Here is a 263029-nt window from a genome sequence, read left to right on the forward strand (position 1 = left end):
GGATATCGGCATTGGAAAAGGCAAGAAATATGCTGTGAATGTACCTCTCCGCGACGGCATAACCGACGAGGCGTACCGAGGAATTTTCGAGGCGGTCATTTCCGACATCATGAAGTGCTTCCGGCCCGAAGCCGTCGTTCTCCAGTGTGGCGCCGACAGTCTGTCTGGAGACCGTCTTGGGAGCTTCAATCTATCCATGGAGGGACACGCCAACTGCGTCAAGTTTGTCAAGAGCTTTGGACTGCCAACCATGATGGTTGGAGGAGGTGGCTACAGCATCCGCAACGTAGCCCGCACGTGGGCATATGAGACGGGACAGGCCGTCGGAAGCCCCACCGCCAAGGTGCTGCCATTCAGTGATTACTACGAGGTAAGTTCTTCCAAGTCAAGCCAATGGCGGCCTTTTACTTACTGTGATCAAGTACTACTGTCCGGAGTATCTTCTGGATGTGCCTCCTTCGAACATGTCCAACGACAACACTCCAGAGTACCTGGAGAAGATCCGGTCCACAATTGCAGAGCGCCTACGCCAGCTACCATCTGCGCCATCAGTCCAGATGCAAGATGTCCCCCGTCAGGGATTAGGAAGCTCCGAGGAAGACGACGACATTCTGGCAGACATGGATGCCGATGAGAATATGGATGTTCGCATGACGGAGCTCCAGAAGGACAGAGGCATTGTCAACGACGCAGAGTATTACGACAGTGATGCGGAAGACGAGAAGAACAAGCACCTTGCCACCAATCCCGCGGAAGCCGAGGCGTTGGACGAGGACATGGCTGACGCCGAAGACCACGAATCTGGTGAGGAGGAGACAAAGGAGCAAGCTGGAGAGGAGACAGCAGTCCCCAACGAGGAAGCAGGAGAGACGGCGACCAACGGTACTACTGTTGTACGTCCAAGCGAGACTTCTGCCGTGGTGCTGGATCATGCGAGCGCCGAGGAGTCGTCGATTCTCCCTGGCACTGGCAACACAGCAACACCTCCGAGAAGCCCTGGGCCGGACGAGGGCTCGACAGCCCACGACAGTACAGTAGCAGAAAGCGCCACCGGCAATGCAGATACGATGACGGGAGAGGCAACCGGGGCAACGGCTACAGCGAGCGTGTCAAGTGAAGCGGCCGAACCCACGACCGAGGCAGCGGTTCCTCGGTCCCCGAGCGGCACGCCTCCAGCCGCGGCCGAGTAGTGGTAACGAAGGGCCCGACCGGCGTTCACTCATTTGCTTATTACATGTGCACGACAACGGCGTTGGGCAAATTGGCATGTTGGTTCCAAGAGTTGCATAATCTAGGCGTTGGGTAGGGCTGGAGCGCAAGGCATTGGTTCATCATGACTCGGTTCTCGCCATTGGCCTTGCCGAGCAGAAACAGGGAACAGGAAGTCAGTACAATACATATACCCTTACGTGGTGCAGCTAGCTCCTGCGGTGCTGCGATAAGTTGAAGGGGTTGGTGTGCGCTGCCCCAAGTATTCCACTGCACGGGTAGATAATGGACATCAAAAAGGCGCGCCGCGCCTGTCCAGTAGTGGAGCAGGGGCCGGGGGACGGCTTGGCGCTTGGCGCTTGGCGCGTTGATTTCCCGGATCAACTGGCCGGGCCGGGCGTGGAAGGCGCGGTCTGGGGATGGCGCCGCCGTGTCAATGGTCGAGCTCCGCGAAACTTGCATTCCTGCTCTGCCCATTCCAGCTCAGCATTGTCGCTCGCTGAGCCCATCCTGCCATTTGCATCGCCGCATCACGAAGTCATGGTCCCGTGATCTGTACCACTACTCCTCCCAAATCGCAACTTTGCCGAACCAGGGAGCTCTTGGAAGCTCAACGCCTGAAACCCATCATGTCACAACCCTCCACCACTGCAGCGCCGCGCTCCGACGAGCCCGATCCAAGGAACAGCCTTCGACACGTCCTCGCCGCCGACCCGCCCAACCAAGACATGCCCGACGCCCCGACGCCCGTCAAGACCGAAGCTGGTCAGCCGCCCGCCCAGGACGACCCCGACTCCACCGACGACCCCAAGTCGAAACCCGCCGACGAGCAGCCCATGTATACCGCAACCACCACCACTACCCGCCGCAATGCCAACGGCAGCGTGTCCTCGGTCTATTCGGGCAACAAGATCCGCCACCTGAAGAAGGAAGACGGCGTTCCGCTGTGGCGCAAGGACATCCAATATGACTTCTTGCGCAACGTCTTCGACGACCAGACTCGCGTCTTTCACAAGGTCTCTGACGGCACCGACGGCCACACGTTCGCCGACATATACCTCGATGCCATGGCCAAGAGCAGCAAGTGCAGCAAGATTCTCAAAGACAAGCTGCTGACCGAGCGCGCTGCCGCTATCAACATGGCAATGGTGTGCTTGTTGGTCAATGTCGGCCGCATGAACACCACACTCAACTGTAGGCGCCAATGCAAAGAACAAACTCGACATGCTGACACCCCCATAGTCTTCCCCGAGATGCGCGCCCAGCTCCGAACCTACCATTCGATACCCTCGCTCCAAGCCCACCAAGACCCCAATGCCTACAAGCAGTTGCAGGACGCGCCCCGTCTCAAGTCCATCCTCAAAGGAGCGACAGAGGATACACAGCAGCCCAGCACTATCGAAGAGATCAAGAATGCTCCTGTTCCGCGCACAAATCCCGTCAACCTCATCTTCGTCCTCGCGCAATACGCCCCCAAAATTTCCGAGCTGCACTTTTTCCCTCCTCGGGATTTTTTCGACCTGGTCATGCGAAGCGCTTTGAGCTCCGAGAGTCGCGCAAAGGCCTTCTTATGGCTGATGTGGTGGTATTTGGAGAGCGATTTTACAGAGCACGACGCGATGAACAATCCGTTCGGCCCAGGCCAACCGGGAACCTCTGGAGATGCCACCGGCGGAATGCCGATCAAGACACCGCCCTTTAAGCATCTTACAGAAGAGGAGGCGACGCTGGAGAACGTCGACACGGAGGAGGAGAAGGTGTTCGGAGAGGAGAAGCGGAAGGAACGGATAGCCATCCTGGCCACCGACATGGCCCCTGTGGTGACCGGACCCAAGCGCGGCATCAAAAAGGGATTCACCAATAATCCCGTGTTTTCTGTCGCATCCGATGACGGGTCAATGACGCCAGGCAGGGATCATCAATCTCCCGGGCCTGGTTCGTTTCGATCGAGCGGCCGTGCGAAAGCCCCTCTCAAGGCACTGCAAGCCGACTACGGATCTGACACTGATCGTACTCGGTCAGCTAGCCCCCCCAGTGTCGCAGGATATCCGCCAAGGATCACGCCCAACATGCGCATCAATAATCTGCTGAACGATGATGGACCATCTACCCCGCAACCTCCGCAAGGGAAAGGTCCTGGCCGGGGGAATTGGGGGCCGCGCAGCAAAGGCACCCCCTCAAGTGTGGGCGGCAGTGCACGCCACCCCTTCAAAGCCCACCTTGACGCTGCCTCCCCTTCCGTGGCCCTGGGTGGTGCTGGACCTCATGGCTTTTATCTCCCCCTGAATGGTACGGATCCCAGCGTCAACCGCAAGCGACCCCCCACAGCGCACCAAATGGCTGTGGAGCAGCACCGCAAAAAGCAAGTCGACTATATTCTCGACCGCAAACTCCGCACCCAGCACCGTGAAGCCGAGCGTCGGCGCAAGCGCGAAGGCACCTTCTCACGAGCATGGAAGCGGCTCAAGCTGATGCCGGACGGCTACGACAGCGAAGAAGAATTCTACGCGGCGGCAGCGCTGGCGGCGGAGAACGGCGTGCTCGAGCACTCGCCGGTGCGCCGGCCGATGCTTGAGGCGACGCGCCTCGCAGGGCTGACGCCCATCGTCGGCCGACTCGAGCTCGACGACTGCGGCGAGGAGATGACGCACTGGGCGCGCATCTTTCGGCAGACAGGCCGCCGACTCGACCGCTGGGAAGGCAACCCGGACGCCGTACCGGTCAAGAAGCGCAAAGATCGCGCCGAACGCGAGAAGGAAGCCGCCGCCGCCGCCGCCGCTGCCGCTGCAGCTTCCGCACCAACGCCCCAGCACGACCTTGTCTGGGTCGGCGAGGACGCCGGCACCGCCACTCCCGGCACCGTCTCCGCCCCCACGGGCAGCGCCAGGGCAGGCAGACGGGCAGGAGGCGGAGGCGCCAGCAGGAGGAAGCGCGCGGGCGTGCCGTCATCTGTCGCGGACTCGACGGTGGCGGACGTGTCCGAGCGCGGTGATGGGGACAGCGTCGCCGACCTTCCTCTTGGCGATGGCGGCGGGCGGGAGAGCAGCGCGGTGCCTACAATGGAAGAGGACATGGACGATGTCGAAGACAGCATCATCGTGGGGGGCGTTCCGCCACGGCCGGCTGCGGCGGTGATGGCAGATGATGAGATGGAGGTCGAAGACGAAGGGGATGCGGCGGAGGGGGAGGACAGCGATGAGGATGAAGATATGGGTGAGGCATGAGACGGGAGAAAAGGGAAAAGTTCAAGGAGGGCTGGTATACCTAATCGGATCGAAGCGGGAAGTGACGAACGATGTCAGGAAGAAAGGGGAGAAATTGTGTGAGGTGGTGGTTTGCATGAATACATGGGATGGGTGTTGTATCACTGTTTCATTTTACGAACAGCGGTTGTTGTGGGATGTCCGTCAAAATGCACTCACTCGCACGCAATGCATGACGTGACTTGCGGCGGGCGCGAGCCTGGCTAAATGGTAGGATGGGAATTTTCTTCTCCCTCCCTCTTCTGCTGTTTTCTAAGATATTTTTTCATGTAGGACAAGATGTAGTGTCTAGTTCTCTGGATGAAGACGCGACGAAGGAAAACACCAAGCCAGATGGGGTTTGACGATATATCCTAAAGCCTGTCCGTTTTGTGACGTGCAACATAGGCCTGGTAAGTACACCATTTCCGCCCAACCCATTCTGTTGTTGCTTCCTGCCTCCTGCCTCTTGCTTTCGTTGCCTTCGTAGCTTCGGCTCCATTATTACCGTAAGAAGGCGCTACACACTTCAGTGACGTAACTTCTCTCACCATCACGGCCCATACATATACTCAGCGAGCGCATCCGGAAGCGGCCATCACCCTGTGCTCCCCCGTGCGATCTTCCGACAACAATACAGGCAATGCGAGACCGTGAGGACGCTACATAATCCACCGCATGCAAGGGGATGGGCTGGGGAACCAGCTGGCGGCATAGTTCCCACTGGGTGAGAGAGCCTAACGGATCGCCTACCCAAATAGTGCCTATGAAGTTAACTCCTCCTTGCCTAGCCTTTGACTTGCTTCGGGACCATCACCTGCTCTCCGTCTTTCACGCTTGATCCACCGAATGAACAAAGAGAATCCGGCGTGTTAACCTTTCAACGCTCAGGTACTTCTGTGTTGCTACGATCGAATTAGACTACGCCGCCTACTATAGATAGGCGCTACGGCTGCTGCGCTCGCGGTAGGACTAGTGCGCTGGTGGTAAAACTACTACGCTGGTGACTAGGCGGAGGTTGGTTGCTTGGGTAGGTGAAGGTTAGTTAAAGGCCTAGATTCGAGCTAGACGATGTATGCAGTAAGGTAGATGAATATGCATTGGAATCGCGCGGTCCGAGCGAGGGGAGTCAAATTGATAAACTCCGCGATGCTCGTATTCCGGAGCATCTTCGCTCGGTTTCATTGCTCGCTCTTGGCCCGACGAGTTTCACCGAGGGAGAAAGCCGTCGCGCGGCAGCCCAGCAGTGATTCAGGTGAGCGTGCAGAAAGATAAGCAATTGAGCGGGACCCACTCTCCCGGCGAAAACGCTCGGTTCACGCAGGCGGTCGCACCCGTGTTTTAACTTGTGAAAAAAACAAAACACAATAGAGCCCACCCATGTTGGCTCACAGAGATGTTGTACCCCAGTCGAATCTCATGTCATGACGTAGATGTGAGTGTGAAAGGCGGCCGAATGCGTCTGTATATCGGATTCGACTGCCCACGCAGGAGACGGCTCCAACATTCGGTCGCCTGCTGAAGGATTCACTTCGGCTGCTGTTGTGGGCCAAATGCGCAACAAAAGTTGCCGGGCCCCGGAAAAGACGCGTACCTGTTGATCCCGCATAGATAAAGTTAAGTGGAGTCTATTACGCCGAACACTTACAGTACCTGTGCTGCCTGGTGGGTGCTGGTGGGGGATGAGATAAGAGCGGACGGGGGCGAGCTGCTGTTCTGTATCCACTCCCTAGCCCCTTCTGCTCGTTGCGTGGCATTGCGGGACATGGCGCGCGGGTTCGACACGCCGGCGAAAAGAGCTTGCGGTTTCTGCGGGACGTGGCACGTCCGCTGGTGTGAGACTCATGCAACGAGATAGGTCAGTCTTGGCCGTTGGCTAAAAGGTCGACGAGAGACTTGACGGAAACATTTCCAAAAATAGCAGCCCGCGTTCCATGCCACACCACCGAAGGATCCATATCCACCCCTCTCCTGCAGTTTCGTCGTCGCCGACTAATGCGCCCCCACTGACCGCTCCCAGGCAGCACATGGACGATGGAAGAGGTGCGGTCGGAAGTGGGTTCATGGAGATCCCGGACGCCCGGCTTGTTTAGCCCCTTCGTTGGCCGGCTCCGCGACGCCCCTCTCCGCATTCTTCTCCGCATTCTTACGTACTGACAACCCTCTGGCGTGCCTCTAGAGAAAGCGCTCGAGCGCGGAACCCGGTTGGTGGAGGCTGCCCCCATAGTCTGGGGGAGTAAATCTTAGGTGAAAAAAACGCTCGTAGAGGCAAAGGCCCCCGAGTGCGAAGGCCGATTATAAACGAGGCGCCGCGGCGGAGGGGCAAGGGCGGAGCGGGCCAAGGCCGCAGTGCCTCCGGTATCTGGACAGGGCCCCGGCTTTCTGCTTGCAGTTTCTATTATGTTAGAGTTGGTGGGGCTAAGATAGTGGGGGATATTGTGGGCCTCTACCCTGAGCTCTCAACCTCACGATAGAGAGTCGCCTGGACGAACGAAGAGCGCGGCGGGTAACACCACCTTGCGGCGCACATGAGCCGGGACCGCGCGGGAGTGGCTGACTCTGCGCCATGGCTGTGTGGCTTTTTCTTTTTTTTTTTTTGCCTTTCAGAATTTTCAGGAAGGCTGCAGCTGCAGGACCGGCTGCTTGGCGATCAGCACTGGCGATTCGGGAGTAGCCGTGCTGGTCGTCTATCAGGGCCTCATGTCGAGGGACGATGGCGGCTGACGCGTGCGGCGCACTCTGTTCCCTCGTGCGACGGGGTCCGCATGAGGAACGTGCCGAGACACCAGGCTGACAATTCGAAGTAATATAAATGAGCAGCCTGTCAAAGAGCCGACGAGGCGTTGCGGGCTCCCGTACGGAGCGGAGCCTAGCGCGACCCGTAGCAATTAGCATTTCGTTTCGGAGCCAAGCTTCGAATCAACAGCCCAGCCTGCGGCCAACCTCAGCCTGCAGCTAGCCTTCCGCGCCAATCAGAGCCCAGGGCGGCCACGGCTGCAGGTCATTCGTCCATTGACCCAGGCTCATCATCAGCTATCCTGTGCGAAGGGCGTGCTATCCTGCACATAGCCCGAGTCTAGCTGCCCGCGGCTGCCCGCTCCCGCCCTGACGCAACAGCGCCTGTCCCGCGGCCCTATATTGCTCTATATGCGCCGCGCCCGGATGCCCAGCGCCCGCTTCTACCCTAGCCTTACAGCGCTGCCGTGGAGACACTGAGCAGCTGGTCACACGAGCAGCGCTGCGTTCGTAACCGCGCCCCCTGCCTCTCAGGCGCACCGCCTCGTGGCAGAAGAGACGCAGGAAGATTTGGATATCCACGTAAGCGGGATGCAACGTCTCTGCGAGACAGAGGCCGGGAGGCTCACTACTGAGGTTGCAACCCGCTGTTCTGACGCGGGATCGGCGAGCAAAACGCCATTTCCATCATGGGTGGCCGCCAGCCATGTCGAGTAGCGTTTTCGTGCGGCGCGTCATCAGCGCGGAGTGCTCCCTTATCGGTGGCAACAGCGGCCGCTGGCGCGCCAGGGCGGTTCCATGCTCGGATCTTCGCCCTCGCTCAACACCACCCGCGCCAGCCTTACCGGCACTTGCCACCCGCCGCAGAGGGCCGCGGCGGCTCGATTGGCTGCGTCCTGGGAGATGAAGAGTGGGATGGGTTGGTGAGATGTGGCAGGCTTCTGGAAAGACAGACAGCCGCCATCATGCATGCTCGAGTCGGCGAGGCCGGCGAGGGCAGATCCCTCGCTACCCGGGCCCAGCAGCACGAGTCGCGTGCAGAGGCGGTCGGCCATGCTATTCAATCACGCGCTTAGCGTTATCTGGAAGGTCTGTGAGCTCCTCTAACCACGTCCGACGCCGCGAACGGCGCCGCCGCGATGCTCGTAACGGCCGTGAGAGCTCGCTCTAGCACGCCACGCCGTCAGTTGGACGGGCGGCAGGCGCACGCCGCCCATGGCCTGATGGGAGACTTGCGATCCGCGGCGAAGCCATCGAAGCCTGCTTGGCCTGGCGATAAGAGAGTGTCGAGGAGCAGTTCTGGAAGCAATGCGGGCGCGGCAATTGGGCGGGCGGCAGGCGGCTATGCTGGTTCGGGGTGGTGCACTGCAACGCGACGTAACAGGATGAGCAAGAGAGCGGGCGTGGGATGTGCCCAGCAGCTTGGCGGTGCTATCGTTGCACGCCCGCTGAAAACGGGCCTTAGCCGGGGGGCCCTCGCCGACCGTCAATCGCCGCGCCGCGCCCCTGCTAGTGCCGGCTGCCCCAGCTGCACCTCTCCCAGAGCGACACCATTTAAGTGTGGCCCCCAGCGCCCTCTCCGTGCGCTCAGCAGCACCACTTCCAGCCAGCGCCTGCTCTCCTTCTTCTCCTCCCGTCACGGGACTCCAGACCTGCACCCTCCTTCACCCCGGGAACTCATCCACCATGGGTGCCGACGAAAAGGGAGTCTACGACTCCAACTCGACCGAGACCCCGGCCCCCAACTACGGCGATGTCAGCGACCACTCGAGGTCGTGGAGCACGCGCATGGTCGACAGCTTCCGCCGCGACCCCAATGCCCACGCGACCGCCCCGACGTCGCACGGCGGTGAGGACAAGAGCTACGACCTCGAGAATGCCGCCGCCGCTACCGCCGAGTCTCCTCTCGCGAGGAAGCTCAAGGGCCGTCACCTGCAGATGATTGCCATCGGCGGGTCCATCGGTATGTGCTTATCTTGCCGCGTTGGTGTTCCTCCCCGCTAACGCGCTCTGCCAGGTACTGGTCTGTTCGTCGGCTCCGGAAAGGCCCTGGCCAACGGCGGCCCCGCGTCGCTGCTGATCGCCTTCGGTCTGATCGGCATCATGCTGTACTGCACCGTCCACGCCCTGGGCGAGATGGCTGTCCTGTTCCCCGTTGCCGGTTCCTTCTCCGCCTACTCGACCCGCTTCATCGACCCGGCGTGGGGTTTCGCCATGGGCTGGAACTATGCCCTGCAGTGGCTGGTTGTCCTGCCGCTCGAGATTGTCGCCGCCTCCATCACCGTCAACTTCTGGAACCAAGGCCAGATCAACAACTCCGCCTGGGTCGCAATCTTCCTCTTCGTCATTGTGTGCATCAACTTGTTTGGTGTCAAGGGTTACGGCGAGGCCGAGTTTGTCTTCTCCATCATCAAGATCATCGCTGTCATCGGCTTCATCATCCTCGGCATCATCCTGAACGTCGGCGGTGGCCCCGAGGGAGGCTACATTGGCGGCAAGTACTGGAAGGATCCCGGCGCCTTCAACCACGGCTTCAAGGGCCTTTGCAGTGTCTTCGTCACGGCTGCCTTTGCTTTCGCTGGCACCGAGCTGGTCGGTCTTGCCGCTGCTGAGACTGCGAACCCCCGCAAGTCGCTGCCTACTGCGGTCAAGCAGGTCTTTTGGCGTATCACCCTCTTCTACATCGTCTCCCTTGCCCTCATCGGTCTTCTTGTTCCCTACAACGACGAGCGTCTCCTGAGTGGAGACTCTTCGGCCGATGCCGCTGCCTCGCCCTTCGTCATTGCCATCAACAACGCTGGTATCAAGGTCCTCCCGTCCGTCATGAACGTGGTCATCATGATTGCTGTCTTGTCCGTTGGAAACTCGTCCGTCTACGGTTCTTCCCGCACCCTCGCCGCCCTTGCCGAGCAGGGCCAAGCTCCTCGCATCTTCGGCTACATCGATCGCAAGGGTCGTCCTATGGTCGGCATCATCCTCTCCTCGGTCCTCGGTCTCCTGGCTTTCCTTGCTGCCGACTCTACGGCTGAGGACAAGGCGTTCACCTGGATGCTTGCCATCTCCGGTCTGTCATCGATCTTCACCTGGATGTCCATCTGCTTCTGCCACATCCGCTTCCGCAAGGGCTGGAAAGCCCAGGGCCACTCTCTGGACGAGCTTGCCTTCCGCAGTCAGCCTGGCGTCATCGGTTCGTGGATTGGTTTCATCTTCAACCTGCTCGTCCTGGTTGCTCAGTTCTGGACCGGCTTCGCTCCCATCGGCTACGCGGACATGACCACCAACGAACTCATCGAGAACTTCTTCTCCGTCTACCTCGCCTTCCCCATAGTCATCAGCTTCTACCTCTTTTACAAGATCTGGAAGCGCACTCCCATCGTCCGCTCGCACAACATGGACCTTCACACCGGTCGTCGTGACTTCGACATTGCGGAGCTAGTCGCCCAGGAGAAGATCGAGCAGGCTGCGTGGCCTAGGTGGAAGAAGGTGTACAAGTTCTTCTGTTGAGAGGTGTTGGCACTTTCCGGGCTTTTTTCTTCTTTCTTTTCCTTGTTTAATTTTTTTTCCGTCAGTCCAATATATCCAATGAGCCCTTCGTTGTGCATGAAAGAGATCGTGCCTTGAAGGTATGGTCTAAAAATGATATAAACGGAGGGAATTTCTCGCAGGGACTTTAGACGTGGTTGGTCATCTCCAGCCTCTATGAACCTGAGAGATTTTCTGCGTTTTGCTATTACCACGAAATGTATGATGCGGGAAACGAGAAGGAATGATGGCTCGGGGCTGGGAGTGGTTTGATACCTCTAAACCAAGAATAAAAACTTCTTTGCTGCATTTACGCACATCCCGCTTTTCCTGTGACCGTGTTCAAGCCATTTGACGGAAAGAATGATGTGGCCGGAGGCTGTGGTCCGTTGGGTCCACGTCTCCCGGTTCTGGGTCGTAGTGGGATTGGGGGGTCTAACGGTCTAACCAAGGGTCTTGGTATCGTCACCTATCCCACCCCCCTATCACCCCCGTCTTTTACCGCCGGTGTGTGATACGTCTTCGTGGTGGTCAAGTCTTTCATGGTGGTTCTGCCTTTCCCGGTGTTACGGGGAGTGGGGTACAGGAGAGTGGTGCCTGGACGAAGTCCGAGAGCCAGGCTCGTGCGGAAGATAAGATGTCCACGGAGAGGGAGTGCCACGGGGCCGGCCCAAGCGGGGGAGGGCGTAGACGGGAAAAGGAAGAAAAGGCTGCTAATAAGGCGTTGTCGGTGCGACCAGAGAGCTAGGTCGAAAGCAAGGAAATCGTGTTCAGCTGCCGGGTCCTAGTAAAAGGGATGGGGAGATATGTTGGGCCAGGGAGCGTTGGTAGTGGTACAAGTCGGGTTGAAGTTGCGTGTGGAAAGGGAACCGGTTGCGTGCCTGCCTTCTGTCCATTTGTTCCAGAGAGGGCAGGCAACAAGTTCAGACCCTGAGTCCAGTACAGCCAGAAGATGCGGTGCCCCATTAAGTATTCCGTCAGACAGACAACGAGCGGCACCTGGGGTAGATAAGTCGGCCTGCTGCGTCCGTGCCGTTATCTCCAGCTCCATATGCCCTCTTTATCGGACAATGTGGATAGATTAGAGGCTATCGCGGTGAGGACTGATTGGCCGGACTCCCGCTGCGTGTGGCCCAGAACAAGAGTGGGAGCGCGGGTATCCGTTTCCTTTTCTTTTGCTTTCCCTCGCAGAGCTAGAACCTTCCTGCATTCCGTTGTCTTGCGGTCGTGGGCGAGCTGGCGCGCTTCTCCGAGGAGATGGTGTGCGGATGCGGGAATCTGCTTTTGCTAGTTTGAAAATTCGCAGGCGCAAGGAGCATCGGCCTGGTAGACTGCGTCTTTCGGGGCTCGACGTGGTTTTGTGTGAGGGCGGAGCGGCCGCAGGATCGCCGAGTGTGTTGATGGTTCTCCCAAGTGCTTATGGGGCCGTGTTAAAGCAAACGCGCGCCCTTCCACCGACAAGTCGACGGCCCGATTAGGCGAAAGGCGCGGGATCCGCCGCGAATGACAAGTTGATTACCGCGGAACCCAACTTTGGTGCAGCGTATGCCGACCATCTCACATAATGCGGTCATGGGCAGCAAAATATCAGGAGTAGGTAATAATGAAGATGGCTGGAAAGGGGATCAAGGGCCAACGACTACTCGCCCGCTCCCACTTCGGGCTGACCCGATCCTAATACCAACAATACCGCCATAGAAGTTGCTCTCTCCAGGAAATGGACGGTGTGTGACACTAGGCGTTAGCCGTCTGGACGATGCCAAGAATCATCCGGCGTGGCTTGCGCTCGTGACAGCTGTATGGAACGAACCAGGAATTCCCCGTATTTTTGCCATCCCTACCATGACAACCATCCAAGAGAGGACGAAGGCCGGGGGTTTCCACAAAGGAGCGAGGAAATAGAATCAACTGGATCAGATCCGAACCTTGACCTGTTTCAAGCTACTGCTGTGCCGAACATTGCGCTAAAGTAGAGAGTGCTTATATGTCGCCCGAGTATGTGAATAAGAAACAAAGACTTCCCGACATCATCCGTCCATGATATGCCAAGTGATGCCAAATACCGAAAATGCCAACATGCTTCCTTTCCTCCCATCAAACCATGAGAGTGCTCAATCTCCATCGACAGACGTCATATCAATACTAGAGATGCCGTTGGTAACATTTACAGGCTCATTCAACACCAGGCATGCCTTCATCCCTGAAGGGCCAGCTTCCTCCCAATATTTCCGAAGCACACGCAGCTGCAAAACAGCACGCTTGCAAACCACGTAGCTACCCCGACCGTACTCTCGTGCTCACCCTGCGACCCGCCTACTCCGCTCGCACTACTCGTCCCCGTGACTCTTGCACCTAGTCGGAGGCTGGAATTGGGTCCGCTTCCACCAGCAATAGGCGGGCTGGGGATGAAGGCGACCGAATCCGAATGTTGGCCAAGGAGGAGCATGATGGCGGTGCCGGTGACGCCGACGAGCATAGAGAGCGTGAAGCCGGGTTTGCTGCGGTCGAGCAGGTACCACAGGGCCGGATTTACAAGGGCCAGGGTGACGGAGATCTGAGTCGTCGATTGCCATTGAAGTTTGCGCTGTTGGCAATGTTAGTGCATGAAGATTGGTGAGGGAAGGTATGTATGGGAGGATGATCAAGATGTAATGTGGGGAAGCGCCCGATGAATATAGGAAGCGGTAAGAAAAGCGCACTCACGATGGCAAAGGCAATCCCCACAAACGCACCCACACTTCTCACCACATCGTTCCACTCTTGACTCGCACCATCCCTCGATCTGGTGCCCGCCACAACCGGCACCTGTCCCTTCACTTTCTTCTTCCCATTCTTACCCTTCGCGCCCGTAACCGCAGCTGCTTCCCGCCCCTCCCAAAAGAGATCAACCCATGGCAGCGCGCTGCCCAAAGCCACGCCAGCCAAGCCCCAAAAAGCGAGATAGCCCCAATGCCCGCGATCGATTCCCTCCACCCTCACCGGCGCTATGTGCCTGTTGTCATGCAAATGGCTAATCATGACGCCGTAAACGACGCCGAACCCAAACAACGCCAACCCCCTCGCGATCAACCCCAAAACCCTGCTTCCACCCTTCTCCGCAGCTCCGTCGACGAACGATCCCCTCCGCGGACCCATAGACGCAGTAGCCTCGGCTTCCGACGCGAACTCACCGACACCATCCCTGCCCGGCCCTGACACACCCCTTGTCTGAAAGGAAGGGGGCGCTGGATTGGCCGCATTTCGCGAGCCTAGGCCGGCGAGGCGTAGGTGCTCCCACTCGCGTAGCTCGCTGCTGCTGGCGCCACCGCCGATGTATGCGGGCGTCTCGGCGCCGGTGCCCCAGGGCGTGGGAGGCTCGCTGCCATTGTCACCGGCGGTGGGCTGATAGATGCCGAACAGTGTGCTTGTAGTGAGGTTCAGGATGCTGCGGCTGCGCTTGACGTCTGAGTCGTCGGCGGCGTCAGGGCCGGCAGGTGTCGCGGAGCGATTATTGAGTCGGGCATCGAGCTGGGCGGACAACGAGGGGTGTGAGGCATTGTTGCGACTACCGAGAGCGACGTTGTTGGGGTTCGGCGAGGGCTGCGAGCTCGCGCTGGACGAGCTGGTGGCGGGCGTGAGGTTGAGCTCGAAGGGGCGGCGCGGCAGGGGCCGAAGGATTTGCGGTTGCGAGGAGTGGAGGTGCGGCTGGTCGTGCGGGTAGTCGGATGACATGGTTGTCGGATGCGGAATGGGGAAGGATTGGTGCGGGGAATCGCGCTTGCGAGTGCGGAGCTAAAGTGTAGCTTCAGAGCTCTGCTGCTGAGTTGCGGAAGAGAGGTCCCGGTCCTGGAGCAAGGAGCTGAGCCTGCGGCTCTTTTGACAGAAGGCGGGGGATGTGCGGCGGTGAAGATCAGCTCGGCGCGCGCCACCGGTGCTGCGTATTCGGTCGGTGTTGTTTGGGTCGGGCGGACCGCCTGAGCACTGGTGTGACGTGAGTTGTGGACGGCGGCGCAAAAGGGCTCTGTCTGTCCAGCACGTGCGGACTAGCGGGCAATTGAGGCTTTATGAAGCGGCCGACGCTGACACGATGACAGCCGGCCCAGGTGAGGCGGGGGCAAGCTTGGGCGCGTATGCAGCTTATGCTCTCTTTTGTTGAGCGGTTCCTGGTTCGTTTGCATGTGAAAGCGGCGCCCCCACAGCAGGGTACGAAGATTCGAGCGCTACCTTCTTGCTGCGGGGGCGGCTGCAGCAGACGCCCGGACGTAGATGCGACTTTGGCATCGTACAGACACTCATGTGGAGTCCCACTGCTTGCGGAAGCAGGGTCCAATGTCTCCGTGAGACTGATGTAGGTGGGCTCGGTAATAGGCTCTTAGGATTGCAGCCCCGGAACGTCGGCTACTCTTTGCGTCCCCAGGGTCTCGGCCCCCTGCGTGCCAATCGCAGCTCGCGCGGCAGATCACCACCACCCTGATTCGGCAATACCACTCGGGGCAGGCGCTTGCATTTCCGTGTATTCGTACCCTGCGCCAGGGCCTGCGACATGTCTGCCCCCTCTATCCAAGCCTCTCCGCCGCCTGCGCCTGGTCCCGCTGCTTCAATCGCAGCAACTTTTGGTTTCCCCCTTCTACCCACGCCATGTGACTGTCGATGCCGTATATAACATGATGTCGCAGCCTCAAACTGCACGCAGATAGTGAATTCGTGACGGCCCCATCCCCAGCTGACTCCATTTTCGCTCGTTGATCCATGCGCATGGCCTCCGGGCCCTATCTTGGCCTCTCGCGCAAACCTGCGCCCGCTCATTCCGAGGTCGGCGTGAGCGTCGTACCGCTGCAGGCGGAGTTAGTCCCAGCACTTCGTGCATCGCGCCTGTCATCGGGTGTTGGGTACTTACGCAACAATGTTTGCCCAGCCAATGAGACGCCAGTGCTTCTCTATTCTGCGGCTGAGCGCCACTTTCTCGCCAATCTCCGTGCACGCCGGACTGGTCAGTGTAAGGCGCGCCGCATCGGCCTTAACGGCGACGACCTTAGCGCCCGTTGCCGTACTGCCAATGTTGACCATGAGCACCTCGTTCTTCGCGAGCTTCGCGACCTTAGCCTGCTTGCCATCCGCCGTCTTGACACCGAGCAGGCGGCGGAGAAGGAAGTAGTTGACCTCGACCTCTGTGTAGATGGCGGGGAGGTGGCCGCGAAGGCCGAGGACGAACCCGACCAGACGATCGGCACGGCAGAGCGTGGGGTCGACGCGGGTACCGACACCTAGCCAAGTCAGTCGAGACGCGACGGGCAATGTGTTGTGGCATGAACCTACCAATGAGACCACCGGGAACCGCAAACTTGAGGTCGTTGTGCTCGGCAAACAAAGACACGACCCTGGAGTAAATGGGCTTCGCCTGGATCTTGCCCTGCTCGTCCTTGGTGACGATACCTGGTCTGATTTCGACCTCGTCGCCGAGCTTGAGAACACCAGTCAGGATCGAACCACCGGCAACACCACCCTTCAAGTCCTCGATTTCGGCACCGGGCTTGTTGACATCGAAGGAACGGATGACTATCATGTGGGGCTTGGCCGAGAAGTCGCGCACAGGCACCGGGATCTTCGTCACAAGGTACTCGTTCACGGCATCGATGTTGAACTTTAGCTGAGCCGAGATGGGGATGATGGGAGAGCCGTCAGCAACGGTACCGCGGATGAACTTCAGAATCGACTGGTAGTGCTGCTCGGCACCCTCTTCCCTCATCAAGTCGACCTTGTTCTGGAGGATGATGATGTGGTTAAGCTTCATGATTTCAATGGCGGCCAAGTGCTCGGAGGTCTGGGGCTGGGGGCAGGTTTCTATTCATTTCGGGTCAGCGCTTGTTCACCCACTGCGGCGAGAGTGATAGGTACCGTTTCCGGCAATAAGCAGCAACGCAGCGTCCATGACTGCGGCGCCCGAAAGCATGGTACTCATGAGAATATCGTGACCGGGGCAGTCAACGAACCTAGTCGCCACCGTTAGCCTCTCGCTCTAGAAAGTCCCACGCAGGCTGTACTCACGAAACGTGTCTGAGCAGCCTGTAGGTGCCACCGCATCCCTCGCGCTCGCATGGCGGGTCGACCTCCTTCTCACTCTTGTAGCTCCTATAGCAAGTCGGACGCGGGCACTCCGTGTTGTCGCACTTGTAGATCTTCGCGTTGGCGTAGCCCAGCTTGATGGTAATGTTGCGCTCTAGCTCGTTCTTGAAACGGACAGTCTGCACACCAGAGATGGCCTTGACGACGGTCGACTTGCCGTGAGCGACGTGACCGATGGTGCCAATGTTGATGGTGGCCTGGCGAGCGATGATGTAGTCGGTCAGCGGGTTCAGCGACGCAACGTCGAGATCCTTCGGGTCGGGCTGCGGCGGCAGCTCAGGGCGCTGCACGACGGGGGCGGGCGGGGCAGAAGGCTTCTTCAGCGCCGACTTGCCGGGCTTCGCGTCCTTCTGGGGCTCCTGGGTCTCGACTTCCGAGTCGTGGAGAGTCTCCTCGTGTTGGACATCCGAATCCGACTCCATGATTGCGACAGGCAGGTGTTATGAGAAGGTTGAGCCGGCGTGCGAGGGTGTGCGGTTGGCTGGGCCGGAGGCGGGGTGGTGCGTAGGGTTGTGGAGTGTGCTGCCACAAAAGAAGTTCAGAGTCACTCACCAAAAAAGGCCCGAGCTTGGCGATGCCAAGCCCACAGCCAGCCACCACCATCTGCAGGTGCCAAAGGAAATCGCGCGCCCGCATGTGCGTCATATAAATTCTACATGGGATGGGTAGTTGAATGCAAGATCCGGACGTAGATATGCGCATTTAAAACTTATTTACGTCCGGATCTTGTATTCAACTGCTTATAAATATGATGGATGATGATGATGCGGTATCTGTGGCAAATGCAGGCGGGCCATTTTAATGTTCACTCTCATTCCTGTACATCCGCCGCTGCCTGAAAATTGCACTTTTGTGATGCTCAACGCGCCAAACCCATCGTCATCTACAAAAAAATTCCGAGAACGCCTTGGCTCGACAAAAAGAGATGAATGCTGAACAAACAAATGCTACAAGCCCAAACGATCAATTTGCACCAAGAAAATAATGTAAAGTGATGGGGATAGTACTGACAATCACAACAAAGGAAATCGGGGTGGTGGTTGGGGTATACAACGACTAAGGGTGAGACAGCAAAGCCGTGCTTAACGCGTTCGAAGTGAATCCAAGGCAAACAAAAAATCCAAATCAACTCCAACCTCACTCTTTCTCCAGAATACCGAGCCTCTGGTATAATCGGCCGCCTATCTGACCCATATTAGGGGGCTAGTCTTGGGGTCTCTGGCGGCGGCTCCTCAGATAAATTGAGATCTTGCGGCGACTCATCCAAATATTCGCCAGGAGCCAAAACGGGCGAAAACGCCTCCACTTCTTCCACTTCCTCTTCTTCCTCCTCCTCTAGTATATCTTCGTCTTCCTCTGCAATGACGAGCTCGCCGCTCTTCCGTCCCTGCACACTGCTGGTCCTGCTGCCACCTTCACCGCGGCTCCTTGCGACTGGGCTACCACCTGTGTTCAAGTTAAGACCGGGGCCCTTGAACGGACTCCGTTTCTTCTTCGCGAAGAGCACTCCGGGGCTGGGTGGCGGGAGTCCGCCAAACGCAGCGGCGGACTCTGCGGCCGTTGCTCGTACAAGACGGATGTTGGAAGGGAACCCAGTTCCAGTAGGAGTCGCCGGAAGTACCTTGACAGACTGATGGGGGCTGCGGCCGGCTCGACTCGATACCGATGGCGAAGCTAGAGATGCAGAGGAGGTGGATGATGCCTTGGAATGGCTGTGAGCATGGTGAATGGTACGAATTGATGAGACTGAGGAAGAGGTGGATTTGCGGCCCCGGAGCCCAGCAGAACTTCGCCGGTAAGATGAGCGAGGCGTCATGGGCGCTGGGGAGAGAGACGCCCTCTTGTTTGACCCACTGCTTGCTCTGGTGGTAACTCGTGGGCGCTGCGGCGTTCCTACATAGCTCGCGCGGTTCTGCGAGTCTGGTCGAACTTGGGACACGGGTCTAGCGGTGTTTGTCGTCGTAGCAGCAGAGGGCCTCCGGGTGTCGTCTGGCTTGGTGAGCTTGCCTTGATTCGCTTTCGGAGATTTGCTGTTTTTCGAACCTGGTGATCTGGACCTTGCGCGCTTCGCCGACTCCTTGAACCAATGTTTAAGCGATGCCAACTGTGCGAGGAAAGGTTGCTGGTATTTTCGTCGCCGCTTCGAAGGTACGAATCCGTTGGGCCCGAGAAGCTCTGGGTTTGTCGTGACGACGTGGAGCATGCTGCTGCCCCTTCGCGAACGCGTGTATTCCTTCGGCGGAAGCGACGGCCGTCCTCTGGAAGCGCTGACGCGCCGATCTTTTTCTACCGGAGGCGGGGGCTTGTCGTTGTTTGGCGATCTGGATGCCTCGGGCACTAGAGGCAAGTCGGGGCTGGCGGCTATTTTCAGTTAATCTCCTATTGTTCGAATAAACGCAAACTACATGGACTTACACGTCGCGATGGACGTTCGCTCCCTGTTCCTGCCCCTGCTCTTCGGCGGCTCTCCAAGCGTCGGGATCGGGATCGGCGCGCCTTCTTCATCAATTTCCCTGATTGTTGGGGCAAGACGATCAAGCCTGCTACTGGCTCTGCTAGCAGCACTCAATCTGCGTAAACTTTTTGCCTCAGCCTCTCGCTCCTTCCTCTTGCGCTCCCGCCTCTTGGCTTTTCGTTCTTCCTTTTCCAGCAATAAAGCCCACCATCCTGCCAAGGTGTCACAACGCTGAGCCAAGACATTCTCGATGACCTTGTCGATATCCACTCCAGCACTACGCATACGTTGGAGAGTCTCCTTCTCGAGTTCGGTGGTAAAGGGGGGCGGCTGCTGCAACTTCAGGATCGCTTGCTGCTGAGGTGCGTGCTCGGCGAGCCACGGATGTTGGAGAATCTCGGGCAGTGAAGGCCGCAGAAGCGGACGTTTTGAGAGAAGCTTTACGATCAGATCCTTCGCCTGTTCAGGCATATGGTCCGGGTATTTTGGCTCTTCCTTCAATATCCTTTTCTTCGTCTCGTTCTCATCATCCTCGTCGAAAGGCAGTTCTCCGCAAAGCAAAGCGTAGGCGATGACGCCAAGACTCCACACATCCACCTTTTCTCCTGCGTATTTTTCACCCTTGAGCATTTCCGGAGCGCTGTAGCAGACGGTTCCGCACCAAGTTTGAAGGTAGTTTGATTTACCCTCATATTCGCGAGTAAATCCGAAATCAACCAGCTTGACGTTTCCGTGCTTGTCCAGCAAAACGTTCTCTAGCTTAAGATCGCGGTGTACACAGGCCTTTAGATGGATATAGGAGACGGCGCCGACGAGTTGGGTGAAAATCTTCTGGACCTTGGCGGGCTCCATGGGGCCGGTTCGGAGGAGGTGGTTATAGAGCTCATCCCCTAGATTGCGCTCGGTCAGCTCAGCCGCGCGGAGCACTCCGGAAAGCACTTGCCTGGACAGTACTCCAATACAAGCCACACCAGCGTTTCAGTCACGATGACCTCGTAGAGGCGAGCGATGTGCGGATGGAGGAATTGCCGGTGATGGTGGATCTCGCGAGCCAGGTTGGAGTCATTTTTGTTGGCAGACTTGAGCACCACCTGGCATCGTCCTTTAGCACAGCTTTATTCTTAATCAAGCGTTGCCACTGACCTTGGACCCGTGCATAAGTTTGTGAGAAGCCAGATAAACCTTGCCGAAGGAACCTTTGCCTATGAGGCGGCCGAGCTGGTAGTTCCCGACGGAGCGGAGGTCCGAGGACGAGAACTCGCTGGACGCGGCGGGTTAGCACCAGCAGCGCGCAGAAGAAGGGGCGATCGGCGAGCGACTTACTCCAGGAGCTCATTGTAGGAGTTTGTGAGCTGTTTGGCGCAAGTCAGCGGTCGAAATGGCGGAGCTGGGCGGCTGGAGCGCGTGGGCGGAGCGGCTGGAGCGCACCTTGGTCCTCTGGGCTTGCAGCTCGGCTTGATTCCGGACATTGATGGGGGGCATAAGTCGCGATGCTGCTCGAGGGCGTAGACCCTGGCGGGCAGCGGCATGCAGGCCGTAGAAATAATCTGGCGGGCCCTTAGGATGCGCGTTGCGGGGAGGGCGGGCAACGCGAAGGTTGGAGGAGTGGCAGAGGTGCGACGGAACGAATGACGGCACGCTTTGCTAGGACGCGGCGGGCGCAAACACAGGCGGCGGCGGCGGCGGCGGCGGACTGGGCGGGCTAAGGGCGGCGGGCGCAACAAGGAAGTAGTAGTAGTAGTGGCATGCTGGCACCAGATCCCAGATTCAGATGTCCATCTCCTGAGCTGCGGCCATGGCCTTTCCGAGTCGTAATCCCACGACCCACGGTGCGTCGTCATTGGGCCGTCGGCACTAACCCTGTTGCACATCTACACTCTATACGCTCTCCGGCATCGCGCTCGCCGCGCAACCGTATCGCCTCGAGCCTCGCCTGCCACGCCCGCCTTCGTTGCGACACTGGTTTCCTTGCATTATGATTGCATTATAGTCGGCTACCACGCCGTTGTCCGCCCATCACTGCCCGATCCGGCCCGTCACGTTGCCGAGCACGCCAGCAGATCCCACTCTGCCGGCTGCCTGTGCGGCGCGCCTTCTGCCCGTTAGCCTCTGAGCCAACGTAAGCAATTGGAGCAAATATCCGGACGCCGATGTGGGCTGTACCGGTCTTTCTCCGTGGGTAGCTGAAGCAGGCATTTGGATGTAGCTGCAGCTTAACACCGTATAAAAGCATCCAGATATAGGATTTCAGTACCCACCGTCTTTGTGAGACATGTAGGTGGGCTGGATTTGCAAGCCGCTGTGCCGTGACCATGCCAACCATCACCACCCCACCCTCGTGCTCGCAAAAGCAGGTTGATTGATGGTACAATTCAAAGTAACACAAGAGCGTCTCCGCCGCTCCTCTAGGTAATGGTCAACACAAAGGAAATTTCGCTCGTTTGTCTCCTATGCTGTACATTCGGGCCCTGCGCGTCTTCTGCGGGAGATCCGGCCTCTTCACCTCATTCACACCCTCCACCTTTCACCTAGGATCAGTGCTTCTTGCCCGTGACCGGAGGGTTGTAAACGAGCTGTCTGGTCTTGATCGTCGACCACTTGTACCTGAACACACACTGCGTTAGCGCCTGGCGACCTCTTGCGCATCTGGAATTGTTCGATTTCGCCGTACCTCTTCACCCAAACACTGAGCGCGAAAAGGACACTGCCGACAGCCAGAACCTTCCAGCCCATCTTTTTGCGCTCGTCCATCTCTGGTTCAGCGGACCAGTTGAGGAACTCGACCACGTCCTTGGCCATCTGGGAGGTGGTGGCAGGGGTGCCATCCTCGTACTCAACGAGACCGTCGTAGAGAACACGAGCCATAGCGATACCAGTACCGGGGAAGTAGGGGTTGAAGTTGAGGCCCTCCGGGACGACAGCGCCCGCCGGGGGCTCCTCGGGGTAGCCGGTCAGCAAGCTAAAGATGTAGTCGCAGCCACCGTGGCGGCCCTTGACTATCAAGCTGAGATCCGGAGGCAGAGCACCGCTGTTGGCAGCACGAGCAGCCTCGTCGTTCTTGTAGGGGCTGGGCAGGTAGTCGGACAGCTTTCCGGGGCGCTTCTCGATCTCGCCCTCGTCGTTGGGCTCGGTGTCGTACTCGTTCTCCTCGGCAAGTGCCTTGGCCTCATCGACGGTCATAACGGTACCGACGAGACTACGGTAGGGGATACGCGCAAGAGAGTGGCAAGATGCGCAGACTTCACGGTAGACCTGGAAACCGCGGCGGAGACTGCCTCATTATCAGTGCTTGTGATGAGCCGTGAAGCGCTGCGTACGATACTTACGCCTGGTGGTCGAAGGTCTTGTTCCACTTGGCGTGCTCCCACGGATACTGAGTGGGGTGCAGGCTGGTCCCCATGTTAGCTCTGGTGCTACGGCCTGTCGGCTGATGGCTGCAGTTGGTGCTGGCACGAGAAGCCCAACGCCTCCATCAACCGTTCGGTATGTGCGACTCACCCCTCTTCCGCCGGAGTCATAGCGTAAGCATTGCGGCCGTAGAGATGATAATACCAGCCAATGGATCCGATGGCGACGGCGGTGGCAGCGGAGCCAGCGAGGGTGGACTTCCAAGAGGCGGCCTCCTCGGCAGGGCCGCTGGAGCCGGACGCAGAGCGCTGCACGATACAGGATCAGCTACGGCCTTCGCGTTGAGGCATTGATGATCGACGGCCGTGATGGCGCCCGCGGCGACGGCGGATGGGCGAGTTGGACGTACCGTGCCTATCCTGTTGGCGGAGCTGCGTGCAGCGGTGCCGACGGTGCGCGCCGAACGGAGGCTCGATCTAGCCAACATGTTGATGTGGAGCTGGCCGTCACCCGGCGACGATAGCGATTGTGGAGGGGAGAGGCAATGGAGCGGGCTGCAGGCGGGTTACGGGGAGTTGGAGTCGGTCGCTGCGGTAAGAACAAATCTCGTAGCTTCCCGCTTCAGCTGGGCCAATCACGAGCCTTGGGGGTAAGCACAAACCGCTCGTCCGCGGTCAATGATGCCAACAACCAACAACCTCATCGCGCAGCCCGACTTCTCAAGCGCTCCCATCTTGGTCTTGCTCGGATATGCCCAATGGCGGTCGCGGAATCTTGGAGACTCAGCTGCTTGCCATAACACCTCGTCGGACTCCACGCACGTATTATCCGCCTCGGGCGTGCTATTTTGAGCCTCATCACGGACCCCGGTCACCCGGAGGAAACTATATCCCCAGCTGATCAACCAGTCTATCGCATGGCAAACAGATGTTTTTCGGGTCATCGAGGTCTCGCATTGTCTTCATCATCACCGTCGAACGGACCTTGAGGCACGGCTGCCTTGTTTACCCCTGCCTCGGCCTGGACCCGGTCTACTCCGATCTTCGGATCGCTCACTTCCGCCTCTTTGACATACCCCTCGAGAAGTTTTGGCAATAATCTCTGCACATTGCTGGATGGTATACCTCTATTTTGTTTGCCCTACCGGAAACAATTCTACTATGTTCGCCTGTTTCACATTCTCTGTTCCTACATCGCGTGCTTGGCACACGACTCTCGACTGAGACCTCTAGGTTTGCAAACAAACCCAGAACACAGTTTTCCTTTTTTTCTCTCTCTCTCTCTTTTTTTTTTTTTTTTACAAATCTCTCGCGGCTTCTCAGCCACCTTCACTGGAGAACAAAGCAATCCTACACGCCTCTATAGTTTCTATTAATGGCGCCTCAATAATGCTTAAAGAGCATTTAACAATGGATTCTTTATCCTCTATGCTCAGCCTCATTCTTTCTCTTAGCTTTAACAAGGCCACATAAAGCATTTGTTCCAGCCGTTGCGGTTAAACAATAATGTCTCTTCTATTTAAGTCGAGGTCCTCGTCATGTCGTAAAATCTATACCAACGGCCGAAGCACGCGCTATTCAAATCTACCAACTTCTGTGAAGTTGACACAAACGGCTCTTATACCCCAATTAACAATCTCGGACATCTCCCTTGGTCACATATTGGTACAGGTGCCATTATGGTTTCTAGCACTTTCATCCTTGCATTCCTTGCCAGCAAGGCCTTCGTAGAGGCCGCCCCAGCGAAGACTAACACCATCTCTTACCCCGAAGTCATCACCATCCATCCTCCTAAGATAATGACCACGAAGACAACCAAGACGATGACATGGCCCGATGGCTTTCTGAATCTGCCGGGACGGACTTCCACAATTACGAAAACAATATCTCTCCTCCCTCTCCATGCCCGTGAGACCGGCGGCGTGAGCCTTGAGTGGACGGAAACTACGGCTGTTTTATTCGGGGAAGCTCTGAGTGCCCTCCCGATGCCTACCGAAAACATCGGACCGAGCCCTTTCTTCATTTCACACCAGGCCTCCCTCAGCGCTGATGTCAACTCGACGGCCACTCATTCGGGAGTTAGCGCTGTCGGTGCCAAAAACGTAATTGAGGCTCGCGGGCTACAGCCTGCGAAGACCGTCTTTATCACAATCACCAAAGAGCCGACTAGGTCCACGGTTACACCCAAGTCAGCTACATCCACCTGGTCAAAAGGAAAGCATTGCCCGTACCCATACCCAGGCGAAAAGTGTCAGTCGCCCAAATCCGAACACAAGACTACTATGTCGTCCTCGTCGACCAAGTCATCTTCATCGATCCCGCCCAAGACTTCTTCGTCTAATAAAACGTGCCCGTACCCTGGGCAGAAATGCTAAAATGGACAAAGAACAATACACGGTGCCTTCTTTTACCTTTTCTTCCTTGCTCTGTACGTTTGTGTTTTAACAAAATGGATTCTTTTATCGCCGTTAGTAATAAATCTCGGGAGAACCGGGTAACACTATCAAAATGTGGATGAAATCGCTCCTATGCAAGCTCATATCCGAAATTGGAAGGGAAAGAATTGTTGTCTAGTGTATAGCTGATATATGAAATGAAAAGAACTGCAAGCGTTGGCAAATTATCATGGTAGTATTACTGGGCTGTAAAGCCTCTGTATATGAAATACTATTTGTCGTCGTGATTGATGTGAGTTGAAATGGTGGCGGCCACAGCGGGTGACAAAAGAGATTGGCCCATCAACGACGTTACCACTCCTCCTCCGTAGGCAGTCGAATCCAATATCCGGACGAAGACACGACTCTAAAAGAAAAATGTACAGATACGTCCAGATCTTGGACTCAACTACCCATGGATCTATCGCACTATCCATGGGAGGACCATTTTCTTCTGTCGCCCGCTGTGCTGCGGTCATCGAGAACATCGACAAAGCGGGCAGAGACCGTGAGGCGTGGCATCGCTGGCGGGGCGGCACGGCCGTTGTGGGCAACGTCAGCCTGATGCGGCTGACTCTACTCCATGTCCTTTGACAGAGCATCCAGCAGCCAGGTAAGCATTTCGGGGCCCGCGCTGCATTGCGTGCACAGCCAGCTCGGTTTTCGTAATCTTTTATGGGCGCGCCACGCCTTCCATAAGCTTCGGTCCGCAGCTCCCCCGCTGTGCACCTACCTACCCAGCGATGGCACAACAGCTTGCCGGCATCACCGCGACGCGTTTTGAGAAGGATATTTTGATCATTCTTGCGCACTCCTTCTTCATTCGCGAAGCTGTCCGCAACATTCGCGAGACCCGCCGCCGTCACTCGGTCGATTGTTCGCGCTCCCGCCTGCTCAACCTACTGCACTACACCATCATCGGCGTCTCCTCGCTCAGCGTGCTCCGCGCAGCATGGCGTCTCACGTCGTCGTGGTAGACACGGCCGCCCGCACTGCCCGCATCAAGACCACGCCGACCAAGCACCTCACCGAGGTCCTCAGCGAGGCCTGTGCCAAGCTGAGCCTCAACCCCGACAATTTCACCCTCAAGTATTTGCCCCGCAAGCTACCCTTCCACACAGCAAGCCGCTCTGCTAATGCTGTGATTAGATACAACAACAAACCCGTCGACCTGTCCCGTACCGTTAGACTTGCGAACCTCCCGCCTGGCGCTAAGCTGGACCTTGTGCAAGGCTCCCGTTCACCTACCGTCGTCAACATCGCAATCCAGCTCGAGCAACAGCGTCTCACACACAAATTTCCCAGCAACACCTCACTATGGCAGGTTCTCCGCATATTTGAGACCGTGTCAGAGAAGAACTTGAACCTCACGCAGAGGGGCGTGGCCATCACCAATTCCGGTGGCTCTGGTGCCGGCCGACTGAACTACGAGATGCCGGTTTTCAACATCATGGGGAAGGAAGTAGGCACATTCACAGACTTGCAGAAGACGTTGGCACAACATGGGCTCACAGGCGGTAGCCAACTGCTCCGCTGTTCGTTCCGAGATAGCGGCAGGTCCCTGGAGGAAGCCATGACCGAGATATCTGGATACTTCAAGGCCGTTGAAACGCCAGAGGCAACAAAGGAAGCACAGGGTGTTCATGCCAGTGACGCAGGTACTTCTACAGCGACACCAGAAGCCGCGACTCAGGCAGCTCTCGAGAATGTTTCTGGAGAGCCTAATCCGCCGGAGCCCTCCACATCAGCAATGGAGGATGTCGTTCCGACTACACAAGAGGACACAACACCTACCCCAGCACCCGCAGCAGAAGCAGCACCTGCCGTCGAGGCCGATGTTTCCTCCCCAGACACAGTCACTGGGCCTGACCAACGGCCCATGATAATCTATACCCCCTCGACCTCGAGCACCCCAGCCGCAGTCCGCAACACCGCTTACCATGAAGAAGACTACATTCCAACTGTTGACCACGCCAAATCGCATCAAGCACTGCTTCAAAATGCGGGCAAGAACAAGCGCCTCGCCTCAGACGCGGAGCTCGCCGCAGCCGAGCAGGCCAAAGCGGAGAAGCTCGCCGCCATCGAGGGCGTGACGATTCGCGTCCGCTTGCCCGACACGTCGCACGTCGAGGCGCGCTTTGGCAACCAGGAGAAGGCCGCCGCGCTGTACGCATGCGTGCGCGGTGTGCTCGCGCACCCAGACCAACCTTTCACGCTCAAGTACCCCGGCGCTCGCGGCCCGCTCGTCACCCTCAAGGACGACGGCAAGCGCTTGGTCGCGGATCTCGGCTTCCAGGGCCGGCAATTGCTTAACTTGGTGTGGGAGGATAGCGCGAGCGGCGCGGCGCGGACGTCGCGCAGCTTGAAGGAGGAATGGTACGCGAAGGGACATGAGATGACGGTCAAGGAGCCGCCGGCCGCCTCCGCTTCGGACGCGAAGGCGAAGGCAAATGCTGGACTGGAAAACGTGCCGCCGGCCAAGAAGCAAGCGAGCTCTGGAGACAAGGAGTCGAAGCTGAAGGCTATGCTGAACAAGGGTTTATTCAAGGGCAGAAAGTAGGCAGCTGTGCTAGTTCGCTTTTCGGCGTGGCAAGTGTGTGCATTGGGCGGTGTTTCATTGGACGTCGGTGCCGAATAGTAGCTTTGCGAGTGATTTGATAGACATCGTAGCAGTTTACCTTACGGATACACGAGCCTGTTGAATCTTCTGGAGTAAGTTTGACACACGTGAACGTGACTGCAAGCGATTCACAAACCCAGAGCAATTGAAATGGGAGGCAGACGCCGCTTTTTATCAGATTTTCGTTAGAGACCTATCAGAAGACTCCTCTGACCCGGGGTGTGATTTTGGTGGGGGAAGTCCCATCGTCTCTCAATCATGCAAAGACCATCCATTTTTGTTCCGAACAGCAGAAGCAGCGTATCCCATAAGCCCCCCAACGTCTGGAAAGCGAAGGAGAAAAAGAACTCTGGTGACCGGAAAGTTGCTCTTATCCCCTCGCTTAGTGACCAGCCCTGCGGGCCTCGGCGATGACCTTGGTCATCTCATCGACCTTTCTCTTGGCACGGCCGAAGGTACCGAGCTGTTGCGGATGTGTCAGCATGTTGGGGGTTTGATTGCGTATTGTGTGGTCGTGAAGATATGGATAGTGATCGGAAAGCATGGTGTCGGCCGAGATTGCATTTGTGTTTGTTGTGCGGAGGTTCGAGACGACGTACCCTCTTCTTGGCGAGCTTCCTGGCGCGCTTGTCCTTGCTGTTGCGAAGGAGTTCGATCACACGGCGCTCGTACGGGGCAAGACTGTAAAGGCAAACCGTCAGCCACGATTGTCCAACCCATTGATCACACACAAGCCCAATTTTGTTTCCATGCTTCGGCCGAGGCGAGTATCCTTTGGGGTGTTGCAGCTTAATCTGCCTGTCCCTGCTCTCATTTGGTGTATGCGTGCGTGCTTGTTGAGCTAGGCCCAAACGTACCCAGAAACCTCCTTGACAACATCCCTAACGAAAGCGGTGCGCTTGCTGAGGTGGCCCTTGGTCCTCGAGATCTTGGTCTTGGGCTGGTGGGGGGTGACCTTCTGTAGAGCGGGAACGAACACTTTGTTAGCGATTTACGGGCTTCGCAAGAGCGGCAGCGGTGCCGCGGGTCGCAGCTCGATAATTCGGCGGGCGCGATGGGTAGGAATAGGAACGTACGTGGCCAGCGTTCAGGCCGCGGATGAGGCCAGACCTCTGCTTGACTTCCGGCATGGTTGCTGTACGGTTAGTCGGTCGGACGGTTGTGGTCGCAGGTGAGGGTGGGCACTTCTCGCGGTCGACTTGGGCAAAAGTCGCTTGGGTGCGAGGAGTTGTGGGCTTGGCGCGCACAAACGACGGATTATCATTGCGCCGCTCCCCCGGCCGACAGGTCGCCCCGTCGGGTCTGTCGCAGCAACGTCCCCGGTCGCACGGGACCGCAGCGCCACTTCCTGTTTTGGCGCGCACCTTCAGCCTTGTGGCCTGACTCAATCAGACTCCGCTCGCAGTCACGCTGCTCTGCGTCAGCCGCGCTTCGCTATGATGATACATACGCGTTTTTGACAGGTCTTCCACGTCGCCTAGGCGCTTGGTATACCACGGTTGCAGCAATCACGACGAAATCGAGACGAGATATTTTGTTGATCTAAGTACTAGCGCTGGATCTCACTCGAATCAATTTGTCATCTCGTAGCCAGAGTTTGTCTGCTGCTGTCGCCCTTCACCTCCCCGCAGGATTGGCGCGCTGGCGGTGCCTGAGGCGCCTGCGTCATTTGCCTCCTGCTTCCTAGATGATCAGCCGCCCGTCACAGCCGCAAAGCCACGTCGACGGCACACAACGGCGATAACCCAATCCATCGGTAAGCCACAGGGTCCGCGTGTGCAACCGCAGGCCGCGAATAATGCTTTGAATAATCGGATGGCGGAGTTAGCGGACTCCGCGGTACGGACGGGATTGACGCGGTGGATGGCACCTGCTGGGGCGGGTCAGGCCCCGGCTCTCGCGATGCCGCCCGGGACCAGGCGGGTTTGGATGACGTAGACAGCCTTCTACACACTGCCCAGCTACGCAATCTCTGCGCCCATACCACTGCCCCCTGGGCCACTACTTGTACTCCACATAAGCTCACTTCCCTTGTGCATTTCCTTTTCCATTTTGCTCGTCTGCACCGAGTTTTGTCGCACGCCTGCTCGCATTTTGGACCCTTGCTTCCGTGCACGCGACCTGTTTCCCTCACTCGAAGTCCACGACACCAACTCACTCGCCCCGGTCGCAGTTTGATCAACCATGTTCGGTCTACAATACTGGATGGTTCCGCTCGTTGCGGGTGTCATATGGCTTGCAATGCTCCTTGCAATGCTGCTAACATGGATCGTCGCTGATGGAAGTCCTCGTTATGCTTCGATGGAGCCCAACCAGACCATCGCGTAAGTACAATCGGCTGTTGTCGCTGAGCCTCAGTAGGCTGATGAAGATTAGTTATATCTCGGATGTTGGAGCACAAGAGCTCAAGCCTTTGTTCATTGCCATGGGTGCCGCGTCCGTGGTGACGTTTGATCTCGTCTTCATCATCGAGCGCTGGCTGCGCCATCGTGGGCGCCTTCACCCAAACACTTCCTGGTGGCAGAAGACTTGGTCTATCATCGCAATCATCGGTGCGATCGTCGGCGCAGCAGGTCTCATCCTTCTCTCCATCTTCGACACTCTCAGACACCCCAAGCTGCACGATGTCTTCCTGGGCCTCTTTATCGGTGGTTACATCGTATCTGCTATTTTCGTTTGCATTGAGTATCAGCGGCTTGGTGTCTACCACCGGAAGAGCCAACTCCTTCGGGGCTCTTTCTACCTGAAACTTGCCTTCATCTTCGTCGAGTTCGGTCTTGCTATCGCCTTCGGCATCCTGGGCAACAACCATCATCGCAACACTGCTGCTATCCTCGAGTGGGTCATCGCCCTCATCTACGCCTGCTATGTCTGGTCCTTCGCCATCGACTTCATCCCTGCTCTACGCACCAAGCACCACCACAGCAAGGAGAGCGCCATCGCGATGGCTGAGGCGGGCAACAACTCGGGCAGCAGCGACACCGGCTTGTACCCAGACCACTATGTTGGCGTAGGTGCCGGCGCCCCTGGCCCCAACGTATATCCGAACGCACACTCCAACGCCAGTGCTACAAGGCACTACGCCAACGGTGCCCCGACCAACTACGCCAACAGTCATCCCAATCACCCTGGCATCCACGGCGGCACGTACTATCCTGACGGCCACCCTGAGAATGTGAAGCCCGGAAATCAGGCGTACTTTTAAAGCCTGACCTGTCCAGTTTTGTACAACAGAGCCCCAAAAGCAAGCGTTCAGCACTTGTGCAACGATGATGACTCAAGCACATGACCGACTGGGATTGAGCCTGCACACTTTCTCCTTTGTTCAAGCCTGCATATAGACGTGGGTGGCATTTCTACTGTTTCTTTTGATACCAACTTCTTGAATGACCGGGCGTTTTGGGAATATGACTGGAGGGTTTAATGGCCCGCATTCCTTGTTGTGAATGCTGCAGATGAACTTGTAAACTCTATTAGCGATTGCATCAGACGATGAATGTCACGATCATATATATTTTTGTTACTTTCCTGGCGACTTGTGATTGATGTGGGCAAGTAATCGGCCAAAGCAAGTGTTTAACTTCCCCTGCGAGGTAGAATCGACTGCTATCCTTGACATCAGAGTTACTTAGATGCCGAAGTTGCAGGCAAACCTTGCATGCACCTTCTTCGTGAAAGCGCGTGGCGGGAAAGTAATGTGTACGTGGTACAAGTAATGATATTCCTTTCTCATGCAAAAGTCACCACCAAAAGAGCAATCGCGAAGTACGCACAGTAAATATCGTGCTGTCTCCTGATAGCTTTGTCTCGGATGGAGTACAGTCATAAGGCCTATCGTTTATTTCCTGAGCCATGCATCGCCTTCCCACTTTCTGTTCACCACATCTGTATGGAGAAAGCCGCCTCCAAACCGTCTTTTAGTTGATCTGGGTGCCATAACCTCTAATCCTTTCGGCGAAAGCCCAGCTCTGGTTCTCCAGTTGCTCATTCTCCCTGAGGTCGACATCTTGGCCGCGCTCGACGACGGCAATCGAGTAGCGGTCCAAGCTGCGGGCGTCGCGGTAGTAGAGCGTCTTCATGCAGTCCTTGACCAACTGGATAGCATCGGCGCGGCTGAGCTCACGCGCGGCCTCCTCACTTGGGACACGTTTGCGCAGGATGGGCGTGGCCAAGTGGGCGCCGTAGCCGGTGGCCAGGGCGGGGGCGGAGAAAGTGGTGCCCAGCAGGTCGGCGTGCGCGAGGAAAGGCGTCTTGCCGTCGTGGTCGAAGCCCGCAATCAACAGCACATTCCACAGGGGGTTGAAATCGGACCGGCGCTTGTACAGCACCTTGGACAGGTACGTGTGCAGGTTCTTGGCGTTGAGCGATGCGCCGCCACCGAGGGGCTGCTCCTCGCCCGACACGTCGTCTTCGGCTGCCTCATGTTGACTGTAGTCCTCGCGAATGGAGAGGGAGGTGAGAAGTCGGTCCAGGTACTGCATGTCCGACACGTCGCCGCCAAAGCCGATGACGGACTTGTTGTTGAAGACGCGCAGGCGCTTGACGTCCGTGAAGCGAGCGAGCGAGCCATATGATGCTGAAGTTCGGGCGTGCCGTCAGTAAAGTGCAATCTCGACAGACGGTAAATTTCTGTTGCCTGTGAATGGGGCGTACGCACCTAGGTTATCGGCAGCAATGACGACGCCATCCTTGTACTTCACTGCCACGACGCTAGTACCCGTCACGATGGGTTGTTGAGTGTGCTGTGCGGGGCCACTGGTCTGGAGGAAGGAGTGGTCATAGGCGCCGTAGATGTCGTCTCTGGGCTGTTGCAATAGTGCTGCATTAGCTGAATGTCACCGGGCGGAGCGGTTGTAAGGCTTCTGCAGCTAGCTTACCCTGCCCCAGGCCTGCGGGAAGTGGTTCATGGCTGCAGAGGTAAAGAAAAGATGTGGCGACAGGCGGCGAGGGACGGACGGCGTGTTTCGAGTCGGGGGGGTTGTAGTGTGGTGGTGGGCGATGCCGGCGGTAGATGGAGGTGATGGCGTTGGTGGTGCTGAGCTCCAGGAAGCTCCAGGTCGCCGGCTGACGCGCGCGATCACTGCCTGGCCTGCGCTTGCCGCGTCCGCTCATCCAATCACCGCTTTCTCATCCCACCACAGGTGACAGAAGACTGAAGCTCTGGGTACGCTCGTCCCTTGGGCCGTTAATACTTTGCATTCACAAATCTCTAGACGGCGTTATCTACATATGACTCTTCTGAATGGGTAGTTCTAATGGGTTCAACTATCCACATTGGTAAGTGCAGTACAGTCCAATGTCCTCGGAGACGTATTTTAATTCGGCTTGGGTATTAAGGCAGGCTGTTGCTTTCGCTATCTGGATCTACTCCTAAACCTACTCCGCTTCCTCCGGTCATCATAACCACGATCCCTCCGATCACCGTCTTTACGCTTTCCGCCATCCGAGACCTGCGGCGATCCGGAGCCTTCTCTGTCCAGTCCTGCCCTGACTCTTTCTGCCATGCTAATACCCTCCCCCTTGCCAATGCCTAATCCAGAGGAGCCTGGATCACTAGCAGGAACGAATTCCAAGGCTTCTCTTTGAGTCTTCTTCTGCTCCTCCTCCCGCTTCCTGGCAATCTCCCGCTGCGACTTGCCAAGGTTTTCCGCATATGCCCAGGACGGGAAGACCGTGGGCACGGCCACATCTGCAGAAAGGATGGTCGCGTACTGGGCTTCGTCGTCGATGCTCGCAAAGCCGCGCAGTTTGTGGAGCAGGCTGGGGTTGCGCAGTGCCGACGAATTCTCCAAACGCTGGTTGAAGTGGACGCCTTTCTTCTTGAGTTCGAGGAAGTGCGCAAACTGCTTCGTGGATTTGAGCGGCGGCGACCCGGGCGGCGAAGGAGGGATCTCGAAGTTAGGAACGGGCGGCATCGTTAGGTTGCGCACAATGGCACGGGCGGCAGAGTATGGCGACTGTGGGGCGGAAGCGGCACCATTGGAGTCTCCGGGCTCATCTACGGGCGGTGCTGAGGGACCTGGTGCGGGAGCATCTGCGGCAGCTTCCTCGGTCGGGTGTGGGAGAAACGGGCCAGGCGCGGGCTCCGACTCTGGCGCTGTTGGCTGGGCTGTGGTCTTCTGGTCTGGCGCGCTAGGCGCCTTGCCTTCTGCTGGGCTGTGGTTAATCAGGAGCGAGGATTCTGTGCGGTGTCCTTTTCTCGACGTACCAGGCTTCTCTACTGCCGGCTGAGCAGGCGTCGGCAGGCTCGCTTTCTTTGCCTAATATTCTTAGTTATTAGTAGCCATCGGCCCAAGGGTGTAGCTGCCGCTGAGTGCACGCTCTTACCTCGCTGGGCTGGGGCTCCTGGCCCTCTTCCTCGTCACTACTTCCGTACTCGTCGAGCCCGAGCATCTTTGCGGGGTTGAAGTCTAGCTGCGGGTGGGCCGGCGGTGATGTCGAGCTCGGAGGGCCCGATGTCTTGGCGCGTCCAGGCAGCTCGCAGCTGCGTGAGCTTCGGAGCTCCGACATCACCTTCACCTCCGCCGCCCGCGCACTGCAGCATCCGCCTTCGCTCCATCCATACCCTCCAGACCGATCACCCTTCTCGACTCGTCAACCTACATCGACCATGGCTGCCATCTTCAGCGGCGCGCCCCCGCAGAGCGGGCCCGGATACTCTTTCAGACAGACGCCCATGACGGCAACACAAGCATCAGGCGAGAGGCAACACGGTTTCTACCCGTAGGCCTCCCAAGGATCCCCTTAAGCCTGTCTAGAACAGCACACTGATCTACTCTTTGTAGTTACACCGATAACGGCGGCTCCACCCTCGGCATCTCAGGGAAGGACTTCACCATCCTCGCTGGCGATACTCGCAGCACGTCCGGCTACAGCATCAACACGCGCTACCAGCCCAAACTCTTCAAGGTCGGTGGTGAGGGCCCGGAGAACGAGGGTGCAACCATCGTGCTATCAGTGGTGGGCTTCGCGGCCGATGGCCACGCGCTGAAGGAGCGCCTCGACACCGTCGTCAAGATGTACAAGTACCAGCATGGCAAGCCCATGTCCGTGGCCGCCTGCGCCCAGCGCCTGAGCCACATTTTGTACGGCAAGCGCTTTTTCCCCTACTATGTGCACGCCATTCTGGGCGGCCTGGACGAGGAGGGCCGCGGCGCCCTGTACAGCTACGACCCCGTCGGCAGCTACGAGCGCGAGCAGTGCCGCGCTGCCGGAGCCGCCGCCTCCCTCATCATGCCGTTCCTCGATAACCAGGTAAACTTCAAGAACCAGTACATTCCTGGCTCCGGTGTTGGTCATGCTCTCGAGGAGAAGCCCCGCAACCCGCTGCCCCGGAACGATGTCGAAGAGCTGGTGCACGATGCCTTCAGCAGCGCTGTGGAGAGACACATTGAGGTCGGCGACGGTCTTCAGCTGATGATAATCACGAGGGACGGCATTCAGGAAGCTTACAGGGAGCTGAAGAAGGACTAGGTTGATCGTGGTGAGATCTTCATTACGGATGTATGCATATCAAGATTCAGCAGCTTTGGTCGCGGGAGATGAAGCATCAACTGAGCTGCGAAATGAGCACAGGGTGCTCTTAGTGGTTTCAAATTCAGATAAATTTCCTGCCACTGTTCGTGTACGCCACATGTTCGTTGAGCTCGCGGATTACCACCACAATAGCGTATGGAAGTGAACATAGTAATGAACGCCTCCAGCATCCCCGTTAGCCATCGTATTTATTCCACTCGGCCCTAACCGCAGTTCAGCATTTCTTCCTTACCCTCTCATCCGCGCAGCACTCTGCTCCCATCAGATAAGCACAAATCAACTAGTAACCCCCCTGCCAATCGATCACAAAGCCTTTACCCTCTATATACGAGCTGGCTAGGTATGTCACTTCATCCAACAACCGCCTATCACCAGTTTGCTTACTAACTCTCGATGACTGCTGGGGCTGGTCCCCAGCCCTGCTAACAAGAGGGCCACCACCACGGCCGCCATTACTATCAAGAAGACCGGCAAGAAGAAACCGGTCGGCTTGTCCGCCGACCGGTATCACCAAGCGCCAGCCGGATCAACAGAAGCAGCAGCAGAATGGGCAGGGGCAACAAGCCTGGCGAAGCCGGATTATCCGTGTTGAACGTATCGTCCCGAAGCAGTGGTAACTTAAAAGACAATGAAGATGAGATGATGCCCGCCAGCTGAATATGGCAGCGGCGACAAATTGTTCTCGACTGCAGATGGCACTAGTGGAAGTAAACTACTGAGCGAGCTATTTGTGGCAGCTACGCCCTCACCCACACTTCCCCGATAGCATCCCCCTCCTCCCTAAACACCTTCCACTTGCCCATTCCCACATGCTCCGGCGCCTTCCTTACGCCCCTCCCGCCGCCACCAATGATCAGGTTGCCCGGGCGGTAGTCCTTGTCGTGTTGCATGCGGCGCAGGACCGTGTGGTGCACGGCGACATCATGAGGCACATCACGCACCTCGCCCTTGGGCAGTGGCCACGCAATGCTGCGCCACGAGCCGTCTTTTGTCAGGTCCATGCGCCGGAAGGGGATCCACTCCATGCAATTCCAGCTGAAAACCGACAGGTGTGATGCCCCGTTGTTGAAGCAGAGCACGTCGTGGATCTTGCCCGCCGTGGCCGACGAGTGAATGAGCGCGTGAAATCGGGTAGGGTGTTCTTGCTGCTCAGTGCCGCTTTTCGCTCCCTGTGATGTCTGGTCTCCATTTGTGGTGGCTGAGGTGCCACTGTTTAACTTCGGGACAGGCCCGATATATGAATGTGACCGGCCGTCAACAGGTGGCGTAGCGGCACTGATCTGGATCTCTGGGGGAGCCGCGCCAGCCGTAGCTTGGTGCTCAATGCTATCCACGTGGGTAGGAAGGTCGATGTACTCCTCTTCCTCGCTTGGGCAGCAGTGCAAGGCGCGTAGCTTATTCTCGTCGAACTGGAGACCGGCGCGCTGGGCTTCGCGGACCATCCAGACGAGTGGCACGTGACTCAGTGACGCATCTTCCCCCTCTTCCAGGCCCCATCCGCCGCCGATGTCCTGGAGATGGTCAGCTGAGTGGCCGCAGAGCATTCGTTTGATATATCGTTGCTTACAGCGTGACAACCGGCGAACCAGACTTCCTGGATGTCTTGTTCCGCCTCGTCGGAGTCGTACCCGCCCATATGTTGGACGGTAGATGATACGCGGGACACCGAACTGAAATTTGACCGATTCCCACGTCTTTGCTGCCTACAAGAGAGCCCAGGGCTCAATGACCTCAGCCCAGAGATCTCAGAACTGTCACGAAAAGCGTGAGGAACCTGCAGGTCACGGTTGAACTGGTTGCGACGTTCTTGGCCGGCGTGTGCAGCGTCGGGCTCGCTGTCTCGCCTGTTGTCATCGACCTTTGGCATGCGGTGGCCCCTGTACGGAAGATGTTGATGCTTTGGCTGTGTGCGTGTTTTGACCTCAGAGATGAGGTCTTGACGGAACTTGGCCCTGCGCTCGTCGATGGCAACTGCGTGGCGGATGACCTTGGAGGTACTACGGGCGGTGTAAGGGAATTTACTACGCTGCATCCAAGGGCCTTCGAAGGCGGGGACGCTGTTGACGGTATCGAAAAGGCCTAAGAACCTGATGCGCCGTACGGGACGGCTGAAGGTCTCTCTGAAGGCGCACATGTAGTCTCGCAGCCGCTTCTTCTCCTCTTTTTCTGCTTCGTTGCGTTCGGTACGGGTTTGCCATTTCTGGAACGTCTTCCAAGCAAAGCGGGCCATTTCCTCGTTGCCGGCGGTGAGCAGGCCGACGTGGTCCAGCATCTCGGCCAGGAAGCGTGCAATATATGCACCGCGGGAAAAGCCAAAGAAATAGATCTCATCGCCGGGGAGGTAGTACCTCATAAGGAACTGAATGTTTTAAGTCTACGCAGACAGAGTCGAGGAGCGGAGAGGGACACACCTTGTAGCCTCCCATGACATGTTCGGCGAAGGAGGTGCCAATGGCCGAGTCTTTGGTTTTGGCATACCACGAACTGAAGCGCTGCCAACGCGAAGTATGGCTCAGGGAGCCTGTGGTGACATAAGTGCCAATGCCGGGCTGATAGTAATGGAACTGGCTCCCGTCGCGCCTGTCGAGCATGCGGAAGATCTTGAGGATGTTTGAATCTGCATCGGTTCCCTGAAACTTGTTGCCGGTGCCGTCAAAGCATAGCACGAAGGTCCTTTTGCGGCTCGGGGCGGGATCATACAGGGCATTGGCGGGTTGGTATGTCTTCTCGTCTTTGGCATTGCCGTCTCCGAGAAGCCGGATGCGCTCGTCTTCCTTGTCAGGGGCCATGGTGGCCAGAGGAGAAGCAGTCATGGCTGGACGACAAGAAGCACATGGTGCCGTCGCGGGAACTGGGTCATAACTGGGCGGAGGCGGGCGGGGACATGTGTAACATCTGGCTGCTGCATGTGGGCGGAATGCGGAGGAGCGTGGGATGATCGGCGATGGTGGTTCAGCTGCGGCACACAAGGGCTGGAGACGATGGTGCAGGAGGGAAGGCGCAGTGTAGGTAGGCGCGTGTGGCCGCTTCTCCTTCAGCTCCCCCACGCCGCCAAGCAAGCCTCCTGCTTCTCTTTTCGGCCATGGTTCTACGACAGCTCACCCCCAGCCTTCTGCAGGCGCGCCGGCCCGCATCGCTCCCTGCCGCCAATCCTGCATCTCTTGCCGCCTTGCGACGCTCCCCTCTCCTGGGTCCCGTTGCGCAGGCGCTTCTTCGATGCTCTCATGACTGCATGTCTCGGCTGCAGACACTATCAATTGGCCTCACCGGTCTTGTGTCCCAAGCACACGAGGCCCCGCTTTGCTCTGTTGCACAACACTCTCCCTTCACTGGAATGGGCGGTGGCTTGCCTCGGGACTCGGGTCCCCGGCCTCTGCGCAAACTACCACAGACGTAGCTGGCTACCACTGCATCATGCATCTCGCCGCCTCGGTCTTACCGACCATCAACCTTTCCCTCTGCAGGTTGACCGGCCTGACTTGCCACTGCCTCGCGCCAGATTCTGCATTTGCTCTCACAACGCACGTCATAGTTGCCGCCAGCTTGTTCATCTTCCCCGCTTCCGTGTCTCTTGGGTCCTCTGCTGTCGTGGTTGGCCAGTCCTTGGTGCTACCGCCGTTTCCCATTGCAATATCTGCCACCCCCCGCTTGTACCCTCTGAGCGCCGCTTTCTTTCCTCGTCACTCACGTCTCCCCACGCTTCTTTGTGCATAGCCACCATGCTTCGCCGACTGTCGACTACCTTCAAGAAAGACAGGAAGAAGGATGGCGCCGGCCCCAACGGCAGCTCCCCCAAGAGCTCTGCGGGCGCCAGTCCCACCCATGGCCACTCTGAGCTGAAGCCGGACACCAGCACGGACAGAGAAGACTTGAAAGGCACTTTCAGCCAGTTTGCCCAGGTCCTGCATGCTGCCCGGCGTCCGCTGCCTACCCAGACTGGAGATGGCAGCTATGTCAAGCGAGAGGACCCGGCCAGCCTCTTCGACAATCTGAAGACCTTCGGGATCGGGGACGCAAAGACGCTCAAGGATGTTCTGCAGAACAAGGCTAAGAAGGAGCTCATTGACGACAAGACGTATCTCATGGAACGCGTCATCCAAGTGAGTAGCTCTTTGGATCCTGTGGATTTTCATTTGACATGTCATGCAGTTGGTGGCAGACCTTCCTGGAAACTCGGCTTTGCGGGCCGACCTCACAAACACGTTCGTCGATGAGCTTTGGGATTGCCTGCAGCACCCGCCCGTGTCGTATGTCCTCCTTTGGCTGTTGGCGCCGGCTAAACAGCTTACTTGCGTCAGATACTTGGGCGACCAATATTCCTATCGCCAAGCGGATGGGTCGTACAACGTAAGTGGAGCTGCGCCATGCACATCCTCTGGCTGACAAGAGAAGAACATCATGTACCCCCATCTGGGAGCAGGTAGGTGACCATCTGGCATCGCGAATCCTCAACTGATTACGACCAGCAAACACACCGTACGCGCGAAGCGTCCAGCCCAAGACAGTCCTTCCTGGAGCGCTCCCCGATCCTGGCCTCGTTTTCGATGCCGTTTTCTCTCGGGAGGAGTTTAAAGAGCATCCAAACAAGGTCTCAAGCGTCATCTTCTATTGGGCTTCTCTGATCATCCACGATCTCTTCCAAACAGACCACCGGGATATGAACGTCTCCAAGACATCCTCTTATCTCGATCTTGCCCCTCTGTACGGAGACAATCAGGAGGACCAGAACTGGATCAGGACGTTCAAGGAAGGCAAGCTCAAGGCGGACTGCTTCTCCGAGTCCCGGATGCTTGGCTTTCCGCCTGGGTGTGGCGTCTTGCTCGTCATGTTCAATCGCTTCCACAATTTCATCGTCGAAGAACTTGCCAAGATCAATGAGGGAGGCAGATTCACGAAGCCGCACCCGAGTCTGCCGCCCGACATGGCCAAGGAGGCATGGGCGAAGTATGACAACGATCTCTTCCAAACGGGGCGTCTCGTCACCTGTGGTCTTTACATCAACATCACGCTTGGAGACTATCTCCGCACCATTGTCAACCTGAACAGGAGCAACACTACCTGGACCTTGGATCCACGTGTGGACATGGCCAAGGTCTTCGGCACTGACGGCACGCCGCGTGGCGTCGGCAACCAGGTCTCGGCCGAGTTCAATCTCGTGTACCGCTGGCACTCTGCCACCAGCAAGCGAGATGAGAAATGGACCGAAGACATGTACCAGAGCATGTTTGGCAAGCCTGCCGCTGAGGTTCCAATGGACGAGTTACTGAGAGGGCTCGCCAAGTGGGACAAGACGCTGGACAAGGACCCCCAGAAGCGCCCGTTTGCTGGGCTTCAGCGGGATTCCAAGGGCAAGTACTCGGATGATGAGTTGGTAAAGATACTCACTGAAAGTATCGAGGACTGCGCGGGTGAGTGTACCGATATCTCCAAAAGCACCACACGCTGATTCGCGACAGGCGCCTTCGGCGCAAACAACGTGCCCAAAGCACTTCGTGCCGTCGAGATCCTGGGCATGCACCAAGCCAGAAAATGGGGTCTGGCAACGCTGAACGAATTCCGCAAATTCTTTGGCTTGAAGCCCCACAACACTTTCGAGAGCATCAATTCTGACCCCAAGGTTGCCGAGCAGCTTCGCCACTTGTACGATCACCCCGACTATGTCGAACTGTATCCCGGACTTGTCACCGAAGAGGCCAAGGAACCAATGGTACCAGGTGTCGGCATTGCTCCGACATTCACCATTTCTAAGGCCATCTTGTCGGATGCTGTCGTGCTCGTACGTGGGGACAGATTCTACACTGTCGACTATCACCCGAGGAACTTGACCAAGTAAGCGCCATGATCACAAGGACAGGGATCTGTCCGTATACTAACGAGCACGTAGCTGGGGCTTCAACGAGGTGCAATACGACTTGAACGTTGAACAAGGATGCGTCTTTTACAAGTTGTTTTTGAGAGCATTCCCTGCTCACTTCAAGCCAAACTCCATCTACGCGCATTATCCGGTACGTGAACAACTCGCCTGGTTAGACAAATATGTCTTCTCACATGTATCTCACAGATGACCATTCCTTCGGAGAATAGGAAGATCATGCGCAACCTTGGCCGAGAGAGCCACTATTCATGGGATCGGCCAGGGCTCATCCCGCCGAGGATCAACATCACGACATACGTCGGTGCAAAGGCAGTCCTCGAGCAACAGAGAGACTTCAAGGTAACGTGGGGAGTAACCTTGGAAGAGCTCATGGGCAAGGGTGGCTCCCACTTCATGCTGTAAGTTGTGATAGTAGTATCGTCCAGCCACGGCTGACACCGTTCCAGGTCGGGCGATGAGCAGCTCCATGCCAACCAGAGGAAGACGATGGCAAAATCACTCTATAGAGAGAACTGGCAGCGCGACGTCAAGACTTTCTACGAGCACATCACGCTCAAGCTTCTGCACGAGAAGTCTTTCAAGATCGCAGGCATCAACCACGTGGACCTTACTAGAGAGTAGGTAATAAGGCGTCGGGTAGGAAAGAGTCGTTCGCTGACTGGGATAGCGTTGGCAACCTGGCCCACGTTCACTTTGCATCTAACATGTTCTCCCTCCCACTGAAGACCAAGGAGAACCCACGCGGCATTCTCACCGAGCACGAGATGTACATGGCACTGGCTGTCATTTTCTGTTGTATCTTCTTCGACCTTGAGCCGGCAAAATCATTCCCGCTGCACCGTGCCGCATATGCCGTCTCCAATGGGCTGGGCAAGCTCATCGAGGCCAACGTCAAGGCTGCCAGCTCCACCAGCTGGATCTCTGGCATCACCGACAGCTTCCGCGAGAACAGCAACTACCTGAAGGAATACGGAGTGCACATGGTACGCCGGCTACTTGATTCAGGGCTCAGCACCGAAGACGTTGTATATTCGCAGGTGTTGCCCGTCGCCACCGCTATGGTGCCGAATCAATCGCAAGTGGTAAAGAGAATTCCTCCCCCTTTGCACTCACTCGAATTCTTGGAACTCTGAGAGCTTATCAATCCTTCAGTTCACTCAGATTATGGATTTCTACCTCTCGCCGCGCGGAACACCGCACTTGCCTGAGATCCGTCGGCTGGCTTGGCTCGACACGCCAGCGGCTGAAGAGACGCTGATGCACTACGCCATGGAAGCCATCCGATTGAACGGCACCTTCGGCTCCTACCGCGAGGCGGCATCTTCGACCACCATCCTCGACGGGCGCGGCGATGACGCCAAACGCATCTCGGTCAAACCGGGTGACAAGGTCTTCGTGTCCTTCGTCGGCGCCGCCAAGGACCCCGTAGTGTTCCCCGACCCGGAGGAGGTGCGCCTCGACCGCCCGCTCGAGAGCTACATCCACTACGGCGAGGGCCCACACACCTGTCTCGGGCGCGACGCGAGCAGGGTCGCCTTGACGGCCATGCTGAAGACGGTTGGCAAGCTGGAGAGGCTGAGAAGGGCGCCTGGGCCGAAGGGCGAGTTGAAGAAGATTCCCAGGGAGGGAGGGTTCTACGTGTATATGAGGGAGGACCATGGGAGTTATTTCCCTTTCCCGCTGAGTAAGTCTTGTTTGTCCTTTCATCCATGCTAGGTTCTTGACCATCGGTGTGGATGCATTTCGCTGACATCTTGTTGCAGCAATGCAGGTGTGCTGGGATGGCGATCTGCCGCCGTTGGAGTGAAATTGAGTGAAGGACAAAGGGGATCGTCCATTGATGGGCCGCAGGGACGCAGGAAGGTAACATGACGCTCGTTTGCGCGGAGTCGACTTTGTTCCTCAAAGTTGTTTAATATGATCACATATTTGGTTGAATCCAACTATCCAGAGGTCTTTTATAGACCTAAATGCTTGATTGCTGGTGACTTTCCTGTTCATGTACGGCTTGATTCCCAACAAAAGTTTGGACTATTTCGGATGATGACAATGCTATCTATCCTGGAGCGCTCGTTCTCGGATACCCCTGAAGGAAATGTGGCTTAAGCATACATCTGCATCTGGATCTGTAAAGTTTCTCGTTTCTAAAGTCCAAACACTGATTGCTATTTAGCTAGAACCAGCGACCAGTACTTAATTTGCTCACGCTTTCCTACTCAGACAGTCGATGCAAACATCCGGACGTAGGTGTAAACATAAGGCTGTAAATGTATATTCGGGCATGGAATCCCCACGTAATTACGTTGTAATATCACGGTGACAGGTAGAAAGGCAGAAAAGCTCAATTTATTTTTCCAGCCCACCGAACACAGCGGCGTTGAAATTTTTTTTGCATGTGTTTCTGGGTAGAACAGGGAATGGAAAGCTCTCGCGTTGAAATTTTCGAAAACACATAAAATCATGACCATAGTCTTCTGAATGGTATCCGAATCTACCGTAACCGTACCAACGCCCTTTTTGAGTCCCGCAAAGATCGCCATCATGAACGCCGCCCAATGCTCGATTTAAGTTATCACGGTTCAAAATCTCTCCTTCATCCTGGAAGCGACAGTGCGCAGGTTTCCGTAGACCTTGCCCGGCGGGGCACCCAGAATCAGCGAGACGACGGCCTCTCTCGCCACGTGGATGTTCTTGAAGCCGCCGAGAATGTGGATCTTCTGATCGGCCAGGACAATTCTCGTCCGGGATGCGTTCTCGATGGCGAACTTGGTCTTGCCGTCCTTGCCCGCAATGCGGCCGATGGCTCTGCCTAGGTGGTCTCCGTTTAGGGTCTTGACGTCCTTGATTTCGAAAGTCTCAATGTACAGATCATCCAATCTCAGGAGGGCGATAGCATCGTCGACATCGAAGCCCAAGCTGAAAGCCTTGACGAAGTCCTCTCCCTTTTGCAGAGCACCCGTATCGGTAGTGGCCCTCGAAGTGCGGAGCTCGACGGCCTTGTTCTTGACGTTCATGCGCACCTGCAGCTTCAAATGCTCGACGAGCGGCGGGTAGATCTTGGGCCAGGAAGCCTTGAGCGGGGTCAGACGGTGCGGCGGGATGGGGACCTTGCGGGTCTCGACGCGCATGGAAAGCGGGATATCCTTGGCGGGCGCAAACTGCGGGCGGCCTTCGGTGTCGACTTGCATGGTCTCCTCGGACGCTTCGGCTGTGGGGGCAGAGTCGATTTCCGCGGTGGCGTTGAGGTCGAGCATGACTCCTTCTTCTGTGCGCAGTAGTTAGAAGCCTGCTGACGCTGTGCGGAGTGAAGAATCACTTGCCCTGGGGGACGTCGGTCATGGCGTTGTCCTCGGCAAGCTCATCAGGCTTGCGCAGAAGCGCGGTTGGAGCAGGCATATTGGGCGACTCTTGTCGTGGCGGCAGGAGCTGGGCGATTGGCAGGCGTGGACTGGGCGTGTGGGGATGATGCTCTGGAATTTTTGAAGGCGGAAGTGAGCCTTGCCGCCCGGCGGTGAATTCTCGGCAAGTGGCTCGTGCTCGTGCCGCCTACTTTCTTGGTCGTGCCCCGATCGCCGCCGCGCGCTTGGTTGCGTTTTCTTGAGCACGAGCGTCATCCTCTCTTCCTCTTCCAAGCTCTCACTGAGCCAGGAATCTCCTTCTCCGCTCCCCTCGCTGCGCGTCTGCTCTGCTTGCTCCCTCCACCGCCACCTAGCGCTCTCCGTCATGTTCTCGACATAGCAACAATGAGTCGTCATGTAGCCGCTCGGGTCGGCGGAAGAACCTTGCTGTCTGCCGTCGGCCTGCCAATGCGCTTCCCGCGCCCGCTCTGTGCCGCACGCCTCGTGAGCGAGAGTTTACTTCTCCCTCGCCAATTCTCACAGGAAGCGCGTCCTGCGCTCTTTCAATCATTGTCCGCGCCTCCATACTCACCATCAACCACAACGACGTCATCGCTAGGTTTCAGGTGCACATCGAACGGCTTCCCACCCGCGACTCGAAGACCGCAAGCCGGCGGCATCACACTCCAATGCGCAACTGCAGCGTGGAAGCGGTCTGCACATACCACGGCTCGGAGACGGCGAGGAGTGTTGCACAGGCGGAACAAGAGCTCGGCGAGCAATGGCTCAAGTACACGCGCAAGCGCAAACGCTTCTGCTGCAAAGCCTGAAGCGTCGAAACTCCCGGAGTCTGACAAGCCGGCCGAGCCTGCGAATGCTGCCGCTGGAGCAGGAACTGGGAAACATTTCATGGATCGTCTCCCCCATCTTCCTCACCGACCCACGAAGGAGGAGCTCCTTGCTGCCGCCACCGGTGCATGGTCTCGGTTCAAGGTCCACTTTAAGTGGTTTTCTATTAGAAGTGGTCGAAAATTCAACATGGACGATATAAGTGCCTTTTTCTCCTGGATCCTCTTAGGCCACCTCGCCTGGATTATTATTGGTACGACCACGTTCTTCTCCATGTGCATCTTTCTGGTAAACACGGTCTTCGCGCAAGAGACATTGGCTGGGACTGTAGGAAACTACCTCACCAAGTCGTCTGGTATTCAAGTCGTTTTCGAGTCTGCCATCATTCCGAAGTGGGGAGACGGTGTCATAACTTTCAAGAACGTCTTTGTGTCCCGACGACCGGGCCGGGGCCAAGGAAACGTCAGCAAGGGCTCTCGAGACTCCGCCGCCGCCGCGGCAGCCGTGGCTGTGACAAAGGACCCCAGTACCGACGATCCAATTGCAGAAGAGGAGGACGGGAACTACACCCAATTCGACCTTACAATCAACACAGTGAATGTGACCTTGTCATTCACTAAATGGTTCAACGGAAAGGGACTTCTGCGAGACGTTGAGATCAAAGGAATCCGTGGCGTCGTAGATCGAACTCATCTAATCACTCCAGATGAGTACATTGATCCGAGATCGTACAAGCACGACCATCAGCCTGGCGACTTTGAGCTGGATTCGTTTAAGATGGATGACTTGCTTGTCACCGTTTACCAGACAGGTGGATTCAGGCCATTCCCGGTCAGCATATACTCTTGTGATTTGCCTCAGCTGAGAAAGCAATGGCTCTTCTACGACTTCCTCTCCGCGAACAACATGTCTGGATCAATCGACAACTCTCTGTTCACTATCCATCCCCGACAAACCCACAATTATGCTACTGGACCACTAGCCAATGACCCCGAAGGCGGCCCAAATCAGTGGAAGAAGCATAGCCGTATGAGGATCGATGGGCTCAATATCGATCACCTCAACCGTGGTGTTGAAGGCCCTTTCGGTTGGATCCACGAAGGCAATGTGGACATTGTAGCTGACATCATGTTCCCCGCGGACGATGAAGAAGGCATTGCAAAAGTGATGTCCGATTTTTACGACCGCATGGAGGCCACGGTTTCAGCTCACGGCAATCGATTTGGCGGAGACTTCCACGGGACGGTATCGAGGAACCATGCATCCGGAATGGATACTGCGGAGACTGGGAGTGAAGATGATAAGCGATTCTTAGTCATGGACATGCGTGTTCAATTCAACGATGTCCGCGCCGCGGTTCCGCTCTTCACCAGCGACATTTCCTACGTCAACAACGCCCTAATCCGCCCCATTGTAGCGTATATCAACTCGAAGCGGACATTCATCCCTGTCAATTGCCGCGTCGTGAAGCGCGCCAGCGAGTTCGACGGTTCCTGGACCATATATGACAGTGGGCTTATGGACGATCTTTCCCGCGAGGTTTGTGGCCCTCTTTCTTTATTACAATGCTGTGTCGCTGACCATTTTACGCAGCTCTATGAGGCTTTCGCTCGCGACATCAACGATGATCGTCAGACGCGCGCACGCCGCTTCAAGAAGGTGGGCATCTGGACTCTCCAGCTGGCCGCGCAAGCACTCTTTCTAGGGCTGGCGGGTAATATCGCCTAAGCCTCTCGAGAACCTACGAGCATTTACTCTCGTCTACTCACCGGTCTTTCATGCAGAGATAAGATTGTGTACAAAAGTGTATCAAAAGTATAGCGACGGCGTTCTAAGGGTTGCAAGAGGGAGGTCCCACATCGGTTCTTTCCAACGGTGGAGGGTTTGTTTTATGGGTTGTGCAACAGAGAGAGCACAAGGATGGTCATTGGATTCGACTACACTCAGCAGCCGTGGGCTGCGTTTATTATGAAATACCGTCAGCAGTTTACAGAAGATTTGAGCCCTCCGGGCCCCGCCGAGAACGCTACGTCTTTCCTATCTGGGCAATTGAAACAATCATCTGGATGTGCATGTAAATCTAAAACTGTACATACAATTATGTTAGACAAAGGATTCCACCACCCACGTAAGTATGGTTCAACAGCTCGGGAAGGTCGATGTAGCTAGGCTCCATTATTTTGCAACCCGCTGTGCCGTGACCCCTTAGGTCTATGCGTGAAGCTCTCTGTCTTCGGACGCAAGGGCCATTGAATACTGCTTGTGTTCATAGAACTTAGAGCGTGCGAGGATGAATCGAGAGTTCACGCAGTTCATTCCAACACCTGATCGCATGGCCTCACCAGCACTCGGTCAAATCCTTAAAAAAATGTTGAGTACTTCTTATTCCTGTATGTGATAGCTCACTCCTTACTTGATACACACGGGTATCTGCCCCTCAAACATCCCAGACAACAAGTCTTCCATCAACACCACTGGTGCTGATCTTGGAAAGTTGACCTCCATCCTCCTGGTAGCTCCGCATCATCAGGATGGTGTTCTGGTGCGTCGAGTGCAGCTTCGTGTCATCCTTGACCTTGCCCTTCAAGTCCATCTGCCTGAACATATTCCTAGCGCTCTCCTCCTGGTCACCCGCGGCGGCCGGCTCGGCCTTCGTCTCCAGGGCGCCGACCAACTGCCAACCGCCCTCGCCGCCCTGGAAGCGGTAGGGCTCACAGTCGTAACCGGCCGCGATGATGGTGTCCTCGGCGGTCCATTGCAGAGACACAAATGGCAGCAGCTGGGTGCTGATGCTCAGTACGGCCTTGGGCGGGGCGTCGGGAGCGGAGGGATAGACGACAGTGACGCTGCTGTCGTGGGCGGCGAAGGCGAGGGCGGAGCCCGAGGGGCTGAAGGAGACGCCATGAACCCAACCGGTGGTGTTGTTGAGAAATTCGCCGCAGACGGTGTTGAAGGGCAGGCGCTCACCCCAAGCGCTGGGCTCGGGCTTGGAGTCGACGCCCTTGATGAAGGCGGAGAAGACGCGGGCGTGGCCGTCGGCAGAGCCGGCGGCGAGCAGAACACTGTTCGGGTGCCACGCTACCGAGGTGATAGTGCTACGTATCGGCTTCTTCAGGTGCTTCGACACCCACCAGTCATTCTCCTCCTCGAAGTAGCACACGGCGATAACGCGGGCACCGCTACCCACGGCGAACTTGGTTTCCGAGGGCGACCAGCGCACGCACGTCGCCGCGCGGTTGATGCGCAGCAGCACGAGCGTCGGCTTCCAGCCTGCGGCCGAGGGCTCCCAAACGTAGGCGTTGCGGTCTGCGTGTGGTGGGAGGGGGTCCCCGCTGTCAGTTTCGGAGCTGGTCTTCTAGGCTTCAGGGATGCCGGCAGAGTGTCAATTGGCGGGCGTACGTACCCTGGGAGCAGGTCACAATCTTGCCGCTGTTGGGCGCGATATCGACACCGGTCACGGTCTTGTCGTGGCCGGACAGCACGTCGCTAAGCTGAAACTTGCCGCCTGAACGCTCGTAGAGCTCGACGTTGTTCTCGCGGGTGACAGCTACGCCGGAGCGGTCGGCCGTGAAGGAGTGGTCATGGACCGGGTGGTGGAAGAGGTGGTGGACTTCGGAGGGCGCCATTGTTGCTGTTGTTGGGTTGGAGGGTGTTACCACAATAGGAGGAGCTCTCTACTATTGTGGGTGAGTGCTGTGGGAGAGTGGACGTGTGCTGGGCACCGTTGGAGGGGGCTGATGACGCTGCGACCAGGGTCCGTCGCTCGGCGAAACTTCGGCGCCTGCTCGATTTCACCAGAACAATAGCTCGTCGCGCGTGCCCATACAACTTCACGTCACCCCCGCTGCATAAATCTTCAGCCGTCCTGTTGGCGCAAACACACACCTTCCGCTTCCTGTCTGCAACGCGCCGCCGCCTCTGCAACTAGCAACCTCAATATCCACCCCGCGCATCACTCGCAATGGCAGGCCGTGCGAAGACCGATGCCGCAAAGGCTGACAGGTCCAAGGCCGCAGGCCCTCCTCCGAACCAGACGTAAGTGACGGACACCGATATGGCGAGGCGAAGATCACGACTAATCAGTCCATCCAGGCTTTACTGCAGGAACCTCACCGACAAGATGCCGAAGAAGGACCTCAAGCGCGAGCTTTACCTGCTCTTCAGCACCTACGGCAGCGTTCTCGATATTGTCACGCTGAAGACGATGAAGATGCGCGGCCAAGCGCACATCGTCTTCCAGGACATCTCCAAGGCGACCCAGGCCATGAGGAATCTTGATGAGAAGGACTTCCACGGCAAGAAGATGGTACGAATGCAACCTCACCTTTTGCGCATGTCCAGAGAGCAATGCCAGTAACTACGTTTCCAGATCATCCAATACGCCAGGTCCAAGTCCAACTTCGTTGCGAAGCTCGACGGCACCTTCAACCAGCCCCACACTGCCCAGCCGACCCCTGCTCCTGCTCCTACGACTTCTCTTCAGCAATCGATCTTCAACAACCCGCCGTCTGCACTTCCCGCTCCACCGGGTGTGAATGGAGTTGACAGCCCCGCGAGTGTTGACAGCTCCAAGAGGAAGAATGAGGAACTGGAGGCTGGCGATGCCAAACGGACGAAGATCGAGCAGCCCCCTGCCGACGAGGAGGAGGATGATGAGGCCGAGATGGAGATGGACGAATCCGACTGATTGACCCCCGGATCAATGCCCGGCAGCGCGTCTGACAGCCCTGCAGCGCGTTGCGACAGTGAGCGGAAGATCTTCATCCCACAAGGTAGTTGGCGGCGTTACGGTTCTCTTTTGATTAGCCAGGTCTAATTGCAATAACAGGAGCATGGTTCCACGTTTTATCTCCTCAAGAGGCTCGATCGGCTTGTACTGCGAGGTCCACTGGTAAATGCAAGCCGACGCACGCTCCAACTATGCCAAGCCATTGCAGGATATACTGCAACGGAGAAGGCTCCGGCGTAGCAGCGGTTTCTTGAAGAGCTGTGGCCGTGTTGCACGGATGCACGAAAAAGACTGGCATGTCTGTTATTGGGTGGTTCTTTTTTGGGGATCAGCCTCTCCCCTCAGCACGATCATTGCCATCGCTGAGACTTACGGTCATGCTGATAGCACCCATGACACCGACGCTTTTGATCTGAGCGCTATATTGCGGCGGGACAATCAGGTCCTGTACTTGCTCCACGGAAGCATTGCTACTAGTGGGCACATCGTGAAGGTTGAAGTACAGAACTGGAACACGATATATGGGAGATAGTACAACATTGTACTCGACGCGCGGTGATCGGGCCGTGTGCCGGGCTTGCGGCAGTTCCTCCTGCACTAATAAGCTGAAGATACTCGAATAGACAAGCTGCATAGCCCTAACTTGCCTCGTCACTCTCCTCGACAGGGTCGACCGACTCGTGGGTTTCATTTCCAGTGCTGGCTGAATCATGCGAGAGAAGGCGAATTATGCGCAGGCAGGTCATGCCGTGAGCCTATGACGTCTGTCAGTCATTAAAGCAATGGATACTGTGACCGCAAGCAGACGTACGCCGGGGGTTAGGTCGAGGCGTTGCCAGTCGTGCTTGCGGCAGGAGCGTTCAACCAGCGCCACGAGATCGCCACACCCCTGCGAGAATCTTTCGCCCGACACAAAGGGGAACGGCGAAGCGTCCCTCGCAGCCGCCATTCTCGATCTACAAGCGTCAATGGTCGTCGCGATCGTGGTTGATGAAGACGACAAGCGAGGTAGGTGGGGTTGCGTCATACGCGAATTAGGCGGTGTTTCGGAGTCGCTCCGCCCTCCGTCCGTCGCACCCGCGCGCCAAGATCACCGCGGATGCCTTCCAGTCGCGCTCCAACGAGCTCTCAAGGCTGCAACGCCATCCTCCTCCATTCTATCGCCTAGCCTACCTAATTTGTTTTTCCCCTCGCTACGACCACCGTTTCGTGTCTCTTCCGCCAGAGCATCTCCACCTTCCCGCGCACGAGCTGATCTCGAGTCCTTCGCCATCCGAAACGGGCAGTCCCAGCTCCAGCGGCCTGCGATAATGGCGCCCCAGACCGAAAAGAGTCAATTGAAGCGCGCTCTGGTATGCCCCAATTCCCGGGCTCTGTAATCTTCCTCCGCTGACTGCCTGCAACCAGCAATCCGCTGGCGAGGACGACACCGAGTACAAGAAGCCGCGCACCGAGCAAGTGGCTGCCACCAAAGGCCATGACACGCCACTGAAGGTGCTCAACACCGCTTTCCCTTCCCCAGTCACGCAGGGTGGCTCAACCACGACCGATGCCTCTAAAGAGGGCACCGCAACCCCGCCACCCAGAAGCAGTGATGACGGCTCGGCGGCAGCGAGCAAAGGTCCCGTCGACGCCTCGCAACGCACCGGCCTGTCGTCGCCGCCCTCCGATACCCAGCCATACTCGCAATTCCTATACCCTCCCGGTCCTTGGTACGAGGTGCAGGATGAAGAGGCCGAAGGCGTCTGGGGTTATTTAGTGCCCATGGATGACAAGTTCGGAGACGTTCTCGTGCTGAGGAAGCGCAGCGCATGCCCTCTACCTAACCCCCCTCCCCTGCCATCTGGAAAGGCAGTTATGAGAAGGGGATCACTCGAGAAGCAGGAGGATAAGTACGAAGAGACGAAACAGAACGACGGCGTTCCAGCCGGCGGGTACCTGATCGGCAGGCACCCGGAGTGCGGTACGTCATTTTATTCGTATTATGCGCAATTCATGGGCGATGCTAATGGTGCTGGGCAAATCAGATCGTGTCATCAAATCGTCGCTAGCAATTTCGAACCGCCATTGTCTTTTCTTCTCTGAGCATAAGGGCGGTGGCGCCGTTGCAGTGCTTGAGGACCTCTCAGCCAACGGTACTTTTGTCAACGATGCAATTGTTGGTCGAAACAAACGGCGAGAGCTCCACGAAGGCGATCAGATTCACATTGTCGACGAAGCCAAGTGCATGTTCCGCTATCCGCGCAGCAAGCGTACAGCGAACGGCTTCAGTGAGCAATACAGTGTTCAGGAGCAGCTGGGCAAAGGTCACTTTGCATCAGTCTATCTCTGCATTGAAAAGTCAAGCGGGATGCGGTTTGCCGTCAAGAAGTTCGAGAAGCGCGGCGGTGCTTCTGAACGCTCCAAGGTAGAAGGACTACAGCAGGAAATTGCCGTCTTGATGAGCGTCAGCCATCCCTCGCTCTTGTGCCTCAAAGACACGTTCGATGAGGCGGATGGCGTTTACCTCGTGTTGGAGCTCGCTCCAGAAGGGGAACTCTTCAACTGGATTGTGATGAAGCAAAAGTTGACCGAAGACGAGACGAGGAAGGTGTTCGTGCAGTTGTTTCAGGGTGTCAAATACCTGGTAAGTGAGCAATTTGGACCTTTGATACAACTGACTTTTAACGCTTTCTATAGCACGAGCGCAATATCGTACACAGAGACATCAAGCCAGAGAACATCCTCCTAGTGGACAAGGAGCTGAACATCAAGCTTGCAGACTTTGGCCTTGCAAAGATCATTGGAGAGGAATCATTCACGACGACGCTGTGCGGCACGCCTAGCTACGTTGCTCCTGAAATTCTTGAGACCTCGAACCATCGTCGCTACACCCATGCCGTCGATGTCTGGTCCCTTGGTGTCGTCCTCTATATTTGTCTCTGCGGATTCCCGCCGTTCTCTGACGAGCTCTGTACCCGGGAGAATCCCTATACCCTGTCTCAGCAGATCAAACTGGGCAGATTCGACTATCCAAGCCCATATTGGGACTCCGTTGGCGATCCCGCTCTAGACTTGATTGACAGAATGTTGACGGTCGATGTCAACAAGCGCATCAGCATTGACGAGTGCCTTGAGCACCCGTGGACCCGCAATGCATGTGGTCCTACCGCAAGCATTGACTCAACGGATGGATTGACCGGAGCTTTGGGCAATCTTGATTTTGCCAAGCGCAAAGTCAAACGCGAGCGGACGCTTCTGAGCAGCATTAATGATGTAAAGGTCAGCAAAGTGGTGGAACTTGCAAGCGATGCTCCGCCGCTCAAGATCTACGAGAAGAATGGCAGCGGCTCACGAATCAAGTCGCCGTCAAAGGCTCAGAAGGGCAAGAAGGAGGACAGTCCGTCGAAAGAGAGAAATGAACAAGAATTTATGGAGATGGGAGGCAAGGGTGACGAGACGCTATTCGGCGACGAGACGAGCAGGTACCCCGGGGCCTGAAGCGATGTCATTGTCATGATTTCGTGGGACCACTTTCCTTTCTTGACTGGCAGCGAGACTTCCCCATCAGCGATGGCGGCGTTGGCTCTTCCGACTTCTCAGGCGAAGAGGCGTCATGGCTCGCGGCTTTTGCCATGTGCCTTGGGTTATGCTTACGTTCCTTTGGGAGGATAAAGCGGAACGGGGTTCCGGTACCAGTCGGCTATAGGTGCAAACGTCCACATTTCCGGTTGTTCTCTGCAGAGATGCACACCTTCTGAGCAACAGGCCTGTTATAACAGATCATGCCGTTTACGATACCCCTACCGATGGGCAACGGCGGGCTACGTTTCATTCTACTTCTTGTATGTACGTTAGTTAGGAGCGCAACTGGAGATTCGCGCAAAAAAAAAATACAAACACTGGTCAGTATTGCCATCTGCGATGGCATTCTCCACTCAATTCAGAGTGGTTACCGAAGCGGAATCACTAGCAGCACCTCACGGGCGGAGACACTGTGGCGAAGCAATGTGGACGCAGTGGACCCTGATACTTTTTGATTCCCGACGGAAGCTAGCCCTGGTTTGGGGGGTTCGTGGTTCAGTCGCGCACCCACCGTACGAGCCTAACGTTGTCGGTGGGGATGCGGAAGCCAGTCGGATGGGCTGCTTCGTAATTCGGCGCCGCTGCTGCGCACGCCGCCAGCGCAACGGCGGCACTCAACATTTGCGGCGCTCATCAGCATCTCCCCGGGCTCAGCCAACGGTCGAGCAGAAAAATCTGGCATTTGTCGGCTGTCGTGGCGTGAGAAACGTCCCAGGCGTTGGATGGGCGCCATCTCGTCTGGGAAGCCCCTTTCACCGCCTAGCAGATCGGTACCTGCGTCGCAGCCGCGCCGCCAGATAATAATCACGCCGCCCTCCGTCTCCCTACGGATACACCTCCTCCTCCTCCACCCCGACAACACCACGTCCTCCCCACGCCGCCATGGGTGTCCTCGGTGAGCTTGCCGGCCCTGCCGTCGAGTGGTACTCGGCTGCCTCCACCACCACCCAGATCTCCGTCGGCTTCGCTACCGTCTTTTTCGCGGCCATCTTCCTCAACATCCTGAGGCAGCTTCTGCCCAAGGACCCGAAAAAGCCGCCCGTCGTTTTCCACTTCGTGCCGGTAATTGGCAGCACCGTCACGTATGGCATGGACCCGTACAAGTTCTTTTTCTCCAATCGCCAGAAGGTGCGTTTTCCGCCTTGTATTTGCTCGCGTGCCCTTGGCTGACCGCAATCCCCGTCGACAGTACGGCGATGTCTTCACCTTCGTGCTGCTCGGCAAGCCCACCACCGTCTGCCTGGGCACCAAGGGCAACGATTTCATCCTGAATGGCAAGCTCAAGGACGTCAACGCCGAGGAGATCTACAGCCCGCTCACCACGCCGGTTTTCGGCAAGGATGTCGTCTACGACTGCCCCAACTCCAAGCTCATGGAGCAGAAGAAGGTATCGCGCCGCCCGCCGCCCTTGGCTCGAGCGTGCGCAGGAATGCTAATCTGCCACAGTTCGTCAAGTTCGGTCTGACCAGCGATGCTCTCCGCTCCTATGTCGATCTGATCACCTCCGAGGTGCAGGACTACATCAAGCGCACCCCGAACTTCAAGGGCGAAATTGGCACCATTGACGTCCCGCAGACCATGGCCGAAATCACCATCTTTACCGCCTCGCGCTCGCTGCAGGGCAAGGAAGTCCGCGATCGATTCGATGCTTCTTTCGCCGATCTGTACCACGACCTGGACATGGGTTTCACTCCGATCAACTTCATGCTGCCCTGGGCCCCTCTGCCCCAGAACAGGCGCCGCGACTTCGCTCACGCCAAGATGGTCGAGGTGTACACGGATATCATCAAGGCCAGAAGGGAGGGCAAGGTCAAGAAGGAAGACGAAGACATGATCTGGAACCTGATGGGCTCCACCTACAAGAACGGCACTCCTCTGCCCGACAGGGAGATTGCTTGCATGATGATTGCGCTTCTCATGGCTGGCCAGCACTCCTCGTCGTCTACTATTTCCTGGATTGTCCTTCGTCTCGCTTCCCGTCCGGATATCACTGAAGAGCTGCTGGAGGAGCAGAGGCAGGTGCTGGGTTCCGATCTTCCTTCGCTCAAGCACGAAGACCTTGCCAAGTTGCCTCTCCACCAGCAGGTCGTCAAGGAGACGCTCCGCATTCATGCCCCGATCCACAGCATCATGCGCAAGGTCAAGAACGACATGCTGATCGAGTCGAGCAACGGCAAGACTTACACGGTTCCCACTGGCCATGTCCTCCTCGCTTCTCCCGGTGTCTCGGCCACTTCGTCGGAACACTTCCCCAACCCTCAGCACTGGGACCCTCACCGCTGGGATGGTAAGCCAACGAGCAACGACTCGGCCGAGGATGACCAAATCGACTACGGTTTCGGTATGGTGTCGAAGGGTACCAACAGCCCGTACCTGCCCTTCGGTGCCGGCCGTCACAGATGCATTGGCGAGCAGTTTGCGTACACGCAGCTGCAGACGATCCTCGCCAATCTGGTTCGCGAGTTCAAGTTCAGGAACATCGACAGCTCCAACAACGTTGTTGGCACGGACTTTTCGGTAAGTTACTTTCACCCGACGGCTTTGGCAGACGCACTGACGGCTTCTAGTCTATGTTCTCGCAGCCTCTCAGGCCCGCTATGGTCGTTTGGGAGAGGAGGGAGAAGGCGTAGACTCTTGGAATGGAGTAATGGCTAGACGATGCTTGGACATGACTTACCTTCACGAGCTACATATATGAGAAGTGGTAGAAAGTGATTCGGCTTCTAGACCACTGTCCAAATGGACAAGAAAACCCTTATACTAATAATAATACCTGATTCTGATCATTTTCTGAGAAGTCGAGAACTGGCCAAACAAGGGCATTCTGAAATGCGTGGGATGCGGGTGGGCCCGATGCTTTTGCAGCCGGGTTGAGTGGGCCCTCGGCGCGTGCCTGAGGCGGCAGATTTGATGCCGAGGTCTTGGGGCAGCTCACAGCTCACCACCTCTGACGCCATCGCGTCTCGCCGCGACACTACTCATCGTCAACGCCCGCGCCACCTTAATGCGACGCAGACGACCATGACTTCCTCCAACCGCTACCCTTTCGCTGCGGCGCCCGACATCATTCGCTCACATCAGAAAGACGCGTACTTCGAAGGCGTGCTGCTCGAGCAGCTGTCGGCCATCCTCCGCAAGCTCAAGGGAGCCCGCTTCGCCCACAACTACACAAGCGAGGTCAAGACTGCTGCGGAGCTCCTCTACCTTGGACTGACGACCTTCGTCGGCAATCGCACGCTCGGCGAGGAATACTGCGACATTGTGCAGGTCGAAGACGACACGCTCCGCCTGCCCGCCGTCTATCGTCGCGGCGGCTACATCCTTACAACCATACTCTTGCCGTACGGGCTCAGCAGGGTTTTGCCGGCTTTCAGGCGAAGGATACGCGCGAAACTCGAGGCAAACCTACGCAGGCTGTCGCGCAAGGCCGGCGGGCAGCCTGGCACCGCGCACCGCATTCAGTCGTACATTTTGAACAACCTAGACACCATCACGTCGCCGTCGCCTGTCTACGCCGTTAGCCTGGCGGCATTCTATTTCTCGGGCGCATACTACGAGCTTGGCAAGCGGCTGTGGGGGCTCCGCTACATCTTCACGCGGCGCATCGAACCGTCGGAGCAGCGAGTTGGCTACGAAGTGCTGGGCGTGCTGTTGGTGCTGCAGCTGGCGGTCCAAAGCTATCTACACCTTCAGAACACCATGGTAGCAAACGCGGGGTCGGCTGCCGGCGGCACCGCCGTGCTCGACCACGGCGTCGAGGTGTCGCTGAACGCTCAGGACTACGCGTCGAACAACGCGCTGCTCTTTGATACGAACCACAACGGGTCGAGCGAGGACCAGAGCAAGCGCATCGCCAAAACCACGAGCACACCGGTGTCGGCGAAGCCGCGAGTCGACTTGTCGGACGCCGAGTGCCTGGCGTGGATGCCGAGCATGCAGCAGCGCAAGTGCACGCTGTGCCTGGAAGAGATGAAGGACCCCAGCGTTACGACATGCGGCCATGTCTTCTGCTGGACGTGCATTGGGGACTGGTGCCGCGAAAAGCCGGAGTGCCCGCTGTGCAGGCAGATGTGTCTTGTGCAACACGTCCTGCCGCTGCGGTGTTGAACAGCCATAGTGCGCGAGGCTGCTGGTCTGTGGCCTGCAATATCGAGATGCGCGGAGATGAGAGATGAAGTGGCGGTGGCGGCGCTCTGTGCACTCGGTCAGTTTGCGCGGTATGCTGGACAGTTTGTGCATCCTGACTGATTACATTTCCACAGTCTCTATTCTTGGCCCGCGACATTGCAAGGCCGCCGTGTGGCTGTCCGGGCATGACGCGCGTAGACGCTGGGGACCGTTAGGAAGCGCAATATCTACTACGCGGCCTGAGGCTTGCGCCGAGATGGCCTGATGAACATTGGATTATTGGACGTGCCGTCCCTTCCAGCCTGTGTCAAAGAGCATCCCGAGCCGACGCTTTTAGCACTCGCTATCCAAATATTGGAACATGCTCGACACACCACCCGGTCAATGCTTTCAGCGCCGCCGCTTCGACGAGGGTTCTGTTCGGCTGCAAGAAGCCACCACCCGGACCTGGGCCTGCAGCAGCTGCACATTGTGCACCCACCATGTCTGCCCGCAATCTTGCGGTTGGTGAGCCTGAATCAGAAACGCAGCCTCCACATCGAAGGACCCTCTCTGCGTCGCCTCGATTACTCGCCGGCCATATCTCGGTGGCCCAAGCACCTCTTGGCCCCTCTCGAGCCCCCCTCCCCCCATTCCTTCGAGAAGCAATATCGAATGTCGGCTCAGCTTTGTCTCGACCATCTTCGCCTACACCGCTGGCGCACGCCGCCGCGGAGCAAGAGGCCTCAGCTCGCCGGAAGCGCAGTGGACACGGAGAGAGCCAAGGCCCGGCCTTCCGCTTCCCTCCCTCCCTTCCCTCCCGCGCGCTCCGGCCTGGGCTTATCCGTGTCTGTGTGCCTTTTGTGCACCGTTCTCTTCGCAAGCGCAGAGCCTTTGCATAGCACCGTCTCTCACCGTCCTCTTTTCTTTGCACGCTCTGGTCCTGGTCCGCGCGCTTACCGCGTCCCAGATCGGGCCACCCACGCACACACCGCTTGGAATGAAAACGTCGAAAGTAATGTTGACCAACCAATTTGTGCGTGTATGTGTGTGTTTGTGGGATGTGGGGGGACACGGGCCGTCCGTCTACCACCACGCAACCCGGCCACGGGTTTTGTCGGCTTTCCCATGAGCTACCCTATGCCAGAAAAGGGGCAAGGGAGGGAGGAAACGAGTGCTTCGTTCTTGTGGTGAAGAGATGGAGAGATGTCGGGATAGTGACTGACTCGTCGATCCGCACTCTCTCTCCCTACAGAACACTTCACGAGAAATGCTTGCTCAACAACTACCTCATTCGGGTCTGTGGTTTAGTGGTATAATACTTGGCAAAATCACCAACAAAACTACGTTGGTTCTCAATTGGGAGTGGTCCGGGGATCGGTTTGTAGCCTTCTCGTTCGAAAACCTTAAACGTTATGTTAACGTTAATACAGTTTCCCCGCGGATCCAATAGGACTGGTCTAATTCCGGCACTGTATATTTCCCCTTCCAGGGAATCGACTAATTACCGTATCTATTAACCTACAACGCTTGCCCGACCATCAAAAGGCGGGGAAGAAAATATATATACGAGAGCGCGGTGCATTCCATTGATTGTAGGAAGCATGTATTCAAGCCACACTTTATCTTGTATCCTTTATCTTGGGTTTACTAAGGTCCCCTGTCCCGGATCCCTAATAAGCTCTATTGACGACTAGTAATGTTGAAGCGCAGCAGTGCAAAGTGCTAAATGGGAAGTTCTGTAGGATGAAGTGACGGAGAAGTCTGGGAGAGTAATTCTCGCTGCACGCTTTCACACCACTGCGTGATACGCCCTCAACAGTTTCCGTTGCAGGCCGCTGGGAACCTAAAACGACCATCTAGTGAATCCAACGGTGAGTGTAGGTTTTTCAGTGCCAAAGGAGCCAATCACAGCCAGTTACTTTGGGCAATGTCTTTGCGGCACTGCTCTCGGAGCTCCGGTTCCGCAAGACGAGTGCGCAACCGAATCAATCGCTTGAGCGGCAGATAGGGCTATCTCGGCTCCGCTACCTACGTTCGATGTTATTGTTTCCTTGCCGAAACGTGAAACGTTGACTCGATCTGGCCACTTGAAAAGAAAGCCGCCGCCACCGGTTGCGATAACAGGGCGTTGCGGTTCCGCTAAACCGCTCCTTGCCCTGCGCTACCGCACCTGCTGCATCTCCGCATCCATTCTTTGCTCGAATCGCGCGGAGCCGCACAAGACGTTGGAAGTTGTGATGGAACGGACGACTTGACTCGTACGGTCTTGATTCTGCGGGACGATATGAAAAGCGCATCCGCAGCCCGGCAGCCTGGCAGGCCGGATGCGATGCTTGATGTTGACACATGATAATATCACCTGTCTGCGAGCCGCAGCAGCAAGAGAAGCAGAAGGCGAGCCCGGGCAGCGAAGAAATGGAAAGAGACATGTGAGAGCTAGAGCGATTTAAAAGGCGAGCGCGATCGGCAGACGAAGTTGTATGTACGATACACACGCCGCATGAGGTGAGGCTCGTAGTACAATTGCCAAGCCATGATCGGGGAGATGTCTGTGATATTTGGTGGAGCTTGTTTTTTATGTATGTACATACAATAGAGCGTTGGACTTGAATCGCGCCTACAACCTTCCCTTATATTTCGCAGTAGATCTCAAGAACAGAGGGCATCTTTACAGTACCTCACAGTCACCGCAGCAGCCACCTCCTTTCCATCAGGCCCCCAAACCCTGACGCAAGGCAAGACAAGCGGGCACGTCCGGTCCAGCCAGTCCTGCGGCAGCGGCCTTGCGGCGTACAAAGTATACGCTCTCCCCTCAACCGGTACCCTCGCAGACTCCAGTATCTCTTCGAGTTCCCAAACATCATCTCCGCTTGCTACGCCAGCAGCATAAAAGCTCGTCGCCCCACCCGCTACCTTCGTCTCATGCACGAGATCAGTCTTCCTTCCTTCCAAGCAACTCAACACCACATCCCCACAGTTCGTCAAGCCCGAGCTCGTCCACTCCACGTCCGCCGCTCGCGGCAGTTCCAGCACCTGCGCCACAATGCAAGGAGGCGTCAGATCGCCCCGCTTCTCCATCTCACCACTTCGCTTCAGTATGTCAAAGTCCGGTAGCTTACGTCTTCCATCTACCTCCGCAGTCGGAGCGCCGGCGCCGAAACCCCTACCAGCGTTCCCATATTTCAAGTCCCACACATCCACCACATCCGCGTCGTCATCATCCTGATCCGCAACCTTCGGTCGAAGCTGCTCATGTATACCCCTCCAGGCCTCCCTCGCGACTCGCGCCCTCCTGTTTCCTTCTGCTCTCCCTTCTGATGCGGACACGAACGCCATCCCACATGCCCACCACTTGACACCCATCACACGCCCTACGCGCCAAAGGTGTTGCAACGCAAGAACAGCCTGCACGGCGAAAGCTGGTGATGAGTCCCGCCCCGTTTTGTCGCTATCATGCTCGAACCACGGCGCATTAGCCGCCGCTACGATTTCCATGCTCGCCGGCACAAGCGGGATTTGTCCGGCCAGGTGCACGATCTCGACTCCGGTCTCCGCGCCCCCCACCGGCACGGCGATGGCCTGCGAATAAGGGCCGATGTTGGCCGGGGCCCAGTAGCTGCGACTTTGAACGTGGAGGCCGCGGCGAGAGGAAGAGAGGCCGTCCGTGGTAGGGAGATCGACGGTGCAGGAGAGGACGACGTCGACGCCTTCGGGCAGTGCGGAACCACAGGCAACAGTGACGCGGGCGGGAGGATTGGCGGCGCGGCTAAAGAGGACGCCGTATATGGGATTGAGGGTGGTGAAGAGGGACATGGAGCGCAGCAGAAGTGTGGTGGAGGAGATGTCGGCAGGGGTGGCCGAGTGGAGGGGGAGAAGGGAGAGGAGGTGGGTCGTTATGGCTGTGAGTTGTGCCGTCGGTGTGGTTGGAGAGGGGGCGATAAGGTTAGAGATGATAAGGGTGCTACCGTGTAGGGAGGTGTAGGATTTGAGGTTCCGGATGGGTGAGGCGCTGTGGTCGGAGAGAGAGGTGGCGGCTAAGCTCTGCTCTATCGTCTTGCTGTCAGGCGCTCTTTCAGAACCGTTCACTGAAAGATGTCGGCCAAGGTCCTCAAACTCAAGGTCGAACAAGTCGGGGACCCGCAGGTGATCCAACCCGTCATCGTCGCTCTCCCCCTTCTCGACCAGTTTTGCGCCTTTGAACCTTACCAGGGCATTTCCACCCTCCTCTATCACGCTCTTCTCATCCACGTCCACCTCAATCCTCCCTTTCCATACACAAGGCGGCCCATCCACAGCCAGCGTTTCGAACTCACCACCTTCACCCAACACTGCACCCTCGCCCCCGAACCTGGCCGCGGCCCTCCTCAGTCTCTCAATAGAAGTCGCATCCGCGACATTCTGCCACAAGAAGCCGTCATCCAGCCCTCCGCTTGCCACCTTGATGATGCGAGCATCCTGGCCGACAGCGGCCATGTCTCGCAGTAGGGCGGCGTCAGCATAGGGCGGCAGCGCCGGGTACTGCCACAGGTAGCCGAGCGGCACAAGACCGAGGCGGGCGCAGATGGATTCGACGCGTGTGCGCTGGTATGTTGAAAGGATGGCACCGGTGCATACGGCGTTCGCTTCCGGGTGAGCGACGACGATGCGGCGGAGCAGTGGCAGGAGGGATTCGGTCTCATCTTCGGCGTTGTCTCCGCCGGAGTCGGTTGGGTCCAAGGGCGGTGTTGACGATTGAGATTGGTGATGGTAGTCCTTATCGGTGACGACAGCGCGGCCGAGAATTGGCTGGCGGTACAATGGCAGCTCCAGGGCTTGCTCATATAGCGGGATTACGGAGTGGCCAACGGTCTGGTACATGAAGCTGTTGATGTCGTCGCCTTCCTCGGAGAGGCGGCCATGATTGGTGGGCGGGACGGCTTGGGCGGGATGGAGATTTGCCAAGGCGACGATGTCGTGGCCGTTTTTGAGGCAGTGCAGGATGGAAAAGAGCGAGTCCTTGCCGCCCGAGATGAGGGCGATGACTTGAAGTTTGGCCGACATGGCTCAAGCACCAAGAGGGGTGTGTTGGTGGCGATGGCTAACGAAAATTTACGCGAGCAACACTACAGTATTTTTCGTTGTCCAGCCCGACGAAGCTCCAGCGAACGTCACGGCAGGAACGGGAAAGGCAGGCGGCAAAAGTCAAGGCCAGCCGGGCTGAGGCGCTGGCTTCGTGCTTGGAGGTCTGGATACCGTTTCGGTAGGCGGTTGGTGGTGGCTTCCTGCCGTTCTAGTGGGGGGCCGGGGAAGCCGCCGGCCGACGACGCCCGACCACAGCCCGGCGGCCGCTGCCTATTCAGACGCCACGTCTCGCCGCCCTCACGGCAGGTGACAGGAAAATCGAGCCCACCCACAGCTGCCATGCGATAAACAGGCAGTGGAAGCTAATGTGCAAACGGGGTTGTACGGTTTTAATCCTCGCGTCCACGCCCGGTACTGGATCCAACCACCCATGTAGGAAGCCTGTAGCGCCCTCGGCGGGCCTCAATAGAGGCGACTTGTGCACGCTCTTCACGGGCTGCGCTGCATCTGTGTCTGCACCTCTAGCAGCAATGCCGCCCGACCGGTGTCGGACATAACCCGCCGTCAGTGCGCATTCGACATTGACCGCCACTTGCTTGTGGCGCTACAACTCACTCGTCCTGCATTACGCATGAACACTTGCTCCAAGCACGCGTCCAATCCGCTCCTCCCCGCCCGCGCTCCGCTGTTCCGCGCAAGCCAGCCGCGCCGGGCTAGTCGGCCAACACCACCTTCATCATCATGCATCCGCCCAGCGCCCCACGTGCTGCTGTGCCAGATTCCAGACCGCTTCCTCCACCCTCATCTCCACTCCCGCTGCCCATATCCGACACGCCCCGTCGTGCCCATGGCCCCACTTCCCACCCTCCAGCGCCGAACGGTCAGCTAGAGCCGCGCGCCAGCCAATACCCCATATTCCCGCAACCTGCAGCTCCCCGACCGCCAGTTCTTCCATGCCGCCTTCTAGAAGTGAAGCGCCAGCAGATCCGATCTTGCGGTCTGACTGTCGCTTCGAGAAGCCGCTGCCCAATCGAACCCTGGCCCGTCGCTGCAGACCGCGTTGCTTGACCGGCCGAATGCAGCGACTAGTTCCCCACCAACCGACATCTCACCATCTCATCAGCTGTCACCTCTCTTGCTCCACGCTAAGTCTGCCACGACGGCCAGGCGAGCCCCGCCCGCCAATAATGCCCAGGTACCAGCATGGCAGGAACAGGCAAAGACACGCCCACACATGCACCCACAAAGACCTCTTCTTGACCGGTTCCCAAATACCCTGCCTATCTCGATCATCTCACCGCGTGCGCACTATTGTGTTACCTTACCCCACTTTCATCATACCAACAGCGCACACAGACGCCAATTCATCTCCACTCCCAGGTTGGCCCTACAACAGGGCTGGGCAACCGTGTGAAGAGGGGACGGGGGGGGGGGGGGGGGGGGGGGCTAGCCCGGCCGGTGGACTGGGGCCCAGGCTGCTCGAGCATGCTCTGCTCTTGTGATTAAACGAACCACTCAGAAAAAAAGACGCATCAACGTTCCCTCTTTTTCCCTGCCTGGCCGGCCCTGCAGGGCCCGTGTGGTGGCCCATATCTTCCGAAACGCAGGTCCCTAGGCCAATTTCCCTCACAACCTGCCATTGGGCATCCCGCTGCGAAAGCACTGTGTGACACCACTTTGTACCAAAGCCTCACCCGCCAATCGAAGGGCCACGAACCTTTCCATTGTTTTTTTTTTTTCGCGGCCGCGGGGAGCATAGGTAGTCGAAGACAAGAAAAAGCTCGGAACGCGTGTTGGCTCTGCCCAAGTACTGAATAATGTAATCCTAGTTACACATATCGGCGGTGAAACAAACACAGGTAAAACACTTTTTGCCACATCTCAACGTCTCGTCCGTTTGCCTGAGGTCTTCTTCGTTTCGCTTAGATAGCTATGGGGGGCCCTCATTCATGCTGCCAACATACTAGCAGAACGAGAGAAAGCCAACGAGAGAAGGGCGAGTCTTCTATAACACACACTGCTCTGACAAGAAACGAGTTCGACCGAAGTACTTGAGAACATTGTAGTAATCATTATTAAGTCTTTTCTATAGTATGACATTCCAAGAGAAGAGATACTCCGAGACAAGGTGTGTAATTAAGCGGTGGTCTGAGAGAATATTACGGTAGTGTGTATTAAGTTCGAGGTGTGTTGTTGCGTGTCTTATGAGAAGAATCGAAAGATGGGACGAGCAGACGAGGTCAACTGCCTCTCTTTTTCCCTCAGATGAACGCAACATTACAGTAAAAGTAAAAAGGTGAGACAAGAAAATGTGTGTAAGAGAGAGAGGAACTGGAACTAGTAGTAGCAGCCAGGCAAGTAACGCTAGCAGCAACAAGCAAATAGCACTCGTGCTCAAACTTTTGAGAGCAGAGTAAGCGACCCTCCCGCCCAACCATTGATAGCAATAGTAGTCAGTTCCTCCAAAGTGTATCAGAAAACACCAACACCATCACACCTTCCCAATAATCCCGTCCGAAATGCCTACCCATCCAGATAGAGAACTTGAAAACTAACAGATCGCTAAACTCGCAAGATGCTAAACAGCAAAACAGCCAGCCGTTACCAGTGATGACTGCGGAAAAGGTGGTATTGACGTCGAGGAAACCTTTCCACACGCCCAGATGTACTTCCCAATAGCCCGATTTTTGTTTTTAAGTCCCGCCAAGTCTACCGAAGCCGCCCAGCGTGACGTCGTTCAGAAGACGAGAGATCGCCTGCCGTTAGGAGAAAATTTTGGTTGTCATGTCCGTCATTAAGAGTCTACGGTGCCTACCAGAGGCCGCTTACTCGTCCCGCTTCCTCTTCTTCTGCTTCTTGTCGGCATCCGACATGGAGCCAGTCGACGAACCACTCGACACGGCAGCGACGGCATTGTAGAGAGCGGCGCCAAGGGCGTTGGAATCCTGGCTGTCGTACGACGAGGCCGAGGACTCCTTCTGCCTCCTGAGCTCCGACTCGTCCATGACGCCAAGGGTGACGGTACCAGTGCCGTGGGTGCGCTGGTGCTGAGAGAGGTTGTCGCTGCGAGAGAACTTCTTGCCGCAGTCGGTGCACTCGAAAGGCTTCTCGTGAGTGTGCAGGGAGCGGTAGTGGCGCTTGAGGTGCTCCTGGCGGCGGAAGCGGCGAGAGCAGAGCGAGCACACGAAAGTCTTGGAGGGATCCTCGGTGAGCGACTGCTTGCGGCCGCGGCGGCTGACGGGCTGAGAGGTAGGGGTGACGCTGTCCTCAGAGGCTGAGGGAACGCCAGAGCCGGACTCAGACGCAGGGGCGGCAGATGACTTGCTGCGGCTGGCGTGCGACCTGCCCATGACGAAGTCGGAGTCAGAGTCGTCGGCGCGCCTCTTCGCCCGCCTCTTGTTCTTGGCCTCGGTCATGTCGTCGGAGAAGGAGCCGTCAGTGTCGGGAGTGGGGAGGCCGTGGTGAGCGAACTCGTCGCCGAAGTCGCTGAAGTTGTCCTCGTCAACCAGGTTGTCGTCCTCGAGCGAGAGCGAGGAGAAGCCGGTGCGCTGGCGCTTGTTGCTGTGGAAGGCGGTGTTCTCAGTCGTCGGGAACTGAACAGCGTTGAAGTCGTCCTCAGAATCGAGCTCGAAGAGGGGCTCGAAGGTCAGCTGCTGCGGGTTGGAGGTGAAGTCGGCGGCAGGCTGCTCGGCGCGGGCGGTGAAAGCGTCGCCACGGAGCATGAGCTTGTGCTCTTCGTCGTCGCCAGAGCACAGGGTGGGAAGGCAAGCAAAGTCGGTGTTGGATGAGACAGTGAGGTTGCGCGGGTCGCAAAAGTCGGCCTCGCTGTCGATCGGGGTGCGCGGCAGCGGCGACGGCGAGGGCGAGATCGAGGGGCACGAAGTGGCCGAAAGAAGGTAAGAGGCGGCGGAGGTGGTTTGGGGCTGGTCCAGGCACGGGTGCGAGGTAGGCGGTTGGATGAACACTGCGCCCGCGTTAGCCAGGGTCCACGCTTCGCGGCTAGAGCAAACGCGTGACAAACGGCCGGTACCGCGCAACTCTAACCACACAACAAAACACAAAGCACTTACCAGGCGTCATCGGAGGCGACTGCGACCTCGTCCACTCCTCACCCGCGAGGATCTCCGAGAAGACCTCCTCCTCACAACCCTGCTTCACGCCCTCCATGCACTCGAAGGTGCCATTGACGGGCGTGGGCAGCGCATCGTAGATGGACGAAGGCGGGCTGGAGATGGCGCTGCACGACGAAGAGAGCGGCGGAGTGGCGGGAGGGAAGCGGAAGTCGAACTCCGACTCCAGAGGAGTCAGGTAGGCCGCGTCTTGCTGGATGAGGAGGGTGGGCTTCTGGTGGATGGGCTGAGGCGAGGCGAGCGGGGTCATCATCTGCGCGGGATATGATCTTGCTGCGTAGGCGGTCTGCGAGCTGGAGGAAGAGGGACGGCCATAGCACATGTTGGAAGTGTACATGTGCATGCTCTCAGGAGTCGAGCCCAGCTGGCCGGGGAACGCCTGGCCATGCGGGTGGGGTGTGAAGTGGCCGTGCTGGCGGTTCTCGGGGCTGGGGTCCGGGTTGTAGTAGAAGAAAGGCGATTGACCCATCATCTGGGGCTGTGGTGCGAATGGAGACTCCATTGTATCTGTGGTCTATCGTGGAATGTCAGCTCCCATTCCAGGCCCAGAATAGCAACACACACGTGTCGGCAGGGCGGCGACTGACCTCGAGCAAGACAAAGGCGAGGTGTGAATTAAGATTGGTGTGTTGTTACAGGTGATCCAAAGGATGTGGCGCGAGGTATTAGAGTAGTGGATGGTACAGGATGTCCAGAGTGGTCGAGGTGGTTTAGGCCGAATATCAACGCTGCGGTTCGCTCGAGAGAGTGACGGACAACAGCAATGGGAGGATATCCGAAGGCTGTCTACTAGGTCTAGGTTTACACGGGAGGTGTGTCCAAAAGAAGGGCTGATAACAATCGAGGCTACTGTTACACAAGAGACAGAAGGTCGAGAGCTATCGGGGAAAGCGAAGTAATAAACGGCAGTGTTCTGGAAGAAAAGGTGCGAAGGACAGAGTTGATAAACCCTGGGTTAAGGAAAGGGCAACGAGTGGATGGGGCGTGGGTGTGGATAAGTAGGTGGGTGATCAGCGAAGGACGAGACAGGCGATTAAGTCTGAAGAAGAAAAGATGACCAGGCACAGTGGCAGAGGACGCGGAAATGGTTAACTACCATGGGAGGGGAAGTCGGGAAGGCGCAGCAGCGGAGCCATCGAGACATGGAGCGGTGCATGCGGCGCGACCCCTGCGGCCCTAATGCACAGGCGCGTTACGGCCCTGACTCGCACGCAGCACGGCGCACGCGGAGTGGGCTCGAGGGCCGCGCGGCATAGCGAGAGGCATATTTTTATGCCTGGTCGCAGCACTAATATTGGCCGGCGACGCCCTGGCCTCTGCCTCACAGCCCGCCCGCCCCGGGCGAATGGCGGCGCGCGCCCGCCGCCTGCGAGATTACGACCCGCGCACCACCCACATCATCGCGAAGCCCGCGGCCATACGTGAAACCCTAGTGCGCTGCATAAAGCCAGTCGCGCTGCTTGCTGCGCGCTCGCGTGCCACGCCCAGCGCGGCCAGCTGAGAGCGCACCGCAGAGGGCCGCCCATTGGGCCTCGCGCGCCCACGACCCGCCGCCCGCGGCCAAACACGCAGTGTGACGGCCTGCGAAGCACTGCCGTTCAGCCTGTGTGACGGGCGCTGTCGAGTCGCGCCCGCCTATCAGTCCGCGCCGCCTGGAGGCAATCGATATGTTGCCGCGAGACGTGCGACCCTGATTTTCTGCTTGGCCGGCCGCATGTGAAGTGAGATTTGTGGAGTCTGCCCACCTGAGCGTCACCTTCACGCTGCCGGTGAATCCCAGATCCAGATGTACAGGGTGCCACGCAAGACAGCACTATGATGTCGCCGCCTGCGCCCAGTGCGCCCGCTCGCTGTCATTATTGTCAAACGGGCTCGCGGGGACTGGTCCCGCAGCTTCACCGTCTTGCTGAAACGCGCTGGGCTGAACGTCTCGCCCACACCTCGCCTTCATGCGATGCGATCGATCGCGGCATTCAGCCCGCCCGCTCGCCGCGACGCCGTGCCCGCCGCGTTGCAGCAGCAGCTTGAGAGCACCGGCGGCGCTTCTGGCTGCTGCAGGAACAGCTCTCGGTGCAGCATTGGGCGGCCGTGTATTTGCTGGCCGACTCGCTGCGCTGTCGTCGCGCCGCTCACCGAGGTGGGTGTGGTTTTCAGGTATGTGGGGTAGAGCAAGCTCATGGGTCGATGGTACGCTTCCGCGAGTGGTGCGACGCAGGACAGCTGTGTCGTTCGTGGAGGGTCGGCGGCCCCGCTGACTGGCTGGGCAGGTTCTGCTCGAAGCGCCTTCTGCAGCGATTCTGGCGAGCCATCCGGCTCATTCGAGCAGCCCGCAGCCCGGCTGTTTCAACACCACAAGTGGGCAGCGTGATGGGTGAGGAGACAGCTTCCGCCAGCGATAGGCGCCCGCTATCGCTCGTCGCACAACAACGCGCTCCCGCGCGCTAGAAATTTCGCCTCCACACACAACTGCGTGCCCGTCACCCGTCGCCGCCGTCAGCGTGCAGCGGCGCTCGTAAGTAAGGCCTTCAGCTGTGCCATTCTCGTGATGATCATGCAATCGCAAGCATAATCTTCGTACTCGATGCTATTCTTGGTCCGGGCGCTGTCCAGCAGTTCCCGTTCGGGCGGCAGCCAATGCATGCACAACCTCGGGTGCGCGGCGGAATCGGGAAAGGCGGCGCGGGCACCACCACTTATGATGCACAACGCCGCCGCGCTGCACGGCCCCAGGCCGTCATTCTGCTCTGTTCCCATCGCTGCCAGCGCCCGCCGCCACTGGCTGCTGCGCGTCGAGAACGCAGGTCCGACCGCCCGACCCGTCCGGGGGCCCCCGATGCTGAGGGCCGCCGTTGGTCGCTAATGCCAGCCAATCGTCGCGATCGGCAGCTGTGCGGTACTATCTCCACATGACTGCTGATGTCGACCTAATGCAGGAACGACGCAGGAACAACCACGGCTCGACGCCCAGCGCGACCGTTTCAGCAACCCGCCGCCTCAGTCGTCTCTCACGCCTCAGGCAGCGGCCGCAGGCTTGTGCCACGCCGGAGGGTATTACTCGCGACGTGGGCAGGTCCGCTGCGTGGATAACTCAAATGGTGTTGTCGGTCCGAGACGGGACCCTCTCGCGATTCAGCACGCCCCCCGCGGGACCTGGCGCTTGCCTCCATCCATATTAGCCTGTCCCGCGCGCTGGTGCCCTCCCAGAGCACTGGCGTCGGGGAAGCTGCACCTGGTTCCCTTAGCTCCTTCCAGTTCCCTCGCGCTCGTGCGCCCGGTGTGCGCGCGCCCCAGACAGATCGACGTTATCAGACAGCCGAGATTGCGTAGAAGCTATCGGCTCTTCCATCGCTTCGAGTGGGCTTTCCAAGGTTTGACCCTGCTTTCTTCAGACGGCCCGCACCTGAATCAAAACACCCCACGCTTGGACGGCTTTGACTCGTGGTCCTGCTTCGGAGCACTGACAACACGCTGCGAGATCAGGTCGAACGATAAGAGCCGGACGCGGACCTCCCGCCGCATTCCTCAGCACCGCGGCCAAGCGGCGCGCCCTCGTCACTTCCCGTGTGGCTGCGCCGCGAGTGAGGCGTGCGGCTAATTTGACGATGTTATCATTGCCCGCGCGCTCGGGATGGCAGTGCCTCCAGCGAGATGGAAACCTCACGTCAGGATCTCCATCGAGTTAGCCTGCGATCGTGCTCTTCCGCTCCGGGAAAGCCATGATTGCCCTGGAGCTTTTCCGGAACACGCCACGGCGGCCGCGATCGTGGTTCGTGGAGAGGCCCTGGCTTGAGCTGGCGGTCCAGCGAAATGAGGTGTTCATGCCAATTTGTGGACCCTCGCCTCCAAGAGGCAAGCCACGCACCGCGGGCCTGACGAAGGCGACGTGTGCTGGAAGCAAGCCTGCGCTGCCGTCCCCACAAGGACAGACCCTTCGGCATCCGCGAACGATTGGCCGGACAGATGTTGCTCGACACTGAAACCCGTCGATCCCGCACACCAGTGGACCCTTCGAAGCCGCATGGAAACGCCAAGAGCGGGCCATGAGTCGCGGTGCAGACGGCCTGGACTTCCCAATGGCTTCGACAGCGAGCACCGGTCAACGATACAGAGGCGGTCAAGTTCGGCGTGCACACAGTGCAACTCACCGCAAAGACGCTGGTCCTAAGGACGGCCATTGCTCCTAGGAACACCGGGCCGGGCCTGGTGCCGCTCCAGAGCATCTGGACGGCTGATCATCGCACGAACAGAGCGGCAGCACGGCTGCCCGACTGCGCTGCGAACACTGGATCTGGAATTTGCATCGACTCCCACCCTTCCGTTCGGACCGTTTTTGCCACAGCCGGCGGGACGGTTAACGTTACTCATGAGATAAGCTGATGATAGAGGTGGTGGACAGCGTGCGGTTGTTGCGCGATGGGTAATGCCTCACCAGACGCGCGGGGGCTGACTCGGCGTGCGGGCTCGCAAGAGTTGCGGAAGGCGGACTTACGTAGCATGGCTGCCAGCAGGATTGCTGCAGGCGTTCGTGACGGCAAGACCGGTCGAAGGAGTGGCGTTTGACGTCGGCGGTCTGCATATCAGTCAAGGCATCGAAAATCATGTGTCCCGCCCTACGCCAGCGCCGCTCAGAGTTCACAGGTTGCACTGCTCTATTGAAACGATTATGACGGCGCAGAGCCCTTCGAGGGTCTCGGATATAGAAGATCATAAGGTAATCTCGTTGGATCCTCGAATCAGATGAACAGATCAAAGGCTTTCTAGCCGGTTATGGAACGGCGCAATCAGCCCAGCGTCCGGGGTGCAGGAGCAGCGCCAACTATCCCACGTGGGACTCGAGGGCTGATGAAGTCAGGACTGGGATGGTGATGATGTCTTCGCCGTTGCCACCCGGTGTCTACCGTTCCCGCTGCAGGGCAGCAAGGACGGCATGCCCGTCACGCCCAGATGTTTCGGAATGCTCGTGCCCAACGTGATCTGAGACAAGATGCAAAAACTTTCTCAGCGGCTTGACGCACGAGAGCGCAGAACTGTGCGACGGCAGCGGCAACCTGGTGCCGCGACAAGGGCCTGGCCCACGCCCCGGCCTCCCCGGCGCAGCCGAGGCTTGCGAGCCTATGGTGAGGCTATGGAAAGCAAAGACCGCGGCGTCGGGGACTGGGACCCGTCGTTTGCCAGGCGAACGCTTCGCAGCCTCTGCGCACAGCGACTTTTTGGCGTTGCGTACGCCAGGGACACGGGTCGGAGATGAACGCGTTGAGGCGAAGGGCCGGCGGCGTACCGTGTTCGATGCCGAGGGTAGATGGGGATACGGATTCCAGAAGCGCCTCAGCGTCGTCCGCGCACGCAAGCGCCCGTGAGGCGGCAAAGCCTCGACTTGCTTTCGGGCATTGCGCGCGCGCGATATGCTGTCTGCCACTTGCAGGAGTGGGGGAGGGGGAGGGGCATTGTGTGTGCGTGTGTAGGTACAGGCCTCAGAATTGAGTATGTTGAAGTCATGCCCGGCATGTGGCCGGGTCAGTCTCTTCCTATCATGTGTTTGGTGATACTTTGCGTATCGTTCATCACAGGCCTTGTGTTGAAAAATTTCCCACCGGCGCCAGCCCTCGACCTAGTTTTGTCGACGAACACCGGAGAAACGCGGCGCCCGGCCAGTGGGCCGAGGATCAAGCGGGTGGGCTACAAAACTCTTCCCACGCGCGCAACTCTGAGAATTTTCTTCTTCGTGCGGCGACGTGACCGATATCTCCGTGTTGCTTGATTAATCTTTCACAGTGATCTATACCAAGCGTCAGTCACGTCACAGAAGAAATATATTGCATACCGAAGCCCTTACACTTTACGGTGGCGCCTGGTCGAGTGGCGTTGTCGTTGGAGCGGTGATCGGACATACCCCCGTCCCCCATGCGTGAAATCAATAGACCCTGGAGATCTCAATATGCTCGCCATCTCACAGCCGCGTGGTGGTGGCTCGCAGCACAAAAATAACCTGGACTGTCGTATTTTTGGACAGCGGAGTGCTGCATGCTGGTCTATGCCAAAAAAAAAAATGATGCTACGTAAGCCTGCAGATGAGCATTTCGCATTTCGCATGTTTGCTCGCTCTGCTCTGGACATGGCCGCGGGCTGGCAGCCGCACGTCGTGGCCACCTTCCCACGCCGGCCGCGCCGTACCCCTCTACGCTTCGTCGCCGATCTTCTCCAGCTTGCCCATCTCCCGCTTCTCGCCAGAGTCCCCTATTATCCTGATCCGGTCCAAGCGGACCCTCTCCCCGTCGCCTTCGCCGTCCACCACGAACATAACCAAGGAGGTAATATTCTGGAACTTGACAAAGCGCAGCTCCAGCTTGGCGGTGCCGGTGCTCGCGTCCCAGTCTTCCGGCTTGATTGCGATCTCCTGCGTGGCCGGGATGTCATCCGCCTCCTCGAACCCAAGGTTGTGGGCCCTGTTCGTGTAGAGCTTGATGGTGCGTGGCCGCATGGGTACCTCGTCGGCGTCCTCGGACGGCTGGGGCGGGAAGGACGTGAGGTGGATAGTGTGAACCTTGAGCGTCGACTGGAAAGGGATGTACAGCATGAGCTGCTCGTCGGTGTCGCTCTCGACCCAGTCCGGCGCGCCACCCGCCTTAGCCTTGCCCTTTGCCGCCTCCGAGCCCGACGGCTTGCTCGTCGCGAACAGCACGCGCGCGCCTCCAGCTTCCTCGGTATCCGCGTTCAATAGATCGAGGCCTCGGACATCGACGTGCTCCGTGGCATCGCCATAGCCACGCGGGAGGCTAGCGCCAAGCCAGCCGCCGCCGGAGCTGCCGCTGGCCTCTCCGAAGCCACCGGACGAGGCACCACCAGACTCAGCCTCGGCAGCGAGCTTCTTGACAGCCTCGGAAAGCTGAGCGGCATTGGCTCCTCTTATCCTCGAAACCTCGCGGGTGTTCTTGAAAATCATAAAGGTAGGCATAGCAGTGATACCGTACGTCTGCGCCACCTGTTGCTGGGTATCCGTGTTGACCTTCGTGAAGGTGATGATGTTGGGCCGCGAGAGCGAAGCGGACAGCTGCTCGTACAATGGGGCTATCGCCTTGCAGGGACCGCACCAGTCGGCATAGACTACGCGCAAAAGGTCAGTGCCAACGGACTAGGCTAGGCGCGGTGCGCAGGCGGGTACTTACAGTCGACGACGACGATGCGAGAGGACGACAGCAGCGAGCTGAACTGCTCGGGCGACTCGATACTGACGGTCTTGGACATGTTGGCTAGGGTTGCGGTAGAGGGGCGGGGTATCTGAGGATGGTGGGGGACTTGAGCTGGAGCTGGAGCTGGAGCTCAGGCTGCAACTGGGCTAGATGCTGAGTCAGCCGGCGGCCCGCATGTTTGCGCTGTTTGCTGCCGGCGGGCCAGCCCGGCCGTGCCACGGAAACGTGGGCCACCCATCACCACCAGTTCCCTTCATCGGCCGGCCACCGGCTACGGGCTGGTGATTTCTGACGTCAGTTGCCGGCCCGGGTCTTGCTCCACCCTATGCTGCACTTCATACCCGAGAGCGGACTGCTGCTTTTTGCCGACGATACACTGTGGCCCTTGGTCACGTTCCTCTTCATCAACTCAAGGTCAACCTGTTCCACGATCTCTCTGCCTCTGCCGTCTACCTGCCTTTGCGCAAAAGTTTTCACTTGCCCAAAGGATGGCGGATCCAGCGCCATAAACTCTAAATATATCCGGACATGACGGCTTTATCCGCACTCACCTCCGACATCCGAAAACTTGAAGGCCTAGCAAACGCGTTGCACAGCTCGAGGCTTTCAGTAGGTCGGTATAATCAGTCCCAAAGACATATTCCCGCGTTTGTATCCGGGGCGCGTGGAGAAGTGGTGTCACTCTGGGACCGAAGGCTTTGGCGAGCGCAGCGGGCGCCAACGCGGTGACTTCTGGACGATGGCGCCGCAATGGCGCTTTCCATCAATTCTGCCTAGCGTTGCATAATTTCTGGCGACCTGGGGACGGTAGGCTACTGATGGCATGATACAAACGGAGACTTGAGCTAACGGGCGACGAAGGTAACCGGCATGAACCCTTCTATCAAACGCATGGACGGAAATAATGGAGTCAGCACCAAGCATTCAGGCAACTAGAACTAGGAGAGAAAAAGCTTACAGCTGACAGCTGAGGGTCGGAGAGAGATGCCGACAAAAGGCGCTCGGAAGGCTCACCTCATGCACACAAGCTGACACGCAGATTCTGAGTGGCCGATGGTCAGCCCGAAGCCCTGGCGCTGGGATGTTGCAAGGACAAGGCACGCAGGCAGCCGTCGCCGTCGCCGTCGCCGTCGCCGCCGCCCTCGCGGGTAGCTCGCATGTTTCACCAGCACAAGCCCGTCCCGTCCAATGGCCGGCCACAATGCCGTGTCGCGGGCCCAGTGGACGAGGCGCCATCGGCAATTCGCAAACCTCCGCCACAGTTCCCACGAGGCACTCGGAAGATGCTCGAGCGGCGCGGCGCTCCTTAGGGCCCGCTAGCCCACCACCGACTGCACTGCCACCGCTGGCCGCCGGGATCTTGCCTGCGGACGTTTCTTCAGCTCGTCCGCATCCTCACAAGCCACAGCACCACCATGCGCTCGTATCCGTGCAGCCAGCGGCGGCGCGCTCGGGCAGACTCCGCTCAGACGCGACGTAGCCTACCACACACTACGGCGCGCGGACTGGAAATCCCCCAAGAGCTGGTCGGCCCGGAGCCTAGTTGGCGCGGTGGCAAGCGGGCGCTTTTCCCTTCGTCGACACAGCTTCTCAGATCCGTCTGGCCATGCAATTTCCCCATGCTTCCGCCAGGCCCTTGCTCCAGGAAAGCTCTGCGCTGTCATCCTATCACTTATCTCCGTCCACGGAACGGGAGCGCCTTCCCGCGAGCATGTGCGCAGTGGCAGCAGCCCAAGGCTCTTGCTCCCAGTCAGGCCGCCGCCGCCCGACGGGGAAGATCCCTCCTGCTGCTGACTGCGAACTGCTGCACCCTCCTCCTTTGCCTGTCCGGGCGACTCCACCGCGGCGCCACAGCATCGACATCTTCGATCGTACTGTCCAGCAGTCCCGATCTGGAAGGCGGCTGAGGCGCCGTCGCACCTGGCCCTGCTGCTTGAAATTACCGACAACAATCCGTGCCCGACAACAGCATTGCCCTCTCACACGTGCTGCTAGCACCTCACATCTTGGCCGCGCCGATCCTGTCTTACAACAGACCCTTGAGATATGAGGATAGGCACGAGAAAACCCTGGGCCGAGGGCTTTTCCCTGCAGTAGTTCGTCTCGCCATGCGCTTATCCTTATCCAACCGCCCACGACGCTATCTTGTAGATCTGGAGTCGACGGCAAAAGCCCAGAGGACAGCGCCTTGACACGTGTGCCGTGCAAAAAAGAACAACAAGCTGCTAACCCAAGCTCCTGTTCCTTCGTCCTTGCACCTAGCCTCGGTACCCAACCACTCGCTGTGCCACGGCAGCCCACGAGTCCGTCTTCCTGCATGCACAAGTCGAATAGACTTTGGCCGTTCTTCCTTCCCGTAGCCCTTCGATTGCCTGTCAAGCTAGTCTCGGTCGTGGATCTCGCGACTATCACGGTAGTCACCTGGATGGCGTGCTCATCTGCCATCCTTTCATCCGTTCTGCCCTCGTGGCGCGCATCTGGACCACGCGAGCTCGCGCACCTACTTCGTCTCAAACGCTCGGTCTGTATTGAACGCGTCATTATTGGCTTGTCACCATCTCCATCTTCGACATGACAAGTAGGCTTGAAGGAAGAGCGCACGCCCTTTTTCTCTCTCTTGTTTTTGCCCTTTGATGCTTCGTCCTCGGTGCGCCACAGTCGTGGTATTGCGGATCCTAGCGCTGATCAGTTTTTGCCTCTTTTTTGCTTTTTTTCCGCAGGCGTGAGGCTGGCAGCTTAGCGTCGGCGGCGCTGTCTCCGCGAATCTCATATGCAGGGCAAAGATTCGATAGTCGCGTCTCTTGTTTTGCTTTTTCCCTTCTTTCTTTTCCCGCACGATCCGCGCCACATGCGTATGCTAGCCCAGAGCCACCACCACCGGATCCTTGCTCCCCCTCGCTACTGTCGCGTGGCTATCGGAAAGTGGATTTTCGATCGCTTTCTACCTTTGCTTTTGATGAGATCTCCCGTCCATTGGATCTCGCTGCATTGTCAACTGTGGAGCAAGTGGCTGGACGGAGGTTTGATCTGGACGAGAGATCTTCCAGAAGATCAGTCCCTTCTCCCCTCTCTCAACATCTCAGGGTTCGATTGACGCAGGGTCTAAAGACTAGCAGTAGCAGGGGCGGCAACATGCGTGTAGATAATAATGCAATGTATGCATTGAATTGCATATCTACACCGCGGCTAGACCACCCTCCCTCCAATCCCCCCACGAGTCAAGAAGGATGCGCGGGAAGAGGTAGGACCCCCATATGTGGTGTTGCGTCCCAAGGGCGCGGTATGTGGGGCCGCTTGGCCGGTGCTGCTGAAGATAGTGATGTGAATTTTCTTACCTATTCTCTTATCCCTTGCGGGCTGCGGGTAGGACGATAGCTGTGGCTCATCAGGAGATTTCAATCCTAGCCACACGAGAGTTTGCCGCCTTTCGTCGCGTCTAGTGTACCTTTACGGGCGGCCAGGACCGGTGGAGCGGATCTTATTCTTCGTTTGTTTCGATCAGTGAAGGTCCCAATCGATTCAGATGTAATGGGAGCACCACTAAATTTGCGCCCTTTGTTTTTTTTTTTTTTTTTTTTTTGGTGGTGGGGCTTATATTGCTTGAAAATCCAGCGCTCCAGAGAGTGCTTCGCAACTTCTCGAGCAGGTGCGTGGAAGCACAGCAGGGTATGAATGATTACGAGTCCTCTCAGCCCCATCGAGGATGCTACATTTCCCCTGAGTGGGTATTTGACTGCAATGTTCGGACGTAGGTGTGAAACTTGAGGGTAGATGATTGCGTCTAGATATTGGATCCAACTGCCAGCGTAAGCATAGTGTAATATCTCTACGAGATGGATTTGGATAGGCTAAATTTTTGGTAGTCTGATGTTAGGGTGTCTTCTTGCCCTTATCAATGCAGCCATGCACTGCTTTCCAGTCGCTTTCTTTGATTTCTCCGGAAGGCTTTTTATTCTCCTCGAAGCGGACAATCCATTAGCAGACTCGACAGGAGACCACCCCTGCTAAGAGTCTCTTCAACCAATTGCATCAACATAACTGACCTGGGGCCAAGATGAGGCTAGCGCCTCGGCTGTACCGTCTATCGGGGAACTCTTTCTTCCAATCTGAAGTCTGGGAGCAAGTTACGATTCGGATCAGCCTCCTCCTACGGTCTACCTGGGACGTGACAGACTTCTCAGAGAGCTTCCTGCCTTGTACCGAGGAAGGCTTTATCAAGATGCGCGTCGAGCTGGGAGAAAGTAGAAGTCCACTCTATAGAACGACGAGGCCCATGGCCAAGGAAAAGAGACTCCAAATGAACCACGCTTAAGATGTACGGCTCTACCATTACGGTTTGGCTGACTCCTGACTACCCAGGGGTATCGAAGAGCTACAAAATGACCATCGGAATCAACAAGCGAGAAACGGGAAACGAGATGGGCAGCAGAGGGGGAAACAAAACAAGACGTCGTCTAGTCGAATGCACGGCCTGCACCCGTATAACCGTCCCGGCTCTTGGACACGACAACGACGATGCCCATGACGGCGACGATCAGGACCAAGACTACGATGGCGAGGATGGGGGCGGGTGAGTAGACTCGTCGAGAACGCCGGGTCAACAGCGGCTGCTCTTCCGTATCGCCGCCGTCTTCTTCAGACTCGTTTCCGTTGCGGCGCCACCTACGGTTCGACTCCGGACTGTTCAGTCCCGGGAGGGCATTTCCGGCGGGACCGAGAGAGTAGTCAGGGCCAGAGGAGCGGGAAGGGCCGTCATCATGATGGTGGTGATGGCCGTCATCTTGGTGGTGGTGATGGCCGTCATCTTGGTGGTGCGAGTGGTCGGGGACGTGAGACGACATGTCGGCCACGTGCTGCCATTGCGGGCGTCAACGGAAAAGGAAGACGGCAGAGCGTTGGCCCCAACGTGCCCGCAAGGCCGGCGTGGAAAGAGACAAGGAGGGGGGAGAGGTGCTTACGTGTCCGTCAGCCATGGTTGTCGGTAGCGCCTAAAAAGAGCCTCTTACTGGCCGATTCCACCGTGTATGCTCGCTTCCTAACACTGTTTGCTGGTGCCGTGAGAGAAGATGGACAAAACAAACGGGCGTGGGGGTGTTGTATGCGTGAAGTTGCAAATTCGGTGGGTGACGGGGTGTTGATCAACGAGGCGCAGCAAGTAGAAGGATGCTCTTCCTGGAGGAGAAGCGAAACGAGAAGCTGACAGCAACGTCACGGAACACAACGCAAGGCAGGCGAAGTCGAAATAAAATTACCGGCTCTTGCCTCATCGCTGGCTTTAATGTGGGCCCCGCGACCCCAAACCCCATCACATGCGTGGCGCCATAGGATGCTGCGATATGCACTCCGCATTTTCCGGACACTCGACATCCAGCCCGGGTTAGCCCACTGGGACGCGAGAGCGTCATTGGGCGTGATGCACGCCATATCCGATGTCAGATGGGAGGGGTTGGAGGTGGTCGTGTGGTCGGCCCCCTTTGCCGATCGACCGGGATCTCCATCAACCGCACGCGGGGTAGACATCACAGCTACGTCACGCGAGCAAGATAAGCCGTCTTCCCTCACTGAAATCGTGACACCTCTTCCATGGCGTGTGTAACTATTCAGTCTCCGTATGGAACGATAATGAACATTGCGCTGGTCAGCAGGCGACCGGCCATTTGGACTTGCTGTGAAGTATTGGTTGTTGATGTAAGAGCAGAGTCAAAGGATGAGAAGCTACTTTAACGGCCCCTCTCCTCCACGTGGGACGAAGAGTGAGGTGATTGTGGCATGAGCCTTTGCGTTGAGTAACATGCTATTCTGAGTCCAAAAGGCACTCTCCCATGCCAGACTACCCACCCCATTTTTTGTTCCCCCCCGTCTCCCAAACCGTGTCAGCGCCGAGCCGATGCAATAAAACGGAAAACACCGGGGTATCAGCTATCAGTGCTGCCCCAGGAGCAACCCCTTTCTCCGGATTCCTTTTCCCATCTTCGTCCGTTCTCATGCTTTCACATTTCACTACCCCCCACCCTCTCCACCTCTAAAAACTCCACGTCCAACGTTTCTGAATCGATGAGCACCACCAATCCCGTCTCCCTAAACTTCGGCACGGCTACGATCCTGACCAACTGACCCGCCGGACCCTCGATGACCCGGGTGTCGTATGACGGCTGGTTACCTGCGAAGTATACGTGCGGGCAGTCCGTGATGAGGAGAGGGTCATCGTCTTGGAAGGGGTAGCACCCTGCATCTCTCCAGTCAATCCCAATAACGGAGGGAACGGGTAGAAGAGGGGAACTTACACAGCGTGTCCGGCGCAGTCGGGGCATTACACCTCCACCTCAGCATGCTCTCCATCATGTCCAGCCGATTATCGCTCTCCACGTATTTGAACACATCGCTCACGGGCTGTCCGCCATTGCCTAGGAACCTCCAGCCTTCAACTTCGCCTTCCCACGGGTTCGTCACAGCATCAAACGTGCTGGGAACTTCATCAACCCCTTCCTGCTGCGTGGGGCTTTTCGCATATAACCTTGCCTTTGGGAAAAGCGCGGGATGCATCGATTGCTGGGGTATCTGAACGTTTGCCGGGTCGGTCTGGCCGGGCAACAGTGTAATGGCAATGGTGGGCAGAATCGAGTCCAGAAAGGCGTCGAGATTATCTGTCGGCGAGGCGTTGTAAGTTGCAGAGTCGTACCCGTACTTCCCGCCGTTGCCCTTCTTCGTAGCCACGAGCTCTTCGCGCGAGGGGATTGGACAGGCATTGGCGAGCGAGTCGCCGGCAATGATTAACCGTGATACCTTTGCAATATCGGCTTGAAAGTTGGAGTTGCCAAGATCGCCCGTCAGTGCCTCGGCGAGAAGGTCGAGCTGCATCGCGTCGCTGTGGCTGCCGCTGATCTGAAGGCCACTGACGAGGGCGATCTTGCTGCCTTTGTGATCCTTCCTATTCTCAATCTTGCCAGATACCGCAGCCGCGCCGTCCTCCAGCTCCCAGCGCTCGGGCTGGCGTGGCAAGTCTGCGACTTTGATTTCCAAGACATCAAACACACCGTCGGACGTCTCGGTGCCGATGGCGGCGATGATGGCGCCAGTGACGAGCATTGTCTCCTCCAAGCAGCGGCCAGTCATGCGGAGGCGGCCGGACTCGTCTTCCAGCATGATCTCACGTTTGACGTCGGGTGAGATGTATTTCTCGCGAGGTGGGGGCGCGGATATCCAGTGCTGTTATACCACGTTCAGAAATGGGCCTCGCCTTTACGCCTCCTAAGAAGCAAATCGTACCTCTTTCGATATATCATCCAGGACCTTCGGCTTCAGCGGCATTTCCATGTAGACGGTCCCAACGACCCAGCACAGTTCACCCTGCCTCACGTCCAGCACGCGATCGACTTGTCGCGCCTTTTCACCTCCAACCTATCGGCGTCGCAAAGCGCCCGGGTCAGCGCTCATATCGTTGCGGCGGAGAGGGGGCTGGAGCATATACCGTGTAATCATTCCACTCCTCGGCCGCGATCTTTTCAACGACAGGCTTCAGCTGCACCAATCGCAGGTAATACATGTCGGCATATTGCTGCACGTAGTGTCTGTCGGCGCCCTTGGGGAGTTCGAATGTATCTAGCGATGTGTATGCGAACGGTGCGTCTCGCGATGCGACGGGGAAATCGGGGTTCGGGCTGTAGGATTGGGTCAATGCCGGGACGGATGAGGTAGCTCGATACTTTGATAGACGCACGATGGAGCGCTACAAAGGCCCTCACAGCATTTGACAGTCGGCATGGTGAAAGCAGCCAGGCGGCGTCGAGACAGCAACGTGCACGTGGAGGGTGGTGGTTGCTCGGAACGAAAGAAGTCGCGTCGCGAAATCAATTTACGCGTCGGCGGCGGAGGACGCGCTTTCCGCGACGTCATGTCGATCCCCGCACTGCACGCCGCACTTGATTGGTCGGTGATGATTGGATAGACATACGCGTATTCTTCTGGACCGCTACCTTGAATACATCTTGTTGGACTGTTCCCCCAAGGTTAGTCCGCCGGACCGGATCTCGGGCGCCCGCAGTTCTGATACCTGGGTGATGGTGCTCAATGCCCAACCTCGCCGGATCCATCCGCGCTGCTTGCACAGCCGAGGTTCTGCGTGAGGTTGCGCAGAGCAATTTTGATCTTGCGCTTGTCGTGCCCGAGGGCACGGCAGCGGCCGCCAGCTATGGAGGGTATGCTGGGGTCGCTGCGTTTCTGTTCAGTCCGCGCGTCGGGTACGTAAAGTCACCACCGTCAAAGCGAGTGGAGAACCACCCCATGGAAACCCTCATACATTCCGCTCATCAATCCACCAACACCGTCCCGCTACCCGTGCAGCTATATGCTATGGTCCTTTTACATCCCGGTATTCCTTGAGTAGAGTTATGATACAATAATACACACCGTTCTATACACGACCGTCTTTTATGTCGAGCCGTCGGCTTCCCCAGCCACCTCCTGGACCTGCTCTGCCATGTGTAGCTCGTTGACTGTCCAGTCCTCCTTCACCCACCCCTTCTTTTCTCCGAGCACAGCCAAGCTGCCCTTCGGCACTCCGTTGACCAAGAACTCTTGCGCCGCGCGCTTGACGTCCTCGGCACTTACATCGAGAAGTTGCTCGCGCCGCTTCTGTTGCATTTCGTGGTCGACGCCGCTGAGAAACCTGTTCATGCCTTCTTGGCTGACGCTCTCCGGCGCATCAAGGCTCTGGAAAACACTGAGCTTGGCCTCTTCAAGATCCCTGTCCGTCCACGCACGGTCACGCGCCCAGACGCCTGACTCATTGATGATCTTGAGCGTGTTCTGCGGGTTTGGGTCACGGTAACTGTAAAATCCGAAGATGCCACCAAGACCATTGGCGTAAGCCCCACCACCGTACGCGCCACCCTTCTCACGAATCTCGTGGTGCAAGTGCTTGTGAGTGAGCAGCTGAGCAAGGATCTGTAGAGGTGCGCCATCGGCCGAGACGTACGGGACGGTTGGAATTGACAAGCCAGAATAGTAGACCTGGTAGGGGAGAGGGAAGAAAGACTTGGCGTTGCGCGGGAACGCCGTCAGACGGGAAATGGTCGGCATACCTGTCTGATTAGCAGGGATAGAGGACAAGAACTTAGTAAGAGCTTCCTCGTTGGATGCAGAACTCTCAGAGCCGCATGTCAATGCGACACGGAGGTTCTTGCTGTTGGAACTGGCGAGTGATTGGAGAGTCTTCAGCTTGCTGACCACGTCTTCAAAAGGCTCAGAGGTAGATCTGGACGCCAGTTTGGTCGTCAACTTGACCTGGGTTAGGCCGCCAGTCTGCTCGCGTAAACGGGCTGCAGGCGTGATGCCAGCCTCAGCATACCTCCTTGCGTAAGCATGACCGGACTCCGCCACTGCGTTGACGGCGCCGCTAGCAGAAGCTTGGAGCAACTGGCGAATTTGCTTCTCAGCCTCTGGGCCCTCAAAGTTCGTCTCAGCGATGAGGATTCGAAGCAGGTCGTACATCGCTGGGACATTGCGGTCCAATGCAGATCCAGCAAAAACCAGGCCCTCCTCATATCCCTGGATGTTCGTGGGTGTAGTCGTGGAGTGGTACCCAACACTGATACCACCAGTCTTCAGCTTGATAAGCTCTTCCAATTGTTCCATAGTCTTGTCCTTGGTGCCGAGCCTCATGATTGCGTCGCTAAAAAGCGGTATCATTTCACGAAGCTCGTCCGGGAGGTCCTCGAACACGTTGACAGCGCGGAAATAGGTCAAGCCGTTGGTGGGCGCCTCCCTCCACTGCACTTTCACATCTCCGACTCGACTTTGCCTGACCTCTTTCCTCTCTTTTTGACGCGGAATGTCCTTGACATGAACCGTGGGAAGGCATCCCAAGTCTTGCATCCTACCACTTTCTTGTTCCTCGAGAAGCTCCAGCTCGCGCTGTTCCAAGAATTTCTTCGCCTCCTCCTCGGTCCCAAAGTTCTTTGTAGTTTCGAGGATTTTAGATGCCAGTCGTTGCGACTCTTCTTCCGCAGTCTCTTGCGCATAGGTCTGCGAAGGTTCCATGGTGAATGTGAATGTGTTATCATTGAGAAGGTACTTCTCTAGCAAGCCTTCTAGGTAGGAACCTTTTGCGTACTCAGCCTTGAAGGCGTCGACTACTTCATTCCACGCAAGAGCATCGAAGGGGTCGACGCCATTGAACCAGCCAGGTTTGAGGCGCTGCATGAGGCTCATGCCGAAATGAGCGGTCTTGTGCTTGAGAGAAATCTCCAACTGGTGCAGAATGCCGTCGACCTTCGTCTGACTGAAGCCATTTTCCTTGGCTTCGGCCAGAGTCCTGAAGATGGCCTCCTTGACCTTGGGTACGTCGTCTTTCTTGACGCCATTGAGGCCGATTGAAAAGATGCCGACCTTTCCGGATCCATCATACCCAGTGTTCGGGCTCCAGTCCGGACCCAGACCTGCCTCGATCAGACCTCGATACAGAGGAGAGCCGTACCCGTCCAGCAGCAAGGATGACAGGAGTCCGAGGGAGAACGTCTCCAAGATGTCAGACGAGTCGCCCATGAGCCAAGATGTTGAGGTCTTGTATTGCATATCTGCCGGGACCAGGGGGTCAATGGGACCCTTTTCGGTGACGTTCTTCGGCCCGTCAAGGGCAATTGGCAGCTTGATATCCGTATCTACACGGATTTTGCCAAACTTGTCCAGCGAGGCTCCAATGTTTTTCAGGTGCTCTTCGAGTGGGATGTCGCCGTATGTGAATACCTTGGCATTGCTCGGATGGTAGTGATCCGCGTGGAACTTTTTTAGCTGCTCGTGGGTCAGGTCGGTGATCTTTTGCGGGTCACCTCCTGAATTGTTGATATCGGGGAATAGGTGGTCTTGGAAGCGGATGTAGTACAAATAGCTTGCATCCGACATCTGGCCTTTCATCTCGTTGTAAACGACACCCTTGAAAGCCAGCTGGTTGTCTTTCGACGCAGGCTCCAAGGGATTTTCCGGGCCGATACGCCAGCCTTCCTGTGTGAAATCGTTCGCCTTGAGGAGAGGGTGCAGAGTGGCATCCAGATACACCGACATCAGGTTCTTGAAATCCTGCGGGTTCGTGGTAGCGAAAGGATAGGTGGTGTGGTCTGACGAGGTGAAGGCATTCATGAAATTGGACAGCGAGCGCGGCAGCATCTTGAAGAAAGGGTCGCGGACAGGGTATCTGGCCTGGATCAGTAGCGGCCACCAATGCAGGGCGGGCGACAAACCTTTCGCTTCCGCACAGAGTGGTGTGCTCGAGAATGTGAGGGACGCCGGTATCGTCGGGCGGATTGGTCTTGAAGCCAATTGAGAAGACATTGTTCGAGTCGTCTCTGGCGACATGCAGGTAGTCGGCGCCCGTTTTGTCATGCTGCAGGTGGATGGCCGTCAGTTCGAGCTCTGGGACGTGCTTGGCGCGTCGCAGTGTGAAGCCGTGCAGATGCGACCCGATCTCCGGGAACTTCTTAAGATCCGTCACGGAGGCGAGAGCGCGGACGGAGCCATGGCCGGCGGCAGAGGCGCGCAGGAAGGGCGCAGTGGTGCGCGAGGCCGCCAGCGCCGGGCGTGAAGAAGCGCGCAACATGACAACGACGGTGGTGAAGAGCAAACGAGCGACGATGATGACGACGAGGGCGGGCGCGGACTTCATGATGGTCGGCGCCACTGCGCGTAGTCCCGCCGAGCGAGCTGCTTAGTCACGGCGGGTGCAAGTGCGGGCAAGGCACCGCGGCGAAGGGACCGGGCAGAGGGTCGGCCACCTGCACAGCAGTGCGGGCAGGAATGGCTGGCGGCATATGTGTCTGCGACGGGCCACGGCGGGGCGGGTGTTGAGGGTTGTCTGAGCTGGTGGGCGGCAGGCGCAGGCGCATGCCTCGTCTGCTTGGGACTGTGCTGCAAGCCTCCGTCACGGCAGAAGATTGCCTGCCGAAGCCCATCCTTCCACTCCACCTGCACCATTCGCCCGCCTCTCCAAGGTGCTCTACGCTCGCCGTCACCACCAACCCCCGAGCTCTGACGCCCTCCCACGAGCCCCACGGCCGCCAGTGCTGCCGCCAGTCCCGGCCCGCCCCAGTCTCAGCTACACGGCACATCCTGCCGACGGCTCTCTGCGGATCGCCTACGCAAACCATCCTACGCCGGCCAGCAGCACCTCCCGCAGCTGCGGCCGCCCCATTTCTATGTAAAGGACGCCTGCCGTCCTCTGTCCTGCGCGCTCTAAGCAGTGGCTGCGCTGCCACCTCCACCCACAGAGCGCGCACCCACCTCTGCCACACCAGCGTAATCCGCCCGTGTGCCTCGCTGCTCCCGCACGCGGCATCCCTGCACCCTCTGCCGCCGAATCGTACCATGACGGAGGAGGCCCATCCTTCAATGGCGACCTCGACGGCACCACCGCCCGCGCCTGCGGGCCCGCCACCCAAGAAGGGCAAGAGCAAGAAGGGAGCGGACCCGAGAGACGCCTCGGAACAAATCGCCGCGAAGATTGCTCAACTGGAGCTGGACGCTGCGGGAGAAAAGGATCAGGATGTCGAGATTGAGCGCGAGGTCAAGAAGGCGAACCGAGAGCTGTCGCAGCTGCTGTCGCAAATTGAGTCACCGATGAAGAAGGTCGAGGAGGTGCGGAGGAGGTACACGGCCTTGTTTGCCGATATGAAGCGGACGGAGCGCGAGCACGTCAAGGCCAAAAAGCGCGCTGACCAGCTGCAAAAAGAGAAGGACTCGGGCAAGACCGACCTGAACAAGATGACCACTCTCAAGGAGCGTCTGGAGAAGATGTCGCGCGATCTTACCAAGGAAAACAAGAAGCTGAAGGTACGCTACGCTTCCGCTGCCGCTGCCGCTGCTTGCAAGCGCCTCGCACAAGTGCTGATTGCCGTTTGTTAGGAGGAAAATGTGCAGCGCGAAGCGACCGAGTCCCGCCACCGCGAGGAATTGCACGAACGCCTCGAGCGCATGGTGTTGGACGTTGAGGATGTCATCAACTCGAAGGAAAACCCGGAACCACAGCCGATGGATACAGACTTGGATAGATTGTACGTGTCGTCCCGTGCCAGCCAGTGGCTACAGCCGATTAATCCGGTGCGATCAGATTCGAGGAAAAGTTCAAGTCCTTCCTGGACCAATGGGAATGCCGAGAGAAGCAGTTCAAGTCTCTGTTACGCGTCAAGGAGCTCGAAATCCTTTACCACCAGGCCAAGCTCGATCAGCAACGCAAAGCGCAGGAAGTCGAGTCGTCCAAGTCCAACCAGTTGACTCGCCAAGTCACCACCTTCTCTCAAACTGAAGCAGAGCTCCGCAGCCAGCTCAACATCTACGTGGAGAAATTCAAACAGGTGAGTTTACATATGTCTCGCCTATGGGTCTGGCCGCTGTTCACTATGCTTCTTATAGATGACAAAATTGACGGATCCCCAGGTTGAGGACACGCTCAACAATTCGAACGACCTCTTCCTGACTTTTCGCCGCGAGATGGAGGAAATGTCCAAGAAGACCAAGCGGCTGGAAAAGGAGAATCTCGTGCTCACGCGCAAACAAGAGGCGACGAACAAGAACATTCTCGAGATGGCCGAGGAGCGGACGCGTACACAGCAGGAGATGGAAAAGCTGCGCCGGAAGAACGAGAACCTTGAGAAGCTTTGCCGCGGCATGCAAGCCCAAGGCCGCGGCCAGGCGCCGCCGCACGACCTTGATCCGGACGACGAGGGTACCGAGAGCGAATACCTGGACGAAGACGAGTACGATGAGGAGGGCAGTGAGGAGTACGACGAGGACACCGAAGAGGAGGCAATTGATGTGCGCCCCGGCCCAGAAGCAAAGGTTTTCGGACCTCCGCCGCCCCCGCCGCCTCCGCAGACTATGGCTAATGGAAAAGCCAACGGCAAGGTGAACGGACAGGTCAACGGAGTCAGGAAGTCATAAGGAATTTCTGCTTGCTGTACACTAGGTCTGGGTTGTTGGGTACAAGATGCACTATTGTTATCAAAGAGTCCCGCGCGTGCCCCGATGGTGAAGGAGTCCTGAGAACTGGCAGAGCCGCGGCTTTTGACGCAAGCTGATGTCACGTGTGACGTGTGTACAGGCCTGACCTCGGACGCGACGCTTCCCCGCAAAAAGGCGATCCGGACCTTACGATAGCCGATAGCCCCGGTCACCATTTCTCCTACAATAATAATCCGACTGACTCTGACTAGATAGGCTTCCGTGCAGCGCACTTCGCCTTCACTCTCATCCGACACCCATTGACACCGTGCTACCTTGACGATCCTCGAGGATTTCCCTGCACCCAACGTAATTCATCACACGACCTCAACCATGGCGCCACCCCCCGCACTCGAAACGCCACTGTGCAAGCTCCTGGGGATCAAGTACCCCATCATTCTAGCGGGCATGGCGCGCACGTCTGGCGGGCCGTTGGCGGCGGCCGTGTCGAACGCCGGCGGGCTGGGGGTAATCGGCGGGCTGGGGTACACCCCGGCGCAGCTGCAGGCCATCATCGACGAGCTGAAGGCGAACCTGGCGGACCCGTCTCTACCATTCGGAGTGGACCTAGCATTGCCGCAGGTGGGTGGTTCGGCGCGCAAGACGAACCACGACTACACGCGCGGCCAGCTGGACGCGCTGGTCGACGTGACGATCCGCAATGGCGCAAAGCTGTTCGTCTCGGCGGTGGGCGTGCCGCCTGCGCGTGTCATCGAGCGCCTCCACGCGGCGGGCGTGCTGGTGATGAACATGGTTGGCGCGCCCAAGCACGCGATCAAGGCGCTCGAGGCCGGCGTAGACGTCGTGTGTGCGCAGGGCGGCGAGGGTGGTGGCCACACAGGCGACATCGCCAACTCGATCCTCATTCCGGCCGTCGTCGACGTCGCGCGGCACTACCGCTCGCCATTGACGGGCGAGCCGGCTACAGTCGTCGCCGCCGGCGGCATCCGCGACGGCCGCAGCCTTGCTTCGAGCCTCATGCAGGGCGCCCAGGGCGTCTGGGTTGGCACGCGCTTCGTCGCCTGCGCCGAGGCCGGCTGCTCGCGCCTGCACAAGCAGGCCGTCGTCGACGCCAGCTTCCAGGACACGTTGCGCACCCTGGTCATTAGCGGTCGCCCGCTACGCGTCAAGATGAACGAGTACATCGCCGAGTGGGAGGCCCGCCCGCAGGAGATCAAGGCGCTGACCGACGCCGGCATCGTGCCGTTCGAGAAGGACATGGATGAGGGCAAGGACGTCGACATGCCCTTCCTCATGGGCCAGGTCGCCGCCGTAATCGCCGACGTCAAGCCCGCCCGGGAGATCGTCGAGGACATGGTTAGGGAAGCCGTGGACATGCTGCGGTTAGGCCAGAGCTACATCGGGGGCGGTGGCGGCGGTGGGGGGCAGAGTAAACTATGATTGTGTCGATCTTTGTGAGGGGTATCTATATCTCCTCAGTCGACGCGATCCACTCACACGTCAAGTACTCCTGTGAGATCGTGCCAGAGAGGGTTATAAATTATGTATGCTGTGAAATCCAACTGCTGTCCGTGTTTGTATGGGGTCGAAACTCGCAACTATTTCCATAGTATGTATCTGTTTGAAATAATTATGAAGAAAGATTGTGAAACCTCCACCTACGTCTAGGTATTTGCTTCCCCTGCCCACATAGAAAGGACATAGCGCGATGTACGTGCCGGTGGATCGCGCCGTCCGAGGAGATATGTACAGCAGAAATGCAATCATTTGGAGGAGAGGCCAGTATCTTATTAATCCTCGAAAAGGTCAGTGACTACACCGCACGTTACGGATCGTCCACTCCATCTTCGTATTTACTGTCGCAGGGCCTACATAGCGAGATGGACGGAAAGGGAAGAAAGATATTCTACATTATAGGCTACATATACTAGCTTTCCACCGGCTGGCTCTTTCGCTGTCCTCACTTCTAAGTATCAAACTCCCAATCCCCTCACCACCAACCACAGCACCACCGGAACCACCACGTTATCATTCCCGCCCGTCAATACCGCTTCCATAAAGCTCGCAACCGCGCCCGCGCACGCCGCCTTGCTCACATCTACTGGCCTCACCAACCCCAGCACATCCCGCAGACCGGGCCACAACGTCCGCACCTCCTCGCTTGCGGTGGCGACGGCGGCAGCACCGTTGCTTCCTCCGTCCCACTGGCCCAGGCGCAGCCACGCCTTAGCGAAAAGAAGGCCCGTGGTCACGGCGGCGGCGAACGCGACGCTGCCCTCGAGGCTCTTGCCGCCGAGCCACGGCCACTTTCGGCGGCCCCAGCGGCGCCCGATAAGACTGGCGGCCGCGTCGCCCATGCCGACGCACACAACACCTGCCACCAGGCTCACGTCTCTCGGGCCCCGCACCTCCCAGCCGCGCCACGGTCCCCCTTCGTCCCCGTCGGTCCCGTCGCGCGGCACACCCGCGAGGCTGAGCCACAGGGGAATCGCGCAGCCGATAAGTAGGAAGATGTGAGAGACGACGACGGGGCCACGCAGATCGCGGCCGTCGACGTAGGGGGTGAGGAAGTAGGCGAGCGGTTTCGACAGTGGTGGAAGTTGCGCCGCGCGGATGAGGTCGAGGAGGCAGAAGACGGAGAGGACGAGAGCAAGGGTGAGGGCAATGAAGCATGGGTCGATGAAGATTGTAGGTAGTAGCATGGCGACCATCATGCCGTGAAAGACCTTGCGGCGTGTGTCGACCTCAACGGTTGTTGAGAGGGAAAGAACGGTTGCCATGCCAAGGATTAGGATGAGCACCCAGTATCCCGTGATGAGAAGGCGTGTGTTAGCCGCACCGCCACAGAGGACCTGGCGGATAAATTCTGCCCGTGAGAGTTCGGCAAGGTCGTTCGCGGTAAAGTCGGAGAGCGGAGGGAGGCTGATCCAGCTGGAAAGGCCCCAGTCAAAGACGAAGAAACGGACGTCCCGAATGTTGCCGAAAAGATAGCCAATGGCCCAGCCGAATGGCTCTCGACCATGTAGCGCAAACTTTCCAATGTAGGCCCTGATTGGTCCCAATACGAGGAGCACCATGGCGACGTAGACCCATCCAGCATACATCCATCTCCTCATGGTAGCTTGCGTCGGCGTGAGTGCGAGAAAGGATTGTGCATAGGACTGTTTCCTACGCTTCGCTCTACCAGGAGCAGAGCGCGACGCAGCTTTCCTTGGGTCGATGCTCGATAAAGTATGTCTACGCCCTCGCAGGGTAGCCGGATTGGTGTCTCTAGAAGGGAGTATTGCATCCCTGAACGCCTCAAAAGCGAGCTTAGTCCCAACTGACGCTGCGTGCTGGATTGTTCCCGGTGCAGATTCCACAGGCTTGAGCCTAAGGTCATCTGAGACATGATCAGGGATGCTGTCCTCATCAGCATCACTATCAGAAGCATAGCCTCCCCTGCTTCTGGACCGCGAGGACCCTGGACGAAGACCCTCGTTTAAAATGCCTAGGAAAGTTTGTTGAGCTTTGATGATACGCCCTGCTCGCCTAAACCGCCATTTTGGTATGCGCGCGAGCGCAACGTTCCATCTCAAGGTATGACCGCAGAACATAAAGAGCAGGACTCCGCCGATCCAGAGTATCGATTTGAGAATAGCCATCTGCGAGCTTGTGGAGAAGAGGAGAAGGTTGATAAGTGTTGTAGAAAGCAGCTGCAGTTCGGCGGGGAGAAGACTTGTTGTCGTGAGGTAATAAAGCGGAGGTAGAAGCGCTTGGTGCAGCGCAAAGAGCGAGGCGATAGTTTCCGAATCAACGCGATCCGCCGGTGCCTTTAAAAGATACGGCTTGGCTGCCGTAGTCTTTGAAGGGATGTCGGTATGCTCTGATATTATAAGAGGAATAATGGAAACAAACCAATGTTCCATACTGTATCCGTTCCCGTGACCGTATGAAGGAATGAGTAGCGGCGGAAGAGCGGACGCCGCAAGGACAATATTTGGCAACAGGAGCTTTTCCATGCTGGGGTATAGTGATAAAGAAACAAAAACGGGTATCGCTGCTGGGTAGAGAAGCGGAGCCGGGTCGAATGCAGCGGGTACGTGGATCCGCTTCCGCAGTCGGGGCCTCTTCTCTTCCGATTTTGCACACGGAGGCAGTAGTAGTCGGAGCGGGTAAAGCAGGAGGAGCAGTGCGTAGAGGACGACGTAACCGGACAGCTCTGCTGGAATAATGGTGAGCTTGTGTGCCTCCCCAGAGAAGCCATTGACCACCCTACCTCTGCTCCAAGCATCTAGGCTCCTGCACGCCACGGCTCCGCGCAGCACCACGGTCCCAATCGCCGCCAGCAGCGCAACCTCACACCCCCTCCTCAGCATCTCCGCCCTTCTCTTCTTCGCGAACCTCTCCCTCTCCCTCTTCACCTTCTCGTCCTCAATTGTCTCCTCCTCCATCCCAGTCTTCCCCGTCCTTTGGGAATAGTATCCCGTGGCGACGCTCAACCGTCGGCCCTCCTCCTCCAGCACGCTCGGCGTCAGCAACCCCGAGTCGTTCGCCGCGTCGACTTCCTTCACATCCCTCAGTCCCTTGTGCGGCCGGATGGGCGGCGCGGGCAGCGCCTTCACGAAGCCGTAACCCTCGTCGTCGGCCTCGGTGCCGCTCTCGCTCATGCTACGCGACGCCGCCTGCGAGGGGTACGACGTCGGCGCGGCGCGCTGACGCCCGTTGGCTTTGCCATTTCCGTCGCCATTGACATTGCCGTTCTCGTAGTCCGAGGAGGTTGCTGAGGATGAGTTGCTCCACGCGGGCGAGCTCTGTTGCGGCTCGCGCAATTGCTGTCTGCGGCGGTGGTACGGGTGCGGCGAGCGGTTCAGGAGACGGAGGGCATCTGTGACGGTGGAATCATCACGGGCGCTGGCGGTTGCGGATGCAGCGGGTGAAAGCGCACGGCCGAGAGAGGGTGTCGTGGCAGTAGGCAGAGGCGGGCGATGGTCCCCGGAGGAAGGTGACGACAACAGGGTCGGCGAGGCAGCGGGAAGCTCGGGGGGCTCGTCGTTTTCTATTTGGATCATGTCGATGGGGGTGTCGGCGGATCAAACGAGCGAATCATCACCCATGGTTCGGTGGATTTGAAGGTGTTGGTGCAAGGGAGGGGCGACACGGAGTCTGGAGACGTGGTTCTATTTGATTCACATGTCATCCGCACTGAGCGTTGAGCGTTGGGGGCGCAGGGCCACGGAAGCAGACGTCAGCACGAGGCGATGCCCCGCTGCAGCAATCCGCCTGGAAACCGCACGCCTGCGCATTGCTGTCACGGCCACCACTGCGCGGTCTTGTCGCGCGCGCAGCTTTTGCGCCTCCTCGAAGCCACGACGGTTGACGTCAGTCTCCGTCCGCCCTTGGACCAGCCCGACTCGCGCGCGCCAAGCCTTGACCGCGTCACCACCCACACTAGCTGTTCACTTTACCTACGTCCGTATCAACAATGCAAATGTATTATGCCTGGGAGGTGCCAATTCTAAATAGACATACAGGACCTAGCAGCCCCGTGCAATCCATCGCCAGCAAGGCAATGCATATATATACCCAAGCCGTCATTGCATCCAGTTCGCCGCCCAATGCAAGTCTTTTGTTTACAAGTATCCGTGCTCTTTGAGGAATGCCTCGACATCCGAGCTGTCCCGAGTGATCCAGTTGGACTTGGCCCGAATGGCGTCCAGAGACTGTGCAAGGCTCTGGTCGAAACCCTTGGTGCTGCGCTTGCCGAAGAAGTCCTCGATGCGCTGAATGTGTTCCTTGCGCGTGAAGCTCGACGTGCAGATCGAGACGACCGTACCAAGCATCGTCAGGCCGGGCGGCAGCTTCTTTTCGAGCTCATCCCAGTGCTCCGTCATCCATTTCCAGAGCGCTTCAATGCCGTCCTTGTGTGTGCGGAGGCCGCCAAGCGGAAGGTAGATGTCTTGGCCCTTGACCTCATCGCTAAGCGGAAGAGCCAGCGTCCTCTGGATGAGCTCCGGGCTCCTGGCGCGTCCAATTGCGCGCAGGGCCGTGTTGCGCTCGTCGCTTGTGCTCGCCGTCCGGTACTCTTTTAGCACGGCGTCGTATTCTTCGGCTCCTCCGTACGTCAGAACGATGCCGTAGACGCTGGCACGGATGTTCGGGTGGATGGCCGTCTTGTCGCCACTCTTGAACTTCTCGAACATATCGAAAGCCGCCTTCTTGACCGCCTCGTCGCCTGCGATGCCGGCCGCGCCAAAAAGGAGCGACTTGAATTGCTGCTCGATATGACCGTCGCTATCCTTGAACTCCCAGCCGAGCTCATGGGCCTTGCCTTCAATAAGCTTGAGCTGGAACTTCTTAAGTGAATCCTTGACTGCCTCATCCTCGAAGATCCAGGCCGAGCGCAGAGAGCCGACACGGGCAGTGAGCTCATCCCAGACAACGAACTCGGGCTCGGCCTTGAAGCCCTCGAGCAAAGAGAGAAGGCCGGAAGTCTTCTGATAACCAGATGCAGCAAGCGCACCAGCATCAGCAATCATGCCGGCGCGGTCCTCAACCGAGAGCAAACCCTTCTTGGCAGCTTCTCCGAGCTTCTGAAGGCGCTCAGGAGTGTACGAAGTACGATAAATACCAGAGTGGTCGGCGTTGATCTTGAAGAAGTCGGTGTTGTTCAGCTTGAAATCGGCCTCTCGAGAAGTCAGGGTGAGCTCTTCGTTGATTCCCTCCTGGGTGCGCAGACCCAAGAAGACGGGGTAGAGGATTTTGTCCTCTTCCGGCTTGACATCTGCTGTGCGAAGGAACCTGTTCTGCTTAACATGGATGGAGCCAGACTCCGGCTTCTCGGTGACAGTCACAACGGGGAAGCCAACGTTCTTCGTCCAGATATCCATGACCTTCTCAACGTCCTTGCCACTGGCATCGCTCAGAGCAGCCCACAGGTCACTTGTTTGGGTATTTCCATAAGCATGCTTCTTGAGGTAACGACGGATCCCCTCCATGAAGGTCTCCTCGCCAAGATACTTGGAGATCATGCGCAGCACACACGAACCCTTTGAGTAGGAAATAGCGTCAAAGATCTGGTTGATCTCATCCGCACGCTTAACGGGTACCTCGATAGGATGGCTAGACCTCAGGGAGTCAAGAGATAATGCGCTTTGCAGGTTGTCGGTGACGTAACCTTGCCAGACCTTCCACTCTGGGTAGAAGGCGTTGCATGAATACCACGACATCCAGGTAGCAAACCCTTCGTTCAGCCAAAGACCGTCCCAGAAGTCCATGGTAACCAGGTTGCCGAACCACTGGTGGGCCAGTTCATGCTGGACAACCTCCGCAACACGCTGCTTGGTGGACGCCCCACTAATCTTCTCGTCGAAAAGAAGATCAACGACGCGGTACGTGACAAGGCCCCAGTTCTCCATGGCACCGGCGCTGAAATCGGGAATGGCTACCATGTCCATCTTCGGAAGCGGGAACTTGCTGTCAAACTTCTTCTCGTAAAAGTCGAGGGTTTTGGCCGCAAGGTCAAGAGAGAACTTGCCGTGGTTGATGTCCTTATCCGGAGTCGCGAACACTCTGACTGGGACGCGGAAGTCGTTGGTCTCAATGACGTTGAGCTCCCCGACAATGAAGGCCAGAAGGTATGTAGACATCAGCGGAGTCTTGCGGAAGGTGACGGCCGTCTTCTTGCCCCCTCCAATCTTCGAATCCACCTCCTTCTCCGAGACAGCGTCCATGTTGCTCAGGCAAGTCAGGTGCTTGTCAGCGACGAGGGTGATGGTGAACTCGGACTTTAGAGCGGGCTCGTCGAAGCAGGGGAACGCCCTCCTAGCATCGGTGGGCTCCATCTGAGTAGTTGCCAGGTACTTTGTCGAGCCATCCGCCGCATTGTATGAAGACCGGTAGAAACCAGCCATGTTGTTGTTCAACACACCGGTAAAGGTCTGGACGAGCTGGGCCTTGCCACCGGCGGGAATGGTGTCCTTGAAGGAGACTTTGGTGGTCTGGGTATCTTCATTGTAGGAAACGTCGGGCTTGGAGGTGATGACGGTGTCGCCGGACTTGACAGTGGTCGAGTGGAGCTTGAGGTCGAGCGTGTTCAGGGAAATGGAGTTGGTGTCCTCCACAACGTCGAGGCTGCGAGCGGGCGGTTAGCGGACGGTAGCGCAGCGGGTGCCATGGGGTACACGCACTCAATGACAACAGTGCCCTCGTAGGTAAAGTCGCCATCCAGCTTCGGCTCTAGGGTAAGGTCGTAGTGCACCGGCTTGACATTCTTGGGCAAGACCTCTCTGCCCTTGGTGACGTCGATGGAGCTGGTCGCATCGGCCTCGTGGCCGAAGTGTTTGCACATGTTGAGAGCCCTGCGGTGGGAGCAGTGCCTGACGGGGCGGAGGAATGGGTTGGAGATGCGTTTGGAGGGGTAGCGGGAGGGGACGGTGGGGTTGGTGGAGGGGAGCTTGAGATGGAGGGAGGTGTTGTAGCTCCGTGCGGCAGCAGAGGCGGCGGGGTGGCAGCTCCAGCTGGTGCCGGCGCGGGTCAGGCGGGCCTGTTGCGGATAGCACCGCGCAAACGGTAGCACCCCGCGGCCGGATCTGATCATTTATGGTACACCGCCTGGCGATAGCGGTAAGCCTTAGATCAGATCGATGAAGCAGGTTGGCGACTGGCGAAGGACTGCAGCAGCAGCAAATGCCGGACCTGGTCCGGAAGGTGCCCTTGCAGCCGCCGGCGGTCATGCGCGCGCACGTCCCACGACTGGTGCATTCCATTTTTCTCGCGCTTCGCTCGCCCCGGCAGCCTCTTCTCCTGCAACTCCAACCCGCGCTCTGCGGCCCCTCAGCTCCTCGCCAGTGCTTGCTCCATGTATTGCAAGACGATGCGGCTGTGGTGTCGCAGGCTGCATGTTCGTAGGTCGCAAGCCAGTCCTCTCAGCCATCGTTCTTCTCCGACACGGTGGCTGGTGTTCTGACATTTCTGTCAGTCTTGCCAAAACAACCGCCCGCGTTTGAGGAGATCATGACTACAAGTGCATGCCCTCCATAGGTTAGGAGCAACATACTCGCTGTTATTGTACGTGGTGACAACCTCGCAGGAGGCGGGCTGCTGATGTACGTGCCCAAATTGTTTCTTAGTGCTTAGGCATTTGCATCTTCTCCACGCCGAGATCATCTGGAAGGAATTCTCACGCCAGGATCTTGGATAACGGCTCACAATCCTGTCCGCTTGCTCCAGCCCAACAGCTGCAGGAGCTCAACAGCAACAATCACTCGAAGACGATCGTTGGGCCAGACACAGGACGCTATGGATCTTTGTTGACCTGCGGGAGACTTGCTCCTGGAAGGTGCTGCGAACGAGGCCTGTGGCAAGAGGCAGAGCCTCAGCACGACGCTGTCACTTGCAGAGCAGGTGCCACGGCTGAGCTCAGCCCATGCTTTCACACATGCAGTGGCAGTATGTACGGCGGATCATTGCGCTCCCTCCCATGGTGAACAAGGGAGGAACCGCACCCAAGATCCATCGCTGGAGTCGGTTCTCCACTCAGCTGACGGTTTTCGTTCTCATGGGAACCCAGTAGAGGGACCTCCATCGAAAATGCTTTTTAGTGAGTGTTGTATTTTTGCGTTTGATGAAGAAGAAAAAGAGTCGCAGACGCGCGCGAGCAGAAGTTTTGTGCGGCACTGCGCCGGGGATCAGCCGCAGTCACGTGTTTCAACGAGCAGCCGAGCAGCGGGCAGGCGGGCAGCAGCAGCACTGGGCAGGCGCACGGGCCAGTGACGCAGCTGCAGGTGCTGGCAGCGGCGCGGGGCACCTGCACCCACCGCGGCGGCTGCAATTTATTTGGTGAGGGCAGAGCGATTTCGGCCAAACTTAGCAACAAAGTCACAAAATTTCCTCGCCCCTCACAACCCCAGATTCGTGCCCTGTTGCTGCCATTGCCCTCTCGAGCCCGCCTCTCACAATGGCTTCCGACCCGTCGCAGAAGATCGGTATGCCGCGTCCCGCCTGCCGTGCGCCTGCAACCCCGCTGACCTCCATGCCCAGCCATCCTCAGCGTCTTCAACAAGACCGTACGTGCGCAACACCCCGCATTGCGCCTGAGCCAATCGAAGCATTGACAATTGTCACACAGGGTCTCCTCGATCTCACCAAGGGCCTCGTCAAGAACAATGTGAGGTGGGTACCATGTTCTTCGCTCCAGCCTCGTGTCAGCGAGCCTCAATCGATGCTCGCATGTGTGAAGGCGCTTGAGACCCACCTCTCTGCCCCCCTTCTCTGCCATGCCATATTACTGCGTCCAGCTGACACGTGCTCCAGGGTCCTGGCCTCCGGCGGCACCGCCAAGATGATCAGGGAGGGTGGCTTCCCCGTTGAGGACATCTCCGCCATCACCAAGGCTCCGGAGATGTTGGGCGGCCGCGTCAAGACCCTGCACCCGGCTGTCCACGGCGGCCTTCTTGCCCGCGAAGTTCCTTCGGACCAGCAGGATCTCGTAGGTAGACCGATTGTGTGTAGCGCACCAATGTCTAATGACTCTGCCAGGCCGACCAGAACATCAAAAAGATTGACTTCTGCATCTGCAACCTGTACGGGGAAAATCCGCCCCTCTCCGCGACCGAAGATTACTGACAATACTCCGTTCAGCTATCCATTCCAGGAAACCGTCTCCAAGATCAATGTTACCATTCCCGAGGCCGTCGAGGATATCGACATTGGTGGTGTCACCCTGCTCCGCGCTGCTGCCAAAAACCACAGCAGGGTCACCATCCTTTCCGATCCCGAGGACTACCACGACTTCCTTACCGAGCTTGAGCAGAAGGGTGAGATCTCCGAGCAGAAGAGGCAGCTCTACGCCCTAAAGGCCTTCTCCCACACCGCCGACTACGACACTGCCATCTCCGACTTCTTCCGTAAGCAGTACGCTGGCGATGGCAACCAGCTCGCCTCCCTGCGCTATGGTACCAACCCTCACCAGAAGCCCGCTGCTGCCTTCGTCCGTGATGGCCAGCTTCCTTTCAAGGTCCTTGGGGGCGCTCCTGGCTACGTCAACCTCCTTGATGCTCTGAACGCCTGGCCGCTTGTCAAGGAGCTTAGGAACGCTCTGAACCTCCCTGCCGCTGCCTCCTTCAAGCACGTCTCTCCTGCCGGTGCTTCCATTGGCGTTCCGCTTTCCGAGGCTGAGCGGAAGGTGTACATGGTTGATGATATCGAAGGAATCGAGAAGTCTGGCCTTGCTCAGGCTTATGCCAGGGCCCGTGGTGCCGACCGCATGTCCAGCTTCGGCGACATGATCGCCCTGTCCGACGAGGTCGATGTTCCCACCGCTAAGATTATCTCCCGCGAGGTTTCTGACGGCGTTATTGCCCCCGGCTACCAGCCTGACGCTCTCGAAATTCTGAAGAAGAAGAAGGGTGGCAAGTACCTTGTTCTCCAGATGAACCCCGAGTTTGAGCCTCCGGCGATGGAGACTCGTACCGTCTACGGTATCAACTTGTCGCAGCACCGCAACGATGCCAAGGTTACGCCCGCCACTTTTAGCACTATCATCACCCCCAAGGATGCTAGCCTTCCCGAATCTGCACTTCGTGACTTGACCGTCGCTACCATTGCTCTCAAGTACACTCAGTCTAACTCTGTCTGCTACGCTCTCAACGGCCAGGTCATTGGCCTCGGTGCCGGCCAGCAGAGCCGCATCCACTGCACTCGTCTTGCCGGCGACAAGGCCGACAACTGGTGGATGCGCTTCCACGAGCGTACTCTCGGTCTCAAGTTCAAGAAGGGCACCAAACGCCCCGACAAGAGCAACGCCATCGACCTTCTCTGCAGCGGTTCCGTGCCTGAGTCCGGCCCCGAACGCGAAGACTTCGAGAATTTCTTCGAGGAGGTCCCCAAGACCTTCACCAAGGAGGAGAGGGCCGAGTGGCTTTCCAAGCTCGGCGAGGTTGCTGTCAGCAGTGACGCTTTCGTAAGTTACCGCAACCACCGAAAATGCAGATTCATATCTGCCGATGCGCTCCCCTGCTGACACGGACAAAATCAACAGTTCCCCTTCATCGACAACGTCTACCGTGCCGCCCGCACCGGCGTCAAGTACATCGCCGCTCCCAGTGGTTCGCAGAACGATCAGTTCGTTTTCTCGACCGCCGAGAAGCTCGGAATCACCTTTGTTGAGCAGCACATCCGCCTCTTCCACCACTAGTTCAGTGACACGTCAGACGTGTTGGTGAAATGTGGTGGTTGTAGGTAATTGCATACAATCCTTTGTGTGCTCTGCCTCTTATTTATTTTTCATGAATACGGGCGTTGATTTTTCCTTTTGACATGATTGGGATTCTAGCACGGTTTATACCACTACAAAAAATTTGACGAACGATGATTAGGTGCTTCTTCTTCCATAGGCTAGCTAGACTGGAAATGGGCAAATCAACTTTGCTTTTACTGAAAACGACGCACATCACCTGTGCACGGGCATCCAAGGTCACGGTAGCAGTTGCAGGACAATAGATCGTGATGTGTTGTGGCTCTAAACGTCTTCAAGTGCTGTTATCCTTGTTGCACTAAGCAGCTGTGCGGAGCGGAATACTCTACAGCATTGCTGATGGTTTCATTTCATCATGAAGGCCCTTGACACAACAGCCCCCTACTAAGCGCTTTTGGCCGAGCCCAGATTCTTTTCACGCCATTTCCGTTCTAACTCCATGCTGCATCCATGCAGTTGGCGTTTCATTTCTTCTCTTGTTCCCATTTCGGAAATGAAAGCACTTTTTTCCGCCATTGGTGAGTGAGTTGAAGGAAAAGGAAAAGACAGATGTTGATGGTTCCGACTGGAGAGGATCTGCGGTCGTTCGTTATCGTACCGGATGCAAGTAAGGCCAGCCAAAGTGCCCAAGCTGGAGCCAGGATCGTCTATGCAACCGAGTCCAAGCCTATGAGGAAAAGGAAAAAGCCGAGCGAAGCAGCGGCAGGGACTGTCAAAACCGCATGCAAATGTTTGCCGAAGAAGAAGAAGAAAGCAGTCTTCCTCTCTTTCACCTGTCGCTTCTCCATTGTTTCCTTGTTCAAGCCTCGCCGCCGGCCTTGGCGATTTTCTTCAGCTCCATCTCCTTGGTGAACTCGCGGCTGAAGACCTCGAGGTCCTGGACGATATCGCGGCAGGCGTTGACGATGGCCTCTTTAGGAGCGACGGAGCCGTCGGTGCCGACGCGTAGCTCGAAGCGGGCGAAGAGTGGGTGTGGCACTTTGTAGCCGGCGAACGTGACGTACTTGTACTTATGCAGGCGCGCGGCCAACAAGTTGGCGAGCGTATGGTCCTCCTTGTTGAACGTGAATATGGCAGTATTGGGGACACCTACAATGTCGACACCACCCATAAGGGCGTAATATTAGCCATGCCTCTGTAGTGTGTGGTGTGTGGTGTGTGGTGTGCGCGGGGTAGGGTTGGGTATGCGCGCGTGCAGGATGGAACGGTCGCGGAAGCGATGCGGCGGTGGAGGCTTGTACGTACGGGTGTCGTGCTTCATTTCCACCTTCTTCTCGCCATCGCCCAGGAGGAAAAGCTCGAACCTGTCCCAGAACTCCTCAGTACAAAGCCATGGACTCATGGCGGCTAGCGCGACAAGAATTGCGGGCGAAAGACGTTGGTGTGTTGCGTGGCTTGCCAGCGGACAATGCGAACAGTTGGGGTGGAGGAAAGAGTGTTTGGTTGCGGGCGGGTAGGCGACATTGGTAAGGCACGGCGTGCGGTCGCTTCGCTGTTTTCCGCCGCGGCGGCGGGTTTGTGCGAGAGTGACTGAGGGAGAGGGCAGGTGCGGGTGGGCGAAGATGAGCAGGGGTGGGCCGAGGTGAGAGAAGCAGGAGTCCGAGGTGACAGCAGAACGTACCTGTCGGGAGCGTTCATTGTGGGTAAGTGAGAGGCGCGGTTTGGGTGAAGTAGTAAGTAAACGGGTATATAGCAAGATCAAACTAGTAAATCCAATGGGCACGGCGGTTCCTTTTGTTGTCGAAACGCAGACGGAGGGAGGTTGGGGAGGAGAGGTGCGGAGGGCGGAGGTGTCGGAGGTATGGCGGCGATGATGCGCGTGGAGGTTCTATGACAATAACGCCCGTGCACAATGGAAAAGCTTGGCTGCCTACCGTTACCGCCTCAGCCCTACAAGACCCTGCCACGGGAAAGTCGTTGCCGTCGGGCTTCATCACATGCACTTCGTAATCACATCATTGCAAAAGTCGTCATCAATGCCCGGTTTAGAAGGTTGTTAGAAGGGAATACTGATTTAAACTATTTACAATCTTCCACACCTGCTTGCAAGTGCAGCCATTAATTTTCAAGGAATGCTTCGTTGTCGTCCGTAAGCCCGCGAATCCAAACTATGCATTAGAGATGTGATCGTGAATGAGACTCCATCGCAAACCATCGGCTATACCGCCTTGTCGGCACGGCCTTGGGTGTTGCAGAGCCGATGAAGGTGGAGGTGCCGTTGTGAGGCTGTCGCAAAGCAGTTTACTCGATGTTGATCCTGCGAGACTTGGGGGCCTGCGCCTTGGGGACGAGGATGGAGAGGATGCCGTCCTTCAGGCTGGCCTTGACGCTGTCCTGGTCCACACGGCCGGGGAAGCTGAACGAGCGGTGGAACTCGCCGACAGAGCGCTCGCTGACCCAGTACTTAGCGTCATCAGCGGGCTTGCCGACCTCCTTGTTCTGGTTGGTCGTAGCGACCTCCTGGTTAGGGTTTTCGGCGGGCTGGTCGTCCTCGACGGTAGGCTTCTGGTAGTGCTGCTCATTGTTCTCTTCGCCTGCGATGAAGCCGCGAGGGCGTTCGCCGCGCTCGGAACGGTGCTCGATGCGGCCGGAGATGGTCAGAGTGTTGGAGTCGGACCATTCGATGTTGATGTTTTCCTGGGCGATGCCGGGAAGCTCGCCGTGAAGTTCGTAGTTCTCCTTCTTCTCAACGACATCGAACTTCGGGGTGAATGATCTCAGGCTCTGAGCACCCTGGGGGAAAGGGGCACCAGTGCGGGAGACGCGGTCGTAATCGTCGAGAAGGCGGAAGAGAGGAGAGAACTCCTGGGTGAAGCGCGGGAACATGGACATGGCAGATAGGTTGTTTGCGGTGTGAACTGAAGAGACGAGAGGCTTGGTGACTTTGAAGGCGCGAGGGAGTTGGCGTCGAAGTGCGAGTGTTGTTGGTCGCAGTGCTTGCATCAACGCTGTTGGTTGTTGTTTCTGATCTGGTGGGCTCAATGCCGTCCACCATTCGTCATTATATAGACGCCGCGGCCGTTTCTAGAAAATGCGAAGCGTTGCACAGGCAGCAGCATCATGACGAAAGTTGCGTTGCTCTACGAAGCCCGACGGTAGGTTCGAGACGGATCCAGAAGCTGAGAGCAGGCGCATGAATGGCCGTGGCGGTTCTGAGGCCTGCACAAGATTTGGCATGCCTGCCGGAAGTCTCATGATTGTTCTGGGGTGTTCACCGATCCAGACCTCTCTAGCACCTTCTTTGCCAAGACCGGGTCACGTGAACGCGCATCGCGCCACCACCACGAACTCTTGATTCATCCGAATGCCAGTTCCATTTCTATCGATGAACGTCTCTAATTCCGGGGTCTTCGTAAATCTCCAGCTGCCTGTGGCCCCTGCGCAACATGTACTCGATCGCGCCGAAGTCTCGCTTTTCGAGGGCAAGGCTCTTTTCAAACTCCTGTCTACGCTGTGTCAGTGGTTCAACCAAGGCCAGCAGACCCGAGATACTGCCGCTAATGATTGCCTCTCTCCTGCAGCATACGCATGCACTGACCTTGCAAACTGCTCAAAGTGTTTCCTTGTCTCCTGCGCCCAGCCAAGGGTCAGCAACGTCATCGATGCATCAATGGAAGCTTACCTGAGGCTTTGCACGGGCAACCCTCAGACACTGTCGATAGAGAGACAGGACATCTCTCTGCAGGCCCGAGTATCTCGGCATTCGTTGGCGCGGCAATGGCTTTGCGGTTAGGGAAGGGTTGGAAAGGGAAGCGGTGATGCCTCGGCGAATGCAAGACGTCGATGTCGTTTCTTGGCTCGCTTCTCGGCCAAGCATTGCGCCGGCGATCCCGCCCACTAGGTAGAACGCGGGGAAATCATGTGTAGAAATAGCCACGTCTGCCCGAAAGATGCCTCTGGAGGCAGTCGATCCCAACGTCTGGTCGCATCTGCGCGCATCTGCATCCGGACCATGTACGAAGAGGAGGCGGAAAGAGAAACAGGGAAAGGATAAAATTCAATAGGCTAACTGTACCGCTTTTTCTGCTTCCCACCGGATGAATCATCAGCAGTGCGGCTGGGAGATCCAACCGTCGCGCAGCCCGAAGAAGCATCTGAAAACGCACGTATCCGACATGGCTCTTGACTGTCCCATGTCAAAAAACCCTTTCCGTGGTAGCGCGTCGGAGCGTAAGAAGAGTTGTACTGCTCATCTGGTAAGAGGCATTTTCCTACCCCACGTAAGGTGTAAAATAGCCCCATGGTCATCATTGTTATCGTAGGCCGGAAGTTCGAGTCTGCGGTTGTACGTCGACCACGGGCCATCGCATGCCAGGAAGCGTTCATAAACAGCGTCCGAAGTAGTGTCAGCGTAGCCGGAGCTGGCACCTGTGGCATAGCCGTCATCACTGACGGCAATCATGTCCGACCCTTGAGAGATTGCATCGCGAGGCGGCAGGCAGGAGGTAGCCAAGTCCTCATCAGACGAAGAGCTGGGCGTATCAAGGGCCTGCGAGCCGGTAGAACCTGCCGGGAGGTCAGAAGGATGTCTCGGCTCGGTAACGGGAAATAGATCTCACTGTTGTCATCAAAGGCACGACAGCCCCCAGTTGAGCGACCTTCTGCACCAGGCTCGATGGCTTCGTGTTCGTTGCCGGTGGCCGACCAATGAACAGCGCCAGGGCCCTGCTCGAAGGGGTCCATTCCTGCCCCGGCCCCATGAGCGTCCGGGTCCACTAGGCACTGGGGATGCCTATGGCATTCTTCGGGTTCCTGCTGGCAGCATCTCATGCAGGCATCGGACGGGTACTCCGGGGCGTCCAACGTGGTCGACTCCGAAGGGCTGTGGATTTGGCAAGCCATGGTGGAAGATGGAGGCTTGAGAGCCGGTGGGCAACTATCAAAACTGCCAGCGATGGTGGACCGGCGCCACCAGGTGAGTCAACCGCGTAAAAGAAGACGATGGAAAGAGGACTGAGCAGCGCATGGGATCCGAGGCAGGCAGGTGGATGGGAGCTTGTCGCACCCGCGGATACAGCTCGACAATATGGCTGGGTGGCTTTATAGCTTTCTCGGCGAAGTTGGAACGACTGTACAGGGCTGACGAGAGAGAGGCGCTGGTAAGATGTGCGTCGTACAAGCTGCAGATACCCGGTGCCTGTGGTCCAAGCCACGAGATGCGGAAGGCGGTGCAGGGAGGGAGAGACGGAATCGAAGGTTGCAACAAGCAAGCGGCAGAGGGGGGCGTCAAGAAGAACGAAGCACGGAGACGCGGGCTGACTGGGATAGAGAGGCGATTGCCAAAGGTTAAACGATGCCAGGCCTAGCTCTTTATGCCTACGCGATGGCCCATGAGGGGAAGACAAAACATAGTCTGCATCTTGGCTGCCTGTCGCAGGGCGGTTGCCTTCTTGCGCCGACTTCATGGCGTTCGGTGCTGTCGACCGTGCGTACAGGGTGGTGATGGTGTCGGGGCGCGGGAGGGCCAGCTCAAGTCAGCCAACCGGACGACACGCATGCTTCCCAGGGCCATGGTTTGCAGCGTAGGTGTCGGAGCGGCGGCGGTAGCGCTGAGCGGGCGCGTCTGCAAGGACCGAGAGCGTAAGAGGGCGCGTTGTCGTGGCGTGGCCCTGAAGATCGCGCGCTGTGGCTGGACGTCCCTCCAGGAGTGCAGCCGCGTGGGACTGCGCCCTGCGCGTCCCCTCTGTGCAACCCGAGTCAAATTTTTCATCTTGGCGTGCTGTGTGGAGACGACTGCGGCTACGAGGCAGACCGCATGCCAAACGCTTCGCGGGCATCACGCGCGGCTGCAGCCCGCTGAAAGAGAGGGAAAGGAAAAAATCTTCAGAGCAAGCGGGCGACAAAGCGTTTCCCTCGGACCGTGCCTTAGTGCTTATTGCTTTTGCTGACTGGAGCAGGGAGAAGGAGTCCGCAAAACGCGCAATATCGCCCTGCTCTGAGCCGTCACGCGTCTCGTCGTAGACGTCGTAGCTATCCGTGGCTCTAGCAGGGTTGCGGCTGTGCAATGGCATCTGATGCTGATGGCGGAGGCCACGGTCCTGCTTGCTGTTGGCGGGCATTTCGGGGCGAAATGATTGCTGTAGGAAACTCCTTCGAGATGGCTATGGCGGTGGCAAATGCACGCTGCGCTCACTGAGACGCCCGCACGGTTCCTGAGACACGAGGCAACGGTGCGGTGCTTGAGCTCCAACCGCCGTGGTGGGGGGTGTGCAGCATGGGTCCATGTCATCGGTCTAATGCCGTGGGGAGCGTGCTCGTGCAAACTCGAAAGTGGTAGGTTTCCAGAAGGCTTCGGCCACGCGCGCGTGCAGGCAGCAGAGACCCACTGATCGCCATCCTCGCTACCACCAACGTGACGAAGCGCTCGTGACTGCAAATGAGCGTCCTCCCTTCTCGCGGCGCAGCAAACGCAGCCTGACGTGCGAGCAGCCGCCGGCCGGCTGGTGGTGGGTTCGTTGCGACGATCGAGCGATGAGCTTCCGGAAGACGGGCAGAAACAGACCATGATCCCTGGCATCGCTTGCCGCATTGGGCGCTTGGTGGTGATCTCTTCGCTCCAAACGTTCAGCCTTGCGCTGAGCGCCAATCCACCCACACCGGATAATCAGTACCTTGACAAAAAGATTCGGGCGATTGGGGCGGCGGCGGCGGCAGCCCACGCCGTTATCATCGGCGGCGGCGTTGCCCAACGCTGTGGAACCTGGGGCCAGCAGGCACTCCGCCTCAGCCTTGCGGAGCATTTGCTCTTTTGCTGGCAGGCTGACGCGGGTTGTGGATGCGCTGACGTGCCGAAGTGCATGCGTGGGGAGCGGCTGCTATCTTGCATCCGGCGATGGTGAAGGAGGACGTGAAGCTGGCTTGAAACACGGCCGGCGACGGGACAAGTGGGCGCTTCAGCTGTCCAGTCCATAGCAATTGGCACTGGACTTCAGCCCAGCCCACCTCGCATGCATAAGCACACGGCCGGCGGGGTCGACATCAGCCTCACGATCAGAACGAGCCCGCCGGAAGAAACGTTCGAGATTTCATTGCATCAGCCATGCTCAACAAAGCATGCGCTAGGGGATATTTTTTGTTTCCCAACCCAGAAAACGGCAGACTTTCGAGCGGGTTCTCTGGCCTTTTATGTACCAGCCCCAAGAGAAATGACCAGATCCGACACAGAACGGTGCGTCTAGGCCTGGCCATCGGCGCCAAGAGCCTGCCTGCGCTGCTTCACGGCGTTCGCGAGCTCCTCGAGCACCTGCTCCGTGTCCTCCCAGCCAATGCAGGCATCGGTAATGGAGATGCCGTACTTCAGCCCAGCGCGACCCTCTTTGGGAACCTTCTGGCTGCCTGAAATGGAAAACGTCAGCGCCCCTGCAAGAGTGAGATATGCCGTCCAACGTACCCTCGTGAATGTTGCTCTCGATCATGACGCCCATGATCGCCTCCTCGCCCGCAGCAATCTGCTCGGCCAAGGCGTGCGCGACTTTGGGCTGATTCTTGTGGTTCTTCTCCGAGTTGCCGTGGCTGCAGTCGACCATGACGCGCGGGTTGGTGTTCTTCTCCAGCAGCTTTTGCTTCGCCTCCTGGATGCTCTTTGCATCGTAGTTGGTGCCCTTGGAACCGCCGCGCAGAATGACAAAGCAGTCTTCGTTGCCCACGGTCCCGACAATGGCCACGACGCCGGGCTTGGTGACCGACAGGAAATGGTGGGGGTGCTTAACGGCGCCAATCGCGTCAATGGAAACGCCGAGGGTGCCGTCGGTGCCGTTCTTGAAGCCGACAGGGAAGGACAGGCCGGAGGCAAGCTCACGGTGCAGTTGGCTCTCGGTCGTCCGCGCGCCCACGGCGCCCACACTCAGCAGATCGGCCAGGAACTGCGGAGAGATTGTATCCAGCATCTCGCTCGCAATAGGCATGCCACGCTCGGTCAGGTCGACAAAGAGCTGACGCGATATTCTGAGGCCCTTATTAATCTGGAAAGAGTTGTCGATGTCGGGGTCGTTGATTAGGCCCTTCCAACCCACGGTGGTGCGGGGCTTCTCGAGGTAGGAGCGCATGACGATGAGCAGCTCGTCCTTGTACTTTTCCTTCAGCTTCAGCAGACGGTCACAGTATTCGAGAGCCATCTGCGGATCGTGGATGGAGCAGGGCCCAATGACGACGAGCATGCGCTTCTTCTCGTCACGGCCTTGGACAATCTCGACGGCTTCATTGCGGCCGGCAAGGACGGTGTCTTTCGACTTCTGCGTCTGCTTGATCTCGTGCTGGAGCAAGTCGGGCGGCGTCAGAGGGTTGTAGCCGCGGATGCGCCAGTCCTCGGAGTTGTTCTTGTCGCCGACATTCTTGTTTTCTATGTAGAACTGGCGACGCGGTGCGGTCAGTCGCGGCGCTGGAGTAGAGACGCGGCACAGCCTGCGCCAAGGTGGGACGTACCTGGCCAGCCATTGTGGGCTATCAGGTGGAAAAGTACGGCCGGGGGAAGAGGCGCTGAAGATTGCGGCGCTCGAAATGCTATTGTTTGTGTGCTGTGCGAGGGTGAAAAGGGCGGGTGGCTCTCGACTCACGAATGAGTAACACTTCGAAATGGACGCACGGGCGCTCTCTAGCTGCCACCAAAAAGTCAGCCCAGATCTCACATCCCTGCGCGCGCGCCCCTCCGCCCGTGCGCCCCTCCGCCCCTCCACTCCGAGCACGCTCATTACACACCGGGCGCTGCGCCGCTCGCTACTTCAATTGCTGCGCGGCATTGCATCATGCCTCCGCACCGCCTTGATTGCATCGCGACGAAAGAGTGACGGCCCCGCAGGCGCGGGGGCGCGCGCAATTTGCCCGTGCCCGCAGCCGGGCCACTGCTCTACTTACGTCACTTGCCGCCTATGAACTCATTGAGCTGTTGTTGGACGATATTAATCCGCAACACCCACGCACCCCGTCCCGAAGCAACTTCTGCATTCTCCGCAGCTTCGGCCTGGCCTTTCCACCGTCACCGGCACACTGCAAGAAATAACACCATGTCGCTATCTCTCGACTCCTTCCACACAATTCCCACATCCTACGCCACCTGCTCCATTGGCTGCAGCCCCGAGCACACGCTGCCAAAGAAGCTCGATGCCATCTCCGCGGCCGGATTCCAAGCCATTGAGCTTTCCATGCCCGACATCCTCGAGTTCGCCAAGCTGTATTTGAAAAAAGACGTTGGCCCGAAGGACTGGGATGACCTCTGCACCACGGCCAAGGCCATCAAGGCACAGACCGATGCACAGGGCCTCAATATCCTGATGCTGCAGCCATTCGCCAACTTTGAAGGCTGGCCCGAAGGCTCCCCGGAGCGCAAGGACGCTTTCGAGAGAGTCAGAGGCTGGCTCGGAATCATGGACGCTTGCGGCTGCGATATGCTGCAGGTAAGTCACTAGCGCACCGACGAGAATCAGCAAAGACGTGCTAATTATAGCCAGGTCGGGTCTTCTGATACTCCAGAAGATAAGATCGGCCTCGACCGCGATCGCTTCGTGGCTGACCTCCGTGAGCTCGCCGACATACTGGTTGAAAAGAACTTCCGAGTCGCCTACGAGAACTGGTGTTGGTCGACTCACGCTCCGGATTGGAAGGATGTCTGGGACATTGTCAAGAAGGTTGATAGGCCCAACGTCGGCCTATGCCTTGACACTTTCCAGACCGCAGGTGGAGAATGGGCCGATCCGACCACCGAGTCTGGCCTGCTGGAAGGATCATCAAAGGACGAGCTGGAGAAGAGGTTCCACAGGAGCCTGGGTGAGCTAGCCAATACCGTACCTAAGGACAAGATCTATCTCCTGCAGATCTCAGACGCCTACAAGCCAAAGCAGCCCCTTAGCAAGAATGCCGATGAATCGGGCACTCGCCCACGAGGGCGGTGGAGCCATGACTTCAGGCCACTTCCGTTCGATGGAGGATACCTGCCCGTTGCCGACGTAGCCAAGGCAATCTTGAAGACCGGATTTAGAGGCTGGTTCTCCTACGAGGTCTTTGATGGCGGCCCGGACGGTAAGGGGCGGAACTATGACCTGCACGAGTACTCAAAGAAAGCCATGGACTCGCACAGGAAGCTCCTCGAGGCCTGCGTTGGGTGAAATACTCCTTGTCGATCGAGGAGGTGAGCCGCTCAGTAATTGATAACATGTAATACCATACCAGCTCTACATTGCGTATACATGCAGCATGGACCAGACGCAGGCGAAGACTTGTCCACTATGTGCTTACTTTTCGCCGCCCCGGTTCGTTGCACAAAACTGAAAGCGTCGAAACACATTGTTGCAGAGGCTATGAAATCCACGAATATGATCCGACAGAATGCTCAATTGTTTCGTCGAGCTATCAAAAGGCCGAGAACCCGTCAAGGGGGAGGGGGAGACCGGCCCCTTGGCTATGACGCCACGCTCAGAAATGGAGAATAAGAAGCCTACATCGCAGTCTGAGAGCCACAAACCGCCAGGAAAACGGATTTGTAGCAAGAAACCCCGCAGAAAGAGATTCGTGGTATGAACAAACGCCGAGAGCCCATGCAAAACTAGACAAAAGAGATCCCATGCTGTTCCAGACCCGCAGTGCATTACCGTCGTGAATCATCAGAAAGAAGGAAAAGAGAGATCCCAGGCCAGCGTGGCCATCATGCTCTATCATTCTGTGTTTTGCATGTTCGTTTTGTGCAGAAAAGGTAGACTGCCAAAAGAAAAACCAAAGGGAAGCAATGGAAGTGAGTATCATACTGAAATCAATAATACGCATTACTGCCACCAGCAGTGATACCGTCTGAGCCAGCTGAGACGCCTCGTTCATAGCCATAAGCAGAGACGCCAGGAATGGATCCGCTTCGAGCACGGATGAATGCATTAGTGTTTGTAGACGGCTGTTGCTGTTGTTGTTGTTGTTGTTGTTGTTGCTGCTGCTGCTGCTGCTGCTGCTGTACAAATGCGCCAGGAGGAGCACCGACGTTACGATTGCTCCTCCGACGGCCAAGTGTAGGCTGTGGATTCGGCATTTGCGGGGGCATGGACTGTTGAGATAGGGAAGCCGCGCTGGATGATCCAAGAGACTGTGCAGTGCTAACACTGTATTGACTCCGGACACTTCCTGGAGTCGAGGCATTGCTGCTCTGGCCGGGGGTCGTCTGCCTTCGTCCAGCAGCAAACGGGTTGGTGCCGCCTCCCTGAAGAGCCTGCTGCCTACTGATGACGAGCTCGCGGGCTCGGCTAAGACGCTCCTCTTCCGTGAGTCTAGAGCGCTGAGAACCATTAGAACCAACGCTGGAAGTTGAGGCATTCGACTGGTGCATGACGGCAGGATTGTTCGCCCTCAAAGTTCGTGTAGAGGCTTGATTTGACAGGCGTTGCTGCGACGGCTGGGATCGAAGATTGACACGCGAGTTTTGTTGCCTGACATGTGGAGTAGAAATGTTGCCATCTCTCACGCTGGTCTGAGAAGGCTGTTGGCGAAGGCCCCGTTGCGAGTTTCGAGGACGCAGAGTAGCAGTAGATGACTGGTCTCGGAGACGTTGGACCGACTGTCTTGGCCTTATGGGACTTAACGGTACAAATGGATTCCAGGGGTTACGGTTTTGCTGCGCCTGAAAGCGAGCGGCGAAGTTGAGCCCGGGAGAAATCGGACCTTGATACGTGCCAGAATTACGCCTGCTGTTCGAGGAAGGTGTACGGGTGTTTGCACGGTCAGTTATATCGTCTTGTTGCCCTGGCCAATTCTGAGACCCTGATCCTTGATTAGATTCCGTTGCATCTGGAAAATCGGAGGTGATCGTGATGCTGCTCGCCCCGGAGGCAGACGGAGTACGCCGTGAAGCATTGCCGTTCACATCACTGCTGGAACTAGACGCTTGGCCCGTTGATCCCTGACTCCTCTCCGATCGCGGAGACATCGGCGCGGATGACCCACTCAACGAATTCAGATTGATGGGAGTCCGGAGCCTGGCGGGCCCGTTCGATGGTGGCGAGAATGGGGGCAACGGACCATTGGACAAAGGTGAGAATTGGGGATGGGTAGCAAGAGGCGAAGGAGCAGCGCGGTTACGATTCGAGGTTCGAGGACGAGTAACGGGGGTAGCAGCTCTCAATTGTTCCAAGTGATCTAGGAATGCGTCGGGGCGTTGAAGATTGAGATCTCGCAACTCCGCCATGTGTTGAGCAAAAGCCCAGCTAATCCTTGGGTCATATTCTTGCCGTTCGGTCCTTAGACGAGGCCGGCGACGGGCACCAGGTGCTGCAGTGTCGTCCGAGTTGTCGTCAGTGTCATTCTCCCCGGAGTTCCCAGCCGAAAAGTTGCTGCTAGGAGGCCTGGAGCCGGTTGAAGCAACGCCATTGCGTAATCGCATCCTAGAACCGCGTGGCCGCACCGCAGGCGATCTCATGCTGGCGTCTCCATCCCGATCAATCTCGGAGTCGTCATCGTCCGCCTCTCCATCCTCGTAATTGGTGCTGGAAACAGCCGATAGCACCGAACTACGTCGGCGTAGGCCTCGGGAGCCGTCAAGAACTCGGGAATTGCCCGTGCGGGAAGGCGGACGGATCGCGCCGGTAGGTCTATCTGCAGTAGGAGTCAGAGAACCACCGAAGTGAGATCGTTCAACGGAATTCGCAATCGGCTCCCACCCAACGGTCGTCCTTCCTCCATCGCTGTCATCATCCTCTTCCATTAACTCTTCATCACCCTCATGCCCCAGCGGGGACCAGCCGTCCTCGTACAACAAAGCCTGCGTATCTTCTTCAAGGTCTTGGTCAACGTCGACATCCTCGGGTGCTGAAGAAGAGGGCGCCACTGGACGTCTGCGAAAGTTCGGCTGAAATTGAGGCCGATATAGAGGATGCTGCAGGCGCCTTCTTCCTGGAGCTATTGGACCCTCATCGTTGTCATCTTCATCATCTTCTGCCTGGTGGGAGGCGCCGGAAGACGACTCCGATTCGACAACACGCCGTACGCGGCGGCCTCGCATGTTAGACGGCGGAGTTGGGGTTTCGCTGTCGGGGGACCGTGTGTTCTGAGACGCGGTCTCTGGTTCTCCATCGTCAATGAAGTCATTCATGGAAGAGTCCCCATCTTCCTCGTCTTCGTCTTCTTCTTCGATGTTGCCCATCTCAGTGTCCTCAGTCAGAATCTCGGAAACAATGCTGGCACTGTATGAGCGCCGTCTACTTCCAGCTGCACTGTGAGCGGCTGGGCGACGGCGCGTTGGGCCGAGGCCGAAGGGTTGCTGCGGACGGGCGAGCGCCTCGTTCGCGAGCCATCTCCTGACGGCATAAGAATGGTCGTCGTCGAACTGATCCTGCCAGTCTTCTAGTTCGTCGCCGTAGCCGTCAAGATCAAGGTCAGCCTCATTGTCTTCAAGCTCAAGGTCGCCGTCCAGGTCCTCGCTGGACATGTCATGTTCCGAGGTTTCGTCCATGTCGCTGAAGCCGCCGAAACTGTTCCCCCAGGCCAATGTGCCGTTGTCATCGAACTGGAGGCCGCACTGCGCGCACTCCCCTTCCTCGAGTTCCCATGCACACATAGGGCAGCGGTCAACGCCGTCTTCCTCATCGCGGATAGCGCGCAAACCTCCTTCGGGACGCACGCGGAAGCAGCCTTTGAAGAGGCCGCCAGTCCGCACGTCATCGTTGGTCTTGTCCTGGAGCACGAGATCGGCTTCCTCCTTCTGCCACTGTTTGTGGAGATCCAGGGTCTCGCCGGCAGGATGAAGCTCGGCGCGGTTTATGAAAATTTGGGTCATCTCGCGAATCAGATAGGCGGGTGCAGGTGGCTGGACCACCATAGCCCTACAATCGGGGCATGTCTTGCGAGACCTATTGTTGACGAACCACGTGCAGAGGCACTGCGGGGAAGGTCAGTAATGTGTGAAGACAAGGTGGGACTTTGTTGTTGCTCACACTGTAGCAGTAGGTGTGCCCGCACGAGATGACATAAGGCTCGTAGAGGAGCCTGTCGCAAATCTTGCAGGTCACGAGAGAGCGGAGACTATCGAGATCGGACCTGAAGACTTTGAGCAGCTGCGAGGACAGATTAGCTGGGAGCAAAGCTGCAAGCTGCAAGCGGAGGCGGCACCTCTTCGTTCCTGTCGGGCTTGGACTGTTCGGCGGGCTTCTTGAGCTGCTTGACCTTCAGGCTGTCTTTGCTAGCAGTCCGGGGAGCTCGTTCGGCGTCTGCGAGCTTGGACGGCGGCTTCGCGGGCGTGGCGCTTTTTGCGTGCTTCGCAGCATGTTGGGCACCGGGCTTGTGGGGTGCCATGTCGTGCGGCGAGCGGGAGGCGGATGGGGCAGAGGTGACGGCTGCAGTGGATGCAGAGTCATTAGGCGTCTTCTGGCGCGTGGTGCGCGACGAGGCGGGGAAGTGGTCGTTTGGATCCATGCGGGCGTATCATGGAGCAGGAAACGTCAGGGTGGCGCCGGCGAGGAAAAGTTTGCCTGGCTGCCCAACGTGGCCGGCAGCAGCTAGCGGGGTGAGAACTTGGGAATGCTTGGGCGCAGCTATGAAGCTGTCGCGGGAGATGGCGCAAGGCAGGCAGCTCGCGCCAACTGACGAGAGCGAGCCTAGCGCGCCTCCGCCACGGTAAAAGCGACCCTCCAGCCAAGCCCGTCTCCGCTTTCTCCCTCTCTGCCCGCCCTGACGCTTCACCACCTCGCACGCTCGCCGCCTGCCTGTCCGCAGCACCAGCAGGCGCGCGCCGCCGCGAATCCTCAGCCACACCGGCGCTACGAGCCTGCGCCGGGCGCGTCGATTGCCGCCGACGAGCCACTGGCGGCCCTGCCAGCCCGGCTCGTAGCCTCACTCCCGGCGCCCTCCCGCTTCCGCGCCGTTCCAGTCGTTTGTTCTCACCTGCTCTCCGCGCCTATCTTATCATTGGAGACAGCCCTTCTTATCTCCAACCGACCAGCCACCGCTTTTCGAGGCAGACTCACTTGAGGCGCGCAAGCTCGACCGGTGAATGACGCCCTCGCAGCTCCTAGTACGTCATGGCTTCCCATTTGATTGCGACGATCCGTTGCTTCGATTTCTCCTTGCTACGTCGTTGTCGCATCCATCAGAAAAGAGCTTGGGCACATGCGTTCGGACCAACCTTGTCCACCGGACACAGTGACTGCCAATCGAACTCCTACTCAAGCTTATGCACGCGAGCTAGTCTCGTCTCCAACATGTCCTCCCAAAAGAGTCAATTCGTTATGTGACCATGAGCGATGTCTAGTGTTAGGGTGCAGCAGGTGTGCGACGCAGGGGAACAACAATCATCCAAAGCAACTCCTGAGAACTCCAACGCGCCACCAAAAAAGAAAATAAGAAAACTCCAAAGCAACCACGAAATCCGGAAGTCCTACAGCCCAGAGCAGTCTTGCCCGGCGCGACAACAGCCTGTCAAGTCCCCCCAAGCGACTACGTTTTGTTCCCGAATGCGCATATCTCCCGAAAGGCCGCGTGACTCGTCAAACCATGAGCTGCTCTGCTGTAACCCGACCGCTATGAAGAAGCCAATCGCTACAAACACCAGGCCGCTCATTCGACACGAGCACGTTTGAGCGATGGCGCCTCCTCCGCACCGACGACGCAGTCGGGGAAATCGACCTCTTCGATATAGCCCATCCGCACCTCTTCATCTGGCACTATCTCGTTCTGCATGTGCTGAAGGAAAGCAATCTGTTCGGCCAGGAAGTTCTTGAAATCCCTGGTGGCGAACCTTTTGCTGGCACGGCTCTTCTCGCGCACTTCCTTGAGCTGCGCACGCACACGCTCCTCTACCATGGCCAGACGGTATTCGGCGAACTCGGAGTAGAGCGTTGAGAGATTGGAGATGGGACGAACGGTGGTGAGGACCGAGTCGTCACGCGCGAATGGCGAGCGAGGACGGAACGAAGTCACCGCAGTGATACGCTCTTGTGCACCGAGAGCACGAAGGGCCTGGTGCGTGATGTAGCGGCCCTGCAAGATGGCGGCACAGCCCTGTCTCAAACATCAGTATGCCTTGGTGCAATGCAGTGGTGCTTTGGGTTGGCTTACCATGGTTGGTCCGCGGACCTTCATCACGTCGCCGTGGCCAGTTCTCAAGGCAGTCTCGCCACCGACCATGTTGGTGCAATCGCTGAGCATCAACACGCACACGAAGGGGTAGCTGTCGGTGTGCCAACCAACAACCGGCTTGTCATCCTCCCAGGGGCAGCCAGCGATGCCCTCGTCTGCGTCGTAGTACTCCTTCTGCTTGTTGATGACTGCAAGCTCCTCCTTGGTCTCTTTCTCGGACTTGACCGAGAAGTTGATGTGTGCGACCTCAACGTCCATGACGGGGACGAGGTCAACACCAGCAACTTTAGAGATGGCCGCGAGTGTCTCAGGGTGGTTCCAAGCATCCCAAGTGAACGGGGCGTATCTGGACTTCCATCAGTGGCTTGCACGTATCAGTTTCAGGATATTTACTGACTTTGGAGCGTAGCCTCGAAGCTGGCAAGCGGCGATGTTGCTGCTGTACTTGCAGTGCTCCAAGACCTCAGGCTTGAAGATTTCTCTCCTCATCTCATGGACGGCCTCCTCGGTGAAGAGCTGGAAAGGCTGGGAGACAGCGATGGGCGACACACCGCGGTCCTTGGAGTAGCCGATGTCCTCCATGGACCAGACTTGTTCGGGCTCCTTGTAGCCCAGGTGTTTTGATGGGCTGAACTCAGTGCCAGAAGTTTTCTTCTCAGCAACCGCATCTTGGATGATGGGCTTGAAGGAAGGTCGCGGCAGGGTCGCGGTGCGCTGAGTAGTAACGGTTGCCATTTTGGAACTAAAAGAGTCAGTTTTGGCGCTGCGATAAGGGGTGCCACCTATCCGGCCACCACGGATGGGAGAGGAAGCAGAGGAGATGCAAAAGAGATATCAAAAGGGCTGCTGTTGGGAAGCTTACGTCAAGAGTTGGAAGTGATGGAAGAACAAGAGCCTTGTGGCTGATGTGGTGGTGATGATTCACCTGCGGAAGGAGCAAGAGCCAAGACTGATGATCTTGATGGAAGAAGCAATGGAGCTGCGACGGGCGGTGGTGCTCTGGAAGAGAGTTGTGCGAAGCTATGGGTATAGGGTTGATGTCGATTGATATCAGGATGGTAGACGACTCGGCGTCTTTATATTTCTGAGAAGGCCCTTCTCATGAAGCGCCAGATTGGGACGAGCATCGACCCCGGATCATGCGAAACTGGTCAAGACACGGATTCTGGCAAGCGGTCCCCGGGCACGACTCAGCGGCTCCCTTGCCAGTGGCCACCGATGGGCGCTTTCCCGGACAGGAGCACTATCTTCGCAAGCGAAATGTGGAGCGGTTATCGTAAACGCCCGTTCTATCGCGGTGCTGCCACGGCGGACGGGCATGCGCATTATCTCGCACTGGCTTATCGCGGCCATCGGACCGTCTTGTTGCAGCCATTGGGCACGATCGCTATAGCTTCCGTGGTGCGGGTTTCCTGAGCGCACTGGTACCGAGCGCCTGGCCCGGTGGACGATCTCCCTGCGAGGGAATTGACTTCTCTTCCAGGAAGGCCGACCTCGCAGCCCTCGCAGCCCTCGCAACTCCCAGCCAGGCCCTAGCAATGGCAGCCTCCATCACGCACGTCGAGTCCACCTGTGGCGCCGACAGCACGGTCACGTTAGTCACCGAAACCCTGCGACACGCCGCGCCGCACCGCCAGCCTAAGCAGCGCATGGCCTGGCCGGAGGCGATGCGCAGGCGGGCGGTGCGGACGGATCATCATGATGTGGCCGCACTGCGCAAAAAGTGGAGGTGCGTCAGGGAGGTGTGGAGGGCTAGGACCGTGACGGCATGGAAGACCGTTGGAAGCAGCGGCGAGGCTGGGACGAGCGCTGGGCGGGATTCGCATGCCAAAACCGGGAACGCGTGGATTGACATGAAAACGGCGGTGCTGGCTTCCCGATGACCCAACGCGGACGGGATGGCAGCTGCGAACGGGTGGTATACTTATTAAGCTGCCGCTACGCAACGCATCCTGCCGGGCAGGCTGATCAAGCGTCGGCCTTTCTCTCCAAACACGAGTGAGTGTTATCGGCAGTGACGTTGGCGGCCGATAGTCGTGCTAAGACCTGCCGGCCGCTGCTGACGCGCCATTGCGAGAGCGTGCTCCGTGAATAGTATGCAAAGCCTCTGCTTCCCTGTTGGCCCGGCATTTTGGCTCGCTACGCCGTTGGCACGCGGATCTGTGATGATGATGAGATGCATCCAGCGGACGGGACAGCGATCAATCTGGCGGGCTGCAGGCACGCCACGCCTGTTGGCAGCACCCGACATCCACCCTGCGTCCTTAGGGCTAGCTCGGTGGCTCCGTCAATACGCGCTGACACATGTGGGTTACGGCGCGGGGAAGACGAGGGTCGCCGCTGCCATAGGTTGGCGCTGCTCGGCTGATCGCCGGTCGATACACATCTCCGGCCGGCAGCTATCGCGTCCATCCTTCGCCGCCCAGTCCCAATACCGCCGCTCTCTCGCATCCAACCCCGCACATCCACCAGCTCTCGCACGCGTCCCAATGGCTGCTGATGACAAGCCGGAGAACCCCTGGACCGACAGCGCTGCCTCGACCTTCGACGGGTAAGCTGTCCCTCTTCCGGACCAGCTGCCCGGCCCGGCCCTCGTTGCATCACTGCGTTGATCTTCTAACATGTCATGCAGCAAGCAATACAGTCAATACTTCGATCCGTGCCAGGAGGCCGCCTCCAAGAGCCTGCGATGCCTTCACCGCAACGGCGGTGACAGAGAGATGTGCTCTGACTATTTCCAGTACGCCTTTCCCGCAAAGTCGAGAGTGCTCTCGCCGCTTCCGCCCGCCATACATGGCCCTCCCTTTCGACGATACCTTCAGGCGCGCATCACTAACTCTAGCTCTACTAGGGCATATCGCGACTGCAAGAAGCAGTGGGTACGTAGCTGACCCCGGCACCTTCCTGCATCGCTCTCATGCTGATACGCGTTTCCCCCGGCCGCAGATGGAAGCACGGAAAGAGGCCAAGCGGAAGGAGAACAAATCGTTTTGGTGAAAGACCCAGGGGCGATGGTGTATAATTGGATGGGTTAGGAAATATCAAACGGATTGGCGTGGTAAGAAACGAAGTATGGTAGCCATGCAGCGTCCGTTACATTGTTGCCCAACCAGCATGCGCAAATGCGACTTCGGCCAGTTACGGCCGCCGCACACGGCGCACTGGGTGGCAATGGTCCAAGCACTGCTCGGGATAGAAGATGTGTACAAAAGAGGGTTTTGGCGCGCGAAGTCGATGATGACGCGCTCGGCCATTTACATAGCTGCTGCCGAAACGGTGACGGCGGGCCGGGCAGTGGGGCGCAACACACTTGGGTTGGCGGGCACGTGTGGTTTGATCTTCTGCGAGAGTAACACAGCAGCCCCAAGGCCCGGTAGATAGCGTGCACAAGGGATGAGGTCGCAAGGGATGACGTTGGAACAAAGTAGGTGGTGGCCCGAAAAGGTATGCGTGCTCCACCACGCGGGGCCTAGGTCGCATTAACGCGATTTTCTCGTCGCCGACGCGCCTAACCGCATCGCCGCCCTCGCCAAGCCCATCCCCTCCACCTCGCCCGTTGCTCGCGAACGCTCGCCATCCGGGACCAGGAGCCCAGCGTGCGGCAACGACTTTGGGCTGACGCAGCGCACACGAGCTTTGCATTTGGCGGGTGCACCCGTGCGCCGCACACCACCAGCCATGGCCTCCCTCAGCGTAGACGCCATCAACGACAAGGTCCACTTCTCTGGCTCCAATATCAAGCAGGCCCTCAAGGAGTGCGAGAAGAAGCTCCAGAAGCGGCCCAAGGACCCCTACCTGCTCTACTGGAAGGCTGCCGTCCACCTCAAATTCGGCCGAGATGACGACGCCTTTGCCCAGCTGGCCTGCCTGTGCGAATCCACTCCCGCCATCACCGACCAGGACTTGCTGAGGGCCATCTACTTCCGCCTGGGCGAGCGCGCGAGCACCGCCGACAAGCGCAAGGCCCTGTGGCAGAATGCCTTCAAGGCCTCCAACGATGGCAATGTGCTGGTCACGTGGTTCGAGAGCGCCGCGTCCATGGATGACTGGCAAGATGCTCAAGTGGTAGGGATTAGTATGCAGGGACCCATCTGTTGAGCGGTTTTGCTGAGTTTTCATGCAGGCCATGGTCACGCTCAAGAACAAGTACCCCAAGGATGAGCAGTATGTATTCGCGCTTCCTGCGGTCCAACAGTTGGCTGGCGACGCCTCGGACGGCAAGGACGACAGAAACGCCAAATTCATGCGCATGTTTGCTTCCAAGGCGCTCTCTATGGCCGTCGCAAAAGGCATGAAGGGCGAGAAGACCGTCGATGCGGTGACCACCCGCCGCGAGCTCCGGCTCGTGCTCCAGATCTATCGGAAGCAGGGCATGCTCAAGGACATCCTGGAAATTCTCGGCCATCCCATCGTTGGGATTTTCTCGCCTCTGGTGGTCTGCGACCTTTCCTTTGTTCGCACCAAGCTAGAGGTGCTGGAAGAGGCTGCCCTGTGGCAAGACCTGTGGGATTTCTGCGTTGCTGCTCTCAAGCAAGATCACACTCCCGACGAAGCTGCAAAGACATCGTACTCTCTCTGGCCCCACGACTACGCACCATGGCGAGCGCTTCACCTCTCACACCGCGAGTTAACGCACCAAGCGTAAGTTTGCTGCATCCCATCATTTTCCCCATAGCCCCAGCGGTGCTGATTAGAGTCAGAGCCTCGGATTCTTCTCTCGTGGATGAGTTGAACAAGTTACTCGAAGAAATCCACGAGAGGTACGCTAATGAGAATCTTCGCGTTCGTCTACTGCCGAAAGCATCGATTACTTCAAAGGACAATGAGGAGCTGTTCAAAAACTGCATTGCCTATGTCATGGTCTTCGCCAAGGAGCAATGTTGTTTCGAGGACGTTTCACCCTATGTCGAGAGGCTCGACGATGTTCATCATTCCAAATTCCTGGATTGGTGCTTCAACTTGGCGAACGATCAGGATAAGCCGATTCAAGATGGAACTCCGAAGCACCAAGCGCAAGCACTCCGGACAAAGGCGAACGTTCTGAAACTGGAATATCAACTGACGCTGTCTAAAGATCAGAAGGCTACTAAAGACCAGCTGGAGGATTTCGTGGTCAAAGCGCTCGACGTTCACCAACTGGCCAAGGGCAAGGATGTCACGACCTGCGAGGATGCTTGCGCGCTAGCCACAATGGCGTTGGTCAAACTTTTCTACCTCGAGTCGTCCCTGGACTATCTGGTCCAGGCTGAGATTATAATGAAAGAATTGCTCTCTTACGCTCCCGAAAGCCGTAAAGCAGCACTCCTCCAAGCCCGCCTTGCAGCATTCCTGGGCAACTTCAGCGAGGCTATGGAAGCCTGGTCGAGTCTGAAGGTCAAGGAAATACTGATGGAGACACTCAGTCACCACATGTTCGCTCGGATGGCCATCACTCATCCGTTCTACTACCGCGCAAAGCAGAAGAGCAGAGCCAACACCGACCCTCTGACGCAGCTCGATAGGATCCTACAGACGGCCGACAGGATTCTGCATACCCTCCAGGCTTTCCTTGGCGCTGAGATTGACGCTTTGCAGTACGATCGGCTGCTGGAAATTCAAGAGCTGAAGAACAACCTGTCCAAGAGTCTGAGCAGGAAAGTCTCGGTTATCGAACGGCGCAGAACGCTTCGCATCAGAGGTGAGCCGGTCGATGACATGTACTGCGAAGTATTAGGTACGTCTTAAGAAAACTCACGCCTCATCTTTGTAGTAAGTATCATGGAAGATAACAGCATCACAGACGACGATCTCGAAGGCCTCGTCGACAACCGCGACCTGAAGCGCATGTGGAACTACGAGCACTCGGCGACGCCACGTTTCGAGCACCTTCTCTCCTCTGGGCCCGTGCCGGGTCGGTACTGGCTCGCGCTGCACCTGCTCATCGACGACACATGCACTGTTATCTCGTCTTCCGCCTCGTCGTCGGGCCCCGACAACAGCCACGCTCATCGCATCAACATCGCCAATAAAAACGTCGAAAAGATCGCCAACAGCCCGTCCGACTCGGACTTGACCGAGCTCACGCCTGTCGAGAAGGCGCTCATTCCAGGCTGGGTCAAGCTGCGCGCCCTCGCCAGCAAGGCCCTGACCGGCACCGACGTCGGCGAGACCTCCGCCGCCATCTTCGACCTGCAGACTTGGCTGTCCGGCTTCATCCAGAAAGATTCCGCAGGGGAAGACGCGCTAGAGTCGCTCTCCTTGCAAAGCAGCAAGACCAGACATCCCCTGCCGCTGCAGCGCGACATCCAAGCCCTTCTCCTTGTCGCCGAATTCCTGCAGGCGTCCGCCCGCCTCTGTGACGCTGCGACGCGCCTCGCTAAGAACAAGGCGCCGAAGTGGTGGCAAGCCATTCCCCTGAAGGAACTCGCCGTGCTCAAGACAGTCGTCACTGAAACCTTCGCCAAAGCCGTGCGCCAGCCCGCCTTGGACTGGACGAACAGGCTAAGTGATGACGGCGTTGAAAGGCTGGCGGAAGGCATGAGGAGGGGCCGCACGGGCGAGGCCGTCGTTACGCGGGTTTTGGCGACGGAAACGGGGGAGAAGAAGAGGTGGGTAGCGGATGTGGCGGGATTTCTCGTGCAGGGGGCCATGGACGCGTTGGACGGAGTGTTGAAGGTTAAGTTGGCGTAAAGAGGGGTGGGAACATGTTGGAAGCATCGGATTGAACAGGAAGGGGCAGAAGGAGAAAAGGGAACCGAATGATCATAATCAAAATGGAAGGAACAAACGGCCAGCAGCCTCGGTGTGGGAACTTGGCGGATTAGTGATTGAGACCAGTGAATCATGAAAGACCATTTTACTTTCATATTCCACGAGACGCATTGCATTTTCCTTCAAAGAGAGCAGAAGAGGACATCCCGACGTATATGTAGTTTTGGAAGTGGCACAAAGACTTTCGAATATCGGCCACGGATCTTTACGTGGGCGGGATCAAGGGTCTCGTGTAAGACATGCTCGAGGAGGTAGACTCTTTTGTCTCCCAGTGTGAGGTGATTGAAGCAGCAGCAGAAAGAGTGGAAAGAAAAGGGGGACAATAGAACTGCAACACAAGGTAGACTGTCACTTGTTTTCTATCTCCGCAGTCCGGAAAGCTACGTAGATGAGCTCAAAGGCCTGAGCGTGGCTATTTCTTTCCTAGAACACTGGATGGGCTTAAAGAATGACGCTGTCTCTAGTTTTCCGGCATTCTTAAGTCCAACTAAAAGAAAAGAGCTTATGATGGTTTCTAGCCGTAGATTGTTCTGTTACTTTCTTTCTTCCTTTCTTTTTGCTTTAGGTCTAGCCTGATCTAAGACGATGTCTAAGGCTTATGGAGTAGGAACGACCAATGTCATCATTCCGTAATTAATCTAAAGGGGGACAACGGCAAAGAAAGATCGATAGAGGGAGGAAGAGCGCGTCGTTTAAAGAACCTAGTATCAGAGTAAATTTGACCGTCCCCATTTTTTCCACCATGCGCTGGGGGTCCAAATTGATGCCGGGGAAAGGCTTGGTTTCGAAGTCGCAGTAACAGGTCCGTAAGCCTAGCGCGATCAGGCAAAGTTGCGGATGTACATACTGATTGCGTGGGGTGTCAGAGAGATAGGTGAAAACAAACTTTACCTCTATTCTCTTATCGACGAGCGCGACTAGTGTCTTTAGAGCATACCGTAGGCTTTCGCATAACTGTTTTTACAGTAAGCTAGATCTTTCACCCATATTTTACTAATATAAAACCTTGGAACAGCAGGTAGGATACACATGAAGCGAACTATTGTCAGTAAAGAGCACACATAGGCAAGTAAACATCTCAAATAACTGGCATTAAGGTCACGGGAAACGGGGAATTAGCAGCATAGACCATAACAAAACCAATGATTATATTTCTCCTACACCTTCTCTCATCGCATCCCTCTCCACTCTCCCCACTCTCCCGCCACGAGATGATTCAAAATGAGCGGAAGAAATATTAATTGCTATATACGATTCAGGGAAGAAAGGAAATGTGAAAACGCCTGCAATGCAACGCTATGTGTATGCCCGCCCGCCAGAAAATGGTATAATGATGATGAAAAGATCAAAGACGGACCTAAATCTTCCACTCGCCTTCTTCTTCCCCCTACCACATTGACTCCACCCTCCACATCTCTATAAGTTGAAGTCACCAATCTATGCCCCTCCAGTGGAACTCTCCATCAACGTTTTTCCACGCGCCTTGCTCGATCGCCTGCTCCCATCCCATCATCACCGCCAGGAGCCGGCACCCGGTCGCGCTTAGCGTGCACATAACCTGGTCCGCCTTGGCCACCACCGCTAGGTCAAGGAGGTATGCACGCCCGACGAGCTCGCGCATTTTCAGCGCCGCCTCGTTCGGCTCACCACTCCGGTGGTCGCTTGCGGCGCCGGCGTTGTTTGCGTTCGAGCGGCCAAGCGACCAGAAGACGTCGCGAAAGAAACCACCCTCCCAGCCCGAGACCTCGTCGATGTACCGGTTCTTGTTCTTGGCACCCGACGCCTCCAGCGTCTTCTTGCTGGCCAGCACAATGCGGTCTTGGGCGCGCACGACGCCCGCCATTTCGGAGGCCGTGTATACGTCTGGATCGTCGGATGCCATCACAGCTTGGGAGGAAGTAACAGCTAGGAGATCCGGCTGCTCCTCTTGGCTCACGGCCGCAGCCGGAGTGTGCATGGACTTGATTGGACCGGCGTGAGCATCGCGTTCCACCTTGGCGCCGTCAGTCCTGTTTCCAGGCAGGGACGGGCCGTAGTGTTCGGCGATGAGGTATTGGACGCCTTGCGCAAAGCGGTCCAATGGGATATAATCCTTGGAATACTGGTACTCGAAGGGATGGCGATCCCCGCGGCGCACATGCAGTCCAATGTTGACGCCGCCCTTTTCGATGACAGGTTCGTAGAGAGTGCGGGTCCGCTCCAGAACGTAGTTAGCGTCCTCGTCGTGCAGGCGGAAGAGAGCCTCATAACCGTCCCGAAGCATGCCGAAAATCTTGTGCTGTCGCTGAACCTGCATCTTGCGGGGATCTTCGTACTCCTCGACAAAAGCGTGGCCAAAAGTGGTGCGGATGGTAGCGGCGGACACCATCAAGTGCCTGGCATGGTGGGGGCAGGGAACAACCTGGCTTGTCATTGGCGGTAGGCAGGACGGGGTCGGAGGAGGCTTAAAATAGCCCACGTAGCTCCCGTAGGGCCTGCATAAAGTCAGCGACATGAATCGCAACCAACGTTAGCGCATGCGGGCGTACCATCTCGTATCGTCAATGAAGAAGGCTCTGCCCTCCAAGCGAGCAAGCCCATACGCCATCCACATGGCCATCAAGGTCTTTCCCAGACCAGCGTCGGAAGTCTCCATGACAAACGTCAAGCTGGTCTCGCAGATATCCATTCTCTCGCCCCGGTACGTGTTACCCGCTCCCATGAGACTATCGTTCAAGCCCACAGGAGACACCATCTTGGCATCGCCCTTCAGATCTGGCAGGAGGCCCTGCTCCACGGCGTGGTGGACGTCAATATAGGTGGGATCGATGTAGTAATAGCCCCTGTGGTGGGAGCCTTTGCCGTGGATCGAGGTGGCAACTTCCTTAGCCTGGTCGCACAAGTCCCTGTACTGGGCCGGGGCAAGCGGGAACGGCGAGTCGGCGGGGATGGAAACGGTCCATCTGGCCCTGCCCTTCTGGTCCGTCATGGCCACGACCGACGGCTCGTCCGGCAGCAGGCTGCCGCCGACCATTTCGTACTCGGATCCGTCTGGCGCCTGGTAGGAGATGCCGTGAGGGCGTGCGGACAAATGCCACCAATGACGCACGCCGAGCCATCCCAACAAGACGAGGCCGCCAAAAACCACGAGGAGCTTGCGGAGCAGGCGCGAATAGTTGGGGAGCGATCTTCTCCAGTCCCTTGGGTGGGCCGGCGGCAGGCCTGGCGAGGGCGGGGGCGAGCGCGAGAGCAGCAGCGGATCGCGCAGAGGGTCGCCGCGGGCTGAGCGAGGGGTCCGCGGGGTCAGGCCGCCGCTCGGCGGGAGGGCAGAGGAGCCTGGCGAGTTGATCGAGAGGTGGTGGTTCTTTCTGGCGTGCATTCTGGGCGAGTGGGGAGAGGGAATAAGCATGACGGACGCCGGCGTGAGTCTTTCGGAGGAAGATGGGACCAAGAATGCGGATTGGGTGCGGATGCGGAGCTAATGCGCGCTGACTGGGCAGCTGTCAAGGCAGGGCGGGCTGGCGAAGGAAAGAAAGTGAAGTTGGAGCCGTCGAGCACCTGGGACCGGCAGGTGGCGGGCTAGAAGGGAAGCGCGTCTGGAGCACGAAGGGAAGCAGTTGAGACAGGCAATGTTACGCGTGCATGAAGGCGTCCAGACACCGTCGGCGTGGGGGAGGAGCGAAGGGGGGTCAGGGCCGGGTCGAGTTGGCAGAGGGGAGCATGGCGCTGGGCATGTAAGCGTGAGTGAAGGGAGCTCACGCGGCGACGGAGGGGCCGGCTGTTGGTGGAGCAGGCGTGGAAGGCAGCATAACTACTGGGTGGTGGCGCTGCGCCGGGGCCTGAAGCGGAGCTCGCGTAGGCTGCGGCCGTTTGTTACATGGCGGCTCGGCCCTGATGGCTGCTTCATCAAACCGCCCTCGCCTGCGGGTGAAACCCACCCAAGACGCCCGCACACGCAATGCGCGTCACACATCTGTTGCAGCCGACCCCGCCCCTCGCGAGCCTCTCCATTGTTAAAAGCTACTCAAGCCGGTTCCCAGCCCCTCCTCTCCGAACAACGCGCCTCCCCGCCCTGCCCCGTCGTGAAACGCGTGTATAACAGCCCTAAGAATGAAATGCGACAGTGCCCGTCCAATCGGACGGCGAACAGGGTATCTAGACGAGAGAAAGCAAAAAAGACCAGATGCGCCGCATGAACGTCGACGCGGACCCCCAAAATCAAGTCCCAACACCCCCGCTCCTCTCCCGCTCGCTCCTACGACGTCCCCCGGCCCTCGAGTGCCATCCTGGCTATGCTCGTCCTCCGCCCATGGCCGGGTTGCTGCCTGGGCTCGCCCTGCTCCGATATCATGTTGTCTAGCATCCTGGTAATGTCCTCCACGTCTCGAGACCTCTTTTCTGACCGCGGTGACAGCAGTGCAATCGGACTGGCTGCCGATTGCCGCGTGAGGTACGACGACCCCGTGCTCCCCCGACTCCGATGCCCGGGCGTGCGAGGCCCCATGGACGCTCTGCGGTCCATCGATGCTCTCCGCTCGATCGACGTGTCGATTGTGAGATCCGCCACGTCGCGCTTCCTTGCCGCCGAGCGCAGTGCCGTCAGCATTCGGTCCTTGTCGTCCAGTCGCGCCCTGAGGTCCGCAATCTCGTCGTCCTTCTCCTTCATCAGTGCCTCAACCCCGCCTTCCTCGGCCGAGTGTACCGAAGCCGCCAGCGCCATCGATACGCGCGAGTGGCTAGACCTCCGTGCTTGGAGAAGCCGCTTCTCCAGCGTCGCGATGTAGCGGTTCTTGTCCTCGAGATCCGCTTGAAGAGCCCGGACCCGTGCACTTTCAGTCGCCGTGCCATCACCATTCTCTCCAATGGAGTCGTCTTCCTCGGAAGTGTGGTCTGACGGCAGGCCAGGTGCCTGAGTCGCGTAAGGGGAAAACGACGCTGCGGAGCCTCCTGATGACATTCTGTTGAAGTGCGGCACCTCCAGGGTCGCTGTCGAGGTTCGGGCCGACACAGTATGAGGTTCACTATTGCTCATGATCGAATTGCGGTATTGGAAGCCCATAGACGAAAAGGACCGGCCAGAGTTGACGCCGATCGACTTTGAACTGAGAATGAGGCGGTTGAGATGCTCGATACGCTCCTTCAAGGCCGTGCGCGCAAGTTGCATTTCCAACATCTGCTCTTCATGCCTCGCCGCCGCCTCAGCCTCCCGCGCCCTCTCCTCAGCCATATCGACATCCTTGACGACTGGAACCTCTTCCTTCGTCTTGGTGTCTAGTTGTTTGCGGAGCTCTTGGATTTCCATGCGGTATCGGTCCAAAAGGGCACGACTGCCGGCATCGCCACCACCAGGAGTTGCCTCTTCCGCCTTCTTGGCATGGCTAACGATGTTGTTCTTCGCCCGAGACGCGAATTTTAATGTGTTTAGGGTTTCATTGACATGCGTGGCGATGGAGGCGGCAGTTCCGGTGGATCCAATTGATATTGTGCACAGGATGCTGACAAGTGAGCCTCCAGACAGGGCTGGTTGTAACAAGCGGGTCAGTTTGCTGTCGCGGTAAGGCAAGTGCTTGTCCTTGTCTGCTCCCTTCTTCTCCTTTGCCTCGGACAAGCGTGCAATCACGGTACCAAGGGTGAGCAAGCTCTTGTTGATATGAGCACCCTCAGTCCTTCTCTCCTTATCTTCAGCTGCTTTCTCAGATCCAGCAAGATCAATCAAGCTCAGAGTGGAGACTCGGACACCGCCGGGGGCAATGGCAGTCCTTTTGGTATCTTGGAGCGCGACGCCACCGGGCACGCGCTCACGGCTCTCGACCACAATCTGTACAACAGCATGACTGCGCGAGCTGCGGGCGTTGAACTGAGTTCCGGCAACACGCCTGTTGTTGTCGCCTCTTGCAATGACGCGAAGAAGCTGAGTTGGGCTTTGGACGATTTCTTCTTTCAGCGGAGTGGCGTATACACCCCGTTTGCTGTCCTCCCTCAACTTGATCTCCTCTTGCTGGATGGCCTGTGCGCCTGGTCCTGTCGGTGGCGGATCTGATAGAAGATCGTGGATCCTCTCGTTGTAAATTTCCAGGTAACTGACCCGGAGTAAGAACTCTCGCTTGGGTGTCTCGCGAATGAAGGAGAAAATGTCAGTGATAGCCAGCGGTATCACACCAGGCGATGTTGCTGTTCCCTGCATGGAGAACGTCTTTCCTGTGCCAGTCATTCCATACGCGAAAACGGTTCCGTGATAACCTTCCATCACCCTACGCACCAATCGTTTTGCTGCTGCATCATACACCCTGGCGTTGTTGTCCTGAGTCGAAAACACGTTATCTGCGAGGTGTCAGCCGATCTGTGTCACTCCAAAACCCGAGACAGCGCACGTACCGCTTTGAAAAGTACCACCATCTTTTCCCCTATATTCAATTGTGCCTCGCCTGCCATCAAGTTCCCAGTCCTGCAGGCCCGTATTCTCACTGGTTGATGCATTGGGGCGAACTCTGACGCTCACAATGACGTTGCCCTTGACGTCCTTTCCAGAATCGTTATCCGATGAGGGAGATTTGCTGCCCTTGTCATCGCCACCCATCTCTTCGATTCCGGTCGAGTAGGAGCCGTTCGCGGATGAGCTCCGACTCTCCGTGGGCGAGAACTCGGTCAAGGCGCTTGGCGACGTGAGAGGCGACTTGATGGCCGAAGGCCCACGGCCCTTGACGCTGGGCCGCTTACGCAAGGCGCCGCCGCCGCCGGGCACGCTTAATGAGCCGGCAGAGCCTCTGCGGTCGGTGGTGATGCCGTCCGGGGTGGTGGCGGCGGACAACGGGCTCGAGGGGTGGCTTTGGCGGCTGCTCTTGGGCGGTTGCGGGAACGAGCCTATGCTGATCGTCTTGCGCAACGTTTTGTGCGGCGACGGGCCACCGGCCTGTGCCGCGGGCTGTTGGGCCTGGGGCACGGCGGTGGCTGAATTCGCGTGTTTGCTCTGCGGCCTCATGGGTAGCGATGAGGAGGAGGTGCGGGCGGCGGCGGGCGAGGGCGGTGGGCGGGAAAGCGACGCGTTGGAGGCGGTGGATATGCGGCGCTCCGGGCTGGGCGGGCCGGGACGGGCAGTTGCAGCGCGCCGCGTTTTGGGGACAGGCAGGGCGGGCAACGGGCCGGTGGGAGGGTTCATGGGACGCGGCAGCGTGGTGGTTGTGGTGGTGGCCATGGTGGGCGGGTCGGACTGCTTAGTCGGCGCAATCACAGCGCGCGGTCTGGCGCCGATGTGCGGTGACTGATGCGGAGCTGGTCAGTTGGCGGTACCCTGGTGGGTTGGCTCTGCGGCCATCGGCGGCGGGCTTTGCTGGCGCGTTGCTGGATCAACGGGCTGCAAGGGCCATGCGAATGCGTTGGAGAAGGCTCGTCCAGGTGGTTCCGGCGTTTGTCTGGTGGAGACGCGGTCTCCTTGAGGGTGCGGGTTTGTGCAGCGAGCAGAGGCCCAGGGTAGGCAGTGGCCCGAAAGCGCACAGGGCACGCACGCTGGCACGGCGATGACACGGCGGCAGCGACAGACTGGCACGCAAACGATGGGAAGAGCGGCCGGCAAGGCGAATATCAGGCAACGGGCGCGCGGTCTGGCTGTGGGAGGAAAAGGAGCAGCGTGCGCCGCAGCGCGCCCACCGTGCGCTCTCTCTCGGGAGCGATCAGCATTGTTGTTCTTCGCCGCCCTGGGACTGGCTGGACAGTCGCCTCTCAGGGGCTCCCGGCCGCCGCACGTCCACAAATGATCTCCCCCACACGCCGAATCACAGCCCAGTTCACGCGAGGCCCGTTGCCCGGCGACTCGCTGCGGCAGGCATCGCACGGGGCCTGAGCCTGCCGGCCGCCTGCCTCTGCGCCCCGGCGCTGGCGCTCTCCGCAGCCAACGGCCGCAAGGGACGCCCAAGGGTCCAGAATGTGCCTGCTCTTTCGGAAGGAGCTGCCGCAGCACCACCTCGTTCGAGCATGCGCAAACCTGCTGGTCAATCTCCCGTGATGACTAGTGATAGTGTGATAGCCCGCGACCAGCACCGCCGCTTCGCCCGGCAATCGCTGATCGCATCTTCGCCTGGCCCGCATCGAGCGGCGCCCACTGATGATGACAGATACTGAGGCCCACCTGGGCGGCACGCGGAGATGACCATCAAGTATTTGCCGTTACGACACGCATCCATGCATTACTAGCTGCTGCTGTTTCGAGACAACCGAGATACCTCTCCCGACGGCGTCATTTGCCATTGCCTTCTCGGGCTACGGAAACCATGCGCCCTCCCGTGCCGTGCAGCCCTTCGCCGCTTAGTGGCTGTGGCCGTTGTTGCCGTTGGCGTGGCCGTTTGCCCCATTGGGAATCCCGTCACACCCTGCCGCATTGCGCACCGCCGTCGACGCTTTACTCGTGTACCCGTTCTGCACAGGCCCGCCGTTAGGGGCCCGGTCCACCGTATCATCGTTCACGACGGCCTTCTTCAGGCTCGACATGCCATTGGCCGAATTTGTCTCGACCGCCGCGCCGTTGATGGTGTATCCCGTGTCGCTCGAGTCGACGTATGCCTCGAGACCCTCGCCCTGGCGTGGATACTCCTTCATCATCTGCTTGTGCAAATGCAACGCCTTGACCATCTCCTCGTACGACACATCATTCAAGAACACACAGTTGCCCAGAGGGCTGGGGATGGCGGCCCGAAGCTTGCCATCCCGCGTTTTCAGGATGGCCTTGGTACCCTTGTCGAGGATTTCTTCGTCGAACTGGGCGTGATCCATGGACAGACCTGCTCGCGAGAAGAGGTTCAATATCCTCCGATATTCGGCGTCGCTGAGCTGGCCTCGCATGTTCGCCAACGTAGCAGAGTACGCCATGTCGATGGAGATGGCATGTCCGTGGCGAAGAGGCACTTCCGGGACCAACTCGTGCAGCGGCGACCACCTATACAAGACGTCAATAAATTGTCACGACGACGACTTGAGGAGCAACTTACGTGTGGCCATAGGCGATCACCCTGTCCAGCCCAATCTCGTGCAGGTTGGGAGTTTCCAGCTTCAGCATCTCATAGATCCCTGCGCGGTTGATCCTGTCTGCCGCCGCCTTAATCTCCGCCGGAGCGCCATCCGCACGACCGAAGCCGGTGTTGATGAGCTGCTCGCAGTACTTGTCAAGCAGGTCAAAAGTGTCGAGATGCGCGCAGGTTGAGATCTTGATTAGCTCCGCGAAGCCGTTCCGCACCTGGGCTTTTGGTAGTGTTCGCAAGAAGTTGAAGTCGAGGAAAGTGTGCATGGGGGCATGGTAAGCACCGAGCCTGTTCTTGTAGTTGCCGTAGTTGACAGCCACCTTGATCGAAACAGAGGCGTCAATGAGGCCAATGACAGTCGTGGGAATGCGGATAAAGTTGGTGCTTCTGCGGTATGCGGCGCAGGCAAACCTTCGTTTTTATTAGCCAGACGGACTGAGACAAGCGTTAATCGATACTGTCATACCCGGCAACATCAGTGACCAAACCACCCCCAACAACCAGTACGGGCTCCTGGAGGAGTGTTAACGATCATAGCAACACCTTACACAGCGGCACATACCTTGCGCATGATACCAAAGTCCGTCATGGAGTCGGCGATGCTCAAGAAGGTGTCGATTGACTTTGCCTTCTCGCCAATCATTGTCTTGTGCAGCTTGAGGTCGATGTTGTAGTGGTTGAAGTACTGCTGCATCTGCGTGCCGTAAATTTCGAAGATGTTGAAGTCCATGACTGCGAGACAGCGGCCCCAGCGCTCGTAGCAGTCAGCCAGCTGGCTATTGCGAGTGTCGAAAACGCCGTCCAGGAAGGTGAAGTCATATTCGATCTTCTCCCAGCCCTGGACGTGGAATCCAGCCGATGTCTCGGCGACGGTCGCCTTCATGTCCGACATGTTGAAGGGTCGTTGAGTATATGGCTAAGGGGACAGAACGAAAGCCCACGTTGGCACTGCAGGAACTGCGGAGGGGCAGTTAACCGGAAAACAGTCGCTTCTTGTACCCGTCCACGCCAGGCGGGCGGCCCGTTTTGGACACGCGCTCGCCTGTACCGGGGACATGGAGAAACGCTGCGCGTGAACAACAAGCAGCGGTCACAAAGCCCACAGGAATAGCTCCGTGAGGCGATGATTGGACGCGGCGGGTTTTAGCAAGGTACCGTCGTAAGATGACGATGTCGCCATGGAGGGGAAGCAGGGGTTGGGGGCATAGTGCATACAGAGAACGAAAATGCTCAGGCGTGCGAAGCCGCAAGTGCATTAGCATGATCCGAATACACATGGTGGAGCAAGTCATGATGTAGGAGGGCACAGCTGGCGGCGGCGTGGTGGCCTGGGCATGTCGTCAGTACGGGCGCAACCAGCCCACAGATCTGGTTGCAGCGGGCCTGGCTCTGAGATCTTAGTGTCACGCCATCAGCGGGAGGCGGGTGGGTCCCCCTGGAACATGCAGAAATGCGGTTTGAATGATGATGTTTACATCGAGGACTTGGGACGAAAGCGCGCTTTTTCGGCCGCGGGCCACGGCGGCTAGCGGGCCCCACGCACCGTCCTATTGCCGGAAGCGGAGTGATCGTCTCGGGCATGGCGGCATCCAACGCCGCCACAAGCACAAGGGGCATGGGCGAGATCGCAGCCGCCGCGTAGCGCCAGATCTTTGATGAGCATCGGGTTCCTGAGCCAGCCGGGGCCTTTGCGCCCTGCCCCTCCCCCGCACGAGTCCAGGTCGACGCGTCTCCCGCGCCCGCGACGCGGCGGCCGCCCGCTGCATCTGCTCCGCCCTCGCTCTGCACAGGTAGCTGCTCATCCCATCTTCGCTTTTCGCTGGGGCATTCCCCTCCTGGTCGCTTGCAAGCAATCCGGATTCCATTGCCCGAGCTGCCTGTTGCGTTTGGGGCAAGTATTCCCGCCGCTCGTCTTTAAAGCAGCGGCGCCCGCCCGCATTGCTCCGCAATCCCCGCAGCCATGGCACAATTCGACAAGAACAAGGCGTACGCCGAAAAGGAGGACGTTTTCTTCGACGACGGCCGCGAGGTTGAGCTGCTGCATTTCGTCTACGGCAGACCCAACATTGACGAGATCCGCGGTTCTCCGGCGCGTGTCCTGGCGGCCATCGATGACTTCGCTCGCACCAGGTATCTCATGAATGTCGGCGAGGACAAGGGTAGGATCGTCACCGGGCTGATTGCCGAGGTCAAACCTAAGCTCATGGTAAGCCGCCGCAAAACCAGAGAGGCGCGCATCTGACCGGACAATAGGTGGAATTGGGAGGCTACGTCGGCTACTCCTGTATTCTCTTTGGCGATGCCGTGCGCAAAGCCGGCGGAAAGCGCTACTTCAGCCTCGAGCGGAATCCCGAGTTCGCTGCAGTCATCGCATCTTTGGTCGATCTTGCGGGCCTGAGCGACGTTGTCAAGGTGGTGGTTGGCTCCAGTGACGCCTCAATAAGGAGGCTGCACGCGGCAGGCGAGCTTCAGCGCATCGACCTCATGTTCCTCGATCACTACAAGCCGGCGTACACGACTGACTTGAAGCTGTGCGAGGAGCTCAACCTGATTACGCCGGGCTCCGTTCTCGCGGCGGACAACGTCGTCACACCGGGCAATCCACCATACCTAGAGTATGTTCGGAGCAGTGTTGAGCGGAAGAGAGCAGCCGCCACCGCAAATGGCACTGTGGGCACCGATGGCGTCGACGCGCGCTTTGCAGACCGGACGTCCAAACAGTATGTCGCACGAGAAGGCGAGGCCAAGCTCGATACAACTCGCAAGGGCAACCCAAATCTGGTCTACGAGAGCAGACTGGTAGATAGCTTTGAACCCACCGGTGAAAAGGTAGGCCCAAGATTCCAGTACACCATTGATTAAACAAGTTCACTAACTTTCGACGCAGGACGGCGTGGAGATTACCCGATGCGTCGGACAGCAGGCATAGCTTAGAGACGGCCGAGATGTTGGGAAAACATGCATTGTAGCAAGGTGCTGAAGGCATGGTTTGAATGAAATTCAGTGCACAAGTCTTTGCCACGACCGGGCAGCAGCGGGAGAGAACACGCCTCACATGACTGCGCGTTTGGCTCGCCTTCCTCTCGGGGAAGGCAAGTTACGGGCTACCTGCCTTTCCTCCGTCGCAATCAATCATTGTAATTCTCCCCACTTCAATCCATCGTGATGTCGCTCCAGTTTAATGAGACGGGTGGAGACGAGCGCAACGCCCAAAACAGCGTATCCATGACGTAGTGAACATTGCGTTCACGATCCTTTCACGTAACACAGGCACTTCAGCTAGCCTATGAGCTTTCCATCGTCCGATCGCCTCTCTCGACGCTAAACACCACTCAATTTCACTTCCACACTTTCCCGGTCGATCAATCCCTCGCGGCAAGGGCAGCGCCGCCATGCACTCTCTGCTCTACAGCCACTGCCCAAAAAACCTCCTCCTCATTCTTCTAAGTTTCATCTTCCTCCCCTTCGATACCTTCCTCCTCTTTGCCGCCTACGCTCTACGGCCCTTTTCCCGGGTCCGCTCCAGCAAGAATGTCGCCAACGCCAACAGGAACATCACCACCAACGGCGGCGATCGCAATGGCAGCGGCGGACAACCCATCCTGGTGACCGGCATCTCCATGACCAAAGCCCTCGTCCTCACCCGCCTCCTGCACGCCCACAATCCCTCGCGCCGCATCATTGGCGCCGACTTCCACCCACTGGCGTGCGGCCGGGTATCGCGCTCGCTCTCGCGCTTCTACGTCCTGTCGCCGCCCACGGCTGCGGGGAACGCGGAGCCGTACATCACCTCACTGCTGCATATCATCGAGGCGGAGCGCTGCGCGCTCTGGATCAGCTGCTCGGGCGTCGCGTCCGCGCTTGAGGATGGCGTCGCGGCCGAGATTGTGGCCAAGCGCACGCGTTGCCGGGTCGTGCAGTTTGGCGTTGCCGACGTGCGCGACCTGCACGAGAAGGACGCTTTTATGGAGCGCACGCGGCAGCTTGGCCTGCGCGTGCCGGAGACGCGCAAGGTGGAGAGCGCCGACGCCATGCTGACGGTGCTGCGGCGGTGCGTGGGCCTCTCCGACCGCCGTCGCGAGATGGAGGGAGGGCACAGCAGGAAGTTCATCGCGAAGAGCGTCGGCATGGACGACAAGAGCCGCGGCGACCTGACGTTGCTGCCGCGCGCAACCGAGCGCAAGACGCGCGAGCATGTTGCCCGGCTCAGCGTGAGCAAGGAGCGACCGTGGATTGTGCAGGAGTTCGTAAGGGGCCGCGAGTTCTGCACACACGCCCTCGTGGTGCGCGGCCGTGTGCGCGCATTCGTGGCTTGCCCGTCGGCAGAGTTGCTTATGCACTACCGCGCCCTGCCGGCGGATGCGCCATTGTCGCGCGCGATGCTGGCCTTCACAGAGAAGCAGGCCGAGCCCGGCGGCGAGGGCTTCACCGGCCACTTGAGCTTCGACTTCCTCGTCAAGAACGAAGATGTCGAGAAAACGAACCCGGAAACCATCGCCTTGTTCCCAATCGAGTGCAACCCGCGTGCTCATACGGCAGACGTGCTGTTCAAGGGCTCCACGGAGCTCGCCGACGAGTATCTTACGGTCCTCCGGGACGATCAGTCGACGAGGGACATCGTGACGCCGAAGGAGCCTGCCAAGTACTACTGGATCGGGCATGATCTTGTGCAGCTAGTCCTGCTACCAGTCCTATCGATGCTGACAGGTCAGGCCTCGGTTGGCGAGACTGCGAAATCCATTGGGGAATTCCTCGAACACATACTGTTATGGAAAGATGGCACTTTCGACTTGTGGGATCCGTTGCCGTGGTGGTGGCTATATCATGTTTATTGGCCTATGCAGTTCGTCAACAGTATTCGGACTGGAAGGAAGTGGAGCCGGATAAATGTAAGCACTACTAAGATGTTCGACTGCGACTGAAGACAATACATAGACGTGGGGCATTGATCAACACACGGTGTTTCCATGCGCCCTCGGATTGCGTCTGCATAATCTGGATGTATTGAATATCTCTAGAAAGAAGTGATGACGTTGCCTTATCAGTCGCAACAACCGTACAGCTAAAATTAAGAGACTTGCCAAGAACAAAAATGCTTTTCTCTTTCCGTGGGTTCACACTCCGAAACGCCGAATCCTAAACAGGCCGTGGCCGATTTCTTCTGCTCGCCGTGTCTCAATTTCCAACAACCTCATCCATCTCCCTGAGTGTGAAATCGAGCAGATAGCTTTCATCGACAAGCTCATCCATGCGCTTGTAGTGCCTGTCTGTGTAGGCTCCCAGAGCATCCATCACTTCCTTCACGCTGCTCTTCGACTGAATGCCACCAATAGCCTTCAGAGACGAGAGTCTCGTCGCCGGGTACGACCGCATGAGCGCCCAGAGGATCTTCTGCGCAACAGGTGCCGTCCTTGCGTTGGTGTTCCAGTCTCTGATCCGCAGAAGGAGAGTCAGGATCTGCTCGTCCGCCAGGCTCCCCAAAACCTCGTCAACCTCCACGTTGCCGGTCAGGGTGTTCTTCTCTTGCTCCTCCGCTTCCACTACGCCTTTGAACAGGTTGAGTAAGCGGCCAGGCTGGTTGAGTTGAATCGCTAAAGTGATTGCTTCACGCCAGTTGCCTGCATGCATATAGTTCTGCAGTCGCTGGTCCTGCTCCACACGCTCTGCCTCGCCCTTGGCGGCAGCTTCCAGGGAAGCCTCTGTCGTGTCCTCCCAGAAGGTAATTACACTGTCACCGCCGCCTGAGACGAGGGTCTTGGTCGATGGATTGACAGTCAAGGCCCATACCCTGTCTGTATGATTGTCCAATGTGCATGATACCTCGCCAGTGCTGACATCCCAGACCTTGACCAAACCATCGCCAGCAGCAGATGCGACCTCGGCTCCGCGCTTGTCGCGGGAATCGCCGGTCTGAAGGTAAGGGAGCCACGCCAACTTGAGGATGCTGTTGGTGTGGCCTTCAAGTGTCAGCAGACAGTTATAGTCTGTCAGGCTCCAGATTTTGACTGTCTTGTCACCAGACCCCGTCGCGATCAGACCGCGATTACCACTGCCGTTGATTTGTGGCGTATCTTTCGGCGCAAATCTCACGGTCCACACACCACGACGATGGCCTCGCAACACACCGACGGTCTCTCCAATTTCCACAGACCAGATTTTGACAGTCCTGTCCTGCGAAGCAGTGGCAAATAATGTCGCATTGTGGTTCATGTCGATCGCGTTGATGTCCTTGTCATGAGCCTTGCGGGTCCACGTTGCACGCGATGCTTTCTTGACATCTTTCTTGATGCTCGAAGTATCCCATCGTTTGATGGTTTTGTCTTGTGAACCGGTGATGATGAAAGCAGGTGGATGTTCCAAGGGATTGGAATATGCTGCAGAGCCAACCTGTGGAGTTGTTTTTGGAAGAGCGATGGCGCCAAGCGATTCCGCATGGCCGGTGAACGTGGCGTAGCAATCCCAAGAATCGTTTTCCGGGTCCAGTCGCCAAAGACGAGCCGTGTTGTCTTTCGCCCCAGTGGCCAACCAGTGACCGGACCAGTCAACGTCCAGGCAAATGATGATGTCCTCATGACCCTTGAGAAGACTCTTGTCCGCGCCGAAGTAACCGCCGCCAATTTGATCATCCGCGCCTGTTTCTTGCGATTTTAAAGATATTATCCTAATATCTTCGACATTTGTCGCCAATGCCAAGAACGAGCGGTCGGAACCAACGTAAGCCAGGTCAATCACTTCGTCATGGGTGCCGGATATCCGCCTAAGGATAGGAAGCGGTGTGGTAGCCTCACTGTCGCCAATCTCCGCCAATGGTGCCTTGGAGTGGAGGACAAGGGTCTGATCCGCGTGGACAGTCAAGATGTATGGGAGGCCGTCGTGGTGAATGATGTCCACGATGCCCTCAGTTTCTGTACCCGGCTCTTGTTCTTCGGTAACCTCTCTCCCTCCAGAAAGTGTCCATAACCGAAGCTTTCCGTTCGTGCCACCAGTGTAAATGAACTGGCCATCTTGCACGAATCCAGCACTCTCGACCTCCTCAAGAACCGGGACCGTACTCCTAACTTTCCAAGTCCGAGCGTCCCAGATCATTACTGTCTTGTCCCTGCTCCCGGACACCAAAGCATTCTCCTCTGCAGAAAAATCGAGACTTCGCACAACGGAAACGTGGGAGTCTAGAGCAGCAATGCTCTTGCGCTTGTGCAAATCCCAGATCCGGACCTTTCCGTCCTCTCCACCAGACGCCAATCTGTAGCTGATAGCAGTGTCGCCATTCTCCCCGGCCTCTTCTTCTGTCTTCCTCTTCTTCTTGCCGACCTTTTCCGGCTCCGTGCTTGAGACTTGCGCCTCGAAAAAGCGCAGTGAAGAGACGACACCACTGTGACCATGGAAGTTGTGGGTCGTGTAGCCGCCCCGGATGTCCCACACCTTGACTGTTCCGTCGGCACCTCCAGTGGCCAGAAGAGTGCCGGTGCGGTCGGTGATAGACACGACAACTGGCGAGGCATGGGGTTTGAGGGTGCGGGTGAGTTCGGCATCAATGAGGGCATCGGCGGCTTCGGAAGGCTTTAGGGCGTAGATGCGCATGGAGAGCGAGCGCGAGCATATTATGAGGTGCGAGCCGGTGGGGGTCAAGCATAGCGAAGTGATGACTTCTCCGTCCTGTTCTGCACGTCAATGTCAGATACAGAGGATATGTCGCGCTGGCACACTTGTAGACTTACGCCTTCTATGCGACTAAGTTCAGTGCCCGTCGCAAGATCGGTCAAGAGCGCCTCCTCGCCCAGGCATGTCGCCAGGATGCGACCATTGCGGCTAAGGCCAACACTGCCTCCGACGTAGATGGGCTGGATGGTCCGGCTGACCTCAAAAGTGGTCTTCACAGCAGCCCTCTGCGCCATGGCTGAACTTGGTTGGTGAGAGGGGAATGTGTCTGGGGATCGAGGCCGGCGGGCGTCGCAACTTTTTCGAAGTCTTGTTATCGATAAGCACTGCGCTAGGCCGGAACAAGAAACACCGCACCTGCTGCATCAGCGCAACTCCGACCTCTGACCTCTGACCTCTGACCCGTCGCTCTCCGCGTCATCCATCGCAGCATTCGCTCGCGGTTGCTCTGCTGGCCAGGGAGCATCTAACGACATTTTCGCGACATGCGCCCTGCAGCAACACCTCCGCCTCCCTCACCACGAACCCCTTCACGGCCTTAACTGTTCCTCAGAATGGGCAGAGATGTGTTTTTGACCAGGCTTGTTCTTGTGAGTACTGCGCTCCTTGGTTCTCGTACAGGACGTATCCGCGTTGCGTCGACTGACGCAGCTTCGCAAAGGGCCGTTCGTCACATGAGCCACCAGAGCAGCCCCCCCACAATGCCTCACTGCCAGCTGACGGAAGCTCCTCCGCTCGGCAAACCCAAACTCCTCAGTATGACGAGCGCGGCCACCCAGTAAATCCGAGGGCCCGCGCCTTGGGCAGAGCCTTAAGAGATGCTCAGAATGATATACTTGCCGCAGTAGGCGTAGTTGAGCGCAAGCGCGTCCACATTGCCGGTTTTCCCCTTCCGCCGCCCAAGGACCCCAATGTCGCGAAGCAGGTTGAAGCCGAGGATCTCAGCGGTACCCTCGTCGCCATCTTTGGGACTCTGACCCGTTATGCTGGTACCTGGTGGGTGGGCGCTTTGCAAGACCGCGTGCTTGTACGTAACCTCCAGCAGAAAGTCGGACTTGGCTTCTAACTTACACTAGACTTACGACTATCCTCTTGAACTTTCGTTTTTGGACCTGATCCGGGCCCAGCTTAGATCGGCTGGACCGGCAGGGTTCCTGTTTGCGGGGCTCCCAGCCCAGCTTATCTCCATGATCATGAACGACGGGGACCTGTGGGCTTCCTTTGTGGTTTCGTTAATCGATGATGCCATGTTCCGGTCGAATCTTCCACGGAAAAGCCGAGCTGCTATCTTGCGGCGGAAGCTCTGGATACGAAAGCTGTGAGTTGAACACCGTGTCAGCACTGCTGAAAGTTAATGCGTCGCAATGCAGGATAGCCATATCTATCGAGGTTGCCTTTGCACCCATCGTCCTCCATGCTGCCTATCAGAGGCTCTTCTTGGCTCCGCCGTCGCAGCTGCTGCCACACTTGCAAACCTTCAACCCGTTCTCCGCATCCTCGCCCCTTCAGGTTGTGGCAGTTCCAGAGCCTCTACGCATCGAGAACGTGATGGGCTGGCTGCGCGCTCTTTCGACCTCACCGGTAGTATTGGTTATCGCGTGGAGGCGGGCGATGGCCAGCATCCAACGTTTCATGTATGAGCCGCTGGAGAAAGGGATACTCACTCCCGACAACCCAGACCAATATACCGCCGACGAGGCCTCAGAACGACGCAGGTTTCTCGAAAAGGACAGTATAGATAGCCAGCAAATGGACCACGCTTGGTCGAGCTGGTTCTTTGCTCGCCTTAACTGGAATTGGCGCATCGATCCTACACCAGGAACTACCGGAACTTTCGTGGATAGGATCTCCCGGAGGAACCACAGCAGTGGAAGTAACGCCGACAGCCGTGGCTCTACTGATGTTCGCGAGACACGCGGCGAGCAGAGATCCCATACACCGGCCGAGGCATATGGATCGCCACAGACTCCTGGGACTGTTTCTGGGCATACCCGACACGCATCCTCGACATCACCGCACTCTCTCAGTGAATCGAATCAAAATCGCGATGACGAAAGAGACGCAACTGTGAGGATTGCCTCGCGTGACGAAGGCTCTGGTGTAGTAAGCCTCGAGATCGCTTTGCCGGAAGAGCTCCAAAACGGCGCCACAAGCACCCGTCGAAACCACCCATCCGACAGTCGAGACAACAGCAACGAGCATCAGCAGAGGCGGTCGCACGGCTCGGGGAGGAGCGGTAGACGCACCCATCGCGTGACTCAGCTCGCAGAGGAACCAGCAGAGATGCTAGGCTCATGGGTCAATTTAACATTTTCGGACTGGGTTCTTCTGCCTCTAAAGGCCGTGGGCCTACGGATGATTGCGATCCAATGCTTGCAATCACCAAGTTTCCGGGGTAGTCAAGCTCGGCTTCCATTGGTCGCGAACGGGATCCTCTCGCCGTCGTGGCCCGCATTCACGAGAACAGATGTTGCTTCAGGCCCGGGACTCACAAAGCTTGGTATATTCGCGGGCAGGGTAGGGCTATGCTGCGCTCTTCAGATCCTGCTTGGCCTGGGGCTATCGGGGGTTGAATGCATTGCCGTCACTGTGCTTGGAAAGAGATATTTCGGCTGGGGCCAGGTTCGATGAAAGACAGGAATGACAGCTAGGTCATTGTCGTGCAACCCGGCAAATTGCACTACGACGCAACGTCCTGGCCTGCAGACGCGCGCGACTAGAGGGAAAGCGTTACCTCTAGCTCCTGCCGATCAGCACAAGCGGGCTAGAATAGGCGAGTTTGTGAGACGGATCCCTGTCGACGTTGCGCGGTGGCTTCTCACGTTCCAGACTCGGATCTTGCCAAGACCCCTGTCAGGATGTGCGATGACGTACGGCAGATCAGACGGGATCGCTCAAGAGGGTCCAATTCCCCCGCAGCCCGAGCTCCAGCGTCCGCCGGTTCTCATTCTACACAACATTGCCGCCGCAAGTAGTTCCGTTTGCGCACTACCATTCGGCCCCATCGCCATGTCGGCTCTTGAGGACTTGAAGAAGCAGAACGAGGCTTTGCAAGGTGAGGAGATGGCCCCAAGCCCTGCCACAATGCTTCGTCCTGAGACTACCTCTCTCGTTCTGCCATTCAGACCTTTGGCTAATCCGCATCGCCCAGCTGGCGTTGCAAACATCCAAAAAATCGCTGGTACAGGACCGAAAGCAGCGGGCAATCCAGCAGCCAAGGTGTCCACCTCCTCTGCTGCGAAGCCGAAAACCCCAGCTGGAATCAAGAAGGCTGCTCCCCCTACCTCTACGAAGTCTACACCTTCGACTGTTACCAAGAAGGCCACAACATCGTCAGACACAGCTAAGAAGACGGTCGCTTCCGGCGCAGCGAAGACTGCGACGCCTCAAAAGACAGCGCCAGTAAAGTCGACGACATCTGCAAAGGCCCCTTCGCAGTCCCCACTTGACGCAAAAAAGACCAGCCCTGCCACAAGCCAGAAGGTACCCACTACCGGATCGCCCGTCAACCCGACGAAGCCTATCCACCCCGTCAACAATGTTGCAAAGTCTCGTACGCCCATCGGCATGAAGAAAGCCGTCCCAGCGTCGACGACAGCAACGACTACGCCGAAGTCGCCTACGGCTAATGTCACACCAAAGATCACTCCCACCAGCACAGCGGCTCCCAAGACCACAGCTCCAGCCGTGAAACCCGTTGCACCAGCAACGTCTGCGAAACCCGCCATTTCCGGCACTACCTCCACGAAAAGTCCCGGTGCCGTAAAAAAAGTCACTATTGCCCCAGAATCCTTGCCGCCTTCTCAACGCAACAAAAAGGTCCCACGCAAGCTCGATACGCGAGGCAGCAACCCCGTGACAGCGACCACAGGCGCCGCGACGTCTGCCCTTAGCGGTGGCGTCAACGCGGCCACTTCGGCTTTGACCGGCACCGCCTCGACCGCCGTGGGTGCCACAAACGCCCTCGCCTCGGGCGTAACCGGCGGCGTCTCCAAAACGGCGGAGCGTCTCCCACCGGGTGTCGGACAGCCCGTCTCGCACATATCGTCGGGCGCGGGAAAGACGCTAACGGGCACGACCACCGGCGCGCGCGACGCTGCTAACAGCGCCGTCAAGGGAGTGGGTTCCGCCGTCACAGACACCACGTCCGCCCTCGGCCAGGGCGATGTCGGCGGCGCTGTCGGGGGACTCACGGGCGGCGTTGGAAACACCGTTAGTGGTGCGGGGGGAGGGCTCGGTGGCGCGCTCGAGGGCGCGACGGGCGGCGTCGGGCACACGGTCGGTGGCCCCGTTGGCGGCGTCGTCGGCGGCGTCGGCAAGGGCCTCGGCGATGCGGTGGGCGGCATCACCGGCGGCCTCGGCGACGGCGTGGCGAGGCTGGGAAAGGGCGACGTCGTGGGCGGGTTGGGCAGCACCGTTGGCGGCGTTGGCAGGGGGCTGGGCGGGTTGGCCGGGGGAGTGCTGGGCGGCGTGGGCATGGGCAGGAAGGAGGAACAGAGCTCGTAATAGACGTTGGAGTCTTATGAGGATTCGATGGTACACATGAGATGGCTTTAAGCGGTGAAGGCGTTCAGGGTATTCTACGGCTTTTCGATAAAACCATCACATTGTCATTACAGCACAGAAACACGACAACAGGCACATTATGAAAACAGATTCCAAGGTCTCATTGATCATAGACTATAATCCTCCGCAGGCCTAACGTCCTACAGTCCTCGACTATGATTAGAAGGATAGCAGTAGGCGGCAGTCGGTAGTAGCAAACGTGGCCACGACAAGGGGGTATCCATGATTTTGAATTCCCAGCACCAGACCACCTCCTTGTAAGCTCATTTCGCACAGCGCCTATAATACAAGAGCAAAGAGTTGTATGATATCATCTGTGATTAGAGAGCAATAGAAAGCGGCCAGAAAAACCCAAAAAAAAAAAAAAAACCAGGGAGAAATACCACCTTATTGCCCTTGGGGAAAAGAAGCAGTCTCGAATAGACCCCCCACCGAAGTGGGTGAGAAGGTGAAGAGGAGGAAAAGGCCAATATCAAAAATTGTTTGTCATCTTCGTCGATATGACGTTCCACGCATCGTTGACGCATTGAAAAGAATCATAATCCCGCCGCCAATTTCCTATGGAGTCGGGTTTCCGTTCCTGCTGCCACGCTTAATCATCCATCGGCTTGTCGACGAGTTCAACGCCCACCGGCCTTTGCGGCGTGTCCTCAACCGAGACGGCATCGACGTCGCGCAGGCTGCCCATACTGTCGCGTTTGCCGGTGCCGATCAGACTTTGTCTTGCCAGACTGCCGGCCTTTCTGGGGAAACGGGAGGCGGCGGCACCGGTGCGCCCGAGAGAGTTTCTCTTTTCGACCGTGGTTGCGCTGGTAGGCGTAGAGGAACCGTCGGACGTGATGCTGTCCCGGTTGGAAGCGGAGATGGTGGTGGATGCGATGCTGTCCCTGTTCGAACCTGTACTGGCAACCGAGGCGGCAGTACCGTTCGTCGTGACGGGCTTTGGGGGGGAGTCATTGAGAACGGGCGAGCTCTCAGCACTCCCGGGGACCTCAAGGGAGTCGCGTGCTTTTCCTCCAGTTCCACGACGCTCTGTAGGGCTGGTGCTGCTGGTGGCGATCGGAAACCGAGTCTCCGGTCCTCCTGTGCTCCGATCCCGTCGATGTACACGCTGTGATGGGGCAGGACTTGACGCGCGGCTACGTGAGGCAATGGCGCGCGCGCGCTCTTCCATGTGGATGCGGCGGTTGCTCTCGTCGGTGCTGATTGCCCGCGGCCGGGCAGAGGTGGAGTTGCTGTGAGCAAGGGCCGAGGCGCGCTTCAGCTCACCAAAGATGGCGTCCTTGTGGGCAAACAGGTCACGGATCAGGCGGTAGGCGTAGCGCTCGTTCATCGTGAGCGAGTTCTCCTGGCGAGGCCTTAGGATGCAAGGGGACAGCGTGGTAGCCAGAGTAGCGATGTAGGTTTCGTCCGCAGAGGTAAGCTCAATTAGGCGGACGAAATGAGTCGTAATCGCATCAAGCGTAGCAATGTTCGCAAGACGAAGTTGACCGAGAGTGGACTGGATGACGGATAGACGCGCATCCTCACTCGTGGAGGGTGCGGTCGTGCTGTAGATCGTCTTGACAATTTCGTAAACGTGAGATGAGACGAGCGAATCTGCCGTTCGTCAGCACTGTGGGTGCGCCGCTGTAAGAAGCGGATGTCGACTTACCAGGTAGCTCGAGAAGGTACAACTTCAAAACACTAGCGACGATGGGTATCTCATACTGCTCGAGAATTTCATGGGAAAAGGGCTTGCCGGTGTTGATCTCAGCTCGGAGCTTGTGGGTTGCTGCCAGAGGCACATCCACCAGCCAAATCCCGCGACGTACTTCGTCACCTTCAAGATCTGGGTAGTCTGTTCAGATTAGCATCTCAGCGGTGGAAGGGGAAGTATGGGCATTCCGCTTACGATTGTCGAGGAAAGTCAAGATAGAGGTGACGATAATCGGCACCCGCTTGCGGTCCGAGCGGGCCCTGGCCTCAAGATCAACACCAAAAGTTTGCTCATCAACATTATTGTAGTAGTTTTCGTAAGTCACGACTTTAGGGACGAAGTGACCGGTGTGGTAGTTCTCCAAGAGATACCTCAGGTCACCTAGAGGCTGGACCGTCTCTTGGAAGAGCATCATCTTGTCGATGGTGCTCTGAAGAGTGGGCATCACGTTGCTGATAGCGCCCGAGAAGTCCAGAATCACGGCCTTGACGGCCTTCAGGCGGTCCAGCTCGCAACGCTCCATGAACTTCAAGTGGTCTACCATCGACTCTTCCAGGTTGCAACGCAGGAAATCCAGCTTCTTCACGGCAGCCTTGTAACGCTCGTCTGCCTCGTGGGCCTCGCGGCGGAGCCTCTCGGAGGGAGTCTCGCCCGGGCGGGCAGTGTTCATGGGATTCCAACCCGACAGAAACTCGCCGACGGCGCTGGAGGGTGAGTCGGCGGTGTTGCTATCCGAGGACATGACGGACGACACCCTTTCAAGCGGCTTCTTCTTGTCGGGGATGCCGGTGATCTGGAAGACCTTGGGCCTGAACTGGTAGTTCATCTTGGAGCTGTTTGCAAACGTGCTGCCGACGTTGCCCAGCAGCCTGAGGAAACCGTGCGAGCACAGATCCTGGCCAATTCTCTCGGCGTAACTCACGCTCGTTGCGCCCATGTGGTTTTGGATGTAGTCGGTGATATCGGCGCCGGAAGCCACATTCTGGTAGGTGCCGATGATGGGCAGCTTGTACTCGCCCAGCTTGATGTTCTCAAGCATATGGGTGAGTATTTTCTTCATCTGGTCGGGCGGGTAGGTGTCGTCGCCGATTTCGATGGGCTCATCCTCGGCATCCTCGGGCTCGGAGATCTTCACGGTGGGGGTATTCTTGGGGCTCTGGGCCTCGTTTCTGGGGTCTTGGAAAGCGAGCTTGTCCTCTTCCTCCAGATCCTCGACCAGGCGGCACTTGTTGTAGTACTGGCTACGGAATTTGCGGACGGCCTCGGCCTGCTTGTCGTGGACCTTGATGCGCGCCTGCAGATCATCCTGCGAGTTCTGGACACGCGCGGCGTGGGCTTCGCACCAGCGGCCGAAGGGCTGGACGACGAGCTCGCGAATGTTGGAGGCGATCTTCTTGTGGCTCTGCGAGGCCTGCTCCATCTCGGTGCGGACGCCTTCGTACGCCTGTGGGTGGGGCGGGTTAGTGGCGCAGTCGCGTTGGGCAGCAGAGCAGAGCGCATGTCCGACTCACCTTGCGCACACTGGCACCATCATCGCGGCCAAAGCCACCAGAGAGGCGGTCGGTGGCGGGGGCGATGTCAGAGAGCTTGCCGGCGTAGGCGTCTTCGGCGTCGGCGCGCAGGCGGGCTATTGTGAGCACCTGCTCGTTTTCTTGCACACCTTGCTGCAGCTTTCCAAACAGCACGCCCAGGCCTTGCAGAGGGTCAGCACGGCGCGCTCGCTCGCGGGGCAGTAGGCAGGGGGAGCGCACCTCCAGCGTAGTCGCCGGACCAGAAGGAGTTTGCGAAGCCAGCGGACATGGTGCTGCGCTGACCGGCCCGCGAATCAGCTGGCTAGAGAGGTACGGGCGGAGTCGGCGGCGAGGCGGGCGAGGAGCGAGGAAGCGCAGCGGGCGAGGGTGGTGTGAAGGGCGACGTGTCCAAGGCTGCGTCGCTGCGGTGCATTTAGGTGGTTTAGGGAGAACGGCAGCAATTGGCCTTACGGGGTGATCGTGCTCTTGTTACGAGGGCGACGCCTATGCCCTATCAGCGCCCGAGTGCCCTGGCCCTAGTGAAACGCACACGGCGGGTGACAAAAGAATTGAGCCTACCCACATCTGCCTCACAGAGATATTGCACGAGGTCTATACAGGTGGCTGGATACTACACCCGGGCGTAAATGCACGCCACTGAATCTCACACTGGCCTCTGGGCGATGGATCCAACCGCCCATGCGGGAAGAGCGTATCGACCTCGGCGAGCGTAGAGGGCTCAAATCTTGTGTCGCCGGCCGTGCGCCTACTCAGCCCCAGCTCGGACGCGTGCCTGTCATCTGCGTACCGGCCGTTGCCAAATATACTCCTCCGCGTCACTTCATCGTCGCTTGCCGTCGCTCTCCTGCGCGCGCCGCCGATCCCCACCTAATCTCTCCCGCCCAGAGAGCCCTACCCGCCGACCCACCGCGCGCCTGTCCATCCTCACCACCGACCGACCGCTCGCCATGTCTGCCGCCGCCCAGCTGAGCACTCCGCGCCAGCTGACCTACTGGAAGCGATGCCTCAAGACCTACCTGCCCCACCTGTACACGTCCAATGACTGCAACCGCATGACCCTGGCCTTTTTCATCGTCGCCGCCCTCGACCTGCTGGGCGCCGTGTGCGACTCCTGCTCCGACCAGGAGCGCCAGGACTACATCGACTGGGTCTACCGCAACCAGCACCCCGACGGCGGCTTTCGTGCCTCGCCTGCCATGGATCTGGCCGCCGCCCGCACTGCCGACAACGGCCACTGGGACCCTGCCAACCTACCCGCGACCTACTTTGCTTTGCAGACGCTGCTGGTGCTGGGCGACGACCTGCAGCGCGTGAAGCGGCGGGAGTGCCTGCAGTGGCTGCCCCGCCTGCAGCGCCCCGACGACGGTAGCTTCGGCGAGACGCTGGGCGAAGGCGGGCGCATTGAGGGCGGCCATGACACGCGCTTCATCTACTGCGCCGCCGGCGTGCGCTGGATTCTTCGTGGCAGCGTTGACGGCGACGTCGACGGCGTGCAAGACATGGACGTCGACGCGGTAGTGCGATGCATCCGCGCGTCGGAAGTAGGTGCTGTTGCTTTGCCGCCTTCTCCTTGGCTACTGACTACCTCCAGACCTACGATGGAGGCATATCCGAAGCCGCCTACCACGAAGCTCACGGTTCGCTCATCCTTGCATGCGTTTGATTGCGATTCCCGCTTGCTTTTTCTGACCCTTCGCAGCCGGCTTCACCTACTGTGCCATCGGCGCGCTAGCTATGCTCGGTCGGCTCCCGAGTAATGCAGGCAGTCCTGTTTCGGGCCATCCCTTGGCAGGCTTGTCCGACCCTGAGCTCACTGCGCGGTGGCTTGTGGCACGTCAAACGCTCACGCTAGACGAGGAAGACGCCGTCGAGACGGCTGACGGCGACGAGATTGGCGCAGCCAAGACGCCAGCCGACGTTCCTGCCGTTGTCAAGCTGCACGGCCTTCCGAGCCAAACCACCGCAGCGGGCGGCCTTGAAGCGTTTGATTTTTTGCAATGGGCAGGTTTCAACGGTCGCTGCAACAAGATCGCCGACACCTGCTACGCCTGGTGGGTGTGCGCATCTCTATCGGTTCGTATTGAGAAGTGGCCTGCCTGGTCCGTTTCCCCGACGCAACGACTCATGTTCTGATCCTTCCCCCTCTCAGATGCTTGGTAAGGTTCATCTGGTTTCGCAACCTACTGCCCGCCGCTACCTGCTGGAGAAGACACAGCACCTGGTTGGGGGCTTTGGTAAGATTCCTGGCGACCCTCCGGATATTTACCACTCGTACTTGGGGCTGGCCGCGCTATCACTGTTTGGCGAACCCGGCGTTAAACCCATGCGCGCGTCCGCGTGCTTGAGTGAGCAGGCTTGCCAGTTCCTTGAATCGCTGCCATGGCGTAAACAGATCACCGGGTGAAGCACGCCCGCACACAATGCATCGAGTCCGTGAAATGCAGGGGGAAAGGTTAGAGACGCTTGGCCCAGCAGAACCGTTGTGCGACCAGTCTGCTCCTCTCTCCAACGAGAGGGCGAAATAAAAGTAGTATTGATATGCTTTTGCGATTCTCAGCCGCATGAGTCCCTGAAATTACCCTCAAAAATAGATTCTTAAGGGCAGCCCTAGTTGCAGCCTAACTCCCATGCCTGAACATTCATTGCTGTACAAACCCCTCGGTCTGGGCTGCCATCACTCTTCCTCCTCGGCCTGGTCTTCTCCCGCCCCGCCAATGTTCCTTTTCACCTCAAAAACGACGGCTGCGTTCTTGCCCGGGTATTTCCTCCATCTGCCCAACTTGGGCTCCTTCGCAACGGCCGCGACAATGCAGATGCCGTCCTTACCCCTGTCGCCCCTCTCGAAGACGGACAGATCGTTCACTACACCCCTGACGTTCCCCACTGCGGGCTGCGGATCGTCGGCGGCGCCGTTGGCCATGACGGCGTCGCCGTCGACATCCGCCCCTCCCTGTTGCGGTTGCTCTCGGACACGGCCGACAGGCCCTAACGCCTCGATCCTGCGCCCTTCCTTGTTGATCTTCCACGCCCTGATCCAGCCGTCCCAGCTGCCACTGAGGATGACATCGGTGTACGGAATAGTGGTCAGCGCCGTGATCCACCGGGGCTGCGGGGGCGGAATCCAGGCGTCGTCGGCGATCTCGGCGTCGGCGTAGACCTCGGTAGGGCGCATGGGCAGGTCCGCGCCGTGGGCGAGAGGGATAGTGAAGACAGGCTTCTTCTTGTTGATGGACCACAATGAGATGGTGCCGTTGTCGCTGCCGGTGACGAAGGTCTCCTCGTCGACGAGGGCAACGCGGTCGATGCTGCCCTCGACGAAGCCGCCGTTCTTCGCGCCGCTGCTGTTGCCGTCCGAGCGGTTGGTCTTGGTCACACTTGACCCACCGCCGCGGAAGACGAGCTGGGACTCCTCGACCACCTTCCATAATCTCGCCGTGCGGTCCCGCGCGCCCACGCTCACGCACCGCTCCTGTGCCAGTGCGGCAATGTCCACTACCGAGTCCTGATGTCCGAAAAGCGTCTCGACGTAAGCGAGCTCATCCAAACTCCACGTCTTGATTGTCCGGTCAGCGCTTGCACTGAACAACTGGTTCTTACCGCGCCGGAAGGCAAGTGAAATGACCGCGTCCCGATGTTGCGTGAAGACCTTCAGAGGACTAAGGTCTTCGGCCCGCCAGATGATAAGCTTTTTGTCCGCACCACCAGTGGCAACGAACTTGCCGTCCGGCGAGACTGCCACGCATAGTATAGGTCCAGTATGATGTTGGTAACTCGGGTCGCCGGCGTGGTTCTTGTTACCCTTGGTCCAGGCGACCTGAGAGGGGGTAGTTCGAGGGACCATATTTGAGGGATGTTCGACGGCAACGTCCAGCGGAGCGGGTATTGACCACTTGCTCAGGCACATGTCCTTGGTAGCCGTGTACGCGTAGGGAGGGTGTGTTGCGATTGCTGTAGTGGCTCGGTTGTCTCGGCGGAAGAAAGCATGGGTCGCTGAAGGAAAATCCGCGCTCGACGCTATGCGCCGATAGACGCGGCCTTTGCTCTCAGCGACATCCTCTTTCAACCGTTCTGCGATCAGGTCCTTGTCGATTTCTGCTGCGTCGAAGCCAGCCTCGTCTACTTCTTCGCGGATGTTTTCCAGGTAGCGCTCAGCGAGATGCAGGCGGCGTTCTGCTGCGGTTTCGTCGTCGGCTTCGGACGAGCGGTCACTCTCACGGTCTTCCTCGTCGCGCGAGCGATCATCTTGGTCGGCATCGGAGTCGCCGCTGGAGATAGAATCCTCGCGGCGCTTGCGATTCCGTTTTTCTGGAGCTGGGGTGGAGGTCTGCGAGCGTTTTCTTTTCCGCTGCGACGCTGGGGTCGTGAAGAAGGACGACATTCGGGCGATCAGGGCAGCGCAATTGGTAGGGATGGCGTGGATGGACGGGCAGGCAGTTTGCGCGGCGGGTACTTGAGGGCGAGAAATAAATTCGAGAATTCGCGCCAAGACTTTGGCCATCGGTGAGTCCCAAGCTCCGACGGGACGTGACAAGCCCGGCCGGCGAAGCTCCCGCGCGACCAGGCAGCTGGAGCTTCGTCAACACCACAGCTCCCGCCATCGCCAACCCACCGGCTGCTGCATCCCCTCGCAACCCACCCTTCTTCTCCCTGCACCTCAATCCGCCGTCAATCCCGTTCTGGCCGTTCTTGACATCCGTCTCAACCGTCAAACCTCACCCTACCGCCGCCAATATGTGCGTGTCCATCGTCCCATCGCTACCGCTGCTTCGCGCTGACTGCTCCACAGGGAGGTCTTACTCGGCATCACGGGCAAGGACTTCACCATCATCGCCTCCTCGAAGGCTGCCATGCGCGGCGCTAGCATCCTCAAGGCCACCGACGATAAGACCAGACCTCTGAACAAGCACACGCTGTTGGCCTTCTCTGGCGAGGCGGGGGACACTAGTGCGTTCCCCTCTCAGCGATATGACGCAGTCCTGTTCCATGCTGATCATGATTTTCGTCGACGCCTGCAGTCCAGTTTGCAGAGTACATCCAAGCCAACATCCAGCTGTATTCAATGCGTAACGACACCGACCTTGGCCCGTCTGCCGTCGCGAGTTTCGTCCGCGGCGAGCTTGCACGAGCCCTACGCTCGCGGAGACCCTACACTGTCAACCTGCTGCTCGGCGGTATGGACCCTATCAACGACAAGCCGAACCTCTACTGGATCGACTATCTTGCCGCCCTGGCCCCCGTACCGTACGCGGCACACGGCTACGCTCAGTACGTCATTCCCTCCCCATCCCTGTCGAGAGCACCATGAGAAGGCCGTCTTAGAAGCAGCAGAGCGCGGCATTGTATGATGTCTTGACCAGGCCATGGGCCACTGACGTTTCGGCCGCGCACAGGTACTACTGCCTGTCCATCCTCGACAAGCACCACCATCCGGACATTTCCCAGGAGCAGGGGATGAAGATCCTGCGCATGTGCTCGGACGAGTTGAAGAGGAGGTTGCCCATCGACTTCAAGGGCCTGTCCGTCAAAATCATCACCAAGGAAGGCATAAGGGAGGAGGACTTCAACGACGACGCGCCCGTCTTCCCCGCGTAGAGTGCTTGATTCTCTCAGATTGACGGTTGACGGGTGGTTCGCACTGCTACTGCAAGAGGTGGCGGTTGTTGACGAATATGAACAATGCTTGCTGGGAAAGAGGCATCGATCGGCGTTTCGGGACATGCGTACAACCATCCGGTTTAGTGAGTCCGCGGCCGGTACTAGAGTCTCCCAAATATATTGGCAAAGAGGTCCCGGGTTCAAAGCAAAGGGTGTGATGTCATAGTACGTGCAGCAAATTTGTATCGGTCAGATTACAATCGAATTCGGCCAAAGTGGTTTTGGCACTGCTCTACAGTGGAACGCGTTTCTTTTACCCGGTGGTACTCGTTATAGGAGCGCAGGTATATTTTAGAAGCCGACAGCCGTGTGATAACATGAATTGGTGATCCTGAGCTTCCTCCCCTGTGAGATCAGTGCCAAGCAGAACACAGCAACCGTGAAAGTAAACAAAGGAAATGAATCAGTAGACGTACCAAGCTTCTCGATTCTCTGGGAGTGCTAAGAAAATCCGGTGGGTGGGTGGGAACTATATCAAACCTCACAAGCCAAACGGGATGGAGTTTGGCAATAATCCACAGGTACACATCTTCCTTCACATTGGGTGACACCAACCTAACACAGGGCGGCAGATCCAATCACAGGAAATAAATCATCGAAAGTATATCGTACAGGGTTTCATTGCTGTTGTGCATCAATGAGGGTGAGGATTGCAGCCCGGACGACGACGATAACGATCAAATTCGATCGAACAAACATAGATCGAAAGTAGCCCTTCACACGAAATGGACAAGAGAAAAATGTCACTGGAAAGAGTCCACAAGGAGGATAGCACAACAAGGCACGTTCACATTTGATTTAACCTTTCCACGCTCGCAACCGAGTCTCTATATCTGTCGACTCGGTTTTTAAAATCGGTCCCCTTGATAGCCCATGAACGGATCGAATCCGTCGTCTGCCACAAAATTCAACCCGTCGAAGCCCTGGCTTACTCTATGCAGCTCTGAGCTCCAAGTGTCTCCTCCCTCCATACCGTCCTTGTCTTCCCAGCCATTGTGGCTGGTACTAGTGTGCACAGGTCCTAGCAATGGAGCCGGCTGATGTGGAAAAGGCGCAAAAAGGTATCGCATCATCATTTGTTGGTGGGTCGTGGTTGATGTGGAAGTGGCCGTCGACGTCGACGCCCCCGTCGCTGTCGTCGTCGTCGTTGTTGTTGTTGTTGTGACTGTGCCTGTGGTGGGTAGCGGCTGCTGATTGCTGCTAAACGTGTTTTCCGTTCGGCTATGCGTGGAATTCTCACAATCGTAAAAGTGTGGCGCCACAAGTCGTTGGCGTTTTGGTAGTACCTGTGATGCGGCTGGTGGACTAGGGAAGCGCGCCTCGCGTTTTTCTGGAAGACATCCGGACAGATTGAATGTCGGGGTGCGGCCGCGGTCGATGAGGTTGCCACCGCTTTCTGTGTTGAAATCTACATCTGAAAGATTGTTGGTTTCGGCGGATGTGCCTTCGGATAGAGCCGGTGGTATGTTTTGGTCGCGATAGAGAGCGTGCTCTACTTCTAGAGGAAGGACTATCTTCCATTTTTGGACGAGGCTTCGGATGATGTCGAGGCTTCTGGTTGCCCATTGATTATACTTGACTAGATCCTGGAAGCTATTGCATGCAGCCACTAGATGGCTTGTAGCAGATATGGAAGGCAACTTGATGATGTGGATGGTGCATGCGGTCAGCAGGCAGTGGAGTTGGAAAGTGAAAATGCCTTCCAGGCCGTAGAGTTGCCGGTGTCGTTCAAAGAGGTATGAGATTGTATTGGCCGATTGTCTGCACACTTCTCGCGGAGAGAGATTGGATTCGGTGAATCTGGCCTTCAGGAACGGGCGGAAGAGGAGAAGGATCGCGGCGTGGTAATACATCCTGAACATGGTGTTAACTACTTTTCGAATATTTGGCCTTGTTGTGTAAACAGAAAAGCAGACAAAATTCACCCATCGCACCGATCAGTATTTTTACGAGGCGAAGAACTCCACGAGACGACTCTGCTTGATCCAAGAGCTTTCGGAGACCATCCTTCAACTTGGTCAAAGGACGGGCAAGGTCTCGTAGCAATTGCTGGACGGAATGGCAGTCCTCCATTTGAAAGGTGTTCCATAATCTTGCAAGCGATGATACATGGGATGTCTCTGGAATTGTCTCGCCGTTTCTCTTTCGATGGCTGCGCTCGGAGGTATTGGGGTAGACAAGGTACGTAGGCGCTTTACAAGACTTACTGCAAGCTTATGACGTGCGGTGGCGCGTTTTCCACAGACTGTACCATGGCAGGCAGCTTGGCAAACCACTGGGTATATTTGTTGTATTCCTCTAACAACAGGCTTCCGCTTATTGTTCTTGAAGGAGCGAAGAACATTTGGAGGGTGGAGTTGACTATCTTGGAAAGGCTGATAACCTGTCGAAAAGTAGTTGACCCAAGACTCCTCCTTAGCTGGCTCTCTTGGCCTTGCGCGGTCCACTCAGTTTCGTCTTTAGCAGAGTCTACCGGTGGAATGTCTGCTGTAATGGCGTTGTTTGGTATCAAAGGTATACGTCCAAGTGTAAAACTGGTGACCCTGGCTACATCGTAAGCGGGTGGACAGATCCGTGACGGTTCGATATAAGTAGAACAATGTTGAATAAGCAAACGCGAGTAGCTACAAAGTCGAAAGCAAGCAAAGGGTTGAAGGACAGAGGATGGAAGACATACTGATCTGTGATGAAGCAACCCCAGAAGACATGAGCGCGGGCGTCGTCCTCGATGAGCTCGACGCTCTGCTGATCTTTGGAGAGTGTGCCACTGCGCAAATGAAGATTCAAATCAAGGGCCATCCGCGAGCTGCGACCGCTGTATTGCCACTGTGCACTAAGATGGGTGAAGTTGCCCTCAATGTGGCACAGAATTGATAGGGCAGCGGTCGTTGTCAGCGTCGACGCCTGTTCCTCGTTGGAGAGCCTAAGTGCCTCCTCATAAAAGTCCAAACCAGCCGTTCCAGGATCATTTTGGTCACGTCTGGCTCGTCGACTGCTGGAGAAAAGGCAGCCTGCGGCACACAAAGCATTTACAAGCAGCTCGGAGCAGTAGTTGGTCCGCCCCGAGGCCATGTCAGCTCTGAAAAGCTGTTCTGGGAAGTTTTGAAAGAACTGATGCTGCCAGGAGAAGTAAAGGGAGAGCAGATGTTCGATCCAATCATGGTCCTGGGTCACGGTGGTCCAGTGATTGACCGGCGAGCTTAGCGCGTCTACAGAAGCCCGGCCGCCTTGCGGGCCGCCGTTCCCCGCCCCCTTGACGAGCCCGAACTGTTCTCGGCCAGAAAACTCGGCCTCCATGCCCGGAGTGCCCTCCAGCTCCCAGGGTAGGGGTTGAAGAAGGGCGTCGGAGCCGACAGAGGCCAGAATCGAGGCGGGCTCGTGGCCAGCGCGGAGGCGGCGCACTATTTCGCCGAGCTCCAAAGGCTGGGCCGAGGCAATGATGCGGACTAGGCTCTGGTATTGTTCGAGCTGCGACGAAGGGCGTATGGCAGACGGGACGTTCGAATCTAGGGAGCACATCAAGCCTCAGCAGATGTTCCAAGCCAGTCCGCGCTCAAGGTGGGGTGGGCGTCGTGCTCACAAGCATTTCTGCAGCCGTCCTGCGGGGGTGACGCCGCCCGGGCCTTCGAGAGCAAGCGACCGGCGTGGACGTCGCGTGCAATGGTGTGGAAGTCGTTGCTCCTACGTAATTCTCGCATCACTTCTGTGACGTCGGTCTCGCTGGCGCGCTGCAACGTCAGCAACAGCGACTCCAGCTCGCTCTTTTCGCGCTCGAGGTGCTCGACATTTTCGCGGAGATAAGTCAGCCGGCGCTGCTCGTCGGTCATGTCGTACTGGCACTGGCCATCTCGACCACGACACTGCGAGCAGGCGGGCCGCTTGCCGTCACACTGGCCGGGACGTAGCTGTCAGCTCACGGCAGGCAGAAAGGAGAGCCGGAGGCAAACCTTAGTTTTCCGTCTCCGGCATGGTAGGCAAGCAACTATGGTGATACGGCCTCTCTTCGCGTACGTCGGCTTGCTGGGCGGCGGCGGCGGCGGCGGCGGCGAAGGCTCAGGAGGAGACAAGCGGAACGGCTGTTGGCTGCCTCGGTGCAACGGCGGAAAGGGGAGAATTGGTCTGCTCATGGCGGCGCAATGACATTGAAAAGCGTGGTGGGAGAGCGGCGCCCTCGCGGAAGCACGCTGTGGTCGCGAAGCGGAGAGGCGGAGGTGGAGACGAAGGCAAAGGCCGAGGCGGAGGCAATGGGCGGAGTGCCTCGAGGGCAGCGCGCGCACGAGGAGCAGCGGAGGAGGGGCTCGCGCAGGACGAGCGCGAGCAAGAGCAGCGAGCAGAGCAGTGGTTCACAATGCGACTGCAGGGTGGTGGGTGGGCAGTGTCGGAATCGAGTCCGACTCCGTTGCAGCAGGGCCGGCCAATCAGCGGCGGAGCTCAGTGGCCGGAGATGGCAGAGCCGCTCGCAGCAGGCGTCACGGCCGCGCTTCTCCACACGACGGAGACCCGCCGTCAGCGCAGCCCGAGCCCGTCTCAAGCACTGCAGGCCGGACGGGGGTCGCGAGCACTATCTGCCGCTGGCTGGGAGGGCTAAGCTGGAGAGCTGGGGGAGCAGGGCGGATGCCGCTTGCCGATTGCCGCATCCGTCATCAACGCTCGCGTGGTGGCGACTCGGCCACGTCTAGCCGGCGTCGCGACACTTGCACGCACTGCCGGCACGAGCGCGGTGTCAGCAGACCGTGGCCCGGGATCTGCGCATGCGCATGTTGCAGTGGCGGACATATCGATGACATGCCCAAGCGCCGCCGGGTTGCGGATCAATTGACGGCCCGGGAAGCGCACACATAAAACGCCCGCCGGCCTTGCATCCTCTTTCTCTCCTCCGATCAAAAACCAACAGAGCCAGCCACGACCACCGCTTTTACTCCTCCACAGCGGGCGTGTTGCCAGTTGCCTTCGCGGCAGCGTGGCTCTGGAGAACAACAATCCTGGATAGGAAGCTTTCTTCTCGTCGGGTCGTCTTAACTGATGGCGATGGGTTGAGAGCGTCGATGATGGGAGACATGCCGATTGAATTGTTTGATATGTCTTTGGCATGGTGTTCGCAACGCGCCATGCCTGTAGCGTCGTGCGTTGGCGTGGCTCCCGAGGTCCGGAGCGCTTGCCTTGCATATGCACGCTGCCGAAGATGGACTCGCTACCTTGTTTCCATATGCACGCAGCTAGTCTGACGAGCAAGAGAAAAAAAAGCCCCCGTCCGGTTGCCAGGTCGTATCCCATCCCCGGGTCGTTGGCGGGACTTGAGCATCCGCCCAGAGCAACCCAAGCAGCTTCACATCGTGCTATGCTCGTCCTCGTCGTCAATCTTTGCTTCGTCGCTAGCGCTTCCCTCCCCAACCTCCTCGTCCACGTCTCTGTCATCGTCGCCGTTCCCCGGAGCACCGTTGGCCGACTCATAATCCTGTTGGACGCGGGCGTTCTTGGGGTTCAGCGGAGACTCGCGCCACTGTATGTTGTGTTAGGCGGTGTCGAGAACAGAGACTGCGGCGAGAGATTGCCTACCAACTTGCCCAATGCCTTACGCTGCTTCTTCTTCGGGCTGTTGGCCACCTCCTTTCCGTGCGCTCTGACTTGACATGCCATCAGTGTCCATCTGCTGCCGCGACTTCGATCGGGAATGCTCACAGAACTTATGCATGAGAACAGCGTGGTGCTCGGCGTCGCTGCTATCTTCCGGGGCCAAAGCGGGTGTTTGCTTGACTATCTTCACAATGGGCGAGGCGGGCTGATACTCGCGCCTCATGGAACGGCGCGAGCTTTTCTTCGGAATGACGCTGGGCGCATTCACTGGAGTAGGCTCTGCACGTTGCTTGCGCGGGCGGCCTGGACTCAGCTTGGCCGGGCTCTTTGGCGGACGACCAGCGCAGCGCTTGGTGGTAGCAAGAACGGTTCTGGTGACACGGCCACTGGCGGTGCGCCTTTGGCCAGCCGCGGTAGAGTTGCCGACCTTGGGCGCAGTCGACGCACCGCGTTTCTTGTTGCGGCGCGTCTCTGGTTGCACCTGATCAGCCGAGGCCAAGCCATCCAGGTCGTGTGGACTCACCTCTGTAGTCGATCTTGTCGAGGCCGCGTAGCTCTGGCAGTACGTATCAATGGTGCCACAGCATCTGGGGACAGGGGGTGTCTCACTCATCTTGACGGGCTTAGCTTGGGTCTCGTTGTGGCCGACGGTGGTGGTTGGATGTGGAAGGCGCACAGTGCAACACCTCAATGTGATAGACTGCACTTCCATGGACGGACTGGCGGGCTGGTGGATGACGCACTTCAAATGCACCGTGCAACGACTGTCGACGGTGGATGGAAGTGACGCCGTGAGCCAGAGGCCGGAAGGTTCGCATCCGCAGACACTTACATGCGTCTTGTTTTACTTTCTTGAGTCTCCATAACGTACTGACTCACTTGCGCGATATTGCCGCCACTGGCCTTGGAACAGGTAGGTATGTGGCCCCATTCAATCGCGACTCCCGCTGAGAACCTCTCTTCTCCGCCGCTCTGACTCTACTACATGACACAGTCAATTGCAGAAAATATAAGTCATTCTACGTGGGCAGTAGAATCAAATGCCCCTATGTGAATGCACGTTTCCTAGGCCCTCTCACGTGAGCAGTTGGAGAAAACATCTGGATGTGAACGTCAACGCTAAACCCGGACGTATGCACCCCGAAAATAGAATTCAAATCCACCTCTGATGACGGGCGACCTCCAGGGGATATCTTTCTTATCTGAACCTCCTCGTTGCTATAGCCCACCTGATAGAAATCGAATTGTCCGAGATCCGATTCTTACCTAGGGTCGGTGTGTATTTCACTTTCGCGTGGGAACTAATGTCGTCGAAGGGATTGTATCGCCTGAATTCTCAACCAACGTATGTTGGCTACAAGTGTACGGTGGTAGCGGGTTGCATACTCATTTTCTTTCGTGCTCGGCAAAGAACATTAGGCTTCTCTGCGGGCAGACGGAGCAGATATTGGCATCCAAACACCGACTTCAGCGGCCTAATTTGATTCGGAGTTGTCTGATCAGTTTGGCAGGCTTGGCAAGTTATACTGTTTGGCTCGCAACTGTGCCACGGATTGCACGGGAGCTAAACGACCTTTGAAAGCATGGACAGAAACGGTGGGTGCGGCTCTTGGGTTCATGCACAGCATAATTCGTCCATTGACGCGATGATACATATGAAATCCGGGGCGAGATGCAATGTTTGATTGCGGGCTGTAATGCCGTTTGTTGCAAGCAGTGGTATCGATGGTTACGGTAGAGGGTGATGTGCTGTGGGATAGCATCGAGTTGCGACACTATCAGTAGCGGAGCATTGCCACAAGGAACAAGTCGCGTCTCAGACTTCCACCTAAACGGTCGAGCAGTGCTTTAGTCGAAGTGGAAGGATTTAACATAAACATCCTGAGTCCTTCAGAACAAGTCCCTGAATCACAACACGGACTGATCAAGCGACGAAGGTGAACCCTGTCCGACCAACATCTCCACCCCTTGTACATACACAGTGTCCTCTGCCGCATCTACCGCCAGCTCCGCTATCAAACTTGGCGGCAGGGGTTGCACTATGTCTCCACTTTCATCCTTCCCGGGCATCCGCCACTCTGTACGCTTATTCTAACTGCTCTAAGCCCAGCTCGACCATGAAGCTCGGGCAGCAGCAACCCCACCCAGCATGGTGAAGAAATCGGGTGCAAGGATGGTGAATCTCGGATCGGAGCGCCCGAAACCCTGGCAACAGGGAAGCGAAGGTGGGGCGCCCGCAATTGGTTCGGCTGATTCAACACTCACTGTTGCTAAAGATGCGCGGCCCCCTTTGGACAGAAGCAACCAGGCTCGAGGGCAGGCCACTGGTTGGTTAGTCCCGCCTTAAGCCGTAAGTTGTGTTACTGAGCCATCGTGGGCAGCGCTGTTGACGGGATATTGTTATCTGATCACATCTTCTCTTCTCGAATCCCGGGCTGTTGCCCTTGGCAGTGGAGAAACGGAAGCCGAACGAGTATCTAGACCCTGCATAGACGGATGAATTCCAGAGACAAGGCCTCCTCCCTGCGGACGTAATGGGCGCGGTTGCTCCTCGGTTGCGAACAGCATGACAAATACATCAATATACGCGCTGGAGAGACTGGTCAAAGTGCTGATCACTGCTCAACCATCAAGCCACAACCTAGAAGGCCCAACCAATTAGTGAGGCCAGACGGGGCCGCCACAGCCCCTGCACAAATTTCAACAGCCTTAACACATCAACCGCCGGGGGGAATTTGGTGCCATTCTGTCCACCTTGGGAAGTGACTCGTGAATACCAGCCAAAAATCGGGCCTTCTCAAGGGCACGCTGGTCCCTGCTATTGTATGTACTGTCTTTCTTCCTTTTTTCTTTTTTCTTCTGAGGGCGTCCACGCGGAGAGTAGAAGTAATATCACCCAGCCCGCCCTGAAAATGCCAACCACAAGCTCAAGCGGCACCTTCCTGTACCAAATGCCGTTGAAGCTTTATTCGTGATACGCAAAAGCAACCTAAAACGTCGAGTGGAGGCGGAAGCAAAGCTTTCTGGCGCATTAGTCCATTCAGTATGGAGTAAGTAGCAAGGAGAGTAACGCAGTGGCTCTAATATCCCCGACTCGTGCACGGTAGAGTGAAGACCAAAACTACGTAGGGCCTGTACGAAAACGGTGTATGCCTGATTTTCTAGTTTGCTTCCATTTATTTCCCCCAGCTACCTGCGCTAAGTACCGCCCAATGCACTACCTACAAAATGCTCGCCAGTGCAGCGGAGAAATCATTGATGTCCTCACCTCCTTGTTTTTATCTAACAAATGACGAAAGGATCAGACCAGTCTTAGCCAAAAAGAAAAACGATAAAATTGGCGAGGGGGATGTGCATGTACAGAAGCGGAGGTGGACAGGGGAAAAGGGCATGTCATCGCTGAAAAGCACTAAGGGGGATCCCGAGATCGAAATTCCGGTCTTTGTTGGGCGTGAAGAGAGTCGTAACGGGTCGTGGCACTCATCGAACTGTGTGAAAGCCAAACAGAACGCGTAAAGGGTATATAGCCGACCAGCAGAGACAAATCTGCTTGAAAACACAGGTAAAGAAAACATGAAAGAGAAAGGGTGTTGAGAAGAAAGTGCGAGATTAGCCGACACGGAGAGCACGAAGATAGAGCGATTGAGAAAAACGGAGTAGGGAGCAACACAAGAACGAGATAGGATAGGTCCGGAGAAAGCAAAGGTGGGAAAAAAGTGGCGTTAATGGATGAGACAGTGGCGGGCGCTTAGATGGCGTTACCATTGACCTCGACCTCATAACCATCGCCCTTGGCTTTCAACGCCTTGGCGAGCATCAGCTCACGCATCCAGTCGATGCGTTCGTCGCGCGACTTAACCGCAAAGTGGTGGGTCTTGCCGTGGGCGACTGCCTTCTTGACAACGCGCTTCTCTGCCTCTGGCGGGCCGGTCGGCACAAGCTGGAAAGTGAAGGCAGAATCTGGGGGCCCGCTGCCTTCGCCTTCCTTCTTGCTGGCCAGCTTGAGGCCTCTGAGTTTGGCTGCAAGCTTGTTGGACGCAAGCGAGCTGCATGCGACGGCATACTGGTGCACGTCAATGGTGTCAAGCGCCATGGCCTCAGGCACCTCGGAGGCATGCATGGCGAGTTGTGTGCCGGTCAGACGGAAGTGTTGGTCTTGCCACTCGTGCCGCAAAAGGCGAGTTCGGCGCTTCTTCATCCAACCATGGTGGTTGACGCCTGCGTATTGAGGGTGTGCGTGAGCGTGCTGCGCCTCGTAACGTGCCAGCAAGTGTTGCTTCAAGTCGTCCGATGCATCGGACGACGCTGCAGAGTGCTTCGCCCGCTGACGATCGTGCAGCGCGCGAGACGCATCGGCACTGCCTCGCAAAGTCGTCGCCGAGTACTCCGGATCGGAGGAAGGACTGAACACTTCGCCCTCATGCACGGGCGGCAACGCGAACGACGGCCGCTGCCAATCAGCGGCGCGTGACAAGTTGCTGGTGCGCTGGATGGGATCGCGATACTGCATACTCGGGGGCACCGACTGGCTCGCGTCGCGGGACACAGGACCCAGACTCACGTGCGTAACCGGCACATCCATCTCAGATGCAGGAGTGCCGAAGCGGTAGAGGCCCGGCGAGGCATTGGACGCGCGGCAGGGCGACATGGTGGTGGCATACTCTGGCGGGTGCACCTGCTGGGGCGCGTAGTAGGGTTGTGCGGAATTGGAACGCGGAATCCGCAGCTTGGGGAGACTTCTCAAGTTGTTGTGCGCGGGCTGGGTGTCTTGGGGCGGCTGGAGTGGGGGGAACATTTCTAAGGGAGGAGTGGTAGAACGCTCCTCCTCGAAGGGAGACTGCTGCGTCTGCGGCGGTTCCACATGTTGCAGGTTTAGGAACTGCTTGACGTTCTCTTGGGGATCACGCAGCTCCAGGTTGCGCAGAGACTCTTCGGTGGGCTGGACGAAGTCAGGCATCTGCCCAGGCCCGAGAAGATCAGACGAGGCGACGACCGAGGGCAGCGCATCCGAAGTCGGGCGGTACACATTCTCGACGACCTTGTTAGCAGCGGCAGCATTTCCTGGGTCTCCTGCCATGAAGATGTGGCCGCCCTTTTCCGGCGAGATGGGGAAGCCGTGCTCGTGCTGCAGTCGCTGGTATAGACGCTGCTGTTTCCGCCACTTGTGACAGCGCTCGCCCTTGGCACACCTGTGGGGTTTTGGCAGCAACTGTTCGATGGCTACGATGGAGACAGACTCAGCCGGAGTGATGATGTCGTCGCCATGCCTGTGCCTGCGGCCTCGCCTTTTGCGGTGGCCGCCCGGCGACATGGCGCCGTCGTTGACATCGTCGCAGTCGCCGCGCTGGTGGCGCGACTTTGAGCGCTCGCGGGTGCGTGACTTGGTGCGGGTGCGCGAGGGCTCACGGGTACTGCGCGAGGCGGGGAGGCCGGTCGGCGGGCGGCTGATGTCTTGAAAGGGGGTGGGGACGGGGCTGGCTCGGCCGTCGTTGCCCCTGAGTGCGTCGATGTGGTTCCACAACTGATGCCTCTTGCCGAACGAGGAAATCTCCAGCTCCTTTAGGTCCTCGAACTGCATGTCGAGAAGCACAGCGCCAGTGATGTCGTGCTTCTCGAACTTCTCGAGGATGGCCTCTTCGAAGCCCATGCTCGCCATCCACGCTGCGACCTGTTGCGCGGACCAGAAACGCACATCGGCAGCATCCTCGTCGTCGTCGTCGTCATCGTCTTCTTCTTCTTCTTCGTGGTCAGAGTAGCTGTGCGGGTCGTAGGCGTGCTGGAAGGGCACCGGAGTGGGCTCGTCGCGGAAGGCGGTCTCGGCTCGCAAGGCGGTTTCGGCTCTGGGCGGCGTGTGTCTCGGCAGCAACGGCGACATCTGTAGTGCGTACTCGTAGTTGAATTCGGCAGACGATAGGGAGGAGCGGAAAAGATGGGGACCTCGGGGTCCATCCACGGGCTTCAGCTCCTGCATCTGCTGCTGCAGGTCGAACTGGAAATGCCGGCTCGAGTGCGGCGTGGGCACTTCATCGTAGGTTGATATTGTCGTCTGGCTCTTTCTGCTGTCGTTCTGCGCCACTCGGGTCAGGCACAAGCCCGGGGCCTGGGGTGGCGGGAAAGACTTACGGACTCGAAGCTGAACTTGGGCGACTGCGCGTCCTCCTCGAACTCGCTCGACTCGTCCTCGAAGTCGGTATCGAAGATCTCGGTGGCCTCGGAGACGGGCCGCGGCTTGTCGGAGCGCACGGCGAAGAAGGGTTGCATCTTGCCGCGCTGGAACATCTCCACGCCCGGGGGTAGAGGCGTCATGGGAGTTTGTGCCGCCTGCAGCAGGGCGCGGTCAGGGAGAGCAACAGAGCGTGGGCCCAGAGGACGTACCATTATGACGGAGGCACGCTCGACAGCAGCTGAGAGGAAGCTGGGAGCTGGCTACGTGGACCGGTGGGTTACTCGGGAGCAGGACTTTTCTTCGAGCGCAGATCTACATGGGTCACGGCAAAGGCGCTGGCAAGACGGAAACACGTATACGGACCCTGCGGGCGGTGGGAGCCATCGCGGGCTTTAGTATGTCAAACGGTTTCGGGCGTGCTCTGGATGAGACGCCGGGCTCTCCAATTGCGGGCGCGCAGCAGATGCGGTGTGGTCGCAGCAGAGCACATCGCGCGGGCCAGCACGGAAAGCCTTCTGCCCGGCCAATCCGCACCGCCGCCGCGTGCTGCGCGCGTTGACTGGGCTCTCCCGCCGGCGCTTAAATAGGGCAGCACAAGCAAGATCCCCGCTGCGTCCGCTGATTCGCCCGCCCCTGCGAGGCTGGCGCGCCTCACGCCCCAAAACGGGGCATTTTGCGGCGTATCAGTAGCGGAGTCACGCCAGGGATCCTCGCAAAGGCCCGTCTCGCTTCGGCACGACAGGCGCGGGAGCGACGAGGAGCGTGCGAGGCGTGCAGCGTGGCTGCCATGGTCTTCCCGTTTCCTGCCAGCTGCTCCTGTGTCACTACATGTACATGCGCATGCGACGCGCGATCCATGGATGCTGGAACATTGGAACTCGTGTGCGACTCGTGCTCGGACGGCGCGGGCTAGGGGCGGGCGGCGGGCTGGCGGGGCCAAGGGACTGCGCGACGGGCGCGGCGCGAGGAGATCAACGGCCGCGGAGTCTGGTGGCTCGCGAGCTTGCGTGACCTGGGATCTTGGGCGGCGGGCCGCCCGCGGATGGCCAGCAGCCGGTCTGACCGCGCGCCGCCGGAGCCGCACCGGCCTGGTGTTGCGGCGCCACGCATGGCAGCAAAAAATTCGCCAGAGCTGCCAGACCGCAAAAGGGGCGACGGGGCGGGTGGAGGCGTAGGGCAGCAATGGCGCAGCAGGGTGTTGCGTTGCGGCTGCTAGGCCAGAGAAGCGACGTGCCTGCGTCATGGCGGAAGCATCTTCCCCGAGCCGACGCGACGCGACGCGACGGGACTCGACTCGACTCGACTCGACCCGTCCCGTCCTCAGGCCTCGGACGCACGCTGTGCGGATGCGTGTCGGTGCATGCCCGCTGCTGCTGCCCGCACCAATATTGTGTCGACGGCCTCAATCAAACACCAATTTCCACCGCGACCGCATCCTGCGTGCGACGTCCGCCTGTGACGACGCCGCCAGAGTGCCGGGCCCAGACCGCTCCTTCACGTTGCACCGCCCAAGCACCGAAGCCGATGGCGGTGACCAGGCGAGCGGCCAACCAGTCTGCGAACGCCTCCTCCATCTTCTCACATGACTGCACGCGCTATGCGGCCCAGTCCACTTCTATCCACTCGGTGCGACCAAGACAGTAAAAATCTGTCCGGCGGGGCGTCCATCGCGAGGATTGCCACCGGCTCCGCTCATGCCAGGACGACGCCTGCACCGGGCGACGGGTACGACGCTCTGCGTGCTCCACCTTGATGAATCTCTGCTGTGTATCGTCGCCTCGCCGTCCGCTTCCGTGCGCATGCTTTGATCGTGCAGCCACGCAGCTCTGCGCTGGGAGCAAAAGCAGCGTTCGCCCGGAGATTGGGCTGGCGAGGGATCCCATGCTCGGTGCCAGCACACCCCGCCATTCGCGTCCTCCATTCGCCATCATCGCTCCACCTCTTCAATGCCGTCTCCGAGAATCGCCCCGCGACGCTCTCAACAATGAGGCTGGGCCAGCAGGATTTTGGCCAGATAGCCACCGGTGCCGCGACAAGAGCGCCCGCCGCACCGCTCAGGCAATGAGTCGATGGCCGTCTCCAATTTACCAGCGTCACGGGAGCCTCGAGTCAGGTGGGTACGTCTCTCTCAGCTCGCATTCGCCGAGCGAGGTCAGCCGGGCATATTAGGAAATCTTGTCGGCAGCCAATCAGCCGCTGTTGCCAGAGGGTGCGCGGCGCGGGCTAATTATGGCGGTTGCGGGCGCCTAATTAGCCCGCAATTCTGCGCCCGATTGAGACATTTAGCTGTCTTTATTTTCGTCGGCCAGCGTGGGTGGGCCCTGGTCCCTGCCAGCTCAATCTCTGTCCTTGCACCCCACACCCGTTGGGCTGCGCGATTGGCAGAGACGGCAGCGCCCGAGGCGCACGGTTCCCAGTCTAAACTAGCGGAGCAAGAGCTTGTCATGCACCACGCACCACCATCACATCGCGCTGCAGCCAACGATTGCCGGGATTGCCACGGTCTTCCAGCCGACGACGCCTGTCATGGCTGGGAAACCTCGCCAGGTCTTGCCGGATCCAACCCCACGGCCGATGTCGTTGCACGGTTGCACCAATCTGGTCTTGTACGCCTTCCAAGCCCAACCTCCTTCCTCAACGGCTCCAGACGCGCTCCGCTGTCTTGGACGGCCCGGATGCTGTGACCGCGCGAACTCGGTCGGTCTGGCTCGAGAGCGCCGGACGGCGACTCGGTCACACGGCTCAGGCCACCCTAGCGTCTCACGGAGCAGACGGCCTTCCTTCTTCGGCCGCTGACATTCCCGCGCCGTGGTACAGCACGCAGTGACAGCAGCGGCGTCATCGGCAGCCGGATTGGCAATATTCATGCGTTGTGATCGCCATTGATCATCTCGAGTAACGGGCGGCCCGCAAAGCCCTCAGCGCAAGCTGCAAGTATTCCCCTGATGCATCCTGCTGCCGGCAGCCACTCAAGCGAAGCCAAGAAAGTAAGATCACTATCACGACATTTTTTTCCCGCAAAGGCCCCAAAAGGGAGCCCTGGATCGAGGGCTTGCCGGGCTAATCCCTATGCCGTTTCTCCTCCGCACCCTGCTGTGGCGGATCTGCCCAGGGAAGATAGCCCGTCGATAGCTGTCCGCCCGCCCAGCGTGTACCCCTCTTTGGAGCTTGGGCCGCATGCCGGCCTGCCGCGGCGGCTCTCAAAAATAGCGTGCCTTCGTGCATGTGGCCCGGGCGGGGTGACGAGCAACCAATCGACCGTTTACCACCAATCGCTGATGCCTGCACCCCTCCACCGTGGCACTCGGGCTTGCTTTCCCAGCCTCCGGAGCAAGCCCGCTGCAGGCCTCTAAGAATAGATGTGGAGCTATTAGCTGTCTTTCTCTCCCAAGAAGAAACATATAAGGTACTCCCCCTCACCGTCCTGGGAAAGGCAGCAGCACCGGTCTGAATAATTTGCCCTCTTTTTGTTTCTTACCTCCCGTCCAAAGTCCGCAGGTCAGACTTTGGTTTTCAATCATTAATCTAATAGTGTTCCGCTTGATCCTCACAGTCCCTTACGGATCCCTCCCGTCGTGCATTAGCGGCATTGCGCGTTGCATTGTTTTATCGGCTTCTTATAAACACCGTCCCAGTACTTCCCGATGTCGTCTGCCACGTCGGCATCCGTCCAAAAATCCTCGACCAGCATGGTGGGCACCAACATGGCCGCGAGTGCGAAGCAGTCTTCGACCAAGATGCACAGGAGATCGCGCACCGGTAAGTCGCTCGCAAAGTCGCGTCGCCACGTCTGGAGCTGACCATGGTCTAGGCTGTTTCACATGCCGTCTGCGGAGGAAGAAGTGTGATGAGGGGAAGCCGGGCTGCAAGGCCTGCAGGCACCTCGGCCTCCAGTGCGAATACAAGAGACCCATGTGGTGGAGCAACAACGAGCACCGCCGCGCCCACAAGGAAAAGATCAAAAACATCATCAAGCGCACCAAGCTCAACGAGAAGTCATCGCAAGCCGCCTCGCTGCACCCCAACACCCCTCCGAGCCTCTGCCACTCTCTCCCGACCTCTGACGCCTACTCCGACGGCCACTCCAAGACTCGCGCAGCATCCATCGACTCGCAATTTTCCGGCGACTTCAACCATGTTTCGCCGCCCCACATTTACTCTGTCGGGATGCCGCAGCCCATGTACGACTCGTACGCTCAATTTCAGCACTTCCCCCCGTACGAGGTGGATATCAAGACCGAGCGCCAGATGTTCGTGAATGACATCCCGACGCGGAGAGACTCCACCATCTCCACCTTTAGCACCTTCCAGCCGCCCGCACTCAATGGCCTGCCGGCCTGCCCGGAAAACTGGATCCAGCAGGATTTCTTCGAGCAAAAGGAGGAGTTCACCGAGGAGCCTCTCGATTTCAATTTTTTCGACTTCCCGCACGGACCGTTTACTCCTTCGCACCAGGCCACCATCCAGGTCGAGGAGGGTGACCAGCACTTGCTCAACCATTTCATTGACAATGTGCTTCGCCTGATCTTCCCCATCTTGGAAGTCAACCAGCACGGTTCTGCGCGCTCGGATGTTGTTCTTCCCGCGCTCGAGTCCAACAAGTGCTACCTGCACTGCTGCCTCAGCATCGCTGCACAGCACTTGAAAAACTCCGAGCACCTCGAGGGCGAGCAGATTGACAATGACATTGTGCGTCACCGGTACCAGACCATTTCGGAGCTGTGTGAGGCCCTCGGCAGGGACACCGACCACATGCAAATCCTCGAGGCGGCACTCGCCATGATTTTCTTCCAGTGCGCTGTGGGCCGTCCCGACGACACGCTTCCCGACATTCCGTGGCACTCGCACTTCCAGGCCGCCCAGAGCCTGATCGAGAAGCTCGAGCTTCCTCAGCACCTGCTCGCTCTTAACGGCAACCCCCACGCGCAGCCGCCCTTCAACATGACTCTTGCCTCCTGGATTGACATCCTGGGCGCAACCATGCTTGGCAGGTCCCCGCTCTTCGCGCACTGCTACCGCGAAAAGATGCTGGCTAGCTCACCGACCGGACTCGCCGAGCTCATGGGCTGCGACGATCAGATTATGTATTTGATATCCGAGATTGCATGCCTTGAAGCGGTGAAGATGGAGAACATGGATGATGTCACGCTGTGCGCACACATCAAGCTGCTCGGTGACCAGATCAACCTGACTGAGCAGTCGTCGGGTCCCCTGGCCAACTGTTACTCGTCGACGGGGGCCATCCGCCCGAAGCAGCTAAAGTCGAACATGACGACGGTCTTCCGCATTGCCGCTCGCATCTATCTGTGCAGCCTGGTGCCCGACTTTGATCGGCAGTCCCCTACGAGCGTCGGCCTGGTGGACCAGCTGACCGAGGCGATGAGCTTCATTCCCGCGGGACCCGAAGGCTTCGACCGCTCTTTGGTCTGGCCGCTCCTCGTCGCGGGGTCTTACTCGCTCGAGGGATCGGCATTCCGATCCATGTTCGCAGAGCGCGCCGCTCTTATGGGAGAAACGGCCGAGGTCGGCTCTTTTGGCCGCATTAGGGAGCTCCTGAAGGATGTCTGGGTCATCAATGACGACAGCCTCTTGAGGGGGGACAAGCGGAGCGTCCACTGGCGGGACGTGATGCACCAGAAGGGCTGGGACTTCTTGTTGATCTAGAAGCCTTCCCTCCGGTGCATCCTGGTCTGATTGTTGCCCCTCCCCCCAAAAAAACACCACCACGGAAGTACATACTACGACGAGACGGCCGATATACCCAACGATACCCGCAACCAGACACTGCAGGATCAACGACACATACACACCCACACACACACACCCACACACACCTTTATCTTCTTCTGCACATATTTCTTGTCACTGTTGTTTTATACCCACCATTTAATCTCTCTTGCATCATTTAGACAGTTAGCATGCATCGTCTGGCTTACGGCGTTCAGGAGAACAGGGCATTGCCGGATGACTTAATGAGTTCGCATGCATGTTCAGAGCATTGTCTGCGCTTAGCTTCGTGCGCTAAGCACTTGGGGGTTCAGGCGTCAATTTCTCAGGTTGCTGCCGATAGGGGTTGGGAGATTGGGGTTGGGGCAGCGGTACGACGAGCCATCTCAGGGGGTGTAACATAGAGAGAGCATAGGTATAGCAATCCACGCTTCAAGTGAGGTCTTCTCCGAATGAAGGGGGCTCCGCTGATCGCTATTAAGATGCGGGGCCAAAGAGCGCAGCGTGACGGGCGGCAGTGAAATGGGAGTTAGGGGTTGTGTCTTCCGCCGGGAAGGTGGGAAAGGCGGCAGCGGCGCGCTGATTGGGCCGGCTGTTTGGTTCGACGCATCTGCAGCCGTCGCCGGCAGCAGTGGAGCCATCGGGCCGGCTTCTCGTGCAGGTGGTGGCGCGCTTCGAGACTGCCAACCCACGGCGCTGCCCACGGCGCGCTTGAGATTGGAGGTGCGGCGGGCGACGGCGATATAAAATTTGCCCAATCTCGACTCGTTACAGCGTCGCTGGTGCTCGGCCGGCTGACTACGCATGAGCGGCACGGGCCAAGCATAAGACGGAGCATTGCCAAAAATAGAAATCCACCAAGAAATCAGACGGGCACTGTTGCTTCGGCGAGAGAGATGGCACGGCTTGTTCGCGCCTAGTATACTCCAGAGCCCGCGGTCTCACCTTCCGTCCGAGTCGCCCTTCTCTGCAGCGCCCCTTGGGATTGGGAATACCACCAGCCACTGCCTCTCCGTCCACGCATAGGCCCAGACCAGACCGAGCACCACTCCGCACCGCTCCGCCCGCGCTGCGTCTCCGGCTTCGCAATGGCGCAAGCGTCGCCCACCCCGCCGCCCTTCGACCCCGTCGACACGTCGGCCGCCGACGGCAGCTTCAAGGATGAGGTCGAGTCGCCGAGTCTGTCCAACTCGAACGCGCTGGTGCGCTTCGAGTTCGAGGCCGGCCACGGCCAGGAGGGCACCAAGATCGTCATGGTCGAGTGGGAGGACGACGAGACGACACGCCGCCACCGCGGCGATTGGCACATCTCGTGGGAGGGCAAGAGCACCGTGCTGCCCGCCGACGACCAGACAAGCAACGACATCAACCGCCTGTACTTCCTGCTGCCGCCCGGCGTGCCCGTCCCGCCCGCCGTCACCCTCACCCACCGCCCCGCCGACGCCTCCAAGCCCGCCGTCACCTGGCGCACCAACTCGCTGCCCGCCATCTTCCCCCCGGAGCTGGGCGCCACCGCGCGGCAGGCGGGCAAGAAGGGCGTGCTGCACACCATCTGGGCGAAGCGCCGGCTGCAGGCGCTGCAGAAGGAGATCGACGCCGAGGCGCGCACCAACGTCGAGGGCATCGCCTTCGTCATGGCCATGCAGGAGAAGGAGTGGATCGAGCAGAACTTTGGCGTGGCGTCGCGGCCCAGCATCAGCCTGCCCAAGAACGACCACCCGGCCAGCCCAAGCAGCCCGCGGTCCCCCGGAGGCGGCCGCCTGATGGACAAGCTCAAGGGACTGAAGATCGGCACGAGCCAGAAGGACCTGAGCGCGCGCGAGGGCAGCAGTGCCAGGAACGAGGGCCCGGCGCCCGCTGGCCCGCTGTCACCCGAGTCGTCGGACGTGGCCGTGTCGTCGTTCGCCGCGTTCAAGGAAAACCCAGCTGTGCTAGCCGCAAAATCGGCGCAAGCACCGCAGCAGCAACCGCAGCAAGATCAGCAGGCGCAGGACGCGCAGCTGGCGCCGCGGAGGGTGGCAGCAGCGGTGCCTCCACCGGAAATCCTTGCGCAGCAACAGCAGCAGGCGGCAGGCATGGGTTCGCTGAACGCGTTTGCTGGAGGGTTCGCGCCGGTGGCAGCACAAACGGCGGAGGACGACGAGCATGAAGATGACTTGTTCGCGTTGCCCATCAGCCCGCGCAGCCCGGACATGTCCAAGAGCCCATTCTCATTCGCAACAAGCGATACGTTGAAGTATGCGAAAGACCAGAAGGCCTCGTGACGCAGCGGAACGAGGGAAACGTGATGATTGGAGGGGCAGGCGTCTGGAGCGCACTGGCGGGTAGCTACATATACCATTCTCAGGACGGTGTCGATGTCCACGTAGGCTTCAAATGGATACCTTTTTTCGTTCTCTCGGCGGACCGGTGCACTCCAAAGGGTGCACGGAGCTGGAGCTTGCGGCGGCCTGGGCCCCGCGAGTCCGTGCGGCTCTGCTGCAACTTCGAGCTTTGCCGTCATCTTCGAGCCGCCCCGTCCAACGCCCGACATCACCCTCGCACCCGCCCACCCCTCAGCACCCGCGCCCTCACCCGCCACGTCCTTGCACCCTTCCACCGCGCGCCGTAATCGACGCCCTGCGCACTTCCGGACGCCATGGCGGACCTGAACTTCCTTGACGGCGAAGAATACGCCGAGCTCAAGAAGTTGAATCTTGAAGTCGTAAGTCCCCCCACGCGCCCGCATCGCGCTGGAAGGCGGCGGTGAGCTAATTTCGATGCTGGATCCTGCAGTTCGACAACTGTGATGACTTCGAGACATGGGAGAAGCTCGTCCGCACCGCCGAGAGCCTCGAGGGCGGCCTGAACCGCAACTCGAGCCCCAGCTCCATCGCCGCAACCCGCGCCATCTACGACCGCTTCCTAGCTCGCTTCCCGCTATTCTTTGGATACTGGAAGAAATACGCTGACCTGGAGTTCTCGATTGCCGGCACCGAGGCCGCGGAGATGGTCTACGAACGCGGCGTCGCCAGCATTGCCAGCTCCGTCGACCTGTGGGCCAACTACTGCGGCTTCAAGGTCGAGACCAATCACGATTCCGATGTGATTCGAGAGTAAGTATCAGCGGCTGGCGTTTCCTTCCCCATACTCAACATTCAGCTCCCGCGGCCGTCTCGCCGGCCTTGTGCCGACTGCCGACCTCCGGTCATCCTCCCATTCCTCCTCGGCCTGGGCGTAGCTTGGAGCTTGGTGAGACCTTAGTGCCAATCTCGACGACTGTGTTGCGACCTCTCACGCTGTGTCTTCAGACGCTTTCCTTGTCTTGTCTTTGGAACTGCCGCGAGTGGCAGCTGAGCAGAAGCATTCCCTCCACCGATCTCGCATGAATTTGGATCACCCTAACCATGCTCTCGAAAACCCACTTGAACTTGTTTGCTGCCCTACCCACTCCGTCTCCCCCTACGTATCTTCGGCGCGGAGCAAGCTGACCGGCTCTTCCAGGCTCTTCGAGCGCGGCGCCGCCTGCGTCGGCCTGGACTTCCTGGCCCACCCCTTCTGGGACAAATATTTGGAGTTTGAAGAGCGCTTGGAGTCCGTCGACAAGATCTTCGCTATCCTCCAACGCATCATCGCCATTCCCATGCACCAGTACGCCCGGTACTTTGAGCGCTTCCGCCAGCTTGCCCAGACCCGCCCAATCACTGAACTTGTCCCTGCCGACATGCTCAACCAGTTCCGCAATGAGCTCATGGTGGATCCGGCCTCGAGTGCCAAGACCGAGATCGAAATTGAGCGTGACCTGCGCGCCCGTATCGACGCCCATCACCTGGAGACCTTCCACAAGACCCAGACGGAAACGACCAAGCGCTGGACCTACGAGCAGGAGATCAAGCGCCCGTACTTCCATGTCACCGAGCTTGATGAGTCTCAGTTGGTCAATTGGGACAAGTACTTGGACTTTGAGGAGGCTGAGGGTGGCTTTGAGCGGACCCAGTTTTTGTACGAAAGGTGCCTTGTCACATGTGCGTACGAAGACAGGTTTTGGCTTCGCTACGCCCGTTGGATGAACAAGCAGGAAGGCCACGAGGAGGAGTCGCGCAACATCTACATGCGTGCCAGTTGTTTGTACGTCCCTATTGCTCGCCCGACTGTCCGGCTTCACTATGCCCTGTTCGAGGAAATGACCGGACGGGTCGACATTGCGCACGCCATCCATGAGGCAATCCTGTTCAACCTTCCAGGCCACGTTGAGACCGTCGTATCTTGGGCCAACCTGGCCAAGAGGCAAGATGGTGTCGATGCTGCCATCAAGGTCTACCGTGAGCAGGTCGAATCACCGGAGGCCAGCAACAGTGCCAAGGGCGCACTTGTCGCCAAATGGGCCGGGCTGCTTTTAAAGTCTAAGGGCGATGTGGCAGGCGCGCGCCAACTTTTCCAGAGCAATGCCCAGGCTTACCCTGGTGTCCGTGAGTTCTGGGAGGACTATCTCAAGTTCGAGATGGCGCAGCCGACCACCGATGCGACGCAGAAGGAGCAGACCGAAACGATCAGACAGGTTCACAATATGATTGCCCAGAAGAGCAAATTGTCACAAGAGGAGGTTAGGCAGCTCACCTACGACTTCATGATCTACCTTATGGAGAATGGCGATAGGGACATGGCCAAGGAGTTCTTCCGCTTGGATCAAGTTGCCGAGGGCGCTGAAGCATCGCCTTCGGGAAACGTTGCTCATGCTACAGCGGTCACGAAGGAGGGCGGTGTTCCAGAGCTCATGGGTGTCTTCGGCAAGCAACAACAGTCGACCCTTAACAGCTTGGTGAGATCCGACAATGGACCCAGGGCTACGAACCACTGAAAAATCTAACAGCCTGCAGGCACTCCGATAGTCGATGGTCTCTACTCCTTCTAACATCGGCTACCGCAGCCTTCGCGACCTTTTCATCCTCAAGTTTTCCCCAGGCGTATTTCCTTTTTTCCTACCCTACGATCGAGAACAGCGTTGACTCGCAAACATGCACGAGTCTTCAAACAAGTCATGCGTCTTTGATACCATCGAACCACATCAGCACAAACTCCCATGGATGACGGCGTTTTTTGAAAAACGGCTTCTGTGAAACGGCTTTTTGCATTCCTTGTTTTATCACTCGTTTTGGCTGGTCGGTTCTTCTCGCTTTCATCAGCACAGAGCGACAGAAAAAAACAAAAGCACGAAGAGAGAGCTGCGCCTTTTTGGGTGGTCGCAATGGTTGGTTGCACTTTTTGTCTCGTGTCCAACTACCCCACGTTTTCCTCTTCGGACAGTGGAGTCACTTTGGCGTAGACGTCCTCGGGGATGGCCGAAAGGCTTTATTTGACTGCTTCATTGAGTTTTGCTTGCACGCGTGCACGGGAACCAGGCAACTAAATATATGAAGCCAATGCACAATGGAGCGGGTGGGTTTTATTTTCTCTCGCTCTCAGGAGTAGGATAGGAAATGTACCAAATGAATGCGAAAAATAGATTAGGTATAGGATATGGCAGCATCATGCAATGAAGGATTGTCTCGAGGGAACGGGTTGCGGCTGGGACGGAAGGAGTGATGCCCTTGATGCAGTAAAGGCGAGATGGCGTGGTCTTCCAGCTCATGTAGCTTGTCAGCGTCCGCATACAGTGAACTGAGGCTTTTGTGAAGTCTAGTCTCTTCAGAACATGATCTTTTTACATTGGAGACAGTGGTAATAGCCTTGCTGCGGACTACCCACGATGTTGCTGGTTATCCCCCCAAGCACTTGTTGTGGTCTAAGCATCTTCACACGCGAAGCATGCATACACTGCTGACTTTTCAACAACGGCATTTCCCCTTTAGAGAAAATCCGCGAACGGTCTATTTATTACATGCAGCCGGAATGCGAGAGGGTATGTTAGTATATTAGAGCAAGCTGATCACTTGGTCCTTTTTCTTTCACATTCTACGAATCTTCCCATGAGCAAACGTCCCGTGGATGTCATCCCCCAAAAAACAAGCTCCTTGCAAGCCATCGCCACTGGCTTAAACGGGAGCGGCCTCTTCATCCTCCACCTCTACTCCCTTCCTAGAGCTCACAGCCAGTTCACCAGCACTAGAAGTCTCAACTCGCGGGTCCTTATCTGCCTCATTTTTGGTTGTTTCCGCCTCGTCCTCTGTGGCCGCTCCACTCGCCACCTTGCTTGCATCTCCACTTTCCAACCTCTCCTTTTCTTCCTCCATGGCCTCGGCCGCCTCCCAATCTTCAACCGCCTCTTCAACCGCCTTTTTCTTGTTCTTCTCCTTATTTCTGCTCTCCTTGCTCTTGCTGCTCAGGCTCAACACTGTAAAGCTATTCGAGCCGACCCTTGCAGACTGCTGCGGACGCATCCGTATTGGCGCTGCCGCTTTGGCTGCAACCTGGCTCCACCCACCGTTGGCGGCGCTGTCCATCTCACGGCGAAGGATGTTCAGGCTGGCGTCTACCCGACAGAGCTGGATGCTACCTAGAGAGTGTGAACGAACCTCGCGAGCGAGACCTGCCTTAATGTTCTTGAGGGTAGCCTCGAGATCGCGCTCTGAGAGAGTGGCGTTGGCTTTCAGGACGACCTCATCGTTGGGTAGAAAGGAGATGTCGAGCTGAACCATCGGTGTGGAGTCAGTAACGGGGCGAATGGCGGTGCGTAGTTCTTCGATGGTAAGAGCGAATCGGGGAGTTGACAGCAGGAAGCCGTTATAAGGGTCTCCAACGACGTTGCTGGCCTTGAGCTTCTTTGCTGCATCGGTGGCGGTGATCGGAACCGTAGTGGTAGCTGCACGCTGGTTGTAGCGGATGCGGACACACTCGCCTACGGTCTTCGTCGGCGCCGAAACGAACCTTGGGGTTTTGTAAATCACTACATGGCGGTGAGGTTCAGGATCCATGCTCTCTGAATCTAAACCAAAGTCTTCCGCTAAAGCATGGATGAATGCGCGCTGTTGGGAAGACATAGGTTTGAATCGAAGCCGCTTCTCTTCGGGGCTGGTAGCGAGGACGCGAAACTCTCTTTCCTGTGTCTGAGCCCATTGGACATTCTGCTGGTATAGAGACAGCGTCTCCGCGGAGTAAGGGATGTGGTCATCCTTGTGAGCTTCAGGGTCCACGTTAAGAGCTAAGGCAAGCTTGCGGTTACGCTCAAGCCTCGCGCATTCGTCGTCGCATTTCAGCGACTTCTTCAAACTTCCTTCACTGTCCTTGGTGGCTAAGCATTTCGCTTCTTGTTTGTTGTGCTGGCATGGGCAGGTGATTAAAATCTTGTATTGACAAGGTTTGCTCTCGTCACAAGCATAAGGTGAATGGCATGGATTGGAGCAAGGATGGCCACAGCAGACCTTTTCCTTCCCACAAGCCTGCTTACAGGACGTTCCGGCATCCTCGCAATCTCCAGGCTTGTGGCAGGTCTTGCGGCAGCGGTGGGCACCACACTTCAGCTTTCTACCGCAAATCTCTCCACATCGCGGCTCCGATAGCCAACAGGGCTGGTTCTTGAGCTGATTTTTTTCGCACAAGCATGGCTTGACGACGAGGAAGGGACACTTCGGGCAGTCTTCGTCGTCTTCATGACAATTGTGAGCGACCTGTGGGTGCCCGCAAGCCTTCGGGCGCTCGCATTGGAAGCGGCACGGGGGCGGCTTGGTACCGCACGGCAGAGGAGGCTGTAGAACAGTTCTCCCACATTTACAGCTGATCTCGTCGAAGATGGCTTCACGACAACTGCCACAAGGCCCTTTATGGCACAACTCTTGACAGTGGTGGTTCCCGCACTTCAAAAGGCGGCCACAAGGACGCGTGCAAATGTGCTCTGCCTCAAAGTTGTCCTCCCGAATCTGAGGGGCAGCATCAAGTGGTCGAGGCTTCCTGCGGTTTGCAGTACGCTGCGCGGCCTTTGATTCTCCGGGGCAGCATCGCTCGCCGCATTCGTGACGCCCGCAATTGAGGGTAACGCGACATGTCCTTAGGCACTGAGGCTTCTCCTCAATCCCCTGGTGGCAAACGGTCTTGAGTGAGGTCCTTCCGCAGCGGCATGAAATCGGGACTGTCATGACGCACGGCAGACAATCGCCAGAATGGCAGATCTGTTGACATAGATGACGACATGCCAGTGGTTTAAGGCAGGGCTTATCGCAGCTGGGTATGCGGTCTTCGCAGTCGGTCCGTGCCTCTGCGGTTATGTCCTTAAGATGGGTCTTGCCACAGCCACAGTGCGTGATAAGATCTGGAGAGCGTGGACAGTGAGTCGGTTTCGCGTCCTGTGCATGGCAGGTCTGTGCACACCGATGCTTGCCGCAGTCGAAGAGACGGTAACAGATGTTACCGCATTGGAAAAGCCCGGCCCATGACTCAACAATCTCTTCTCCTGTCTCGCTCTTGTGCGCGCACTTGCTGTCTCTTTCGTCGTTCTTGTCGCAACACAGGATCATCTTCTCGACCTGGCCACAGTAACATCGGGCCTCTACGCGGACCTCGCAGGAACCGCAGAGACCCTCGTGACACGGTTGCCCGCAGAAATGCTCACCGCAGGGCATGAGCTCTCCGCAGATCTGTCCACAACTCCAGCCACTGTCATAGTCTGTGTCTAGACATTTCCTGGTCTTTGATTCCTTGCCACAAAAGCAGAGCTGTGTGGGGCCCATTTGAGTGCATGGGGGGCAAGGTCCAGCGTGACACAACTCAGGGCATGGATGAGGGCATTTCTTTGGCATTACACGATCTCTTGAGCAAGTGTTTCCGCAAGAAAAGGGCGGTAGTCCAGGAAGAGGCTTGGGGTCGACTTCCTTTTCGCACCAGCATGTGAACGTCTTCGGGACCACATCCTGAGGCAAGTTGCAGCCCGGACACCTCCACTGACGAGAGGGTGGAAGGTCGCCGTTTTGCGCCTGCCGGCGGGCTGCTGCAGAGCCCTCGTTGGTAGCCCATTTCTTCACACAGCCAAGATGAAAGACGGTCCAGCATGTCCGGCAAGACCAGCTCTTCGAGTTTCTCTGAACTTCGTTTGTGCAAATAGCACACTCGTAGTGACCGTTGTCGATGTCCTCGTGAACCCGGGTAGCAATATCAGGAGCGGTGGATCGCGAGGCGCGGCGTTTGCGAGGCTGCTGGGGGCCCTTCGGGGGCTTAGAGGCGACGGTATCACCCGGGGTGAACTCTGGAGCGTCTGCCTGCAGCTGGGAAAAATCCGCCTGACTGACAGCAGCATCTTCAGATGTTGTCAATTGGCCTCCGAACTGCCTTCCCTGGAACGTTCTGACATTTTGCCTCCCGGAAATGCCTCTGGACGCACTGCCACCTCCGCGGCCGCCCCTACGACCACGCCTAGACTGACTGGAATTGTTGCTGTTGTTTGCCCACGGGGCCGGCGCCGTGTCTGCTGGAGATGGCTGCTGGGCGGGTGGCACTGAGGTTACCCTCGAAGCTAAAGTGGCGTCACTCGCGGATTGAGCCCGTCCACCCCGGCTACCCCTTCCACCACGGCCGCCTCTGGCGCGAAGAGAGGATTGCTCGTGATTCTGGTCGTTATCGGGCTGGTCGGCGGTTGCTTGGTTGCCGCCTCGCTGGGGCCTCCGTCTGTTGCGGTGGCGTCTGGGAGCGTCATTTGACGATGGAGCTTGCGGCGCGGATGCAGTCCCAGCAGACATGGCGGGCGAAGAAGGAGGCGAAGCTGGTTGCGGAAGAGTCCTCGGCGGCAGCTGCAGGGTAAAGGGCGAGGATCGATTGCGAGGGTCGCGTGCGAAAGGTAGAGGATGATCAGAAGTTGAGGAAAGCGCCGACGCTGGGGCGGGCTTCAAGAAAAAGACAAAAGAAAAACCCCCTCACAAAATCAAAGTGAAGGACAGAACAGACGGCGGATGTCGCGGGGATGGACGGCGGCGGAGCTTCCACATTTCTTTATCGGCGCCAGAAAGTTGCGGGCGGCAGCTGCTGCGGCGCGACTTATGACGCACGGCCCGTTGAGTCATTCTCAATCACCGGCAGGCAGCTGTGGCGATGCTGCCAGCCCTCGTGCTCGTAGCCGGTACACAGTAGGCGTGCTTCAGCTCCGCCGCCAGCAGCCTGGGGCCGTGCAGCTGCGATCTAATGCACGTCAGGGCCGTAGGTGCGGCCTTGCAGCGTGCATGTGCCCGTCTTATCGCCGGATACCGCGAAAACGACGGGCCGAGCAGCCAGCGCAAGTGGACCGCCCGGGCTGCTGCTTCCGCCGTCTCAAGCTTAACCGCAGCAAGCACCCCAGATTCCCCGTCCACTTCCATCATGGCTCTTCGAACCGTTGGTGCGATAGCCCTGGCTATCTCCGCCGCCTCCGCCTTCCAAGGCACCTCCCCGCTTTTTGTTGTTTCCTCGGCGAAGTGAGTCGCGCTGCACGCCTGAGCTCGCCAGCTGCGCAAGCTAACCCTACTTCTCCAGCACCCTCCCCGACTTCGCCAACAAGAACATCATCTCTTCCGCCGCCGCCGCCCGCTCCGTCGAGCAGCTCCTTGCTGGCTGCCCCTCTGAATCCTACATCGTCGTCAGCCAGCCCGGCGTTTCGCCCACCGACTTCGAGAACAAGTGGTCTGCGCCTTGGCTGCGCTCCAAGTTCCACAACCCCGACGCCCCCATCACCACCGGCTCCATCAACGAGGTTGTTGGCGGGATTGACGCCGAGGATGTGGTCAAGTACGTCGAGAGCCAGTGTAAGGCCACGCGGATGAACGTCGACGCCTCGAGTAGGTCCATCAATGCACTGTCAAGGAACTTCCATCTGACACGCCCATCCAGACGACTACATTTCCCTCGGCGATGCTTCCCCGCGCGTTATTAAGCTCGACTTCACGCCTCTGTCCAGCGCTGCTCCTGAAAGGGCTGCCGAACTGACAGAGAACGGTACGAATGGTCGCCTGCTAGCCAAGAAGCGTGGCATCTGACGGACAATAGATTCATTCCTCGATGCCCTGATGTCCAGCGTTCAGCAGAAGAGCTACACTGTCATCTATACTACCACCCCGCCCGTGGTTGACCAGATCCCCGCCCCCAAACAACAGCACCCGGTCCAAGGCTACGAGATGGAGGAGGCGTTCCCTCTCCACACTGAGATGAAACGTGCTCTAGCCAACGGCGCGACGGGCGACGAAGACGTGGCTCTTTTCGAGAAGTACCAGTTTCTCTCTCCGGGTAAGCATCAACGTGTACGTTTGCGCTGCCGATATTCGGACTGATCACGTGCTGCCAGGCATCTTTATGGGTCTCTCTGTCAGCATTGTTCTCTTCCTCATCCTCTACGTCGGCGTCACTGCTGTCGCCGGCCTTGAGGTCTCCTACTTTGCTTTCAGCAAGGAGATGGGCCCTGCTGCGCAAAAGAAGCAACAGTAGATCGTACGGTTGACGTTGGATCATTAACTTGGAGCTCCTATGGGGGTTAGGCCAACCATTGTCTTTCCATGTACAAACGAGACCTCAGCAAAGCGCCGATTGTGGGGAGGTTGAGGGGCGGAACGGGGTAGATGCATGGACCTTGTGCACGGATTGTTAGGGCGCGCACAAACACGAATACGGGCCATTGTCTAGATGATGCGTAGCGCGTCGCCAGTTGGCTGTCAGCGGAAAAGCGGGCAAGGATTAGAAAGCTCAAGTGGCCCTGCCAGGGCGGCAATACGTCTCCCTGCCGCAAACACCGGGTCTGCTGTATTATGCTGGCGTTATTATCCAAATACTTTGAAGGTTATGTCGAGTGTCCGCATGTGAAAAGTCCGCTTGGTCATGATCTTTGGTGTGACGGAGGTACCCGATGTTACGATCTATGAACATCACACTTGGCCATGTGAAGATTAGCAACAAAGCGTAGCCGTCATCCGTGGAAAACGGTAGTTTCCAAGCAGGCAATTTCCCCTACAAAGGAACTCGGCAGGAGCTGTGGACGCAAAGATCACGCAAAAAATACAGAGGGGTCGCGATGACATGGACCTTGGTAGTTCGTGCCTCGTGATTGTATTTCGAAGTAAATACCTAAGATCTTGCACTAGAGTCAAAGAACAGAAGGGTCCTGATAGAACCCGCAACAGACAGTGAAGTAGAGAAGATTGGAATTCTTGAAACAATTAAGGCCAGTCACGTCATCCACCCAACTCTGCAGATTGTATGTACGCCGGCCTCGCCCATGGATCTAACGCGTCTAGGAAACAAATCTGACATATGACTGGTTCGTCGCCAGGATCATGGCAAGGACAAGATGATATGCCGAACCGTGCTCGAGACGGGAGATTGGAATCCAAATTCAACGGTTTGGGCCTGGATTACTATGAGAAAGAATTGAAGTAGAAGGTGTCGAATTTAACGAAAATAACTCCGCGTCTGTACTGGTGGTGATAGATTCTTCCCTTTCCTCGAAGGGTTGAGTATTGCCGAAAAGAAGTTTCAAGTGCGTCGAAAAAGGTAAACCTCCACGGGCTAAGAAAGAGAATAGAAGACAATCGTTTCGAAGACAATCGTTTAGTCGCTGCCCTCGGCGAAGGCAACCAACTCGTTGGCATAGTTGGCGACCTCCTCAAGGTCGCGGCGGGCCTTGTGACAAGGCTGACCCATGATACGACGCGGTGAGCAGAAGGCGGGCATCGCAGCGGCATTGGCGAGAGCCTCAGCGGCACGCTTGAGCTTGTGGCAGGGCTGGCCCATGATACGACGCGGTGAGCAGAAGGCGGGTTGGGCCTTCGCAATGGCCTCGCGCTTCTTGTGGCAAGGCTGGCCCATGATACGACGCGGTGAGCAGAAGGCAGGGTCAGCCTCAGCCTCGCGCTTCTCGTAGCATGGCTGGCCCGTGATACTGCCGCAGAATGCCTCCTCGGCCTCATGTTTCTTTTCGCAAGGCTGGCCCTTGATACTACTGCAGGGGGTGGGGTCGGCCTCAGCTTCACGCTTGACGACGAAGATATCTGTGAAAGAGTCAGCAAAATAAGCTTGAATACAATTGGACAAGAAGTGCTTACCGTGATCGTCCTCAGTGGTGTAGTTGGAGTAGAGCTCGCCGACCTTCTCAAGGAGCAAGTCATTGGCGCGCTTGGCCATGGTGCAGAGGTCGGCAGGGCCAGAGCATGGCTCAGCATCAGGAGCAGCGAGGGCAACCGCGGCAGCCTCGGCGGCGCGCTTGACCTGAGGGAAATCGACCGTAGCGGTGGCGGAGATGGCGACGGCCGAAGCGAAGAGGATAGCAATGGACTTCATGCTGAAATTTTGTAAAGGGATGCGTTTCTTTTCTTGTGTTTGCAGATGTGGAATGAATGACCTGGTCGGTTGATAGCGGTACAGGTACCAGACGCGTGGCAACCGCATCATTAAATACTATATGGTGTGGCGAGCTGGCTTCCACGAATAGGTCTCAATAGGAGATTACTGCGTCAATAGTGAATAGGCACAGGTGCTGAAAGAGTGCGGAAAGAGGGTTCAGGCCCGACTCGGCCTTCTCATTCACTCGATAATAGCGTATGTAGTAGCCTGCGGGTAGAATGGGGTTGGGCAAACACTACCGGGTGTGACATGCTAGGTAGACGCTGTAAAACAGACTGGACACACTCATCACCCAAGAAGGTCCTCTCGCCAATGGTGAAGGCCGCCGGGCTGTGACAACTAGCAGCATCGGAGACAAGGCGCATGACAAAGGGCTGGGAGAAGTCCGTCCGGTGGGCACAAGGTTGGCCGGATGAGGTGCTCAATAAGATGGAGTTGCCTAAACGGGCCTAGCGTGAATCGGCTCAATGGGGACGTGACCAACACTGCTGGCGAGGGAGTGACGGGCAAGAGGGAAGAAAAGAAACTATGGGATTCGATCTGCTTGGAGATCGACGAGGGAGGTGAGTGCTGCCAGCGCCCGCCGGAATTCGATAGTGATGCAAAAGTGCTGAGGTGCAGTCGTGCTGGCGGGCCGAGACGGAGCCGGGACGGACGGAGGTGCCTGAGGCCGACTCGGGGCCGCGGGCCGAGGCGCATGTCGTCACACGCTCAATTGCTATTGCTCGCTCTTCGCGTCGCGACACCACCTCTCCCACGCCCAATGCCACCCCCCTTCTACCGCGCCGGCGTGCGCCCCGCCCTCGCCTCCGCCAGAAGCTGGACCTGCGCATCATGTAGGCTCACAACCACCCGTTCCCGCACCACCGCTGCCTCGCGCGCCGCCGCAGACGAAAAGCCGTACTATGTCACTACCCCCATCTTCTACGTCAATGCTGGTATTGCTCTCCGCCCACCCCAATCGCTTGCCCCCTGGCACTTACCTTTCGCGAAACAGCGCCCCACGTCGGCCATCTGTCCACCATGGTCCTTGCCGACATCATAAAGCGCTGGCAGCTTCTGGAAGGGAAAAAGGCCGTGCTGAGCACTGGCACCGATGAACATGGCTTGAAGGTCGGCCCATTGCTCCCGCTTCGCGCCTGCACATGCTCACCTCCCCTTGCGCAGATCCAGCACGCCTCGGCAAAAGCCGGCAGCGAGCCGCTCCCTTTCTGCGACAAAGGCGCAGACGTCTTCAAGGTACTTGCCGTGCCCGGCTTCTACACCGACCACCAGAACTGACGGCAAAAGAACCTGGCTGCCAAGGGCCTGATCTCGAATGAGCATTTTGTGCGCACAACCGACCAAGCCCACAAGGATGCCGTGCAGTATGCATGGGTGCGTCATGACTGGCTGCAACCCCACTTGGCACACTGACTGATTGAGCCGAAGCATTTGTTGAAGGCAAGGGGCCACATCTACAGCTCCAAGCACGAAGGCTGGTACTCCGTAAGCGACGAGACGTACTACCCTGCCTCTGGGGTCCATCTCATCGTGGAGCCTGCCACTGGCCGGAAGATCATGGTATATGGCACTCTTCGACTTTTGTTGCACCCCTGACTGAGCGCAACTAGGCCTCCATGGAGACCGGCAAAGAGGTCGAGTGGACCACTGAAATCAACTACCACTTCCGGCTTTCCTCCTTCAGAGACCAGCTTCTTGCCTTCTACCGCGAGAACCCGGGCTGGATCATTCCGCAATTTCGCATGGATGATGTCGTCCACGCCGTTTCCTCCGGCCTTGAGGACCTCTCCATCTCGCGCCCGACTTCCCGCCTCACCTGGGGGATTCCTGTGCCCGATGACGGCTCACAAACCGTCTACGTGTGGTTGGATGCGCTGCTCAACTACGTAACCAAAATCGGCTATCCCTGGACCCCAGGCCAAGTGGAACCCAGTGGCTGGCCAGCAGATTGCCATGTCATTGGAAAGGATATCACGCGGTGAGCACAGGCAGGCCGCCTTCCTTGAAGCACTACGCTCACGTCGCCCCAGTTTCCACTGCATCTATTGGCCGGCTTTCCTGATGGCCCTTTCACTCCCCCTTCCCAAACGGATCCTCACGACCGCCCATTGGACCATGAACAGCCAAAAAATGTCGAAATCCGTCGGAAACGTCGTGAATCCCTTCTTTGCTCTGGACCGGTTTGGAGCCGATGCATTGCGCTATTACCTCGCCCACGACGGGGGCATCACCCAGGACGCGAACTACAGCAACTACTATGTCGTCGAACGCTACAGGAAAGGGCTGCAAAGCGGCTTGGGTAACCTGGCCAGCAGGATCGTGAAAGGAAAAGGCTGGAATGTCAGGAGGGCAGTAGCTTCCAGCAAGGAGAACTTCCCCGAGCGAAGCACGGAAAAGCAAGCAAAGGCGCGAGCCCATTTTGACCTCCTGACACGTCTCCCAGGAGATGTGCAACGGAAGTTGCGGGATCTCGATGTGAGCGGTGGACTGAAGACCATCATGGAAGTTGTATACGAGGTGCGGTTTTTTTTTTTTTTTTTGGACCGCCCAGCATCAGGGTACATTCGCTGACAACGTGTTCCTCAAGACCAACCGCTTCCTCCAGGACGCTGCTCCGTGGAGCCACGTACCCAAGGCCGGCCCCCCCGCAGCCAAACAGGCCATTGCGGCTGTGCCGGAACAACACCGCCCTCACGTGGACCGGACCATTTTCATTTGCGCTGAAACGCTAAGAATAGCAGCTATCCTGTTGCAGCCATACATGCCCAGCAAAGCCGCGGAGCTGCTTGATATGCTCGGCGTGGATACGGAAAAGCGGAGCTTTGAGTATGCTGAAGTCTGCAAAGACTTTGAATACGGTATTAGCAAAGTCGATTTGAAGAAGGCTGTGCTATTTCCTCCCATGGGAATTGATGAGCTAGACTAAAAGGAGATCAAGAACCACGATACGTCGGCTTCGCTCGTCTGCTTATGCTGTCGGATCCCATGCAGAGTTTGGGCTAGAAAAAAAAAGAGAGCCGGGGGAAGAAAAGAAAAGAAAAGTACAATCGATGTACCGTTCTTGCTCAAGTTATGTGGATGTTTCTAAGCCGTGACCTTGCCAAGTAGGGGAAAAGCCGTCTCGCAAACAACGAACGAATGGCCCAGCTCTTGCTAGCACTGAAGGGACACAACGCAACAGGGAACCCTACTCACTTCGCTATTCTACGACTTTGTGTGATCACGGCAAAATGACGGCCGAGGCTGGACGCCTGCTAGTGCTGTCTCGTGTAGCACAACCCAAGTGAAGCAGCGGGGCATCGGGTTGTCCATACGGCCTATCGAATCCATCAACCATGGCTAGATACATACACACATTTGAGCCTGTTTCCCACCTTCGTTAGCCAAATCCATCGCCATTTTTCAAGGCTGTCCCGCCATCACCAGCCCTAGCGTCGCCTACGTATGGTAGGCGAGTGGGATACGGACGTGCATTGACTCAGGTTGCCCGGGGCCCCGACCGGCAGACTCTGACCGAGATGGGGTATCCAGGCGATACGCAGGACGACATGGGGAAAAGTGAAGGCGAAGGTGCGTGTGGCATGGTCGAGCAGCTCTGGAACGGCCGTGGCGCCCTTATCGGGAACGAATCCCTGACGCCGCGAGCCGAACCGCCGGGTTGACAGGCAGCCAGCCGATGCTCCGCGCGTGAGCGTAAGCCGCGTCTCGCTCAGTAGTCACACCTATCGCAAGGTACTGCTGCAGGAACGGAGGAGCCGGCCGAAAGCAGCGAATCGATATTGGTACCCGACCCCATCACTCAACAAACCATCGCTCTCGCCGTCCGCTCCACGATTGCTGGACGGAGAATAAGACGAACTAAATCCGTTGCGCAGCCGCAGGAGCATTTTTCGGGCGTGTGTTTGCCCCTCCTGCGCCGACTATCTAATACTGGACGACTTGTCACCCACAGGCGGTCTATCACAAGTAGTATTTCCTCTCATGCCAGCGACCATGTACCTACCTACGTGGAACAAGCATCTGAACGGGCGTGGTGGCGGGCGATTGGGGCTTGCGTGTCAGCTCTCGCTCTTCCCGATCAACACGATGCCAAGTCCATCCACTTTCCGAGCGCCTGGTTCCATCATGCAAGCCCAATCTATGTATGCACAGTCTCCGGAGCCCCTGTTTTCTTTTCTTTTCCCTTCACCTTTCCTCCCAGCCAAGACCCACAGTCAGCTGGAGCCACTCCGCGTCTGGCAACAATCATGCCGCGAGTCAGGCAAGGATGCGAAGGTGGCTGGCACAATAAGCTCGAAGCAGGGGTGGTAAGTTCGCGGGATCTGCCCACAACACGCGTTAGAGCCGAAGGGGGGCGGGTGCGCCGATTCGCGACCCCGCGTGAGCTCCTCATCCAGTCCATCGCTCCGCCGGTCTTCACTCTCGTGTTGGCCTGATGCCGTGTCGTTTGTAGCGAGTTCCTCCAGGGGGGGTTTGCATACCCCTGCGTACAAGTGCATGGGTTCAAGCTGGCGGCTAATTAGCTGTCCGCCATTTAGCTCCCTTTAACAATAATTAAGGGCAGTTCGTCTGTCCAAATTCTGCTGTTACTGCAATTGAGTAAGAATCCTCGCACTTTAGCGAGAACCCGACTGGGGTGACTCGCGACAGGGAATAGCTGCACTCGCAGATGCGCAAAGAGGTATGTTGCAAAGCCCAAGCCTAAAGGCTTCCGCAACTCTCTTACTTCCCTCGTGGTGACGCCCGATCCCGCAGTGCCAACAGCAAAGAGACGAACTAGATGGTTGATGTCGTTGTGATGGACGCCGTTGGCTCCATCTGTAGGAATCCGGAAAAGAAGTGATGAGCAGTCGTTGGATGATGAGAAACTTCAATGGCGAAGGTAGCGCTGATTTTCCATGCCCGTTTGAGTTGAAATGATCGCATACTTCATTGGATCTAGCTAAGTGCTTGTTTACTTGATCTTTGCTGGTAGTTTGACGTCTCGTAGAGAAGTACGAGGGCGTCATCAAATGTGTTCTAATCGTCTCTAGGCTAAAAGACCAAGACAGAGAGTTGTTCTTTGCAAGTCCGAATCAGTGTCAGAGCACAGAGACACGAGCTTTTCATATAGAGTATGTAGCCAAGGTCTTGCATCCTGCTGGCTATTCGGCTGAAATTGGGAGAGGAGTGACTGCTTTGTCTAAGGACTGATGAAAACATCTCAGTAAAGGGTAAAGGCCTTCTAATTTTTTTCCCTTTCTTCCGTTCCTACTGCCTTTACCTGTCCAGCTCCGTCTATACAGCAAATCCACCTGAATTCTTTTGCCTCGGCTCGCCGGCAGCTTCGAAAGTGCCGTTGCCCAGAAGCCTGAGAGCTTGAGCAGTACTCTGTCCTGGGCCGACCCAGGTGACGTTATGGCCGCGCTCCTTCATAAACTCGACGGTGGAGTTGTCGTAAGCATACTCGAAGCTGACATAATACGGGACAAGCTGGTCGTGAAGTCTGGGCTCGGCGAGTGCCTCAGGTGCAGTCATACCCTCATCCAGCATGTGATGGATGTTCTGAATGGTGGAGGTGATGATGCGAGATCCACCAGCTGCGCCGACGGAGATGTAGAGGGTACCATTAGGATATTCGATAATGACAGGGGCAATGGAGGAGAGGGGCCGCTTGCCAGGACGAACGTAGTTGACTGGGCTAGGGATGTAGCCGAAGGCATTCGATGCGCCGGGGATGGAGAAGTCATTCATTTCATCATTCATGATGACACCAGTCTCAGGAACCATGAGCTGAGAACCGAAGAGCAAGTTGATGGTTGTCGTTAGAGAGATAGCCATTCCTGACTTGTCGGCTGTGACGACGTGGGAAGTGCCGGGAGTCTCCAGGCTCTCAATTCCATCCGGGTCATAGGCAGACACATTCTGCGTGTGGAAATCCGAGATCCTGCTACGGATCAAAGAAGTGGTGTTCTTGCTCAGCATCTGATCCATGTACTCGTACATGCCATCGACAAAGTCCGGGTCGCCGAGCTCCGTCCTCTTGAAAAGTCTGTTAGCTGAACTGCTCCCATGATGGGGTGACGGTTAATAACACCCACCTCGCCGTAAGCAAACCTAATTGCCTCATCCAACCTATGGGTTGTAAGGTTGATGTTTGCAGGATTGCCGAAGTCCTTGTATCCCTCGACGATCTTCAGCGCACTGAGAGCAACAATGCCACCGGACGGCGCGCCACCGGTGGTCAACTTGTACCCTCTGTAATCGACGGAAACCGGCTTCCGAATCCTTGCAGTGTAATTCTTGAGATCGTCCAGGGTCATAGTACCGTTCGCCGCCTGCAGAGCAGCAATGGTGGCATCCGCAATCGGGCCAGTATAAAAAGCCTCGGCACCCTCGTTGGCGATGACCTCCAGCGTATCCGCATAGCGCTTGCGCGTGATGGTCTCGTTGAGCTTGACACGGTAGCCGTGAGGAGCAAAGTCAACGGCCCATGTAGGGTTGTTGACAAGAAAATCGTCCTGCCCTGCGGTTGCCGAGTCCATGTACTTGATAAGATCCTCGGTGACGCGGAATCCGTTCCTCGCAACCTTCACGGCAGGCATGACCAAATTCTTCCATGGGAGCTTGCCGTAGTGCTTGTGGAGGTATTCGAGACCACGCAGCTCGCCCGGCACACCACTGTCGTCCCAAGATCAACATTGCGCTGGGTAAAACCCCGGAGATGAATGGACCGACCTTGCCAGACCGCCGTAAATGGACAAGTCGGTGTCGTTGGTGTACATGTCCTCAAAAGCCGCGGCCGGGGCGGATTCTCGGAAATCGATAAACTCGTAGGAGCCGTTCGAGCTGCGCACCGTCATGAAGCCGCCGCCGCCGATTCCTGAGGAGCAATCAGTAAGCCGAGCACTCTTCACGTGGGGGTGTGCGACAACTACCTGAATGGTACATGCCGATGACACCAACGCAGAAGACGGTGCCAACCAGAGCATCAGCAGCTGTGCCGCCAGCCTTGAGCAAGCCAGTGCCGATGGTGCTGCATTCCGAGGATTCGGAAGCCACAGCGCCCAGGCGCGGCTCTGCCGAATGCTGGGGATGGGCGAGGACCGACTGCGAGGACAGCAGGCTCGTGAAGAGCGCGGCCAGCGAGGGCATCAGGAGCGTCTTGGAAGGCATGTTACCAGCTGGTCCTTTTCGCGGTGAGGAGATTGGGTCGGGCTTACAGGATGGCGCTGGAGGAGCGGCAGCGGGCTAGCGCGAGCAATATAATATACCAACTGTGACGCGTGGTCGTGCGGAGCTCGGAGTCTCGTACACGGACAAGGGAGACATGGCAGCGACAAGGAGCATGTCGACAGCGAGATGAGAGATCGGCGGGCGCGTTAGCAGTCGGGATGGCAGGCGGTTGACAGGCGGGCTCGTGGACAGCTCCCCGGATTGGGCTGATAGCTTATCGCCTCACGCCTGCTAGCCCCGCCGAGATCGGGCAGTCGGCGCCGCGTGCTCGTTCTCCCGCCCGCTCTCCCACCAGACGTTTCGCTATTACACACGCAGAACCCTCCGCGGATAACGCCTCCCTCCGACCCTCATATTGCGTTTTGAGGCTGACTCAGTCTGCGCCCTTATGTACATGCCCTCATCTCCCGGCGGCGCCGTGTTTGCTCGCCCAAGATACAGCCACAGCTGCTCGCCTGATATCCCCCGCCCCCGTCATCTGCCGAATGTGACGAGCGGCCAAGAGAATGCATTGCACCATGGGTGTCCAGATGCCGCAATCTGCCCTCGAGCCGCATCGCGGAAGTCACCGGCCGCTGGGTTGACACGGACCGGCCTCTCCACACTCTCCTTCCATCTCTTTGCTATCTCCGAGCCCTGGACCCATCGCTTGTCGCATTATTCAAAGCGCGAACATTCTCAAATCCTCCGCCGGAGCAGCGTACGCGGCGGCAGCAACAAACCCCTCGGTCCTCAGTCCCGCTACGCTCGGGGCGCTAGCGAGCGTCTGGGCGAACGACCAGAGCCGTAGCCAAGGATCGCGGCCTCTGCCAGCTCTTCGCTTCATCCCATGGCCTGACCGCTTCCGTCCAGCGACCTCTTTTGCCGGCCAATCAAGCACCGCCCTGAACAGTTAAGCAAAGTTACACAGAAACCCAAAAACTCCAGACGTTCAAAGTTGCCGTGAACCTCCTCCTCATCTAGCCTCTGCGCTTCCCTAGAGTGCGTGCACAGCATTCCATGCATTTCAGACGTATGATGGAAGACTCAGCGGTGCCCGGACCAATCCTCCGCCAGCGTCGAAAGCGCCGAGAGCGAAAGAAGGAAACTTAAAGAGTAGAAAGGCAGTCGCTAGAACGGCCGGTTGCCCCGTTGGGATACCGGGTCCCCAAAGGAAAATCCGGGACCCGGTCTTGGTGCCGGGGACCTTCAAGCCCACGACTACCCCAACTGCGCCGCGCTTTCTCCACGATCCGGGAAGGAGGACGTTGCAACAAGTCTTTAGCGCGATTAGGCGTTTCGCGAAGCCACGAGGCTTTCCCGCCTACCAAAACCGCCCGAGTTAATCGGGTGGTGGGTGTACAGCACAATCCTATTTACCAAGATCTGGTCAGATGCGAAGTTTGACCATGGACTTAGTATATACCGCGGGAACTCGTGGCGGCGGCGGCGGCGGCACCGTCACGGCGGCCTCCTTGGTCTCTCATGGCTCACGCAGCAGCTGCCGACTGACCACACGAACCCAACCACAGCCACACGTTTTGCAGTCTCGCACGCATGACATAACTGGACCAGGGTGGCGCGACGTTCGAGGGTAGACTTAGCGCCTGGCCCTGCTTTCCATATGCCACATGTCGAAGCAGGGGTGAGGCAAGTCGGGAGTAGGAATGGATCCGTTCACCGGTTGTTTTTGATGTGGCTCGGGCTCATCCTCGACCCGACCCCACCACCACTAAGCAGTACTCCCTTCTACTACGACTACCATGTTACACAAAAAACACAGGTGTTTGACGGTGGAGGCGTGCCTGTTTGGTGCGCATTTAGTTCTGCATGGCACGCTGACCGCTGCGTCGAGACGAATTACTTTATACTTTCCCACCCATCTCCGTAATGCTTCCGTTCGCTCTTGGCGCAGACCCCTGATCTCAGCCACCTTTGGCAGGCAGGTTTATGATGCATCGATGCCACGATACATCTCTACAACAGCTTCTGGCCTCTGTCCTGCTGTTACCGCAATGGCCAGGACATCTGCTGAAGAAGGTGTTTTCTGGAATCACAGGCACAACCATCTTGATGACCAAGCTTTCATGCATAACGCCCGGAATCCGTCTGAGCCATCCAGCCCGCCCATATTCGCATAGCCTCGATAACCTGCTACGTTTAAAATAGGTGTATGAATGATGACTCGGAGTGGGTATCGAATATAAATCAAAATAAGTTGCAGAGGTGGGTGTGCGAGGTCAGCGCGGGTGGTGTCACAAGCAACGCGGGGTAAAGCAACTGCACATCATCCTCATTCATGAATTTTGGCATCAACGCTTCCATCGGCTGCTAGGTCCGGAAACACATCTGGATCATTGCTGTATTATTCGTTCACGCCGTTTGGCGAACGATGCTGCTTGGGGCTTGTGTCTGTTGATGCTTCGGCCCATGACTTTACTGGATTTTAAGACTCATCCTGCAGTGATGGGAGACTAAACTACCAACTGACGAATATCCTGTGTTCCCTTTTATATATATACTTTCACGCCACATGCAAACCTGCCGCCTGGCTTCATGCTACGCGCCTCTAGTCTCATGCTTTGGCCTTTCCCTTTCTCGGTTCTCTCCGCTTCTCCCAGACTTGCACGTAGCTCTCCTTCGTGAATAGCGTTTCTGCACGCGCCTTTTCGACGAACAAGTCTTGTACCTCAAGCCAGTCTTCACGACTTTTGTCCCTCAGCTGCACCCTCCATACCTTCTTCTCCGACTCTCCTTCAACACTGTCGTCACGAATCCGGACGGCCTCGTGCGTGATGTTTGCGACGAGGTCATACCAAATAGGCTCACCTGGCGGGTGAAGTGAAGGGTTAGGCTCGACGTATGGACTCATGTCGAGGCTTCGCGTGGGGAAGGTGACGATGGTAGGGTTGCGTTCGGAGACGAACTTGTTCTTGCTGAAGCGCTTGATGTGGAATAGCAGGTACGGCGGTAGTGGGTGCAGCAGGCGGTAACGCTTGCGGTAGTTGAGATGCTCTTGCGCCGAAACGCCATCATACTTGGACATGATCCTCGTCAACGGCACCTGCGGAATGATGTTCTTCTCCAATTCATCCTGGAAGACTGGCCGAGGCGGGAGGTCAAGAGTCAGAATCATGAAATGACTCTTCTCGGACTGCACGTCAGAGTCCTCGAAACGGAGGCGATCAGCTGCGTCGGCGCGCGCCGTGATGAGTTGGGACTCGATCTTCAAACTGCCTTGGAAGACGCGCTGCACGATACTGGAACCGGGTTTGCTTCTGCTTCCACCAAGGGAAAGGTGCAGATTGTTGAGAAACCATTGGAGGAAGTCCACAGGATCGGACTGCTCTGTAAGAGTGAAGCGTTTGGACGAACGTAACGCGATTTCTTGCAGAAGCTCATGGGGTGAGACGTGCGCCTTGAATGCGCGGGGATTCCATATCTTGCGTACCAGTGTGCTGAAACGTTGTGCAAGCTGGGGTCTAGAGGAGAGGCTCTCGATCATGAAGAAGTTGCGGAGAGGGGTGACATGCGCGAGGGCGTGTATCGCGACGTTGAAGTAGTCGTTGGCCTTGATGTTGTTCATACCAACAAAGCCGGGTATATACTTGCGGCCAACGAGATCCCAAGCGGTTTTCTGTTCCTTGTCGAGCTTCACCACTTCCTCCCTGGAGAGTCTCGGATCCGCCACGAACTTGATGTCCTCGAGCGATTTGCTCTTCACCTCGTAGCCCTCGGGCAGGACGTAGACTTTCTTTGTCTCCAAGTTGATGTACACGTGGTGACCCTCGTCCAGCGCATGGAAGTATGCTTGCGACTTTGGCCCACGGCCTTGGTAGTACCGTCCGCACACCAAGCACGCATAGACGTTGATATTCGATAGCGTGACTGAGCATAGTTTCTCAAAGTCGAAGTCCAACACCTTCCTATCAATTGTGTCCAGGTAGAGATCGTTGTAGCCCTCCGCCGGAGCTGCCTGGCGCGTCGGAGCCGTGACTGCGGGCTCATCGCCCTCGTCATCCAGCACACCTGCCTCTTCTAGCTCTTGGTGCGGCTCCTCCACAGCATCTGCAACGTCTACCTTCTCCCGGCCGTTCTGGCGGATGGGCAGGCCATTGGCGGGAGCCGCCTCGTTCTCGTCGGCGAGCTCTTCGGTGCGAGCTCGTTTGGCGGCGGGCGAGTCACTCTGGACTGCGTCATCGAGCGAGTCGGCTTGCCGCTTGGACATGGTGCCAGGGAAGCGCTGAGGGTGTTAGGTGTTGGGTGGCGGGCTGCGGGCAACGGGTGCTGTCGCGTCTCGCATGTTCCATAGCTCGCCGCGGGAGTCGGCGCCAAGACGTTGCCGCTGCCCTGCCCGCAGATTTCACGCCGACCAACGCGTCGGGGTCCTTTTTGGGAGCAACACCAGAAGCGCACACGGCCCACTCCACTTACCCCCTGCGAGTCGCCGTCTGCCTCTGCCACACCCCTCACGATGGTTCGTCTTCTTTTTGTCCTGCAGCCCTGCAGCTCCCGCTGACGCCCCCCTAGTCTTCTCAGAACCCCACCCAGATCTTCGCAGAAGACGTACAGGAAGAGAGGGGCGAGAATGCTCGTCTTTCCGCCTTCGTTGGTGCCATCGCCGTGGGCGACCTTGTGAAGAGCACGTTGGGCCCCAAGGGAATGGACAAGATATTACAATCTGCGTGCGTGTTGCCATCGCCTGCCTTGGACCGCCAGCTAACGACTGCCCCTCAGCTCCACCGGCGAGATCATGGTCACCAACGACGGCGCTACCATCCTCAAGTCTATTGCCCTCGATAACGCCGCTGCAAAGGTGCTGGTCAACATCTCCAAGGTTCAGGATGACGAGGTCGGAGACGGCACCACGTCCGTGGCCGTCCTGGCTGCGGAGCTGCTGCGCGAGGCGGAACAGCTGGTCAACCAGAAGATCCACCCTCAGACCATCATCGAGGGTTACCGGATAGCAAGCCGCGCTGCGCTTGAGGCGTTGGAGAAGACTGCCGTGAACAACAGCAACGACCTCCAGGCCTTCCGGAAGGACCTCATCGCCATCGCCAGGACCACCCTGAGCTCCAAGGTGCTGAGCCAGGATCGCGATCAATTCGCCGAGCTTGCCGTCGATGCTGTGCTTAGGCTGCAGGGTTCCAGCGACCTCACACACATCCAGATCATCAAAAAGGCGGGTGGGAAACTCAAGGACTCGTACCTTGAGGAGGGCTTCATTTTGGACAAGAAGTTCGGCGTGAACCAGCCCAAGAGGATCGAGAACGCGAACATTCTGATTGCCAACACTGCCATGGATACGGATAAAATCAAGATCTTCGGCGCGAGAGTGAAGGTCGATGGCACTGGTAAGCTTGCTGAGCTAGAGAAGGCTGAGCGGGAGAAGATGAAGGCGAAGGTGGACAAGATCAAGTCTCACGGTATCAACTGCTTCGTCAACAGGCAGCTCATCTACAATTGGCCGGAGCAACTGTTTGCCGATGCTGGTATCTGCTCCATTGAGCATGCCGACTTCGACGGTGTGGAGAGACTGGCCCTTGTCACTGGGGGCGAAATCACTTCTACTTTCGACCACCCTGAGAACGTCAAGCTTGGTCACTGCGACCTCATTGAGGAGGTCATCATTGGTGAGGACACTCTCATCAGGTTCTCCGGTGTCGCGGCTGGCAAGGCTTGCACGATTGTCCTCCGCGGCGCCACTGAGCAGCTTCTGGACGAGGCCGACAGGTCCCTTCACGACGCTCTTGCCGTACTGTCGCAGACGGTCAAGGAGCCCAGGACAACGCTGGGAGGTGGCTGCGCAGAGATCAACATGGCCAAGGCTGTTGAGCAGGCCTCGCAGAACGTTGCCGGCAAGAAGGCCCTCGCTGTCGAAGCTTTCGCCAAAGCCCTGCGGCAACTGCCCACCATCCTGGCTGACAACGCTGGTTACGACTCCAGCGACCTTGTTGCTAGGCTAAGAAAGGCCGTTTACTCGGGTATGACGAGCTCTGGACTCGACCTTCTGACTCCTGGCGGAGGCATCGCGGACATGAGGGAGCTTGGCGTCATCGAAAGCTACAAGCTCAAGCGTGCGGTTGTTTCGTCGGCGAGTGAGGCGGCTGAGGTAAGTACACGGGCCACCCACCTACACAAATTAAATGTTCGACGTGACTGACATGATGGCAGCTGTTGCTGAGAGTTGACAACATCATCCGGAGCGCACCGAGGCAGAGGACCCGTATGTGAGGAGACAGGGACACATGAGGCATGGGTAATGGCGGAGGCGGTGGCCAAGGGCACGCAAAAACCATGAACGGGATGTTGTACTAGTAGAAAACACGGCAGCTCAAAGAATACCGAACGATTCAGCTTGGTGTACCAGAGCCAGAGGGTTCGGGTTGGTTCGAGGATGGCCAACTCGGCGCCACGCCACCCACACTGAATGCCTCGATATGAATGCAGAAAATTGAACGACCGATGCGAACTCGTGCAGTGATAATTCCTAACCGCCGGAGAAGGTGGCAACGATTGCACAGGCGTGGCTCATTGGCCACATTTCTTGCGGGCTTTTCTCCGTCGCATATGCTCCGAAGGAGGGAGCCGGCAGGGCGGACAATAATACTACCAGGCTTTTGCATGCCAGGGCGGCTTGCCCTGTTTGTGCGCCTTACGTCACGGTAGGAGGGCGGAAGAAGAATGGAAGATTGCCGCAAATTTTGGGGTTTTCTTTGTTGCCTCGCGGCCAAACGATCGCGGCGGGCTGAGGCAGCCAACAGCGCGCTACCTAGCAGCTAGGTAGAGGACGATCTTCAGCCCCCCCGCGGGGAAGCAATTAGTGCACCCGAGCCTGGCCGGGGCCGCTCGTGCAGCGGTTGTCACTGACGGCTGCGGGCTTTTTGCATAGCGGCGCTCGTGGTGGCAAGAAGTGCCCCTGGAGCGCCGCTCTCTCGTCTGCATACCTTTTCTCACTGCCGCCGCTTCGGTGCAAACGATGGCTGCAGGGTGCGGGAGCCTGTGTGGGCCTTGCATTCTTGAGCGCGCCGCAAGGGCCTGGCGACACGCAATGCGTTCGACGACCGCACACTTTTTTCTGCGCGGAGCTCGCAAGGGCTCGCTGGGCGGATGCGCACGCCATCCGCGCAGCATCGCGCGAGTCTGAAACGGCGGAGCAGCGGCTGTACACGGCAAAGGGATTGCGGCGGCGACGGCAGCTGCGTCCTCGCGTCGGCGGGCGGGCTGCTGTGAACGGGGCCGCTGCCGGGACACACGGCTTAGGCGCGACAAAGGGTGCGCATCATTGCTCTGGCAAGCGGCGCCAGGCACCGTGGCACGCACGCAGCGGGCCGCCTTGGTGGTTGGGGTTTTGTAGGGCGCCAAGGGCAGGCCCCTCCCTCGTTCGAGCCGACCCCTGCCTCACGCCTGGTGCTCTCGCCTTTCAGCGCTTGGCCCGCACACCACACCTCCTCGTGTGCTGACTTTGACCATTCTTCTGCCAGCCTCGACCGCCCACCCTCCCCATCCATCCCTTCTCATGCCTGTCTGCTCTCCGCTAAAAGGCCTACGCCGGGCTGAGTCCTCTATCGTCTAAACCACCTTCATGCCGCGCCGTCGGCCTCCCGGCAGGACCTCTGCCGCTTTGAGCTCGACCCTGATCGCCTTACTGCTCGTGTTTCCTTTTGTGGCCTCCGCTCAGCAGCAGCAGCCCGGCCACCAACACCATGCCGTCCGCAACTCCCCTCGCGAGGAGCTCCTCCGCGACACTGCCGACCATCGACCGTGGTCGTCCGCCCATCTAGACGCCCTGTCCGAGTCCGCCGCTCCAGGGTCCAACCAGCGCAACCCCAGCCTCAGCAACAACAACAACAACAACAACCGATACCGCAACGTGCCCTTCATTCCCAAGAACGAGCGCGCCATTGCGACTTTGGCTCCAGCAGACTCCGAGTTCGCTGTTCGAGCACCTCCTGCCAGGTCGGCCGCCGGCCCCTCCGGTGGCCTTTCCTCGCGACATCGTGCGCGGTCCCTGCAGGATTGGGAAGTCGAGGATTTTGTCCTTCTGGCGACCGTTGATGGCAAGATTTACGCGAGAGATAGAAACACCGGAGAGGAGCGATGGACGCTCTTTGCCGACCGCCCTATGGTCGACATGGTCTACCACCAGCGGAACAAGTCCGAAGGAAGCGATGTCCAGGACGACGGCCCGGAGTGGATCGTTGAGCCGAACCAGGACGGGGATCTTTACGTTGCTACTCCGGCCCCGAACATCGGCATCCACAAGCTGAACCTGACGGTGAGGCAGCTGGCCGAGGAGCTGTCGCCCTACGCAAGCGATGATCCGCCGGTGGTGTACACGGCAGAGAAGAAGAACACTCTCTACACGGTCGATGCCGCTACCGGTCGAATCCTGAAGCAATTCAGTTCCGGAGGCTCGTCCGTCATCGATGACGGCAGCTGCCGTCGCATTAGCGGACTCGAGGGGATTGACGAGGATGAATGCGAGTCTATCGGGACACTTGCTCTCGGTCGCACGGAGTACACGGTCGGAATCGCCAACAGAGACACGGGCACGCCGATTTGCACAATCAAGTATTTTGAATGGGCCCCCAACAACAGGGACCGCGACCTCCAGCTTCAGTACTCATCGACGATGGACAACAAGTATATCTACAGCAAGTACGATGGAAACATCTATGCGTTGGATCACACCAAGGACAAGGAAAGGAACGTCTACCACAACAAGTTCGACTCTCCAGTTGTCCGCGTGTACGACATCGTGCGACCGTTCCATGCCAACTCCCGTGACACATCTCTGGTCCTTCTTCCACAACCTCCTGGCCCTGCCACAATGCAAGAATACCAGCAAGATGTCTTCCTGAACTGCACTGAAAATGGAAGTTGGTATGCTATGTCTGAAATCAGCTACCCCGCAGTTACCGACGGTGCCTCGCCAGCATTGTGCTATACGCTCAACTGGAACGACTTCTCTGCGGTCAACTGGCACACTCAGCAAGGCTCGCTCAAGCCGTTGCTTATTGGCGTCCACTCTTTGACACACACGAGCCATCATATACCGATGATCGGAGGCGCTGAGGACGTCCTCCCGATCGGCGCGCCAAAGGAGCTGGGGCAGGAGCCTGTTCAGACCGAAATACCCCCTCCGAAACCGTCCATTGCTCAGGCTCCGGTGTGGCATTTGTCAATCTGGACATTTCTGGTGGCAACCCTCTTCCTCATCCTCGGCGCTTCGCTAAGCGGTGACTGGAAGAAAACTTTACACAGGCCGCTGGAAAACTTCAGGTTCAATGCACCTCATCCTCCTCGAGTGTCTCCAAATGTGACCCAAATCGAGGTCGCAGAGTCGCTCAAGGACGAGCCACTAGCCGAACAGCCGCCAGAGGAGCGCAAGGTCAGGTTTCAGATGGGTGGTGAGGAGATCACCGTTCCCGGTGAGGAAGGGCCGATAGATAATGGCACCGAAGGTGGTCCGCAGGCTGGTCAGGCCCTGGCACGAGTCGATTCGCCTCAGCCTACCGACGAGGGCGAAAACGGGCAGGAGACGCCCAAGAAGAAGAAAGCCCACCGTGGCCAGCGCGGTGGTAGAAAGCGCAACAAGAACAGAAAGAACAACAATGCCGAGTCCGAAGGTGAAGAGACGGAGAAGGTTGTTGCAAACGTCAAAAAATTCGGTGAGGATCAAATCGACGGCGCTGACGGTAGCCCTACCAATGGACAGAGCATGTCGGATTTCTCCTCCGCGAAACAGTAAGTGCAGAGAGCAAGGCAAGGCCATGAGGTGCTTGTGCTAATTCGGTCAGAATCCATAACTTGACAATCACCGACAAGGTGCTTGGTAGCGGAAGTGGAGGTACTTTCGTCTTCGAGGGGAAGTTTGAAGGCCGTGATGTTGCGGTCAAGCGGATGCTCCCACAATACTACGAGCTTGCCGACCAGGAAGTCAGTCTTCTTACCCAAAGTGACGATCACCCGAACGTCATCCGCTATTTTTGCAAGCAAAAGGACGAGAACTTTCTCTACATTGCAGTGGAACTCTGCCAAGCCAGCCTTTGGGACCTCTACAAAGACGGTCGGGCAGACGACCCATGGACGGATCAACAGATCGGATTGGTCAATGAGATCAATACCGATGTGCCAAGGGCACTGTACCAACTCGCAGCCGGCTTGAATCACCTCCACAGCTTGAGAATCATCCATCGCGACATCAAGCCGCAGAACATCCTCATAGCTTACCCGAAGAAGAACCAGACCGGAGGGCCTCGTTTCGTCATCTCGGACTTCGGACTTTGCAAGACTCTTCCGGACAACGTCAGCACTCTCGTTGGTACTACAAACAACGCGGGCACCATTGGCTGGAAGGCGCCGGAGCTGATCCTCAAGCCGAAAGAATCCGAAGGACGTATGAGCTCAAGCCAACGGGATTCGTCAACATCCAACGATCCTGTCACCCAAGGCGTCAAGAGATCCGTGGACATCTTCTCCCTTGGCTGCGTCTTCTTCTACGTTCTGACCAATGGCTCTCACCCGTTCGATGATGAGGAGGGCTGGATGCAAATCCGTGAGCTCAATATCAAGAAGAACAAGTTCAACTTCAGTAAGCTTGAGTATTTGGGCGATGATTCGGAGGAGCCGATCCATCTCATCTCTCGCATGCTCTCCAACAACCCGGTCGACCGTCCTACTGCTATGCAGGTCATGCAGCATCCGTTCTTCTGGTCGCCTGAGAAAAGACTCACCTTCCTCTGCCAAGTGTCGGATCGATTCGAATTCGAGCCACGTGAGCCGCCGTCGGCGTCTCTCTGCAGACTAGAAGCGCGGAACGTTGAAGTCATGTGCCCTGCTCCCAAGGGTCAGAATTCCAACCACGCGTATAGCAAGTTCCCCGACTTCCTGTCCAAACTCGACCGCAAATTCATCGATACGCTTGGTAAGCAGCGTAAATACAACGGCGACAAGATGCTGGATTTGCTGCGAGCGTTGCGCAACAAGAAAAACCACTACTACGATATGCCGTCCGACGTTCAGGCAAAAGTGGGCCTGCTCCCAGACGGATACCTCAGGTACTGGACTACAAGATTTCCCAAACTTCTTATGGCTTGCTACGAGGTGGTCGTAGACTGTGGCTTTGATCAAGAAGCCGGTTTCAGAACCTATTTTGAGCCCGCAACTCCTTAGATGAAGGTTCGTCGGTTGTCAAATGCCGGTTATTTTGGGTCTTTCACATTCTTTCATTATGGTCTAGAGGGGGGGGGAGGTCTAGCAGGGTAGGGACGAAGCTATGTGATATGACTTGTATGACTGCGCTGGGCGGCTTGCTTCTTTGAGCCAGCATCGATAACAAAATCGATAAAAAAAAAGCAACTTGGCTTTCATCGCACTGAAAACGGGGGCTTGGAGTCTATCAATTGAAGAAATCGATTTCTATTTCTGGTTTTTTTTTTTTTTTTTGGTGGTTTGGGCTCAACGCTCTTGTCCATCGACGTCCCGCACCGATTGAGCATGTGTGAAGGGTGCGATGTACATGGAAAGTCTCACCAATGCTTTCATGTGGCATCATCATTTGAGAATATTGAGGCTCGAATGTGATCGCTTGGGGCTTGCCGAATCGGGAAGTTGAGGGACTTCGGGGTCAGATCACATCTGATCTGATACACTGATATGTTCAGCGATGTGTAGTATCTTTCGGTGCTGCGGTTTTGCTGGAATTTTCAAGATCCTGTTCGGTGGGTCCGCGTTTCGTTTTTACGGTCTTAATATCGGCCAGTTGCCACGTGAATGTCAACATGCTTAAGGTCATTTCTCAGAGTCCGAACGAGTAGTTGATGAGGCAAAAAGCTATTTGCGATTGATGTATTGATGATGCAGATCAGATCAATAGAGTTTGGCCCTACCTCACGGTCAGGAGGACTCAGTCTCTCGTGCTTTAATTATCCACAGCCTTGACAATGGCCCCCCAAGATCCCTTGTCTAGATTATCTAAAGTCTCCATGTCCTTAGCATTGAGCTCAAAGTCGAAGACATCAGCATTTGCCTCAATCCTGCTGGACGTATCGCTCTTCGGCAGCGGGACCCAATCCTTCTGCAAACAGTACCGGATGAGGACCTGTGCGGTCGTCTTGTTGTGCCTCTCAGCGACGGAGAGCAGCGTTTTATCGTCAGCCTTCAGGTTTCTGACCAGTGGGCAGTACGCCTCGACGACGATCCCCTGCGACTGGCTGTATTTCACGGCCTCGCGTTGCTGGTTCCACGGGTGCAGCTAACAAGATCATCAGCGTTTCATGCCACGAATTGGGGGAAACTCAACGCTTACCTCAATCTGGTTCACAGCTGGTGGCCAGACCTTCGCGTAGTCTTTCATAGCCTCAACGTGCTGCTTGCCAGCGTTGCTTACGCCGATGTCCTTGACTTTGCCTTCGGTCTTGGCCTGCTCCAGCGCCGCCCACATGATCTTGTTGCCTTCGGCCGATGTCGAGGCGTTGTGAATGAGGAAAAGGTCAACGTAGCCGTCGGGACGATCGTCCAGCTTCCTAACGCTGTCCACAATCCTCTGGTACGTTGCGGGCACATCGGACGACGCGGTCAGGACCTTGGTTGTGATGTAAATTTCCGAGCGCGGGATGCCGGACTCCTTGACCGCCTGGCCGACTTGTTCCTCGTTTGCGTAGAACTGAGCCGTATCGATATGGCGGTAGCCAGCTTTGAGGGCTGTCAGGCACGACCGGACGCATGTTTCGGCGGGAGACTTGTACACGCCAAATCCGAGCCGCGGAATCTGAGCGGAGCTGTTGAGCAGCGGCAGGGTAGACGAGATTGAGAGCTTGGAGGCCATTGTCGTAGGTGCTGGGGTTGAGTGATGATGTAGTTGACAAGAGCGCGGAGAAAGAGAGCTGTGGGGGAGCTGTTGGCCGGGGAGCCCTGGTCGAGCGGCGGGCAATCATGACGTGCGCCCCCCGCCACACAGACCCTGCACCCAGAGAAAAAGAAAAGGTTCGCGTCGTGCTACTCTCGCGCCATCGTGCCCCGCCAACACGCCCACCATGGCCCTTCAAGCGATCAAGTACGAGCGCGGCTCGCTCCTAATCCTCGACCAGCTGCGTCTGCCCCACGAGGAGGTCTTCGACCAAGCCTGCTCCGCACAGGATGCGTGGCACGCCATCAAAGAGATGCGCACCCGGGGTGCCCCCGCCATCGCGATTGTCGCCGCCCTTGGCTTGGCCGTTGAACTCGAGGCCATTGCTTCCAGAAACGAGCTGTCCTCCGTTGCCGAGGAAGTCCGCGCCTTCATCGAGGAAAAACTCAATTACTTAGTGACAAGCAGACCAACCGCTGTCAACCTCGCCGACGCCGCTCGGAAGCTGAAGAAGACGGTTGATACGGCTGCGGCCGCACAGGGTGCTTCTGGGACATCCGTCAAGGATGCCTACGTCCAAGCTGCGGAGAAGATGCTTGTTGATGACGTGTCGGACAACGAGAATATCGGCAAGCACGGCGCCGAGTGGATTATGAAGAATGCCGAGGCCGGCAAGAGCGGGCAGGTCAGCGTGATCACTCACTGCAACACCGGGTATGGGACTGCCTCCGTAGTTCCTCGTCTGATAAGTGCAATCTAATATCTGCAGGTCGCTCGCCACCGCCGGCTATGGTACCGCGCTTGGCGTCATCCGCTCGCTCCATGCTAGCGGTGATCTCATGCACGCCTTCTGCACCGAGACGAGGCCATACAACCAGGGCTCTCGCTTGACGGCATTCGAGCTCGTACACGATAAGATTCCGGCGACACTGGTGACGGATTCCATGGCCGCGGCCCTACTGCGTCTGAAGGGCCAATCCAAGAGGATAGCAGCCATCGTGGTTGGTGCTGACAGAGTTGCTGCCAACGGGGACACTGCAAACAAGATCGGCACGTACTCGCTCGCTGTCAATGCAAAGCATCACGGAGTGAAGTTCCTCGTGGCAGCTCCGCGGACGACGATCGATTTGCACACCAAGAGCGGTCAGGACATTGTGATCGAGGAGCGTCCAGGCAAAGAGATGACGCTTGTCAAGGGACCGCGATTTGATGGCGCGTCTTTGGACCTGAAGGTGGTCGAAACGGTGAGCATCGCTGCCAACGGCATCGATGTCTGGAATCCTGCGTTTGACGTTACTCCTGCCGAGTTGATCGATGGTATTATCACCGAGGTCGGCGTGCTGGAGAAGGGCAGCGATGGCGCCTTCCACATGGAAAAGGTGTTCGAGTGGTGAGATGTCCAAAACGAGCATCTCTGGGCCTTACAGCACTGCTGCAGCGGACGCGAGCGGCTCCATATAGGGTTCAATCAAAGGAAGGGTCGAGTGAGAATCCGTCCGTCGGGCTTGTAGCTCAAAGCTTGCTTTGTCATTGCGGAACACTACGGTGGACTGCAAAAGACGCAAACTCTGCGTATCCCGCCCTACGCGGGCAGTTGGAGCAAACCTCTGGACGCAGACGCGGGGTTCAAGGGTGTACAAAATACCCGGGCATGGATTCTACTACCTACATAGGTAGGGAGCGGTATCTCTGAGACAGCTGTAGGTAGGCTCAATTCTTTTGCAACCCGTTGTGATGATGATGCCGCTCCTGATTCGCCGCTGTGCTTGATCTGTGCTCCAACGAGCCCCCTCCGGTGATGTTGATCGCTGTCCTCGTGAAAGGCGTTCTTCGACGCATCGCGGAGTCGCAGTAGACAAGGACTCAAGTTAGGGCTCCCCATGCGCATCACTGGCGGCAGTATCCTTGTTGCTCGGCTGCGGCTGTTGACTTGCTGCACTGGGAGAAGCCCCATCCTGCTGGGCGTCTGCGGCTGCTAGAAGCTCCTCGAGCCTAGCCTCTAGAGCATCTAGGTGGCTCTCGAGGGCGGAGGCGGTTTGCTCGCCACGGGCGAGATCTTTAAAGGCCTGTGCAAGATGAGCTTCGCGACGGGGAGCAGCGCAGGAGCGGCGAGGCATACCTGAGCCAGGTCGGCATCGCCGACGCGGCCCTGCGAGGCGTCTTCATTCTGCGGCGCAGCCATGATGACGGACAGAATGCAAGTGGGTGGTGATAGTGAGGGCGGGCGCGTGGAGCTGCAGCTGGAGCTGCAGCAGCCGGGGGGCGTGTGGCACGGACCTCGCATTGGGCGCCGGCGTCATCTCTCTCGAGCCAGCACGGGGCTGTCACCTCGCTCTCCGTTCCCCATATCCATACCCACCCTTTTCACTCTCTACCCAACCCCCCATTCTGCGCGCGCCCGCTCCGCGCTTGCCACCATGTTCTCGGGGAGCCAGAGCTTCCTCGGAGGCGCTAACTCTGCTCGCGGCCCCCCGGGCCAGCCCCAGCAGCCCCAGCAGCAGCAGCAGCAGTATGGCCAGCAGTACGGCCCTCAGGGCTTCGGCGGGCTGCAGCCTCAGCCCACTGGCTTTGGCGGCGGTCCGCTGCAGCCGCAATTCACCGGCTTCAATCCAGGCCAGCAGCAGGGCTTCCAACAGCAACAGGGCTTCCAGCAACAGCAGCCGCCGCAGCTCCAGCCCCAGTTTACCGGCTTTTCCGGTCAGCAGCAACAGCAGCAGCAGCCGTTCCAGCAACCACCTCAGCAACAGCCATTCCAGACTGGCCAGCAGACCATGCCGCCGCCAGCCCAGCCCCAGCAACCCCAGCTCACCGGCTTGACCTCCTCGCAGATGGCCGACTCCTTTCGTGGACCCTCGTCCCAGCCGCCGCAGCCCCAGGCCCCTCAGCCTACCGGCTCGAAGATCCCGAGCATCAGGCTTAGCTTCATAACGGTGCAGGACCAGGCCAAGTTCGAACAGTTGTTCAAGTCGGCAGTGGGAGGCGGCCAGGCCATGTCCGGCGACCAGGCGAGGGACCTGCTCATGCGATCAAAGCTGACTGGCGATGCCCTCGCACACATTTGGTAGGACGCCCCGGACGATATGGTGGTAACGATGCGACGCGCTAACACCACGCTTCAGGACGCTCTCTGACACGACCAAATCAGGCCAACTACTGTTTCCCGAGTTTGCCCTCGCAATGTACCTCTGCAACCTCAAACTCGTCGGCAAGGACCTCCCGAATGAGCTACCCGAACGTGTCAGGAACGAGGTCTCAAGCATGGTCGACATCATTTCCTTTGGTGTTCCTGACATGAAGCCAGCAACATCCAGCTCGCAGTCTGCTCCAACGATACAGCAGCCCCAGCCTCAGCAGCCTTCCAATTCTCAGTTGCTATCTAGCCTGCAACCGCAGCCCACCGGTCTGTCTCCGCAGATGACTGGATTCCCCGGTCAGCAGGGAGGGTTCCAGCCACAATCTACTGGTCTGCAGCCACAACCCACCGGGTTTGGCATGAATCAGGGAATGCTCGGCGGCTTGCAGCCCCAGATGACCGGCTTGCAGCCTCAACCCACTGGGTTCGGTGCCGGCATGGTTGCTCCGCTCAACGCCCAGCCGACAGGAATGCCCGGGCAATGGGGTCTTGTAAATACACCCGCTGGGGGATTGCCTAACATTCAAAACATGATGCAGCAGCTGATGCCACAGCCCGGAAGAGAAGGCGGTTCCTTCAGTGCACAGGGGCTTCGTGGCAATGCAACAGTTCCCTGGGCCATCACTAAGGACGAGAAGAAGATCTACGACCAACTGTTCAAGGCCTGGGACGGCCTCAGCAAGGGCTACATTACAGGAAACCAAGCCATTGAGATCATGGGGCAGTCTGGCCTTGACAAATCTGACCTGGAAAAGATTTGGACTCTTTCAGATCCCCACAACCGCGGCCGTCTCAACTTGGATGAATTTGCCGTTGCTATGCATCTGATCTATCGTAAGCTGAATGGCTACCCAGTGCCGAACACTCTCCCTCCTGAACTTGTTCCGCCCTCCACTAGGAACCTGAATGACTCTATTGGCACCATGAAGAGCTTAATCGCCCGTGACGCTGAGGAAAGGAAACACTCTGGCGCTTTCCTTCAACCTCAGAAGACCGGTGTGAGCTACCTCAAGAACCACTCCTTCCGTGGTGGAAGCCCCGTTTCTGCAGGCCGCAAGGATGCCACTGTCTTCAAGAACAATGATGATGATGTCGGCTACAGATCGAGTGCTCGGCGCAGAATTGGAAATGGCGGGCGCTCCCCCTCCCCAGCCGCGCCCCCTTCCCCTGGGTCCGAGAGGTCTAACGACGAAAAGTCGATCGAGCAGCTAAAGAAGGAGATCAAGGAGAAGCAGGTATTGTTGGATGCCATGGACTTTCGCGACGAAAATCGTGCCGAGCAGGAGGACCTCCTTGACCGTAAGGACCGGAAGGATGCCGAGGATTTATACCGCCGGATCAGACGCCTTCAGGAAGATATCGACACTCACCCCAATGCCCACTCCATGTTGTCTGGAGGCTCAGATGCGGAACGCCGCGCTCTTCAGCGTGAGCTGCGCCGTCTGACTGATAGACTTCCGGAATTGGCATCACAGGTGCGCCGGACCGAGCGTGCCATTGCGGAAGCTCAACTCGAGCTATTCAGACTGAAAGACTCCAAAGCACATCCTGGCTCGTCTGCTGCTATTGTTGGCACTGGTCCCGGTGGTGCCGTTACTGAATCTGATAGGCTGAAGGCCCGCGCCAAGGCAATGATGCAGGCACGCTCCGCAGCTCTTACCGGCAAGCCTGCGCCCGCGTCTGTCGATGACTCGGGCGACGCAGCCAAGCGCCTTGAAGAGGAGCAGACGCGTATCCGCAACGAGAGGGAGGGCAATGAGCGCATGGTGCGCGATGTCGAAGAGAGTGTGACTGAATTCAGCAAGGCTCTCGAGCTCAGCCTCAAGGAGGGTTCCCAGCCTGAGTCCAGTGAACACGAGCGCCGTAGATGGGAAGATGGTCTTGGCGTTGAGGACGAAGTCAAGGACTTTATCTACGAATTGCAAAGACAGAGCCGTGCCGCCAGGGTTCGCAAGGAAGAGTGAGTCGAATTATGCGTTTCACAGGATTACGAGCTCACATGAAAGCAGTGATGTTAGGGACAGTGCACGGAACAGGTACCAGTCGCCAGTCCCCCGAATCGAGGAGCCCGCAAGGCCCAGCAGTGCCAGGGGTCTCGAGTCTCCGGCGCGCCCCGAGTCTCCCATGGCGCGCCCCGCCTCGTCTAGCGGCGCTTCGTACTCTTCGTACAAGACCGCTGAAGAGCGTGCTGCATTCATCAAGCAGCAAGCCGAACAACGCATGGCTGAGCGCCTAGCTGCCCTTGGTCTCCGCGCTCCCTCGAAGCCTTCCGGAGAGACGCCTCAGCAGAAAGCAGAGCGTGAGCAGCGTGAAAAGGAGGAGCGTATTCGCAAAGCCGAGGAGGATGACGCCCGCCGCGAACAGGAGAGGCAGCGTAGGCTCAACGAGGAGCAAGGTATCCCGCCGCCAGCTCCCAAGGCGGCGGGCAAGAAGCCTCCCCCGGCTCCCCCGTCACGGAACAAGAAGGCCGAAACCCAAGACGCTGAAGCTGAGGCAAGGAAAGCTGAGCAGGAAGCTGCGGAGCGTGCTCTTCGTGAGGAGCAGGAGGCCCAAGAAGCGGAGACAAAGGCTTTAGAGTGAGTACCATTGAAATTTGGCGGAGTGGTATGTTGAAGCTAATAGTCCATGCAGAGACGAGGAGAAGCGACAGGAAGAAGAGCTTGCCAAAGAGCAGGACGCCGCTGCTGCTCGCTTGCGTGCTCTGGAGGACCAAGTCAAGGCTGGCAAGCTGAAGAAGGAGGAAGAGAAGCGCAAGAAGAAGGAGGCTCAGCGGGAGTCCAAGGAGAAGGAGGCCCGTTTGGCTGCTCAGCGTGCCGAGATCGAGGCTGCTAAGGAACGCGAACGTCAGCTCCAGCTCCAACTTGAGGGAATGGATGACGATTCCTCTTCGTCGGACGACGAGGGCCCTCAAGAGATAACTCCCCAGGAGACCACACCTACCGCCAGCCAGGAACTTCCCAAGGCCGAGCCTCCAGCTGCACCACCAGCTCCGCCGGCGTCTGCCCCTGCGGAACCGTCCGCAAACACGCCGCCATCGTCTGTCACAAGCCCCCAGGCCTCCGCCGTAACCAGCCCTGGCGCCGCCTCAGAGACAAAGAATCCCTTCTTGAAGAAGATGGCCCAAGCCAATGAATCCCACGCTGCGCCCAGCGTTCCCTCAATTTCTACTCCTGCAAGCTCTACCGAGGTCTCGACCAACCCCTTCCATCGCCTCACACAGCAGGACAGCAACAAGACGGCATTGCCTGAACCAGCTGCCGCGCCTGCCCGCACGCGTGCGCGTCCGGAGGAGGACGATTGGAGCGTGGTTGACTCCGATGATGACAGCTCTTCCGATTCTGATGACGACCGCCCAGGTGGTGGCTCTGCCAAGCAGCTTGCCTCCATCCTCTTTGGCACCATGGGTCCGCCTCGCCCGCTCTCGGCGATGGACAACAAAGATTCACCACTCGGTGGCTCGCGCAATGAAAGCCCTGCTGTTGCCTCTCCAGGCCCCTCGGCTCCTCCGCCACCGCCGCCTATGCCCGCCGTAAGTGCCCCTGGCGCGCCGCCACCACCGCCGCCTCCCATGCCTGGATCTGGCGCTCCCGGTGCCCCGCCGCCGCCACCACCGCCGCCGCCTCCAGGTCCCGCCGCCGCACCAGCTGCACCACCCGCAGGCGCGGGTGATAGAGGCGCATTGCTGAGCCAGATCCAGATGGGTAGAGGTCTGAGGAAGGTCGAGACAAAGGACAAAAGCACGTCTTCCGTTGCGGGTAGGGTTTTGGACTAGGGAGATTAGCGTTGTTCTGTTCGTGTAGGTGCTATTCGTCGACTGGGGGACTTGGTTTGCATGAGCACAGGAGGAGGGATTCGGTTTGTAGGATGGATGCTGTAGCGTGCATATATGCATTGTACTTTCGATTTCAAACTTGCCATGAGCGAGCGCTGTGTCGCGCTCGCAACTTGATTGATAATAGCACCAAAAAAAAAAAGGAAGGGGGGAAGCCAAGTGAATGTGCTTCCATCGCTTCTGCAACTCCGTTTGGGTGGCACCTATATCATATTAATGAAGCTTCAGGTAACGTTCCTTTGCCTCCAAGTTCCAACACTTCATGTTGGAAGTCGAGCCGAAAGTCACCTGAAGAACGCGCCGTGGCGACCTTTAACACAGTGACGTCTAAGCCACCTTTGCTTTGACTGGACTTGCGAAACACTCGAGAGAGAGAGACGAGGAGGTCCTATTCGTACTAAGCGATCATCTGACGACACATTTAGTGAATAGGAAACCCAAATCGTCGATCGGTTGTAGTACACATCTCGGTCTATTTACCTCACAGCAAGAGGAGGGTGAAAGTAGTGAAGGAGAAATACAATCCATTCTAGCGGTTCTCACTATTACTCTCTCTAGATCTAGTTTAGATAGCTCGTCTTTCATAGTCTAAGACTCAGAAAAGAAGTTAAACCTAAATAAATAAATAGCGGTTCGCATCCTGCGATCTAGGTTAGTTGGTACACAGACATAATATGACATCGCTCTAGGCACGTGCTATGGCGTGTCGCGTAACCAGAACGCCCGTACTTGGAGCGTCTACCTAGATAATAATATATGCTAGATCTACTTAAACGACGGATACAGAAATTCCCGATTCTAGAAAGGACTAAAGGTTGGGGGCTGAAGGTAGAATGAGAAGCGTGCGGGCGGTAAGTAAGTAAGTGTACGGCTGGAAATGGGTTAGTTAGTCGAGGTCGCAGTTGCCTTTCTCGTTTGTCTGGATCTTCTCTTAAATCTCGTGTTCGTTATAACGTAGGAGACTAGGAGTCAGGTGATCGATTGGCGCATTTATGGTTACGTCAGTATGTCAGAAATATCATTGCCCCCCACACCCTCCTCCCCCCCTTTTTTTTAGTCCCCTTTCTTTTTCTTTCCCCTTGTTTCTTAGGTCTTCTTAGTACAGACGGGTGGAAGCGGGAAGGTGGAGCTACCCGTTATCGGCACCTGCGCGGGTTTTCGCTGAAGGTGATTATTACCTTCTTCACTTTGTCAAAGCATTGGCGTGCTTCCCTTCTTCCCTTTTAGCCTCATCCTTACGGGTTAAGTGGAAGAAGTGGTCTTTTTGGAAGGTGGTTTCAACTCGTATTGTATGCTGATCAAAGCACTAGTGTTCAGCTATTCAGCTATGACGTTTGCTCAACTTCACACCCTGACTGGGCCGACGCTGGTAATACCTACGCCCAGCGTAAGCTGCGGACGTCTTTACATGTCCACAATCGAAGAGACGGAGAGCAAGCAGAATGGCAGTGAGCAGGCTCATGTGCTGTTTGCTGGGCAAGTCTGCACGGCGACCAGTGCTGCTGTCGGCAACACGGGCTGTGCTGTGAGTCGGCAGTCGTTAGCGTTTTCGTCCCCCACGCCAAGATCCGGTACCAGTATGCTGTCAAGATTTTGCAAACAATTGGTCATCAATTAAGTCGCGTCCGGGGTTACACTGCTTTTCGCGCCAACAAAGAAAATGCATCGCCATGATGAGTAGTAAGAAATCAAACGGTCAATCGATCAATCGGGCCCACGAACACATGTAGTCGTTACCCGGGCTGCACCTGCGTTGGGAAGACCAATATCGTCACTCTTGCTCCCGTTGCTCGTGTCGCTTTTGGCATCGTTGATGGACTCGGCTCCGGTTTCGGTGACTGTTGCGTTGGGTTTCTTGTCGTCCACGGCGGCGCTGGTTTGCACGCTGAGCTGAACGTTCTGCCAGATTTCCAGCGGTACAATCTGCTCCTGGCTGTCGTTCCCCTCCAGGTCATCCGGGCGATGTGCTTTGCGGGATATGGTGGCGTTCTTGGTGCTGTGGGAATGGTTGAACTGGTGGTAGGTGGTGCGGGACCGTCCGCGGGATGAGCCGGCGAAGGAGCCGATGTTGAAGGTGCGTTGGAGGAGTGTCCAGGTGAAGGGGATGTTCGCCGTCAAAATTGCAGTCGAGGATTCACGGACATACCAAAACACCCACGCAGAGCCGAACGGCTCAGTGAAGCTGTAAAACTTGTTCAAGATAGCCGACAGGATCTATCGACGGTCAGCCACGTGCTCGGCAATGCTGAAGAGAGGTTTGCGGCGCTTACGCTGAAGGTTCCCAGGCCAAAGACGCCGCAAAGGATGATTTTCCTCTTGAGCGGGAGCCGGGCTGCCAGGAAGATAGGCATTGGAATCGCCATGATGAAGATGTCCGACGAGATGTTGAGGATGGCGTTGGTTATCAAATGGTTGGTCGCTGCGGAACACTGGGCTACAGCCACTCAGCACGACGGCGGCAAGATGGGGGACGGCGGACTCACTGTTGGATGTCGGAACAGCCCAGTACTGGTTGAACGGGCGGCACCAAACTCCAAGATAAAGGATTTCCATGACTATGAAGCCGATGACCACATAGGCAGCAACGAGCTTGACGGCCAGACTTTGCTTGGTACTCGTCCTGCATCTCTAGCTCAGCGAGCTGCAACTCATGGGGCGTGGCTAGGCGAGACTTACGTCAAACGACCGTACATGATCAGCAAGCAGCCTTTGATCAGCCAGATGGTAATGAGCTGCATCTGCTCGGACACGAGGACCATCTTGCTGCCAAACGATCGCTGCTTCACAACATCCGGAGTGAACTGTATCGGTCCGTCGGCGGGGTTGATGAGGTTGCTGCTGCTTCTTGCGGCTGTGTTAACGCAGACAATCAGGGCCGTGTAGGTGCCCTAGGCGGAAGGGTCAGTGGCTGCCAAAGATGGGCGCGGGAGAGATGGGAGCGGGCGGACCATGGCAATCAATATCAAGCCATCGTCTGCTTGAAGCTGTCGGGGAGAGCCCAGGAGGAGGATGCGCGACACACTGCGCTCTGTTTAGCTCCTTTCGCCAGGGGCGGGGCGGGGAGTGATGTACATACAGTCGGCAGCCCACGATAAAGAGGCACAGCGCGAACCAGGTCCACGATTCAGCCGTAAGGGCGGACATGATGGCGGTCCAAAAACCCGGTGAAAGAGCAAAAGAGAGGAGTGAGTTGGGCGAAGGCGAGCATGAGGAGCAGGCAGGGTTCAGGCGGCCGGGGATGATATGGAGGAAGCCAGCAAGGGACACGCCACCCCGTCGAATGCGAGGCTATAATGAGAGGCTCGACCCACGCGTGCAATTCCCGCGAGCGGGAGCAGCTAGCGCAGCATGGACTTTTGGATGGCCAGGGCGGCGGGAGAGTCTGGAGTTTCCCCGTCAGCAGGGACGACGACAGAGGAATGGGGCCGATAGGCTGCGCAGTCGTAGCATAGGCCCGTAGGAACGCCGGAGCCCGCTATGTGATACTTAGCGCGCGTGCGCGCCGTTCGAGATCCTCCCGCCAGGAACGGAGCCGGATAGCCGCGGCTCGTGGTGCGCGGCAGTTGCGGTGCGGATGCGCCGCGGCAGTCGCAGTCGCAGCAGGGCATTGCGGCATCGCAGCATTGCGGCGCGAGGGCGCATGGCAGGCGCTGCAGCATCGTGCGGTGGGTCGCTGGGGGCACAGACGGGGAGAGGCAGAGGCACTGGGGAAGCGCCCCTCTCAGCCTTCCCCCGGCGCACCATGTGGGCCACGTGTGGGCTGCGCAGGTCGCTTCGCCCGGCACCTTCCAGCGCCGCGAGCGCCTGCCGGACATTACACCACCCACCCCCCGGGCGTTGTTGCCGCAGCGGCAAGGCTGGGGAGGTGCTGGCGGCGGCGCATGCACGACCCGCCGACAGCGCGGTTCTCGACCGCAGGTCCGGGACAAGGGCACGTCAACAAGATCCGCGACAGCGCACGGGAGATGGGCGCAGGGAGCCGGCTGGACGAGCAGAGAGCGATGCCGATCGCGCTGCAGGAGCCGCGCCAGGGCGGCTGCTGGGGGATGAGTCGGGGGCTGCGCGAGGAGCGAGCCACAGGAGCGCCAGCCCGGCATTCACCGCCCCCCGCCTTGGCAGCCCGGCCCTGCGCTCGCTGCTTTCGTTGCTTATCCGAACGTCGTCTGCACGCTGCCGCGCCGCCCAAGGCTCGCAGGCGCACACTAGTCGTCCGCCTCCGTCACCTTGCCCTCGCCAACCGACTGCCGACTTGCTCCTCCATCATCAACTCCGAACCCGCCCCTATCGCGTGCGCGTCGACAGCAATCATGGTCGCTCGAGCTAACTCCTTCGCGACCTTCCTCATCGTCGGCCGTGAGTTCTCCCGCACGCCGCGGCCTTCGCCCCGTCTTGCTAACCTGCCTCTTGGCCAGCCACCTGCTTCTTCCTCGGCATCATCTTCTCATCCTTTCCCTACGACTACAATGTCCTCTGGCACGCCCCCCAGCCACCAGACACCCGCGACCTCTATTTCGACCTGCTTGAGAGCCACCTGAAATTTCTGCACGCCTCGCCGCCGCTCATCAGCCGCATCCTCCACATCGTCATTGGCACTGGCCTGCTTGGCTTCGTCATGAAATTGTACAAGCCTTCCGAAGCAAACATGCTCTTCGATGGCGCCAGTCTGGTTCTTTACATGTGCGGCGTCATCGTCTATCTTACAAACATCGTGAAGGGCCTGCGCATCGTCACCTCGGGCAACTATGGCCAGGGCGAGATAGTTGACTCTGCTCCCAATTCCGATGCTGCCCACGATGTCGAGTACATTGGCCGTGAGGACAGTCTTCGCGTGCTTGCGGCAAGCAATACCATACTCGCCCTCGTCCTCGTTGGTGTTCTGGTTCTCCAGGCCGGCCAGTGGTACGCCCAGAGGAAGGAGGATGCTGAGATTGCCGAGATGGATAGGGTTGCTGGGGAGAAACGCAAGGGCAAGGAGTGGAAGAAGAAGCAGTAGACAAGCTAAGGTGGCCCGCAATCGTGCGCGTTGCCAAGAATATTTCCGGGCTTCCTCTTTCATCGCAACGTACCTCCATGTCTTCTGATGTGATGCCATTTTTCCTTGACTGATTGTGTACTTGTTGGCTCACTAGGACGAAAACTTTCAACGTCGCGCGCTCCTTGGCTCTGGGAGTAGATCTATATGGTTCTCCCTGCCGGTTTCCAACTTCTTCAACAGTCCCCATCCCTCATTCCTACCTACCGTATCAACCTGGGTTGTGATGTCCGCACGAAGTGTCTGTGCAAGACATTGTGAGGCCGGCGAAGTTCCCGATGCGACTAGTCCATCGTCACATAGCGTTCTCTTGATAAACCGAGGGTACGCTTAATCTCTTGCTTCTCTTACCTCTAGATACCTGAGCCGTCTAGTCTTGAGGAATAAGAAAGACTCTTTGGGCGCGTGAGGCGTGTGGCCCATGACCGATTACTACGCCATTCCAGGCGCTAGATTTCCCAGCTTTCGGTCACAGCATTGAACAGTCGGATTGCCGAAAGCGATTGCATCTTTCCGACCTGACGAGAATACATCTACATTTACCAAGTACGCGCGAGGCAAAGCGTCTTTTGGCAACATCACAGCGTTTTCGATTTGTGTGATGGGTTATCGCATCTCATAGCGCGCAGCTTCCGCTGCTGTCGGCGACGGATGGGCGGAAACTGCTGCGAGATATATGGAAGGTCCCGGGGGGGGGGGGGGGGGGGGGGGGGGGGGGGCGCCTTCCTGATGTGGTAGTCGGGCAGCTCTGGCCCTGTCTGTATGCTCCGCGTCCTGCGTCTTCTCTCCATTTCTCTTTCCACAATCCACCCGCGACGCGACGCGACGCGACGCAACGCAGGGCTTTCCAACAGACACTGACGCCTAACGGTAAGCACGCCCTCTTCTTGCCCGTCGTAGGGTGTTCGCACAAGCCTCCGCAGAGGCAATATGCCACGCTCGCAGATTCCACACGGCAACCGTCCGCGGGTGCCTGCAGGATCTGAAGTGGCTTCCTCTGCGCAGCCTTCCAAATCTGGTACGGAAAGCGAGGCGCTTCTCCGTCAAATCCCCATCCGCGCTGACATTGTTCTCTTTACCCAGCTCCACACCATTCACGCCCTCTTCCGACCCGCGCCAATCTGGGCGGCTCCGATTCTGCTCAAACCCAACGCCAACACCCAGCGCCAGTGACACGAAAGAACAACATGGATCAGGCGGCGGAACTTTTGCGGCTCCGAGCCGAGCTTGCTGCTCTTAAGCTGAGCATTGGACAGAAAAACCCGAGCTCCACAAACTCCGCCCGTAATGATCTCACCCTGCACTTCACTCCTCAAAAGCGCTGATACATTACTCTTCAGAAGCCGTCGTTGTTCCGAAGACCATCACTACCTCAACTCCTTCTGTCTCAAAGGGTGGCACCGCTTCGCAGCATGTACCCCCTTCCCTGGAACCTGCTTCCGGTGGCCTTCGCGGATCCAGATACGCTGCGTCTGGTATGACGGCTGCGTCCGCTACATCCGCTGCTTCCGGAATGATGGCCGAGTCCGCTCCATATTCCACAATGACCGGTGATGACCTTGCTGGCAATGGAAAGGATACTTCAGCAGGGAAGCTCTTCTCGACTACTACCACCTCTGCGAGCCCCACGCATCGTGCCCCTTCCGGCGGCAGCAACAACAATGGAGCCCGGACCAATGGCGGCCTACTCGCGCCTCGCGCCAATACCCAGCAAGCGAGCAAGTCTCTCTTGGGCCAGGACTACAAACCTCCCACCAAGGAAAAGTTTGCCAAACGTGGTGCTGTCAAGATTGTACCTGCTGAAGACAAGGCACAAAAGGCTAAGCTTGGGGAGGAAGTTGCCAGACAGGCTGAGAACCACGATCGCAAACACAAGGAAGCAAAGGAGGCCAAGCAAGAGGCTTTCTCTAGCGTTGAAGATGCTAAGGAGCCTGAAGGAGAGACTCGCCGTTGTCGCGATGCCGAAATCAAGATGGCTGACAAAGACGCCCTTCAGAGCGAAAAGGGTATTCAGAAGCTTGCTGCCCAGAGCGGTCAAGCCTATGGTGCCTCTAGAGACGTGGTGGTCACTGCTCACCCTGGCAACGGTGACAGTCAGCCTATCAAGAAGCATGCTGCTGAAAGGCTCTCTTTGGAGGTCAACGTTTCGAGTGCTGAGCGTAGTGACTTCCTCGTCAATTCGGGCCGCCGCATCTGCATTAGCAACCTTCCTGTTGGTGCCAGTGACAAGGATATCCATCAGCTCATCGAACAGAAGACCAACACCGGACAGTCTATGTAAGCTTCCCACATGGCCTACGAGAGTACGTCAGCTAACAAGTCTATTACCACAGTGAGACCATTACGGTCTTCCGTCGCCCCAATGGTCAGCCCGGCTATGCTCTGGTGGACGTATCCACATCCAAGGATGCCTCGCACATCGTGAAGTGGATGACGGATGAGCGCCTTTCCGGTTGGCCAATCGATATGCGTATGGCGCACAATCTGAGCCAGGGTAAGCTCTCCCAGCGTATCATTTAGCTCGTATCAGCCACCGCGCACGCGGATGTAGCATTTCTTCTATGAGGCCATCATCAATAAGAAGATTTCTTTTCTCAAAGCGCGCTATTCATTAATTTGTGTTCTAGACGCTGTCGATAAGCTACTTGAGACTGGCTCAGCCACGTTGATGCCAGCCCACGAGAAGCCCAGCATGGAAGAGTAAGTCAAGCCCGAGATATGCTAGCCTTATGCCAACTAACGTGTACACTTGAAGGGTTGGCAAGACGGCTATCTGCCGTTACTGGCATCTGGGCCACTGCCGCAACGGCGCCAACTGCAAGTACCTTCACGGCATTGCTGTCGATGGCCTTTCCCCGGACACTACGCAGCCTCGCGGCCGTACCAATGGTCGTCGCAACGGTGCCCAGCACGGTAGACGGAACTACAACTTCGACAACATCCCTCTTCCGGCTGAGGGTGGGGAAGAAGAGGCCAGCGGGTCAATTTTCGGCACCAGCGTCTACCGCACCACCGCGCTGAGGGTCATCACGGATGACTTCTGAGGGGCCGCAGGGCACCCCACTCGCGCCACGGCAGGCATTCAAGCTGAAGATTTCCGCGTGCAGCACAAGAAATCTAAGTATGGGTGATCAGGGAACAGGGTGCACTTCACATGATTTCAACGATAGAGATGGATTTGCGGGGCAATGGCCTTCGGTCGCCGGGTGCATCACGCCACAGCGATTAAGAGAAATTAGCGGCAATAAATGAAATGACAAGGTTGTATTCTTGTGTACCTAGGAGCCATACAGGCTCCACAGCGTGTTGCAACTCCGTATGCCTCCCCTCAGCGACCGAGGTATGCGATATGACGATGTCAGCTTGATTGAAGCACTGCAGAGCAGTTGTATTCTCGTTGGAGAGCAAATGTGGACTGAGTGGTAAAGGTCGAGGTGCATAGTTTCCTGATCCGGGGGCTAGCGAGGGCCAAGTGCCCCCCACCTTTGCCGGGGCCGGGGCTGGCCGCCACTCCTGCCGCCCTGGCCCTGAGCTGCACCAACAGCCCTCTGTCTCCCTGCGCACATTTGCCTGCCGACCGCCTGTTCTCTGGCGTGCTTACGGACACAGACGTTGCGTTCCGCTCCTTCCGAGTCGCTCGCTGCTTCATCGGCACAAAAGACTGTCGGGACCTTGTTGCTTGATTGCGGAGGCGACCCTTCGGCGCCCGCCGCCTCCCTGTCAGGACCTGTATCTCACTGCCGACGGCATCCCCACTGTCGGCCCTGTCCACAGATGGACATATTTTCGCCACGCCTGCCTCCACTAACTGACTGCGGCTGAGAAGCGGAGTGCAGTAATCATCTTTTGGCACTTGAGACCCCAGCCCAGCGCCATGGCAGACGCCTACAACCATGAAGTGGACGACATTCGTGCAAGGGAGTATCCCATGCTCAGAGGTACCCGCCACACCATATATCCACGTCTTCCCCGCGGTTGGTCTCTTGCTTACGCCTGTGTGCCACAGATTCTGTCTACCTTGACCATGCCGGCACGACGCTTTATCCGAAATCCCTAATCGACCGCTTCTCCGCCGATATGGTTGGCCACTTGTACGGAAATCCGCACTCGGCCTCCAGCGCGTCTCAGCTGTCGGCGCGGCGCATCGAGGATGCCCGCCTGCGCTTGCTGCAGATGTTCCACGCCGATCCGGAAGACTTCGACGTCGTATTCGTGGCGAACGCGACGGCAGGCGTCAAACTGGTGCTAGAGGCGTTTCGTGATCAGCCTGGCGGGTTTTCGTACGTCTACCACCGCGAATGCCATACCAGTCTGGTTGGGGTGCGGGAGCTGGCCAGCCAACACAGGTGTTTCTCCTCCGACGCTGAGGTGGACCAATGGCTAGAACACAAGGCCCAGCAGCATAACCCCCCTGGCGCACCGGTGGAGCTCTTCGCTTATCCCGCACAGTCGAACATGAACGGACGACGCTTGCCGCTGGATTGGTGTGGTCGAGCGCGCGTCCCCCAAAATAGGGTTGGTCAGGCCACATTCAGCCTCCTGGACGCGGCGGCATTCGTCTCGACTTCACCGCTGGACTTCCGCAAGCCTAGAATGGCTCCGGACTTCACGGTCCTCAGCCTGTACAAGATATTTGGTTTCCCGGATCTTGGGGCGATGATCGTCCGGAAGGGCGCCATTGGTATATTTGAAAAGAGACGTTATTTCGGCGGTGGGACGGTGGATATGGTTGTTTGTGGGAAAGAACAATGGCACGCGAAAAAGGAAGAGTCATTGCATGCCCACCTTGAAGACGGTACTCTGCCCATCCACAGCATCATGGCGCTTCATTCTGCCCTGGACGTGCACAAAAAGCTGTTTGGAAGCCTGGAGCGTGTCTCGCGCCATGCTATGTTCCTTGCGAAAAGGCTTTTCGATGGGCTGTCCTCACTTCGTCACGGAAACGGTTTACCAGTGTGTCAAGTATACACCGACGCGTCAACTACATACAGCGACTGCAAAAAGCAAGGCCCAATCGTTGCCTTTAACATTCGCAACAGCCAAGGAGCATGGGCCAGTAACTTTGAAGTCGAGCGGCTAGCATCCATTAAGGACATCCAGTTGAGGACAGGAGGCCTTTGTAACCCAGGTGGCATAGCTGCAGCATTGGACTTGTCGCCGTGGGAGATGAAAGAGAACTTCTCGGCCGGACAGCGCTGCGACAACGAAAACGACATTATGGGCGGCAAGCCGACAGGCATGATACGCGTCAGCATAGGAGCGCCAAGCACAAAGTCGGACGTCGATCGCTTTCTGGAATTTGTGCGAGAGTTCTTTGCGGAAACATCAAACGTTGGGCCGCCATTGGCTCTCTCCGATCCAGGGGCAGGGGTACAAGACAGCCAATTCTACGTGGAGAGCCTGACCGTCTATCCGATCAAGAGCTGTGCCGGATGGAAAATACCGGCAGGCAAAGCTTGGGAGGTGCGCAAGGAAGGGCTTGCTTGGGATCGTGAATGGTGTCTGGTCCACCGAGGCAGCGGAGCGGCGTTGAGCCAAAAGAGGTATCCACGAATGGCGCTGATTCGACCGAGTATCGATCTGGGGCAGGGATGCCTCCGTGTGCGACTGAGTGGCAGTGCGTCATCAGACACGGCTTCAGAGATCTGCATCCCTCTCTCCGCAGATCCTTCGTATTTTGCCGGGTCCAACGGGCACAAGTCGGCGATCTCAACACGTGTGTGCGGAGACATCGTAGCCGCGCAGCGATACTCATCGGACGGGGTCTCTGACTTCTTTAGCCAGGCGTTGGGGGTGGACTGCACCCTGGCGCGATTCCCAGCCGCCGGTGGTACAGGCGCTTCGATGAGGCATGCGAAGGCGCACCTCCAGCAGGCTCGCGGGTCGGCGCAACCGCAGATGCCGGGCGCGTTTCCAGACACGAATGGCGATATGGCCCGGCCAATCCTGCTGTCGAACGAGAGTCCCATCCTAGTGATCTCACGTTCCAGCGTCAACCGGCTCAATGAACAGATCAAGGCTGGCGGCGGCAAGGCAGCCGAGGCCGAGGTGTTCCGGGCCAACGTGGTGATAGCAGAGAGACTCCACAGCCGGCCAGGCGGCGAGCAGCCCTACGCGGAGGACTCATGGCGGGGGGTGACGGTGGGACAGCAACGGTTCCAGCTGCTTGGAGCATGCCGGCGGTGCCAGATGGTATGCATCGACCAGCAGTCGGGGATGAAGAATGAGGAGCCATTCGTGACGCTGGCGAAGACACGGCGCAGTGAGGGAAAGGTGTACTTTGGCCAGCACGCGTGCCATACGCCGTGGGAGATGGGGAGGTCGGCGTTGGCGCAGCATCCCACCATCTCCGTCGGCGACGCGGTGGTGCCGGAGTGAGATACGAATTGATAGCGATTGGACGGCAGGACGACGGCTTGCCGGCAGCTGTGGCACCAGCCGCCGCTGCACGGCAAGCCGAAGGACGAGCAGACTGGGCGTGTCGCTACGCCGCAGCCACGTGAGCTTCATTCGCTGGTGCAGGCCGGGCGGTTGGCGCCCGCCTGGACCCGCTCCGCCGCAGCCAGTTGCAGCCTTCGCCGCCCCCCAACATGCGGTCGCTGGAGTCGCGCGCTTCAGAGGTTGGCGGCAGCAGCAGTAGCAACGGAGGACTTAAAATCGGCCGCGGCGCCCCCATTGCAATCGGCACTCACCCGCGCGTTCGCTGTCGCTGCCGCTGTTTATTTGTTTGTTCGTTCGCTCGCCGCTCGCCGCCTCCGCCCCGTCAGGCACGCCCGCCCGCTGGCTGCAAGGACGCCCGCAAGTCACAGCTGCGCGGCGCCCATAAGCGCCGCACCTCACCGGTCACGCTCGCACTGGCCGGCCGTTCGCCTCGCAGCTGGCCGCGGCCCCGCTGCTAGCCTACAAGGGCCTGTCCGGCTTGCATCACACCCCTCGCTGTTTTAACCCTCTCCTACGCGCCCAACACCCGCCCGGCGGCACGCCTGACCTCCAGCTGCCCCCAAATATCACCACCCGCCCAGCCCACTGCCCTCGCTCCCCAGCCGCATGAGCGCGCCCGTCGACAAGCCGTCCACTGCCGCACCCACGTCGCCCGCCATGGCTGCCACCTCTGCGAAGCCAACCTTGCCGGCCCTCAAAACGCCCGTGTCGGCCACCTACCCCTCCGAGCTGCGCAGCCCGCAGGTTGCCACGCCGTCCTTCGTCAAGCGCGAGGAGGGCGAGAAGACGCCCATCACGCCGCCGGCCGCGTATGTCGACTTCCTCAAGGCGCTGTCTCCCGCCCTTATGAGCCCCATGCCCACCGGCACCAGCACCAAGTTTACCTTCGAGGAACGACCACCTACGTCACGGACATCATCAGCCTCGTCCGCAACCACTTTTACCTCGACCTCATCTGCTGCCGACAAGCCCGCCTCGCCTGCCTCCTCCAGCGGCTCGCCACCACCCGCTGTCACCGACTCCGCTCCCGCTGCTGAGGAGATCAAAGCGGACGTTGCTGCTGCATCGAGCGCTGCTGCGAAGACGCCGGCATCCGAGATGCGGGTCACCATTCCTCCACCATCACCTTTCGTTCGACCAATGTCTGCGCGGACCCCACGCCTCCTCATCCCGCAGAGCCCCTTCTCTCCGGCACTGCGCACCCCGCTGAGCGCGCGCTCGCTGCACTCGCCCTACAGTGCAACCCTAAGCCCCGGCGCCTGGAGCCTGGACGGCAAGACCAAGGACACACGCGCCGTCAGCGTGCGCCAGGTCGTTACTCGCACGGTCACCTACACGCGCACCCCGGTCGACGCCGCACATGTCGCCCCTCTGGATCCTGCGCCCAAGGGCAAGAGGAGACGAATCAAGTAGATGTCGGCGGCGCAGACGGTACCGTGCCGCACGCGTGCGTTGCGCGTGCTCTGCTCACGCCGCGCAGCTCCACCTACTCCACCGCCTATCCTGTCACTTTGCCGCCATTGGCGAGCGGCTGACCGCCATCTTTCCGCCAGCGAGCACGCTTGCCACTCGGGATCTCTCCTGCGCATATGCGCATAAACATCCCGTGGTCGAACCATCTACGCTACCCGGAACCTTGACCTTCACTTTGCCTCTTCCTTTGTCGCTTGTCGCCTTCTCCATAATCCTTTTTTGGTTCCTCTGCCGAGGCCGCCGCCTCTGCTCTAGAGGGAGATTTTTCTACGACGTAATGGCTTTGACGAACTTTTGCTGAACAACAAAACCTGCTCGGGAGTTCGATATTTCACGCAAGCGGCATACTCTTCAGCACTCCGCTTCTTGGTTCTATTTCCTTCCGCTCTATTGGGCGCGAGACCACGACATGGCACACATCTTGATTCTCCTGTCGAATGAGTTGCATAGGGTGGTACCATTGGCTTGTTGTTACAACCGTTGGGTGTCTGATCACAGTCTATTCGGCCTTTTCCTTGCTTCTAGCGCCTGGCGCAGTGGGTGAGATGTGGGAACCTTGGGGGCGTCATGTTTTGTTTGTCTTTATTTTGGGATACATATTGCTTGTGTACACGGCTCAAACATAGTGGGCGTACCGGGGGTGGTTGTGCAAACAGTGCAGGGGACGAGGAGAGAAGAGGAAGAACTCGAAGCTGGAAACAAGAATAAAACTGGAATTCACATGACATGGATGCTCAGTTCAGAAACGCCTGGTGCCTCGTGTCCAGTGGTCGAATGCTGGTGGAAGAAAGCAAACGAGGAAAAAGAGGAGCCAAAACGCCGCTGGGCCGGAACTGTGTCCGATGAGAGGCCCGGTAGGAGAGGCAACTGCCAGCAGGTCTGGAAACTATGTACAGCGCACACACTGTATCCACAGCGCTTTCCTGCGTACGGGAAAGCCCAGGCAAGAGGTGGGAAGGGGAAGAACAGAGGGGGCGTCTGCATGGGTGCATTGATTTGTCGTGTTGGCTGTTTAGCTCTCGTTAAAGCGGCGTGAATTCTTTGCCGCCGACCCTAGAGAAACGGGATCCCGGCATGCTGTAACCTTCCCGTGGGAGCGAGCGAATGAGCAGGACGGGCCTGCCGGGGAGACGCTGGGGTGGGGAGGAGGGGGCCAAGGAGAGCAGGGAATGGGAGCTGGGCGGCCTTGCTGGACCAATAAGAGGTCGGCACGGCCATTTTTAGCAGCCCGTTCAAAGACGATTGACACGAAACATGGGGGCGTGTGGAAGGCGGGCGCGTCGCCGTTTGCTTGCGTGTGAGATGGTGCATGTTCGAAGCGCCCGGGATGGACGAATCAGCATCGGCTGTCCTGGAGGGTGGGGGATGGATGGTACCAATACATGGTCGCACGGGCCGCCCGACAGCCCAGCGCGTGGGCGCTTAGAGCAGCAGCTGGGCGCTTATGAGCCACGCACCCTAGCGGGCCCGCGTACCGTGACCTGCTCCCGCTGCGGCTGCTGGTTGACAGCCTCCAGAAAATCTGAAAGCAGCCGACCGTCTTCTGTTCCTCCCGGTCAATTGGGCACCCTTCGCTTTGCTTCGCTTCGCTGCGCTGGTACAGCACCGGCGCATCGCTGCCTCATGTTGCGTTGCGTGCGTATCCTGGTTCGCAACGACTGGTTGGCTCGACGCCCGTAGTGGGGTGGGTGCTGCCAGCAGCAACGACCATGCTTTGTCCCAGGAACAAGGGCATCCATGCCCATCGGACACGCTAACCATACTGTGCCTCTTCCTTCTTCCTCTTGAACAGAATCGAGGCGTTGTGTTCAGCCAGCCATGCTGCGCTTCGGAAACCGAAGCAGCCATCTACGGCCCCATGATACGCCAATGCTCCCGCGTGGGCGTGCGGTGCCGGCCATTGCGACAGGCGGGAATGAAAATAGAAACAGGACTGTATGAGCATGCATGGGGCAGGAATAAAAACTCAGAAAATAGCGTGGCAGGCCCTTATAAGATCGTCTCGCGAGGAGGCGAGAAGCGTGCACATCACACACTTGGCGCTGACAATAATGGATCTAGTTTCCTCCCGCGCGTTTCACATGAGTAAGCTGAAGCACACACTCCCCGATGATATCCTGAGTTGCAAAGGACCGCACGGTGGCTTCCAAAAGCCTCAACCCTTAATGATTCATCCATTCAGAGCCAGTTCCGCAGGCGATTGAAGCAATTGGTCAGACGTAGACGTCGGACTGAGTACTACCAATTGCATTTCAGACGGTAGCTTCAACCATCCATATTGACCGCGCATAACTTGTCGCGGTCATGATAGAGGGCAGCAGCGCTCTGCTCGAGTTGGGCCATGAAACCCCGTGACGGCGTCTATTTTAGCTCCAGGAACCAGGCCGTGCACAGCATTACCCTATTTTCGTGTTTCGCATGTTCATTTCACTTGCTGCCATCAGCGACAATGATAGCATCTATCTTGGCCTCTCCATTTTCTCAAATTCTAGCCCTCGTACCAAAGACGACAGCAAACTCAGGCGACCGATTCCCCCCTTGATCTCTTGGGCGAGACAGGAGAGCTCCATTAGGGTCGTTTTTCATTTCTCCCCCAGAAAAAGGTGGCACAACAGGTATAACAATGCTGCCCTTAACAGTAACCTCTTTCTTTCCTAAAGCTAAGCCAAAAGCCCGCGCCATCGTTTCGAGCCGGACCTGGGTATCAACACGCCAAAAACAAAAAGGAAAACCAATATGGCTGGTGCTCGCGTCGGAGACTGAACCCGACGAGCCCGAATCGTTGTTCATGCCTGACATCCCCAAACGCCAAAGTATTAACGCCTTGTTATTGCTCATCACCGCTCGTATCTCGGTAAGTCGGTGGCATGTGTAGAAGGGAAGACGTATTCCTCATCGGTGAGCACGGGTGCCGAGGGGGTAAGAGTGTCAACCAGCGGAGCGCTTGGAGCGCTGCGACCGCCACCCGCTGCATCTTCATTGGCCATTTCGCCAGGTGCACTGCGATCCATTTCGAGCCTTCTCCGCGCGAGATCGTGCTTGTCATCGGTAGCTGCGGATCGGGCGACGTGGCTTGATTCTCCCTGCCTCTCTTCATACGTTGGGGCTGCCGTCTCCTCCGAGACACTCGGTGACGGCGGTCCAAGCGCGTCCAGAGGGGGGGCGGAGGGGCCTGCCCCATCTGCTGAAGAAGCAGTTGGGTACAGAACGTCGCGCCTCTCCTCCGGAATGACAGGTGCCGAGGGTGCGTGAATCGCATCAGCTGCCGAAGAGCCTCCCTCCACAGGCGGTTGACTAGGCATCAAACGTGCCTCCGCTCGGCGCAGTCGTTCTTTTTCAGGCAATGCATCTTCATTTGTCAAGTCTGACACCGGATATGTGGGATGAGCGTATGGATGCGGCACCTCTTCGCCGTATCCATCGTCGTAAAGAGGTTGGCCGTAGTAGTAGTTGTGTCGCTCACTTTGCAGAGGAAAGCCGGTTTGTTGTGACGCGTAACCCGTCAGTTGGGATTGTTCCTCGGTAAGACCATTCGAATCCCCGCTGACTGAAAAAGAATGGTCCAGTTCGTTTTCGGATGTCGCTCTCCGTTTTCCTTTGCGCCTGTCACTGTCCCTGGTGCCAACTATAACTTCAAATACGCAGGAGACGACGCCTTTGTCCCTCCGTAACTGCTCCGTGTCCAAGAAATGACCCCCCCAAGCAGAAAAGACGCCCGAGTTGGTGTCCTCGGTCTTTCCAAGCTGTGGAGCAGATGCGAGCATCATGCCCGAATTCGAAAAGTATTTATCAAGCCCGGTCAGTTTCCCTTGAAGGTCCACAACAATCTCGACATAATATTTGAAGGATATCATGGCCCCTGGAACGGATGTGATCGAGGGAAATGCGTCGTCGGGCACACACACTGATGCTTTCACTTCAGCAGTACGCGTGCGAGGATCCACGATCAGGGGCGCAAACGACTGGGCAAGATCTTTCCGGAAAACATGACTCGATCCAGCAGAAGAAAGGGAGAGTCCGCCAAGGCCCGTCTTTGATTTCGGGTAGTAATCTTCGCTAGAAACCTTCTCACCCTTCGCGTTCATCACGACCGGGATCGCAGGGTGCATGTCCACTCGCGCCTGCCGATAGAGAGTGACGATGATTCCGCGGAGGTTCTGGACGTGTTTGGTATGGCTGACACATATTTTCAGTGGGATGTTGTCGCCCCGAAGGAATCCAGCCTTCAACAGCTCGATGGTAGCGGTGATGGGCTTCTTGTCCACAAAGACGGCCTTGGTCGAGCCCTGCTTACCATTCTCGGTCCCTCTTGCTGACAATGCTCCTGATGCGTTGGACGACCCGCCTTGGCTGCTACTGAAATGGCTTTCAAAACTCGTATCGCTGGGTGCCGGGCTGCCCGGGGTGTCGACTTCGCTGAGCTCTGAGACTCGACTGCTCCGAGACGCCTCCGTTGCGGCCTGTCCGTTGGACTGGTCGCCGCTGGACCCTTCGCCATTGGACCGCTCTCCGTTGGAGCCCGAACCGGTATTGGTGCCCTTTTTGACTTTGCTTTTGGCTCTTGACCGGCGGGACACGCGCTCAAGAGTGACTATTCTCGGCTTGGGACGAATCAAAGGGGCGATGTCTATGCTCTCGATCAAGTAAATCTTCCTGTCGCAGGTCGCAGTGGGCATGATGGTGGTGGGGCGGGTCATGGTTGATGTCAGCATGTACGAGATGGTCCCTCGCTCGAACTGGGCACGGGTCAGTAGCTTGCACGCGGAGCAACGCGGAACGAGCGCCAACTCACGTCAATGCTGCTGGGGAGGCCCTTGCTGGGGAACTCCAGCTCAAAGTTGAACTGGTAGGTACCCTCGCCAAGACGGCCCTCGCCGCACAGCACGACCTCGTCCTCGAACAGCGAGGCGAAGCCATTGCCGAAGTAGCCGCCGATGCGACTGCCTTTGCCGGTCGCTATCGCCGAGTAGTGCGACCGGTAGCCGTCGCCGGGCGAGTTGGGGTTCTTGTAGACCTGGACGTAGCCGTGCAGAGACACAACGATGTGGGTGACGCGGATGGGCTTGACGACCCTGAGAATGACGGCTCCGGTGATGATGTCGCCGGGCGAATACTGACGGTGCGGGTCATCGGGCTTGACGTAGAACTCGGAGATGTGGCGGGCCTTGGAGCCGAAGGGCGACTTGATGCGGGATAGCAGCGACCTGCCCGGGCCCGAGGACGGCGACAGCGACGTTGTTGGAGATGCGCGAGCCGTACTGGTAGGCATGCTCGGGACCAGGTGCTCACATCATGCGGCGGAGCCCGGGACGAGAGGGAGCGCGGCGAGCGACGAAGCCTCCGTTGTGCGCGGCAGGGGGCGGCAGCGGCGAGGCGCGACACGGCGGTTTCGGCGGCGACGCGACCTGTGGCATGGCACGTCAGCTTCAGCACTCGGGACCAGCAGCAGCACGCTCGACGGGCTGCGTGCTCGCGACGGTGGCCATGGGGGGTGGCGGCGTGCGGGTGGGCAGCGTGGCAGCCGGTGGCGGGCTTGGGGCGGCGGGCGCGTCGTCAAGCAGGGTGGGGAGGGTGTTCGGGGCGCGTACAGAACACACACACAGGTCGCAGGGCGGGCGGATGGTTCAGCAGAGGTTGGTGTTCTTGGCTCGCTGAGTCTGAGGTGCCAAGATGCGGGACAAGACGAAGCGGTGGAACAGCGCAGGGGCAGAGGCACTGGGTCGTGAGCTGGTACAGTAGTATAATATAGGGAGGGCTTGGGCGGCGCAAGGGTGGCCGCTGACTTGGCTCCTTGTGATGGACGAGGAGGGGACGCGGAGCTAGGGGGCCTGCTAGGCCGTGCGAGAAAGCTTGCTCTCGTCCCAGGCTCATCAACAGCGCAGCGCAGCGCAGTCGCACCCTGTGGCCCCGCGCCCGCCAGGCTTCCCGTCGCTGTCAACGCCAGGCCCCAGCAGCAGCAAAAGCGCGACGCCCCACGACTCGCGCCGATTCGGCAGCTAAAACCACTCAAGCCTTCGCCAAGCATCCGATCCCACGGGTCGGTGCGGAATGCACGCTGCCATTCTGTCGCCGCCAGACAAAGCGCTTATTATTGGCATTCCCGTGCCAGCGCCCTGCGCCCTTGCGCCCGCCAAAGCCCATGAAGAAACCCCGCGGCCATGCCCCGCCCGCCCGTGCGCCTCGTCCGGACTGCGATCGCCGCCGTTGGCTGCGTCACGCATCATTTGTTTCATCATGCTCTGATTTGCCCTTCCACGTCATGCCTTTCCTTCACTGCCCCGTTCTGCTTTCCGCCGCCGCCGCCCGCAGGAACCGTCCCACCTCCACCTCCGCCCTGCCTGCCCCCTCGCCCGAAGAGACAGCTCCATACGTCTTTCTTGCTCACCACCTCGCCCCCGCCCTTCTTCTGCACGAGCAGCCGGGAAACCGGCGCCTGCTGCATCTCGAATGTGTTGGCCGCATCCAGCTCCTTCTCCTGCAACACCGGCGTCGACGAGCCTGACCGCCACTTTCCCTTGATCTGTCCTGCCATGTGCTCTAGCCGGCGCTGTACGCTGATCTCGTAGATGTTCTCTTCCACCGTGTCCACCGCCAGGTACATGAACACTGTCGTCGGCCGTTGTTGGCCTATCCGGTGGATCCGCGCTATCGCCTGAAGCTCGATTGCCGCGTTGATGAGCGGCTCCATCAGGAAGACGTACGACGCGTTGACCAGGTTGAGCCCAGACGCATCCGACTTCGCGTCGAGGAGAAAGCACTCGACGCTTGCATCCTGCTTGAATTTCTCGATGCTTCCTTTCTCTGCAATGTTTGAAAACCCGATCTTGAACTGCCGGAACGCATCGCCTAGAACCTTCAAGAAATCTCCGTATTGCGAGAAGACGACACTCTTGGATCCCGGATCGTTCTGTCGGATCCACAATAGATGTCTCGCTAGAGTATCGATTTTGGTGCCAAACGACCCGTTGAGGTCTAGTGTTTTGATCTCGTTCATTGTTGACTGGCTAAGTTCGGTGTAGATGGACGAGCCGCCGGATCCAGAAGAAGAGGATCCGTCCGACAGCGGCGTCGCTTGATGTTCCTCTTGCGCGCGCAGTTCCTTCGGTTTGTACGTAATTTCATGGAAGTCGCGGTTCAGATTTAGGCGTCGTTTGCAAAGCGGACAAGTATGATGCTGCCTTGCCCATGCCGTGAAACATTCCTTGCAATACTGATGACCACACACCGTGAGGACGCCGATGTCGAAGTCATTCTGGCAAATCACGCATAGTCGAGGGCCCTCTTGCTCCTTAGATTCGTTTTTCAAATGCAGTAGAAATCTTTGCTTCGTCTTGAGACCTGCGAGTCGGTCGGCTGTCCTTTGCTCTTTCTGCTGCTGAGCACGCAAGGCCTCTTGATCAAGCTCTTCGTCCAGTTCCTCCTTATACGGTCGAAGCTGATCACTGAGGACCTGCAACTGCCTGTAAAACTCCACCCGCAAGTTCATGCAAGCCCGGTCCGCTTCGAGCTCCTTTTCTAGCTCTGTCAGCTTCTTTATCTCTGCATTGAAAATCCCGCCCGCATCTTCGAGTTGTTCTTCGGCCAGTTTTAGCTCGGCGCTGGCTCTCGCATTCCTGCCCTCCCAAGGCCACTGCAAGGCAGTGGCTAGGGATCGAGCCTCGGCAATGATGCCCCGCAAAGAATCGTCGGCATCTGTGGGCTTGAGTCGATCTCGTTTCGCGGCCAGCTCCAGAAGCAACTCGGGTGCTGGGCCAAGTCCCTCGCTGGCCTGTTTCCGTGCTGCAGTCGTTTCCTCGTCAATGAAATTGTTCGTCTGGCCCGTCAATAGGCGGTGCCTGTCTGCTATGATAGCACGAAGCATGGTAATGTATGCTTGGAGTTCATCTTGAGCCTTTGCGCTGGCCTCATACTCCTCGCCGGTGGTCTCTTCATCCTCTTCGTCGACCAAAGGCATCAGCAGTATCCGGGCAGCCTTTTGTCGCCACTCGTTAAGTTGAGCGCCTTGTTCATTGAGACTTTCAGTCAAGTGGTCCATTTTCTCCAGGATCCTTTGATTTTCTATGCCACCACGATCGTCGAAAAGAGGTAAATCTGAAATCGGAGACTGAGAAGCGCTGTTAGTTAGATAAGGCATCTTTAAACATCATCGTACATACCTTGGCCTGAGCTTTGATCTTTCGCATGGTTCTTTCCGCTCTTGAATGGCATTCCCGCAGAAGCTCCTTTCGTATCACTTTCGCTCGGTCATAGTACTGTGTCTCCAACCTTTCCAACTCTCGGAAAGCATCTGATTCAGGTTGTGTCAAGTCCTCGTTGGTCTTGATCTGGTAGTAGGCGGATGCAACGTAGAACGTGCAAATGTGCTGCACCTCGAGAGCAGATCGAAGTGCCTTGCGAAGTATAGCCATGCGGCCGGATTTCTTCCCATTCTTGTCATCCTCTTCGCTGTCGCTCTCACTCTCTTCCTTCAGATCTATCTCTGTCTCACCCGCAAAGTTCATGCTGTCGGTATTCAGCTTTGCCACTTCTTTGGCTAGCTCGCGGCGGGCGTCGGTGACGAACATCTCGGCCTGCTCTAAGGCTGCGTTGTAGATACCCAGTGCGTTGCGGCTACGCTCCGTGTCATTCTTCACAAATCCGAAAATGTGGCCACGCAAGACCTGAGCCAAGACATGCTCCCGTTCTTCTGCTCTGACAAGAGTGTCATTTTGCTCGATCATGACGTTGAGCACTTCGTCAACCGTTCGTAAGGGCGCATTGCCACGTCCCAAGGCCCGACGGTTGCGGCCACCAACCTGTGGATGAAGGCAGGTTTGCCGGAGGCGAGTCAGCCAGCTGCGCAATCTTTCCACGATGCGTGGATCATCCAAGTCGAAGTTCTCCTCTACCGGCTTGCCGTCCGGACTCAGCCCGCAGTCTTCGCAGAGCTGCTGGACCAGTTGGCCATAATTCTGTTCCTCAATTGGAGTGAACGGAACGAGCATGACGATCCGCTTTTGGGGCGGTAGACGAAGCTCTTCGTGAACTTGGTCTTTGGTGTGGCGCAAGGCAATGGTTGAGAATATGTCATGGAAGGTCTTCTTATCAGTGCGGCCCCACAGAGATTTGGAGCTGCAGAACGGCTCAAGGCGGAGGAAAATGAGAAGCCCGAGAAGGTCCTGGATGTTTTTCCTTAATGGTGTTCCGGAGACAGCCCAGGCGTTTACCCGTGGAATTACCCTGGCCACCGTTGCGGCTTGGCTAACGCCGCTCTCTATCATCTGTGCTTCATCCAAGCAGCATCTCCACCAAGATATCTGAACAAGAGGGCTCCGGCGGGGCTCGTATTGCTTCAGCTTGCGCAGGTCACGCTTCGGGGCTGTGTTTGCGTAGTGAATTTCCCGGGAGAGAACATGGTATGTAGTGAGTACTACATCGTAATTCAGCAGTTCTTTGACCATGTCTTTATCTCTCTGTTTCTTCGGCGCCGTGATCGGTGGCATTCCCTTGTAATGGAAGACCTTGAGTTGAGGGGCATGGGTGTTGAGTTCTCTTTTCCATTGTTCCAATATCCCCGGTGGGGTAATGATGAGTGTTGCACCGCTAGCAGCGACTTCAGCACCTGTATAGCGATCGACGATGGTTGGTTGCTGAATAGTACGCCGGTGGAGGCTGATCAATGCGGTGAGCTCAACCGTCTTGCCCAATCCCATCTCTTCTGCAAGAATTCCCCGATTCCTGGCCACTTCATCATCCGACAGCGCAGAGTTATGGGTGATTATCATTCTACGCAAATGACTCACAAAGCATCGACGCTTGTTGCAATCAAAGCCAGACTCGAACGAGAGGGCAGGTTCTGTTGGTCGAGCATGCTCATCATCTAGAGGGATGACGCTCCCTGCGCTTAATTGGACGGCCTCCCGTTGCAACATCCATTGGACAGATCGGCGTTGAAATGGATAAAGCGTGCAGTTCAGGAGGTCCTTTGGCATATCAGGCGTCTGGGTGGGGTCCTTGGGAGGTACATGCACGCTCTCGTAGAAAGATTGGATATTCCACGGGGTATCGGGGACGCTGGATGGAGGAAAATAGTAAGAGAGCACTGCTTGCTCAAGAGCGACTATGGTACCGTTCGCTCGGCTACTTTCTTCACCTTCGATGCCAACGGCCCACAGAAACTGTAGCTCCACGCTCGGATTAGGTGCCTCAGAGGAGCTCGGCGAGACGGCGACGTGCGTGGAAAGCAGTTTAGATATCGGTGTACTTTTTCTATTAGACGGCCCGGAATTCAGGAACCTTGCGATCAAATCCAAATGGGCCAGCAATGGTCCGAGCGGCTGTTGCGTTGCGAGGGCCACGGCAAGAGTTTTGGATGAACTTTCCCGGAACAGTTGCAATCGCAAAGTAGACGGAGAGGTCAGCTCTACCCCGGTGACTAGGAGGTCTGGGACTTGTCGGGATGTTGCGAGGACCTGCTCGCCGTCCTGGAAGACCTGAAAGTTCGTTCAGCGGAGATCAGAAGAGATAGAGGGCATACGCACCAGCTCGAATGTAATACGACAAAGGCAGACATGGTTTGATAGTCTGCTATCCTTCCCCTCTGTCGCGGTAGAGTTGCCTGCAGTGATGCGCCGGCGCTTGTTGGGAGGCCCTCCAGATCTAGACGGCTCAGGATGCAGTGGCGGCCAGCAATAGTCGCGAAATGTGGCTGCAGCATGCTGAGATAAAGCCGAGTTCTGCGCTTCGGGCGACAGCACTTCCACGGCCTGGACGTTCGTAGCGAAGTGAAGCATGCTGTCTGGTGCAAAAGACTGGTCGGGAGGGCTCCGGGAGATGCAGAAGTGAGCCGGCGACGCGGCATGGTGACGGTGATGGCGAGGGCCAGGCACCAGCTGATAAGGGCCGATACGAGGAAAGTCCGTCCTGGCGCGCGAGCCATGGTAACACGCGGCCACGTGATTTCCCTTTTCGGCAAAACTTCGTTCTGACCATCCTTGTGTTTGCAAGGTCCGCACACAGACGACTGTTGCATCGATCTATGATGGCCCTGTCACACACCACTGTCGCTCCATGCCTCGTGCTTGTCCGTGGACCAAGGAACTTACAAAGAGCCACGTGTCGAATGAACGACTTTGCATTCGCCCGTTCTTACTAGCTCCTACTCTATCCTGTTCAATTCTTGAATGACCTACGACATTTCTTTCGGGCATCGGAAGTTTGCTCCAGCCAACCTTCCAGGTCTAGGTAAGTCCAAACTCTGAGTCGGACAAGATCGACCCTTTGGCCACATACAAGTAATATGGTGCTTTGCAGTACTTTCGAAGATCACTCGGGTTCGCATGCATCTTCCATCCGGGATGCAACGGCGCTGATTTGCCAGGAACCTCACGAGCTCGCTCAATAGCACCAGACTATCTGTTCAGTCCGACACCCGTCCCTCAAGTTCCCAATACTTAACCCATGACTTCTCTGCCTAATTGCATCGGCTATGTGTGAGGTGATGTGGAAGGAAACTATCCTTGTTACCGCGAGGCTCAACACAAGTTCATGGTCGAGTCGTCTCCGCGAGAGAAGCTAAAATGCCCCACGCTGTGATGTGGAACTGATCGTGCAAGCGAAGTGGATATAGATGCACAGGAAAGCCTCGCTTTGCCAGGGCTCCTACGAGTGCATTCCGAACCCATAGGATGGCAAGTGGGTCATACAGCTACCTTGATACGTCTGCCACTCTAGTACTGCTCTGGTGCGTGTATCGAATGGCAGTGGCGTTGAGTGGCTAGAAAGGGGCGGCTAGGTGAAAAGTTAGACACCCTTCATCAAAGTCGGTGAGCCATTCAAGGACGTCTCGCAGAGAAAGATTTGCCTCATTGCAGAGCCATCCAATGAGCAATCAAAACGACCCTAGCACCACGAAAATGCGCTAGCCTTGGAGAGACAGCCTTGGTCGAAGACGTACACCATCCACGTGTCACTTATTCGCTATCCTCAGCTTTCAGCACCCCCTATACCATGCATGAGCTGGCAGGTTGCCACTGCCAGGAGTCCTGAGGCCGAGGGTAGCCGGGGTGCGTGGACACGCCATATGGCGAGTCGGAAGAGTACCAATAGAGCGGATACTGGAAGGCTTCCGTCGGACTTAGCGGTTCCATGCGGCGTCTTTGTCAGAGCCGAAGCATACCTGCCCCTGGAAATCTCAGCCACCAGTGATCCCGGACAAGAAGTGGTGATGTTAGAGCCGAGGGCAGAGAACGGGCGTTTTTCAGCCGTCGATGACGTCCTTCAGAGCCACCTTCAGCCGTGACCCCGTGGAACAAGCCGTGAAGAAAGGCCAAATAACGGAGCAGAGCCGCTCCTACGATGCTTTTCAGCGGCATATGCCCGAGAGAATTTTCCCCTTTGGTGGGAATCTGAGAAGGTGGATCGGCACGGCACGCTGGATTCCCTTGCTCGCGCGCTACGCATGCAGGGGCCGTGAATCCGAAGCTGGGCCTCCGAGGCTGAGCTTGGCCAAGGGACAGCGAAAAGTGGACTGGGAAGACGCTGTACGCCGGCGGACCAGGCCTGGTTGGACTGATGCATGCGGGTTCGAAGCTTGCGTTCACTTGATCCAGTTCGCATGGCCACCCGGCAGACAGTGTCCCGAGAAGAGCCGGACGGACATTGCTCCATTCGTGCACAAGAGGCTTGTCTCGCCGCTCATCCATGTGGTGGTTCCAGAGCCCGGCCAGGCGAAATTTTGGAAATCGTACGAGGCTTAGCCCGGAAGGGGAAAGGAAAGAACAGGGCGTAGCAGCCCGGAATCCGGGGGGCATGCGACAAACGGCAGGGCCGGGAAGCTGGAGAGCAGCATCCAAGGATGCGGTGCGAACAGCATCATGAGGCTGTGCGCGCGCCACAGGGCGAATGAGCGGACAAGACGTGGGCAGCGCGGGCCACGGATAACCCCACAATTTGGCTGTGGCGAGGGCAGTAGCCGGCATGGGGGGCGGTGGTGAGTGGTGAGGCAGTTCGGCGTTGAAGCCGCCACAGAGGCGCTCTCGCGTAGGAGCCGAGTCCGTGGACGTTGTGCGGCTCCCGCCGGTGCACTGCTGAGTCGAGGCTGCTCGAAGATCAGATGCCGCGTGTGCGTGGTGTCGCGTAATCCGGCGTCATGGCCCCTGCGCACTGCGGCCGTTCGCCACAGAGGCCACGGCGGGAGGGCCAGTGATCGCCGAGAGGGCGCTGCATTGGGTGTCTAGCCGTCGATCGCTCGCCCACGAGCGTGCTATTTTTGTGAGGGCGAGGCAAGATCAACGCAGCCGGCGAGCGCGAGCAGCGCGGCCGAGAGCAGCGCCCAAGGCCGGCGGTTGCAGGCCGTGGAGAGAGCAGCTGGCTCGCGGATGCGCGTGGGCTCTGACGTCTGGGGCTGGGCATTCCTGGCGGCGGGCTGTTAGGTGTGGCGTCGACCCGAACCACCTCAACGCTGCGATGGAGGTCACTCGCGCGGCGCCCGCCCCGCGCCTTGGGCGGCAGGGCGCCATGGCGGGCCCCAGGGCGGCGGTCGCGCAGACGCCGACATTACTTCATGACTCCTGCGCCGGCAGCGCCCGCGGCGCGCCTGCCAATGCGCATCCGGGCCAAAATTACGGGCCCTGGAGATGGGGCTCCCAGCAGAGGCTCCCTTTAGCCGAGCCCAGCGCTGAGGCTCCCACGCGTTGCGCTGCAGCAGGTGGCAGTCCAGACCGGCGAGCGCAGGTGCAGGGTCCGAGGTGGTGCTGCTCCGGGGTCTCACTCGCCACCACACCAGCCGCAGTGAGGGTGATATTTTAGGAAGAGCCGTGGCAGCGCCCCGGCGGCCGATCACCGTCCAGCTGCTCCCGCTCGCCGGACCCGCCTGTGCGCGCAAGGTAAGTCCCAGGGACCCGGCGGCGTGCGTGCCTGTCAGGATGACGCGCCGTTCAGCCCTCTCGCGGCTGCTCCCAGTCTGACCGTTTTTGCCGCCTCTTAGTTCCTGCAAGCACCGCCTACCGCCTTCCTGCGTGCTCCCACTGGCCCGCCCCAAGATTGATCTGCCTCGACCCGCTCCAAGCGAGCCTTGCCCCGGGGCACAGCAGCCTGCTCTCCTCCTCGCGCTCTCCCTCGCACTCTCCATTTCGTGATTGGCATCTCTGCGCCGGCTGCTCCCTCTTCCGTCGCCACGCCCAGCGCACTGCTCCTCGTGGGAGTATACTTAGTTGGTAGGTAGGCGCCAACACTATGCCCGTCACTGCCCGCCGCTGCCTCACTCGCTTGTCTTTCGTTGTCTTCTCCGTGCGGACCGCAATGGGCTAATATGTCTTTCGTCTGGGTGCAGCAGTGGTTTGCCCTGCCCGTGGTTCTGGACGATCCAATGGGCGATGCGTCAAGCGAGAGTGGCCCTGAGCCTGCCCGGACTGCTCTTCAGCATGCCACTTGCCCGCCCGACAAGCCCAGCGCCGACACGCTTCCGTCCGTTGCCGCCACTTCTTTCCAGCCGCACTACCCGAACCGCTCGTTAGAGGTCCAGCGGCTCCCTCAGCAGCAGCAACACCAGCAACACCAGCACCACGTCTTTGCTTACAGCATGCCACCCGGCCAAGCCCCAGCTTCGGCGTCCTTCAACATGGCCGCCATGAACGCTGCGCTTCCCGATTACACTTCGACCATGCCCGGTCCCACTCCCGTTCAGTCCCCACACCAGCCTCAGCGCGGCATCTCAGGCGCTTCCACCTCAGCAGTCGTCTACCAGTTGCAGCAAATTTCTCAGTATCCCCAGGCCGCCATGGGCTACCCGTCGCAGCCAGCCTACGCCCCAGGTTACGGCACTTCTCAATTTTCGACTCCCTATCCGTCGTTCGCTCCCCCACAGCAGCGCACAATGGCGCATGCCCAGTTGCCCCAGCCCTTTATGCAATACCCCCAAGCTCAGCCTTACATGTACTACCCGGGCCCCTTCTCTCAGCCGCCGGTGGCTTACGGTACGAATCCCGCCGCCCGACGAGCGAGCCTACCCCCAGCTCACGCAGCCGGGTTAGAAAGCACCCTTCCTGCAACTAGTCTCGTTCCCGCGGCTGGCGCGGTCGCACCAACCCTCGCTGGCGACCTCGCTGTAGCAGTTCAAGGTCAGTCGTGGCTAGAAAAGCTCCAGTGGCCCTAGCTAACAAAGCACCAGCGAACCCAAAAGCTGCGACGGACTCGGCTCACCACTCTCTACCGCGCGGTCCACCTCGCAAGCCTCGACAGTCCGGGCACGCATTGTGGGTTGGCAACCTCCCCCCGGGCACGACTGTCGTAGATCTCAAGGACCACTTCTCTCGGGAAGCAAGCAAGGACATAGAAAGCCTGTTCTTGATCTCGAAGAGCAATTGCGCGTTCGTGAATTACAAGACGGAGGCTTCATGCACAGCTGCTATGCACAGATTCCACGATTCGCGATTTCACGGCGTTCGACTTGTATGCCGCCTCCGTAGAAGCGCTGCACCCGCCTCCGGGGTACCAACTGGCCCGTCTGCTATGTCTGTCCCCCGCCAGCGGAGTCAATCGCCCGAGCGGAGCGCGTCGCCCCATCCCCCTGACCCTGTTATTTCCGACGGCGATACGATTGTCGAAACAGAGGAGAAGCGCCCCTTTGATGGAGAGCCCCGAGAGGATGGTCCTCCTGCCAAGGTTGCAGAGAAGTTCTTCGTCGTCAAGAGTCTGACACTGCAAGACTTGGAGCTCAGTGTTCGAAACGGCATTTGGGCGACGCAGTCACACAATGAAGACGCTCTAAATAAAGCCTACGACGTAAGTAGCCCAAGAAACCTTACAAGCCAATTGAGCTTCACTTGCTAACTACGAATAGACTGCCGAGAACGTTTACCTGATTTTCTCTGCTAACAAATCAGGTGAATACTTTGGATACGCCCGCATGGCATCTCCTATCAACGACAATGGTATCGACCTGATACACTCTGTCCCTGAAACCCAAGCTTCAGAAACATCAGACACACCCAAATCTATACCGACACCGGCGACAGAATGGGCACCCAAAGGACGTATAATCGACGATTCTGCACGTGGCACCATCTTCTGGGAAGCAGACCCCTCTGAAGATGAAGAGGAGGAAAATAAGCCGGATGGATCGGTGCAACCGGTCGAACTAGACGGTCCCAATACGCCACAAACTTGGGGCAAGCCGTTTAGGATTGATTGGATTTCAACGAACCGGCTCCCATTCTACAGGACGAGAGGGCTTCGGAATCCTTGGAATGCAAACAGAGAAGTGAAAATAGCAAGAGACGGAACAGAGCTCGAACCGGGCGTTGGAAAGCGTCTCATCCAAATGTTCCATCGGTTAGGACCCCAGGCTGCTGGGCCCCCTGCGATACCTCTTATGCCGATGCCTGGTCAAATGGCTGGACCGCAGATGCGACCTTTCTGATGGTTTCATGCAATCTCGATTATGGCGAAGCTCAACAACTGCATCGCATGGGCGATCTTATGTCTCGGGCCGCCTTCCGCTCCCCTGGAGAGCAGTATCCTGCCGGGCCAGGATCCTAATTTCTTGTGTCGCCCTCCAAAGCGCACAAAGCAACGATTCTAATGACATCCTGTGACTGCAGAAGTCATTTAATGTATACCGTTACGGACCGATGTTCTGTAGGTATCTAGTTTGTTTATCCAATCATTTCAAGTCACCCGTGCTTTTACCTCGCTGCTGCTTCTCTTTCATGGGGGTTCTCGTTTTCCTACAGCTTCGTGGTACATGGCGATTCTCGTGCTCGAAAATTCCCCTGCTCTAGATCTCCCGACGATATTCTAGCCCTTTGATATTTTCTCATGTCAAGCCCATCATAATGCAAGTTTCACAGCAAGCTATTCCCCCACTGGATTCTCACCCCATCTCGTTAGCGACCGCAAGAGCATCAAGCAGGCCAGACGAGATGATGGAAGAGTCCACATGGCCCGCCAGTCCGGGCGAAAGGCACGAAAGTGTCTCTGTCATTGACGCTATGTCGCGGAGAATCGGGCGGTCGACTGGTGCGAAATGCCGTCGCAATGCTTCGGGGATCATGCCCCATATGACCCAAAGCAAGGAGCACTTTCGCCAGTGCAAAAGCAGTTAAGAGGTAGGTCGACCGGACCGCTACTGTGGCTTTGTGGAACTCGCAAGAGGCCCGACCACGTTTCCATGACGAAGTGGCGTCGACGGAAAGCCGGCTGGCAGCGAGGGCGCCGAGCATGGGTTACGAAACCTGAGCATCCCTATTTCCGCACTTAGCCAGGCGTAGAGCCGGCGGTGGGATTACCGGCAGCGGGATTGGCCAGCGAAAGTCCGAAGTGCTCCAGCTGGTGGTGGGGCGGGTAATTTTTTTTTTTTTTTGGCTACAAGCACAAGGCATGTGGCCGCGAAGGTCCCACGAGTGACCGAGGTTTGAGGTCACTCTGAGCACGCAGTTGGCCCGGGGACGCAGATGCAAATGCACTACGCATAGGTAGGTCCTCTGGCGTACCACGACGGCAAAACCTACGACAAACACAGAGACGGGCTTCCAGGAGGATCGGCAAGTCACATTGTGCAAACGGCGGAGGGAAGCGGCGGCCGCTAGGTAGGAGGCGAGCAAGAATCCACTTGTTGAATCAGGCCATGGCACGCAGCAGCTGGACCATCGTCGCCTAGTGCGGCGTGTAACCGGGCGGCATGATCGCAGCGAGACACGGCACCACGTCCGGCGAGCCAGCGGGCGTCGATGTTGACGGCGCTGGAAGGCACGCACACTGGCAGGTGGAAAGAGAAGGGCATCGGAGGGAGTGGTTTGAAGGGCTGCAGGTGCTGGGCGAGCGATGTGGTTCGTTGGTGCGCTATGGGCGCGGGCGGGGCCTAGATCCGCCGTCGCCACTTCTGGGCTCGGCCAAAGGACCCTGCCCGGCTGAACCCTGAAGCCAAGCTGTGGCGCTGCAAGGTCGGCCGCTGCAGGCGGCCCTTCTCCCCTCTGCTGGGCAAACGTTCACACGCCGAAACACGGCCGACGGCGACAGCGGCCTGACTCGCTCACCACCGTCTTTCCCGTCAAATCCCATGTGACGCGGGCCACAAGGAAAAACTCAGCTGTCAATCTCCCACTTGCGCGCACGGGCCCGTGCACGGAGCACGCGGCATGCCGACCCTGCGTTGCGGGCGCCTGCATCACTTGCCGCGGGGAGGCTGCCTTTATCGTCGTGCGCTCACCGTGCGCCCAGGCGGACGAGGTACCTGACCCTTGGTGTTGACCCGCGCGAACGCCCGCAGCACCCCGTGTCTCGCCGGCCTTTTCGCGTAACTGCCGGGTGCTCGTCCCTCTTCTCACGTCTGATCCAAGCCTCCGGTGGGCATCCGCCCCAGCATGACTCTAGTTTTCTGCCCTCTGACTGCCATGTAACGCGCTATACTGCTCCGTCCCGCCCTCCAGGGTGTTCCTCGTTTCCTGCAACTCCCCTCTTAGGTCATCGGGCTTCCTGCATGGCTACCCGATTTTCTTGAAACGCACGCAGCAAATAAACGCATGTTGAGAGTCAGCGCACTCCGGAGCCACTCCTTGTCCGCCGCCGCCGTAGAGAATTACCCGGTCTTCTGTGCGAGAATGATGCAACGTGCATGTACAAGTCGGTTGGGCCGCAGTCGTCGGTTGCCAGCCTGTCATCGCGAGTCATACCAGCAGCGATCAGCAATGGTACAAACCAATCCCGCCTCTGATGAGCAGATGAGCGCAAGACGTCGCCCTGGAACGAAGTGCAACAAAGTTCCCTGTCTCCACTTCTGCGTAGAACCTTCTGTGTGGTCGAAGAGCCAAGCTTTGGGAGGAGCCTTTTCATTGCAGCTCGGCCATGCGGCTCTCCAGAGTGGCCCTCAGCTGTGCAGACCGCGATAGGTACGCTCGCTCGACGGTCTTGACGCTGGTGGCCATGCAGTGTTCAATTTCACTTTTTCGCCTCAAGAGGCCAGCCAAACGCGCGGTCTGGGCCTTGCGAAGCCGGAGACTAAGATCGTCGTGAGCACTCATCCTCATGAACAAGAACAGGGGCGGTTCCGGACGACTGACGCATTCGTCCCATTATCGTCAAAAGCCCTGTTGATGTTCCCTTCGGCTTCAGCTTTGCGAGCCTGGTGGTTGTTTGCGAGACTAATGCGCCTTGCCTCTCGGCGATGTCGTGTCTGCGTCACCTACGTCAATGGCAAGGTACGGGCGGCTGCAGCAAATGACAATATCAGAGAAGCGGTGACTGATTGGGAGGCAGGAGGGGTCGGCTGTTGCAGCAATACAAACAGAGGGAAGTGCGACTCGGCTCAACCAGTGGCTTACGGATTCGAACATGTTGTTGACCATGCCATCCAAGTCATCCTCCAAGCTTGGCTCTCTGTGCTGCGAAACACCTTGAGCCTGCTGTTGCAGAGGGGATGGCTCGAACCATGCCTTGTGCTGGTCTGTGGGGTGGCCGGGCATTGGGATGAATGTGAAGAACCACCGTCAGGCTTGTAGTTGTTGAGGTGACCTGTGAAGAGGCTGTATGCTGCCATCGCTCGGGCCTTACCTACGGGCTGTTTCTTGGCAGCGAGTTGGAGGCCGGCGAAACCCAAGTCCGGGCGCCGAGCACCTCCGTCTCCGCCTTCGTCCCGGCGCCGCGCCAAAATTTCTATTCTCCACGTACTGCGTTCGCGTGCCGCTTAAGCTTCACAATGGGTCTCGCAGGGCCGAAGAAGTATGCCGTCTTTTCAGAGCTTTCTTACTTCCCTATTGCTAACTCATTGCAGTCGCACGAAAATCTCGGCCGACCCAAACAACACCCACTGGAGCAAGTCGACCGACCGCTTCGGCCACAAGATCCTGCTCAAGCAGGGCTGGTCACCAGGCTCATTCCTCGGTGCCAAAGATGCAAAGCACGCCGCCCACTACACGGCCGCCAACGCCTCTCACATCAGGGTTGCCGTGAAGGACGACACCCTTGGTCTGGGCGCGAAGCGAGGGAAGGCGGAAAACGAGACCTTCGGCTTGAGCGCATTCCAGGGTCTACTTGGCCGGCTGAATGGCAAGAGCGACGGCCAGCTTAAGAAGGAGGAGTCCGCTCAGCGTGATCTGAAGCTTCAAGTCTACACCAACCAGCGCTGGGGTGGCATCCGCTTCGTTAGCGGCGGTCTGCTGGTTGGCGACAAAATCGAAGATCTCATCAACAAAGACAGTGCCGTAAAGCAAGTCGCTATCGAGGCGGAGGAGCCGGATCTCCGTTTGGCCGAGAAGAAGCGGAAACGATCTGAGCATGGGGAGAGCGGGTCGGCGCTGAGAGAGAAGAAGAGGAAATCGGACCCCCATAACGAATCCGATTCGACCCGCCAAGACGACAACGAAACTCAGTCCAAGAGGAAATCCAAATCAAAAAAGTCCAAGAGACTGGACGCCAAGGTCCCTTATACCGACAACGCTACCTCAACCTCTGCATCGGCTGGGGGGAAGGATGACGGCGAGATCTTAGATAAGAAAGCACGGAGGGAGGCCAAAAAGGTACGCAAGCTTGAACGACTCGCCAAGAAGGGGGCAAAGGAATCGAAGAAGACTGGGAAAGAGAAGCAGGGGCAGAAGAAGAAGGCCGAATCAAGCAGTGACAGCTCATCTACGGAGGAAGAAAACATTACTTCGGTGGCTACTTCGGCACCAGCGTCTGGAACCAGCACACCAACCGCCGGGTTTGCTGGAGGTCGTCTTGCCGTTCGGCAGCGGTATATCGCCCAGAAGAAAAGGGCATCGATGGACCCACAAGCATTAAAGGAGATTTTCATGATCAAAGCGGAGGCATAGTTGGATTTCCAAAAAGCTTTGAGCAAGGCGTTGGTGGTCTCACGGTTGGGGTTTCCTTTCTCTCTTTAGAGGTTTGCAGGCGGAATCACGGTGGACTTGCAGAAAAATTACCCTTCTCCGGAGTGTTGCGCGGGAATCATCGTTCTCTTTCTTCGTGGGCAGTTGAGGACCTGAATTATCACACAGAATTGTTTGGGCCTGGGCTTCCATCCCGTATGTGCAGAGCGCAAAATAAATCCTTGCGATCCAGGTTTAGAAGGACGGTATCCTTTACAGTTCTCAGTAGGCCCTGGAGCTGTCTTATGCCCCTTCTCAGAATCAAGAGATTAATTTCTCCACCAGCCATGGTTTCCTCGGCTCGGAGGTCACGTATTGTGGTCTACTGTCTTTCATACCCCATTCCAGAATTGGTTTTCGCTTTCAATGATGCCAACAATGTACGGCAGAAATTCTGCACACAAAGCCGAGTAACAAAAGGCATTGTTCCCACGCCCATGAAAGCCCTCGCCTCCTGTCAATATAAAGAGTGCCGACGATCCTCCACAATCACTACACAACAGTGGATCTTTGGCCCTCTCACCATAGGACCCGATCATTACCGCTTGCTGTGCGGCGCTTGCGATTGGTATTGCGTGTTAGCGAAAGAACAAAGTGGAGAAGCCTTCAGGTAAGTATCGCCATCACTCCTCTCACGGCTAATCTCTATAGTAACAGAAGGCGTTGCTTCCTCAACTACACAATGGCAACGAAATGCTACCTCCTTCCCGATGCTCCCATTGTCGCCATAATCCTCAAGGAGTATGACCAACACGACTTCAACGGCTCATCCGAAGCTCTCACAAACTGGCTCAACCTTCGCTGGGGCAAGAGTGGTTACCAAATCAAGGCCGACGTTGTCCATTCGGTACTCTGTTCTAATCGGCGCCAGCCAGTCGCTGGTAGAGGTGACTTGCTGGACGGGGCGTTTCTCAGATAGAAAATGGGTATCGGCACATTTCCTCGCTCTCCAATCAGCAGCGGGCAGTGCCAGTTGAACTGGCGTCTACAGTGTGTTGGACACTTAGTAAGTTGGAACAGATATTTTTTGCGTCAATAGGTTCACAAGCTAGTAGGTAGGATCATTATCATTTCTTCTATTTCTTTCCCTCGCTCGCCTTCGTCTTTCGATTTTGGCTGGACATTCGATGTTTCTGAGCTCGGTATGAATAATGCCGCCACGCCAGATTACATCAGCGCATTGGCGGAGCGAACATTGGAAAGGGGGCAGCGGTCGAAGACAGCACCTGTTGTTGTACCAAACGTTTGTAAAGGAGGACGCACTTTTCAAATAATCTTGCAGCATGCATGGCCCAGTCTTCTGCCCGAACAAAATCCCAGATGTGAATGCGGTCTCAAAGCCATACAGAAACACGGCATTGATGTCGACATTGACTTTCCGCGTAAGCCGGCCGATACACTCTAGAGAGATGTGCCGTGGATGGTGAACATCCTTCATCCTACTATGCTGCTCGAAGTTAATCCGGGACATAGTCGCCCTGACGCCACAAAATTTCCAGAGTTCGGATAACCCTTTCAACCGACCTTCTCTTGGCTCAAGGGAGCAAGTGCTTGGATTAGACAGAGGCCGATATTCAGCGATCGGAACTGTCAGGCACGAGTACCTACGCACCCAGGCAGAGTAATGGATATGCACCTGTTCGTCGGAAGTGCCGCACCACGACCAAACCTGCGATCATGCGACCCAACACCAGCTATCCCCTGGCGAAGAGGAACACATCCTTGCCATGCCACCGGGGATTTTATGCAAAGTCCCTTGCTGGCGAGCGAAATAATACTCGGCGAGGCGGATGGGCAAGACAAATTTGTCACGCTCCTGCGGCGTTTGCCTAATCGGGTCAACGGACGTCATCCTAGTTTGGCTGGTTTGTTTCACTTGATGGTCAGTAACCGTCACAATGATTAGTGACCTACGAGGATCGAATGCGCACGCAGCGGTAGGAGAGAACGCGTCAAACAGGGTCGAAGAGGTCGCCGACAGAGGACGCGCACCCGCACAAGTTTACAGAGTAGAGGATAGATGTCGGACGCAAGCACAATCAAACGGAAGACGCTGCCGCTGTAATCTTGATTCGCCTAGTAAGTGGTGCAGAAATTTAGCGTTATTGGCACTGTTGCCTCGGGCCGGGTCTGGTTCTGCAGTTCGGCCCGGTTGTGTGTTATATCGCCGTCGTCTCATTGGCCGCTACGGCGACCTCTCCTGCTCGCATCGATCCTTCGACGCCGACTGCCCCTCGGTGGATCGGCATTGGCGCAAATTACTTTCAAAAACTCCTTGGATATATCAAATCTCCACTGAAGCCCTCCTGCCCTTCGCACTCTTAGCGACTCTGCCAGCGCTATAACACGCCCATTCCGACGCTTGCTCGGGGATCATTGCCCGACATGTCAAATTGCGATACCTCGGTGTTCTGCTAGTCTCAGCCACCGCTACAATGGGAAACATGTCCTTGCCGTCGACCATTCCCCTGAAATATGAAGACCACCTGATATTGTCTTCACGCTTCGTTCAGCGCAAGCATCCTAGAGCACCGTGGTGGACGACACTAGCACCCTCAGACCCGAAGATGCGGCCAAGAGCTGCCGGGAAACCGGAGTTGCTGAGACCTCGGCATATTGTGCAGAGAGAATGCACCGAAGCAACTCGGTCCCGCCTTGTTCCGATCACTCCGGCAAGTCCTCCAAGTGCGTCCAGAGTCCAGCCAACACCGTAGAGAATTAGCAACACTCGTGCGGGCCTAAAGGCTTGGCAAATTTCGAAAGCCGGCCTTTCGCCGGTGTTGCAGTAATGAGAAATGCGACGCCATTCTCAGGGGCATCGTGAGTAATCATGCTCCGGTGGTGGGAGAGGTGCCGAACTCAAACTTTGGTCTGCGCTGTCTTCTCTGGACTAGACTTGCGAAGCACGTGGCTGCGGAGGAAATCCTCAATGTACTCGAAGTAAAGGGGCTCAGCCACTGTGTCATTGTGGCTGCCGTTGGGGAACTCGCGCCAGACTTTCGCTTTGGCAATGCAAAGGTCGAAAAGCTTGGCCATGTGCGACGGCCTGACACCAAAGGTTACTGATTAAACGCCGGACCCGATTCTGCACCGGGGATACTCACGGCACGATCTCATCCTTCACGCCACTGAGGAAAAGAATGGGCATGTCCTTGATCTTTGGCATCACGTCCTCGCTCGGCCAAATTTGGTGGCACAACGGGGCAAGATATTTCGCCGGTGGAAATGCGCTGATGAAGTCAGCACTAAATACGAGAGAAACGAGAAGCGGGAGATCCACTCACCTGGGAATCAATTTCCTGATACTCAGGAATGTGTTCTCGAGAACGATGCCAGCAATGTCGGCTTGTTCTTGGTTCTTTGCCGCGAGCCCGATGCTGACGGCTCCACCCAGGCTCTGGCCGTATAGCACAATCTTCGTGCCGCGTAGCTCTGCGCGTTGCCTGATGTAGTCCAGGCCGGTCTGTGCATCGATTGTCAGGCCCTTCTCGTTGGGAGTGCCGGTGGACAGGCCGTAACCGCGGTACTGTAGCATCAGGACATTGCAGCCGAGCTCCGCTTCCAGGATCTTTGCAATGGGCAGCCGGTAGCCAATGTTGCCGGCGTTGCCGTGAAACATGAGAAAGGTGACGTTGCGAGCATGCTGCTTGTTGGCAGGGCGGATGAAGAATGCGCTCAGCGACTCGCCGTCAGGAGTGGGGATCATCAGCTCTTCGAAGTCGGAGATGCCGAATTGGGTGGGTCGAGGGACATCTGTTCGTGCGCCTGGGGGGATGTTGCGGGGGTAGATGATATCACTGGGCGGGTGCAGGTCAGCGCAGTGTCCCGAGTCGCGGGGCGCATTGAGCGCGCGGTGGACTGGATGCGTACTTTTGTTTGAAGTAGAGCAGGCCGCTGAGAACGGTGGCTATGCCGGTGGAGGCGAGGATGGGGATGCGCAGGTAGGAAAAGACCGAGTCCATGGCCGAGTAGGCGTCGGCGTCGAAGTCTGCGGAGGCGCGCGAGCTGTGGTGCGACAGCTTGGGCGAGGTGGGCGAGGAGGGCGGAGGACTGGTGGCCGGTGTCGAGCTACCTGAGAGTCGGAACAGCGATCTCCAGGTCATGAGTCGCGGCTGCCCGGGGAGAGCGAGCAAAGGCGGGCAGAGGCAGGCGCAAACGACAGCGGACAGCAGCAGGCGCGGTCATGGGCACGTATGTATAGTCCGTCAGGAGTTGAGCAAGATCAACGCATTTGTGGGGGCGCGAGAAGGCAGCGATCGTCGCGTGCACGCTCAGACGCGCCGCCGCCGCACGGGCGGAAAATGCCGGCAGCGGGAGGCACCAGCCTACGCGCGGAGCCTGGTGGCCTGGGTGCCTGGCCTTGCACGCAACTCCAGTGAAGCTCTGTGGCAGCTCCGCCGACACCAACCATCCATCCCATCGACCTCCCGCCCGCCACGACATCGCCTCCCCGCACCACGCCGGCGTCGATCACCTATCCGATAGCTATCTGACCACATTCGCCGCCATGATCTCCCAGCTATCCGGAGCCCTGGGTGAAGGCAAGCCGCCTCCCGCCTGAAGCTTCCACAGCTTCCAGCTCTAGCTCTAGCTCCAGCTGCTAACGGACATTAGATGGCATCCACGTTGACATGAACCACCTGAAGAAGGGTGAGGTCAAGTACGTTTGCACCCATCAGCCCCTGATGATTCTTCTGCTAACCCGTGCTCCAGCCTCGGGACCTCCATGTACGTCCACACAATGTCCTGCTTTCGACCACCACGCCCGCGCTGACCTACGCTAGCATGGCCATCAACTTCAAGGACGGCGTGATCCTTGGCGCAGACAGCCGGACGACGACTGGGGCCTACATTGCCAACCGTGTTACCGACAAGCTTACGCAAGTGCACGACACGATATGGTGCTGCCGCTCCGGCTCGGCCGCCGACACACAGGCTGTTGCCGACATCGTCCACTACCACCTGGGCATGTACGGCATCATGAACAATGAGAGGCCGACCACTCAGACGGCCGCGGCGCTGTTTCAAGAGCTCTGCTACGACAACAAGGACATGTTAAGGTGCGTCACAAACACATTGGTCTACGGACGACCGGCTGACGGTGTCATAGCGCGGGCATGATCATTGCAGGCTACGATCCCCGCCACGGCGGCCAAGTCTACTCTATCCCGCTCGGCGGCTCTCTACACAAGCAGGCTTACTCGATTGGCGGTTCTGGATCGACGTACATCTATGGTTACTGCGATGCAAACTGGACGGAGGGCATGACTGAGGAAGAGGGCGTGAACTTCGTCAAAGGAGCCCTGCGAGAGGCCATCAAGTGGGACGGCAGCTCCGGCGGTGTGATCCGCATGGTGGTATTGACGGCGAACGGCGCACAGCGACACCTGTATCTGCCAGACCAGGACTACCGTGGCCCCGGCAGGCAAACGTAGACAGGCGACGAAGTGGGAACGACAACATGATTGATGTGGGCCAGGATAGAGGCCGGCTTGGCGCAGGTAGTGCTGTAGCGTAGACTTCGTAAGCAATGGCAAGCCGGGTGGCGTCATACCCAAGACAAGCAACGATTTCGAGATGCGGCGGTTCTGCGTCTCGCCGGTCGCCCAGCTACGACCGCAGAACCGGGCAAGCGCATACAGGGCCGTTGGCCTGCCGCTGTAACAGTGGAGAAGATTGCGGCGCGGGCGCAAGGGAAGCCAGGCCGGCGTTGAGGTGGTGTGCACACAGGGAAGGACGGGATCGGCGCTTGGCGCTGGCTGTGACGACGACCCTGGCAAATTGGAAGCGCAGCCCACCAGTTCAAGGCTTCCCTCGAACAAGAGACTGCGCAGCGCCACGGCCTCTGCAACACCACAACACATCCACCCAATTCCCGCCGCTCGCTGCTGCGCCCCTCCCCGTTCCCGCGGCCTATCTGTTCGCGCATCTCATCTCAAGGTAAGCGTGGGTCCGGCTCTTGTCCCCTAGCAAGTCGGCCGGCGTCGTTGCGCCCAGCGACGCGGCTCCTTTCGTTATCGCAGCCCTGCCCTTCACCTCCAGCGGCTGCCATCCTTCTCTCCACCCGACGCCCGCCGCCGCAGCACGTCACAGGCAAAGCCACGGGCCCCGCGCGCTTACTCGCCGTCGCTCTCCCGCTCTGGCGCGCCTCGCCGCCAAGTACGTGAGACGTGCCCGAAGCTTTGCTCGCTGCGACTCCACTCGCACCCCCCTGCATCGAGCGTTGACCGCCCCTCCCCACAGACGAGATTCGAGCCCGCCGCTGCTGGTCTGAGGCTTGCTGACATCCTGTTGCCGGCCAGATCTTTGTCCTCCCGCCTCAACACGCTGGTATGGGCTCCATCGTGATTACGAGCAGCGACGTGGTCAACCACTCCTTTCCCTACCAAACCATGTTCGGTGCCGCCGCGCACCCGCACCACCAGCCGCACGAGTCTCCGCGATCGACATCCTCTCGGCCGTCGCAAAACGACCATCACGCCTCGCGCACTGCCTCTGCGCCCGTCGACACGCCCATGTCGGACGCCGTGCCACAGCACTACCTTCCATCTCAGACACCTTCGCAGCCCCCGCCGAGCCCGCGCTTCAAGCCGCAGTCGTCGCAGAAGACGCCTACCCAGGCCGTCACTGCCCCGCCGGCTCCACGCCCCGCCGTGCTGCCCTCGTCGTCGGCCTCGTCTTCGGCCCAGGCCTCGCCGCGGACCACCGCATCTCCGAAACGGATAAAGGTGAAAAGCCTGTCTCACATCCAGAGCTTTGCCGCCGATGAGACCAGCCCTTTTTCGCAGACTCGCGCAGCGCGTCGCGCGCGTGAAAATCCCAATGAAGTTGGCCCGCAGTATGAAATCAGCGAGATGCCCGTGTCGGATATCATAGAAATGGTGGCAGGCCTCTTGACCAAGATTACCACCACTAATGACCGTCAACACGAGCATTTGCACCGGCAAATACCCCCGCCTGAGGGCACCACTGGGCTTAGCCAACAGACAACCAGCGTCCTTGCCTTCCATGGCAAGAACGTACCCACAATTTCCATCTTGAGCTATCTCACCCGGATACACAAGTACTGTCCTACGACGTACGAGGTTTTTCTCAGCCTGCTGGTCTACTTCGATCGTATGACGGAGCGAGTAAACTCCGGACTGATGCAGAGCCTCCGCCAGGCCAACCAGCAGTCATTGGACCGCTCCGTAGCCGCCAGCGAAGGAAGCCGGAAGAGCTCCGTGTCTATGTCCGGGACTACACTTGGCGGATCGTCACCGCGGCCAGAGCAAGTCCAAGCTGCAACGCCTCCGCCATCCGGCTCGCTTGGGAAGCCGGCTAAGCCAGGCGATGCCACTGTCAAAGAAGACCACCCGCCCTCGCCTCCGCAACAGATAGACCCTCCCCTAGAGTGTGATCCATACAATCTGTCTCAGTTCTTCGTCGTTGACAGCTTCAACATCCACCGTCTGGTCATAGCCGGTGTCACTTGTGCAAGCAAGTTCTTTTCCGACATTTTCTACACCAACTCGAGATACGCCAAGGTAAGCTCGCAAATCTGACTGGCATACTAGACGCGAACTGACAAGCCTTAGGTTGGTGGATTGCCGCTTGTAGAATTGAACCACCTTGAACTCCAGTTCCTCTTGTTGAACGATTTCCGCCTAGCCGTGCCGCTTGAAGAGATGGAAGCTTACGGGACTATGTTGGTCGAGTTCTATGCCCGCGAGGTCGTCGCCCAGCAGCAGCAGCAGCAGCAGCGCTCGCAGCAGACTTCTACACCTTCCTGAAGTGGGTGGTTCTTGATACATACGTTTTTGCCCTTCTGAAGAGCGTCGCTGGTAGCATGCCACCACCAGACCTGTTGCGAGGCTGTTGAGGGGTCGCCAAGATTTCAGCCATGACCAATACTTTGCGGGCAAGACGATGAGCTTGACGACAAGGCGGATATTGAGAAGGCTCGCGTCCTACCACACCGAAATTTGGAGGCATCCTGGATGTTAGGAAGATTCCGTCTTGCTGAAGTCCGCCGTGATAGAAGCACCTTTTCTGGAGAAGTCCTGCATAGAATTTGTCTCGAGCTTTTCCTCTCGCGCCACCTACGGGGTCATGCTGGCACTCGTCTTCATCCTTCCAGGTCTCTTTGCACCGACTGCTTAAGGCCGCCCTTTAAACTATACCCAGCCTGATCTGCTACCTTTCCAGAGACCGCAACATCTCCTTGTTTCTTTCTTCTTCTGCTGTCTTGCGTGCATCTCTTGTCTTCTCTGGACTTTGACGCTTTTTCCATCTCACAGACCGGCGGGCTGGGGGGATGCGGTTATGAATCATTCTCGGTGCTTTTCCTTATGCTGTTGGTCCGGGGTCTGGCGATTCACTAATGTCTTTCGTTTATCATCCAGTGTGTCACGGAGTCACGAGGTTTTTTTTTTTTTTTTTTTAGTAGAGGTACGAAGGGGAGGTGTTTGGCGTAGGTTCTTATGAAATGGGCAGAGGATGGCTTCTTCGTTCGTTTTGTGATGGCAGCGTTTGCGGAGGGCGACTTCTTCACACTTTCCGACGGCAGACCAGGGCGTGGCGGTAGCGCAGTATTATTTCCTCATGCATGTGTGGTTCAAACTATGATATGCGTTACGACGCGACGTGACCGTTGAGGGACCGCTTGCACGTGTTGTGGAAACGGCAGGTCGGAGCGTCAGCCCTACGTCTTGGCTACGTGACTCGTGCAGGCCCCAAGCGCTGTCTGTCCTCTTAAGCCTGAGCAGCGCCGGAGCACTTGCACCGTACCCACTCGTCGACTTACAGACGCTACCGGAACCATGATCCAGGCACTGCTGCAGGTGCGGCTCTTCCCCGTTTTGCAGTGACATGAGCTTACTGAGTCCCAGCGCCTGGCCCGGTTCTTGGACCGCCCGTTCTTCCCGTGGAAGAACCTGGTCTTGGGCTTCTCCGTCGGCCAGTTTTTGCTCGAAAATTGGCTTCTCCACCGCCAATTCGGCGTCTACCAGCGTACGGCGCGCCCAAAGGCCCTTGAGAATGAAGTGAACCAGGAAACTTTCGACAAGAGCCAGGCGTACGGCCGCGCCAAGGCCAAGTTCAGCTTCGTGTCCTCCTTCTTCGGTCAACTCAAGTCTCTCGCAACTATCCAGTACGACTGGTACCCCAAGATCTGGGCCCTGACAGGTGTCTGGCTTGCCCGCTTCGCCCCGTCCTTCCTCTCCGGAGAGATTGGCCACTCGCTCTTGTTTCTCTTCGCTTTCAGCCTGATCGACACCCTCTTCAGCCTGCCCTTCACATACTACCAGAATTTCGTGTTGGAGGAGACGTTCGGGTTCAACAAGTTGACGGTAAAGCTATGGGTTACAGACATGCTCAAGGGCCAGGCTCTTGGCATTGTCTTCGGCGTGCCCATCATGAGCGCTTTCTTGGCCATCATCCAGAAGACCGGCACCAATTTCTTCTACTACCTCTGGATGTTCATGCTTGCCGTTCAGGTTTCCGCCATCACCATCTACCCGATTCTCATTGTGCCCCTCTTCAACAAGCTGTCTCCTCTTGAGCCCGGCCCGCTGAAGGAGGGGGTTGAGGCTCTCGCAGCGAAGCTGAAGTTTCCCCTTACCGAGCTTCAAGTCATTGACGGAAGCAAGCGAAGCGCCCACAGCAATGCCTATTTCACTGGCCTACCATGGAAGAAGAAGATTGTCATCTACGACACGCTTCTGGAGAAGAGCTCCAACAAGGAGGTCGAAGCTGTTTTGGCGCACGAGCTTGGTCACTGGAGCATGGGTCACACAACGAAGCTGCTCGGAATCAGCCAGTTCCATTTGTTTTACATGTTTGCCCTTTTCTCGGTCTTCATCAACAATCGCTCGCTCTTCGAATCCTTCGGCTTTCGCACTGAGCAGCCCATCCTCATTGGCTTCCTCCTGTTCAACGAGGTGTTGGGACCGACTGATTCGGTTATCAAGCTCTTGATGAATATCCTGACGAGGAAGTTTGAGTTCGAAGCTGGTATGTCCGCACCAGGCCCAAGGCAATGCCCGACACTAACATCCAGTTTAAGATGCGTTCGCCGTCAAGCAAGGGTACTCTCAAGAGCTTGCTGGATCACTTATCAAGCTTCAGATTCAAAATCTGTCAGCAATGGATGCCGACTGGATGTACTCGAGCTTCCATTACTCGCACCCGATCCTGACGGAACGCCTGCGAGAGATTGGTTACAAAGGCGAGAAGGGGTCAAAGGCCGATGATAGCGAGAAGCCCACGAAGGCTGCTGACCGTGAATTGTAAACTTATGGTCCCTGGGAACTGTCGTAGAGGGGAAAATGCATGTACCGACGTTCGATTGGTCGGACGTGGATGACGAGCAAAGAGGTTTCCTCCGCAATGGGTTTCGTGTGTGAGCCGCTTGATCATGTGAATTCAAGTATATCCCTGCCCTTGCTTTGCGCCAGACGTCCGTGAAACATGTCGCTCGGGGAGCTGTGGTTCCTATTTCGGGGCGGACGCAATTAGGCCTCGGAGTTGTTCTTTCTCTTCGCCTCCTTCTCGAGCTTCTGCTGGCGCTCGCGCTCTTTCTTGGCCTTTTTGCGAGCATCCTTGTCGGTTTTGCTCTTGCCCAATGTCCTTGCGCCGTCCTCTTCAACAACTTTAGGAATGTCTCCGCCCTCAGCAACGACGTTTGTGCGCTGGCCAATCTCGCCCACTTCGATTCCCTCCTCTTGTTGCTCTTGGTCGGCGTGCATACGCTTTTGCGTGTTGTCGGCCATGTCGTCCAGTACCATGTCGTCAGCCACTTCGGGAACCTCGGGCTGGAGAACCTCGCCCCTCAACCCAGCTTCGACCCGGCGCAGGTTGTGCATAATAATCCCTCCCTTGGAGACGCCGGCCGGGGCATACTGTACGTCGGATGTCGTTAAGAGCGCATCGGGGTGGAGGTGCGAATTGGATTCGGATTCGTTCAGATAGTTCGCGATGAGTTCTTGGGCAGTGCCAGTTGACAGCGGTTTGCTGCCAAGAGTGACGTGCGGGGCATAGGCTTTGAGACTCATCTCGAGGATCTCGGAGAATGCGCAGAGGAAAAGAAGTGCGTCGTTGCGGATGCTGCGGGAATTTGCCCATGAAGTTGAAGAAGTCTGGAAAAATTCTGCCACCGCCTTTGCTGCAGGTCGGCTGGACGCGCTTCGGTCTGGTCTGCGGCTTCGTGCCTTCACCACCGCGCAAGCCAACATTGCCCCTCCGCTCCCTTCAAAATGCAGGGCACCCGTTATCTGCGGACACTCGCGCGCCCTGCTATTGCGGCGGCACCGCCGTTTTTGGCATTGCGGCCCACACCCGTCGCTGTCCAACAGTATGGATGGTTTCACATACACTTCATGCTCGGGCATCTACTGATATAGAGCCCAGGCTCCGGTCGATCTCCATTCTCTCACTCAGAAGGCCTCAATTATCTCCTATCAGTGGCGTCATCGTCACCGCGCAACCCGCTCATATCTCGCCTGCTGCCTCGGCCACAACCTCAGATGCGCCCGATGTGCTTCCCAAGGTCTCGTCGCACCCGGCCTTGCAAGGCATTCAAGTCCGCAACGGGCCCAGAGACACGTACAAGCCCACCAACTTAGTACGCAAGAGACGCCACGGTTTTCTGAGTCGGATACGGACACGCAAGGGAAGGGCTACGCTGAAGAGGAGAAAGGCGAAAGGAAGGGGCACACTCAGCCACTGAGCAGACACGGGCGGGACGTGCGACATGGGCAGGAAGCTCGCGAGCAAGGCTGCATTGGTTAGCTGAAGTTACCGGCAGACGCTACGCTCTGGCAGCACATGCAATAGGCAATGGCTCTTACGGGGAGGCCTGAAGATAGGATTTCTCTACGCCGCGCACGCCTGCGGCAGTAAAAAATGTACAATCAATGACGACGAATGTTAACGCGTTCATACAACAACCTCGGCAGCGTTGTGCCACCTAGCAAACGTATGCTGCGGGAAGCATCGCCGAGGCCCGCGCGTGCAGCCTGCACCGCACAGCTTGGTGGCTTACGCACGCTGAAGCGGAGTCGATACTGAGCGTTTGTCCTTCGGGAAGCGCATTCTGTTTGCCATGGCCAAGTCTGGATGGCAGGGCGGCGTTCCCATTGGCTGGTGGATGGCGTTGCTGCCCCCCGGCGGGGGCCTCCGACGCTCCCCAGACAGCAGCCAGCTCCCCTCACACGCCCGCAACCTCGCCCGCGCCTGAATCTCTGCCCAGGCCCTCGCGCGACGCTCCAGAGTCGCCACCACCCACCCACGAGCTATGGTCTAAACCCCGGACGCCTTTGAACGACTTCCGACCATGTCTTCTTTCACGCGACAGTCCGTGGTGGGCGCGTCCCGCCAGGATGTCCTATCGTCGCTGCGCGCCACGTCCATAGTCAGCACCAAGCCGGTGCTGCCCGCAGGTACGCCTGGATTTCCTGTTTGCTTCTGCCCTCTTCTAATGTGCTGTAGAGCTCATAGCCGCAATTCTGGACTACCTGCCTGTGCCCGATATGATCCGCTTCGCCCGCACGTCGAAACGAATGCGAGAGATGGTCTACGACGATACCCGGTGGATACAACGGCTCAAGAGCATGGGATGCTGGAACGACCAGGAGGCGAGGCAGCGCTTTGAGGATGCAATGAAAAGAAAGCTCGAGGCACAGCGGTCACGAGAGGCGGAAGAGGCGCTACGAACAGGCGCCATGATCAATGGCAGCGTGAATGGACTTGCCGGTGGTGGCGGAACCACACTTTTTGATGCTGGCATGGAAGAGGACCGGCTGAGAAGCTCGCATGAACTTCCTCTGCGCCGAGGTACCATGGACAGCGGCTTCAGCCCACTCGACTCCTCCACCACGAGCTACCGGGACCCCGAATTCGCGCTCGACGTCTTGTTCAACGTCCGTTCATCTCGTGGCTTTGCGCGATTGGAGTACGGGAAGATCTATGGATCATTGGCCCCGTATTACTTCGACCTGGCCCGGTCGAGGAGCCATATGGACCCAGTCTTATTCAGGGTTTACAGAGATCCAGAGCAACAGGCAAAGATGCTGGCGCAGATCAAGGTCTTTGCCCGAAGCGACTATGCGCAGGGCTGCTGGCAACGGGAGGAGAGGCTCGATACCATGATGGGTCTCTTCGAAAATGCTGCTCTTCGGGAATTCGAGCAGGGATATGAGGCGCAGGATATCGATGGCCGGATGAAGAAATATGCTCAGGTCCTGGTTACTCTGAACGGCGGTGCTGCAGCCATCGACAGCTTCATACACAACCACCCTCTAATGCTTCACAAAGAAAGACTGGGAGACCCGTTGGATTGCTTGGGCAGCGGCCTCTCGGCTGACAGCATAGCACTCAAGCCTTCCCAGGCATTCTTCGAAAGTTTGGCAACGGCGCTGAACGAGCAAGCTTCCCTCATCGATCGAGTATTCCCTCCGTCTGTCAACGTCATGATCCCGTTTCTAGAAAGAATAGGGGAGGATGTTATTTCAGAGTACATCAACCCGCTCCTCGATGAGGCTCACGAACGCAGCATCGAGTCATACTTGAAGGCAGTCTCTGGGCTATTTGAACAAGCTCTGCGCTTCGAAATTTCGTTGCAATCTACCAAAACGTCCGAGAAGACTTTCAAGGAGGATGCGCATCGCGTTGTAGCACGATGCTTTGAGCAGCACATTGATCTGTATCTACAGGATGAAATCGATTACTTCAAAGACAAGGCCAATTCCGACGTGGAGGCGTGGGAGAAGAGGCTTCAGGACCAAGAAGCATCGACCGAATCGTTCTTCATGTCCAACGTCAACCGACAAGTGGCCAAGCGAGACTTCCTTACATCGTTCAAGAAAGTCATAATGATGCCGGTCAGCGTTATGCCCTTCGCCTCCAGCAAAGCGGCGGACCAGGCGTCGGTCAACGGAGATAGCGGTAGCATCAAGAGCCAATCGAGGTCATCCACGCCTGTTCCGATTGAGCGTTCTGGCAGCCCGCGTCCCGGGTCAATGGCACCCACCTCCGAGCTTGCTGCCAAGGCGGCAATAATGAACTCCCGCCTGGAGGGGATCAAGTCGCTCTTCAGCATTGAAGTGGCGCTCAACCTTGTCCACCTTGCCAAGGGCAGCCTCGAGCGCGTGGCTCTAATGGTTCCGATAGGTGGCCAGTCAGGCGCCGAGTCGAAGGAGCAGTGTGAAGTCATATTCGTTGCGCTGCTGCAAATACTCGGGTCTGGCCACATCAAAGTTGGGTTCGACAAGGCCATTGACCATCTTTCAAAATACAACCCGCGAGAGGTCAGCGAGCATGATCAGCCAGGAGTCCAGCCATTGGTCACGTTCCTAGAACTTGTGAACGTTGGAGACTTGATCCAGCAGATGGTGGATGTGTTCTACCAGCAAGAGCTGGTGGCAACCCAGCTTGCAGAGAGCGACGACTTCCTCAGCCAGGCGGCAAAGGAGAAGAAACGGTTCGAGCAGATGCTGGATGAGCGAGTGGCGGCCGGACTGAACAAAGGCATAGACGTGCTGATGGACGAAGTCGAGTATCTCTGCGCAACCACACAAGACCCGAAAGACTTCAATCCGGGGGCAGGCACGGCGCTCGAAGCTGCAGCGCAAATGTCAGACGTGGGGCCGAGCACCACAGCACGCAGGATCATCGAGCTCGTCTCGTCGCACATAAACATGCTGGTGGGGAGCACGGACAAGACGATGCTGGACGTCTTCAACCAGGAGGTGGGCGTGCGTCTTTTCACGGCGCTATGCAAGCACATCAAGCGGCAGCGCATCAGCATCGACGGTGCCATCAAGCTTATAAGGTAAGGAACCCCTACGGTTGCGGGGCAGCTTGGATCTGACGTTGACAGCGACATGAACGCGTACCACTCGTACGTTGTGACGTTGAGGAACAAGTCGCTGAACCAGTACTTCAGCGCGTTGCGGGAGCTCACGCAGATCTATCTGATATCGGCCAACGACGCGAAGGAGATTGCCACGGTCATCGCGGACGGCGACCGGTACCACGGCATCTTCCGGACCGAGGAGGTGTATGAGTTCGCCGAGCGCAGGGCGGACTGGTTCGTGGTCAAGCGGGACGTCGAGCGGGCAATGTATGGCATAGGCTGCCTCGTCATGTGAAGGCATCGGGTGTTGCATAGCGTCGGGCGTCTCGGGCACCTGTTTTTGGCGGCGGGCATTGGGCTTTCTTTGGCAGCCGGTTCTGGCAGTGACAGCATGAATGCACGGATACCAGTTCAAGTGAGCAGGCTGCGGAGGTGGCTTGATACGGACGGTGCAGGCTGCAGGAACCGGCGTGTGACGGCGCAGCGTGAGACAAGCAAGTTGGGTGCAGCAGCTCTCGGTCAGTGTCAGGGCGTTGTTGCTTAGTCAGGGCGGCCAGCATCACGATTCCCTCTTCCGGATCGACATCGACAGCTCCAGTCCGCCCGCACATCCACCTCCCATCCGCTGTGCACGCCCGCCCGTGTGACGTCCGACGCCTGCTGCCCCAGCTCCGCGCCCGCCCGCAGCTGCTGCGCTCGCCCCAGCTTCCCCACGAGCCCAGCGCTGCGCCGGACTCCCCCGTCCGACGCGCCATTCGCTGCGAGAGGAGCGCCGCGCTCTGCCGTCTCCAAGCGCTGCCAGACCAGCGTCGCCGCCGACCATATTCGCAAATCCTCCTGCCAGCTGTTGCCCGCCTGCAAGGCCCCCGCGTTGCTGCTCTGCCGCAAAGCGTGCCCGCTGCACCCCCAGCACCCACCGCTCCCCCGCAGCCATGCCTCGTAGGTGCTCCCTCACCCTCAATTGGTCAACCGGCTCCAGTCCGCTCACGCGGTGCCGCCCCCATCTAGTCCCGCCCGAAGTCGAGGCTTCCTACACCGTCATCATCGATGATATCCTTGCCCACAGTGACCTGAATACCGTCTCCGCCAAACGGATCCGCAAGGGCCTGCAAGCGCGCGTCGACCACGACATAACCCCCGAGAAGGTAAGTCTCCACCCACATCTTGCGCGCTCTGCGCCCCAGCTTCCATCCGTTCGCGCATGGCACGAGGCGTTGCTGTGCTGACGCGCTGCGATTCCAGGACGCCATCACCGACCTCATACTCGCGCGCTTCGACAAAGTCAACTCAGAGCGCAACGGCGTGGCCGCTGATGACGCCGTCACGGGGACCATCGAGCCTGTGCCTACCGCCGCGGCGCCCGCAACCAACGGCTCGGCACAAGACAACGGCTCTGGCACATCCACCCCAGCCTCGTCGAAGAAGAGGCCAGACCCTGACGAGAACGTCAATGGATCTGACGTTTCGGATGCCACCTCTACTCCGCCCAAGAAAAAGCACAAGAAGAGCACGTCTGTAGAGGACGACGCCGCCTTTGCTGCCAGGTTACAGGCCGAGGAGAACGGGCGTGCCAGGTCGACTCGTGGCGGCGGTGCATCAAGGCGAAAGGCCCCCACCAAGAAGAAGGGCGAGTCTCGTAAGAAGAAGAGCAAGACCAAGATAAACTCCGACGATGATAGCGATCTGGCCAGTGGTAGTGAATCCAAGAAGGAGCCGAAACGGAACGGGGGTTTCCACGTAGGTCCCCCCGACCCTAGCAATGGTCGCAAATACTGGCGGAGCTGCGTTGCGTGCTAACTCGTCCTTGTGTCTAGAAACCGATGATACTTTCCGCGCCCCTGTCCGAACTTCTTGGGGAAACCCAGCTGTCACGTCCGCAGTGTGTCAAGAAGATCTGGGAGTACGTCAAGGAAAGGGATCTCCAGGACCCCAACGACAAGCGCCAAATCCGCTGCGACGAGCCAATGCGCGCTGTCTTCAAACAGGACCGCGTCCACATGTTCACCATGAATAAGATTCTGAACCAGAATCTTTACGCCATCGACGAGTGAGTATAGCGCGGCGGCGCAGCCAACGAAGCCGCGGGGGTCGTCTCTAGATCTTTCCATCGGCCTGTTCCGCGGCCCAAGAACCGCACTTGGGCTTTGCGAGAACTGCCACGAGTAATGCTTTCTCTTCGGTCGCCACCTGGATCATTTCAAGCGCTGCAGGTGCTGTCGATTTTTATGGCCGACTTGAAAGCATCAAAACAAGTCGAACCTTTTCACCGATCTCCTCGGCTTTTTGTTCCTTTTTTTTATTTTGGCTTTTCATTTCAATAGCATGGCGACTGGCACAGGTACGGAGTTTTGGACTATTGGCCTTGTTTATTCTACTCTCCTTTTCATCTCATGTGATGGCGGCTGCTGCCGAACCGTGGGGAACCATTTGAACTGGCTCCCAGTGCTGTGTTCCCCTTTTCTTTGATTTTGTTCGTTCATGACAGCTTCGCCCCCCTTTGACCTTGACTATCGTCTCATGCTGAGGAAGCTGCCTTAAACTAGTGTCGAAAAAGACTTCGTCTCGTCATGACGGCGGCAGGAGCTTTGGATTTTGTTGAGGAGAGAGACGGGGTGGCCACCGAAGAAGAGGTTCGCGCACGTGAACAAGCTACATTCGCCATTGATCGAAAAGACACAAAGGTCAGCGATCATTGGCTAATTTAACATGCGATCAAGCAGAACAAGGGCAGCTGCTTAGCCTGTAGTTGATAGCATCTCATCTGCAAACGGCGATGCCTTCCTTGTTTTTCTTTTGTTTCTAGAAACGAAAACTAGGGCAGACAGAGCAGTGCCGAAAAGTGCCAGGGCTCAGTCTTGCGCATGGGTAAGACAAAAGTAAAAAGCTGGAATATGCGAGATGAGAGAATAATAATCATCCATGTGCGCGCTCCGCGTTGTCTAGTCTGTTTCCAGTCCCTGACATGTCAGCTCCAACTTCAGGTGGTTTCCCTCTTTCTAAGGACGCAGGCCTCAATGCCACCCCATTGAAACAGTGGAATTCCCGAGAGAAACACGTCGCAGCTGTAAAAACTGTTGCGTCAAGATGAATCGCCGAGCATAGTCTTTTTTTGCAGCGGTGTTTGGCCGTCTACATTATCCGAAACGGGAGGGTCCTGCCTGTCAGGCTCACCTCTCGCGACAACAAACGCCAACCTCATATAATACATGCAAGTGGAGCCTTGTTGGCCCAAGTGTATAAGTACAGTAGCGCAACCAAGCTCGCCCGATAAAATATACGCCCCCAGTCCCATAATCCTTGCAGAGCGCCAAGTTGAGTCGTAAAGCAGTAGGCGTCTGCACTTGCAGCAACGACCAATCTTTCAAGAGCTTGCTTCTTGCGCGACGTTGTATTCGCTGTGACCAGGGGTATTTCCAATTTCTCCATATCCCAATTCTTCTTAACCCGCAGAACCAGCTGATAAACAAAAAGGCAAAAGAAGGGTGCAAGGTGAAGAAATACTACACGTCGAGTCGAGTAAAGGAAACCCGGCAAATTCATCTGATCGCAC

At 57.7% G+C, this 263029-nt stretch overlaps 91 protein-coding genes across 91 annotated transcripts; 49 read left to right on the top strand and 42 right to left on the bottom strand.

Annotated features, from left to right (window-relative positions):
- Positions 1 to 250: 250 nt before the first annotated feature.
- Positions 251 to 1190, top strand: SLS55_007511 (uncharacterized protein; the record flags this gene model as incomplete). Its single annotated transcript, XM_066778927.1, has 2 exons — positions 251 to 256; positions 423 to 1190. The coding sequence occupies 2 exons, from the start codon at positions 251 to 253 to the stop codon at positions 1188 to 1190; spliced, it is 774 nt and encodes a 257-aa protein (XP_066631364.1).
- A 747-nt stretch (positions 1191 to 1937) lies between these two features.
- SLS55_007512 (uncharacterized protein) lies at positions 1938 to 4433 on the top strand (the record flags this gene model as incomplete). Its single annotated transcript, XM_066778928.1, has 1 exon — positions 1938 to 4433. The coding sequence occupies one exon, from the start codon at positions 1938 to 1940 to the stop codon at positions 4431 to 4433; it is 2496 nt and encodes an 831-aa protein (XP_066631365.1).
- Positions 4434 to 8873: 4440 nt separating this feature from the next.
- On the top strand, positions 8874 to 10691 carry HIP1 (histidine permease; the record flags this gene model as incomplete). Its single annotated transcript, XM_066778929.1, has 2 exons — positions 8874 to 8877; positions 9205 to 10691. 2 exons carry the CDS (start codon positions 8874 to 8876, stop codon positions 10689 to 10691), a joined length of 1491 nt encoding a protein of 496 aa, XP_066631366.1.
- Positions 10692 to 15786: 5095 nt separating this feature from the next.
- Positions 15787 to 17233, bottom strand: GCD11 (eukaryotic translation initiation factor 2 subunit gamma; the record flags this gene model as incomplete). The annotated part of the gene is made up of 3 exons (XM_066778930.1): positions 15787 to 16529; positions 16584 to 16678; positions 16734 to 17233. 3 exons carry the CDS (start codon positions 17231 to 17233, stop codon positions 15787 to 15789), a joined length of 1338 nt encoding a protein of 445 aa, XP_066631367.1.
- A 1979-nt stretch (positions 17234 to 19212) lies between these two features.
- SLS55_007515 (uncharacterized protein) lies at positions 19213 to 20118 on the bottom strand (the record flags this gene model as incomplete). The annotated part of the gene is made up of 1 exon (XM_066778931.1): positions 19213 to 20118. One exon carries the CDS (start codon positions 20116 to 20118, stop codon positions 19213 to 19215), a length of 906 nt encoding a protein of 301 aa, XP_066631368.1.
- A 1656-nt stretch (positions 20119 to 21774) lies between these two features.
- Positions 21775 to 22546, bottom strand: CYT1 (cytochrome c1; the record flags this gene model as incomplete). Its single annotated transcript, XM_066778932.1, has 2 exons — positions 21775 to 22462; positions 22539 to 22546. 2 exons carry the CDS (start codon positions 22544 to 22546, stop codon positions 21775 to 21777), a joined length of 696 nt encoding a protein of 231 aa, XP_066631369.1.
- Positions 22547 to 26000: 3454 nt separating this feature from the next.
- Positions 26001 to 27608, top strand: SLS55_007517 (uncharacterized protein; the record flags this gene model as incomplete). The annotated part of the gene is made up of 2 exons (XM_066778933.1): positions 26001 to 26137; positions 26198 to 27608. The coding sequence occupies 2 exons, from the start codon at positions 26001 to 26003 to the stop codon at positions 27606 to 27608; spliced, it is 1548 nt and encodes a 515-aa protein (XP_066631370.1).
- Positions 27609 to 29852: 2244 nt separating this feature from the next.
- Positions 29853 to 30873, top strand: SLS55_007518 (uncharacterized protein; the record flags this gene model as incomplete). The annotated part of the gene is made up of 3 exons (XM_066778934.1): positions 29853 to 29859; positions 29985 to 29992; positions 30040 to 30873. 3 exons carry the CDS (start codon positions 29853 to 29855, stop codon positions 30871 to 30873), a joined length of 849 nt encoding a protein of 282 aa, XP_066631371.1.
- A 712-nt stretch (positions 30874 to 31585) lies between these two features.
- PRE4 (Proteasome subunit beta type-7) lies at positions 31586 to 32149 on the bottom strand (the record flags this gene model as incomplete). Its single annotated transcript, XM_066778935.1, has 2 exons — positions 31586 to 32096; positions 32145 to 32149. 2 exons carry the CDS (start codon positions 32147 to 32149, stop codon positions 31586 to 31588), a joined length of 516 nt encoding a protein of 171 aa, XP_066631372.1.
- Positions 32150 to 33022: 873 nt separating this feature from the next.
- On the bottom strand, positions 33023 to 34061 carry SLS55_007520 (uncharacterized protein; the record flags this gene model as incomplete). The annotated part of the gene is made up of 2 exons (XM_066778936.1): positions 33023 to 33928; positions 33996 to 34061. 2 exons carry the CDS (start codon positions 34059 to 34061, stop codon positions 33023 to 33025), a joined length of 972 nt encoding a protein of 323 aa, XP_066631373.1.
- A 651-nt stretch (positions 34062 to 34712) lies between these two features.
- On the top strand, positions 34713 to 35141 carry PRE7 (Proteasome subunit beta type-6; the record flags this gene model as incomplete). Its single annotated transcript, XM_066778937.1, is given in 2 exon segments — positions 34713 to 34718; positions 34737 to 35141. The coding sequence occupies 2 exon segments, from the start codon at positions 34713 to 34715 to the stop codon at positions 35139 to 35141; spliced, it is 411 nt and encodes a 136-aa protein (XP_066631374.1).
- A 1525-nt stretch (positions 35142 to 36666) lies between these two features.
- SLS55_007522 (uncharacterized protein) lies at positions 36667 to 37911 on the bottom strand (the record flags this gene model as incomplete). Its single annotated transcript, XM_066778938.1, has 3 exons — positions 36667 to 37563; positions 37616 to 37623; positions 37905 to 37911. The coding sequence occupies 3 exons, from the start codon at positions 37909 to 37911 to the stop codon at positions 36667 to 36669; spliced, it is 912 nt and encodes a 303-aa protein (XP_066631375.1).
- A 627-nt stretch (positions 37912 to 38538) lies between these two features.
- Positions 38539 to 39418, top strand: SLS55_007523 (uncharacterized protein; the record flags this gene model as incomplete). Its single annotated transcript, XM_066778939.1, has 2 exons — positions 38539 to 38545; positions 38919 to 39418. 2 exons carry the CDS (start codon positions 38539 to 38541, stop codon positions 39416 to 39418), a joined length of 507 nt encoding a protein of 168 aa, XP_066631376.1.
- Positions 39419 to 39537: 119 nt separating this feature from the next.
- Positions 39538 to 40650, top strand: SLS55_007524 (uncharacterized protein; the record flags this gene model as incomplete). The annotated part of the gene is made up of 2 exons (XM_066778940.1): positions 39538 to 39544; positions 39710 to 40650. The coding sequence occupies 2 exons, from the start codon at positions 39538 to 39540 to the stop codon at positions 40648 to 40650; spliced, it is 948 nt and encodes a 315-aa protein (XP_066631377.1).
- An 83-nt stretch (positions 40651 to 40733) lies between these two features.
- On the top strand, positions 40734 to 41037 carry SLS55_007525 (uncharacterized protein; the record flags this gene model as incomplete). The annotated part of the gene is made up of 2 exons (XM_066778941.1): positions 40734 to 40738; positions 40803 to 41037. 2 exons carry the CDS (start codon positions 40734 to 40736, stop codon positions 41035 to 41037), a joined length of 240 nt encoding a protein of 79 aa, XP_066631378.1.
- A 435-nt stretch (positions 41038 to 41472) lies between these two features.
- SLS55_007526 (uncharacterized protein) lies at positions 41473 to 42212 on the top strand (the record flags this gene model as incomplete). The annotated part of the gene is made up of 2 exons (XM_066778942.1): positions 41473 to 41477; positions 41720 to 42212. The coding sequence occupies 2 exons, from the start codon at positions 41473 to 41475 to the stop codon at positions 42210 to 42212; spliced, it is 498 nt and encodes a 165-aa protein (XP_066631379.1).
- A 1446-nt stretch (positions 42213 to 43658) lies between these two features.
- Positions 43659 to 44333, bottom strand: PNO1 (pre-rRNA-processing protein pno1; the record flags this gene model as incomplete). The annotated part of the gene is made up of 1 exon (XM_066778943.1): positions 43659 to 44333. One exon carries the CDS (start codon positions 44331 to 44333, stop codon positions 43659 to 43661), a length of 675 nt encoding a protein of 224 aa, XP_066631380.1.
- An 865-nt stretch (positions 44334 to 45198) lies between these two features.
- MDM31 (Mitochondrial distribution and morphology protein 31, mitochondrial precursor) lies at positions 45199 to 46994 on the top strand (the record flags this gene model as incomplete). Its single annotated transcript, XM_066778944.1, has 3 exons — positions 45199 to 45207; positions 45243 to 46805; positions 46860 to 46994. 3 exons carry the CDS (start codon positions 45199 to 45201, stop codon positions 46992 to 46994), a joined length of 1707 nt encoding a protein of 568 aa, XP_066631381.1.
- Positions 46995 to 47703: 709 nt separating this feature from the next.
- Positions 47704 to 48892, bottom strand: arc1 (ARP2/3 actin-organizing complex subunit Sop2; the record flags this gene model as incomplete). The annotated part of the gene is made up of 2 exons (XM_066778945.1): positions 47704 to 48572; positions 48670 to 48892. 2 exons carry the CDS (start codon positions 48890 to 48892, stop codon positions 47704 to 47706), a joined length of 1092 nt encoding a protein of 363 aa, XP_066631382.1.
- A 721-nt stretch (positions 48893 to 49613) lies between these two features.
- Positions 49614 to 49953, top strand: SLS55_007530 (uncharacterized protein; the record flags this gene model as incomplete). The annotated part of the gene is given in 2 exon segments (XM_066778946.1): positions 49614 to 49619; positions 49636 to 49953. The coding sequence occupies 2 exon segments, from the start codon at positions 49614 to 49616 to the stop codon at positions 49951 to 49953; spliced, it is 324 nt and encodes a 107-aa protein (XP_066631383.1).
- Positions 49954 to 52435: 2482 nt separating this feature from the next.
- On the top strand, positions 52436 to 53475 carry DUN1 (serine/threonine protein kinase; the record flags this gene model as incomplete). The annotated part of the gene is made up of 2 exons (XM_066778947.1): positions 52436 to 52441; positions 52675 to 53475. The coding sequence occupies 2 exons, from the start codon at positions 52436 to 52438 to the stop codon at positions 53473 to 53475; spliced, it is 807 nt and encodes a 268-aa protein (XP_066631384.1).
- Positions 53476 to 54441: 966 nt separating this feature from the next.
- On the top strand, positions 54442 to 54729 carry ERG11_1 (Lanosterol 14-alpha-demethylase; the record flags this gene model as incomplete). Its single annotated transcript, XM_066778948.1, has 2 exons — positions 54442 to 54447; positions 54511 to 54729. The coding sequence occupies 2 exons, from the start codon at positions 54442 to 54444 to the stop codon at positions 54727 to 54729; spliced, it is 225 nt and encodes a 74-aa protein (XP_066631385.1).
- Positions 54730 to 54899: 170 nt separating this feature from the next.
- ERG11_2 (Lanosterol 14-alpha-demethylase) lies at positions 54900 to 56214 on the top strand (the record flags this gene model as incomplete). Its single annotated transcript, XM_066778949.1, has 2 exons — positions 54900 to 54904; positions 54987 to 56214. The coding sequence occupies 2 exons, from the start codon at positions 54900 to 54902 to the stop codon at positions 56212 to 56214; spliced, it is 1233 nt and encodes a 410-aa protein (XP_066631386.1).
- A 366-nt stretch (positions 56215 to 56580) lies between these two features.
- Positions 56581 to 57666, top strand: PEX10 (peroxisome biogenesis factor 10; the record flags this gene model as incomplete). The annotated part of the gene is made up of 1 exon (XM_066778950.1): positions 56581 to 57666. The coding sequence occupies one exon, from the start codon at positions 56581 to 56583 to the stop codon at positions 57664 to 57666; it is 1086 nt and encodes a 361-aa protein (XP_066631387.1).
- Positions 57667 to 60318: 2652 nt separating this feature from the next.
- On the bottom strand, positions 60319 to 62709 carry SLS55_007535 (uncharacterized protein; the record flags this gene model as incomplete). Its single annotated transcript, XM_066778951.1, has 1 exon — positions 60319 to 62709. One exon carries the CDS (start codon positions 62707 to 62709, stop codon positions 60319 to 60321), a length of 2391 nt encoding a protein of 796 aa, XP_066631388.1.
- A 2846-nt stretch (positions 62710 to 65555) lies between these two features.
- Positions 65556 to 67203, bottom strand: SLS55_007536 (uncharacterized protein; the record flags this gene model as incomplete). Its single annotated transcript, XM_066778952.1, has 2 exons — positions 65556 to 66729; positions 67196 to 67203. 2 exons carry the CDS (start codon positions 67201 to 67203, stop codon positions 65556 to 65558), a joined length of 1182 nt encoding a protein of 393 aa, XP_066631389.1.
- Positions 67204 to 73035: 5832 nt separating this feature from the next.
- txl1 (Thioredoxin-like protein 1) lies at positions 73036 to 74102 on the bottom strand (the record flags this gene model as incomplete). Its single annotated transcript, XM_066778953.1, has 2 exons — positions 73036 to 73961; positions 74024 to 74102. 2 exons carry the CDS (start codon positions 74100 to 74102, stop codon positions 73036 to 73038), a joined length of 1005 nt encoding a protein of 334 aa, XP_066631390.1.
- A 6185-nt stretch (positions 74103 to 80287) lies between these two features.
- cdc1 (DNA polymerase delta small subunit Cdc1) lies at positions 80288 to 81808 on the bottom strand (the record flags this gene model as incomplete). The annotated part of the gene is made up of 2 exons (XM_066778954.1): positions 80288 to 81253; positions 81800 to 81808. The coding sequence occupies 2 exons, from the start codon at positions 81806 to 81808 to the stop codon at positions 80288 to 80290; spliced, it is 975 nt and encodes a 324-aa protein (XP_066631391.1).
- A 666-nt stretch (positions 81809 to 82474) lies between these two features.
- CYM1 (Mitochondrial presequence protease) lies at positions 82475 to 85558 on the bottom strand (the record flags this gene model as incomplete). Its single annotated transcript, XM_066778955.1, has 2 exons — positions 82475 to 85235; positions 85551 to 85558. 2 exons carry the CDS (start codon positions 85556 to 85558, stop codon positions 82475 to 82477), a joined length of 2769 nt encoding a protein of 922 aa, XP_066631392.1.
- Positions 85559 to 86401: 843 nt separating this feature from the next.
- Positions 86402 to 87973, top strand: SLS55_007540 (uncharacterized protein; the record flags this gene model as incomplete). The annotated part of the gene is made up of 4 exons (XM_066778956.1): positions 86402 to 86866; positions 86939 to 87087; positions 87144 to 87387; positions 87446 to 87973. The coding sequence occupies 4 exons, from the start codon at positions 86402 to 86404 to the stop codon at positions 87971 to 87973; spliced, it is 1386 nt and encodes a 461-aa protein (XP_066631393.1).
- A 393-nt stretch (positions 87974 to 88366) lies between these two features.
- On the top strand, positions 88367 to 89434 carry SLS55_007541 (uncharacterized protein; the record flags this gene model as incomplete). Its single annotated transcript, XM_066778957.1, has 1 exon — positions 88367 to 89434. One exon carries the CDS (start codon positions 88367 to 88369, stop codon positions 89432 to 89434), a length of 1068 nt encoding a protein of 355 aa, XP_066631394.1.
- Positions 89435 to 89967: 533 nt separating this feature from the next.
- On the bottom strand, positions 89968 to 93045 carry SEC59 (dolichol kinase; the record flags this gene model as incomplete). The annotated part of the gene is made up of 1 exon (XM_066778958.1): positions 89968 to 93045. One exon carries the CDS (start codon positions 93043 to 93045, stop codon positions 89968 to 89970), a length of 3078 nt encoding a protein of 1025 aa, XP_066631395.1.
- A 561-nt stretch (positions 93046 to 93606) lies between these two features.
- APE2 (Aminopeptidase 2 mitochondrial) lies at positions 93607 to 96323 on the bottom strand (the record flags this gene model as incomplete). Its single annotated transcript, XM_066778959.1, has 2 exons — positions 93607 to 96106; positions 96130 to 96323. 2 exons carry the CDS (start codon positions 96321 to 96323, stop codon positions 93607 to 93609), a joined length of 2694 nt encoding a protein of 897 aa, XP_066631396.1.
- A 1638-nt stretch (positions 96324 to 97961) lies between these two features.
- Positions 97962 to 99995, top strand: ADE17 (bifunctional phosphoribosylaminoimidazolecarboxamide formyltransferase/IMP cyclohydrolase; the record flags this gene model as incomplete). The annotated part of the gene is made up of 2 exons (XM_066778960.1): positions 97962 to 97968; positions 98083 to 99995. 2 exons carry the CDS (start codon positions 97962 to 97964, stop codon positions 99993 to 99995), a joined length of 1920 nt encoding a protein of 639 aa, XP_066631397.1.
- Positions 99996 to 101028: 1033 nt separating this feature from the next.
- RPB11 (DNA-directed RNA polymerase II core subunit) lies at positions 101029 to 101571 on the bottom strand (the record flags this gene model as incomplete). The annotated part of the gene is made up of 2 exons (XM_066778961.1): positions 101029 to 101318; positions 101475 to 101571. The coding sequence occupies 2 exons, from the start codon at positions 101569 to 101571 to the stop codon at positions 101029 to 101031; spliced, it is 387 nt and encodes a 128-aa protein (XP_066631398.1).
- An 899-nt stretch (positions 101572 to 102470) lies between these two features.
- SLS55_007546 (uncharacterized protein) lies at positions 102471 to 103061 on the bottom strand (the record flags this gene model as incomplete). The annotated part of the gene is made up of 1 exon (XM_066778962.1): positions 102471 to 103061. One exon carries the CDS (start codon positions 103059 to 103061, stop codon positions 102471 to 102473), a length of 591 nt encoding a protein of 196 aa, XP_066631399.1.
- A 4342-nt stretch (positions 103062 to 107403) lies between these two features.
- On the bottom strand, positions 107404 to 108662 carry ARO3 (3-deoxy-7-phosphoheptulonate synthase; the record flags this gene model as incomplete). The annotated part of the gene is made up of 3 exons (XM_066778963.1): positions 107404 to 107564; positions 107620 to 108577; positions 108651 to 108662. The coding sequence occupies 3 exons, from the start codon at positions 108660 to 108662 to the stop codon at positions 107404 to 107406; spliced, it is 1131 nt and encodes a 376-aa protein (XP_066631400.1).
- A 947-nt stretch (positions 108663 to 109609) lies between these two features.
- On the top strand, positions 109610 to 110326 carry SLS55_007548 (uncharacterized protein; the record flags this gene model as incomplete). Its single annotated transcript, XM_066778964.1, has 2 exons — positions 109610 to 109618; positions 109673 to 110326. 2 exons carry the CDS (start codon positions 109610 to 109612, stop codon positions 110324 to 110326), a joined length of 663 nt encoding a protein of 220 aa, XP_066631401.1.
- Positions 110327 to 110967: 641 nt separating this feature from the next.
- PSH1 (E3 ubiquitin ligase) lies at positions 110968 to 114605 on the bottom strand (the record flags this gene model as incomplete). Its single annotated transcript, XM_066778965.1, has 4 exons — positions 110968 to 111458; positions 112218 to 114072; positions 114128 to 114247; positions 114303 to 114605. 4 exons carry the CDS (start codon positions 114603 to 114605, stop codon positions 110968 to 110970), a joined length of 2769 nt encoding a protein of 922 aa, XP_066631402.1.
- A 1140-nt stretch (positions 114606 to 115745) lies between these two features.
- On the bottom strand, positions 115746 to 116270 carry SLS55_007550 (uncharacterized protein; the record flags this gene model as incomplete). The annotated part of the gene is made up of 2 exons (XM_066778966.1): positions 115746 to 116168; positions 116265 to 116270. The coding sequence occupies 2 exons, from the start codon at positions 116268 to 116270 to the stop codon at positions 115746 to 115748; spliced, it is 429 nt and encodes a 142-aa protein (XP_066631403.1).
- A 354-nt stretch (positions 116271 to 116624) lies between these two features.
- On the bottom strand, positions 116625 to 117002 carry SLS55_007551 (uncharacterized protein; the record flags this gene model as incomplete). The annotated part of the gene is made up of 2 exons (XM_066778967.1): positions 116625 to 116948; positions 116994 to 117002. 2 exons carry the CDS (start codon positions 117000 to 117002, stop codon positions 116625 to 116627), a joined length of 333 nt encoding a protein of 110 aa, XP_066631404.1.
- A 2957-nt stretch (positions 117003 to 119959) lies between these two features.
- Positions 119960 to 120365, top strand: SLS55_007552 (uncharacterized protein; the record flags this gene model as incomplete). Its single annotated transcript, XM_066778968.1, has 1 exon — positions 119960 to 120365. A coding segment is annotated over one exon (406 nt), but the record flags the coding sequence as incomplete, so codon positions are not given.
- A 59-nt stretch (positions 120366 to 120424) lies between these two features.
- SLS55_007553 (uncharacterized protein) lies at positions 120425 to 120912 on the top strand (the record flags this gene model as incomplete). The annotated part of the gene is made up of 2 exons (XM_066778969.1): positions 120425 to 120431; positions 120557 to 120912. 2 exons carry the CDS (start codon positions 120425 to 120427, stop codon positions 120910 to 120912), a joined length of 363 nt encoding a protein of 120 aa, XP_066631406.1.
- A 1044-nt stretch (positions 120913 to 121956) lies between these two features.
- Positions 121957 to 122936, top strand: SLS55_007554 (uncharacterized protein; the record flags this gene model as incomplete). Its single annotated transcript, XM_066778970.1, is given in 3 exon segments — positions 121957 to 121963; positions 121975 to 121980; positions 122047 to 122936. 3 exon segments carry the CDS (start codon positions 121957 to 121959, stop codon positions 122934 to 122936), a joined length of 903 nt encoding a protein of 300 aa, XP_066631407.1.
- A 1510-nt stretch (positions 122937 to 124446) lies between these two features.
- Positions 124447 to 125604, bottom strand: SLS55_007555 (uncharacterized protein; the record flags this gene model as incomplete). The annotated part of the gene is made up of 3 exons (XM_066778971.1): positions 124447 to 125307; positions 125416 to 125422; positions 125600 to 125604. 3 exons carry the CDS (start codon positions 125602 to 125604, stop codon positions 124447 to 124449), a joined length of 873 nt encoding a protein of 290 aa, XP_066631408.1.
- A 1647-nt stretch (positions 125605 to 127251) lies between these two features.
- On the bottom strand, positions 127252 to 129392 carry KIP2 (Kinesin-like protein kip2; the record flags this gene model as incomplete). The annotated part of the gene is made up of 2 exons (XM_066778972.1): positions 127252 to 129174; positions 129387 to 129392. 2 exons carry the CDS (start codon positions 129390 to 129392, stop codon positions 127252 to 127254), a joined length of 1929 nt encoding a protein of 642 aa, XP_066631409.1.
- Positions 129393 to 131294: 1902 nt separating this feature from the next.
- SLS55_007557 (uncharacterized protein) lies at positions 131295 to 132896 on the bottom strand (the record flags this gene model as incomplete). Its single annotated transcript, XM_066778973.1, has 3 exons — positions 131295 to 131922; positions 131975 to 132391; positions 132553 to 132896. The coding sequence occupies 3 exons, from the start codon at positions 132894 to 132896 to the stop codon at positions 131295 to 131297; spliced, it is 1389 nt and encodes a 462-aa protein (XP_066631410.1).
- Positions 132897 to 134141: 1245 nt separating this feature from the next.
- On the top strand, positions 134142 to 134866 carry SLS55_007558 (uncharacterized protein; the record flags this gene model as incomplete). Its single annotated transcript, XM_066778974.1, has 2 exons — positions 134142 to 134147; positions 134258 to 134866. The coding sequence occupies 2 exons, from the start codon at positions 134142 to 134144 to the stop codon at positions 134864 to 134866; spliced, it is 615 nt and encodes a 204-aa protein (XP_066631411.1).
- A 530-nt stretch (positions 134867 to 135396) lies between these two features.
- On the top strand, positions 135397 to 136926 carry SLS55_007559 (uncharacterized protein; the record flags this gene model as incomplete). The annotated part of the gene is made up of 1 exon (XM_066778975.1): positions 135397 to 136926. One exon carries the CDS (start codon positions 135397 to 135399, stop codon positions 136924 to 136926), a length of 1530 nt encoding a protein of 509 aa, XP_066631412.1.
- Positions 136927 to 137179: 253 nt separating this feature from the next.
- On the bottom strand, positions 137180 to 139899 carry utp13 (U3 small nucleolar RNA-associated protein 13; the record flags this gene model as incomplete). Its single annotated transcript, XM_066778976.1, has 2 exons — positions 137180 to 139660; positions 139723 to 139899. The coding sequence occupies 2 exons, from the start codon at positions 139897 to 139899 to the stop codon at positions 137180 to 137182; spliced, it is 2658 nt and encodes an 885-aa protein (XP_066631413.1).
- A 2773-nt stretch (positions 139900 to 142672) lies between these two features.
- SLS55_007561 (uncharacterized protein) lies at positions 142673 to 144169 on the top strand (the record flags this gene model as incomplete). Its single annotated transcript, XM_066778977.1, has 2 exons — positions 142673 to 142718; positions 142851 to 144169. The coding sequence occupies 2 exons, from the start codon at positions 142673 to 142675 to the stop codon at positions 144167 to 144169; spliced, it is 1365 nt and encodes a 454-aa protein (XP_066631414.1).
- Positions 144170 to 144821: 652 nt separating this feature from the next.
- On the bottom strand, positions 144822 to 145753 carry rga8_1 (Rho-GTPase-activating protein 8; the record flags this gene model as incomplete). Its single annotated transcript, XM_066778978.1, is given in 2 exon segments — positions 144822 to 145730; positions 145748 to 145753. 2 exon segments carry the CDS (start codon positions 145751 to 145753, stop codon positions 144822 to 144824), a joined length of 915 nt encoding a protein of 304 aa, XP_066631415.1.
- A 320-nt stretch (positions 145754 to 146073) lies between these two features.
- Positions 146074 to 147459, bottom strand: rga8_2 (Rho-GTPase-activating protein 8; the record flags this gene model as incomplete). The annotated part of the gene is made up of 2 exons (XM_066778979.1): positions 146074 to 147372; positions 147451 to 147459. 2 exons carry the CDS (start codon positions 147457 to 147459, stop codon positions 146074 to 146076), a joined length of 1308 nt encoding a protein of 435 aa, XP_066631416.1.
- Positions 147460 to 150134: 2675 nt separating this feature from the next.
- Positions 150135 to 151838, bottom strand: RRP9 (pre-rRNA processing protein; the record flags this gene model as incomplete). The annotated part of the gene is made up of 2 exons (XM_066778980.1): positions 150135 to 151797; positions 151834 to 151838. The coding sequence occupies 2 exons, from the start codon at positions 151836 to 151838 to the stop codon at positions 150135 to 150137; spliced, it is 1668 nt and encodes a 555-aa protein (XP_066631417.1).
- A 587-nt stretch (positions 151839 to 152425) lies between these two features.
- PRE1 (Proteasome subunit beta type-4) lies at positions 152426 to 153052 on the top strand (the record flags this gene model as incomplete). The annotated part of the gene is made up of 2 exons (XM_066778981.1): positions 152426 to 152433; positions 152851 to 153052. The coding sequence occupies 2 exons, from the start codon at positions 152426 to 152428 to the stop codon at positions 153050 to 153052; spliced, it is 210 nt and encodes a 69-aa protein (XP_066631418.1).
- Positions 153053 to 155662: 2610 nt separating this feature from the next.
- On the bottom strand, positions 155663 to 156701 carry SLS55_007566 (uncharacterized protein; the record flags this gene model as incomplete). Its single annotated transcript, XM_066778982.1, has 2 exons — positions 155663 to 156583; positions 156696 to 156701. The coding sequence occupies 2 exons, from the start codon at positions 156699 to 156701 to the stop codon at positions 155663 to 155665; spliced, it is 927 nt and encodes a 308-aa protein (XP_066631419.1).
- A 1986-nt stretch (positions 156702 to 158687) lies between these two features.
- SLS55_007567 (uncharacterized protein) lies at positions 158688 to 159302 on the bottom strand (the record flags this gene model as incomplete). Its single annotated transcript, XM_066778983.1, has 2 exons — positions 158688 to 159214; positions 159299 to 159302. The coding sequence occupies 2 exons, from the start codon at positions 159300 to 159302 to the stop codon at positions 158688 to 158690; spliced, it is 531 nt and encodes a 176-aa protein (XP_066631420.1).
- Positions 159303 to 162437: 3135 nt separating this feature from the next.
- Positions 162438 to 164716, bottom strand: SLS55_007568 (uncharacterized protein; the record flags this gene model as incomplete). Its single annotated transcript, XM_066778984.1, has 2 exons — positions 162438 to 164691; positions 164712 to 164716. 2 exons carry the CDS (start codon positions 164714 to 164716, stop codon positions 162438 to 162440), a joined length of 2259 nt encoding a protein of 752 aa, XP_066631421.1.
- Positions 164717 to 168544: 3828 nt separating this feature from the next.
- On the top strand, positions 168545 to 170519 carry UME6 (DNA-binding transcriptional regulator ume6; the record flags this gene model as incomplete). Its single annotated transcript, XM_066778985.1, has 2 exons — positions 168545 to 168614; positions 168667 to 170519. 2 exons carry the CDS (start codon positions 168545 to 168547, stop codon positions 170517 to 170519), a joined length of 1923 nt encoding a protein of 640 aa, XP_066631422.1.
- A 1224-nt stretch (positions 170520 to 171743) lies between these two features.
- SLS55_007570 (uncharacterized protein) lies at positions 171744 to 172846 on the top strand (the record flags this gene model as incomplete). The annotated part of the gene is given in 2 exon segments (XM_066778986.1): positions 171744 to 171748; positions 171763 to 172846. 2 exon segments carry the CDS (start codon positions 171744 to 171746, stop codon positions 172844 to 172846), a joined length of 1089 nt encoding a protein of 362 aa, XP_066631423.1.
- A 374-nt stretch (positions 172847 to 173220) lies between these two features.
- On the top strand, positions 173221 to 173681 carry SLS55_007571 (uncharacterized protein; the record flags this gene model as incomplete). Its single annotated transcript, XM_066778987.1, has 2 exons — positions 173221 to 173286; positions 173358 to 173681. The coding sequence occupies 2 exons, from the start codon at positions 173221 to 173223 to the stop codon at positions 173679 to 173681; spliced, it is 390 nt and encodes a 129-aa protein (XP_066631424.1).
- Positions 173682 to 174204: 523 nt separating this feature from the next.
- Positions 174205 to 175419, top strand: SLS55_007572 (uncharacterized protein; the record flags this gene model as incomplete). The annotated part of the gene is made up of 2 exons (XM_066778988.1): positions 174205 to 174212; positions 174333 to 175419. 2 exons carry the CDS (start codon positions 174205 to 174207, stop codon positions 175417 to 175419), a joined length of 1095 nt encoding a protein of 364 aa, XP_066631425.1.
- A 1174-nt stretch (positions 175420 to 176593) lies between these two features.
- Positions 176594 to 178100, bottom strand: FAP1 (FKBP12-associated protein; the record flags this gene model as incomplete). The annotated part of the gene is made up of 2 exons (XM_066778989.1): positions 176594 to 177817; positions 178095 to 178100. The coding sequence occupies 2 exons, from the start codon at positions 178098 to 178100 to the stop codon at positions 176594 to 176596; spliced, it is 1230 nt and encodes a 409-aa protein (XP_066631426.1).
- A 4950-nt stretch (positions 178101 to 183050) lies between these two features.
- SLS55_007574 (uncharacterized protein) lies at positions 183051 to 183779 on the bottom strand (the record flags this gene model as incomplete). The annotated part of the gene is made up of 2 exons (XM_066778990.1): positions 183051 to 183490; positions 183545 to 183779. The coding sequence occupies 2 exons, from the start codon at positions 183777 to 183779 to the stop codon at positions 183051 to 183053; spliced, it is 675 nt and encodes a 224-aa protein (XP_066631427.1).
- A 1436-nt stretch (positions 183780 to 185215) lies between these two features.
- MSM1_1 (methionyl-tRNA synthetase) lies at positions 185216 to 185827 on the top strand (the record flags this gene model as incomplete). The annotated part of the gene is made up of 2 exons (XM_066778991.1): positions 185216 to 185219; positions 185478 to 185827. 2 exons carry the CDS (start codon positions 185216 to 185218, stop codon positions 185825 to 185827), a joined length of 354 nt encoding a protein of 117 aa, XP_066631428.1.
- A 517-nt stretch (positions 185828 to 186344) lies between these two features.
- Positions 186345 to 186771, top strand: MSM1_2 (methionyl-tRNA synthetase; the record flags this gene model as incomplete). The annotated part of the gene is made up of 2 exons (XM_066778992.1): positions 186345 to 186353; positions 186397 to 186771. The coding sequence occupies 2 exons, from the start codon at positions 186345 to 186347 to the stop codon at positions 186769 to 186771; spliced, it is 384 nt and encodes a 127-aa protein (XP_066631429.1).
- A 2351-nt stretch (positions 186772 to 189122) lies between these two features.
- Positions 189123 to 189898, bottom strand: SLS55_007577 (uncharacterized protein; the record flags this gene model as incomplete). Its single annotated transcript, XM_066778993.1, has 2 exons — positions 189123 to 189866; positions 189890 to 189898. 2 exons carry the CDS (start codon positions 189896 to 189898, stop codon positions 189123 to 189125), a joined length of 753 nt encoding a protein of 250 aa, XP_066631430.1.
- Positions 189899 to 193614: 3716 nt separating this feature from the next.
- ubp10 (Ubiquitin carboxyl-terminal hydrolase 10) lies at positions 193615 to 195267 on the bottom strand (the record flags this gene model as incomplete). The annotated part of the gene is made up of 1 exon (XM_066778994.1): positions 193615 to 195267. The coding sequence occupies one exon, from the start codon at positions 195265 to 195267 to the stop codon at positions 193615 to 193617; it is 1653 nt and encodes a 550-aa protein (XP_066631431.1).
- A 360-nt stretch (positions 195268 to 195627) lies between these two features.
- CCT2 (T-complex protein 1 subunit beta) lies at positions 195628 to 197202 on the top strand (the record flags this gene model as incomplete). The annotated part of the gene is made up of 2 exons (XM_066778995.1): positions 195628 to 195633; positions 195790 to 197202. The coding sequence occupies 2 exons, from the start codon at positions 195628 to 195630 to the stop codon at positions 197200 to 197202; spliced, it is 1419 nt and encodes a 472-aa protein (XP_066631432.1).
- Positions 197203 to 198745: 1543 nt separating this feature from the next.
- On the top strand, positions 198746 to 200793 carry IRE1_1 (bifunctional endoribonuclease/protein kinase ire1; the record flags this gene model as incomplete). The annotated part of the gene is made up of 2 exons (XM_066778996.1): positions 198746 to 198750; positions 198873 to 200793. The coding sequence occupies 2 exons, from the start codon at positions 198746 to 198748 to the stop codon at positions 200791 to 200793; spliced, it is 1926 nt and encodes a 641-aa protein (XP_066631433.1).
- Positions 200794 to 200815: 22 nt separating this feature from the next.
- Positions 200816 to 202217, top strand: IRE1_2 (bifunctional endoribonuclease/protein kinase ire1; the record flags this gene model as incomplete). Its single annotated transcript, XM_066778997.1, has 2 exons — positions 200816 to 200820; positions 200843 to 202217. 2 exons carry the CDS (start codon positions 200816 to 200818, stop codon positions 202215 to 202217), a joined length of 1380 nt encoding a protein of 459 aa, XP_066631434.1.
- Positions 202218 to 203310: 1093 nt separating this feature from the next.
- SLS55_007582 (uncharacterized protein) lies at positions 203311 to 203770 on the bottom strand (the record flags this gene model as incomplete). The annotated part of the gene is given in 2 exon segments (XM_066778998.1): positions 203311 to 203747; positions 203767 to 203770. 2 exon segments carry the CDS (start codon positions 203768 to 203770, stop codon positions 203311 to 203313), a joined length of 441 nt encoding a protein of 146 aa, XP_066631435.1.
- Positions 203771 to 204079: 309 nt separating this feature from the next.
- On the top strand, positions 204080 to 205286 carry MRI1 (S-methyl-5-thioribose-1-phosphate isomerase; the record flags this gene model as incomplete). The annotated part of the gene is made up of 2 exons (XM_066778999.1): positions 204080 to 204606; positions 204662 to 205286. 2 exons carry the CDS (start codon positions 204080 to 204082, stop codon positions 205284 to 205286), a joined length of 1152 nt encoding a protein of 383 aa, XP_066631436.1.
- Positions 205287 to 206309: 1023 nt separating this feature from the next.
- PAN1 (actin organization and endocytosis protein) lies at positions 206310 to 210797 on the top strand (the record flags this gene model as incomplete). The annotated part of the gene is made up of 4 exons (XM_066779000.1): positions 206310 to 206953; positions 207012 to 208985; positions 209035 to 209601; positions 209657 to 210797. 4 exons carry the CDS (start codon positions 206310 to 206312, stop codon positions 210795 to 210797), a joined length of 4326 nt encoding a protein of 1441 aa, XP_066631437.1.
- Positions 210798 to 212561: 1764 nt separating this feature from the next.
- On the bottom strand, positions 212562 to 213616 carry SLS55_007585 (uncharacterized protein; the record flags this gene model as incomplete). The annotated part of the gene is made up of 2 exons (XM_066779001.1): positions 212562 to 213071; positions 213608 to 213616. The coding sequence occupies 2 exons, from the start codon at positions 213614 to 213616 to the stop codon at positions 212562 to 212564; spliced, it is 519 nt and encodes a 172-aa protein (XP_066631438.1).
- A 1548-nt stretch (positions 213617 to 215164) lies between these two features.
- Positions 215165 to 215850, top strand: CSH3 (the record flags this gene model as incomplete). Its single annotated transcript, XM_066779002.1, has 2 exons — positions 215165 to 215210; positions 215270 to 215850. 2 exons carry the CDS (start codon positions 215165 to 215167, stop codon positions 215848 to 215850), a joined length of 627 nt encoding a protein of 208 aa, XP_066631439.1.
- A 1582-nt stretch (positions 215851 to 217432) lies between these two features.
- Positions 217433 to 218170, top strand: SLS55_007587 (uncharacterized protein; the record flags this gene model as incomplete). The annotated part of the gene is made up of 2 exons (XM_066779003.1): positions 217433 to 217439; positions 217479 to 218170. 2 exons carry the CDS (start codon positions 217433 to 217435, stop codon positions 218168 to 218170), a joined length of 699 nt encoding a protein of 232 aa, XP_066631440.1.
- A 411-nt stretch (positions 218171 to 218581) lies between these two features.
- SLS55_007588 (uncharacterized protein) lies at positions 218582 to 218933 on the top strand (the record flags this gene model as incomplete). The annotated part of the gene is made up of 2 exons (XM_066779004.1): positions 218582 to 218589; positions 218645 to 218933. The coding sequence occupies 2 exons, from the start codon at positions 218582 to 218584 to the stop codon at positions 218931 to 218933; spliced, it is 297 nt and encodes a 98-aa protein (XP_066631441.1).
- A 4054-nt stretch (positions 218934 to 222987) lies between these two features.
- SLS55_007589 (uncharacterized protein) lies at positions 222988 to 223743 on the top strand (the record flags this gene model as incomplete). Its single annotated transcript, XM_066779005.1, has 1 exon — positions 222988 to 223743. The coding sequence occupies one exon, from the start codon at positions 222988 to 222990 to the stop codon at positions 223741 to 223743; it is 756 nt and encodes a 251-aa protein (XP_066631442.1).
- Positions 223744 to 228550: 4807 nt separating this feature from the next.
- Positions 228551 to 229097, bottom strand: RIM8 (ph-response sensor protein; the record flags this gene model as incomplete). The annotated part of the gene is made up of 2 exons (XM_066779006.1): positions 228551 to 229007; positions 229093 to 229097. 2 exons carry the CDS (start codon positions 229095 to 229097, stop codon positions 228551 to 228553), a joined length of 462 nt encoding a protein of 153 aa, XP_066631443.1.
- Positions 229098 to 230035: 938 nt separating this feature from the next.
- Positions 230036 to 231664, bottom strand: SLS55_007591 (uncharacterized protein; the record flags this gene model as incomplete). Its single annotated transcript, XM_066779007.1, is given in 2 exon segments — positions 230036 to 231642; positions 231658 to 231664. The coding sequence occupies 2 exon segments, from the start codon at positions 231662 to 231664 to the stop codon at positions 230036 to 230038; spliced, it is 1614 nt and encodes a 537-aa protein (XP_066631444.1).
- Positions 231665 to 231920: 256 nt separating this feature from the next.
- Positions 231921 to 233520, bottom strand: SLS55_007592 (uncharacterized protein; the record flags this gene model as incomplete). Its single annotated transcript, XM_066779008.1, has 1 exon — positions 231921 to 233520. A coding segment is annotated over one exon (1600 nt), but the record flags the coding sequence as incomplete, so codon positions are not given.
- A 9980-nt stretch (positions 233521 to 243500) lies between these two features.
- Positions 243501 to 244589, top strand: PXR1 (telomerase inhibitor; the record flags this gene model as incomplete). The annotated part of the gene is made up of 2 exons (XM_066779009.1): positions 243501 to 243505; positions 243551 to 244589. 2 exons carry the CDS (start codon positions 243501 to 243503, stop codon positions 244587 to 244589), a joined length of 1044 nt encoding a protein of 347 aa, XP_066631446.1.
- Positions 244590 to 247926: 3337 nt separating this feature from the next.
- On the bottom strand, positions 247927 to 248608 carry bem46 (bem46 protein, variant; the record flags this gene model as incomplete). Its single annotated transcript, XM_066779010.1, has 2 exons — positions 247927 to 248553; positions 248600 to 248608. 2 exons carry the CDS (start codon positions 248606 to 248608, stop codon positions 247927 to 247929), a joined length of 636 nt encoding a protein of 211 aa, XP_066631447.1.
- Positions 248609 to 249698: 1090 nt separating this feature from the next.
- PRE3 (Proteasome subunit beta type-1) lies at positions 249699 to 250081 on the top strand (the record flags this gene model as incomplete). Its single annotated transcript, XM_066779011.1, has 2 exons — positions 249699 to 249706; positions 249757 to 250081. The coding sequence occupies 2 exons, from the start codon at positions 249699 to 249701 to the stop codon at positions 250079 to 250081; spliced, it is 333 nt and encodes a 110-aa protein (XP_066631448.1).
- A 957-nt stretch (positions 250082 to 251038) lies between these two features.
- On the top strand, positions 251039 to 252190 carry PCL7 (cyclin-like protein interacting with PHO85; the record flags this gene model as incomplete). Its single annotated transcript, XM_066779012.1, has 3 exons — positions 251039 to 251045; positions 251072 to 251079; positions 251183 to 252190. 3 exons carry the CDS (start codon positions 251039 to 251041, stop codon positions 252188 to 252190), a joined length of 1023 nt encoding a protein of 340 aa, XP_066631449.1.
- A 1257-nt stretch (positions 252191 to 253447) lies between these two features.
- STE24 (zinc metalloprotease) lies at positions 253448 to 254878 on the top strand (the record flags this gene model as incomplete). Its single annotated transcript, XM_066779013.1, has 2 exons — positions 253448 to 253468; positions 253517 to 254878. The coding sequence occupies 2 exons, from the start codon at positions 253448 to 253450 to the stop codon at positions 254876 to 254878; spliced, it is 1383 nt and encodes a 460-aa protein (XP_066631450.1).
- Positions 254879 to 255139: 261 nt separating this feature from the next.
- SLS55_007598 (uncharacterized protein) lies at positions 255140 to 255679 on the bottom strand (the record flags this gene model as incomplete). The annotated part of the gene is made up of 1 exon (XM_066779014.1): positions 255140 to 255679. The coding sequence occupies one exon, from the start codon at positions 255677 to 255679 to the stop codon at positions 255140 to 255142; it is 540 nt and encodes a 179-aa protein (XP_066631451.1).
- A 1675-nt stretch (positions 255680 to 257354) lies between these two features.
- Positions 257355 to 259459, top strand: RCY1_1 (F-box protein: endocytic membrane traffic, recycling ReCYcling 1; the record flags this gene model as incomplete). The annotated part of the gene is made up of 2 exons (XM_066779015.1): positions 257355 to 257362; positions 257482 to 259459. 2 exons carry the CDS (start codon positions 257355 to 257357, stop codon positions 259457 to 259459), a joined length of 1986 nt encoding a protein of 661 aa, XP_066631452.1.
- A 48-nt stretch (positions 259460 to 259507) lies between these two features.
- RCY1_2 (F-box protein: endocytic membrane traffic, recycling ReCYcling 1) lies at positions 259508 to 259774 on the top strand (the record flags this gene model as incomplete). The annotated part of the gene is made up of 2 exons (XM_066779016.1): positions 259508 to 259515; positions 259543 to 259774. 2 exons carry the CDS (start codon positions 259508 to 259510, stop codon positions 259772 to 259774), a joined length of 240 nt encoding a protein of 79 aa, XP_066631453.1.
- Positions 259775 to 260411: 637 nt separating this feature from the next.
- Positions 260412 to 261276, top strand: SLS55_007601 (uncharacterized protein; the record flags this gene model as incomplete). The annotated part of the gene is made up of 2 exons (XM_066779017.1): positions 260412 to 260418; positions 260771 to 261276. 2 exons carry the CDS (start codon positions 260412 to 260414, stop codon positions 261274 to 261276), a joined length of 513 nt encoding a protein of 170 aa, XP_066631454.1.
- Between the last annotated feature and the right edge of the window lie 1753 nt (positions 261277 to 263029).

The sequence above is a fragment of the Diplodia seriata genome, assembly GCF_021436955.1.
Source record: "Diplodia seriata strain FDS-637 chromosome Unknown scaffold_7, whole genome shotgun sequence".
NCBI lineage: Eukaryota > Fungi > Ascomycota > Dothideomycetes > Botryosphaeriales > Botryosphaeriaceae > Diplodia > Diplodia seriata.